Source organism: Echeneis naucrates, chromosome 6 (assembly GCF_900963305.1).
Source record: "Echeneis naucrates chromosome 6, fEcheNa1.1, whole genome shotgun sequence".
Taxonomy (NCBI): Eukaryota; Metazoa; Chordata; class Actinopteri; order Carangiformes; family Echeneidae; genus Echeneis; species Echeneis naucrates.
This window is the reverse complement of record NC_042516.1, coordinates 15,599,098-15,878,252: the sequence shown is the minus strand read 5'-3', so window position 1 is coordinate 15,878,252 and position 279,155 is coordinate 15,599,098. Positions and strand designations below refer to the sequence as shown.

General features: G+C 41.7%; 27 protein-coding genes across 40 annotated transcripts in view; 12 read left to right on the top strand and 15 right to left on the bottom strand.

Annotated features, from left to right (window-relative positions):
• Positions 1-710, bottom strand: part of grin2db (glutamate receptor, ionotropic, N-methyl D-aspartate 2D, b) — a 25,908-nt gene extending 25,198 nt beyond the window's left edge. The window contains exons 1-2 of the mRNA XM_029503789.1: positions 423-710; positions 1-86 (exon numbers count right to left, since the gene is read on the bottom strand). The exon at positions 1-86 is cut by the window's left edge and continues 121 nt beyond it. Of these exons, the coding sequence (XP_029359649.1) occupies positions 1-86; positions 423-710 (374 nt within the window). The remainder of the gene's footprint in view (positions 87-422) is intronic.
• A 24,325-nt stretch (positions 711-25,035) lies between these two features.
• On the top strand, positions 25,036-36,756 carry pitpnc1b (phosphatidylinositol transfer protein cytoplasmic 1b). 2 transcript variants are annotated; one of them, XM_029504105.1, is made up of 10 exons: positions 25,036-25,708; positions 28,428-28,571; positions 29,942-30,030; positions 30,280-30,287; positions 30,425-30,496; positions 31,732-31,824; positions 33,672-33,827; positions 34,388-34,451; positions 34,626-34,712; positions 36,235-36,756. In XM_029504105.1, the coding sequence occupies exons 2-10, from the start codon at positions 28,444-28,446 to the stop codon at positions 36,390-36,392; spliced, it is 855 nt and encodes a 284-aa protein (XP_029359965.1). In that variant the 5' UTR covers positions 25,036-25,708; positions 28,428-28,443; the 3' UTR covers positions 36,393-36,756. The 2 variants fall into 2 exon arrangements, with proteins under 2 accessions (XP_029359965.1, XP_029359964.1); XM_029504104.1 differs by having other exon boundaries at positions 28,423-28,571.
• A 17,399-nt stretch (positions 36,757-54,155) lies between these two features.
• On the bottom strand, positions 54,156-68,068 carry LOC115044752 (myocardin). 3 transcript variants are annotated; one of them, XM_029503959.1, is made up of 16 exons: positions 67,863-68,068; positions 66,810-66,970; positions 63,165-63,218; positions 62,234-62,289; positions 61,680-61,746; positions 60,791-60,916; positions 60,483-60,679; positions 60,153-60,293; positions 59,287-59,440; positions 58,763-58,934; positions 58,526-58,670; positions 57,863-58,441; positions 57,676-57,774; positions 57,381-57,518; positions 57,242-57,296; positions 54,156-57,152 (listed from the first exon to the last, which is right to left on the bottom strand). In XM_029503959.1, the coding sequence occupies exons 2-16, from the start codon at positions 66,862-66,864 to the stop codon at positions 56,716-56,718; spliced, it is 2,475 nt and encodes an 824-aa protein (XP_029359819.1). In that variant the 5' UTR covers positions 66,865-66,970; positions 67,863-68,068; the 3' UTR covers positions 54,156-56,715. The 3 variants fall into 3 exon arrangements, with proteins under 3 accessions (XP_029359819.1, XP_029359821.1, XP_029359820.1); XM_029503961.1 differs by having other exon boundaries at positions 57,381-57,482; XM_029503960.1 differs by having other exon boundaries at positions 66,810-66,966.
• Positions 68,069-72,901: 4,833 nt separating this feature from the next.
• LOC115044745 (zinc finger E-box-binding homeobox 1) lies at positions 72,902-78,039 on the bottom strand. 2 transcript variants are annotated; one of them, XM_029503948.1, is made up of 3 exons: positions 78,033-78,039; positions 74,549-77,029; positions 72,902-73,940 (listed from the first exon to the last, which is right to left on the bottom strand). In XM_029503948.1, the coding sequence occupies exons 2-3, from the start codon at positions 77,003-77,005 to the stop codon at positions 73,590-73,592; spliced, it is 2,808 nt and encodes a 935-aa protein (XP_029359808.1). In that variant the 5' UTR covers positions 77,006-77,029; positions 78,033-78,039; the 3' UTR covers positions 72,902-73,589. The 2 variants fall into 2 exon arrangements, with proteins under 2 accessions (XP_029359808.1, XP_029359807.1); XM_029503947.1 differs by lacking the exon at positions 78,033-78,039 and adding an exon at positions 77,376-77,997.
• Positions 78,040-78,332: 293 nt separating this feature from the next.
• Positions 78,333-85,363, bottom strand: ntd5 (ntl-dependent gene 5). Its single transcript, XM_029504091.1, has 8 exons — positions 85,290-85,363; positions 83,955-84,089; positions 83,341-83,532; positions 80,658-80,781; positions 80,158-80,234; positions 79,368-79,550; positions 78,943-79,140; positions 78,333-78,830 (listed from the first exon to the last, which is right to left on the bottom strand). Exons 1-8 carry the CDS (start codon positions 85,354-85,356, stop codon positions 78,748-78,750), a joined length of 1,059 nt encoding a protein of 352 aa, XP_029359951.1. The 5' UTR covers positions 85,357-85,363; the 3' UTR covers positions 78,333-78,747.
• A 1,220-nt stretch (positions 85,364-86,583) lies between these two features.
• Positions 86,584-94,839, bottom strand: dbpb (D site albumin promoter binding protein b). The gene is made up of 5 exons (XM_029504081.1): positions 94,224-94,839; positions 93,746-94,035; positions 92,526-92,978; positions 88,926-89,185; positions 86,584-88,623 (listed from the first exon to the last, which is right to left on the bottom strand). The coding sequence occupies exons 2-5, from the start codon at positions 93,933-93,935 to the stop codon at positions 88,408-88,410; spliced, it is 1,119 nt and encodes a 372-aa protein (XP_029359941.1). The 5' UTR covers positions 93,936-94,035; positions 94,224-94,839; the 3' UTR covers positions 86,584-88,407.
• A 1,710-nt stretch (positions 94,840-96,549) lies between these two features.
• On the bottom strand, positions 96,550-106,181 carry LOC115044729 (gastrula zinc finger protein xFG20-1). 6 transcript variants are annotated; one of them, XM_029503921.1, is made up of 4 exons: positions 105,781-106,181; positions 105,252-105,368; positions 100,467-102,961; positions 96,550-100,178 (listed from the first exon to the last, which is right to left on the bottom strand). In XM_029503921.1, the coding sequence occupies exons 3-4, from the start codon at positions 102,496-102,498 to the stop codon at positions 97,810-97,812; spliced, it is 4,401 nt and encodes a 1,466-aa protein (XP_029359781.1). In that variant the 5' UTR covers positions 102,499-102,961; positions 105,252-105,368; positions 105,781-106,181; the 3' UTR covers positions 96,550-97,809. The 6 variants fall into 6 exon arrangements, with proteins under 6 accessions (XP_029359781.1, XP_029359782.1, XP_029359778.1 ...); XM_029503922.1 differs by having other exon boundaries at positions 102,282-102,961; positions 105,781-106,180; XM_029503918.1 differs by having other exon boundaries at positions 96,550-102,961; positions 105,237-105,368.
• Positions 106,182-112,918: 6,737 nt separating this feature from the next.
• shisa7a (shisa family member 7a) lies at positions 112,919-116,503 on the bottom strand. The gene is made up of 5 exons (XM_029505269.1): positions 115,749-116,503; positions 114,949-115,103; positions 114,573-114,638; positions 114,096-114,281; positions 112,919-113,883 (listed from the first exon to the last, which is right to left on the bottom strand). The coding sequence occupies exons 1-5, from the start codon at positions 116,501-116,503 to the stop codon at positions 112,919-112,921; spliced, it is 2,127 nt and encodes a 708-aa protein (XP_029361129.1).
• A 5,403-nt stretch (positions 116,504-121,906) lies between these two features.
• ube2s (ubiquitin-conjugating enzyme E2S) lies at positions 121,907-126,457 on the bottom strand. Its single transcript, XM_029504977.1, has 4 exons — positions 126,289-126,457; positions 125,156-125,303; positions 123,632-123,822; positions 121,907-123,530 (listed from the first exon to the last, which is right to left on the bottom strand). The coding sequence occupies exons 1-4, from the start codon at positions 126,289-126,291 to the stop codon at positions 123,159-123,161; spliced, it is 714 nt and encodes a 237-aa protein (XP_029360837.1). The 5' UTR covers positions 126,292-126,457; the 3' UTR covers positions 121,907-123,158.
• Positions 126,458-128,463: 2,006 nt separating this feature from the next.
• Positions 128,464-133,134, top strand: josd2 (Josephin domain containing 2). Its single transcript, XM_029504546.1, has 6 exons — positions 128,464-128,474; positions 129,310-129,584; positions 129,771-129,903; positions 130,727-130,852; positions 131,595-131,789; positions 132,024-133,134. The coding sequence occupies exons 3-6, from the start codon at positions 129,782-129,784 to the stop codon at positions 132,133-132,135; spliced, it is 555 nt and encodes a 184-aa protein (XP_029360406.1). The 5' UTR covers positions 128,464-128,474; positions 129,310-129,584; positions 129,771-129,781; the 3' UTR covers positions 132,136-133,134.
• Positions 133,135-134,059: 925 nt separating this feature from the next.
• ttyh1 (tweety family member 1) lies at positions 134,060-152,215 on the bottom strand. The gene is made up of 16 exons (XM_029504993.1): positions 152,176-152,215; positions 151,434-151,577; positions 148,012-148,177; positions 146,562-146,791; positions 144,380-144,491; positions 143,437-143,774; positions 140,857-140,952; positions 140,675-140,747; positions 139,065-139,140; positions 138,798-138,853; positions 138,410-138,502; positions 138,219-138,311; positions 137,970-138,109; positions 136,923-137,090; positions 135,306-135,384; positions 134,060-134,583 (listed from the first exon to the last, which is right to left on the bottom strand). Exons 3-16 carry the CDS (start codon positions 148,144-148,146, stop codon positions 134,500-134,502), a joined length of 1,773 nt encoding a protein of 590 aa, XP_029360853.1. The 5' UTR covers positions 148,147-148,177; positions 151,434-151,577; positions 152,176-152,215; the 3' UTR covers positions 134,060-134,499.
• Positions 152,216-152,978: 763 nt separating this feature from the next.
• On the bottom strand, positions 152,979-159,377 carry leng9 (leukocyte receptor cluster (LRC) member 9). The gene is made up of 7 exons (XM_029504673.1): positions 158,930-159,377; positions 157,562-157,655; positions 156,689-156,822; positions 156,235-156,561; positions 155,853-156,099; positions 155,033-155,105; positions 152,979-154,933 (listed from the first exon to the last, which is right to left on the bottom strand). Exons 1-7 carry the CDS (start codon positions 159,054-159,056, stop codon positions 154,271-154,273), a joined length of 1,665 nt encoding a protein of 554 aa, XP_029360533.1. The 5' UTR covers positions 159,057-159,377; the 3' UTR covers positions 152,979-154,270.
• Positions 159,378-159,871: 494 nt separating this feature from the next.
• Positions 159,872-165,231, top strand: flcn (folliculin). 2 transcript variants are annotated; one of them, XM_029504674.1, is made up of 12 exons: positions 159,872-160,102; positions 160,234-160,440; positions 160,628-160,786; positions 160,917-161,138; positions 161,259-161,425; positions 161,536-161,627; positions 163,097-163,260; positions 163,424-163,537; positions 164,197-164,320; positions 164,428-164,553; positions 164,813-164,915; positions 165,020-165,231. In XM_029504674.1, the coding sequence occupies exons 2-12, from the start codon at positions 160,234-160,236 to the stop codon at positions 165,225-165,227; spliced, it is 1,686 nt and encodes a 561-aa protein (XP_029360534.1). In that variant the 5' UTR covers positions 159,872-160,102; the 3' UTR covers positions 165,228-165,231. The 2 variants fall into 2 exon arrangements, with proteins under 2 accessions (XP_029360534.1, XP_029360535.1); XM_029504675.1 differs by having other exon boundaries at positions 159,873-160,102; positions 160,628-160,774.
• Positions 165,232-167,080: 1,849 nt separating this feature from the next.
• Positions 167,081-170,733, top strand: LOC115045314 (uncharacterized). Its single transcript, XM_029504940.1, has 5 exons — positions 167,081-167,632; positions 167,979-168,085; positions 168,495-168,566; positions 168,877-169,023; positions 169,317-170,733. The coding sequence occupies exons 1-5, from the start codon at positions 167,620-167,622 to the stop codon at positions 169,662-169,664; spliced, it is 687 nt and encodes a 228-aa protein (XP_029360800.1). The 5' UTR covers positions 167,081-167,619; the 3' UTR covers positions 169,665-170,733.
• A 994-nt stretch (positions 170,734-171,727) lies between these two features.
• Positions 171,728-179,269, top strand: grwd1 (glutamate-rich WD repeat containing 1). Its single transcript, XM_029504427.1, has 7 exons — positions 171,728-171,953; positions 172,037-172,154; positions 175,082-175,238; positions 175,346-175,556; positions 176,428-176,573; positions 177,276-177,467; positions 177,849-179,269. Exons 1-7 carry the CDS (start codon positions 171,728-171,730, stop codon positions 178,155-178,157), a joined length of 1,359 nt encoding a protein of 452 aa, XP_029360287.1. The 3' UTR covers positions 178,158-179,269.
• A 255-nt stretch (positions 179,270-179,524) lies between these two features.
• On the bottom strand, positions 179,525-181,691 carry cdc42ep5 (CDC42 effector protein (Rho GTPase binding) 5). The gene is made up of 2 exons (XM_029504428.1): positions 181,555-181,691; positions 179,525-180,742 (listed from the first exon to the last, which is right to left on the bottom strand). The coding sequence occupies exon 2, from the start codon at positions 180,738-180,740 to the stop codon at positions 179,823-179,825; it is 918 nt and encodes a 305-aa protein (XP_029360288.1). The 5' UTR covers positions 180,741-180,742; positions 181,555-181,691; the 3' UTR covers positions 179,525-179,822.
• A 3,465-nt stretch (positions 181,692-185,156) lies between these two features.
• Positions 185,157-195,267, top strand: leng8 (leukocyte receptor cluster (LRC) member 8). Its single transcript, XM_029503710.1, has 15 exons — positions 185,157-185,493; positions 186,289-186,421; positions 186,953-187,096; positions 187,354-187,440; positions 187,711-188,131; positions 188,417-188,588; positions 188,668-188,838; positions 189,053-189,301; positions 189,421-189,585; positions 189,743-190,031; positions 190,213-190,314; positions 190,412-190,480; positions 190,564-190,693; positions 190,804-191,011; positions 191,095-195,267. Exons 1-15 carry the CDS (start codon positions 185,453-185,455, stop codon positions 191,255-191,257), a joined length of 2,544 nt encoding a protein of 847 aa, XP_029359570.1. The 5' UTR covers positions 185,157-185,452; the 3' UTR covers positions 191,258-195,267.
• Positions 195,268-195,343: 76 nt separating this feature from the next.
• On the bottom strand, positions 195,344-206,881 carry rbfox1l (RNA binding fox-1 homolog 1, like). Its single transcript, XM_029503711.1, has 12 exons — positions 206,795-206,881; positions 202,326-202,565; positions 199,766-199,945; positions 199,579-199,632; positions 199,406-199,498; positions 199,247-199,316; positions 199,074-199,133; positions 198,839-198,974; positions 198,706-198,745; positions 198,558-198,625; positions 197,555-197,636; positions 195,344-197,468 (listed from the first exon to the last, which is right to left on the bottom strand). The coding sequence occupies exons 1-12, from the start codon at positions 206,879-206,881 to the stop codon at positions 197,424-197,426; spliced, it is 1,155 nt and encodes a 384-aa protein (XP_029359571.1). The 3' UTR covers positions 195,344-197,423.
• A 799-nt stretch (positions 206,882-207,680) lies between these two features.
• On the top strand, positions 207,681-209,846 carry rps9 (ribosomal protein S9). 2 transcript variants are annotated; one of them, XM_029504697.1, is made up of 5 exons: positions 207,681-207,721; positions 208,275-208,387; positions 208,540-208,662; positions 208,874-209,060; positions 209,585-209,846. In XM_029504697.1, the coding sequence occupies exons 2-5, from the start codon at positions 208,291-208,293 to the stop codon at positions 209,760-209,762; spliced, it is 585 nt and encodes a 194-aa protein (XP_029360557.1). In that variant the 5' UTR covers positions 207,681-207,721; positions 208,275-208,290; the 3' UTR covers positions 209,763-209,846. The 2 variants fall into 2 exon arrangements, with proteins under 2 accessions (XP_029360557.1, XP_029360558.1); XM_029504698.1 differs by lacking the exons at positions 207,681-207,721; positions 208,540-208,662 and having other exon boundaries at positions 208,276-208,387.
• A 166-nt stretch (positions 209,847-210,012) lies between these two features.
• mboat7 (membrane bound O-acyltransferase domain containing 7) lies at positions 210,013-215,723 on the top strand. Of its 2 annotated transcripts, none has more exons than XM_029504503.1 (9): positions 210,013-210,132; positions 210,762-210,841; positions 211,356-211,485; positions 211,647-211,773; positions 211,901-212,057; positions 212,405-212,600; positions 212,797-212,949; positions 213,138-213,314; positions 213,485-215,722. In XM_029504503.1, exons 2-9 carry the CDS (start codon positions 210,766-210,768, stop codon positions 213,894-213,896), a joined length of 1,428 nt encoding a protein of 475 aa, XP_029360363.1. In that variant the 5' UTR covers positions 210,013-210,132; positions 210,762-210,765; the 3' UTR covers positions 213,897-215,722. The 2 variants fall into 2 exon arrangements, with proteins under 2 accessions (XP_029360363.1, XP_029360364.1); XM_029504504.1 differs by having other exon boundaries at positions 210,034-210,132; positions 210,759-210,841; positions 213,485-215,723.
• A 2,174-nt stretch (positions 215,724-217,897) lies between these two features.
• Positions 217,898-222,825, top strand: tmc4 (transmembrane channel-like 4). Its single transcript, XM_029505228.1, has 16 exons — positions 217,898-217,928; positions 218,061-218,244; positions 218,594-218,742; positions 218,903-219,052; positions 219,657-219,742; positions 219,876-220,021; positions 220,211-220,358; positions 220,495-220,653; positions 220,722-220,879; positions 221,041-221,164; positions 221,462-221,559; positions 221,685-221,868; positions 221,954-222,084; positions 222,216-222,371; positions 222,509-222,587; positions 222,733-222,825. Exons 1-16 carry the CDS (start codon positions 217,898-217,900, stop codon positions 222,823-222,825), a joined length of 2,076 nt encoding a protein of 691 aa, XP_029361088.1.
• A 538-nt stretch (positions 222,826-223,363) lies between these two features.
• leng1 (leukocyte receptor cluster (LRC) member 1) lies at positions 223,364-226,597 on the top strand. Of its 2 annotated transcripts, none has more exons than XM_029504879.1 (5): positions 223,364-223,410; positions 223,730-223,925; positions 224,431-224,616; positions 224,899-225,188; positions 225,361-226,597. In XM_029504879.1, exons 2-5 carry the CDS (start codon positions 223,794-223,796, stop codon positions 225,578-225,580), a joined length of 828 nt encoding a protein of 275 aa, XP_029360739.1. In that variant the 5' UTR covers positions 223,364-223,410; positions 223,730-223,793; the 3' UTR covers positions 225,581-226,597. The 2 variants fall into 2 exon arrangements, with proteins under 2 accessions (XP_029360739.1, XP_029360740.1); XM_029504880.1 differs by having other exon boundaries at positions 223,368-223,410; positions 223,654-223,925.
• A 20,038-nt stretch (positions 226,598-246,635) lies between these two features.
• Positions 246,636-251,097, top strand: prpf31 (PRP31 pre-mRNA processing factor 31 homolog (yeast)). The gene is made up of 14 exons (XM_029505040.1): positions 246,636-246,766; positions 247,274-247,489; positions 247,562-247,622; positions 247,788-247,871; positions 247,987-248,084; positions 248,423-248,529; positions 248,713-248,882; positions 248,999-249,156; positions 249,257-249,346; positions 249,617-249,744; positions 250,096-250,168; positions 250,523-250,651; positions 250,735-250,833; positions 250,912-251,097. Exons 2-14 carry the CDS (start codon positions 247,274-247,276, stop codon positions 251,023-251,025), a joined length of 1,527 nt encoding a protein of 508 aa, XP_029360900.1. The 5' UTR covers positions 246,636-246,766; the 3' UTR covers positions 251,026-251,097.
• Positions 251,098-251,679: 582 nt separating this feature from the next.
• Positions 251,680-260,173, bottom strand: cnot3a (CCR4-NOT transcription complex, subunit 3a). Its single transcript, XM_029505038.1, has 18 exons — positions 260,042-260,173; positions 259,332-259,402; positions 259,107-259,174; positions 258,944-259,018; positions 258,741-258,830; positions 258,489-258,617; positions 258,160-258,255; positions 257,782-258,001; positions 257,553-257,686; positions 257,276-257,332; positions 256,056-256,980; positions 255,836-255,941; positions 255,583-255,724; positions 254,761-254,869; positions 254,017-254,215; positions 253,503-253,635; positions 253,246-253,371; positions 251,680-253,141 (listed from the first exon to the last, which is right to left on the bottom strand). The coding sequence occupies exons 2-18, from the start codon at positions 259,354-259,356 to the stop codon at positions 253,043-253,045; spliced, it is 2,733 nt and encodes a 910-aa protein (XP_029360898.1). The 5' UTR covers positions 259,357-259,402; positions 260,042-260,173; the 3' UTR covers positions 251,680-253,042.
• A 414-nt stretch (positions 260,174-260,587) lies between these two features.
• tfpt (TCF3 (E2A) fusion partner) lies at positions 260,588-264,273 on the bottom strand. The gene is made up of 7 exons (XM_029504973.1): positions 264,134-264,273; positions 263,779-263,880; positions 263,082-263,204; positions 262,782-262,852; positions 262,627-262,696; positions 261,533-261,691; positions 260,588-261,313 (listed from the first exon to the last, which is right to left on the bottom strand). The coding sequence occupies exons 2-7, from the start codon at positions 263,878-263,880 to the stop codon at positions 261,239-261,241; spliced, it is 600 nt and encodes a 199-aa protein (XP_029360833.1). The 5' UTR covers positions 264,134-264,273; the 3' UTR covers positions 260,588-261,238.
• A 78-nt stretch (positions 264,274-264,351) lies between these two features.
• Positions 264,352-265,697, top strand: ndufa3 (NADH:ubiquinone oxidoreductase subunit A3). The gene is made up of 4 exons (XM_029505084.1): positions 264,352-264,383; positions 264,631-264,705; positions 265,273-265,350; positions 265,502-265,697. The coding sequence occupies exons 1-4, from the start codon at positions 264,377-264,379 to the stop codon at positions 265,591-265,593; spliced, it is 252 nt and encodes an 83-aa protein (XP_029360944.1). The 5' UTR covers positions 264,352-264,376; the 3' UTR covers positions 265,594-265,697.
• A 3,059-nt stretch (positions 265,698-268,756) lies between these two features.
• LOC115045352 (brain-specific angiogenesis inhibitor 1-associated protein 2) lies at positions 268,757-274,900 on the bottom strand. The gene is made up of 14 exons (XM_029504984.1): positions 274,838-274,900; positions 274,597-274,672; positions 274,326-274,412; positions 273,611-273,672; positions 273,314-273,385; positions 272,858-272,986; positions 272,265-272,417; positions 271,754-271,930; positions 270,832-271,459; positions 270,513-270,741; positions 270,239-270,301; positions 269,645-269,813; positions 269,465-269,505; positions 268,757-268,869 (listed from the first exon to the last, which is right to left on the bottom strand). Exons 1-14 carry the CDS (start codon positions 274,883-274,885, stop codon positions 268,797-268,799), a joined length of 2,007 nt encoding a protein of 668 aa, XP_029360844.1. The 5' UTR covers positions 274,886-274,900; the 3' UTR covers positions 268,757-268,796.
• Positions 274,901-279,155: the final 4,255 nt, after the last annotated feature.

Sequence of the window (279,155 nt, the reverse complement as noted above, 5' to 3'; positions counted from 1 at the left end):
TCTTCATAAACCAGACCCTGCAGGGGCCGCGCCGCCAGCAGCTCACACAGCTGGGACAGGACCGTCTTAGGACTACTGTCATTCACCTGGAACATGAACATGAAAAAGAGAGAGAGAGAGAAACAGATAGAGATGGAAAAAGACAGAGAGAAATAGAGTAGACCAACTATGGCACTATGTCTTCACTTTGTGTTATTCATATGGATGATGTCTGTAGTATGCATAACATGTCTGGCAAGCAATACAAGCTGTGGTCAGCAGGGCCAAACTCACACTCATTCAGCGGAGCCCACACAACAGCAGCAGCGCGCTGCCCATTCAGCTCCAATAATGAGAGTGAGTATGAATAATGGATGGCCATTGTTATTCCCTGCCTTCAAGTAAGGTTGAATGAACATTAGATAGAGGAGACAGTGTCCAACCTGTAGCCAGATGACGTTAGCAGAGCCCCACTGGGTGACCACGCTCTCCCCAAGGGAGCCATATACCCGGCCAAAACCAGGGTAAAGCACCCTTCCCCCAGGCCCCGCCACCGCTGCCTCTGCCTGCACCGTAGCACCGGCGTGGATCACAGCGATGTTGAAGTTCATCATGGCCCCTGCATCACGCTCCCGCGGGCTGGGCCGGAGCAGGAGGTGGGGGGAGGCGTCCACCAGACCTGCCCACTCTGCCAGGACCAATAGGAGAGAGAGAGTAGGTATGGCGACCATGGCAACCTGCCGAGGGGGGGGAGGCAGATATCTATCGCACTAAGAGAGGGTGCCTGAAAGAAAGAGAGACAGCAAGAAGAAGAAGAAGAAGAAGAAGGTGAAGAAGAGACTAAGTTAGACTCTGCTGTGTTTTCGCTTTTCCTACAGTGTTCAGAACACCGGGCATCAAATCAAGTGGGAAAAAGAACACTGGATGACAGGAGCAAGAAAGAAAATAGAGGGAGGAATAGAAACCAAGAATGAGAAGGGGAAAGTGCTAAAGACAGAAACTGATCAGAGGCTGCGTAAAGGCAACACAGAGTCTTGAATTCTGAATCCATCCGTGGGCTGAAACAGTTAGCTTTGGCTGGAGCAAACATCAGACAAGGAATATGGGGATGCAGAGGGAAAGATACAATAGAGGGAAGGGAAAAAAGCAAGACAGTGAGAAGATGAAATGGGTGCTATTTAAGCTGCAGGCTGAGAAGGAACAATATGAGGAAAAATAGAAACTGGCCGTTAGAGCGAAGGAGGGTGAGAGAGTTAATGGCAGGCAGAGACAAGGATGAGGGTGGAGGTGGTTATTGTGCTGCATGAATGATAACAACAATTAAGATCAGTGTAAACACACTCGCCCTCACATGCTGCATCCACACACAGACACACACACAAGGTGAATGCATGGCTACACTTTGCCCACAGAGGAGCTTCAATGATGAAGAGACATGGGGGTTAATGTGGAATCTACAAACATATAGACACACTACAACACACACACACCATACAAATAACCATACAGAAAGATAATAACTACCTGGAAGATAACAAGGTTAATATGTTAGCCAATACATACACACACACACACACACACACACACACACACACACACATACAACACACACACACACACACACACACACACACAAACAGCACATCATTTTCAATTTACTTCTGGTGCCAACTGCTCTCCCTCCCTTTCTCCATTTCCTTCTCACTTTCTCCACGCTCCCTCTCTCCTTCTCTCTTTCATATTCCCCCATCTCTTCTGCCTATTTTCATGGCTCCAGGTACCAAACACAATTGCACTGATTAACAGAGGCCTACTGTTATAATATTCCATCTAAAGTCACTCCCGTTCTGTGCCTCCATTTCCCGCTTTCCTCATCTCTGTGTTTTTTGAGGTTTCTTTTTGCTCTGTCTTCATCTGACTGTCCTTTCTCTGTCACAGTCTGCTGATTCCTTGACCCTGATCAGTCTTCTGGGTGGAAAAAAAAGAAAAGGAATGGGGGAATTTCAGAAGGAACAGGTGACTGGACAAATAAAAAGGAAAGGAAGCTGTTGAATGGCCATAAAAGAAAGATAAGGTAAATATACTGCATATTCTTCAGATGAGGCAGGAAACAAGGGGAGAAGGAGAGGAAAGGACAAAGTGGTGATAGGAAAGTGGCATAAAGTATGTGAGGAGGGTAGCTGAAAAAGAAATATTGATTACAGGGATGCATACGTGTTTAGCCTAAACAAATACACTGCCAAGCCTCCTGTTTTGAGTGACAGGGCTGTGGGGATGTGTTTTTATGCATGTGTGTGTGGCAGGGTTGGTGCTGGGGCAGGCGTATACAAAGAAGGGAAAGAGCGGCGTGGAATGAGAGGGCGAATGAGGAAGGTAGCTAGATACAGGTAAGAAAAAGAGATGGAGGTGTGGAGAAATAGAAATAAACAGACCCGTTAGTAGCAGACAGGGTGAACGGGAATGTAATAATGAAGGGAAAGGGAGAGAGGGGTGGTGGGGGCGCTTTGTTGCTTTTGGGTTTTCTTATTTTATTTTGTTTTGCTTTCTTGAAGATGAGGAAGATGTGGAAAGAAGGAAAAGACATACAGAAATGGGGGAGAGACCAAACCGCAGGAATAAAGTCCATCATATCACTTGGTGGAGATGTATCCTGCGATTGCTCAGCTCAAAGCCATTAACTGTTCGGCCTGTCACTGTATTTCACTCTCATGAGGTATTTACGTTGTACTGCTCCACCAGCATGCGTCCATTCCACCACAGCGAGTCTTGTAGGCAAGTGTGAACACACTGTATTACTGAATTACTGTATATCCCCTTTTTCCTGCAGCAAAAAACTCAGCCTGTTATCGAACGTACAACTGCAACATCTCACTGAGCTCTGTGACAATGCCAAGTACAAGCAAATCATAATCAACTCCTCATTTAAATATATCTTACTATATAGTTCTTTATGTGTTCTCATCTATGAAATTCTGCAAACTGAATCATAAAAAGCATGCAGCGAGGGCCTGACAGCACACTCTCTCTCTCTCTCTCTCACACTCACACACACACACACACACACACACACACACACACACACACACAGAACAGAAAGGAGAGTGGGAGAAAGAGAGCGAGATTACAGTTTCATTTGATTTGCTACCGTAAATGAATCTTTTGCTAAAATGCAAATCTTCGTATTTTAGTATATTTCTACCCCTCCTAGTTTTAAAAACAATCCTCTCCAGTCTTTGGCACTTCCTTTAATTCAATAGAGTATATACTGTATGCATGTTTGGCAGGCTTACAACTCAGGAAACGTCAGGACTGGGATCAATTAATCAAAAAGTGTATGGATTTCTGTTTTTCCTGAACTGGGCCTGAGGTAAGGAATCACTTAGTTGCAGACAGTTCTTAAAGCTGAGTTTCCTTTGGTACACTGCCAGAATTGAACCATCTCCTGATGTTCTAATATCCAGGAAATAGTGCGTAAATTTGGATCATTTTTGACCTATTAGGATGGTGTTTGGCTAAGAAGTGTGTATCATTATGACTGTGATAATATATTCTTTTCTTCTTTCTTGAAAGGGATAAAAAAAGCTGAATTTCAAAACCTTTCCCAGCTAAAAGTTCTTTGATGATTTTTTTAGGCTCTGAAAGTCGGATTTCATCATGGTGCATTCACCTCCAATCAACATTCGCTTTCTAAATCATTATAATGCCCTTCCACTACGCTAAGTATTTGTATTGTACATCAGTGATCTTTCATTTTGTCAATCACTGTCATAAGCAGCTTACTGTATCTGCAGTATAATTATTTTTCCGCTGAGCCTGGTTAGTTTCTCTTTTTAAACAAAGAAAGTGCCATTTACAGCGCCGCAGAAGGCAGCATGCATTCCAGCAACTGTTAGACACTAACTAAAAAAACCTTCAGGAATATTTACTGAGTACTTAAGAGCAGGAATACTCTCTGGCTGACAGAGACAGCTAATCAACAAGATGAGAGAGTGAAGCCAGCCTCCTCTTTCTCTCCCAAAATTGCTATCCAGTGCTTCACAATCAAACCTTATTGTATCATATCACTGCTTAAACATTTGATTTACTCCATTATGTGCTCACTGTGATTCCAACTGAAACTGAATTTACTGTTTTAAAAAGTCAAAATAGGTTTGTAATTTGGAGTAGGTGAGGTCAGCTCAACGACTTTGAAGGTATATTTTTCTATAGAGGAAAACATTGCAGTCTACATTGTTCCTGCAACGACAGGAAAAAAAAACAAAACAAAACTTGTACAGCCTCTAAACACAACATGAAAAATTGATTCTGTCTTTTAGACAATCAGATCCCCTCCTACCCCTTAACTGAACATGCTACAGCTGCAGCAAGCACCTGCTGTGCACCTAGAAGACTGAATCACAAGAGAGGAGGGAACTGAACCACTCGAGTAAAAGTCGGTTTCTGGCATCCACGCCTCTCTGAGCCCCTTTCCTCACTGAACTCCAATGGAGGCGATGTGCCAGGCCCTCTGCTGCATAAGATTTGCTGGTAGGGAAATGTGAATGGGGAAGGAGCCTGTGGTGTTTCGAGTGTGGAGTCGTGGAAGTGCAGCGTTCAGCCTCGTGTTTAGTCCACATCAGGGCTCTGCTGCTTCATTCCATGCTGTCATGCAGGGTAATGGATCTGCTCCCTGCTGCCTGTGGCACGGGCTGCACTGAATCAGCCCAGGGCAGGCAGTTCTCCACAGCCAATACAAAACATCTGAAATATATTCAGGCTAATATATGTAGTCTACTGTACAACATTAGAAGAAATTGCAGTGTCTCTGTGAGTCAGTCCCTAGAAAAAAGAGCTGTCTCCTGAAGATAAAGACTCCATTTTCTCATCCACATATCAAACCACAGCGTGCTGTAGAAAACTGCAGCCTCCTGGGTGTAGAACTGGGTACGGACATATCCCTACCAATTTTCAAGTAGTGATGCCAGTAGTTCTGCCTTTTTCAAACTCACCCCACATGTTACCGTGGTGAGATCTATACAGCTACTGTGGGTTGTCAGGTTGCTGTATTTTCTGCAAAAAGCTGGTTATTATGATATAGTGGAAGTGACAGGGATATGGAATTTACTCAAATATGATGCAGCAACTTCACATTGCTCTATGCATTTTGGCCAGCAGCAGTCGGGCAGTAGCAGTAGAGTTGGTCTCAAACTAATCTACTATGGCATTAAGGCTTTAAATATATATTATATTTACATTTCAAGAGCTTCAGCTATTTTTGTGTTTATAAGACCAAAGGTCATAATATGAACTGTAAGCAGTGATACACCTTCAGAGCAGACAGGCCGCTACAGCCTTCATCATCAGAAAGGCAACAAAGGCTGGGGCTCATTTTACCGAACAAAGGAAGAGACAAGCTTAGTTAATAGTAAAGTTGTATGATCAACTCTGTATCATCTCTAAAATTAGCAATATCAATATAATATTTACTATTTAAGACCTCACTCCCCTTCTGCATTATGACATGAGCATTTTTCTTAAAGTAAATTAGCCACAGCTTTTCAAACTGACTTGTTCGCTATAGGGATCATTTTATTTTGAATATACTGCCATCAACAGCCTGAGCAACACAAACACACATGGCACTGATGTCACTGACACACAGACAGGCTGAGGTGGACAGCTGAAGGCGAGCTCCAGGTAAGCTCTGGTGTCATAGAACTTGCCATAGGTTGAAGAGCTAAAGGAGAATCATTTTGTGTGTATGCATTAGCACATGTAGTGCATATAAATGAGAACAAAGCCTTGGAGAAGTGTGCGTAATATTTTGGCTATCTGACAAGAAAACGTCCTCAACACATCTTTGGTAGCTTCTGTAATATTTTTGGGCCCATAGCTGTACTGTAGTAAAAATATTAGATGAAGCAGTGTGTATATATGAACGTATCTGTGTGTGTGTGTGTGTGTGTGTCGTCGGTGTATTATGGCAGTGTGAGGGAGCAGAGGAATGAAGAAAAGAGTGCAGCTGGAGCTCAATGCTCCTCGTGTTAATTGGCCCATACTTCAATCACAGTCACTGGAGTGTGTCCTCTCTGACGGAACAGATCCTCTCCCTCTCTTTTTCACTTTCCCAACCTCTCTTTCTCTCTCTCTCTCTCTGTCCTGCTGCACTTGTTCACCCACTCATCCACACTCGCTCCACCACGCTCTCACTGGCCGCACACACTTGGGTGTGCACGCTCTTCAACACACTCCCTCATTCAGTCTGTTTCACTAAGTCACTTTGATTTTCACTTGTTCATTCTCCCTTCCATTCATTAATTTGCTCACTCATTCTCTCCACCACCTCACTCTGCACCATCTCACTTTCACAAACTCTCCTTCCTTCTCTCTTTCTCGCTCCTCCTCAACCCCCTTGCCTGTTTTCTTCTACTTGGAGCCCTTACCAATTCTTTCCTTCCAAACATGTCTTTGTCCTCTACTTCTTTCATACTCTACTTCCTCCACTCCCTCACTTCCTCTCTCTTATTTCTCTCTCTTTGATCCCCGTTGAGGAGAAGAGCCACCAGGCAGGCGAACGGCTCTTGTTCCCATTGTGCATAGTGTGCAGAGTGATTGGCAAGTATAGTGCAGCGTGCAGCAGAAGGGCACACAGTACTGTGCATGTTTTTACTGCAAGGCTGTAAACAGAAGTAGTAAAAGCTGCTGCTTCTGCCGCCCCTACCTGCCTCACACTTGGTAGCCACGACTCTCATAAGCCATTCAAGTGACAAATGATAGAGCTATCTATCGAACCCATGTCCAAGCAGTGAAATGCAACACACAACATTTTAAAATTACGCATGCCACAATTCCACATTAAAAGTGGTTGTCCACATAAATATGACACCATTTTTATGTTGAATAGTTAAATCTGAAGGAATGGCTGAAATGGAATATGGGGAAAAAAATTGTGATGTTAAATCTGAAGCCTAATGGAAGAGTCACAGGGGAGAGAGATAGCTTTTTAGACTGACATGAACCGTCACCACATCGCACTAAAAAGGATTTTGCATTTCTATCAATTATTGCTAAACAATAATTTTCCATTGAAATACTTTGTTTTTTTGTTTGTTTTTTTGTTTTTTAACAGAAGAGAAATATCTGCTGGCTCTGTGTTTCAAAAATTCTTTCCAGCAGGTTGTCTCCTTTTGTCCTCTATATTTTGTAACCTTTTTCCAAGAACAAAATGAAACAGTCCCATTGACATCTCACTTTGATGTGTCTTCCCAGCACACCATTTCATTCTGACATTTCAAGTCCCTTTAATTTCCATGTGTACCTCACTCCTAGGTACAGAGTATCTTGCCTTGGATGCTTATATATGTATTTTTTCATTTTTTATGGGCTCGGATTAAACATTTTTGCCAAGAGACAGTGTCAATTAATTGGACTTCACTTCCGTACATTGAAGGGATAAATTTCATTACTTGAATGGGAGGACACTCCTTGTTTCGCTTCCCTCAGAGGGCTGATGGAAATGAGATGAAGCTGACCCTGGACCTTGTCACAGTGTAGCACGAACAATCCTCTGACCTCATTTTTTAACAAAAACGAAAATGTCTTAGTCCTACCCTCGATGCTCTCTGGCACACCAGACACAAAACGCACTGACTGAAAATCACATCTATTTTGGCTGATTATCGCTGAAATATTTGACATTACTTCATCTCATCTCTCTGAATCGTAGCATTCCACACAGAGTAATTACCTAAGTGGAGAATGTGTTTAATTGTGCTTTAATATAATCTCACACATGCTTCGTAATTGCAGTAACAATCATCTAAGCTCAGAGGGAAATCAGCTGACAGAAATAAAATCACATCAGTGGCTTCAGTTTTGTGGTACTGTCTGAGCACCTGGATTATTCACTTTCTTCGTGTGTGTGTGTGTGTGTGTGTGTGTGCACATTATCTTTGAACCTCCTGTCATCCTGACCACATCAAACTCACACATACACACAGACCATATTTTGAATTATACAGCACGTACAAACAACATCATTTGGTTGCCCTTACTTTATGAATGATCTACATTCATGTCATTGCATGTAGACACTGAGGTAACATCAGCTACAGATGGCTTCTTACCCTCATGTGTGCTCAGACATTAATACCAGTAAGGTCATATGCATTGGCGGTGAAAGGCCAGTGTCTATGTCTGGGAATCTTGCATGGAGAATTCACGTCACTGAGTGCAGGGTATTATTCCAATAAGCCTAACTGGCCTGTATTAACTTCACTTGAATGGTTTCGAAAGGAGACTCTATAGTTTGTATAGCCACTGCCAATGCTTGTATAATATAAGTGCTTGCTTTGAGGCCAGCCAAGGAAAGAATATTTCATTTCCCCACCTCAACACCTGACGTCTAATACGGCGGGGACTGCAGCGCTGCTCCCTGGCCAGTCCCTTCTGCTCCCAGATTGACTATAATACACGTAATTTGTTGGATTTAATGTGCATATAAATTGTTTTCTGTGGTTGCGGGTATTGTTTTCCCCCCACAAATCCTTTGTCAAGATGTCCTTACAAAAGACGACCTGGGGGATTATCTTATTATGTTTGTTTTAACAGGAATCATTTCTCACTCTTCAACCTTTTTACAGATATCAAGAAACTCAGAAGGTTTTGAGCTTGGGGAAAATAACCTAATATCAGAGCATTGTCGAACGCAGCACAATCTAAGAATAATCATAGATCCATTCTGTGCATTTACATAATGTACTGTACATTTATGAATGAAATGCTTGGCTGATTGTTAGTTTCCTTTCTTCCTTTCTTTACAACCACTGAGATTGAGATCAGGAACAAATTGGATGTAAGAGATTCATTCGCTGTGATGAGACAGCTGGAAAAAGTCTGGAAATATTCAGACTTCAGTGGAATAATGCTAAAGCACAGAGTACACAGTTTTTTAACAACAGCATTAAATTGATTATTTTCCCCCATTACATCCCTTCAGCAGGGGCAAAGCCACCGTGTTGCTCTATACTCTGGTGCACCAGTGCTTCCATTAATTCCCTCATTGATTGGCCAGACACTGGGATCACCTAGCCAGATCTAAATCAGTTACTAATTAAAAGAGCAAGAATAAAAGCAGCCGACACTGCAGCCCTTCAGAACCCGTAAGGTAAAACATTCTGTAGCAACCGCAAACTAGGAAGCTGCTCAAGACTCTCAGCAGAAAAAAAAAAAGCATCTAGTTCTGCATAGTAATGATTCACAATCTTATTCTGAGGATAAACAGATTAAACCGGTGTGGGAAACCTTCACTGATGGCTATCACGCCTTCGCACAAGGTCACACACAGGCAGCTGGGCACTAACATTCACAATATGCACATGAGCATGTACAAGTCCTACACACATGGTTGAAAATGTACACAGTCTGTCACCTTAACATGCGCAAACATTTACACTGAGATAGAAATGTTAAGCTCATCTCCTTCTGTAGCAGGTGCCACATGTTGCTGAAGTCAAGCCTGTTTAAAATCAAACACCGAATAACAATGTCGGGTTACAGTTTTGAGCTGCGTTCACAGCACATCTGGCTCTGCCCCCGCTCATAACGAGAGGTGTTAGAAACCCTTATGTCAGCCTATCCTATGAACGGTGATTCAGTTTGTCTCAGGAAATGTTCTTCCACGCAGGCGGAGGGGAATTTGAGGATTGAGACCAGTGATGGGTTGTTTTTTTCTTTCTTTTTTTTTTTTTTGGAGCCTCAGAAGTTTCTCGAGAGTAAAATGTGGTGAAAGGTTAGTGAAGACAATGTCAGAAACCCACTGTGTTGTCTTCACACAACCAAATCCAGAAGCCCACTTTTCCTGTGGTGTTTGTTCCACAGAAGCATATATGAAAGATCTGTCATTGCTTCTTTTTTTTGACACATGATGCTACAGTATCTCAGAGGTGCTCTGTAGTGTGAGATGGCCAAAGCTCCTTATGGCAGTTAATCGTCAAATCTTACAGTACAGAACGTAATTACTGGCAGCCACAAGGGGGAAAAAATGTTCATGTCATGGTATCGGGAATTTCTGACAGCTATGGTTTTATACTTGGAGAAAAGAACCATACAAGTGCAATAAAAAACAAGTTGCAAAATGGCTGCACAGTCACTCTGAATGCCAGTTACAGCTAAATAAGACCTTACTTTATACTAAGACATGTATTAAAACAAAGCTATACAGAGTATTTTTGTGGATTCACTTTTTAATGAACTTGTAAATAGAAGTAGCTGGATATATGTACTGTAGCTACTTGAGGCATTAGTTTACATTTCTGCTGTGAATAAGTATTTAAAATAAGCCGAAAAAAAAAAAAGGGGCAGGGGGCATTATACATGAAAGGAAATGCAAAATGATAAAGCACCGCTACCCATTGACCCCAGTCCCAGTGTGTGCTGAGAACTGTGGTCAGCGGACTTAATATTTGGGTCTATATGACAGAGAGCATCCATTGCCAGCGATTGATCGGGTTGCTATTTCCCATCACTGCTCGGTGCAAAATGTGTGAATAAAGGTCTCCGTTTCCTTTGGAAAGAGAATATGCCACAGTTCAATGATCCACTTGATAAGCCCGGTCTGCACCACACCATGGTTGGGGTCATTTATCGGCTCATTCAGAAAGTTAAGACTGAAATTGCTATTAGGTAATTGAAAAGAGAGCATTCACTTCTAATTACCTTTCAGAAGGTAGACAAGAGACGACTTTGATGTGAAAATATTTCCAATTTGAATAACGAAACCTCACAAACTGAATTGAGAACAAATTAATCCTGCACCTGAGTTACATTACCAGAATTTCAATCATATTGTACATTATGATCTTTTCAGTGTCATGAACCAGGAGAGTGTCTGCAAGACTCAAATCTCAAGGCCACTTTTAAAAGCTGAAGCTATTTGTATGCAGGGATGAAGCATATGAGAGCAAGCCAAGCAATCTTAAACTATGTTCATCAGATGCTTTTTCTCCCCATGTCTGTGCTGACGTTCCCTCTTCCTACTTTGTCTTTCCTTCCTTGTTGTACTGTAGATAATGTGCTGCGCAAATTCCATTCAGGTGCAAATGTATTTGCATTTACAACAGCTGTGTAGTTGACACCTGTTTATGAAGGAATTTCACATTTAAACTTGAAAGAAAATACACTGAAGCCATGTTTATATGATGTGATAAGGCAATGAGACAGAATCAACTCTGCATCTGGTACCTGCACCTAGTAAATCTGGCACAGTCACTCCAGTACAAAGCCCTGCTATAAATGCCAGCTCCTGGGCTCACTGAGAAGAATGACAAAGGGTTTTAACAAAGATGGCCCTACATGTAACACGGGGCAGCCGCACAGATCAGAAGGCATGACACAGCAGCCCAGGGTGACATGGGACATGGGCTGCAGACACAGGCTAACATAGTTTTTCTAAATGCCCCAATTTCCTCTTTTTAATAACCACATATGCTGTCATTTCCTGCCACATCCATCATCATGAAGGAACGCACCACACTACTGAGAAACGCTGCGTGCCGCAAAACATTGCTGCATGTCTCTCCATACTCTTTCATTACTTCCCTACATTGTCTTCTCCTCTGTGTGTCTACATTGTACAGTGGGTGTAAGTGTGTTCATCCCATGGGTGAAGTTCCAAGGTCCCTTCTCATGGAAAACTGTGGCTGGTGTGAGTTTGTGTTTGTTTGCCAATATGATATTCATTGTGTGAATTGTGTGCACATGTGCATGTGTGCGTGCCTGACTGCATACCCATGGGTTTCTGCCCGAATGTACTTTTTGAGAGTGTGTGTGTGTGTGTGTGTGACTGCGTATTGCATGCAGCCATGTGAAGCTGTGTGTCTGCTAGCAGCCTCTAGAATTGTATTCCCAAATCAAACCGCAGGGCTTTGGTACAGGTTTGTGTGTGGTTGCGTGTGTGCGCACCTGTTTGATAGCGACTGCATCCTAGGAGGGCGTGTTAAAGTCTCCCACACTGTAATGAGCATTTATACCTGTGTGTGCTGTGTTATTGTTGTTTGTCTGTCTCTCTGTCTGCCAGCCAGTCCGTCTGTCCATCAGCCACTGTCTCTTTGGTAAATGACCTCCAGTCATTGTCTCTACAGTGTGTTCGCCTGTCTCGTCCAGTCTTGGTTCAGAGTTGAGCTGTAACTCCAATCCACAGCTGCTGGCATGTTACTGCAAAGACACCCAGATCTACGGCGCCCATTTGATAGCAGTCTGGTGATCGGGACACTTAAGCATATTTCACTAATTCACAGAAAACCATGCTGCACAGTTTCCCATATTTTTAGAGTTCCATGCATTTTGTCAGAATGAAATACGCAAGTGCATGACTAATACATCTAAATATTGGTGGGTACTTTAGAATGTCACTAACAGCTTGACAGCTGTGACAGCGTCCAACAGTAGAGACTGGCTGAACCTTCACTAACGGTGCCAAGAAAGTGCTTTTGTTAATGATGATGAGCTACTAGGAGCTTAGTTTAGTTTAGTTAAAATATTTCTGTCAACTTCAAATGCATCCATGCAGAAAATTCATGAGCTTTAATTGGACCTTTCTGAAACTAACGGTCTTCAGTTTTCAGTTTGGTTAATCTCCAAATAATCACAAGGTAAATTGAATGTAACACTCCAAAACCAAGCCAAGCCAATCGTCAACGTCCCAAAGATTACAGAGGCAGGAGTCAGAACAAAAAAAGACTGAAAAGGAACAAACTGACAATTAAAATAGTTGCTTGTTATTTTTCTGTTTATCTACATTGACTAGTAAGCTAATTATCCCAGCCTTAAATATGTGGCATCAGTTTATTCCTCATTTCTCCAAATGTTGTGATGTACAGTACTGCACCTGTATCAGGAAGGAAACATTACTGCTTTTGTCACTGGAGCAGTATTTACTTTCGTTGTTGTTGTTTTGTTTTGTTTGTTTTTTTTTCTTGTTTGCTTGTTCTTAAGGAAGAGGTTTAAGCTGTAAGCTGTGGCTCTGCGAAACCAGGTCAAATGTTATGACAACATTACAGTATTTCATTTGGACTTGAGTGCAGTTTTTGTTCAATAGAAGACGTTCTTTACAGAAATTACCATGATAAAGGTAGCGTGTCATAAGAGAAAATACAGATTTGTAGTTAAGGAATGTTTTTGATGTATTTGTTGTAGTGCGTAATTAAACCACATTCAGATAGTTGGTCAGAGCCATCACACTTGCCAAAACACCCAACTCCCACCAAATGGATTACATTCTGGGCATGTGGACTGACTCAGGCCACAGTGAATACGCAACACGTTCATCAATATAACCCGTAGTAGAGTCCAGAGACAAACACAGGGAGAGGGGAAGTAGTGTAATCGCTGGAAAACACCAGCCTCTGATCTTGTTGAAGTCTAATTGATGTGCTATGTTAACAGGCTTTACCTTAATTAGTGGTCTTTAAACAAACTCAGGGTGCGACTTGTGCGGATGGTGGGAGAGGGGCTTGGGTGGGCTGCCGGATTGAGGAAACTATCCACTTACGTTGCATCAAACAAATGATGAAAGAGGAGGTGAGAGCAGAAAAGGAAACTGTGCAGAGGAAGTCACAGGTTGCAGGGGTGAGAGAGAAAGACGGAAAGGATTGAGGCGAGCAGAAGCAGGGGGATTGGCAGCAGAAAAAAGGAGAGGATTATGCTAAGCTTGGTGGTTTTCTGTTCAAAAGTCAATGAATCAATCAGGTGAAATTGATGAAGAACGGGGATCGGAGTTTGGAAAAAAAAAAAAAAAAAAAGACAACAAAAAAAAAAAACAAGCACACAAATATTGACTCTTTTCCACCATCACCCCCTCTGATATTGAATAGCAATTCCTTGGTTCTGCTGCCTTTCCAGTCCCTCACCCATCTCTCCCCTCATCTCTCCACCCCTTCCACCCCCTCCTCCTCACACCTTCTCTCATCTCTCTCTCTCTCCCCTCCGCACCTTCTGTCTCTCTCATCACCTCCCTTCCTCCTGTCTCCCCCCTACTCACAGCTGGTACAGTACAGATCTCTCTGGGAAACTGTACAGATCAGCAGTGAAGGGGGCTCTACTGACACAGAAGGCGACACTTTGCGGGTAGCAGTGCATGCAGCACACTGCTGCAGTACGCCTGTGTGTAAATTTCACAGGGGCTTCACGAGGGGGAAAGGATAAACTGAGCTGAGCGTGTCACCTGTGGGTGAAAGAGCTGATTGAAATGGATATTAGTGAGAGAATTCGACTCAAAGGGGAGAGAGAAACACCAAACAGCTCACAGAAATGAAAAAAAACAAAACAAAACAAAACCCCAAAACAAATCAAAACAAACAACACATTAAGTCCAATTTCCATCCAGATAAATGCATTCAGTGGGCCCATAGTGCAGGCCAATAAATTTGATCTTGCACCCCAAATCACTGCAGCAAATCTCTAAGAGAAGCAACACTGTGCCTCTCCATTTCACAGGTCAACAGTGCAGGCTTCTTGCTTGGTGGTCTCTGTGGTCCAAGGCCTTTCTTTTTTTTCTCTCTCTCCAACAGAGAAAGGAGGAGGTGGTGATGGTGATGATGGCTTGTGTTTGTGACTGTCATTCACTTCTCCTCTATTCAAGTGCTGCAAGGCAAAAACAAAAGTTCTTCAAGCACTCAAAGGGAGGCTGGGTGGGGGTGCAAATTTAAAAAAGAGAAATCTATTTACAGAGTGCCATGTCACACACACTCCTTCTGGTGTGTGTGTGTGTGTGTGTTGGAGGGGGGGGTCCTGCTTGTTCTCGCAGTGTTTGATGCAAGTCAGCCCATCGGGGGAAGATTCTTCGGTGGCAACAGAGGGACAAACCGGGTACTGTCATACGCCCAAATTCTCGGCGTATCGGGATATAAATAGATCAAGAGGCAAAACTGATCGGCAATCTTGCGGGATTAGCAGTGGCTACAAGACGAGCAAAAGCAGGCAGGCGTACTCACGCACAAACAAACACACACACTCACACACTGACAGTGACCACGCAGCCTGGGAAAATGAACATCAACAGATATGATCACCTCAATTAATACATCCGCAGCAGAGTGAGGGGGAAACTGCAAGCAGCGCCGGTTTCAGGACTTAAACGGAACCCAAACTCTGTCTGCACAGACAAAATCATAGCCCAAAGGTTTAGTCTATATGGTTAACTGGACCGCTGTGTGTGTGTGTGTAGGCTCTATCCCGGCTGTTGTGAAGAACCTTTGCGTTAAAGGGATGTTTGTGAGTTTCCAGGCGCAGCAATGACAGAGGGGTCAAAGCCCCGGTGCGCCGACCGCTTCCACCTCTCCATCCACCTGTCCACCCCCGGCCATCCATCTCTCCATCACCAGCGGCCGTACACAGATGCCGACACCCGAGCCCCCCTTTCCCGTCTCAATGACGCGGAGCACCCTCTCACTGTCCAAGCCGCAATTAATCCAAGCTGTACGGAGTCCGTGTGAGAGAGAGAGCGAGAGAGAGAGTGTGTGTGTGTGTGTGTGTGTGTGTGTGTGTGTGTGTGTGTTTGCGTGTGGGGGGTGAAGCGGCGACAAAAATACTGAGGAAAAAAATACCTCTGCACTGCAAATATGAAAATAAATGTACTCACTGTTTTTCACCAGCCTTTCCCCTCTCTTTTCCTGCGTCCCTCCATCCTTTTTCACATCCTTCCTTTTTGAGGTATCCGTTTTGCGGGTGTCCCCCACCACAGCCGCCACCGCTGCCGCCGCCGCCGCCGCCACCACACACACACACACACACACACACACACACACTCACACACACACTCACTCACACACACACTCACTCACACAAGCACGCGCGCACACACACACGCACGCACACCCGCTCGCACACACACGCTTGGAAAAATATATATCTAAATATATATATATACTCTTCATGTATTCAGTTTCTCCGATCTCTCTTTACCTCTCTCCCTCCCTCTCTCCCTCTCTCCTCTCTCTTCCTCTCCCTCTTTCCTCCTTCTTTTGTTAAAATTCAGTATATGCGCCCCGTCACCTAGCAACCGTCAACCTCTCTCTCTCTCTCTCTCTCCTCCCTCCCTCCCTCCATCACTGGCGACACGTGTTGAATGCTAAACTTAGCGGTCCGGAATAAAATTAATAAAAGGGATGGACGCGCTGTATCTCCTCCTTCCTCTGCCTCTCCCCCATCTCCCCCTTTCACTCTCGTGCGCATCATAATGCAATATAAATATTTACTAAAACCACTCAGCCCTCTCATTGCCCGCCCCCTCCTCCCTTGCGCCCCTCCGCATTTACCCTCCCTCCCCTCCTTCCATCCATCCATCCATCCATCCATCCATGGTTCCCTCCCTGCATCCCTCCCCACGCCGTCCTGCATCTCTCCTCCTGCCTCCTATCGCCTCTTTCTGCTTCTCCAAGCAAAACGGAGGCGCCACACCAGCGTCTCTGGATCCACATGTGAGTGTCACCCTGGCCGGTGCGTGTTTGCATGGAGGACTGCAGCGCGGCTGATGCGTGTACTTGCGTGCATGTGAATGAGAGACTTGCGGTAGTGTGTGGTGGTTATATGTGAGCAGCTTGCAGAGTGGAGGAACATGCAGCATCATACAGTAACACTGCAGTTCAGACAGTGTGCTCCTGGTGCTTTTGCTTCAGAGCAGAAATTAAATATTTATGGTGAAGTTACTTTTTAGAGCCCTTTGTTGAAGAGAAATGCAACAGAGGGCTAAATTGCTGTATATATTTGTTTCTAATTCCCTTTTATCCCAAAGTGGGTCTCTGGGCAGTGCAAAAGGTGCAGAGCACATTAGATTTGAGATATGTTGTTATTTTCTTCTCCTCTCTTCCTCTGTGTGTAATTTGGGTTCAGCACTGATCAATGGAGCAATGGTTACCCAAAAATCCCCAGCACAATCTGCACCAAGCTGCCATACTGAATAATCTTATGTTCGAGGTTTAATCTTTTTTAGCAAATCCTGCCTTGTCTTCCACAATCCCACGGCAAAAAAATATCCATATAAACAGGAAGACACAGAGAGAGAGGGATTAAGTGTGCTTCCTTCGGAAAAACAGGGCAAAGGTCTTCCTGTATTGATAGATAGGTGTTGTTGCCCTGAAGGTTGGGTAAATGATGGACACAGAGCTCAATGCCATCTGACTGAACAATCATCAATATGAGACTCCGAAGCACATACTGTAACTCCAACCATACACAAGTTGCAGTATTGTAAGTGTGCGTGTGCAAGATCAGATCAATGCCAAGAGCCTTTATCAGGCGTTAAAAGAGCTGTCCTAAGGAATTTACCCAACCTTCCCCAACCCCACAACATATATTAGGTCAAACTAGGCTATACATTTTCTTGACAAAACACAGATTTAATCAGCCAAATTATGAGTGCTGTGTAATTTCTCGCTTGTTTCTATGCAGTGTCCAGGCATATCTGCCTATGCACACAGTTCTGCCTCCACCCAAACAGCATAAGAGAAAAATCAGATATCATTTGTGGTACTCTCAGAATAGGAAAAAAAATTGACTGAAAAATTTAACAGCAACATCTATTTCCAGAACCAGTGTCCTCATTACTCTGGATAATGCACAGAACTATGTATGAAGAGTTTTTTTTTTTTTTTTTTTTTCTAAATTAGAACATAGCCCTTAAAAAAAAATAGTGAGAGCAGTGCAGAAATCTCAGAGACCGACATCACAAATCCGGGAAAACTAAAACAAAATAATTGACCAAATTCTGCTAGAGATACAAGAGTTAGAGGAATGTCCTTTCAGTCGGGCCGTTGGCTGAACCTCGTAGCCTTTAAGGGGATATTACAGAAATCATGAAAAAATACAAGTGCACCCCCCGTACCAACAAATGTCAGCGCCATGTATCATCACATTGTGTGTATATTCCTCTTGTGTCCCCAATTAACCAATTAGTGAATATTAAATATTAGTAGTAGTAGTAGTAGATATGTGTATCAGAATTTTCTAAATCACCTATTTGTTGAGAGTTTTATTTGATCAACAAATCAAAACACAAGTGTATATCGTGTGGAGTCCAAAAAAAAAAAAAAGCAGCAAATCCTTATATGTGAAAAGCCAGGATCAAAAAGCATTTGAAAGGTCCACACACACTCATCAGCTGCTTCCACCTGGCTGTTTCTACACAGGATGTTTTTGGGATGGAGTGATGCTGCGCTGGGGACGAACAATTAAAAACATAAACTGCCGCTGGTTACTCGACATGTACGTACGATATCTGGTCAGTCTTAGGGACCATATGGTAATAAAGGTTAGGCTGTAGGGCAATTAAACTGAGCTGCGTGTCCCAGCCCAGTGATTAGGCTACAGATGGTATAGGAAGCCGGGTGGCCAGCACCCTTCCTGGGCCGTGCAATTTGTGATAAGGGATCCATATCTGGTTCGGTGGTGCATTCACTGTCGTTGCTGCAGTATTAATAGGCCAGATACACATCAGCTATTCATACTTTCTGCTACAGGGAAAAGGTGAACCAGCCGCTGTACTCTTCATATTCCTCCTGTTATCTGTATTTGCCACATGCATTCGTCTTCATTTGCATTCATCAATCAATTCATCATCATCATCAGAGCTCGCCCATGTGTGTGTGTCTCTCTCTCTCTCTCTCTCTCTCTCTCCATGGCTTCTCTGTTTTGCCCTGGGCCTATGGAGATATTGGAGTGGTAACAGAGTTCATGAAGCATATGATGGCATGCGTCAACAGTGTATTTACTCTGCTGTGTGTGGGGTATTCTTCTGTAGCACACAAAGACCTTTGCTGTCTGATTACATTTACATGACAGTTACAGTGCAGGAGCATGTTTTCCTGTTGTGGTGATAAAAGCTGGACATATGATTCAGCCACATTGCTTTGCTCTTTGTTTTTCCCCATTCCACTTACTGTCTGTGAAAGCATGTGTGCGTTTGTGTGGGGGAGAATGATATTGTGTGACGAGTGAGAGACAGTTCTGTTTTTGTTGTTTGGTCTAATCTGATGTGACTGGGCTCCCCTATCTCTATTTACGCATCTGTTTAGCTCTCAGCTAACAATCAAACAATAAGGTTCTCGTCGCTCTCTGTCTCTCTCTAACACACACACACACACACACACACACACCCTTGTGAACAAATACACATGTAGTGGGTACACAGATTCTCAGAAACACAAGGGTGCACTAGGATATTTGGACCCCACAAAAGTATTTATTGCTTGGTTATTATCTATTTGTGTGCTTCGAGATTTATTGTTTTTTGTAAATAAATTAAATGTTGTAAATTTTAAATAAAAATAACTACTGTTAAGGAGGATTCTGTTCTTTTAAGTAAAAGTTGTAATACTCCTAATGAAAATAACCCTTTAAAAGTCAACCTAATGGAAAAACATTAAAGTATTTATTGATATTGAGAAACATGCACAAAAGGTAATAAAATCATTTAAAAAAATAAAGAAAGAAAAATCTGGAATATAGATGTAGACAAAAGCATAAGCAGTGTTGAAACAAACTGCTACTGGATTAAGATGAGATTTCTCTCAGTTTGAAAATTGAGAGAGATATTTGGGATAAGGCACAACTCAATAAAATAGATTGCACACCACATTTTTAGACATTTCAATGTAGACAAGTTGTTTATAATATATTTAACAAGTGCCGTCTTGGTACTTCGAAGACCTTCAAAAGTGAGCAGGAAACTGTTCAAAACACTGTTAATGTTCATAAAAGATATCCGTTTGGAGGAAATTACTTTCTCCAAAAAAAAAATTTAGATAAAAAGAGAGGTGGTCTATAGCTGCTTAGGAAAGTGTCCAAAATTGGGTTTCTTTAGCGAATAATAGTATGTGTAACGCTATCTGGAAATGAAAAGTGTGTAAAATGACAGGGGTCCTTGTGGATAATGTCACCTTGCGTTTCTTGATGTGGATGATGGCGTTCACGTATAAGACTGAAATTGTAATGTTTTGAATAAGGGCAAGAGACACAAATAAAGGGGGCAATTAGTTGATTTAAAAATATATATACAATTTACCATTAAACTAATTGCTGCAACTCTTATGACACTGATTATATTTATAGAAAGGGTAAAGCTATTAAAACTCAGAGAGACTGCATCAGGACATACCATTTACTCATATTTCACTACATTTTAAGTCAACAAAGTACTGGTTATCATATCTACCTCAATTACAACTACAGTAAAAAGTTGTTCTGTTCATATATTCGAGTATAACACTCATAAGTGAATAAATAATTACCTTTCTCTGCTTTTAGTTTTGTTTTTTGGTTTTTTTTTTAACAACATTTTCAAATAAAGGTTATGAGTTGCTAAATTAGTAACACGTTCCATGCAGGTATGTTTAAATGTAAATGAGTATTTCCAGAGTCACTTGATTGAGCCCTGGATGGGAAGATCTACCATCTGTGGCCCGTACTTTAGATGCTTGATAGCTTTGGAGTCTTTCACTATATTTTCTGAAAAATTCAGACCAGAAGGCAGATGCTAAACCGAGATAAATGGCCCACAGCCTCAACAGCTGACACAATAAAGTTAACGAATTCTACTCAAGACTGACTACTCACAGATACAACAGATAGACGTTTATGTCCGCTTAGTATAACACCATTCTGGAAGAGAATAAACAATAAGTGAGAGCAATGAGAAAAAGGAAATACTTATTTCAATCTGATTAACAATTCACAAGTACGTAAATTATAAAAGCTAGAAAGACAATTTTTTTCTTGGCATTTTCGGAATGCTTGTTATATTTCACTGAAAAGAAGACAACAACTATACATACAAAAAATTGAAGATTGAGTGGTTGTGAGAAGGCAGTATTACTTTGGTTTAAGCGCTGCAGTGTACGAAAGCTGAAACACCGCACTTTTGAAATATACCCCAGTGACCCAGTCAGTAATAAACACTGTGTCATTTTCTTGATTTCATATTTACGGCTTTGCTAACCCTAACCCTTTATCTCTTTGTCTGGCTGATATGTTATTTCATCTGCCGTGGAAGCTGTTAAACAAAACTGGAGGGACAGCAAATAAACTGAGATTCCTGTACAATTCAACAGTTGTTTGTTAACTCATCACATTTTCTTTTGGAACGTGAGGCTGAACTTAAAGCCACTGGGATGACTTCAGAGCTTGGCCAAACTGTGTAGTGTAATCGTTGAAGATATGGAACAGCACGGCATAGAGCTAGTTGGATGATTTGGAGACAGAGAGATGGAAAGGGGATGAAAAAGCCGCAGATCCTCCTCACCCTGACATTCGGTATCACGTGTGCATTTACTTTGCATTCAGTTGCTGTTGAGCCCACGTCTCTTTCCCTTTCACTGCTGCTTTCGCACACTGGGCAGAAAGTGAAGGGGAGAGGCAATTGAATTTCCTTTCTGCGTAGTGTGTGTGGAAGAGGAAAACGTGTAGGGCCACAGTGCAAGCCTCTATCTCATGCAGACGCTGAACGTAGCCTTAATCCGTTCCTCTGCCCTACCCCTTCCACACATACACACTTGTCTCCAAATCCCCTCCACTCCATTCCTGGAATAAATTATTTCATTTCTTTTTGGTCCACAGCATTTTTATTCGTCTCTCTGGCATGCCTCAACTTCTGTCCCTGTGGAGAGCCCTGATGAATGTGTTGGGCTCACACCCTCTGATCATGCCTGCTCTGAACGCCTTTAGATACACACTGGCTTCTGGCTGCTTCAAATGCACATAATGACTCTCTCTCCTCCTTACCCGTTACTTTCTCTCTTTCTTGGACTCACAAATACACAAAGGAATAGAGGCAAGCTATACAATAGATGTGGGTCCTTCATCTTTTTCTACACTCTGAAGAGACAAAAACACATTTTCACTCCCCTCTGTGGATACGTAGAGCTGGTGCAGTTGTTCCATGTTCGAATTAACGATGACATTTAAGAACACTGAACAATATCAAATAACATCTATAATTCATCTGGGAACATACATCCGACAATGTATGCAATTCAGTCTACACTGCAGAGCTCATGAATATGGAGAAAAGCTGCAAATGAATTATTCTTTTTTATAATTGGAGTCTCAGGACTTGATTGCCAGAGCGTGTGTGTGTATTCCTGTGTTCATATGGGTGCACTGAGTGTCTATGTGCATACATATTTGTGTTTGTGCTATTTGGAGGAATTAACGAAGGCAGTTAGACTTTTTCGAGTGCCCAGTTATCATTTTGGGTTTCTGGCCTGACTAGTGCGGTTGGAACGCTGTCTGGGGCACCAAAACAATGTTGGAAAGGAACTCATCCTCCTCACTGGCATGTACACGTGTTTCTCAGTGGGACATAGCTTGACAACATCAGACTGGGATTCGATAAGGATAAATGAGCGCTCCGTTTCATCCAGGTCACCGGGGGATTCACTTCTAACTTCTAACACCAAAAAGCACATATACACACACAGAAACCACATTCCCCCTGGCAGGCGGTCCTCCAGCGGTATCAATTAAAGAGCTAGCCCAATCAATGTCTTAGTCTTAATCTTGTTGTAGTTGAGTATCAGGCTGATACTAAGCTTACATCTTGACATAGAGGAGCCAGCCACGCAAACATCCATCCAAAGACCGCCCAAGATCTGCACATAAAAACACACATTGCACACATAGATGTTTGTACAACAACCAGCCTGCTTTTCGTCTGCTGTACAGTTGCATCTGGCGGCATTTGTGCTGTGAGACACTCTCTGATCTGAGGACATAATGAAATGTGTACTCTCTCTTTTTCTTACTGTTATTTTTCTCTCCTTTGTCTCTCCCTTCGCCAGGCTAAAGGCTGACCTAAATACTTCAGGTTTTTGATGATTGGACTAAAACAGAAATCAGTGGCGTCCAGCAGACTTGTCATGATGATGAGAAGAAGGGAGACTGAGGATCCTGGCAAGCACAGAGAGTTATGCTGGTACTTATCACTCTTCACAGCTGTACAATATGTAGCTCATAAACCAGTCAAACCTTATCCTCACTGACTGCTGAATTCATCATCTTCAATCTTGCTCAACGCCGTACCTTTAACCCTGCAAAGAGATGACGAAGCTGCAGCATATCAGCTCTGTGCCCTCCACCAAAGAACTGCTAATCCAGGCCCGGGAGGGAGGGCTCCATCACTCATATGCTACGAGGGGGCGCCAGAGAACCTTTGACCTTGGCTTGTGACCACACCTTGAGATTGAAGAGCCAGTAATGCAGCAATGGCAGCCAGCCCACTGGTTAATGATCTGCTTCTTCCCTTTTTCCGCTTAGTACAGATCCATACTGTTCACTGTCATCGCTGCACTGACACAGCCACTACCACACATACACACTGACGTTGTCCTTCTGCCTCACACACACACACACGGACAGAATGAACAGAGCAGGAAACATAGAGGTCAAAGAACGCTCCACCAGTTTTTTAAGTGCATCCATTCATTTTTCATTTAATGATGTGAGGGGATGTGATCGGTGTAAGCACCGTGATGAAGTCCCCTCCAATTCCATCATCGGCTTCTCCTCCATCCTGCAGGACTGGAAACAAGGACAGGCAGCTCTGACCAGAAGGTTTCAAAAGTTTCAAAATATTTCAGTTAGATAAAAGTGCGGCACTGCTTCCTCAGCTGAATTTTGCTGATGAGTTTTTTGCTCAAGATGAATTTGTAAGTCATCACAAAGGTAATAAATTTTTCTGTCTATAACTATAGTTGTAATATTTTATTGTACACATCAATAAAAATTTTATACCCTAAAATGTTCCCCAATTTCCAATGAACCTTTTAGATTTCAAATAATAAATCTTCAAATTGAGTGCTCTGCATATGAGAAATTAAATCATTACAAGGGCATTTTTAATTTCAGCATATGAGCTAAAAATGTATTAAAAGATGAAATGTTTTAGTCACAGACCAAAGCAGTCCTCTGTAAATATCTATGTGGTATTTCATTCAACTGCAAAGCATGACGATAGTGGCATTATGGGGTGCCTGAGACTAACAGCACTGTCACATCACACATTAATATGGATATATTCACAACAATCAAATCAATCAAATAATCAATTATTTGATCAACCATGAACACACATCCAAGTCACAACCAATCATCCTTTAAAGTGCGCCAATGCATACGCTGTCAGAGCTCTGTGTGCGTTGAGTCCGGAGAGAATCGAGGCAGAGACAAGCAAAGCACACCTCAGCTCTCTGAAGTGGCTTCCCTTCTCTAAACACTGATCTGATAAGATAGGAGCGAACCCCACCAGGAATTTTTCACTGCTCTTTCACTGCAGACCGGATGATAGCGAAGACATGTGGCAAGTAGAGCCACTTTGGCTCCATCTCAAGATGCCAGTGAATTCCACCAGAAGGGAAAAATCCAGGGTCAGTTGATGTGTTTGGGCCCTGCCAGTACGTCCCAGAGAAGGCAAGCATCTGCTTCTCTTATTTGATGGGGAGAGAACAATATCTGCTTGGCAGTCATCGGCAGCACTCAGTTGTACAAAAGGAGAGTGGCCGGCAATTCAAGGACATAGGTGAGAAATTATGACAGCTTCAATTCCACTACTCACTGACTAGACATGGATTCCATTAAAGCCAGCTGAAGGTCATGAATTAATACAATGTAAGCAATGCTTACAACGTGCAGTGCTTAATGGAAGTCCTCACTGCTCTGGTAATATTTAATCCAATGGCACACTCTACTATACTATACTACTCTTGTGTGTCAGCGATTCATATATCCTGAGTATTTTCCTTAGCTAAGTGCTGGGAGGGAGGTAAGGGGTCCCATGCAAGAGCTGAGCAAAAAAAGACTGACTTTAAGAAACAGTTTTAATAAATGTCTCCAGATATAGAAAGATGACATGGATTGTTATTCCTGGAAATAGTGGTGGCGGCAGAAGATAACAATCAGAGAGACACAGGTGAGGAGGCAGTAATGTACAGTAGGCGGGGAATGGATACTGTGGGAGGGAGAGAAGGAGGGAGGAAGGGAGATAAAAAAAAAGGAAATAAGGAGGGAACAGGCAAAGGAATTTGTGAGGAACAGATAGCAGTGGCGTTCAGCTTAGGGGAAAGGGAGGAGCGCTGAGCCGACAGCAAGGTCACACATGAGAAGTCTGTGGAGGAATCAAACAAAGCACAGAAAAGGACAAAGCGAAAGAGAGCAAGAGGCAAGGGAAAAAACAGGTAGAGTTGGTTAGAAGGGTAGGTCTAAAAATTTCCTCACAGCTAATTATAACTTTTGCAGTGTGGTGAACAAAGGTAAACAGAAAGCAGTAGTGAAAACAGCAAACAGAGAGGGCAGCTGAAAGCACAAAACTAGAAAGCAGAAGTTTCAAAGGAAGGCGAGAGAGAGAGAGAGAGAGAGAGAGAGAGAGAGAGAGAGAGAGAGGGGCAGCAGCGTCCAACAGATTAACTGGCAGAAAAGACGAGGTGAGGCAGGAAGGAGGGAGTGTGGTGGTTAAGTAAGAAAACAGTAGATACTCATTGACAGAGAGGACCAGAATTAAATCCATGGGCGACTGACATCAGCGAAACAAAGCGTCAGAAAAGAGGTCACTGCAGTCCAGCAGCAGTGGAGCTTGCTGAAGTGTCTCTGCTGTGCAACTGAGAGAGCTTGGACTCAAGTGCAGACACAGTTCAAAGGCAATCCTCACTGTAACACCAGCATGTTGATGAAAGAGTACCGCATATGTATGCCATTGACTGTGGAAGAGGTAAGTGTGTTTGTCTTTCCCACACTCTCACACATACACACAGACCAACACACAGTAGTCTCCTAAAACTTAAAATATAAGGGGTGGTTTTTTGTTTTGTTTGTTTCATTTTATTCATGCCTTGTTTCAACTTGCAATCTGCAAAGTGTTCATTTGATGATAAGAAAAGTGCAAACAGAGCACACGGACCTCATGCGGCAGCTCTATGGCAGCTTTGGCGCATTAGGTAGCAGGGTATGTTGAGCACAAGCAGGCTGGGCCAATCTGACAGAGCCGTAACACAACACCTGGCCAGCAGCATCATAGCGCTGCTGTTGTATCTAAATTATCCCCCCATCTGTCTGCTTCTCAACTGCCCATGCTTCCTTTGGCTTGCCTAGCAGCACAACACTCAAACTAGTCAGACCGGTTACAGTTTCACAAGACCTAAACTCAAACAGAAGAATTTAGCCTTCGGGGTAGTAAACAAAGGATATCCCATCTGTGAGAAAAGGTAGGTGGACAACAGAGTTATGCACCAAAGTGTCCTTCAAAAGGAGTGTCTTTATCACCTCCGACCACCCTTCCCCTTCAAATGTACCTGTTACCACAACAATGACAGTGACAAATAGCACTCCAAAATAGGATTTACAGAGCAAGTGCAGGGCACACAGAAACCTGAGCTTGCGGCAAATCTTCTTAGGCCTGAATGTAAACTAAGTTTAACTCTGACTTGTATGAGGCAACAGTGACAGCTTCCTCACTCCAAGCCACTTACAATGGAAAGATACTCTGAAAGATAATACATCGCCAACAGGAATGTTCGGGATCATATTCTGCAGCGGTAAAAGCCTACAGGTGGTGGCTGGTACAGTGTGTCAGCGAGGCTGGTGGTGCTGGTGTGGGAGGCGGCAGTCACTTAATATAAACACAGACTCAAAATGAATGATTATGATGATCATCCAACATCCTAGATCACACTAATGAACAGCGCCTTAAAAACGTATTCAGTAACATGGCATCAATCAAGAGGAAAAACTTTTATTTTGTTAAAGATATAAAAAGTGAAGTGAGCTCTCTGACTGACTAATCTAAATTGCAAAATACATGTTTTCCTCGGCAACAGTATCAGTCAGCAGTGCATCAGTAGTCACTAATAACTTAAATTAAGAATATTTGTGTGTAATTTTAGCTGATTATAATATGAATACACCTCAATAAGAAAGGCTGATTTTTGGTGATTTAGTATTATTTATACCTGAGTGAAGCTTAAAAAGCTCACAGCAGTAGCTAGATAGGAATGTTGATCAGGTTCAAAAAACCCTGATTAAATTTACTTACTATATTGTAAGGCAATTACACATGTAAATACTACATTACACAAACAAACCTACCCAATATTTCCATGGGCGGAAATTCGTACATGGTCAAATAAAAGCCTCTGGACTGGTTTCGTTTTCATTGTCTCATTGTCAACAGACAAAATTCGTGTATTTACTTAAAGCATTTTATCACACATTGCTCAACAGTTGCTTTGAACTGTGTTTTGCTTTTAATCATAACTTCTTTCATTTTCTCTTGCTGTCCCACCACACCCTACATCCCTGCAATGACGAGCTATACATCCAAAGGGGTTTATGACAAACCTCTCCTCCCCTCTTTGCAAATGACAGTAGGAGGAAAACAGAAGCCAAAAAACACTCCTCACAGTCAGACAGAGAACATCAAAATGATTTAGTGATAGATAAGTCTTCTTTCAACTCCCTGATTTGTTTTCATGAAAGTAAATAAAGATTCACAACCTGTGTGGGAGGAGCTCACTGCTCTGTAGACATCATGAAAGTACCCATCACTGTGATTAATTAAGTCTCTTGAATACCCAATAAGCAAATATTGAATGTTAAGATTTCACAGTAATTGGAACAAGAAGGAGTGTCACCTGATGTCTGTAGAGTACAGTGAAGAATGGCAAACTCCTGTAAGCCCTCCTCTTTCTCTTGCGCTCCCCATCTTTCTCTGTTTCTATTTTTAATTAAAATAATGCTTTAGTGGCACACCAAAATAGGGCTACAAAATGGATTACATTATGATGGTCACAGCAGAACAGTTTGCCTGTTGTACAGTATGATTCCATTACTTGTTCATAATAATAACTTTAAAAACAAAGTTAGCCAAGCAATTTTCATTAAAGGGCAATCAAAAAGTCGTAGATAGAAACATGGTTGGAAGGAAGAGGAGAAAGAGGCTGGTAGCAGCAACTATGGTTAAAAACACATCAGCATAAGGCACAAACTGAGGCTGTGGCACAGCAAAAACACACCCGCAACAAGGGATCAGGGATCGGAGCAACAAAGAAGGGATTCCTCACACAGGACAGACAGAAATAACAATAAAATTAGGTTGTGTTTGATGTCAGGTTATATGGGAACTAGATAGCATGGACAGCTGTTACTTTGGCTGCAACAACAATTTGCCTGAATAATAATGTTGATTACAAAACTGTAAATGAAACTGGGAGTCCACCCTCCAAAATTGATATTTTCCGGATCAACACTGTAAATTAATCAATTCTTAAATTCTCTTAAGTCACTTCATCAGGAAGCATCATTATGAAGATGCCTTTGCTTTGTGCTTCACACTTGCTCATACGTTTTCTTGATTTCTCACCTTTCCTCTCTCCCTCTCCATCATCACCACTGTGACCCTCTTCGTAAAAACCTCTCCCTGGGTTCCAGTACAGGACCGGTCAGCTGTACATGATCAGTAAGCACAGCTGTGAGCAGAGTGGTGGGGGAGAAGGTGTGGAGGTGGTGAGAAATGAGTTGGATATTCACCCCAAGCACGGCCCGGGACAAGTGACCGAGAAGAGAATCTACCTCAGCAGGTGGAGTGCACTCTAATGACTGTGTTTCTCTACCAATTATGCAGGTCTAATACTAATAACACTGGCTATTTGCAACCTGAGTCTCATCCTCTGGTTGTCAGTTCTGCTATTATGATAACTGATTGTGGCTGATCTTTGATCTCTTCCTCACTGATAAGCTGTTCGTTCTGGAGATGCAGGTTGCACAAATTAACACAGACAAGCAATAAAACATATTCACGCATAGTAACACACATACTGCAGTGTAGCCTGCTTACATCTGAGATCCAAGTGCCGCCTCCTGTGTGAAACATGTAGGGACCAATACTGTGTTATCGCAGCATAAAGATTAGTGTGACATGATCTCACCCTCCTGTGCATCATCTAAAATCTGATTATCTAAGCAAAGACTACCACCTGACGAAAGCACCTCCATGTAATCCTGATGGTGGTGATTACAGGATGGGCTGGAAACTTAAGTCTTTGTTACTTCATATTTAACATACAGACAACAACCAAGTCAACATCTTACAACTCACCATAACCCTGTAACCATTGGGGGAAAAGTGGAAAGTGTCATGCATGCCACGGAAAGTAAGTTAGATTTGTAGACTATATGTAATTAAACTGAATTTCAACATATCTTTTTAAAACTATACAATAGTGTGCTATCATGTGTAATCCCCAAATAGCTTCATTATAATGAAGTTTTAAACAAAGCAGATAACCTGCAGAGGTCAAAGTAAACAAGGAAATGTCCAATCTCGGACTGGACCAACCTGAGCTAGTATGACAGCAGTATTCATGTTTTTGTGCTGAGAGATTGTGATCAGAGTGGCAGTCCATTCATCACTGACTTGCAATGATGGTGGAAGTCAAGTCTAACAAAGAGCCTAAACTCTCATCTCCTAGAGTCTAAGTTAGGTTTCTAGCTCTGATCTAACTTCACTCTCTACCCGAAAGTAACCTCAACTCTTTCTAATCAGCACTATAAACCGCAGGTCTGAGTTGGGGTATGGAGTATTTTCCTAATCTTCCTGATCTTGTGGAACATTTGGTCCTCATTAGTGAATATATACTAGACAAACCCACCCCCCACCCACCCACACACACACCCAAAAACACACACAGACAGAAACAGTGCAGTTTCTACTCCCATCATGTTCTGACATGAAGCCTACAAGCAACAGTAGCAATTCATCACCACAGGTGTAATTGGGAATGAGTCATACAAATGAATGCTGTGGTTGAAGTAGCCTACAGGTAGTCTGGCTATAAATGGCACAAAACCACTTAGATCTCCCCGTCTCCCTCAATAATCTCTCTCTCTCTTACTCTGTGACTCCTCCACTCTCTAACTGTGATTCTTTTTCTTCCCGTTTTGCATTTAGTAAACTGCCGTCTTGGGCGAAAGCTTTCGTTCCACGTTTCTTCTATGTTACAGAAAAGGCCTGGAACTTCTACCCATTCACTATCACAGGTAATTTTATGTTGAACAATAAGATTACTTTCACCTAAGTGTATTATTAAAAAAACCGTATTTACTTTTAACAGCTGGTTTTCCACACCCTAACCCATCAAATATTTATGACTGTTTATGCATGTATTCCTCATGTATCCACACATGTATGTCTGTACATAAGTGTACAAGAGAAATTGTGTTCTCATGCATCTATAAGTAACTAATGTTGTTTTTTCATGTCCACACTGAACATCCCTGGTGCTGCAGAGTACTCAGTAAGTATTTACTGTACATGAATGCAACAGAGGTCATCTCTTTCCACTATCATGGTATCTAATTTGCAGCCAGCTCCCACTCTATCTCTGCCTTTCAAACTGTTTTTGCTCCCATTTTTACCTCTTGTCACCCGTAGGTATCATTCCTCCCCAAATTCAGCATCCACATTGAGACAAGATTTGAAAACAACAACGGCGATAACAACAATGTGAGTATGACTGAGAGCAAGCAGGAGATGAGAAGATGGAATGATTAGAGAGGAAGGGGAGGAGAAAACAACGGGGAGGAGGAGAATTTGCAATTTTCGCAGCACAAATAAAATGTTCATCAAATTGATGTGCCCATTACATTAGGAAAACAAGCAAAGCACAAAATGCACTATTGGCAGATCTATTAACCAGACAAGCGGCAGGTTGAGCAGAGCTGCCATGATGCCTTTTGTCCAAAGGCAAATACAGAAATGGAAAGAAAGACATTTTATGCAGTGAAATCCTGTTTCTTGGCACTTATAGTCTACATGAGATTATTTCAAATGACAAGCATTTGAAGGAAGACGAACAGTCGACTAACTTCATCATCAAAGCTTCAAAGCTCAGTGTATACAGTGCATTATCCAAATACTGCACCTGTGTACAAAACTCTTTCAGGCATCCATACATTCCTTTTTTTTTTTTTTTTTTACTCTTGACAAGTAACATTTTTGGTGAACTCCAGTATATTGGAGTATTTTTACAAAATGGTGTAAGTACTTTTACTTAAACACAGGGCTTAAATGCAGAGGCTCTCTGTGTGATTGTGTAAAACACACAGAGAGCCAACAATGAGGAGACTGAGAGCCTTTTGCTCTGAGCACATTGTGAAAAGCAATACAAGTCCAGCTACAATATATTCCATGCAAGAGTCCAAGATCCTGAGCAGACACAGACCAACAAGAGCGTCACAAAGCGAAGCAGGGCAGAATCTAACAGCATGTTTTTCTTATTTGTTCGTTTTCAACTGTGAAATGAACAACTTCAGTCGGGCATTAGAGCAAATTTCAAACAAGGTCAAATAAAAGTGCAGTCTCCTCTTTCTCTCCGTAGTTTCCCTCCTTTCCCCTCTGAATGAAAAGTATATTCTCCTATCATAGCTCCTGCCCTTCTCTTTTAATATCCCTCATATGTCCTTGTTCTTTTTTTTTAACCTAGCCCCCTCCTCTGCTCTCTGTCTGTTTTTGCTTCAGTACGATTTGCTCACATATATCCCTCCGTCAGGCCCTGAGGGTGGGATATGGTGAGGGGTGTTATGGTGTGTGACCTTAGATTTCGCCACAGTTACTCATCCACTCTGATGCCACTCTCCGCTGAGTTAGTGACTGTATGTGCTTGAGTGTATGCAGGGAATGTGTGTTGGTGTGTCTGCTCTCATTATACTGTCTGACCTCTTCCATCTGTTTGGATGCAGGTGTTCGGGGATACGCCGACCCCAGCAGGGAGTGTGAGTTTCCTGGATATTCTGAGTGACCCTATCCCTGAAAAGCACTACAAAGAGTCAGAGGTACGCATTCTAAGCTCACGGACAAAAATACCCAGCAAAAGCATGACTGTGCGTTTACCACATCTAACTGAATCTGAATCTTAATGAATTCAAACAAAACCCCCTTTTGCTAAATCCTCCCTTCATGCAGATTTTAATACTCAGTTCAGTTTCAGAGAGGTATTGATTCAACTTTAAGATAATTTAAAATGAGGGGGAAAACTAAAACCTGAACCTTCATCAGAGTACTGTTATTTATGATTAGCATGCATTAAGTTAAGCTAGGTGTACCCAATAAAGTGCTCAGAGTATAATGCATATGAAAACTGTGTTAAAACTTTCTGAGTAACTTGCTAACTTGCTAACAGAGGTTCAAGTCTCTTGTCATTGTGTCAAACATGAAGCTAAATGTGCACAAAGCAACCCATAACAGCTTACCTAAGACAAAAGTTTTTAAATTCAGTTATTATACAGTTTATCAGCACCTGCAGATTCACTGTAAGATTTAAAGGCAGGCAGCAGAGAGGTCACAGGTCAAGAAACATCTACATGTTATTCCCTAGTATACATTTCTGCCTGAGCAAGGATTGAATATCAAACATGAAAATCTAAACACGATGAAAACGTGGTCATATACTTGAGGAACCAGCTGGTCAGTGTGTAACACTGTCACAGCCACTACTAGTTACAAGCAAACACAAAAAGTCCGATAAAAGGCGTTTCAGTCTGGGTCTGACACACATGACAAACATGACAAAGTGAGCAGTGGCTCTGTCCTTCCACCTTCTCAGAGCTCAAAGAGAGACAATATGACCAATTAACTCCACTTACCGACCAAACGCGTCTTCCCTCGGAGCCTCCAGACTCTGGGTCTGTCTGAGGTTCAGACATGTCGGGTACCATGTTAGATTATTCCTCCTGGCCGGCCGCAGAAACTTCACGACGTTTCCACCTGTAAACAAAACGTACAGCCCGGCGGTGGGCGGGGCTTAGAGCCTGGCCCAGAAGTCCTGTTAGGAAATGAAGAGGAGCGTCCTCAGTCCCCTCCACCACATTTTTCTAAACTTCATTAAAAGGAATACTAATCATAACAGTCTATATTTATATAATCAAGAGAGAAACTAAATTCTATGCAGTCTTTGTTGTTTTTTAGGCTTAGACAAAGCTGTCTTTAAGTTAAACTATGGTACTCTAACCATGTCCTGGCTCTGTGTGACACACAGCCACAGTAATATTTTAAGCATATTTAAGTGGCAGGGTCTGATTTTTCTGAATTACTGCAACGGTGTGCAATGACAAGTTGCACACAGATGAGTTGGTACACATTTGTTGTTACAGATAACATGCACACATCTGGAGAATATTCAGCATGAATTTGTTTTTACAGTGATATACCCACAGTGCTCGTCTTCATTCTCTCCTCACTGAGGTTTAACACTTCTTTACTGCCTGCAAGTCCTCACAGGAGAAGGTCAAATCACAGGCCTGGGCACAATGAGCTGTTCAGACACACACACACACACACTACAGACCATAAATGAGCACACATGCATGCACAGACAAGCAAAAAAACAAAAACCACCAAAACACCATTTTAATATTAAGTGACACAGTGAAATCATAAAATCACAAACACAAACATTGTCCGATCGTCTTTGGTCACAGATACATAATGTGGCTATCACACTCTTCTCTTATGGTATATGTTGAGCAACAATCTGCTTGCACCTCCACACACATTGTCAAAATAACTCTCTCTCTCTCACACACACACACACACATACATTTCCAGAGCTTCTGGTAAAGACGCCCCATAGGGCCAAAGTTTCTGCGAACTCAGCAGTAACACACTTGTTTGCTCTGTGCAGGACCTGAGTCACTGGCAGTCCAGTAAAACATGCAGAGGGCCTCTGGAGGAAGGGTGGAGAGACAACCACAAGCCCATTATGTGCTCTTACAAAAGGGTGCAGTGCAGTTTTGAGGTGTATGGCTTCCAGACAAGGACTGAGGAGTTTATTCACAGAGTGAGATAAACTTTTTCTTCCCATTACACCTTTTCCTCCTGTCATTATGGCACTGCCTTAATAAACAGCAAAATAATAAATCACAGCTTCACTCATTTTATAAAGTACTCAGCCCCATTCTTACACTGAATCTGCATGTTTTCACTTTGTACAATTTCTGGTGGCTTTGGAACTCACTTTTGGGTCCAGTTTATTTGAAAATTTGCTAAATTGCTTAACGTCACAAAACAGTTAATGGACAGTTGTCTTTTTCAATGCAAATAGTAAAGATTTTCTCACAGAGAAACAAGTTAAACAACTGATAAAAAAAAAAATCATTTGCAACTTTGTTGTCTCCCACAACTAACCATGAGTAAAAGCAGAACTAGCAACACCCTTTTCTCAACATTATCACTGCAAAGCCACAGGAATGTAGGTTCCATTTTGAATAACAATGTAAGTTGCCACTATTTTGTGATGAGTTTGCCAGTCGTGAGTCGTTAAAATTAATTGTACAAAAGGTATTTGGATATTGGGTACACCCTCTACTGTCAGTTTACCTCTCTTTTGTTTTACTTTAGAACATTCGGGACATTCTCCTGGTTGGTCACAGGCAGGCCGTAGCATGGACAGATGAATGGCACGGTGAGCTAGACATACTGTACACTTTGTTCACATGTTTTAGATACAAGATTTTAAAAAAGAAATCTAAACAGCTGTACTTTGTTGCATTTTTGTACTATCAAACCCTGTAAAACATCATACATATTTCAAACTCCCCTATAAAGCTGTTTGTGTGTATTTGTACTTTCCCCACAGGGTTGAGTTTGGAAGAGGTGAGAGAATATGAGAAGGCAATGCAAGAGAGGACCAACAGCAAAGTCAAATCCAGCCAGAACAACTCAGGTGAGATTGCAGCTTCTGTCCTGCACTGTACTTAAATACCGTAGAGGATAAGAGAGGAGGCAGAGGGGGGAGAGGAGGCACAATACAGCTGCATGTGAGTGCAGTGAAGGTAAAAAGAGAGTACAAAGAGGGAATGAGATGATGAAAAAAGTTGTAACTTTGAAATGTGTTTTGGCGCTCTGTGGTAATTATTCTTGCAATGCAATAAGCAGGAGATATGGCAGAGTTACAGAAACGCAAAAACACACTGATTACCATCTAAATCACACTTTTTTGATCATGAGGAATAAGAGCACAATATAAATAATAAATATGAGCAGGTATTTTGTTATTCATTTATCCTGCCATGATATTCTTTATTGTCAAAGACTGCAAAATGATATGAATGTGTGATGCCCTATTGCCATCAGGGTTGAACAGTGGTCGCTCCACTGGTGACTTAACTGTGCCCTGCAAGTATCCAGACGGCTTGTGTACATCTGTGTGAGAAAAACAGAGAGGGAAGAACAGTCAGGAGGCATTTCACAACATGAGGAGCAGTGAAGAGAGGGAGACAGAAGGTACATTCCCAGAAAAGGATGACAAAAAAGACAGATGTAAGGGGAAAGATGAGTGTAGCCTGCCTTGTGAGGCGATGTCACTGCGTCGGTCTGATAAACAGTGTAATGCAGCCACCTGCTGAACTGCCCCCCCATCACCAGCCCTCTCAACATAAATAACCAGTCATTGGAGCACTTAGCAGCAAATGTCAGCTCTGGTGGGGGTCTGCGTCTGGGCATGTGTTTTGCACATGCGTGTGTGTGTGTGTGTGTGTGTGTGTGTGTGTGTGTGTGTGTGTGTGGTCACCGTGCCCCCTTCTGGTTCATCTGGTGAACCTCAGCTGGATCTGCGCAATATAAAAGGTAGAATTCCCAATATGGCCTGAAGCATCTTGCTGCTCCCTCTCGCTCTGTGTGTGTGTGTGTGTGTGTGTGTGTGTGTGTGTGTGTGTGTGTGATGATGAGAAGCATCAAACTGCAACAAATCTGCAGTCATTGCTCAACGTGCTGCAGCTCTTGCACTGCTCTGATCCCCTACTGGCCAAATGCTGCAACTGCTCTTATATCCTCACAGACAAAGTAATAGTTTTCATTTCATTCATCCACTGTAATAAAAGTAAATGTATGCCATTTGCCCTAGAGAGTCTAATAAAAACACGAGGGTGTGAGCTGAATACTGATTGGGGATTTAACTAATGTGAATCTAAGTGTCCGGCACAGATCTTAAATATACTTAAATAAATTGAAAACACAAACACAGCTCCCCCTCCCTCTCTTTTTGTCAGTGTCACTTTTGCTTTTCACCCTCTCAAATCTCTGTCTTGTTGTTTCTTGGATGAATCTCAATTTTTTTCTCCATCTCTCAGTTTCTGAATCTCAGTTACAATTTACTTTATTGGCATGATGTGAAATACATTTGTTTTGTCAAAGCCAATAGAGAAGGAGAACCTTGGATAATCTATCTATCTATCTATCTGTTTCAGGCCCACCAGTGACTCCTCGTCCTGCATTCTCTCGCTCCATCTCTGTGACAGATGAACGTTCCCTGAGGAAGATGGGAGTGTCGACTGTGGCCATGCCTGACCCATCAAGCCCCTCTGCGCCCCCCTGTCCCATTCGCCTCAACTCCACCCCTGAATGATGCCACACACACACACACACACGCACACACAGCCACTAATACACGCACAGAAACAAAAACAGATACAGTACATTATGCAATGAAAACACAGGGAAAGAAGATTAATGTCATTCACATATCTCTTAAATCAAAAACTTTTGCATTCATCTCGATCTGGGGGAAACAGGTAGCCTGGTTGTGTTTTTCACCTGCCAACATAAATAAAATAAATTCTATTTAGTTTGGCAGCGTAGGGTTCGCGCTGTCACCCCACAATAAGAAGGTTGCGGCTTCAGTTCCCAACCTGGGTCCTTTCTGTGAGTTTTCATGTTCTTCCTGTGTCTGCGTGGGTTTCCTCCCACCGTCCAAAGACATGCATGTATAGGTTAACTGCAGACTCTAAATTGGCTGTAGGTGTGAATGCAAGCGTCAGTGGTTGTTTGTCTCTGTTTGTCCTTGTGTGTTGGCCCTGCCATCGACTGGCGACCTGTCCAGGGTGTACCCCGCCCCTCAATGTGAGCTGGGATTGGCTCCAGCAGCCCTGCAAACTCTTGCTTTAAAATGCAATCGTGGATTAAAAATGAAAATATTTCTCAGCATACTGGTAGGCAGTATGAGAGAGCCAGGTTAGTTATTTCCATCTTTTTCCATTCTTTTTGCTAAGCTAAGCTAATTGGCAGCTTGGTCCATGTTTGGTGTACAAAGATAAAAGTTGGTTTGACATTCTTGACTAACTCTCTGACCCACAATGAATGAGTGTGTTTCCTTAAACACCATTACATAAATATTCATAAATTTGTATGTATATGCATATGTATGTAAGACATTCAAGTGTTGCACAAATACACAACACTACTCAAAGACACCTCCTACTGTTGCCTTGAAAAACCTCTCAGTGTCTTCAACATTCTGTGAGCACATTCCTGCTCTTTCTCAGTCAGTTACCAGCCAAATTTGAGCTCACCGGCCACCAGCGACACTCTCCAATTGTTTCCCAGCACCCAGCCAACGGCCTACTGACAGATGCATAAGGAGTTTAATAGACTGGATCTAATGAGAGAGCAGAAGAGAAGGGGGAGGCTGTCAATGCTATGGATCTGCTCCCTTCTCCACCTCAGCCAATAGGTCAGACCAGGTGTATTGGCAGAGGGCAGTGAGGCGTTGTATTGGCTCCTTGATCAGTTAGCTGAGAGCTGCAAATATGTCAAGCCAGGGCTAAACTTCTACTACGAGTCAATGATGTGAACATTTATACAACAATTTGCTAATTTTTTTGTGCATTTAGAGGAGATTAGGGATCTATTCTGGAAACTGAACTAATGTGTATATTGCAGAAACTATAGTTTTCTGTTGCCTGTCTTGTAAAAAATATATTCAGTTTGAGCAAAGACCAAAAATTAATCAAGAGGAAAATGTATGTGGAAATTACACTGTATAGTCTTTTATAATGGGTTTTGTCAATAAATACAATTCTTTCAGATGAGAAAACAATACTACTGTCCTGGTATCTGTGTAGATAAGCCGCACACATTATCTGCCATGTTTGATCAGTATTGACCCGGAACAATGGACCAGCTGCTGGCACATCACAGCCCTCACATGTAATCTACTCACCAATTTCACACTTGTGTGCCGTGGGAAACAAGCAACAGCAGTGGTGGATTTGAAGGGAGGCAACAACTTGGTCCAGCATGATTTGGCTCTGTAGCGCATGGCAGTTTTCTTCCTCAGAGACAGCAGAGGAGAATAATAAATGTTTAACAGATGGAAGGTTGTGAGTTGGGCGTGTGTATGTCTGCCATCGCTGTATCACTTTATTGTTTAAGACTTCGGAACAAAAGCGCAGGCTTGTCACAAAGAAACTTGGAAAGTCCTCTGATTGACAGACGTGGCAGCTTGCTTCCAATGACGCACTAAATAGCTCACATTATGGGGCTCATTATAGCATCTTTTATCCATACAAATCAAGTGCCAGCATGACAATTTGTTATTAGCTTCCAAACAAAAGGGCTTGCAGACGTGCATTCACACACACACACGTAAACACAAGAACACATGCATCAAATTCTTTCTCTCAATGTCTCTTTTTACAGTATCAGCAGGAGGCTGATATGAGAGGGCGAGTGCTCAACACATCCAGGAGTGTTCACAAGTGCTGCAGAGGGAGCACAAAGTTCTTGCTGCACTCCATTAACATTATCTCTCTCTTTTACTTCGCCTCTCCCATTATTTTTTTCTATCATTACTGCCATCTCCACTATTTTCCTCTTTTCTTTGTCCTCTCTGCTTTCTTTCTTCAAATTTCTTTTCTTCACCCTTTCCTCTTGTTTCTCTTTATCTGAGTGTCCTCGTCTTCATTCCTCCAGAGGGCCTCTAAGGAAGATGTACTGTGTTCATTACATTGAAATGTTCCCCATGGTACATTATCATAGATCCTGACCCTGTAGCGCTGAATCATTGTACTACTCCCAGTTTACCCGTAGGACCCCACAAATAGCACGGTAGAGGAAAGACAGGACGCTCTCCAGAGCCACATGCATCCAGCTGCATCGCTGTCGCCACTACTGTACTCTGCTATGCAGAAATTTTCATGTGGAACCTTGAGCTGGACACTTATCTGTGCACAAGAGAGAGCGTGGAAAGACAAAGGGGATAAAAGGAATTTTAAATCAACGGAAAAAAGCAAACGAGCAATGAGAAATTACTTTCGATAATTAGACATTTTTAACAACCTAACAGGGAAGTTGGAGTTTGTCGTGCAAAAGAAAATAATAAAGAACATATGTGTATGTCCCTGAATAACTTCTCTTTCACCTTAATGGCATGTTGCCCAACCACGCTGATGTACGAGCTTCTCCAGATCAATACACATACTCCATTCACTAGACAGACAGTAATGCAACGGTGTAATTTGTTTGACGATGTGTGCATATATATGTGTGTGTGTGTGTGTGTGTGTGTGTGTGTGTGTGTGTGTGTGTGCTCATGTCTTTTAAACGGGTCTGCATTTCCTGGCTGTGGAGCATCTTTAACTCAGCCACTAAAGGAGAGTGACCATTAAGCCACATCGTTTAGCTTGTCACTAACTTAATCACTTAGTCAACATTGCAACCTTGATTTAATAAGGGTAGGGGGGTGTGTGTGTGTGTGTCTGTATGTGTGTATGTGTCAAGCGTATTAGAAGGTGACTTAGTGTTTATACACATGATAATACTTTAAGTATGAGTATTTACCTCCATTTGTGTAGTTATCTGGACCTGATATGGCATGTTTGTGTGTTCGTGTAGATTCCCATGAGTGTAATTCGTGCATATGACTAAACGATGAGGCCAAAATACTTGTGTTCCCTCATTACAGCGTCAGCAATACAGTGTTTAGCCCACTCAACCACATAAATGACTTCAAATCCTCTGTGTATTAAGCCTTACCACTGGGAACCCAATTTGTAACCTCTGCCCAGTAGTACGTTAACTGGACTTTATCTGAGGACAGGCAGAGTGTAAAATTCATACAGTATCTGAGAGGACTAATTGAACCAATTAAGAAAGTGAATATGGATTACGGTGTGACTGTGGACACACACATCTCCTGTGGAACAGTTTTGGAGATCACTGCCTTCATGCGAGAATGTTTGTCATTGCAAAGGAATCTGCACTACAACGCTCCCAGAGTCAGCTGGCTGTGCATTTACACTGATGTGTTTTCATTTCCAAAGCAGCTGATCCCAGGGCTGCTATTCTGGGCAGTAATTAATTGCATGCAGGTAAAGGAAAAGTCAAGGATAAGTGTTTAAACCGTTCCTGCGCATTCTCACATCGGCTCACGAACACACAGACACAGAGAGATGCACACAAAAGGAGCTCTTATTTTTCACACAAACACACATTTGCTAGAGGAAACAAAAAGCAAATGAGTATAAACAAGACGATACGAAAGAGCCTGCACAAAAATAAGAGCCTTGGGTACTTCATGCTTTAAATATCTTAATCAGCAAGCTCATAAAACATCCCAATTTTAATTGCCCCGCAATGACTATTAATCACATAACAGTCATTGCAGTCAGCTTGCCCATATGTTTGCTAATGGGAGAGGATGGATTAGAATGGTGAGTAGAATGCATTTGAATACAATGGTTTCCATTGATCTACAAAGGTAGCATTACACATCCCCCTCCAGGATGTACATGTAAACAGCTCTGGTTGTTGAAAGCGCCAAGGCGCAGCATAAGTTAAATGACAGAACACACTTCATGCACTGAAAGAACAATGCACCATATCATTATGAAGACACTCGCTGAGACAAGATTACTGTAAAACAAGAGACGCTTCATAGGCTGTACGACAAAGTGCCATAATACTGTGCAACAAAAGATGCTTCCGAGCTTGCAGGAACAATGCAGTGTATTGTTCTAAAGCTGAAACACTGTCTCTGAGGGGACAATATATAGAGGGGAGGTAATAGAAGGTTAGAAAATTCACCCTGGTCGATTGTCAGCCAGGTTGACGGAACACGTGAACTGGGAAAACTTTTTTTGAGAATCCTTGAAGATGACCCATTTCTGGAAAGAATGAAGCAGGAGAAGACAGTGTGGTTTTGGCTTAGCAAGTAACCCTGGTTAGATCCTATTGACATAAGCTGTGAACCCAAACTCTCCAGGGAAGGATGAGCTGTTTGCAGTGTAGAATGATAGTGTAGTTGGACAAATAGTGCGATTTCATTTTTAATTTGTAAGGGAGTTACATATTTGCATCAGTATTCTGTATCAACTGTAAATATTAAGTAATGATTTTTTAGTATTAGTGTTGTGTCTGCTGTTTAACACACATTTTCCACGTGTCATTTCTTAAGATTAGGAACTACATATTTGGTTTTTTAATTTAGGGGACCTGTTTTTCAAAACTATGAAGCAGGGGTTATTGAAGCTAAACAGAAATCCTGGTAACAGGTTGTGTGGCTCTGATAAAATTACAATTAAATGACTCGATATGAGACCATTTTCTAGTTTACACAATCCAAATAATAAAAGCCATTACTTAATGGAATTGTAGCCATGAATTAATTTATTATTAAGATATATATTATGGCCATTGTCGTGATTGTACTGTACCGTAAGATGAATCTGTTTTATGTCTGACTCAAAGGCCATAGCGATGGGATGCTTCTGTGTGTACTGTAGGACACAGGCAGACAAATTTCCCTCAATTAAGAGTTCAGGATGAGGGGTTCAAGTATCTTTTAATTTTTTTTCATCTCCATTAGTAGATTAAATGTGCACTAATCCATATAACAGTTTTTGAGTGAGACTAGAGCTTTTTACTGGCCTACCTGATAAGCAGTTCACATCATTTTAAACAGGTAACTATAAATCTCCTTTCATTATTTGGGAAGGCAATTAAAAAGCAGTAGAGTGCTCTGAAAGTCTTGGACAACATGGCAGTAACTGTAAAGTCTTACTTTAATATAAATGCCCAAATGCGTTTTTTTCTTTAGCTGCTCACGTATCATCTATTACAACTTTCTATGGCTCTAGGCCAAGCTGTTCCATCGTCTTTCTTTCTCCTCACCCTCTGTCTTTCTCTCTCATCTGCGCCCATTTCCAACTTTGCTGTTGCACTCTTTTATTTCCAAATCAAAGTAATGAAATGGATCTTCACTGAGGTGATTTTCTATCAAGTGAAGAGGAGGCTGTCGTTTGAGCATCATGCAGTGGGGGACGAGGAGTGAAATGAAAAACAGGAGCTGGAAGTGAACAGAGAGAGGCAAATCAAAGAGACCAAGCTGCCTGTCTTACACTTATTTCAAATTGCAGGTAAATCTTTACCTTCTGTAGCCATAAGCAAAAAAATCCAGTCTAGAATATTCTTCTACTGTTTTATGTCATCGGTGGATTACAGCAGTGGTTTTACTGCCATTATAAGCATGCTAGCCTGCACATAATGACTTAGCTAACCTGCTGAAACCGAGCAGGTTTAATGTTTGCCATTTTAAACTCCTTGCATGCAAACATCATAAAGCCCTGCTTGAGCCCAGAGCTTCCATAAAATCTGCATCTTTAACCATGAATTTATCTCATATGCTGTTTTTGATGCAGACTATTTTATACTTGTTTCCACAAGCCTGACACGAATCTATTTTTATTCTACTGACTGACTGTTGCATCCAAACTCCATCGTCTGCACATTCTGTACCCGAAATGATGTGATTATAACTCAAATCGACCAGTTCAGAGTCAGATGGTATCTGGGTTAGTTTTGTGTGTGAGCAGAGTAACATGCTAACTGGCAGAAAAATGCAGACTGATGATGATACTAGATTAAAACTCATTTATCACTATTGTAATTACCCTTGATTTAGAAGAAAACACAAATTTCTGGATCAAATGTCTTCAATCCCCCCAGCATTTGTTGAGACACTGACTTGAAATAAAAAATGTAAACCTGGTGGGGTCCCTAAAGTGGAAAACTTTAAAGTCACTGAGAGACATCCTGCATGGAGCATGAATATCCTCAAAAAATCTCCTCTCAATCATTCCAATGACTGTTTAACTATTTCACTGAGAAACCGATTACTGGCACCATGCTGCTAATGCGGCTAAAAAACTGCTCCAATTGCAAAGTTGACTCCGGAAACGGAGGCCCAAGCTGATACAGTTAAGAATTTGTGTTTCGCAGTGTATTATTTTAGTCTCTTTATTGAAAAAATAAATAAATAAAAGAAATGGAAATAATAAATTGTGTTTTTAAAATGATTTTGTGAAATTTCTGTGACTTCGAAAGCCATCAGGGTGGAATGGAGTCTGTGAGCCTCTGTTACTGTAGATCGCTGTATTGTGTTGCCGTGTCTAGCTGCTGCTCAGGCCTTTTATAGAGACATCAGGGGAGTAACAGAGGCCAACAGGGACAAACAGGTCACCCTTACCTGGACTGCAGGATAAATGATTTCCCCTCCACCACTGCTCTACCTCCATTTTTCTTTTCATCTCTTTTTCCACCTTTCCATTCACCCCCTCCTTCCATCAGCCCTCCACCTTTCTTCTCTACCTGGCTGCCACATGACTGCTTCTTTCCATCCTCTGTCCCCTTCCCTGCCCTTCTCCCCAGCCCAACCCCATTTCTGATCCCCACACTCTCTCCCCTTTCCCCATTCCTCTAAACAGAATTAATATTAAAAAATTGGCTCTGTGTGAGTGCGTGTGCGCCTGTGTAGTTAGAGGGAGGGGCTGATGAGAGGAGGACAGCGTGTACAATGACCTTACTCGCAAATCGTTGCCTCATGTACAGCAAGCATGTCCTTGTTGCAACATCATAACAGCTCCCAGCCCCAGACCACAAAGCAGCATAAACAAACACACAGCCTCGCACACACACAAACATGTCTACTGACTGTTTCCTCTCACTCTCTCCTTCTGTAGCGCCATTGTATGTTCATTAACCAATCTTAAAAAAATCTCTCTGTTTGCTTCATTCACAACAGTACAACCAATATTTTTTTAACTGTAGTATAACATGGCTTTTTCAAATCAGATACCTAAGTCAGGTGGAATAAGGAGGAAGAATATGCCTGCAGCCTCTTGGCTCTTTCACTGTTATAGAAAGGGACAACTGATGTTAGACTCAATCTTTTTCAAAGATGCACATGTCCTTTTAAAAATCCCTGGAGCTCTGGCATTTAACATTAACACAAGACAGGTTCAGTTCTGCGTTTAGTTCTGACACAAGTGAGACCTTACATATTTATGCATGCAATCTTATTCGCTGATGTATGATTGAATGCATACAATATACACAAATGCATGCGAATGTGCGTGTGCGTGTGTGTGGGTCGATGCTACCGTGGCATAAATCATTGGAGCTGTGCAGGGGGCTGGTGCTGCTCTCTCCATCTGTCTCTGTCTGCAGGGGTGAGGTATTTTACACTGATGATAGGGCGAATGGAGGGAGGTGAGGAAAAGTGAGCCGTGTTTGTCATGTGGGATGAACAGAGAAATTATTCCGTATTGACCTTGTATTGAGGGGCAGCAGCAGGAAGCATGAGCATTATATGAGTACGTGAAGACACATGGGGGAATTCATGGTAGTCTTCAGTTCACTTAACCCACATCTCTTCAGAGACTGTTACTCACAACTCAAGATCTGCTTGTGTGAAACAGACCCTGTTATCCAGCGCTGAGAAATAACGCTGTTCCTTTAATGTCTCTGCGTGTAGTCTCCCACACTCGCACAGACCAGAGACTGGATTCATATGAATGAATGCACCTGGAAGATAAAAATTCAATATCTGTTTGGTGTTGTGCAATACATGTACAATATGGACACACTAGGCTCCTTTTTGGGCTCAATTTCCAGTTCAATCTACAATGCATAATGATTCGTAGGTCCAAGAACTGCCTCAATCTGTGGGGGAGCAACTGGCTGTCCACTGGTTGCCTCCCATCCATCAATCCTGCTCACCTCCTCCTAACAGGATAAACTGAGGCAGAACAGCTCCTGAACAAATGCATCCAGTGCTTCTTAATCAGGCTGTCACACTGACGAGGGAAAACGCCCTTCAACCGTGTGGCATAGAGCTCAAGCTCCCACATATGGCTTGTTCTGCTCAAGTGTCCTTGGGCGACAGAATAGATCCCAAAAGCATCCTGAGATGGTTCCCCTCCTGTTCAACCTCGCAGCACCGCTGGACACTTTTTTTCTGGCGAGCAGCCTCAGCTCCACCTTCACCCATTTGAAACTGTGAGAGCTCGGGGGAAAAACAATTCAAAAACTGGGATAGGTTTTGAGCCCCAATAATGACTCATGTTGCGTCCCTTACCCCTCCTATCAAACTTTTGAAGGCACTGGATGAAAAAGGCAGACATGAGCAGAAACTGTTGGCTTTTGGGTTTTCCATTGACATAGAGAGAGTCATGCTCAGCTGGCTTGGTTGTTAAGGTAGAGGGAGCAGAATCTCTCCTGACAGACAGACAACCAGTAGCTTGCCACAGTGCAAGATTTGGTTCTGGGTTTTGAGATTAGCTCAAGCATAGCAATCTCTCCTTGGAAGCATTTTGAAAGGGCTTAAACCATAGAGCAGCAACACAACTGTGGAACGGAGAGAGCTATGCCAGGATTTTTTTTAATTTATTTTTTTTACATAAACTCAGATTTGGCAACCAAAGAGCTCGTAGTAACACAGTGGTATAATTGTTGCCATGCCATGTGGCTTGAAGCTTAAAGCAAGAAATTCAAGAAATATGCTTATTTATTTGCTTTGAAAGAGTTAGATGTGAGGATTAATACCACTGTCACATCTGTACACCACACACACGCACACACACACACACAAAAACTTCAATCAGAATTTCTTAGCTTAGCAAACAACTCAAAAACAGGAGAAATCTGCTGTTAGCTGGCTGGCTCTGTCTGTAGCTACAAAATCTTCTTAGTAGAACCTCGAAATGTTAACATGCTATGTTTTGACTGCTTAAAAGCTACAAAAAAAAATGGCAAAAAGAACAGTTCCCTTTTTCTATAAGGAGTTATGAGCTGGATGGACTATGAATGTGTTTTGGCTGAGAGCAAAAACGTCCTCAAGTCTTTACCAGGCAGCTCCTCCCTGTCAAGGTTCAAACACCTGGAAAAACCCCAACATGTTTATATTTTAGATATTTTAGCTTTTATTGAGAGACCGTCCAATTTTGAGACAGATTGAAACTGGCTGTTGCTTCTGTTTCCAGTCTTTGGGATTAACTAAGCTAACTGGCTGGGGGGCTGTAGCCTTGTGGTCTCTTCATACATACATGGGTAGTCAATTTTTCTTCTGGAGTAACGATACTGTTTGGAAAGGGAAATGCCACATCAAGGCTGCTGCTGACAGTGTGCAAGGACACGTTCTTTCCATCTGAGACAGATATCTGTGTCCACTGGGGTGAAAACCCAGTACCGTTCCTTAAAAATGAAGATGAAAATGTTAAACTGCTGATTATCAGAGAGAGGGAGGGCTCACCTTGAACATGTGGGTGGGTTCCAGTTTACATGTTTTCACAAACAGAAGCCCATGTATGTGACTGCCTGTGGTTGTATGCTGAGCATATAGAATGAGGATGCGGGGGTTAATAGGAGTACTCCAACAGCGTGTATGACCTTGGAGGGAAGTAACATGGATGTATCATGTCCACAGGGTGAATCCACCTTCCAACCCGCCCACAGCAGAATAAAAACTGAATAGAAGGTAAGAGTCGCACATGAACACATGCTTAGATGCACTCAAAGAAGCAGCTAGGCACGCACAAACCCCGAGCATCTATTTTTCATTATTACAATGCTACCTGCTGGAGGCAAGGTTGGGCTGTGTTATAGCACAGCTGTACCCGGTGTGTGCTGTCATTGACACTTGGCCTCAAACACGAGACATTGTTAAAATGCACAGGAGGGACCCAGCAGGGGGCAGAGGCAGTGGAGAGCAGCGTAGTCCAGTACACATCCCACACCGGACCACGGCTGGGTTCTCTGCAGACACACAAAGATTCACACTCACTCAGGCTCATACAAGACCGCTTGTGGCACAAGCTTTGTTTTACCAGATTTGGCTGTAATCTTGCTTTTACAACACAAGTACAGTTCAGGGGCAGGCAGTTTAACAAAGTCCATGCAGGAATCAGGTCTTTCTGTGCCATGTCCTGCTCAGTGCCCTGTCCCGTTGAATTTCATGCCCAATGTATTATCAGTTGATTGTTATGACATGCTCAGTAATATGTCCTTTATGACCTGTCATGTAGATAATCCGTCAAGTAAGTATGAAAAATGTACCGTCACACTTTGTGCTGTGGCACACACAGTATCTACACAGATATTTTGTACTTCTTCCATGAAATATATTAGATGGCTCAAAAGTCTAAAATATTGATGTGATAAATTGCTGGGAAAAGTTTGCTTGTACTAAATTTGCTGACAAATGTGATATGTCAGGACTGTCAAAACAATGACTGCAGCAGCTATTAGTGCTGGATATTCATTAACAAACAGGACAACACAGTAAATTAGACAGGACAGGACACAAAATGATCTAATGCGCTGATGAAATACAAGAGGATGAGTTCTCTGGAAAGAAAAACAACAACAAAGACCATCTGCGCTATTGTATATCATATGCCACTTAAATTTTCATGAAAAATGAAATGCTTGACTCAGTACCATAATTTGTTAAGTGTCAACTTTTTTGCTAAATGACTGCTTCTTAAATTTATTGTGGACCACTAATATTGAGCTTCTGAAATACACGCACAGACACACACACAACTCAAAGGGATAATTGGTTCTGGGTGGTCCATAATATTTCTATGACTTGCAAACATTTTGGATGATTTTCTGTTGAATATTTGTAATTTAAGATTCAAAAACATAATTAAAACTGACACTTGTGGCTTGGTTTCAAAAATAAACTCATTGTTATTCGGAGTAACTAAAGCAGAACATCAGCATTAAATAAAGAAGTAATGGTGTCACCTTTGAAGTGATCAGTTGAATTAATCATGATTCTGTAATATTTTTTCCTTTCTGCATTGCTGGGGAAAAAAAATTTCCTACCAGCTTGAATTTTCTGAAGTAAAATGCATATCCTGTTGTCTGAGGTTTAAAGCAACTTGTTTTGTAGCTGAAGACAGAAGTAATCATCCCCAAGAGAGCTAAGCTATGAATTATTGCTTACATAAACATTTATACATCACATTAGAGTACTCATCCTGCCATTCTGTTAACTTTACACTGATCAGCCAAACATTACTACTGACTACTGGCATTTGTGGCTTTTGTGTGTGTGTGTTGTTTGCCTGGTGAAGACACGGCACCGGGATGCACTATGGGAACCAGATGGCGCCGTCCTGACGTCATCCATTGTGAACTGGTGTTTTGAAGCCTTGAGTTTGTAATTTGGCTTTTACCATTCCGGTGTTTGGAAAGCAGAAAAAACTACAGTGGGATGAGAAGATAAAGCTGAGGAGGAGCGAGAGCTGGATCTAACCTGCTCTGTACTTCAGAATATCGGGGAGGTCGCTATGGGTGGTACGATCTGTCAATCACAATGTAGCCATGCTCTGCATATCATAAGCTATGTATTTATGTGGGCTAATAAGTTACATGCTGAGGACTGGAACGTCCATGAGAGTTTGAAGTTAATGATAATAGCTCTGTCCTGCTCCTATTTTATGGATTTATACTTACACACATGTGAAATGCATTTAATGGAGAGAGAAAACTGAAAACAAAAACAAAAAAAGGAAGCAGCATTGACAATTACCATAGATATCCAGACTACAGCCCTTTCACTTTGCATATAAATCCAAATACAACCAGTGTAATGAAATAGATGGACAATAGCTTTGTGTTGGATACTGAGACTCTGTCATACAATGTCATTCATTCATTGTGGTAGATATGTATGAATTAGGCCCTGAAAATGAAGCAATGTCTTAAAGAAGACAATCTTTGCAACAACATGTCTAAATTTCATATTAAAATATTCACAAGATCTACGAAAGCTTCTTAGTCTTTTACATTATAATACACCCCTCTAATGGAAAACACTGTCTATATTTATCCCAGATTCAGCCTACAGCATGCTAGTTAGATTTTCAAGATAGGGATACTTACCAAAAAGCCTCTGGGTTACTTTTTTTGTTGGTAGAACGAAATGTGTGAGCTGAAAAGATGACTAATTTTGGGCTGATAACACAAAGCATTTCAGCAGCAAGTGATAAAAAAAAATTTGAGATAAAACCATCAGATGTTCTTCAAATATCTGTTCTTCAATGGATCCCTAGCAGAGTTCAGCACAACTCTCTGAGTGGATGTGTGTATGTATCATGTATGGGAGTAACCTTCACATTCATTATGTATGTACAAATACTCTCTATGGAGTCCAGGGCGTTACATGCTGTATTTGCCCAAACTCCACTTTATGGGTCTAAATCACGCTATCATCCACTCATATGAAATTTTTATAAAGCCTACAGAGTCTCTGGGTTTTGGAACTGCAGTTGGAAACTTAAAAAATGAAGAAAGTAAGCTTAAAAAAGAAACTGCAATATATACAAGAAAAGGTAAGGCTTCATCCCCCAGTGAGCAGGTCAACTACTGACTGTCAAGAAGCTCAGTTGGCACTGTTAAGGCTCCCGCTACAGTGGCAAAGGTCACTCTAAGCACCAGGACATCAAAAGCATGTCTACTCGCCCGTTTTGTGACTGCAGAGAGCCTAATAATGCCAAACTGGGTTAGCCTTGAAAATGAGGCTCTCCTCTTCCCTGCATGTTTTTTTTTTCTCTCAACTTAAAAAAAAAAAAAAAAAAGCAAAACATCTGTGGTACAGAGAGACTGTTCAGTCAAGCCTTGTTTTGGCGCTAATTAGTCCAATTAGCCTTCCCCATCTCACACGGTTTCATACAAAGACAAACAGCGAGCTGCTCAGCTTAACCAGCTCAGCAGTTTGATGTGTGGTGGAGCTGGAAAGCTGCAGAAGCCTCTAGTTAAAGACACAGAATCAGGCTACATTAAACAGTTTGAGGGCATCCTTCCTTCACAGGATAAAACTGCATTCAGTCTTGTCTTTTGAAATATGTGATGTTGTCCCTTTAGCAAGATTTTAGAACAGAAATGTGGTTTTGTGGAGTACGAGTCGGACCGCCGTGTCAAGGTAAAATTCCCATAGCTGTAATTTCATGATTAGCGATGCTGAACGGTATGGTCCATATTGGGCGCCTGCACTGTGTGATAACAGATTTCACGATGAGGTGCGAATCAACCACCGAGACACAGTTGAACAGAGAACTAAAAGGAAATTCGCTCTGAAGAATAATTAATCATTTAACAGCAAGAGCTACCTGACAGAAACATCTTCTCTGTTACTAATTACAAATACCAAAATGTTGTACAGTTGGATACTAACTGACAGATTATTATTATTTTTACCATGTAATGGCAGGTAAACAAATATTACAGAGAAGTGCACATGGGTTTTTCAAATATTTACTCTTTGGTGCACAGCAGAAACAATAATTCACCATATTTACAAGTTTTCACTCATTCCTCCTTTTTTGTGGCCCATGTGGAAATTTGGATTTTCTTGGAGAATCAGTTTGGAGGTAAGTATAAAAAGTACAATGCAATTTGCATCTGTGTTTCATGCTATAAATATAAATAACTCTCAGAGAGCATTTTAGCATGATCTGCTAACATTTGCTGAAAAAAATTATACCAAAATATACTTGGTATCCGACTCCATTTAAAATGGTTATAATTTATAATGTTATTTTTAAGAAAGAAATTACTTGACTGCGTGCAATGTCGAAAGAGTTGCATGAAAAAAGCCCACAAAAAATTCTTAGTTTTCCTCTACAAATTTTTATTACATGGGTCTGCGACAGTTACCATGAGACGAGCCATTTGACCCTTTTACCAGCAAATACAATCCAAAAACAAAACCAAGCTTTTATAGTTATACTGCATATACAATTACAATAGTTTGTTGTATTTATGAAAATATTTAACTGTAATAAAGAAAATTATGACATTTAATTTTTTTTATTTATATGTGTTACAACAAAGGAAAATGCCAAATTCTTATGAAGCGGAGAAAAATAATGTGCTGTGTAAATGTGTAGGTTTACTAAAATGTACAGTTAATAAAATAAAATATGGACCCACTTTAATATAATTAAAACATACAGCTGCGGCCTAACAGCTCAAGGAGGGCAAACATAAATATGAGCCAGTTTGTTTTCAATGATGACAAAATTTTACTTCACCTTTCTGTCATCTTCTTCGGATTTTTTTTTCAACGTCGCACAGCAATCAACTGAAGCACCTAAACTAAAAAAAAAACAAAACAAAACATCTATAACAGCTTTGAGTCATTGTTTTAGTAACAGCCTAACAAAACTTAGTGATCTTACCTGTTTAATGGGACTGTTTGAAGACATCGCTGCAGAGTTGCTGTTCTCGCTTTGTTTGGATTTGCTCATGGTGGGAAAACCGAAAACGGCGGTGCCCGCGCAGGCCATTGACGTAGTGAGTGACGTAGTGAGTGACGTAGAAGTGACGCTTATTTTAAATGGCGAATATTTCGATTTCAAGTATCACCTCGAACGCCTTTTTAGCCAAGCCAGTCTGCTGGTTTCAGTCTAAATGCTCTGAAACTAAATGTGCACTCCATGAATGTTGCATTTACCAGCTGGTTGGTCAAAAACACAGAATCAATGCTAAAATACCTGATGGATATGCAAACACTGTTTGTTAATGTTATCCTACATGAAGAGTGCTTATTAAATCAGAAATTGCAGACTAATGTGAGCCTACAGTGTATGAGGTTGTGGATAAGAGCCAGCAAAAGTTCAGGGCCTCATGCTCTTAATATCCTTTATTGAGTCTCTTATAACCACACAGCTTAAATAGTAAAGGGATTATTTAATGGATTTAACACCCCATGTATTGGTTGATGTGGTACCAAATTCTTTTTTCCTGCCTGATACTGCAAACATGATTACTGACAGGAGGGCTGCAGTAGCTGCTTAGAAATTAACACCCTTCTGCCTTCGCTCACATGGTTTATAATTGCAGAGCAAACTTAGAGGAGCGCAACAGAAATCAAACCATAGCGACCTTCTGGCAGTGATCAAAGCCTACCTCAACAAGCCCCCATCCCAACCCGACCCAAGAGAAGAAGAGAGGAAGGGCAGGAGGGGGAGAGATGGAAGGAGGGAGGGAATCCACACAAACTAGCTCACGTCTTACCACGAGCTACCTGCTTTACATATGAAACACACCTTTCTCCCTTTAATTCCCATGAAATCATGCAGGAAGGTGGTTATTGCGAGGGGAGGGGATGTGAGGGACAAGGAGGAAGTCATGTGGAACGGCTAGAAGGGCCATTACAGAGAATCCCTCATTACACCATGGCCGTGGCTTTGGAGCCTTACCCCTGTGAAAACCACTCTAACCCCTGGGTGGATAAGTCAAAGAGAGTAGATTGCCTCATCTCATTTCTTCCCTTTGTGCCTTGTCTCCAGCTAGTTAGAGTAGAGTTAAACCCATCACTGCATGCACTATCATGCTGTACAACCAACAGAAGCTGGTTAAGAGCTGTGATTTTTGTAGGATTGTCTTCTGTGTCTTTGTATTCCCATCTTTGATTGGAAGAGCGATTGATCCTCAGATCACATCTCTTTCTGTGATTGTTCAATCAATTAATTAGCTCACATGCTTTTATAAATGTAGCTCATTTGCAGTGAGAGTGCCTTATCCTCTAGAGATAACTATTAAAGGGATCACATCTAAAGTGAAAAAGGGAAAATGCTCTCCTAAGGCATCTTGTTGCATTGCAGAGCAATATGAGTTGTTTGACACAACAAAAGGGAGGAAAAACATCGTGACTCATTCATCACATTCACACGTAGCCATTAAACCAAGCCTCTTTGTTCATTAGGAGATGCAGTTTACAGTAGAAGCAGTTTGGAGGAAAGAAATCACAGACTGTCAAAATACATAAGCAGCAGCTACGTGAAGTAAGAAAAACTGCTAATGACTCTAGCGCTTTTTTTTTTTTTTTTAGCTTGCTTAAGTTCTAGTGATGGCAATTATGGTCTGTCACTTGGTCTGCTATACTTTGGTCCAGACTGAAATATCTTGACAACTGTTCGACGGATTGCATTAAAATATTCTACTGAAACAAGTCACTTTAGTAATCCACTGATTTTTTTGATGTGTTGACATTTGTGGTTTAAATATGTAGGAATATTGAATGAAGGTTGTGATGCTGATTTAGGTAAGATGGTATCATTCAGCCATTCTCCTTTTTACCCTCACTAGTTAAACAACGTTGCTTTTACCATGTTTTGTTGCCAACGTCTTTTCTGGCTACAACCGAACCACCGTCACTGACGAGGACCTTGTAGCTTCCTGTTTATTGGGCAGGCGCTCTACCTGCTATGCCACCATGCCACCGGCGCTCCTGCTGTTACAATTTTGCCCAACCTACAGTTATTCATCCAGGACCTTATCATGCACTGATTATAAGCATGTTTGTTTGTATTCATCTAAAAAAAAAAAAAAAAAAAAAAAAAAAAAGCCTTAAAGTCGCCTTATGGCAGTGCTGTATTTGCCTCACACAACCTGCTGGCTGATCAGGTGCGTGAGTCCTCCTGAAGTCAAAAAACACTCAGGTTATGTTAATGGGTGACTGGTCGTTGCCTGTAAATTGATGTCTGTCTGCGTCAGCCCAGTTTACTGACAACCTGTCCAGGGTGTGCCCCGCCTCTTCCCAGTGTCATCTGAGACCGGTTCCAACCCTTCTGCGACCCTCAAGGATAAACGGATAGAGGTAATGGATAGATGGATGAATGATATTAACTAGTATTGATGTGACCTTTTTTGATCCTTTGGGTGGTCTTCTTTCTTGTGAGGAATTGTCCAGAATTTTATTTATAGCTGCATCTTTGTTGCTCCACATTACAATACAATGCCATTATGAAGATTAACCATTAAGCCATGTGGATGTTAGTGCTGTTCATGGATATTTAAGCAGCATATTGGTTCAAATGAATATTTAATTTACTTTGTGATCATCAATATTTGATAAGACATAATTTGGGACAGTTTCTTGTGATATATATAAGCAATCAGTAGTTCTTTCCTCATAAAGCTATCTCCTTGTTAATCCCACACAGCAAGGAGCTGTTTGCTCAGTTAACATGGATAAAAGAAACAAAGTGGAGCCAAATAGAAAATCTATTAAGACTTTAATTTTCTTAATGCTTTTAAATACATTTCGGACAGAAGTTGGTTTCTTTCTCATGAATAAGTTACACAATAAATAAAAGCAAACAAATTGTATTCCGTCGCACATTTCACAATAAGGCATTTATAGCAGCAGAATAGGTCAAAAGAGTCTCAATTACCTGAAACATCCCCGTGTTTCCAGATGATGTCTGTCCTTACCAGCTTCCAATCTAAATCAGGTAAATTTTAGAACTGAAATATAAAGCTCAGTTTAATCAAACCTGTGAAACAGTCTCAGGGGTGTTCCAGGAGACTCTGCACCAGTGTTGGAAATGAAATGAGAAACAAAAACGAGGAAAACACTGGTTTAAGCCCTAAAGCACTGGAAGTCACAGGAGGTAGCATCTTACTCTCCTGCCAATCAATTGTCTTTTTTTATGCAGTAATCAATGTTCATTGATTATCACTATGATTATCATAGCTATCCGTTCACATGTAACTGCATTTTTCATAGTTGCTGTAAAGCTGTTCAAGCTGTAGATTTGCCAATGCAGAGATATCTTTTTCTAATTACTCACCATGGCTGTCTTGATTAGTAAGACACTGGTTTATCATAAGAACAAGAAACAGAGCAACAGCAAACATGAAAAGAACATCCTGTCTATGACCTCAGATGCCTGTTTCTGTGGCCTTTACACAAATCATATTGCACTCAGCATTTTACTTGTATTGTAACACAATATTTTGGAGACACAGCAGGGGACAAAACACTTTTTTCAAAATAAGTGGTCATACAGAAGGACTCCCAGTTAGTTATCCAATGGGACAGATGTTCCAGATATGAATTAGCCAATTGGTGCTTTTAATGATTGATGGGACATGTGGCCAACTAAGAACAGAAAATCATTTTATGCAGATGAGATCTTGCATCTAAATTAAATTTATCTGGTCGGGCAGAGGCTAATGGCAGCTAACCTCCGTCAGATTTTTTTCATCAAGGTCATCATGTTAAGTGTGGCTGAGAATGGACATAACTCACTGAATGTGTCTTATTCAAACAAATAATGTACCCATTTCTGCATGACCAGTAAATTGCATCGAATATAAAAGCAAGAACACTGTCACCATTAAGAAAATGTGCAGCATTTACTGTATCAGAATCAACTGATAAGCCCACCTCTGGTCATGTGACATATTCTCCAAACACATCATTATTAATTCTACAGTGCATTTTCTCTTCATAGAAATGGTCGTTTTGTAAATATGAAATGTACAGCAAAGATCTAACAATGTCAAATATTACATCTGTGGAATTAATTTACACTAAGTGAACAGGTGTGGCCCTGACGTTGAGTTGGATTATAAATTGCGCTAAATACGGCTTTGCAAGTGGCAAGTTAAGCACAGAGCAGCAGGCCAGACACTGCTGGGGGGTTAATCATGGAACAAAATGACCACCTGTTTTCGCCAAGTGACAAAGAAACTTTGACCTGTCTGAGTGGTGCATTTGTACGGGCACTATTTGTATGCAGGGTGCCTGATTGCTCTCCTGGAGAACGACTTCAACAAGGTAATGTGGTTGTTGCGATGATTACGCCGGATAACTATGCTGGAGTCACTGCCCGCTGGCAACGAGACTACAGTGAAATATGTGGGCTGCAATGTGGACACAGATCGTCAGCCTCCTCCCTGTGTCTCTAACACACATCCTCTCACAGATCAATCATACACACATGAACAGGTGCACTGAACTGCAGGCAAACAAATAGTTACAAGTGCGTTTGGCATTAATACTGATAAATATACATGGAAGCATTTGTGTGTTGACACATTGACACAAACAAAAAAAGACAGTCTTGTGTGCACAGTCACACAAAGTCAGATCACACACAATCATACTTAACAAACGTACATATACAAGCTTGCACATTTACACTAACACACACACACACAGTCACACTGCTTGTTTGTAGCCTTTGCCAGTTTTCTCTCTGCATGCCGACTGTGCGTCTGGCATCAGGGTTAAGGTTTGGAGCCACATACAAGCTGTGTGCCCTGTCTGGGTTTTACACACTCTAAATGGGCTTTATGAATGGCTAGGCCTCAGTGACACCAGGGGCCACACTCAACCCAATGCGACAACGGGTTTTGGAGATAAGTCAGAAACAATATTCTCCCAGTGCAGCCAGGAAGCATCTTTAAATTAACACGCCACCAGGTTTTCTTTTGTTTTGCACTGCAAACATTATGCTGTGGAGTGTGTCAGTCCACAGATGTGTTGCTTGTTTGCCATCTCTGGCTGAGCATAAGTGCTTTTAAACAGCGCTCTGCGCTGTTAATGTGTGCATAGGTTACATGTGTGTTCATGTGTCTCAGCCCTGGACGCCCCATCAAAGCTATGTTTGATCTGATAGCTGTAATGAACCCAGCACTCGACATTGTGTAGAGCCAGTGATTCTAACAGCCGATCAGTGACGTATGGATGGGTGGATGTATTCACAATCTTGTGCCCTCAGTTTGCCGCATTCATAACCATCAAATCATACAACACACACCTACTGTACATACAAATGAGTTTGAAGCAGATATATGCACACAAGTCCTTACCACTGCTCTATCATCAGATCCAACACACGATTAACATTCAGATCCGAATCTAGAGTGAAGTCTGACTCAACAAAGGGAGCTATCGGTGGAGTGAGAGGGCGGAGGCCAGACGTCAGCGTTTCAAGCCAGTCAGCAGGGTCGAAAGGTGTCGGAGCCCGTCGTTTACGTGACTTCCCAGTGGACGGCAAAGGGGAGGTACAGATGGGAGGTGGGGGAGGTGCCGGGATAACCTGGTTGGGGTTTATCACAGCAGGAGATGGAGGAAGTTCCAGCAGGAGAGAGGAGCAAAGGGGCGAGGGCAGGAAGCTGTCATCCCTGGTGTGCTGCTGGGATGTCTGGGACAGATCGGCTTGAGGAGGAAGTGGTGGCGTAGGAGGAGAAGGGCCGGGGGCAGTGTGAGAAGAAGATTTATGATCAGAGACATTGACTGGGCCTAGAAAAGAAGAAGTAAAAAGCATTAGACTGTGAAAGATATATGAGTACCATTTAAAATCTATTCTTTATTAATTATGGGATACTCACCAACACAAGTAATAGGTTCATCCAGAATGTCATCTATGGACTGCCGAGGGTCCATCTGTGATCAAAAGAAAGGTAAAACGCTTAATTCTCACTGTGCAAACTCAAAGTGATCTCTTCCTTTTCATCGATCACTGCCAACCTGTGCTTTCTGAATCGCCTCCTGGAGTTCTTCTTCCAAACTTCGAACACCAGGCAAGGTCTGCACAGGGCTTGCAGTAATCTGCACCGGCAGCTCAAAGTCCTGGCCAATCACATCACACGGTTGGAAGCAAAACACCTGATTAGAAAGCAGGCATAAATTAGGTGGCAGGTGATGAGAGTATGGTCTGTTTTAGCAGTTTTCTATTCTGAAGGCTGCTCTGTCGCGCACCGTTGAAAGGGGCCATTTACGTTTGTGATTATCCAAGAAATATGTGTATTATTTGTGTATTTACCTGTGTAAACAACACCGCCGTCTGTGCATCAGTTTCTGGCTTCTCCTTTGAGCATCCTGGATCCTTTTGCAGGAAAGGATGAAGGGATCCCTCAGAAGACTAGAGGAATTGTATAATAGTATTAATGAGTGTAATTGGCATCCCATTAAATAAACTGTTCAACACAGCCAAGCCTGTGTGTTGTCACCTCATTGCCTGTGTTGGTGGAGCGGTCCCTGGGCCTGCTCCTTATCCTCTCCCTCATCTCCAGCTCCACGCTCAGCTCCTGCTGCTGTTGCTCGTTTTCAGTTCTCCAGGGAGTTACACACTGCAAGGGTGAGGAGGATGACATAGGTAGACTGGGACTCGGGGTTCCCGAGGCAGTGCTGGCAGGAGCCAGGAAAACAGTGTTGGTAAGACCACACTGTTCACCTGGCAAGTTGACTGATGCCGAATTTATGAGCCGGTTTGTGACACCATTCAGAGTCCCTGTTGGACCATCACTGAGAATCCCATTAGGAATTCCCCCGTCTTGGATGTAGAGCTGTTGTTTTGGGCTGCTGCTGGGTGAGTCCTGTCCAGAGCTGGAGCTTGAGCCAGGACTCAGGCTGGGTGGCAGCAGTGGGCAGGGAGTGAGGGGCTCCACACTAGCACCCAGCTGGCAAAGGGGAGCAGGGGTGATGCAAGCATGAGGAAGCTGGAAAGGGCGAAGACGCTGCAACAGGGCAGGCTTAGTGCCGGAGACAGGGAGGCCACGCTTACGCAGCTGCTGCCGCAACTCAGACACCTGAGAAGCCGGAAAGTGTAAGCTCAAAAAACTGTGTTTATTTCTTTCTTTGAATCATGAAACAGTTTTCATAGATGTTCTTACTGTTAGATCAACAAGGTTAGCAGGGAGAAGCTCAGGCTTGGATGCAGGGTTTGTGCCCATTGGGGTGTGGTTTGTTGTGGCAGGAACGGGTTGGGGGTTCAGAGGCATGGCTCCGGAGGTCTTCACAAAATCCCTGGTATCTCCACTGTACAAATCACAGACGCACACAGAAAGGTTTACCCAAACCTTATGACTAAAGGACCAATGTCTCTGTGTATATGGGAACTACAGGCGTACCTGGGTACAACAGGGAGCTGCTGTTGTGGTTGGAGCGCTTGCTGTTGTTGTTGTTGCTGCTGGTTCTGGAGGATTTGGAGCTGAAGAAAGACCTGTTGCTGACTCAGGTGATGAGAAGTGGCTGGGTCTAAAGACTGGGTAAGGGTAGGGCTCTTCTCTTTGGCTCCTCCCCCTGGAAATATTAAAAAAAAAAAAAAAAAAAATTGGGTGGGGGTTAAGGTTTGATCTTAAACTGGTGAAAACAAGAACAAGTCGTACACTACGCAGGGTCAATAACATATACATTTTTAGTAGATGGACTTTGATATATTTCCTGTTGACTTATACATTCATATATTTTGCTCTTGTAAATGTGTTGTGGATTTTTCTTTGTGTTGTGCTGTGAATCTGCTATCTGGCTGCTGAAACATATGAATTTCCCAGTTTGGGATCAATAAAGTATATCTATCAATCGATCCATCTACACTAATACAAATAATTCGGTTTATTTTAGAGTAAACCTAGACAAGTAAAACAACTGGCACCTCCGTTTGCTGACCCTCCTCTCTGGTCTGGAGGAATGTACTGGTGATACTTGAGTTTCCTCATCTTGGGTTTGGTGTCCCTCGGTTTCCGTGGGCGGGGTGGGTGGTTGTAATTTAGGGAGGAGGAGCAGACGGGGCTGGGAGGCCGGGCTGTCTGTGAAAACACACATATTGCCACATGCTTCCTTGTACTGTAACTGTTCTGGTGAGCAATTGCAAGAATAGCTTATCAAATATCCCAGAGAAAATGTCAAGTCATTTCACGTTTGGCAATATTTGCCCCACGTCAAGGTTAAACTATTACATGAAATATATAAATGCCTAACAAAACTCAAAATGACAGCATGTGCCAGATCCGACATACACAACGCTGCTTGTGTGTGAATGTGTTAACCTACAGGGCAAATACTGAGCTACCCCAGAAGTCCAAAGTGACAGTAATGAATGCAGAGCAGCTCAGAGCGGAGCATTGCATTTGACAAAGCAGAGGAGTGACTGTCCTGTTAGGTTAAAGACCCCCACTGTGCTCTTTTATCTCCTGTTGTATACCCACTGTGAAGATCTGTCACCAGAGCACGGACTTACACAATCTAAATGTTGATTACCTGCTGCGACATTAGGACAAGTACTGTTTCCAAAATGTGTGTGTGTGTTTGTTTGCCTGTGTGTCAGTGAGAGTGTTTTATCGTTTCAAAATTTGGTGGTGCAGACACACAGTAGTAGGAACTAGCACAGATGTGGCAATGAGGACTGTTTGTCTGCCTGCCTGTGGAGTAAACCAATGACTAATATATAAATATATATAAAACATTCAGCAAAAAACTCCATATATTTTTCATGTGATCTCATTTGCATGTGCACATTACCTTTGGCAGCAGCGGAGTGGTCTGAGAGGTCAGATACATCCCACTTGGTCTCCCAGTTGTTGCCATGAAGTTCGACTCACCGAATGTTACACTCATAGGTTGTCTGATGCTCTCGGTTGCCGGGAGCAACGTCAAACCAGACTGAAAGCAGAACATCAAATGATCAGAGTTGTCCCACAAGGATATTTAATTAATAGTTGATTTTTATTGTAATATTTTTTATCAGAGTTAATTGGTGAGAATTTTTTTTTTTCTTCCCCTTTCTCATTGAATGCAACACAGTGTACAGAATACACGAGTCCTGAACCAACCATCTCCTGATTTTCTCACCTGAGCATGACTGGGGCTGTGATTAATGGGTGGGCCCACAGCTGTGAAGTCACTGAGTAACTGGTCACCTGAGAGCCCTGGGAGAGAAGTAAAGCCCAGTGATTTGTGAACGCCATTCTGTTCATTAGGTGACGAAGAGGAGCAGGAGGAGATGTCATCTTCAAAGACATCCGCGGGCAGGGGAAAAGAAGCAGGACCTGAGGAGAGGAAACGGGGGAGGAAGTGAGGTCAAAAGTTTCGCTGGAAAATAGGGATTGTATCTCACTCTGTCTCTGTGTGCCAGCGTATGTGAACGCATGTCGACTCACAGTTCTCTGGAGGCAGTGTGGGTTCATGCTGCGGCTCCACAGCTCCAGGCGGATGTTGGATCCTCTCAGTGAGGTCCTGCGCCTGGCGAGCCTTCTTTTTCCTTTGGCCTCCAGACAGAGTTCTCTCTACAGGTGAGAGACAGAGGGAGGAATGGTACACATAATTGGAGGGAAGGGGGACAGATGGGAGATCAGCAGAATGAGAGACAAGAGGAGATTAGAGAAGCAACAGGATTTCAGAACATATGTGGTGTCGGCATACAAAACAGTGTTTCCACAGGCAACCAGTCGCAAATCAAACCATCTTTAAAAAATAGTAGACGCTCTTGCCCAAAGGGAGATGGTTTCCCCCCGGATTTGAACACACACACACAACATTTTTAAAAGGGCAGGGTGGTGCTGTTTAGGAAATCAGACGTTTTGAAAAGCCGGATATTGAATTAACTGTTGTTCTCAAATGTTAAGGTTAAGGTTAGAGGGTGTGGAGAGAAGGATTAGAGATAAAGAGAGAACGAGAGATGAGAGCGATAGATGTCAGTACTGGCAGAAAAAGATGACTCTGATCCCTGGATGGGAGAGTTTATCAAGTGCTGTCAATCACTGATATGTTTGCAGGCTGCTTAAAATGCTGAGTTACAGTGTCCAACAAGGTCACATTTCTATTTAACTGACAGCTGATGAAACACAGAGGCCATCGCCAGATTTCCACACTTCATATCCTCACACAGCTACTGTACAACAGAGAGAGCAAGTCAACAGAGGCAGGATAAAACACAGAGAGAAAGCAGAATGTGGGGAATGGGGAAATGTGTTACTACACAGCTGTTTTGGGAGCATACAGGGAAAAGCAAGGAAGGAAACAATAACATCTCTGAAGACAGGGCATCACCTTGTGCAGTTTCAGTGTTCACACCACTAGGGGGCAACTTCTGAGGGGCACCATCGTCAGTTAGACGCTGCATCAGGAAACAGCAGGTCAAACCAACAGCCAGCGCCCAAAGATTGTACAGTATTTCATTCAGGGGAAAGATGAATAAAACTTAACTTCATGTCATGTGGTCCAATGAAATACTGATTTATTCAAGTTTCCCCAGTATGTTTGCAAAAAAAAAAAAAGAGCCGTGGTCTTCTATAAAGATTCACTATTGATATTTGTACAAATTGGATCTTTGGAGTTTAAAAAAAACCCCACTCAACCTATTCAATCATTCTTCAATATTCGCATTAATCAAATTCTTGTGATCTCACGGTTGTAATAATTTCTTACAGGTAAATAAAAATCTGGTCTCATCCTCTTCTATCAAATATAATCAATAGTGCAGATGAAAATGACTGAAAAAACAAAATATATCAGGAGAATAAATTGCCTTTTGGTGACAGCTTGGCTCTTCATGCAGCAAAGCCAGAATCTGACCTATAGAATAGAAACAGGATGCTACTCACCAGAGCTTCAGTCTGGGCTTTCTCAGCTTTTTGAGGGGGACTGATAGATTTCAACCCTTAGGAAAGAGACAAGTTGTGGTTAGACAATAGACAAGGCTTTTTTTTCTATTTGTTTTTAAATCCAAACTCTCATTTTGCTATGTCTCTAAGTTACATCATGGAGCATCTCGCACTTTCCTTTGTGTTAGCACTAATAAGAATGTGGAGTGCTCTCATTAAACCACCTTCAGCCTCGGATTGTGTTGGATTGTCAAATATCTGCAACTTAGACAACAGTGTGTTACTATTTCTGCACACATTTAGAGCAATCAGTGGTAATTTTCACTTATGGCTTAATTTATCTCCACACATCTTAAGATAATGATTTTTAATCACTCTTAAGTGCATAATGATATTCCCTAACATATGTTACCTGAAAATATTCAGGCTTCAATCCAAACTGGCACAATTCCTGCATATTAACTGGATTTCCAACTTCATGCCAAATAAAAGGTTGGTTTTTTTTTTTGTATCGCTACAATCCTGATAGCTGCTATATGTGTGACCTTGTGCAGACTGTTTAAGATGACACAATGTAAATATTGCATAATATGTATGTTTCAGGACATTGCTTCTACTCTCAAATTTCGCATTGTGTTCCAAAAGTTCATCATATTTTCTCCATATTATTAACACTGGCTAGTGCTGCAGCTGTTCAGATAGGTATACAGTCTAATATGATTACATTAACATTAGAAGCTTCAAAGCCATATACTTAAAGCACAATCAAAGGAAAATAAAACACGGGTCAATATTGTAAAACTTGCAAAGGCATTGAGTCAATAGGCAGTCATCTTTCTGCGAAAGAGGTGAAGATAATTAATATAAAATCTAATCTGCAGTCATAGTGTGGATGGATCAATCCAAACGTTAATGGTACACATGGACTAACCAGGGTCCGCATTGATTTCACTCTGCCTTCGGTTCTGAATCCTCAGCTGCAGGACTGAAACACACGAACAGAAACTGAGCTATCTGTTTGAAAAAGATGATGAAATAGTACAAGTCACAGTGAGTGGCCATTAAGTTATGACTTTTGTTTAAAGGACAAATTATCTGGGGAAAATAAATCATGCTGACGTCAAAAGGTAAGAGTTGAGCAATGCCAGGCAGCACAGTCACTGTTAAATGATACCAGCCTGGAACTCATATTATCTCATGACTTTGCAGTGCTTGTATATTATGTATCTTCTTGCATGCCTGCACAGACCTACACACCAGACATTTGCACACACACAGATTCGTACACAGTACATGCACAAACAGGTGAAGCAAGGTGGGGCTGGGCCCATTACATTACATACAGAGTGCTCCCCTCTAATATTCATTTCACTCAGTTCTGAGACCGGAGAGACCTGTTTGGGGGGGGGGGGGGGGGGGGGGGGGGGGGTGTACCATGCAGGGGCTATAGGGCAGTAACTATTTATCTCTCAGTATGTCTATTTCTGTTGGTCCCATCCCCCCCGTCAGCTGTCCCACTCTCTCCACAAGTCTCTCTTACATCCCCTAGTCCTAACGTCATCTTCATTTGTGCTGCTAACCATGCTCTTCCTGCTTTCCTGTTTCAAATTCAAACCCACAGTTTAACATTTCAAAATCTGGATTTAGTATAGATTCACACACGCATAAAAGAAAAAAGAAGGACACAATTAGAAAAGCACTGATTGTTAAGGTGGAGTTTCATGCTGACTTCCGTAAGCGCATGTTTGCCAGTGTTGTGTATTTGACCTGTTATCACAATACCAGTCTTCACCTTTCAGTCACTCATCTTAATACACAATACATAATGAAATAAATCATCTAATTAGGGAAATATATTATTGTTACCAAAACCTCTTAGTTATTGTTCGTGTTTGTCTGTTATTAGGTATTTTTATGAAAAATCTAAGAATGAGTCTTTGTCTGAACACCTCAGAACTCATGGACACATAAAAGCTGTGACAACAGGTCACAGGCAGATATTTTGTTTTAAGGGGTTCAACAGTTTGCCGATTTTGTACTGAGAGCAATTCATATCATTTACTGATATCCTGGCGAACTGATTGTGAATATTAAATACTACATTCGTGACCTCAAACAGCAGCTGCCATAAAGAACCACGTGTTCCAGCAGGTGCTGTAACACCTACGGGACTGTCGCTCTGTCACTTCCTCACCTTCTTACATGTACAGATAAGCGGCAGAAGAAGAGTGAATGTAACTAAAGCATGACATTCACATTTTTTTAGTCTGAATAGATCAAATAATTTTCCAACTACAACAAGGAATTAATTTTCATGTGAAGGACGAGTTGGAAGAAGTATTTTTTGCTCCCTCCCGGGTGCCCTGCCTTAACCCCTGTGTTCCTCTCCTGAACAGCACCAACAGTGCAGAACACCAGCTAACATTAGCTGAGAATTACCAGCTCCCAGCACAGATCCCGACACAAACTCCACCTAAGAACATAAAAACTAAAATCTAGTGATACATAGCGATTTCAAGTGATACTCCTCTGGCCAAAGGTGAGTATGACGGTTCTATAACTCGTCAACATCAGCAGAGCATTAAATATATATATATATATATCAATCACACTGCTGATGCCCAGAGGCACGCTTTTATGTACCTATGTAGTGCAAGTATGAGCTCAAGCAACAGGATGCTAACTGCAGTTCACTTAACGGCCTTCGGCATCCCCATTAAAACTGTCTGGCTGTTACGTGTTGTACTTTCAAGTAATATCTCCAACATATTTTGAAATTTCAATGTTCAGCACACACAACAAAATAAGAAATTGTGTTGTTATGATTCAACTAAAATGAGTTGGAACTGATGACTGATTGGATCCTAAATGAAAACAACATTTCCGGCCAAAGTTCAAACCCACAGAAAGTTCAGATTAAAGTTTTCTGTACTTGTGTTTTTGACCTTGATTTTTTTTTTTTTCACAATGATTTATATGGATTCAGATAGAAAGCACTAACATCATTTATTTCTCTGCGCTAATAAGGATTTAACAGCATTTTAATCAAAATCTGATGACAGAGGGGCTTTGCTTATGTTGCCCAACTATTGTCATAAAAATAGGTCCAAATCACACAATGGAGCAAGTTAGTTTGTCAGGGTAGATTATTAATAGGAAAACAATTAGGGCTCCTTTTCCAAACTTTATCTCCGACTGTTGTTTACGTCAGCATGAAAAACTTACATTTAAATCAAGTTGATCAAGAAACAACCTTATGTGACACAGCAACTAACTGTATACTCAAGATATCTGGGTAGCCGTCACTAAATCCATTGCTCAAGATCAATGCCTACACTGAGCAGATGCACACGATGACCTTCACAAACTAATGTGTGTGTGTGTGTGTGTGTGGTGTGTGTTTGCGTCCATCACCAAACTGTTTCGTATTTCAATAACATAGTGGTTTCCCACTCAGGGATCAGCCCTGAGGAGCACTTCTCAATGGTTAAAAGTGTAAGAAATAAAATAACGAAGCTAAAGACAAAAACATGTTTCTGTTACCAAGTCTTTCTTGTTTTCTGCCTCAAATTTTTGTATAATAATGAAGGCGACTCTCCGTTCTCCAGGCCTCGAATTCAAATTAAACAACCATAGTCTCGGTCGGAAATTTTCACAAAGATTAGACATAACGTAACAATTCATGGCGTAAACAAAAAAATAACACTGACATACACTGACAGAAAAACTGTGATCACGGGTCACAAGCAGATATTTTGTTTTACAGTGTGATGATATACTAGCGAACTGATGAGCCAATATTAAATACTACATACACGAGCTCAAACACAGCAGCTGCCATAAAGAATCACGTGTTCCAGCAGGTGCTGTGACACCTACGGGACTGTTGCTATGTCATTTCCTCGCCTTTCTATTTTACCAGAGTTTGGGACAGCTGCCTGAGAACACAACAGTAGCCACTACAACTTGTAGGGAAGCTTGCATGGTGCCACCATAAAGCATCATTTAATGCTGTTTTATGAAGACATAGCGTAAACCAGAATGTAAATCAACAAACAGATTTTTAATCCACAGACAAAAAAGGCCATTTAAAGTATATTTGGAATCAAATGTTAAACGTTGGTATCAGAGCTTTATTTCTCAGATTTTCCTTAAGTTAAACTCTTGGTTTAAAATAATTACTAAGGCCCTTTTTTCCCAAACATTATTTATACTATGTAACAATTCAAGAGGGCTTCCTGTTTAAGGGCCACCGTTTTGTTGTCATTGATTTACTACTGAGATCAACAAACCGGCTATTATTTTGGTCAAAATGTCAAAGAGCAACATACAGAAGACTCTGTCAATTCAACACATCTCTGTCTAGGGGTGAAATCTCTAAATCCATTCACCGTGATCAATACCTGCACTGTACACACTATAGATCACATAATAAACTACGTGACTATAACCTCCACAAACACCTCTTCATATTGATGCTAATGTTGGCAATTACGCCTGAGACATAAAGCCACTGCTGCTGGGAAACAACTCCCCCTCCTCTCTAACTGCCGTGCTGAGTCTCCGGGATCCTCACCTGAGCGGAACTTGTTCCGAATGAGAAGCGACCTCTCGGAGGCCAGCAGGGTCATGGTGGAGGGGAGGCAGTGGGGGAGTTTGGGAGTGAAGCAGAGAGAAAGAGGAAATTCCTGGTGTCACTATACCAGGAGGAATGGACCCCTCTCCTTCTGTCTCTGGCTGGTGGGAATGCAACGGGAGCAGAGGAAGACAGATGTTTGTTAATCTGCTGATAGACACAAATCGATATTGATAGAGGCACACAAAGCACAGCAGAGATAGATTGAGGAAGAAATACAGAGACAAAGCCTCTCAGACCTACAGGCAGACTGAACACTGGCAACAGCAGGCCTCCCTATAGACAGCCTGTCATAATCACACAGAGAGTCACAGAGGCCCACCCACAGAGACAGAGCTAACGACACGGAGAATTAAATAGACAAGGAGGCTTTTAGAGAGACTGAGCCAGAGGAAGAGGAGGAAGAGGAGAGTCGAGCTTGCATGAGTGACGGCAACAGAAGCCCCAGCAGATACTCCAGACGTCAGAGCTAGAGGACGCCAGTTGTGACGGATAAAACACGAACTGGCAGAACCTACAGCATCACACCACACATTTGCAGTGTGACAGCAGGAGCACAAATGTGGGGCTCACTTAAAAGCGCTCATATATAGAGAGAGAGCTGGGAATCTATATAAGCTGCATTAGTGCATACACACACAACCTGTTAACAATACTGATTTGAGCTGGCCAGCCACTGAACACCCAGTGGAAGCCTGTTTGAAGACAACTGACAAACACACACGTACAAAAGTACATGTGCACTTTGAAATAGCCGAAGTGATGCAGATCAAATGACCATAGTACTCTTTCTTTTTCTAATCCCAAAACGTATACACTTAACTTTTTTAGAATATAAAGAAGTCCCTCACTCATTAATGCAATCAAATAACACGCAGTTGATTGAGATTTCCTGTCTAGCATAGGAACTATTTCACTGTAGGGCACTGAAGCAAAAGAAGGCACAGACAACACAGAGAGAATAAAAGCGAGAGAATGAAAGAGAATACTTACAGGAAAAGAAAAAATTGAGTCCCTCGGGAGAAATTGGAGTGGATTAAAGATTAAAATGAGAGAGGTACAAGGTGGAGGAAGAGAGGGAAAGAAAGAAATTCGTAGTGAGTTTAATGACGATTTCTTTCTTTCATTTTTTTTTTCTTTTGCCCGTTTTCCACACTTCTCAGTTTTTCTGTTCCTAAAGGTGAAACGCAAGGAGAGAAAGGATCTGTGGTTCCTCTGTCCCCTTATGATGGGAACTCACCCTCTCTACCTCTGCCTCTCACTCTCTGCCCCTCTCCCTGACCGCCCCAAAGCACCCTGGATCCTTGGTGCCAACTGTGAGCGACTGTCAAACTACACCCCTCCCCCTCGTCTCCACCCTCCTCTCCCTTACATTCAACCCCCCTTTGACTTGACTAAGAGGGCAGATTCAAACAATAAGAACTTTTGTGTTTGTTTGTGCACAACTTTGTCAAAAGTAGACTCACTGATCAAGTGAGTGCAGTTCCTTAATGCTAACAGCTGCCGTGGCACATAATGTGATGGATAGAAAAGTGACGGCAAGATAAAGAGATGGTTTATTACAAGGCAGCGAGAAAAGCCCGGGAGTGTTTTGGACTCACATCAAATCCCGCACTGCAGCCGGACTGCAAGGCTCATATTCTCCTGTCAAGATACCTTTGGGTCACCCTCTTTAAGTGATTTAGTAGCTGGTGTTTGTCTGCACATTTGCGCGTGTGAGCATGTGTGTAGGTGTGTGTATGCATGTGAGTGTGTGTGACATAGCAGAGACTCACAGGTCACTAAGTCTGTGTCCGTCAGCATAAAGTTTACAGTTTGTATCAGTGCTGATGTGAAATCACCCCAGTTTCACCTCACTTCAAATCAGCTTTAGTGAACATGGAGGAGCATGTGTGGATGAGCGCTTACGTTCGCCTATATCCTCTGTGTGTGGGTGTGTGTGTGCATGTGGGTGTATGTGCCTTTGGGCTGAAATAGGGGTGGGGGAAGTGAGGTTGTAGCTGGAGCACCTGTTTCATCGGTTTGACAGACAGGCTGGTGTGTGCTGGTTCAGCAGGTCATAGTGGGGGGGGGGGGCACAGAGAGGGTGAGACAGGAGACAGCAGAAAGTTGGATAGTAAGAGGAGGGCACATGTGGGAGAGTCCTTTCAATAGGGACAGGAGGGGAGCTGGAGCCGTTGAGCTGGAGGGAGAAAAAGGAGGTTGCTGCCATTTTATCTGATGTGGAAAGAAAGACTCTGACATCGAGATCCACTAATCAGAGCGCATGGAGCCAAGATAGCACAGCATGAACCAATTATGGCTGCGTTGGAGCAAAATGGAACAACTAATGGAACACAAAATGAACAGAGGCCTTAATTTAATACATGGGTATAGACAGACAGCTCTTTCAGGTGCCATTTGCACAGTGCATCTCTGTTTTTCATCATTACAAAGTCTCACCTTTGACAGCTTCCCCTCTCATGCCCCAAAAATGCATTTCACACACACGTCACAAACATATATAAACACGGACTGCACTGACAGTATGGCCCATTATTGTAGGAAAGGTGATGTAATAGCTTTTTCCTGTGGTTCTCCACCACAGCTACACCCTCTGCTCTCCAGCCGGGACTCCCTTTCTGATTAACACCTGTTAGCCTCCTTTCTCTCTCCCTCTCACTCAGACTCCATAGTGTTAATCCCGCACTGCGTCTGGTGAGCGAGGAGGCTTGCACACAGTTAACATTTCCCTTGTGAAATATCATATTACCCTGTGTAATTCTGGCCACAGTAATCTTTTCATAGGACTTTGGCCTCACATGAGACGCTGGCTAAAAAGCATTATATAGCTTGGAACAAAAATATACCGGCTGTCTGAATAGGTGATTTCATATTTATTAGCTTTTCTCTGCTGTGTCTGCATAGGTTGGGTGGAGTTCCCACTATCCCCTGGCTTACCTGTCTCCTGCTTTTCACCATGGTGTTAAGTATCCCTCCACCATTTGAGAGACCTCATAGTGGGCAGTGAGAATGCCAATGCCAGCAGCACATCATAGGTGTAAGCCTGCCCTCACATGGCTGAAGAGCGCAACGACAAAGGGGGAGAAAAAAGCACCCATGGATACTAGTTTAGCTTCTCATTTCGGCTCACAGTGGTAATAATGGGGCCACTGTGATGCAACAAAGCGGATACACAAAAAACGTATTGAAAAGTATTGAATGTATCAAAGAGAATAAATAGCTGAAACACATCAGTATAACACACTTCATTACATCTGTTCATCCCTGAATCTACTCTCATCCCTCTCTCCACTCCTGCTCTACCTTTATCACTTCAATCACTTGGCGATGTGCCTTGTGCCACTCAGAAGGCCAGTTCACACAACACAAACACACAAACACACACACACACACACGCCCAAACACATGCATTCATCAAAAATTTTCTGTCCTCACTATGACCGTCATCCATCTGTCTGTCAGTCACCGTGCTTTGAAGCTCTGTGCAATCTGGATATTCACCAACCCTGCACACGCACGCATGCGCGCACATGCGTGCGCACACACACACACACACACACACACACACGCACACACACACATACATACATACACTGTACTTGACACACAGAGCTCCAGCTGGACTGCTGATCTCACACACTTGGCCAGCTGAATATTCATCATCATCATGCACTGAGGACCTTGTAGGCTCAGCGATGCAACAGCCCAGTGGTATCAATTAGGGAACCTGAATCTGTTTCGTGTCCGTTTTTTCCCCTGACAGACCAGCATTGATTTAGTGGCTGATCCCTCAGAGCGACCTTAACAATAAGTTGGTAACACTTCAATGAGCTTGCTGCTAAAGAGACCATCTTCTATGGAGTACTCAGGTTTGGTTTCATTTCCTTGCAGGATATTGTGAAGATTGTAATGAATCCATCAAGTCTTCCATTGTACCATATAAAATCTAAAAAATATTGTATCAATAAAAATGCCACACATACAAATACAGTCAGATAACATGACCATAGAAATTAGCAAGCCAAGGTTGTGTGATCACTTCAATAGATTACACCAGTATATTTTCTTACCTTTGTCAGAATGATGATTTGCACTGTTAAAGTGTAATTTGCAGGTTGGACACAACAGTGAATGAAAGTTTAGAGAGCAATGTAACAACTCAATCATTAATCTTCAACCGCTTTTCCGGTTCCGGGTCACGTGGGGCGTTTGGAGCCAATCCCAGCTCACATTAGGTGTGGGCGGGGTCACCCCGGACAGGTCACCAGTCCATCACAGGGCCAACACACAGAGACATACAGAGACCAACAACCACTCACACTCACCAGTTAACGCAGACATGATGTCTTTGGACGGTGTACCGGAGAACATGCAGACTCGACAGCTCATCGCGTCACCTTTAGTGCAGTAAATGTCGACGGTGTGTTGTGGGTGCGCAGACTGCTGCAGGAAAGGAGCAGCTGGCTGCAGCACCTCGGTTTGTCCTGCCTCTTCTCACGTACAACGATGTAACTATTGAAAAAACACTTTTCAGCTGAATTTCTGCCTTAATGTAACCTTTAAAACCCTTACTCTTCGACAAAGTCCCATAAATATTCAAAATTATAATAATTAAAAAAAAAATAAATAACCTGCAAGTTAAGATATTGAAGGGTTATTAGTTCAGTATGAATTGCTGATGCCAAAAAAGGGGATGTATAGCTGTCGACCACGAGTGTGGCTCTTAGACAGTTAAAAGGTGGGAACGGGGATATAAATGAATGCATAAAATATTGCTAAATCTAACTAGAAAAAATAAAGCATTTCATTACAGTGATGAAACAATCCTGGAAACCCTGTATCAGCTTAAAAAAAAAAGACGGGCTTCTGTATTTGCAATATTCATCTCCTCCAAACCACCTGCGACCTACCTGCAATGTGCCCTGAGGAGATCTCCTTCAGACTCTGGTTAAACAGATGAGGGACGAACAAGACGTCTGAAATTCGGGTGAAGCTGAAATGAGGTTTTAACAGTCTGACTTCCACATTTGTTGCTATTCCTTAAACCATAACTGTCACTTACACTGAAGGTGTTTCAGGAGGGTTAGGCCATAGCCTGTCGAAACAAGAGGAACAAACAGATCAACAACTCATCAATATATGAGTGTCGATTTAAGACAGACCTGGAAACTGATCTATTAAATGTGGAGCTACCTCATGTTACTTTGTGTTTTTACTATATATACATATTATCATGTTGCCCAAACATTTTCAAAGTCATTTTGGTAGCCTAAGACACCCTGTCTATCGTGATCGCTAAACAGTAAATGTAAAACCTGTATTTAACATGTATTTTTCTGGTTTTACCAGAACAAGTTTTCTAATATTTCCAAAGGAAGATTGTCTCTTAGAAAATTGCTTAGTTAACCTTTGCTCCTAACACCATCTGCACCGCCTCCTTCCACTGACTGAATTTCAAGCTAAGATACAATGGAGCTCAGTTCGTGCTTTCAGCATACCAAAGCGCCTCTGTCCTCACAACGGCCAGAGTATAAATAAGAAATGGGACAGCCATGAAGACCAACTTAGGTTATTTGAGCGATACAGTATGTAATAACTTATCTTGAGCTAATTCTGTTAAATTTCTTGGCTTAAATGGAGCAGAAAATTGAGAGTGCAAAAAAAACAGAGGAGTGTCTTACAAACTCAATTACTCCCTGGAAGCAGTCCAAGTGGTCAACTTGGATGCCCCAGTAGATGTATATCAGGTGTTTTGCTTTGTTTTTTCCTTTTTCTTTCACATGCAAAGCCTCGTCTTTGGTGATTAATGTGCAAAAGAGACACAACTCCAAGAATCATTTTAAATTAGCAGAGAGATCTGGTCCTCATGGTCATCACCAGCCAGAGTTACATGCAAGTACAACTTTTAATGAAAAGCCTTTCAGCTTTTTATCTGCATAGAGGAGAAAACATCAAGAAAGTGAAGAAAGACTGAAATAAAACAGTTTACATTTAAAATTTAATTTAAATAATTTAACATATTCCACGCGAACAAAAAAATCTGAATATAGTGTTTATGCTAGAATAACCCAATCATTTGGTCAAACTCTTACATGATATGGACTAAACACATAAAATCAACAGCTGCAACAAAACAAGTAAGCATCTTTATTCACAATGTAGAAAAGTGAATATTGAGTTCAAATAAAAACAAGTGCAAATGACTCACAGTGTCTCTGACAGTAAGAAAGATAGATTACATCTTTCACAAAGGATAGTGCAGCTCTTACAAATAGTACTCTTTATATGTACACAAGCAGAGCAAAGAATAGTTTAGAGTAATTAAATTATCCTTCTTTTCTGAGCACTTTAAGGTTTTGTCAAGGATTGTATGGGAATGCAACTGCATGGGTGCAATTTAGTGTTCTTTTTAATATTTTAACCTCAAATGAGAACTGTGACTTCAATCATGAGCTTTCACTTTTATATATTGCACCACTTTTTATATGGGGAAACAAATTCCATATTACTTACAACTTGAAGGCTTTGTTTTTGGCCCATTAAATGGAATGGGAATAATATACATTCATATAAATAAATTACAATAAAAACGTTTAAATAAATATTGCAAGTGCTCCCTTCTTTGAATGTAAATCAGTGAGAAAAGTTTCATGTTTAATCACGGTTAGGTATGACCACTCTGTCAGCAGTTCTCTCCTAACACTCTTCTTTTTGGAGTCAAACTCCTTCAGTTTCCATCTCAGACTCTGAGTTGTCCAAGTTGGACACAGTGGAGCTGTACCATTCTGCACTCTCCTCCTCCTCCTGCACTCCAGATACACCACTACCTCCTCTGTCTCTCTTCTCGTTCAGCATTTCCATGGCTACCTGGTGGTAAGGATGTTTGCGCTTGGTGTGTCGGCGAAGTGTGTTGCGCTCAGCGAAGCGTGTGTGGCAGAGTTGGCACTGGTAGGGTTTCTCTCCCGTGTGAACTCTTTGGTGGCGTTGGAGTTCACCAGCCTCCCTGAAACGTTTGGCACAGATGGGGCACACAAAGTTCCTCTGGCCTGTGTGGATGTGCTTGTGTCTCTGTTGAAGAAAAAGTAAATATGGTCAACACTATGGTCAACAGTTCTAATCAATATTTTTTACTGAGTACTTCTTTGTGTTTTGAACTTGACGTTTTTTGCCAAGAATCCATACCAGCCAAATTTATTAAGTGGACTCCAGATGACTGCTAATGTTGTTGGTGTTATTATAAATAGCAAACTTGTGCTGGCAAGTTAACTATATCAACTTGAAACGGGAAAAATAATAAAAATTCATAGAAATATACATTCATTCATAAAGAGAAAATCCTCTGTTTTGAAAAATCACATTCTCCCTGTCATGTTACCGCTGACAAAAATGTCATGTCCCTACAGGTTCTAGCTTGTTCATTTTGTCAGTTCCTGCTTCTGTCTGTCTCATATGAATGTGAACTGAAAATCCGTGGGGTTTGGACTGCTGACAGATGGTGGAACAAAATACTAGCAGATTCATCAGTAAATAATAATTAGTTGCAGTTCTAACTCTCAGCTTGTTTCTGCTGCTCCCGTGTGGCCAAGAAAAACAGTTGTTGTCACTGCAATAATAATTTGTGAAATTCTTTCAGGTGACGCTGATGAAATGGTATGTTGTCATTTTCTTGCACTGACCTGCAGATGGCTGGAGCGTTTGAAGGCTTTTCCACACTGCTGGCAAACATGAGGCTTCTTCTGCGAGTGAGTGATGGCGTGGCGCTCGAGGTCAGAGAGGTAAAAGAAGACCCGTGGGCACAGCTGGCAGTACAGCACCCTGCGAGAGCCCATGGTGTTGGGTGACGCTGCCGGAGAGAGAGGATCCAGAGGGTCGAGGGGGTCAAGCTTGCCAGCGGCGAGTACGGGTCCAACTGGAGGGGATGGTGGAGCAGCCGTGCTTGAGAAGTAAAGGTGGTCATCCAGAGGTAAGCGTTCTGAGTGCAGGTCAGAGGGGTCAAATTTGGGCTCTGGGGCAGGCGATTGGCCTTCTGCCTCTGAGCTGGGCTGAGTTAGGGGGTCATGGGTCAAACTAGTGGGCTGTGAGCTTTGAGAGGAAGCTGTAAAAGCTGATGGCTTGTTGTTTTCATTTGAGACTTCTTCAGTAGGTATGGCTTCACTTCCAGGATTTGAATCAGAAGAGGTTAGCTGAGCTTGGATGATGGGAGTCATGTTGTGGTCAGCAGGGGCAGATGAAGGGACAACAACAGAGGTGAGACCAGACCTGGAGTTTACATTATTCACTTCTGACACCATAACAGGAGGGTCGTTGACACTCAGTCTGATCACGGGGTGAGACAGAGGGGGCACAGGTGATGCCAGTGTGCTGGCCTGGCCAGAAGGCAAGGGGAGGGAGACTGGGGCTGATGCTGCAGTGATCTGGGACAGCTGACCTGTCAAAGGGTCGAGGACAGCAATAGGAGCAGAGGTAGAGGTAGGGTCACCAGAGGAAGAGGGCACAGAGGACAGGAGAAGAAACATGGGGGTGGAAGCTCCGGGTGAGGTCTGAGTGACAGACAGGGGAAGCGAGAGACCCACTGGAACAGAGGAGAGCTGGGAAGAGGAAGAGGACGACGACAGGAGGAGGATCGGCGCGTTGGTTGAGGGGTTTGTGAGGATCTGGATGGGCTGGGTGGGGACTGATATCCCAGATGAAGGCGACAGAAAGGCATTAGCCTCCTGAACAGCTTTAACGCCTGGCTCTGCAGCCTTAGTGGGATCCAGGCTGTTAGGCAGACTCATGAAGACTTCTGGAGCTTTTGTCTGATCAACTCCCAGTGATGGTGAGTCAGTAACAGGGGCTGGTGGGGGATAAAGATCATCAGAAGATACATTTAGTGCATTATCTAAACTTTGGCTAGGATCCGCTAACTGTGATGAGACCTCCCCTTCCTCTGCTGAGGGGGCCTGATCTGACCGAGGATCCTCTGACGCGGAAGCATGGACTTGTGGTACTTTAAGTCCATCTGGACTGAGAGTATACGGGATTCCCTGGTCATCTATGAGAAGAAGGTTGTCGGTGTCAAGGTCTATTGAAGAGAGGGATGTGAAGACAGAAGTAGAAAAGAACGAGGGAGACAGAAGAGAGTCTTCCAGCGTATCTGTGCCATCCACGCGCAGCACAGCATCCACTTCATCCTCCTCCACTACGTCTCTGTCTCCTTCACCCTCATATTCATCTACCTCCATAATCAGCGAGGTCTCACAGCCAGAATTGTCCAGAAAGTGCCCACCCCTCTTCTCTTGACTCTGTCTTTTCTTGGGCAAACTCAGGTCCAGTGGTTCTGTCTGTTCCTCCATTCCTGCCTCATCAGGTGTCTTATAAGAAATCAAGTCCATTTTTTGCAATATTAGAGGAATATTTTTCTCAATGTCTCTCTCCTCAACTTCCTCTTTAATTCCCCTCTGGCTCATTATTTTATCCTTAGTGGTGTTGGAGATCAGAGCAGTTTCCGTCCCATCACTGTGCATGATTTTAGCATCCAAAACATTTATCTCTTTGCACATTTGATTCCCTCTCTCGGCCTCCGTCCAATGGAATGATACTTTTTTAGACTCTTCGGTCTTTTGAGGTGAACTGTCTTCCAGCTCTCCTTCATTTTTAACAGCAGGTATTTGGATTTTACTCCTGTTTCTCTCTGTAATCACAGCTCCAGCTGAGACCAAAACAGGTCTTCTGAAATGTGAACAAGCAAAGTCTTTGGTCAGGCTGATGGTGGAGTTTGTGATTGGCCTTTTGCACCGTGGGGGAACAACAATTTTGATTCTGATTGGTTGGCTCCGCAGAACAGGCACTCCAGTCTTTACTGTAATTGGCTGCCTGAACCCACCAATCTTATTTATTTCCTGAGAGGCTGGCTTCGAATGCCCACCCACCTCTGGCTTATTCCCATTGACAGAAGGAGCTTCTTGTCTGATGATGGTCACTGCTGCTTTGACAGGGCATGGCTGAAGGTTACCTGGTACAGTACTGAGTGGGGTTTTGTCCTTTGGGTCCAAAAACATCTCTGTCACTGGCCCTGATCCTTCTGCACACTGGCTGCCATTTTGGACATCCAGGCTGCCACTGGTCAGGACTGAAGCCAACTGAGAATCCATTTTGGGGCATACCCATTTATATTTCTAAAAAGGATCAAATGTAAAACTAATTACAATCAAAATAAATAATACATTACAATCTTGCAATATCAACATCTGAATAATAATATGTTACAGTGGAAAAGGAAAATTACTACACACATTATGTTGTTGTGCTGGGAAAACTACATGTCTGGGGATTATTGGGGTCAAGTTTAGTGCAAAGAGCCAAAAATCATCCTCACAGATTCAGTGATACCAGCAGCAGCCTACACATGAAGCACACCAACCCCAAACTAATGAGCGCCACCCCCTCCCATCACAGCACCGTCCTTTATTTGTGTTGGTTAACTCGGAGGATCCTAAATTATACCTCGGCGATTTTTCTTACCGAGAGGTCGACCGGAGTCTCCGGATCATTCAGAGGAACGGACCGAGGGGTCCGAGCGGTGCGAACCAAATAACATCCCCTCTCTCCCATTCCAGGCGTTCACATGCAAACACGGATATTACCCTGCACATAATAAAGGCTATCGATTCATTTTTAATTCGTCTCAGAATAGTACTCTGATTGCCGGGCTTGGTTTGCGTCCAGCAGCCTGCTCTGAAATGAGTGTGGGGGATAAACCGAGCAGCGCTGTCCGTGGAGGACGCCATTACGCACAGTCGTAGGTCCGAAATGCCCCCATCATGATGGTGCGTGTGCGCATTGACAGCTCTCGGACCTGGGACACCGCCATCACTGACACGACGCTCGCAGCGGAGAAACGTGTATCATTAACAGCCAGACCGAGCCGAGCAGCGGATCCTTCCCTCAGCGCCGGAGCTCCCTCGGACCTACAGCCAGCCATTTTAGAGCCGAGGGTCCGAGACACCGTGAGCGCAAACCCGGTAGCGTTAAGGACAAACTTTCCCTGCGCGCTGTCATTTCCTGCAGCCCCGGCCGTCAGGGCCGGCCGAGGACGCGCCGGACGAGCTTTCGATTGATTTTAAACTGTATTTTAAAGTGTACTCCACCCATACAGTCGCTGCATAGGGACTGGCTTACCCGAGCTGTGGATATTTCCGGAGGACCAAATATGACTGTGCAGTGTAAAGGGTGATGCTGCGAATACGGAGGGAGGGAGGGGTCAAGGGGAGTTGCTATGGTGTCGCAGCCTACCGGGTCCGACCATTAGCCATGTTCAGCCTATGAGTATGGTTGAACCTGCAGCCTGCACGGAAAAGATCTGTGTGCGCCTGAGAGTCAGAGAGACGGGGGGGTCACAACCAGAGAGGGACAAAGGACGTACGAGGATTTACGTGCAAGGCAGAAATAATGGGCAGACCATTCTGACATTATTTTATTTCATATCACTCACACAATTAAAACTTACAAGCCTCGAGACTTGATGCGTCAGGCTGAACAGAGGAAAGTAAGAACACAACCTGAGACAGCACAGGTCATTGTGTGTCAGGCTACATGAAGGTATGATCGCTGTCATTCATAACTGGTGCTGCATATATACATACGTGTACAGTACGCACTTGCTCAGGCTGGAGGTTATAATTAGGCCTACAGTTTGATATTGTGAATGAAAGGCCACGTTCCCTTAAGGATAGGGTAGCCTGCCGATCCACTGGAGCAGTGAGAAATATATGTAAAGCTCTAAAAGACTGTAATCATTAGAACATCACTGAAAAGTAGAGGGGGGGGGGTGCATGCTGTTGTGTGTCAGGAGGTCTTCGTATGCTGTGTAGGCTGAGGCCAGCCTCACAGGTCATCACTCCACGTCACCAGGTTCACATGCTTCAATCTCTGACACCAGCCGATGAGGGAAGAGTTTATACTGCAACCACGTGGGCTCTGAAAAAAAGAGATAGGTCACAAATATCACAAAGATTTACAAATGTGAATGATACGACTGTAATCTCCTGACTGACATAATGAAGTCTGTGTGTGCGAAGCCCACACTTACCAAGGTAGCAGGCTGGTGGCTGCAGTTTTCCATCAAAACAGGTTTGGATCGCTGTGAAGCTGCAATGCTTGTGAGGATGTTTACAGAAGAACGTCACGTCTGCGCTGTGAGGAACCATGGCATCTGTGATGTCAAACGGCCAGCGCTTCACTCCATCAACCACCACACGGCTTCTTTCAGCAGGGATCAGGCAGCGAGCTGAGAAAATCATCAAGATGTAAAAGTACGAGTTTACACATCGGCGAACGTATTAATCCTGTTGCATATTTGTATGTTTCTCTGCCCTTTGCATATGTGGCTTTATGTGAATTTCTAAATCTATCATATCCATCGGTCCTTATGTGCTTTAATGCAGCCCCCCCTAAATGCATTTACATGTACATTACATTGCTGATTCTGTTTGAAATGGCTGGAGACGCTCTCACCTCTGCAGTATGGGGGTGATGCACTCCAGCTGCCATTTGACAAGCAGGTGATCTTCTGGGGTCCATCCAGGAGGAAGTTTTTTTTGCAGAGGTAGTGGATGTCAAAGCCAACCTCATATTCAGTCTTCTGGACAGCCACCACATAACCGTGCTCCACCTCCGGAGGGGGCTGGCAGTACACCTCTAAGAGATTGGGGAGAAAACGCTGACTGCCAGTCATCTCCAGCAGAGTTTAGTCACTGGAAGAGGACTGGAAGAGGCTTCCTGTTTCCTGATATTTTAACTTCAACCAGGTGTTGTTTTTAAAGTTAATGTTGCAAACTAGATTTCTCTCTGAACTTCCTTCTTCCTTCAGGCTATTTCCAGTTTTAAATATCTCACAACTCAAAAGAGCATCTTGCAAAATGTTCTAATTTCCCTCTTTAGAGGAGGCCATGCAATTCCAAGTTTAGGCACAGGATGGCAGTAAGACACTGTGCAACAGAGCAGTCCTCCTTCAGCACTGTGTATGTCAGGGGTTTGTGTGTTTTCCACTATCTTTGATTCAGTCTTACAAGTCTGAACACAGGCACACTCGCACACATGTGAACGAATGCACACTACAAATGATTGGACAAAAACATTTCCCACCCAACAAGCCAGCATTTGCAGTCTCTCACTTCACTGACTCACATATCTTTTCCCACTCACCTCGAAAGATGCATCTAGTCATACTGAGTGTAAGGAAGCTGCAACACACATGTATCCTCATTCACATCATGGTCAGTGCAAAATACCAATTCACACTTACTTTTACAGATGGGGTGAGGATCCTGCCAGGTCTGATTCTCCTGGCAGAAATTTTCTCTGTTCCCCACTATGTCTGCTCTGCAGGAGGGAGAAGAAAGACAGTGGCAGTGATGTGAGATTTACAGTACTGAAAACTAAAGAGCTCCATCTAAATGAAAGTGATGGAAAAAGGTGTCAATTATTCCTTTTTTTTTAATGTGTCACACTGTTTAAATGTTGCATGTTCAGCTCTGGCTGACACTTCCACTCAGGCTCATCTTATTCTGTAAGATGAGTCAGTGTGTAAAGAGGAGTCAATACAAGATTAGACTGTAATGACCCAGTTAGTTTAATGGTGAGAATGTCAGCTCATCGTACACTACCCATCATTCCCCATCACCTCTCCTGTATTCAAGTCTTCGCTCCAGTACCGGCGTCTTCCTCCATCTCTGCTTCTCTACTGTTTCAGAGGTTCAGAGTCGTTACCCACAAAGCCACCATTTTGCTACACAACGCTCTCACCCGGACAAGCAGCTGTAGCGAATGGACGTTCCTACAGTAGCATCTCCCAGGATGCTGAAGATGCTGATGACTTCCTCAGGAAGAGGGCAGGTTTGGGCAGCTGCAGGTTCAGGGGGCTGAATTTCTGAAGGTCAAAGACAAAAAAGATCTTAAAAATGGGTAAAGACAAATGATTACTAACACTGTAGAAGTAGCTAGTCGTGTTTCAAAGAATTGCATTTATTACAGTTTAACACAGTGACCAACAAATGCACCATAAGAAGCAAATAACTGATGAACGTGTTGGACAATTAGAAGAAGGAAAGGCAAAGACAGGTAAGATGGAGGAACAGAGCGAGAAGCATTCATGCAGCTACCTCATTTCACTTGTATCAACCAAGGTTTGTGTTCAGCTTGTGACCCGCAGAGGCGTTTCACCCAATGTCCTGTTCTATTTGGGTTGAAATAACCCTCCTTAGATAATAAATCAAAGTTCAATGAGCCGATAAAACAGTATACCAACACCTCTTGGTGCTCTTAGCTATATATGTGATTGTATAACACCTGGCACTGTTCATTCCTGGAAGTTTGAGTACTTCACTCTGGTCTCTCGCTCTCTCTCTCTCTCTCTATATATATATATATATAGAGAGAGAGAGAGAGAGAGAGAAAGTGATGCCCGGAGAGGGGCTGGAGCGATTGGAGCTCCATCATGCGCGGGGTTTCAGAGCTGAACATGGCTTTGAAAGGCAGACACAGCTCTTGCTTGAGGGCCGTCTTAGGCATCTGAAACAGAGAAACATTAGTATAAGAATGTAAAGGGACCTATGGGAGAGGGAGAGTTATGACTGTTTGGCTGTGGATGAGAGCCTGAAGCCGAGTTCTGTTTTCACATACCACCCTTCTCCTGCCTCGTTCTGCTGCCACCCACACAGGCTGCAGCACCAAACTGCTCCAAAGCAGGTATATGAAATCCATCGTTTAAAAAATGATAAAACTGTGATTTTGAATGAAACACAGCATTAAGTAAACAGCCTTTTGATTTAGACCCGAGATGTAAAGGTCCAAAAAGGTGCAGTATGAGCCCTTTTTTGTGTTTTCCACTCACGGAAACACACACAAAGACACATCCACACACCAGAAACTAAATAGCCCAAAGCCGCATGCTTGTCCTTGGCTCTTATTGTAGAGAGAGACCTTATCAGAGGCCTCAGATGGAAGAGGATGAGAGGAGAAAGAGATGAGAGGAAAAGGGGATGAGAGAAGAGAGCAGAGGAGACGAGAGCAGGGAACAGAAAGGCCTGGAGCAGCAAGAGAGCTCTCTGGCTCTCCTGACTGTGATCCGTCGCCCACACACACACACACACACACAAACTCTGTGACACGTGCAATCCATCCACCCACATATACACATCTAATGTACACAAAAAATTCTACCCCTCTCTCTCTCTCCTCACACACACATTCACACTTGCTCACACTCACACAGTGTGCATGCAGCTCTGTGCCACTTTGACAGCGATCTGCCGCCCACTGCCTCTCAACAGTCATGAAGGAGCCCGACTCACACTCTAACACACATGCAAAGGACCCACAATAAAAACGCTCTCATACGTTCAAAATCCACCTACCTTCTGTCTGCCTCTCAGCAGGAGGATACTCTACCAGCTGAGCTGAGAACCATATCCTTATTTCACATCTTTGAACAGATAAAAAAAAATCTAAAGGGTGAGACTGGTACCCAGCTGGGTGGCGGATGCTTCAGAACGCAGGTTTACTGTATGTCACGGTCTGTAATCATTGCAGCAGTCAGACTTTGAACGCTGAGATTGTATTGTTCGTATGTGAGCTGACAGTTTAACACAAGCAGTGAGCAGTACAAACTATCGAGTGAACTGGGACCAATTTACCAGGTCATATATTAGTTTTGACCAATTAGGAGAATTCAAAAGATCCATAGCAGATAGAAATAATCAAAGTAATCATTTTGTTGAAATTGGGTTTATAGGGCTGCAATTTGTCTGATTTTATTGTTTAAACTAAGATAGTGCCAGAGTTAAGGTTTTCTTCTGTCTGCCTTGGAATAACAACACAGAAAAACAGAACAGCAATACCTTGCAGTCTAATTTTGTCTATGAATAGATTACATAATGTGTGCTATTACAATAACACCGAAAACCAAGGCCCAAAAGAAGAACAGCGGGACAAAGTGCAGTTTGTGAAGTGTACTCCACGTACACAAAGGACATACACATACGCAAAGGCATGATGCATTAGGCACGAAGCATATGATGTGTGTGTGCACATGCACACGTTTCAGCTTTTATCTCCTCTTTAAACTCATCAGCAGTTCAAGAATCTTCAGACAGCCAATATGAAAAGCTCTGGTTGCTATGGTGATGAGGAGAATAGGTCCCAGTTGTGCAATGTCTCAGTCGACAGAGTCGCAGAGGGGTTTCATTCCTGAATATCTGTCTCTCCGTCTTGTGTGAACACAGACACAAAGAGCCATGTTGACCTGAAGGTGTACTGCGCACATGTAACATAACAGTTATTCTTGTTGAACAAAAGAATATTGAACTTGAAAAATAAATCACCACAGCAGCCCGTCTCACCTCGATTACCTGTGGTGGATTTTGCTCCTGGTAAAAGAACCTGGCGTGAATGGAGAAAAAAAAGATGTCTCAGTTGACGTCAAACCCACCTGTGCAGATGGGCTCATCCCCACTCCACTGTCGGTCACCCTGACAACGGCGAATTGCAACGTCCAGGCCATTGGGAAATCCGAATCCTGGTTTACAGCGCACTTCGAGCAGGGCAGAAAATGAGTGAGTGGGAGAGAGGAGGCGGGCTACTGAGTTTTCACTGAGGGGTAGAGGCCAGGTACAAGTCCGACCTGAGGAGAGAAGAGATGATCCAGAGGGAGGACAGGGGAGACCAAGCAGGAGGCCGGGAAAAAAAAAACTCTGAAAGTTCAGCATTTTTCCGGTCGCAATAGAAATTAAATGGTGCCAATCAAAACAATTTCAAAAAGCACTAATGAGGTTGTATAACTACACGGGATCTATGCACAGTGCCCCCTTTTACAATGCACAATCAAAATGAAAAGCTTGTGTTCAGCTCTGGCGTCGGGTACATTTTGTGCCCAGATTTTGTGGATGACCACGGCTTTTTTTAATTTATTTCCTAGCAAGAAAACACACAGACACAGATGTGTGTTGGCACAGCTGCATGTAGACACACAAACACTTTTAATGACTGAGCCCACATTGGTGTTCACAGTGGTAACCGAGGACACACATGCACACAAACAGTTACCTGGAGCCACACAGCTGAGACCACACTGGCCATCACACAGACACTGACGCTTGACGCCGCAGTCTTTGTCAAATTTGCAGGGCCGAGGACACGTCCTCCTCCTCTCCTCTCCCAGAAGTCTCTCCGGACACGACTCTGTTGTGATACCACACAGACAGTCACACTGCCTCAGTAACTGTCCCTTTTTTTCTTTTTAACTCTACTCCATTTGCGCCCCCCCCCCCCCGTAAATACCACAAACACTAAGACCACAATGAGATTTTGTTTGCCCACTCGGCTTTGTTTTCTCTTTGAAGGGAAGTAGTTTCAGTGTGGGTGGCTGGGCAAACATTTGCCACCCAGATTGCCAGCTGAATGTGTAGATGGTAGCCATTAAACCATCAGTCTTGCTTTTTGTTGAAAAAAAAAAAAAGCAAGTGCTAAAGATTAATCCTGAGCATAATAATTTACAGCATTTTGGCAAAGGCAAATGGCAAAAATGAAACTCATATTTAAACAGTAACAGTACTCTATACTGACAGCCCCTCCTCATTTTCGCACTTCTCCATGCATATTCCACCACATATTATAAAACTCAATGCTCCACTTACTTTACATTGCACACAATATCAATACACCCTCAGTGCCCAGAACATTTGACGGAATAGTAGGAAGGAAAAGAGGGAGACCCAATGGTTGCCCAATTTTTCATTTCTGAGAAATGGTGTGTGCTACTGTATTAACTCTGCCCACAGCGAGTGTGACCAGAAACACACATGTACTAACCTTAGACATACATGAGCACCCCAGAACAGCACTGAGACGCTGTGCACAGCACGAAAACTACATACACACAGCACCTGCATATTGTGGCACATGGACCAGTGTTTAGGAGGGTCTAGAATTCACCTGTTGAGGTCTAAGAAGGGTCTGTTTTGGCCCTAATTTGCATTGTGAGGATAAAGTAAATGCAAATTTACTTAGAATTTATTTGAATTGATATTAACTTTCCCATCAGTACTTTATATTTCTGCCAATTTAGATTAATGAGCTCTTTCTTTAAATTTTGCACAAACATCACAAACTCAATCAAGTGCGTTTCAATCAGGAACAAAAGTACACTCACTGCATTGCACAGGCTCAGCCTCAATTAATGCTAATGGTTCAATGCAATCATTTGATTAATTGCACAGACCTTAGTTGGCTGCATGACAGAGTCCACTCAATGTCTGCACTGACAAAAGATATTCACTTGATATGCCATCGCCAATGTATATCAAGTCTTCAACAACAATCCAATTTTGTTCATTGTGTATGCAAAGACCTATATGAGGGTGAGGGACGGTGGGGACTTACCTGAAGCCTGCAGAGACACCGTTCCAGTCAGAGCCCACAGGGACAGCAGGAGCAGTGCACAGTCCATCCTTGAAGCCAGGCCTTAGACGTATGAAGGAGGGAATGCACAGACACAGAATGTTTAAGGAAGGGGGGAGATGGGGGGGGAGGGGGGGGGGGCAGCGAGAGAGAGCGGGAGAGGGTACAGCCCTGCAGCACACATCTGGTTCATGTTGCCGAGGAAAGAAGTGAGGAAAATTCCAGTCTGAGGGACCTTTCACCCATTTCTGTTGAGACAGCAGATAAAAGGGATGACACTTACATGGCTGTTGTCCCAACCCACAGTAAACAAACACAAATAAACTAACAGGAGGAGACAGAGGAAACGGATAGAGTTTACCTGATGAGCGCAACATTTTCTTTCCCATACAGCCAACCATGCAGCCTGATGTGCCTTATGTCTTTAATTATTTAAATGGTGTTTAGGCCAGTGCACAGGTTTTTCTAGTGTAATCATACACTATTACACAATTTAATGGTCTAATATATTTTACTAGCTGAATGGAAGAAAACATTTCTGAGAACTTTATCCCGATTAAGGCAGTGTAAGTGTTCTACATTAAATGTCTGAGGGAAGACGTGTTCCTTTGTTGAACAAGATAACATATTTGGACAGCCTATTAAAGGAATGTATACAATATGAGCAAACGGAGAGTTGAGAAATTCCCCATCTGAAGATTGCTGTCTGAATACGTCTTGAGCAATTCTGCATACTATCGTATAGTTTCCAGACTGAAGTAATAATCACAGCCATAGTCCTCCTGACATGTCACTTCTGTGGCCCATTTCACTGAAGAATACTGGCCTTAACTTAAGGCAAAGCACACAAACAATACACTGGTGATGAAGCATGTGAGAAAAGCAGAGTAGTGAATGAGAACAATCCTTTATTGGTGTTTTTGGGAAATCTCAACTACATCCAAACAACCAGCGCTGAGCTGGCTGGGCACCATGGACACCACTGATGCAGCAGGGCAATTGTAGTTCAATTATAGTCACTATAATATAGATCAACCACATCTGTGAGGATATTAGAGACTAAATCCTGTTGGGAGAGCAAACAATCACTAATTGAGGTGATAGAGACTGAAATAAACCAACAAGGAGCATATTGACAGTGTGCATAGTCCATACATCACTGGGAAACATGGGTCATCAGGGAAGATAAAGTAAGTCTGCATGAGCATCATGTTCAAGTTACTGAGTCACATTTGTGTTTATCCATGGTCAAAGAAACCAAAGTGGCGGTAGTGTCCATAGCAGAAGTGAGTGATGTTGAATGTCTGGAGGTCTGAGACAGGATGAAAATAGCAGAGTGAGGGTTTTTTTTTCCATTTGAGTAGTCTTTCTGAGGAACGATGAAAATCAAAGATGTTTCAAGGTGCAACAGATCATGTTCATCCAAAGAAAGAAAATCATTCAATAATATAGAATAATAACAATAAGAGGGATAATCACCATAATCATAACAATAATAATAGAAGTAATGGTAACTATTCATCATGGTCATTAAGGGGATTAAAATCACACTGTATTACTAGTCACCCCTCTCCCAGGAACATAACATAGTGTACCATGCCCCTGTGCAGGTGATGTGGATACACAGAGAAGTTTATAGATACAGTAAAAAGTAAGGAGTAATAACAGGAATAAACAGTACGGAAGAAGCAGTTTTGAAAAAAGCACTAAATAGCAACAAGCCTTGTGGATCGACATAGGAAATTTTGGCTTTTATTTCTCCCAGAGATCTGAGATATAACACCATTCCACTCAATGGAGGTACTCAATCCATCTCCTGCTATACATCAAATACACAAAATAGTATAGGCCTCTCAAATATACACAATAGTTCTCTCCTGCAATAATGCTAATTAAAGTGTGTTCATAAAGTACAGTAAAGTAACAATGTGCGTTTTACTGGGATGGCTGATTACTTTTTCAGAGTACATTACAACATTGGGATTTGACTATCTCTATGAACTGCCAAAGTACAGGAGAGACACAAGGACAAAATATTATGGGAAGAGTTTGCACGTAAGTATGAGGGGACTGAAGACAGAAACAGAGCAGCTGGATACAGTAACAGAGGATGAGAAATGTCCCAAACATTTAAATAGAGGATCAAGAGAAGAAGAGTTACCCAGGACATCACAACAGGCTCTAACCAACTTAGGTGCGACATGAAAGCCCAAGAGTAGATTGAAACCACGTCACTGGGATGGATTTAAAAAAAAAAAAAGATATAGGTATGAACTAGAGAAGGATGAACCAATCTCCTATATAACCTCAAAGTACAAGTACTGTTGGGTAACTGAAGTCAATTAAAAAGGGTGAAGCATTAAAGAAGAACACACAAGACTGAACAAGACAAGTGTTGAGGATTGTGCTGGATTGCTTACATGGTGTCTCCTCATGTCTCTCATTCTGTCTCTCTCTTGCATGCCCATTCCCAGTGACAGAAACATAACAGGAAAAAAATGAAGTGCTTGACTAAAATCCACAAAACTGCTGAATTATAAGAAGATAATTTTGCTCTCTATATTACAATTGTTACATGCATCCCGCCCCTGCTGCTGCATCCTGACTACAATTATCAAGTTGAAAAATAACCCATCAATGGCTGATCATCTGTGGAGCATCTCCTGACTCATCTATAATAAAAAGATATTTACCATACCTTTCCCCATTTCTATGTCCCAGTCATGTAGAAAATATACAAAATTATTCTCCAAATTTGCTCTCCCTCTAATTTTTCAGAAGTATTATAAAAATATACAATTCTCCAATAACAAAACTCTTAAAAGTCACATCTTTCATCTGTTAAATTATTCTCTCCATCCATCACTTTTAAGAGCTGACACCTCAACAAAACAAGACACCTGAGCTTCAAATACACAAACGTTCTCCTTGTCTTATACATTCATCATCATAATCATCATCTTCTTCCTCCTCCTCCTCCTCCTCATCATCATCATTATCCTGACCCCATTCTGTCCATCATGCCACCCCAAAAATTTTGAAGTCTTAAATTTAATCCAGCTTATTTTCCTCCTCTTCCTGATTTTGCTCCATGCCTTCATCACTGGTCAGCAAGACGGTTCTCATATTTACTAAGGATGTTGCGGCAGCGACCTAGTTCCTTCCGCATCTCGGCCACTTCCTGTCGGAGCGCGGCATTCTCTCTTTCCAGGTAGGCAGCGCGCACTGATATCTGGTTCTCCTTGAGACGACGAGCATCTCGGGAGCGTTTTGCTGCTTCATTGTTCTTATACCTCCTGGTCCAGTACTTCTCATCCTAAAAGGAAAAAAAAAAAAACCCCAACACATATTGATTATTTCATGAGCACATTTTCAGGCTTTTCTATTATGTAATGTGCACTTCTCTTCTACAGCTAAATTCTTGACATTGCGAATGTGGGTGTTTGGTGTTCAATGAACGTGGTTCCTTTAAAATAACTCATCTCCAGCACCAAGTCCATGCCATGTCTGAGAGTAAATGATTTATCCAAACATGCTACATTCTGCACACCCCACAGCTGAGGACATGACATAGAGCCCTAACAAACTTGTTGTGTGAACAGCCCTGAGTTCATTTACCTTCATGTTATCAGGCACCAGGATCTTGCGTGCCTTCTTGATCATTGGCTGGGGCTTGAGCTCCTCTTCACTGAAGGAGTGCCTCCTGGGGTCGAAATTCTGCTGGCTGGGGATGGTGGACATGGCCATATCTGAAGAATCCATGTCAAACATCCCAATACCATCTGGCCCGCTGCCCGTGGGCGTCAGCAGAGGTGGACATGAGGACGAGGAGGAGGAGGAGGGTGACTCACAGGACTCATTCATACTCGATTGACTCCCTGGAATGACAAAAGAGATACAGTTATTTCATCTGACTGAGACTGATTATACTGTCAAACATACACAGAGGGGCTGATGGAGACATGCTAAGATGGTAATAATAGAAACGTGTGCAACATTTCATCACGATGGCCACCAGGTGGAAGCAGAGAGTTACAAACATGGCATAACAAGCAACAAACAACATTCCTTTGCCCTTAACTGATCCCAAAGAACTAAGGAGGTTTTTCAATCAGCTTTCATGGATATCAAGGAGAGCATCAAGAATGGGCTAAAGTTTAAAGAACACACAGTTGTGCACATTCATATGATTATATAATGTACTATACATGTAACCTTATAGATAATGTTTTAGTATACAGCTAAATGGATATTATAGAATGAAATCTTTATCAGTTCAAAGCTCTGGCCTTTGTAAAATATACTTTTTTCATTGATTACAATAAAACATCAAATAAAACAATTACACAAGCTCAAAGAACCTTTGAGATATATATATGTTTTACTACAGTGCTAAACTATTTGGAATTGAAAATCTATTTGGAATAGTTCCTATGTATCTCACATTTAAGCTACCGCTAGTTTATGAAAAGCATTCATATAGCTCCTATATATCTTTGGATTGAGTACTCTCCACAGCCTTGTGTTTTTTACCTGTGCTTTGACAAACTGAGACATAACTACAGCTACATTAAATCTACAGGTATCAAGTATCAGGTATCAATCAAATCATCCAGAAAGTCTGATAGACAAAGCCAACATCGTGAACCAAAAACTAATTCAGAAATCTAAAAGTTGAAGTGTTATGTAATTTTCTACCCCTCCCCTTAAAACCCATTTCTTTAAATGGGGCCAGTATAGGGATATACATTATCCCCCTTTTACACCCTATATCTTCACTGACAGCTCAGTCACCATCCTTGTAGTTAACATAGTCAACTCGAATGAAATAAAAATAATGACATTGTGACTTAATTGGTTTTAAAAGTATTTGACAGAGGAAGCCATTCTAAAAACAATTTGTTGAACACTAAGAGCATGAGTGGAAGTTCAGGGATAGGTGAACACAACAGGATAGTATCTCAGCACAAAAACATAGCAGCCTTACAAATGACTGCTGAATTGTATCAACTAAGTCTGAACAAATCCTATACGCGTTAATTTCCACAAGGCTGGTTATTAATGCTGACATACTACATGGAAATACTGTCCAAGCACGCTACAAAAGTAAAAATCTCTAATGCTGGGTGATGTGAGGAACAGGCGGGTTTGGGTTGGAAAAACAAACCCATCCCCTCTGTTAATGATATGTTGCCACCTGCTAACATGTTATCTGAGGGTCTGTAATATATGAGCAGCGATCACATGACAAATGGAAATATAACAGGTAAGGAAAATGAAGGCATTTTTCACCACGGGCACTTTAAAGTGTGAACTGTTACAAGGTGATGTTCACATACTGCACAGTCAACGTGCCACCATAACACAGAAAGATTTAAGCATTTTCAGTAGCAACCATATGAGGGCAGGACCATATATCATAATTAGCAGGTCTAATCATCACTAAATCCTGATTTAGATAACAACCAAGTGCATTTGGGTCCAGATGATATGGATCTTTTTTCTCTATTCCGAGACTAACCCAAGAGGATTCATGAAGTTTTTCTTTTCAAATCTCACTGAGTGCAACCACCTGGTGTTGTGTTTTGTTGAATCAAAAGCCTGCAACCCTTCACTTGTCCAACAGTACACAACTGCCTCTCTCTGCTTTTTGGGAAGGTTTGGAACGCAGACCTGCAAAGTAGATTTAGCGCATTTTTGTCCACGTGTCTCCACCCTCAGTGAACAGGAGGCTTTTGCTTTTGAAAAAAACTGTCAAATATGTGACAAAATGTATTTCAGGATTCATACACCAGCAGTCCACAAGCAGCTGAAACTGCTTTTAAGGAAAAAACTAGCACTACCCCTTCTTAGGAAAATAAAATGTTCTATGTTCTTAGTGGCTGCACGATTTAATATTCATGAATCTGCTGTTAATGGGCACCTTATAGTGCCTCACTTTAGATTACACCTTCCCTTGTTTCCAGCTGAGGGTGAGATGATGAGAATTAAAACTGACCAAAATCAAAAATAATAGTAACTTTTAAACTTGCTTAGGGGGTAAGCTTTAATAGGTTTTGCACATAGTGTCTCTATTGTTTTTCAGGTAATTATAAGATTTCATATAGGTGAGGTTGTAATGAGAACACCTAGGCTTTTATTATGCATTATCAGAATATGAACATGTACTTTGTCACCGAATTAAAGTTCCTGCGTCAGCGTCTTATAACATATAAAATTCTCCTCTGAATATCACTGTCCTGAATATTATTCACTGGCCATTAAATTCAGTTTGAAGTCCAGCAGCTCAGGGAAACTCTTCCTGTTGCTCAGTTGGACCTCCCCCTGTGGACTCCTCCTCCACGTCTATTGGCCCTGCCTCTAGTTCTCTCGCTCCAGTACTCTCAGCCTCCGCACGTGTACTGACGCGTGCACATGGCTGTGGTGTGTGAAGTGGGGAGAGATTTAAAGACACGCAACCGCAAACACTCCACACACTCCTCTCTCTCTCCCTCGGTATTGCTGTTGTGACCCTGCTGCACATTAATAATTGGCTGGGAGTGAATGCTGATTGTGTTGTACACTGCAGTACACAGATCACATGCCAAATGAAACCAAACCTCTTGGTCATTGCTGTGAGACTGACTCATCAAATAGCTGAAAACCTCAGTTTTACTGCACCTTTTTTTTTTCCAAATATCTGATCCAGAACAATGCTACAATATGAAAAGCAAATTGTAGTGAGTGTTAAGCAGCTATTTTTTTTTTTTTACTATTTTCTATTCTTTGTCAAGTTGACTTTGCATTTGGAGTCATGTGGCTGTACCTCCTGCCTTCAGTTTGACCACACAGGACAGAAAAATGCTTCGTCACCATGGTATTCATTTTAAACTCAAAGAAGAGTTAAAAGTGCTGCCTCACCAGCCCAGGGGAATGCTTTATACACTCTGCATAACCTTGATTGCACCTCAACCATTATTGTCATTATTGAATTGTAGAGTCTGCTAGTCTCATATCAGTGGCAAGGGACAATTTGTTTCCTTTACCTTGTAAACTCCACAAAGTTTCCAAACCTTCTTCCATTATTTTGTTTTTGTGAGGTGATATGCACAAACCTTGAAGAATGAACTGGCCTTGTTCTGGGGTTTTTTTTTTTGTTTTGTTTTGTTTGTTTGTTTCTAGCTCTCTGGTTGGACTGTGTGTCTATTCCCCTCAAGAAAAAAATGTCATGAAACTCACCATGCAGACAGTCAGTTCCTCCTGCAAGGCTCTGTGGCTGAGCAACCTCCAAACCAATGAGTGATGGGGAAGAAGAGGAAGAGGGTGAAGAGGATGAAGAGCCAGGTGGGGATGAGGGTGGTAGGCACTGGGAGCTCTGGCTGGGCACAGCTGATGGGGAGCTCTGTGAGGGTATCTGGGCTGAACTGGAGCTGTTGTTATTATGCATGCTGCCCATTCCATTTTCGGTCAGAAACTCCTCCAAGTCCATGTACTGAAGCTGAAAGAGACCCCCGTCCGCTGGCAGGGTGCGATCCCACAGGAGAGGCCCCAAAAACTGGTTGAAATTCCCTCCTCCATTTCCACCACCACCTGCTCCACAGCCATTACTGTTATTACTGCTGACTATTCCACTGCCATTCCTCATGGGGCCCACTCCCAAAGAGTCCTCATCAAGATCCAGTCTGTCTTTGTCTACCAGAAAGTGAAGAGTTGAGTCATGATTAGTTCAGAAAGAAAAAATACTTTAACATCTCTTTCAATGCAGAAGAAAGTTCTGTAGTTAAAGTTTTTATAGATATTTGACTGTGGCATGTAGCAAATGGATGCTAACGTCAACTACCCATATTTATGCCGAACTATATGAAAAGGCAGGTGTATCCATACAAAGCTCTACAAAATCTCCCATTTTTTCCATGTTCCATACACACACACACACACAATCACAGATGGACCAGATGGTAGCTGAATTGCAGCATTAAGCAGGAGCTGAAATCAATTTGTTTCCATAACATATATGTAAGCGTCGTAACAAATCCAACAATATCTGAAGATACATTTTGATAGATTGAAGAAACAAGCAACAGGAATTCAAGCCCGTGTGACAGCACCACCTCATTATGTTATCACTTATCGCTATCTGGACCTTAATCTGAAGGCATATGAAGTATTATAATCCAAGTGAATATTCAGATGGCTCAAAGTCACCATGAGTATGTGTGTTGGTGAATGAGACTTTTGTGGGAAAAACCTTGTCTGTTAATGATGATGAATGTAATTTATTTTGGAAAACGCTGCATATCTGTGTTACAGTAACTAGCGGTGGGTGGAACAGAGGGCTATGGTTTATTCATGCTCTTGTCACTGCATATAGTGAAGACAGACTGTGTCAGGGGCTGCACATTCAACATAAGCAACATAACATTGATATTATCAATTCAGAGAATGAGTGCATTTTTCACCTTTCGTCTCGGTGGTGTTTTTTAACCGTTGGTCTCCCTTCACGGGGTGCTGCAGGAGGGATTTCAGACCTGCCATAGAGTTGAGATGCCCCCCTGTGAGGGATCCCGCAGGCTGAGTACAAGTTCCAAACTGTGGGCTCGCGCCTGCTGGGAGGTCAGGGGTCGGAAGCTGGGAGAGCTGCCTGGACATCCTGGACCAGACGGGGTCGCAGAGAGACACCTGGGGCACTTAAAGGGGCGAGGCTATCAGACTGCTGTATCTTCCAATAGGACAAGTCTGCTGGATGACTCTGCATGTGTGTGCAGGAGCGGTGGGGGTGGAGGGCAGAGAGAGAGAGAGAGAGAGAGAGTTTTGAGAAGTGTCCATGCTGAATAGAGCAACCATTGTATTGAAATTACAAGTATGAGCACTGTATTGATAACACACTTTTAATACACTTGAAAACTTAGTCCAAATAATATATGAAGCAACTTTTACCTTTCCCTTGTAGTTTTGAAGGTTTTCTTATTTCATTACAGAAATATTTTCATCGAAGTACTCCATTGTAGCAAAACTGTGCGGTGGATCAAGCTTTAATTCTCAGAAGGGCCAATGTGGGAGGGCCAGTCAGACAATCCGAGTGCGAATAATGTCCATGATAACACAAAAAAAATGCAAAGGCGTGAAAAATGACAGTGAGAAATGCAGACTCCACGGACAGGAAAATGTTCCAGTTAAAAAAAAACTTGTAGAGTAATTCTCCCGAGTTATTCGTCTGAAGACTCTGCAAAAATAAAACAATCTCCAGCCAAAGCTCCGACAAAACAAAACAACCGAGGAGACAACTGTGTGTACCCAAGTAGACACACACACACACAGACCGGATCAGTAGCTGTCGGTCAGATGACAACTTGTATCGGTGTTTCTCCCCTCGCTGCTGTCCGTCGGGGGGAGGAGGGGTGAGGAGGGGGAGGAGTAGCGGATCGTTTCCTCTTTCTGTCTGTACTTTTGTGCATCCGGTGGATCCAGTCACGGGCGGACCGGCTCGGCTCTGTGTCTGGACCGTGAGACGTCCACGTCCGACCGTCCTCTCTCTCTCTCTCTCTCTCTCTCTCTCTCTCTCTCTCAGCTGGAACGGACACGGGAAGTTCACGTGACGTCACAGCTCGGGGAACAGGCGAACGAGGCGGGGCCGCGGCCGACAGCTCCCTGTCCCCGCTCATTATTTATGAGACACACCCACCCCTCGTGCCTCGTCTCGAGGAGAGGTGGCTGTTTGTTTTGTCTGACAGGTACAGGCGCGGTGACTTCCCGAGATCAATGTTTGTATCGACCTTCGGTACCATGAGTCACGACACGGTCGGGCCTTTTCCACCACAAATAACTCTTTTAATTACGCTCAGGATTAGTGGGGGAAATTGTGGCCACCCTACTAGAGCATAGATTTGTTTTGTTTTAATAATCAGTTCAGAAGCTGCGTGGCTTTTCCAGTTCGCCTTTAATCCACAGAAAACGTGAGGGCGCCGTTTTTTCAGTCGAGGGAACGCTTCTGCACGTTGCCTCCCGGTGTACAATAGCTGTTCCAGCTCACGTGTATCAGGCACGCGGAGACCAGGTCTGGCTGCTCGCGGCTCCTGCTACGATTGGCTTTGCCAACCCGTCGCCCCGCCCACGAAGAGTTCCGATTGGTCAGAAATAGGTCGCCTGTACCCGCCCGCTCGGATTCCCCTCATGCATGCTCCTGCCGCGTGAGACCAGTTCGAAACACAAAAAGCGCGAGGGCTGTCTGCTCCGTACTGTACATACGGAGCACATGCAAAACATCGCGCGCCGCAGGTCTTCACCTCTGTTTGTCCCAGAGCTGCCGTGAAAGGGCTGACGGGGTTTAAGGCCTAAATGATCAGTGTGTGACTAAAACGGAAATATTAAATCTGGCTGTGTTGTGGGTCCTCTAGATTTTAACCAGCTGCCAAACAAGATTGGATGTGAATCATAATAATTTACATTAACATTCATCTCAATGCAAATAGATACTCTTCAAATAACACTTACATGTCCCTCCTACCAGCTCATCTACTTGCAGGTCTAAAAAAAACTCCAAAATGAATGATATACTCCATTCATCTTCATGTAGTGCAGTTAGTTTCCCTATCATGAGCAATAACAATAGCAATGGTATCAAAGAAAATGGGGACGTTATTCTTTAAACTGCTGAATATAAAATTGACATGTATGGTAAAAGTAAATGCATTGAATTTAAATCCCTCAAGCACACTAATTCCTGCAGTCATGTTTTAGTTAAATGTGGCTAATCCTGACTAATGCTTGTGCATTTTATTTATTTTGTGGTGTTCACCTTGTAGTAAACATAAGTCAGTCCCAAATTTCAGTCACCCAACACTCTCCAATCCACCCCCTATCAGTGCAAAATCCATGTGACTGCTTCACTCATCCACAGCAGGTTTGGTACAGTATAAATGTGTTGCCTACTGCCATCTTGTGGAGCGAGGAGTGATGAGTTGTACATAGCCGTTTATACTAAGTGTAGTGGTAATAGTAGTGTAAATTTAAAGGACTTAAAACCTTTTACTATGTCAGCGCAATCTGTTCAATAACATATTAAGCCTTTAATGACGTTTATTGGTATATAAACTACATCCTGAAATCCTTATACTCCAGAGTGATATGAAATTCACATTGGCCATAAAAGCTAAACTATAAAACTTTAATATTGACTTTGGCAGTTGTTGCTTTTACGCATGTTCAGAGACTGGCAGTTTGTACCATCTTCTGCATATTGCAGTGGGTAACTTTGAATCAGAAATGAAAGGGAAAGCAAATGATTACACTTAAGGTTTATTCATTGCTGAAATATAATCAACTACTGACTTCTCAGTAAATAATGTGATAGAAATCTACTAAAACTATCATTTTTCTTTAGAAGAAAACAAAACAAGGTTTGACAGGGGTATGAATGTTTCATATGTGAATAAAGTGACAAGATGTACTTAAAACTTAATTTTCCTTTAGAAGAAAAAAAAAGGCTTGACAGTAAAAATATGATTGCAACTCAGCAAAAAGTAAAGGTAGAAGGGATTAAGTATAAGATTGGCATGAAGACTGATTGGGTTACACACATTTATACATGTAATATTAGTTTTGTTTCTATTATGATAGGTCCTTGTCTTTAACACACTGTGAAGTACTGTAGAAATAATCACTGCTAAAAAGAGCATACAAATAACATGAGATAAACATGTGTTATAGTCCACTTGTTTAACCTGTTTTCAATCTCTTGGTATAAAAGCTAAGAATATCTCAAATAAAAGAATTAAAGTGAACATAATAAGCAAGGCTTTTTGTAAGTTTCTTCGATTTGGCAGGAGAGGGATCCTTATAATGTCAATTACCAGCAACTTTGTCATTTTATCTATATGTGATTAAATCACAAGGGAATATAGAGTAACTTTCAAATTAAGTTTACACTACAAACTTCTGGGGATATACTGAATAAACCATCACATACTGTAGGAGTGATTTCACAACCTCAGCAAAAAACTTTACCAGAGAACAAACATGCACTGACAAACTATCAACAAAGGTCTTTGTCCCCATGTCCCTACTCCTAATAAATGCACTTTACATCTTAAAAAATCCTCAGAGCCTCTACGTGAACAACAACAAGACAAAGTACACAGCAGAGACGTTTATCATACAGCAAAAAGTGTTGCGGGGATTCTAGTTATGGGGAAGATACATTAGCAGGTCATTTCACCTAAACTTGTCTATTAACTGCACAGTGTCAGCCAAGCAGTGTCAATGCACTTAAGGGGTTAATGATCCTATGCAAACAGTCTTTGTAGACACCTTCCAATACAAACTGGAAGAATTTCTGGTGATATTATATAGGATGCTCTACAGTAGTAGTTAACACACTCATTCTAATAGTCAGCAGAATAGATGCCAGAGACATGAGGCAAATTCTCCTTAAATCAGCATTTGCCTTTTCATGTCCATTTTTTCATCACTTTCCCATTTCAGAACTGAAATATCCCTCTTTGATGCCATTCAGATAGCAGGATGTTCAGTATCTGTATGGTCCCTGTAGGAATGGCATTTCTTCCTGACCTTCGCAGGTCTGTCTCTCTCCTGGTCTCTTTGAAAGCTTCAGCCTCTTAGCATCTCCTCTCTGCAGTCCCTTAGCCCTGCGGCGGCAGGACACCTTGTGCCTGTGGAGAAGCGTGGCATTCCAGAAGCGAGAGGAGCAACGTCGGCAGGAGAAAGTCCCTCTGGCACGATGGGAGGCCCGATGGACGAAGGCTGCCAGAGGCCTGTGAGACTGCTTCCCACATACACTGCAGCTTAGCCGCTCCTGAGTGGTTGAGGCTTTTTGTGGGTGTTTAACTGCCATGTGAACGAGCAGTCCCGCTTTACGGGAAAACACAGAATTGGGGCATATAGGACAGCCAAAACGCTTCACAGGGACCTTGAGAGATGACAGGATCTGCACCTTCATTCCCCCAGTGTTGACAAGCTTATACCCACCACCACCTGATCCTCCTCCACGCCTAATTGTCAAACGAAGAGAGCCTTGTTTCTTATTCAATTGCCCTCTTATAGTACAGCTTATCTTTTTCTTCTTTTTGCTTCCATCAAATCTGTCTAAATCTTGGGATTCCCATTTATTTTCCCTCCAATCTGTCCTGTCGGACTTTTTTTTTTTCTTCTTGTAGCGTCTCATTTCATTGTTTGATAACTCAATGCTGCATTCAAGGTGTTGGTGGGACTGGGTACCTGACTGATGATGAGGATGATGGTGGGAGTGGTGATGATGGTGATGCAGATGATGATGTTCAGTGGAGGGCAGCTCCGTGAGAGGCTGGAACGGGGCTGTAGTGTGAAGCGTGCGGCTACGTGATCCAGCTGGGTATATATGCTCTCCTTTCACCCCGGCTGGCGAGTGAGAGTGCTGGGGGGGCATAATTGTGGAGTTTGGAGGCAGAGGCTGGGAGTAAGATGGGGCGTTAGAGGCTGAAGACTGGGCTGCTGCAGCATCATAAAAGAGTGGGGAGTAACCAGCTGGAGGTTGCGGGGGTGGCTGTTGGTGGCTATGAGTGACGACACTAAGACCCTGCTCTCCATGGCCCTCTGTGGAAGGTGCCATCTGTAGCAGGACATTGGTGGCAGCCTCACTCTCTGATGCTGACTGATTAACATCACTCCCACCTCTGTTGTCTCCTGCCCCACTGCTGCCTTCTTGTGGGTTAGATGGCTCAGTGCGGGTCATCCCGTGCTGTGACTGCCTATGTCGTGTGAGGCTGTTGGAGTAGGCAAATGCTTTCCCACATACCTCACAGCAGAAGAGCTTTTCACCCCCACCTTCATGAACTGTTTGGTGATGGGCAGTCAGATGGAAATGATGGCGGAAAGACTTCCAGCATATAGCACAGGTGTAGAGCCGAGGTGGAGGCTGTGGCTGGGGTGGGGGTGGAGGATGTGGCTGAGGGTTGGTGTCTTGAGGCTTGACATCTTGGGAGTAGGAGTAATAGGAGGAGGTGCTTGGTGCTTGGTTCTGGCTCCTGTCTTGGGCCACGCTACATTGAGGGTTTGGGTTAAAGCTGTTTAGGTTCTCCGTAGCTGGTGTTGTGGGTACCTCTTCCAGCTCACCTTTCTGGTGGAGCTTGCTGTGCCTTCTGAGACTCTGGGAGTAACCAAACTCTTTTCCACAGATGCTGCATTTGTAATTCTTTGCCCCAGAGTGGACTGTTTGATGCTTGCTAAGGTGAAAAGCCTCTCTGAAATACTTTCCACAAACAGTGCAGTGATGGGGCTTCTCTCCAGTATGGATGCGGTCATGCCTACGGAGGGTCTCACGACGTGCAAATCCTTTACCACAGACACTGCAGAGGTGAGTGCGTGGAAGCCCACTGGGCCCCATCCTGGGGGTGTATTGTCTGCGTTTGGGGGGCTGTCCACCAGCTGCAGGATCTTTCTTAGCTCGGGGTTTGCGAGGACGTTTTGGTTTGGATGTAGGATTCTGTGGGTTGCTGCTCATTGCCTCTTGGCTTCCACCACCTCTGAAATTTTTATCCATACCAGAAGTAGATGAAGGTGAGCCCAGAGGACCTAAACCAAGACCACCTAGCAGACCTCCTATGATGTCTCCCCTATCATCCCCTCTATTTCCACTGTTACTAGCTGCTGTTATGGCAGAGATTGCATTATTGACAGAGCTAGTGACATCATCCTCTGAGTCATCCAGTAGAGAAGAAAGGGGCAGGTGGGGCTGTTGCTGCGGATGGTGGTGCTGGTTGTGGCTCTGTGAGTGTGGATGCAGTGTTGGGGCCAAGGGTGCCTTTCTCAGAGCTGGGCCCGCCATCCCACTTCCACAGGGGGAGGCACCAGAGTAGCATGGAGATGGATTACCTTGAGAACGGTGGTCATCATGGTAGCCTGTGTAACGATTCCGAGAGTAGTCAGTGGGGTATTTACCATCTGTTCTGTCCCTGTCATTTGAATTCCCTCCCCTTCCAGATTGAAATAGACCATCACATCCTAAACCTGATTTTGGTTCTCCTTCCCCCACAATGATAACACCATCTTCTTCCTCAGTTTTCCCATAAATAACCCCTCTATTGCTCTGATAAGTTCCCCCTCCTCCATTACCTCCTCCACCCCCTCCCCCGATTCTGTCCTCACCATCAGTTCCTGTCTTGCTGCCCCGTTGTTTGGGTCCCCTACCTGGCTTGCCGCAGGTGCCTGAGGCAGCATGGTTGAGTAGAGAGGTGCTCTCACGGAAGGCACGACCACAGGCAGGACATCGGAATGGCTTTTCCTCATGTATCTTCTCATGGCGTGTCAGTGACTCTCTACGATTAAAAGCCCGAGAGCAGGTGGAGCAGCCATATGGGCGGGCTGATGAGTGTATAACACCATGTTGCAGGAGGTGCCCTTTTTTCTTAAAGCCTTTGCCACACTCAGGGCAATGAAATATTTTGTCTGGGCTAGGACAAGAATTGGTTGTGGGGTGGGAAGTTTCTTGGGTCGAATGGGGAAGGCTTGGGTCAGACTGTGTTTTAATGTGAACAGGGTTTGGGCCAGTAGTGGCAGTATTGCTAGTACCTGCTGTGGTTGGCTCATGCATGCGCAAATGCCTGCGAAGGCTCGAAAGGTGAGGGAAGCTTTTGCCACACTCCCCACAGCTATAAACTGGCTCTGTATCTGACTCTGTGGGGTTGGGCTGCATTGAGCTCTGGTTATCAGATTTTGAAAGGTGAGAATCATTAGTAACCAGTACTGAGGCAGCAGTGGAAGAGGGAGCAGAGGAGGAGGAGGAAGACACTACTGATGATGATGAAGATGATGAGGCAAGAAGGGATGATGGGTCTCCACCCATGCTTGACATACCAACCCCACTCCCAATTAAAGCTGGAGGCTGCCCGTGACTCATCCCCCCATTACTACTAGAGCTGGGATTACCGCTATGGCTATTATGGCCATGATTGCTGCTGCTAGTACTGCTGCTATCAGATTTTCTCTGTGGCAAATAGCCAGCCATAGCCTTCTTCCTCCTACTGCTGCTGCTACCACTACTACTACTTCCACCTCCGGTGCTTTCCCCTTTACCGTCATCCTTAGATAACGATAAATGAAGTGGCAAAGGGAGGGGCAAACCTGCCTCCTGTTGCATTAGAGAAGCTATCTGATTTGATGAGAGTACAGGGATACCCTGGAAGTCAAAGCCACCAAGGGATGAGGGTTGGGAGCCTGGGTGTAGCGGATGGTGAGGGTGAGAATGAGAGTGTGGATGAGAAAGGGTGTGAGGTGGAAGCTGTTGTTGCTGGGGAGTCTGCTGTGGGTTTTGCTGTGGCTGGGGAGTAGAGTGGCCATGTGAGTGAGAAGAATGCAAAGCAGGAGGTGGGGCGAGGCTAGTACTAGGCTCCCCACCTGTCTGACTTAAACCAATCCCTAAGTGGTTATGAGTTCCCTGTTGAACAAGAAATTGCTCTAAACTAGCATTAGCAGGCACCCCAGAAAGGAAATACTGATTAGCAGCTAACATGCAACTAAATTGTTGGTGAAGGCTCCGTGCATCAGACTGGGCCCCAACCAACTGGTGTCCCAATGAGCTGACTGCACTGCTGCTGGAGGGGTTATTAGAGGTGGCCACAGAGGTTGAAGGGGAGGGAGAGGAAGAGGAGGGACCAGGTGATGCTTGGGGGACAGAGAGGCCAGGATGCAGAGGAGGAGGGGGTGGAGGTGCTGATGTTACTAATCCTCCTAATCCCCCAGCACTCCCACTACTGCTACTTCCCCCAGCAAAGTGCTCAAACCGGCCTACACCTGGGTGTAACTGCTCCTGTGCTAGTGCTGCCTCAGACGGGTGGAAAGAGCGCAGGAACTGTGGGTAGCCTGAAGAATGGCTTGAGCTGCTGCTGCTCATCTTGCTTGACTTTGAACGAGAGCTCTGAGATGAGGAAGGCTGTTGTTGTAAAGGTGGGGGAGGAGGGGCACTCATCTTGGCAAAAATGGAGGCAGAATCAGAAAAGGCGTTACCTCTAGACCCCTGCAGGGGGCCCAAGCCAAGTCCAGACAGAAGCGCTCCAGAAGACTCAGCCTGCTGCTGCTGCTGCTGCTGGAGTTGATGCTGGTGAAGTTGCACTTGCTGTTGATGCTGTAGTTGTCGATCTAAGCCAAGGCCTTTGAACTGGTGGGCCTGGTGCCCACTTAACATCTCTATAATGTCCAGATTGTATTTTCCAAATTGGAACATTTCCCACTCACTGGCACATGGGGGTGCAGGCGCCAAACCTCCAGCGCTAGGAACGGCAAGAATGATCCCACCACTGACTGGTGAAAGACAAACTAACTTTACCCTAAGGGTGAGGTTATGCTACTTTTATCAGAACTACTTGAATGTCAGCTAATGCCTTAAGTTCGTTTCTCCAGATGTTTACTTCTGGTGCTGTTACTCCCTCTTGATCATCCACCGCTCACACTCTACTTCCAAAATGAGTGGGGTAACCAGGAAGATGAGTTTATGATCAAAGGCTATAAGTGTCTTTTTGATAAGTAGATGAGTTCCACCTAATTTCAAATAGCTTAAAATAGCTATTAGAATAGCTAAAAGCAGTTCAAATGACTTTCTTCTTGTTTCCTCTCAAAGTTACAGCGTTGACATTTTCCTTCATCTAAGCAAGATTCCTCATCCGTGTTCAGTCAAGAAGTTCCTATAGCTGCAAAAAGAAATTCAAAACAGACATAAAAGTCATAGAGGGGATTTTACAATGTTTCACTGAATTGCCCTAGAACATTAACTTAAAGGAAAATAAGCCTTAAATTCATAATACGATGTCCCCCGCTTTAAGGTGAATCATTAAGTCTTAATACATACTGTAACATTAGGAAAATGTAGGACTATGCTCCCATGGCACATAATTATAAATATAAATTTACTAAGTGAAGTCCAAGAGACATTAAACTTCAACGAGATGATGTTAAGCAAAATATTTCTGACACAGAGTTTAAATTATTTTTCTTCATCTAAACATCGATGACCAACCAAAAATTTAATTTTTGTTATTACTAGATTTTTATTTTTTCTACAATTTGCCTACCAAAGCTATTGTATCATTGCGACCCATTTGGGGTCATGATCTTTACATGAGAAATGTGACATAAATTTGAAATTACAGCAGAGAAACATACAGCAGAGAAACTACATAAACATACTTTACTCAGTGTATCATACTACTACCTTGAAAGCCATTTCAACACGTATATGTACATATTCAACAATTTATATTTCATAATAACTTACCATGATGGATTTCTACAGGATTGCAGCACAATCAGAATTGTTGCATGAATGCCAATTCTTTGTTTTTCTTTAGGTCCATATTTACTATAAAGGCAAAAGTTATTTTCACCATTCTTACTGTTTATACCAGGTTTCTGCCACATAGGCAATCAATGGAGGCAAAGGTTACTTTTTCATCGAAGCTGCTTAGAAGGTTTAATACAATATTGAACACTGGACTACCTCCCCTTTTGGCTTCTATATGCTGCAAGAGTACTGTGATGTACAGTAGCTCAAATATTTATTTCGGAAGTGGCACACACTGAAGACAGTGAGGCATGGCACTGTTGTTTGCAAACTACATTATATGGCAAATGTCTTGCTTTTGTGTAAATGCATGCGAATGTTTGCATGCGTACTTAATTGGTTATTTGAATTTACCCACACTTCTTACACTAGCGGCTTCTCTGCTACAGTTGACCATTCGTGACTGGTAACCACAACAAAGTTGACAGTTTTTCCCACTAAACAATTTGTGTTAACAGGCAATCCAATATATGAGCAAAGATGCATTTGGAAGGCATTTGCCAATTTGCAGTCAATAAAATAACAAACGATAAGACGTGTTTCAGACAGAGTCAGGAAAAAAAAAAAGAAGTCAGGCTGTATACAGTGTTTTTGGCTTTTATTTATTATTCTCTGCTCTGACGAACATGTCTTTGCAGGTTTTGGGTTTTTAATGTTGCACAGTGTTTGCCCTCAGGGTGTGTACAACATTTTAGTGTACAACAAAATCAACCATCATAATGGTAGAAAATAAAACAAGCTGGGTTGACAAAAATAATGACTGGTGGTTGAGAATATAGCTCAGTTTAGGGAGCTACAGTGTCCTGTGTTTTCCTTTTGAGCAATGGCATATGTATTAATAACCACACACCAGAGGGAAATTATACTGTGTTAGAATGAAGGTCAAACTGGTGATTATTTTCATCCTTGTTTTGAACTTAGGATAGCTCCTTTTCTTGTCCAGACGCGAATTATACTTGCACTGCTGACTTTTTACTCTTGCCTTGTTTCATTTGTCTTAATTTATTACCAGGCTGACTAAAGAAGATTAAAACATTGGATTCAGCCAGTTTTGGTTTTAGTCTAAATATCTGTAAAAAAAAAAAAAAAAAAAAAAAAAGATGGGATTTTGCCTATTTCTTAAATGTTAATTATTTGCAGTGGGTTGAGGTAGACATAATGGGGTTAATAACACAGTCTCAGGTGCTGTGTCTTACCTGATAATATGCCAAGTACAACTATATAGTTAAATACATTCATACTGCACATACTTCCGATTGGTTTCACTTCATTATGTACATTTATAAATATGAAAGCACTAGGCTACTTTGTGGTCAGACACCACAGTATGTTGCTTTGTACTTATTATTAAATAAATCTACATCAAATCCAACACTAACGCCTAAGAATACTATGGTCATTTTATGGGAATGAACTACACACTCACTTTCCTGCACCTCATGGCCAAAAAAATGTGAGAATAGGAGATGGAAATATAGTATTGTGCATCATTGCTAAAGTGCATAAAGCTAAGTTGGTGCTCGCGTTATATATAAAAACAACAAATCACAATATTCAACTAGTCCGAAGCCTGAAAGTGCACAGAGTACAGCAGAATCACTTACTTTGGCTCTCATTTTGCTCACCTCGTATAATCTTACCGTTTCCTCTAATCGATGCGATGAACCTAGCGGGGAGTGAGTGAGCTCCCCTGGCAGATGAGGGAGATAAGCTATCGCATATTTGACTGCCTCTCATTTTAATGTAAATCAGCAATCCTGTGAAGAGGGACACAAATGCGCAAATTAACATCGGAATCACACACACTGCACAATGTAAACATGAACAGTACGTCTCGGGGCGCAAGTAATAACGGATGCACTTGAGGAGGCATCCTGTAATAGTATTGGCTAACATTTGGAGGAAGGGGGAAAAAAAGGAAAACATTGGACGCGCTTGGATGCAAAACTTCACGGTTCTCCCGTTGCATCATATTTTTACACCGGCTCGGCGTGTTCAGCGATTTCGGTGCCGCACGCAGTCCAGAAAAAAGCCTCCTTTGCACGGTAGCTAACGTTAGCCGACGATCCCAAAAGCGCATTATTATGAGCGAGCCGACCTCCGTTTAACATTAACGGCGCTAACGTTAGCATATACATCTGCGTAAGCCTATATCGGACAAATGTTTACCTACGCATCCAGCGGCGGGCCCCGGTTGCAGATAGATGAGGCCTGTCACGCCTTCTTCTGGCTGCCTAGCTAGCTCTCACCGCTACCATTTCTGCGTGCTGTTTTCCAGTCGTTAGCCAGAGCCATTTTCACTGATGCTGAGCTGGGTGAGCGCGGACTCGGTGCCCCCCAGAAACCGACGCCGACGGATCCGCCAGCCGCCTCCTCGCCATTTGATTTCGACACTTTGCGCCGACAGGGAGCTTTTTTCTTGTTCGTGTTCTGTTTTTCTTCTTTTTTGCCAAATATTTCGACGGCCGAGGAGGATTTGGATGGTCGGTGATAATATTTTTGGGTAAAAGTGAGTGACGTGTGCTCCCTTAACATCGGTCCTTTCCGGCCCTTGTAATATTTCCGGGTAGCATCAGCGGGGCTCGCGACTGATTCACCGTTTGGTTACACACCGGCTGAAAACGGGGGAACCACAAAATGCCCACAGTTGTTGCACATTCACACAAACACAATGCCCATTTCACTACAACGCTCCTGTTTGTGATTATAGGAAAAGTTGTGGGAAGGTCAAGGAGTTTTCCCCGGGCTGCTGGACGGCTGATACATTAGGGGCCTATTACACTGCAGGCTCTAATTTGTTATTAAAAAAAAAAAAAAAAAAGACAATACATTTCACGAAAAATTAAGATTTTTTTCACTCGGTGATTCATTTTTCTACCAAATTATACACAATCTGTTCATTTGGGGTTACGCAGTTCAAACACTGAAATGTAAGACAGTGAAAACTTCCCTACTGTCTTGTTCTGTATGAGATCTCAGACTGACTCCATCAGGTCGGAAATGGGGCTCATCTGCTGCTGGACACTTTATTCTTTTTGTCTCTGAAGAATGCTCTGTGTCTTTGGGTCGTTGGTATGATAAAGTGATTTTTGTACCTACCTCTGACTGTCTTCCACAGAGATTATAATCTCGATTCAAATATGTTCTTTGCATCTCGTGTGTGCAGGGAAGATAAAGATTGGACTGTATGATGGTAGTTTAGTATATCATGGTGAATTCAGAGCACATCCTTTCATATAGTAGTCCATCTGGAATGATGCTTACACCATAGACATATGTGTATGTCCAGTCAATCAAAATGTATTCTCATATATTTGTAAGAAACATTAATGTTAAAGTGTCTTTTAGTAGAAAAATATTATTATGAACTCTACAGCACAACCAGGTTTTTTTTTTTATTCAGGTGTTTTGTTGTTGTTGTTTTGGGGCTGTCTGACTTTGCTTTAACCTTTTGTGAACTATTTCATACTAACTAAGTATGTGTAGGTTGCTTAATCCCAAACAATAAGAGTTTCTTTTATTCCCCCTCCCCCCCCCCCCCCTTTTTTTTTTTTTTTTTTGCAGGAAATAGATTTTTAAGGAGCAAAGTATAAAATATAACTTTTTATATGATATTAGCATATTTGTTAGATATGCCTAATTAAAGTATAGGAAACTTCTGGCTTCATTTTCAATGGTAATTCAGTCACAGACTCTTCAGTAACCATTAACTAACTGATGATATATCATCACTTACATCAAACATTTGACTCATTTACCCCAATTGCAGAGATACGAGTAAGTTCAGATCACTTATTTTTATGGTAATGGTAATCATGCACATAGTTAGGGTGCATATCAATGAACAATGCCGTGCACAGAGCATACGGTTCTGGGTAATCAAAAGGATTGTTCAGATATACATATATTTGAATATTAAACAATATTTTCTTCAAACACTGTGTCTTTATGTCGTATAAGGTGCTCACAAACTGATATGATAAAATGGGTTTTCACTCAATAGATATAATTCCTACATATGAATTATGGAAGGTGTTGGACTGTGTGGGGAGGATATCAGCCATGATACTACCTGAAAATAATTTTAATTTCATTTCATCTTTATTCTCCTTCCTCCACTAATCCAAAAATATTCTTTTGTAAGGGTTTTGATGAAATGCACACAAGAGGAAGCATCATTAGCATTTTGTCCTGAGCTGAGGAGCCTCTGAACCTCCTGGTGGTGAAACTAGTAAATTACAGTGATTGTATCGAGACAGCCAGAACCCAAATTGAACACATTTTTGTGCCCTTTTTGTTCATTCTTTAAAAAAATATATTCTCTATCAGTGTCACCATCTGTTCTTTCATTTAAGCCTTTATACATCTCAGTGCAATAAATGTATTCACATGAGGTTTTAAATATGAGTAAGGATCCAGCAGTTACAGTGTAATATAACTGATGGTCGCGAGCTGTGAATTATACAAAGACAATTTCACCTTTTCATTTAAATTAAAGTACACTTGTTCACTCCCACTGGTGCTGTATAGCTTATACAATATCTCACAGCCTGACCATGAGGGATTTTATCCCAGACAGGCTCTGTGTGCTCACTAACCTACTGAAGACTAAAAGGCTTTTTGTTAATATAGAGCTTTCGCTTCTGGTTTGAACCTTAAAAGCAATAATAATTGTACTTGTTATTATTTTTAGAATCGCAGTTTCATAACTATGTTAAAACCATCTGTCTCAAAACTATGGCTGTCTATACAAACATGTCTGTCTGGTGGGTCATATAATAGACAAATGTCTGACTTATGTCTTGGTTGGAAACTTGCTGAGTAGGATGTTAAAATAACAGAACACTAGTCAGCCTGACCTACGATACAAAAGTGTCAATAAACAATAACAATCACTTCTGGCACAAAATGCTGTAGAATGAGCATTAATCAAGTAATAGGTTTTGAATTTCTATTTCAATTTTCTGCAACTTTTTACCTGCTGCCAACCACAGCTGTAAAATGCAATATACATATGACTATTGTAGTATTAAGTCCAGCAGAATAAAACTCAAATCAGTTTTGTGTTGTAGGATCATTTTATTTTTGGTACTTAGTGATACATGCTAACATTTAAGTAAAATTTGTACTGATACTTGCAGAAAGATTATATTACTGAAGGATCTGGATACTTTTTTTCCCAAATCCAACAGGTCATTTCTTCCCATCTTCTCTGCTTAAACAGAGGACTACATAATTGGTTTATCTGGTATATATCAGATCAATAAGGGCCCGAGTTGAATTAGATCATGGCAAATTAATCCTACTCAAGATTCTGTTAATTGATTCCACAATGCTCATTGTGGAATCAATGACCAGGCTCTCTCTGACGTGTGCTATGTTGATCAGACTATCCTTCTCTTTCAGAGAGTTGAATCTATTGAATTCCAAAAAAATGGTGCCTTAGACTGGAAATATTGAACATGGTATTCAGGAATTTTTAAAGGGACAGATGAAAATTACAGAGGTAATGGGGGATTTCATTTATTCATAAAGTACTGTGACTGAAAAAGAAGCTTAAACTCGCACACATAAATTCCTGAGTTTAGTAAAAAAAAAAAAAAAAAAGATTGTTCATGAGCAATCTTGGAAGAAATGTCCCACACACATAAGGACAAAACTTTTTTTTTTCCCACCAACTTTATTATACAAATTCTTGGTAAGTCCATGTCGTATCCAAGGGGGTCAATGCATTGAACAATAACAAAAGGGTCTTTTTGAAATTTACAAGCATGAAAATAAATCCATGAATTTCATGACTGGAAACTCTCCTTGCCCATATAATTGACTGTAATGCTTTACATTTCAGGTGGCCACAAACCATGCTCATTCTAAATGAATTCATAATGGTCAAATCACACACCATATTCATTCATTTCCCTCTGAAAACTAGCCTTTTTAGCTCACTTGCCTGTATATTAGTTCTCGGTTGTGAAAAAGAAATAACTCTTGTAGCCGTGTAGGATGCTACAACAATAGAGAGACAACAAAATGTTATGAGTTTGGCACTGTACAATTCATTAAATACTAACACATAATTTGTTGAATTCTCAAATTAATGTCAAAGAGATCACTGAAAATATTCTGATTGTACTAGCTATACAAAATACAATACTTCCACAAATTAGATTAACCATTTATAAAATTGTGAAAATGGAGTTTCGATGGATATGGCTTGTGAGATATTACAGACTTTGCTACAGACCTTTTGTGGCTCTATTAAAAAAAATCTAAAACTACTGTGTGTCATCTGTCCTAATTCCCTGAAAAAAACACTGCACTTAAAAGCATCCAGGTGTCTTTCTCCATCCTTTTTAATAAACATTCACCCGAACACACATACATTATGGCATCATGGGTTTTGTGTGACCAACCCATTATATGTTATTGGACCAGGCAACCGCAGTGATGACAGCAGACTGTTCCTAGTATGGTGACGTAACCAACTCCTGGCCCATCCCAAACTCATCTATACCTCACTGTCTGTTGCAACACCATCATCTACACAAACACGTTTAGAAGGGTGCAGATTTTTTCAATAGATGTTTTTGTACCAGAGCGGAAACCTAAGTAATCACTTGAGATCAAGAAGTCATAAGGCCGATGTCTGGGCAGAGTACATAAACTGGAAAATTGGCCATGTAAGCATAGATGACCCTAAAATCCAGGCATACTGTAAATGCCTCTCAATGAAATGTAGCTGGCATGCATCAAGATTTGGAATGTTTTTAAAAACTTGAATTTATGACCTGATGTATGAAAAACCAGCTAGTCATGAGAATGCTAGTTATCTAAAAACAATAAACACTTAAATCCCACAAAGGAAAAGAACATCACATCATAAGATAATTGTTAATAATAACCATAACAGTTATAATAATTATTAATAATAACACTCCATCATATTCAGAACAACTACATTTAGCACTGTGTATAGGAAGATTGTCCAAATGAATTCTGTTTCTGTTTATCAGCGTTTCATCTCAGTGTCCTTCCACATGACTGAACAAAAACTGAGCAGTGACGCGTTCCTTCTTTGATCGCCGTAATTACCTCCGATTTCTGTTGATAAAAAAAAAATCGTCTCTCAGTACAATACCTCGACATACCGATCAGTCACACTTTCAGCCGTGCTGTACAGAATGTAAACCTTGATGACATGATACAAAGGTGTCTTGTATCTGGTGCAAATATCAGGGGATAGATTTGTGCAAAGTTTTCTCTCCGTGATTCTCTTTGAACTGTGCTTAAATTGCTCTTGTTTTTTGTACACATTAATACTCAATACATCATGACAATATCAACACAAAATCAAGAGAAAGAGATAGCATTTTATATGGACCACAGATATCACATACTACAGTATATAGGATAGGATAGCCCTTAGTATTGAAAATAAGCGTTATTGATGATGTTTTTTTTTTTTTTTTTTCTCTTTTTAATTTTTTTTTAACTCACACTGGCTGAAGTGCGTTATGATACAGCAAAGTCTTCGTCATTAGAATGGGAAGGGCTTCCTAACCACCCGAGTCTCTTATGGCATAAAGAGCCATGCAGGAGAAGGCTTCAGGTTGCCCCATTGCTCCTGACTCAGAGGTTTTTTGGCTCGCTCTTAAGCCAATCCTTTGACTGTACAAAACATCGCTGACTTGTTTAATCTGTCACCTGGTGAGAAGAATAAAATGGTGATTGTCAGACCAGCTTCTTCTGTGGTTTTTTCTTTGTATCTCCACAAATGGCTTTGAAGGACAATTGTGTAAGTGCAACCTCTGTGTCATGATCTATTCATTTGTGCTCTGTAGAAAAACCTTTGCTCCTCATACACAACCTATGTTAAAGTTTCCTTTTTATTGGTAAATTGAACATACAAGTCTGTTCTGTAATCTCTTGACTCTTCTGTGTTTGTCAAGAATTTTAGTCAATATTGTGGTGGATGGCTCTATATCATTTGGTAACCCAACGTTTTTATAGTTATTTCCTGATCAATAGATAGGAACACTAAGGAAAACTCACCCATGATGCAATCTAACATCAGCTTACACTCCTGTAGCGTAACAGTGACCAATGTGTGAGGTCCTCTGGGGATTAGATCTAAGGTCACATGGAAAACTAGGCAACCCAAGCATGAGATTTGTAAACTGGGTATGTCCACAGAGTCAGGCAGCTGTGCTCCTCCCCCCTTGTCCATTTATTCACAAGGGAAGCAACAAAAAGCAGTTCTGTTTCCCCGTGTCAGGATGAGGTTGGTTCAGCAGAGTATCACATCTCCAAAATCCCTCTCTGAGCACACAGTTCATCCAGACTCATCCGGTCCACTCCTGACCCAGAGATTGAGTTTAATAAATTATCGCTGCCGGGGGCTGAGCACGCTGACAGTCCAGCAAGGCCATTGGCTTTATTCTCTATGAAATTCTGTGATACGATATTCCACATGGGCTTCCTCTTCAGCAACTGCTTCAGGATTTTTTTTTGTTTGTTTGTTTGTTTTGTTTTGTTTTTTATATCATCTGGTTCCCTATATAATATGGCTCCTGAGTACATTTTTAAAAACATATATAAAAACAAAATTATGAACAACACTTCGGTTGGTTTTGTTTCACCTTTCTAGTCAGTCTTTCTACAAGTAATGGCACCGCTGTATATGGCAATATGGCAAATTCTTTTACAAAATATGGCTGATGTAGGCTATCACATAACTGGAAATGATATTCCCCACTTAGATTTTTAATTGAGTAATCATTCATTCATCTTCTACCACAGGGGTTGCTGGAGCCAATCCCAGCTCACATCGGGCGAGGGCAGGGTCACCCTGGACAGGTCACCAGTCCATCACAGAGCCAACACACACAGACAGACAGACAGAGACCAACAACCAATCACACTCACACTCAGACCTACGGACAATTTAGAGTCACCGATTAACCTAAACATGATGTCTTTGGACGGTGGAAGGAAATCCACACAAGCACGGGGAAAACATGCAACCTCTGCACAGAAAAGCCCCAGGCCCGGGAACCGAACCCATGGCCTTCTTGTTGTGTGGCAACAGTGCTAACCACCATTCCACCGTGCTGCCATTAAGTAATCATATTTAAGCTATTTAATTACAAGGTAACACTAATTTGAATAGCCTAAACACATTATACGGATACTATACTTTATATTTCTAGTTGTATTTCTTGACGTTATGAATCTAATAGTTAAATGCAGAAGGGTGATCTACTCCCATACCTTACATGACGGATAACCTCTACATTAGGCACAAACCTCACACTGTCACCTCATTTTTACTTCCTGTCCTGATTCCCTGACTGCCCCCTCCACTTCCTCCTGACCCTCCACCTCCTCCGCCTGGTATGAAATGTAGCTGCTCAATGGTGTTCTGCCTTTTGGCTGCAAACGCCATCCTCCTTGCACTGTGGCCCCCTAGTGTTCCCGTTCCCATGACTACCCCTGCCCCTGGCATCTCCCCAGCCCAGCCCATGCCCCCACTCATGTGCCCCGTCATGGCAGTGTTCCTCTCCTGCTCCCGTCCAGACGTTGGGTGAGAGTTCATCTTGATCATGTGGTGTCGGTCAAGAGAAGGTGTGGCGCAGACGTTCTGCTGGGATTGGGCCTTCTGCTGGCGAGGTAGCGTGGGTACAATCCCTCCAGTGTGGGCATACGGATCAACGACACCTATCCCTCCTACCCCCATCCTCTCCTCCAAATGGTCTGGTGACATGAGCAGCCGTTCTTGTCTCTCCTGTCTCTCCTGCCTGTCCTGCCTGTCCTGCCTTTCCTGCCTGTCCTGCCTGTCCTGTGTCTTGCGGGTGAGGGTTTGTGTGTTGGAGTTCTTATTGGAGGCAGCCATGGCTTTGTAGTACTGGTGTTGCTGGTTCTTGGATAGCCTGGACAAAGTCCCCGTGTTGCCAGGGACATCACCCATGTTGAGCAGCTGGTCGGTGGATTTGACTTTTCTTGGGGGCTTAGAGAGAGTGTCGTAGTTGGGGTTGTACTGGGGTTCTGGGGGATCCAGAGGGTAAGGATTGGGGGTGGGTGAGGCAGGCATGCCAGAAGGTGGCGGTGGGATCCATGGACGAGCTGCGTGCCTGGGGAGGGTTCCTCTCCCGCTGAGGGTGTAGTCACCACCCCAGTGGAGGTGGTGCTGAGAGGACTGGAGGGCCGGCTGGGCTGTGTGAGGACGGCGCTTGGTGGTGCAGTAACCAGAGGAGTACTCATCAAGACCTTTCTCTGAAAGCCAAACAAAATTTCTCTGAATTGTTTATCACCGCCGTAAATAGAATCAGCACATAATGACGAATTGTGCACTTTAAGCCAAAGGGTCAAGAGTGCCACTGTGCTTCAGTGCTCATGAAACGGCTGCACAAAATGCACTGTTAGGGGAGTGAGGCATAGACAGGCTGGTACATTTGCCCTTATTTCTCAAAAATGAAAGTACTCACCGAGGCGTTTGAGTGAGGAGTATCTGTTGAGCTCGGGCTTGGTGGCGCTCTCATAAGAGGGGGGCAGCTGAGCCAGGTTGTGCAGGGAGTGGTGGAATGAAGGCTGGGATTTGGTGTTGTTGTGTTTACTGGAGAGCAGGGTGCCTCCAGCTGCCAGCTGTGCATTGTTCATTCGAGGGGTGCGTTCTATGGAGACCACAGGGAGAAAATGACTATGTGTTAAATGAGATTTGCTCCTCTGGATATATCACACTTTGTGTAGCAGTGTGTGAATCTGCTAACATTCACTGGAACACACAGATTTTAATTTGTTTTCAACATTAACAAAAGCAAGCAAAGCTATGATAATCATTATTATTGTTGTTGCAATGAATGAGTCTACTTTTGAGCCTCAAATGAAACTCAATGAAGTAAATGAAGCGTCTTAGTGATTACACGTCATTTACATAGGAGCCCGGCTTTCACCAGTTGCCTTACCGATAGTTGCAGTATGTTTGGGGCTGGCGCCTGATGAGTGGATGAAATTGTGCTGCAAATTGCCCACTGTAGGTCAAAAGAACATAGAGTAGCTCATTGATATTTTAGTATAAAAAGATCAAGGCAACTATGCACATGTAGCTATTTACATTTGTTCACCTTTACCTGATCATATGTGGCATACTCACATTATAAGCACTTATGTCCAGATTCCTGTGCATTTAACTACTTCAGTGTTAGAATGGAGGATTCTATTTCCTAAATAGTTGCAATCTCAGTGGTGGAACAGATGCAAAATAACATGCATCCATGTGCATACATAATGTGCCTCAGCATACAGAGGATGTGGTTAACTAATGCTGTCCTAAATCCTCACATCTGTTGTCCTTGCTGGGCAGTCCTGGAGCGTAAAGATTTTTTGGAGCTCTCCCCAGTGTCCCCTGTCCATCCCCGACAGTCAGAGCCACGCTGTTGTTTCTCTCATCCTGCTGGACTGGGCTTGACTGGTGCCGCAACATGTCAACCAGAGCTCTAATGACATAAACAGACCAAAGGAAAGATAAGATTGAACCTGACAATAACTGGCTAATGGTTTGCTGAAATGCCCCCCAATTCATACCAACATTTCCAACACTAAGTTCTACTTTCTTTTTTCTTCAAAGTTTTCATCACGAATATTGTTCAAAGGGTATCTTATTTAATGTAACAGACATTTCTAAGACGTTTTGTGAGCAATTATACAATATATTGTATTTTAATTGCAGCCTCCTTCTCCACAATCAACCTCCTTACAGTCTACATATAAAATGAAGCTAAGATATAAACTCACTTCATTAAGGGGTAAATCACCATTTTATATTAGTCTAACAACATCGTCTCACATTTTAAAGATGTAACCAGGAAAAAAAAACAGCACATTTTATGCCAAAATTGTTGGCCCTATATGAGATACAATGCCCTGAGGAAATCAAAACAACTATGAGTTCGGCAGCAGCACTCCCTGAAGATAAAATATGTTTCAGCTGTTGACTACAGTAACAATATTATTCTGACCCCAGAACGATGGCTCAAATTATAACATGGAGTCCTGAAAACCCAATTACGTTTCAGCATTCATATATGTAATCAAACAAATCTGACAGTGAGAGATGAAAGGAACATTTGTCTGAGTCTCACCTAGGCATATTCAGGTCCCTTTGGTTGGCTTCTTGTTGGACTTTGTTGAAGACCACCTTGATGCCCACAGCGACAGCCACCATGAACACAACCACACCACCGATGACAAAGCCAGTGTTGTGGCTCTGCTGCTTCAGTGGATCAAAGTCTGGGTCATTACCTAATTCTTCTGGTATTATCATGGGGTCTGTCTGTGGCTTGGCCCAGTCGGGAGAGTCATAGTTTTTACAGCTGTTCTGTTCAAGTTGCCGTTTACGGTCTGGGCAGCAAAAGCGGTAGCTGCAGGTTCCACAGCAGAAGATGAAGGTATCCTTGGAGCAGTTAAAGGCGCTGTCAAAGTGTCCCATTACGTCATAATACCCTCGACAAACATCCGTCCATACATCTATCAGTCGTGGTCGAATGGGCGCTACCTGGGCTGCACCTAAGGGAGGAGCCAGGGCCTCTGCCGAAGTCACATTCTTGGGGAACATCACCTGGGGCAGGGGCCTTGGAGGCATCTCCAGAACACCCTCTGAGGTCTCTGGAAGTTTCTCCGGGCTTTTGGTCCTGCCTTGGAGAGCAGCTGGCCTGATATTGGCCTGGCCTGGTGAGGGGATGGGGGCGGTTTGGGGCTCCTCTGTGAATGGCCTTCCTGAAGGGTCTAGGTGCTGAGGGTGGGGGGTTGGGGAGGTCTCGACAAAAGTGATAAGTGGGGCAGTAAGGAGGGAGAGCAGGGAGACAGTGAGGATTTGGAGATTGGTGGTGGGCGTCATTTTTACATGACTAAGAGATCTATTTTTTGTGGTTGAGTCAATGCAGTTACAACGATGTATCCGCTTTTGCAATTTAACCCACTAAAATGGCATGTGAAATATTCAAGTAGCATGTACAGCGCACTGAATATTGATGATGTATCAATGGTTTCATTCAGTAATGTTTTGTTTTGTCAGATATAAATATTCATATTATGCAATAACAGAAAAGGTCAGGGACATTAAACATAAAAATTTCCCAAATTAGTTTGCCAGTTTCAATAACTCTGGATAATCGAATTTAAATAGTTTTAATTTACCGCTAGAAAGGAATTCTGAAAATGTAATGTCTTAATCTTTTGCCCTCCAAAAACATGTGTCAGTTCTACAATACTCGAATGAAAGCAGCTTTGTAAAAAGGACAAATTGAGAACAATCTTCATGCTTTAAGTCCCTAATGTCTCATTCTACATATCCCAAAGACCACACGTCTGATCTACTGCTGCATGGAATTTTTTTTTTCATTACCACAATCCCAGTAGAAATTAGCAACTATTTCTAATAAAATATGGCAGTCCCATACATTCCTGTGCTGATCATGGCACTTAAGCAATAGTGTATGGCCAAATGTAAACAGTTTTAATCTGTTATGTGTTGTTCATTCCTAGATGACCTTTTCAGTCTGGCACAACATACATTCAGAATTGGCACTTATTTAAGATTGGATTCTTTTCCGGAAAAATATATGAAATCTATAACGTTTTTCATATATTTGGTGCTTTTTGGCTTATCAAACCATCAAATGAAAAAACTGGACGGCACCACCGATGAAAGGTGTTCATTAACACACCCTTGTTTGTCTGGAGTGGGGACTTATTTCCATGTTAACTTGTTCTAGGCACTCAACACATCTCCAGATACACAGTGTGCCTTATCTCAATATTTTCTATGGTGGGATTAATGTGTATCAGTACTTGCCTGGCACGGACTGTGATTGGGATGGGGGTGATAATGAGGCAGGCTCAGCTTAAGTGTGAGAAGACTGTAACAACTGAAATTCAGGAGTAAGCATAAACCAAGGAAACGACTCTCAGTATGTGAAACACGATGCAAAATGAGACAAATGTCTTGGATTTTAAATGCTCTGCATTCAGCTTTTAGGCACAAAATAACTCATTAGATATGAAATGAATGGCACATCGCTTCTCCATGTGACACATCTCTCTAAGTAAAATTATTCCTGATTCGTCTCTGAGGTTCAAAGAATATCACTTTTGTTGAGAAATATGTAAATGTGTGAAGTTATTGTGTTGGAGGTGTTGGCAATAATAGACAGAGGCAGATCTGTCTCCCACAGAAATTATAATTATATGTAATTATCAAAACGTCCCTATCTGTAGCAGAGAAAGTAGGCACAGATGGGGGAGACAGAATGCTGAAATCACCGAGGGCTCCACTTGTTTCAGTTACATGCTCCTCTAACCTTCTGAGGAGAGTTCATTGGAGGAAAACCGAGAGACACAAAGCCGCAGTTCTCCCACTGACTAATGTTCCAAAAAAGCTTTCCAACAGATTTTTTATTCCTTTCACCGTCTCTAAATGCTACGCTTCATTTCCAGAATTGTCTTCGGGTTTTCATGTCGGCAATCAAAGCTGGATTGAGTCGGCCAAGAGTCCACTGTAACACAAACAAGAGATAAGATTAGAAAGGCGCTTTTGTACATTTTGAGTACACGTCATTTTTATTAATTGCATTAGGATTGCGCGTCTGCACGTGCATGTTCTGAATTTTGGTAGCCTGGTGTGTGTTAGTGTGCCTGTTTGGCTGCAGGAGGAACACACTCCTGAAAAGCCAATGATGGAGAAAGAGAGCAGAGGGATAAATGCAGGGTAGGGATTTAAATGAGCAAGTGGATTGTGGCGAGCGGGAAGAGCCAGAGGTATAGATGCAGAGACGACCATGAGTGGGAGGGCAGTGTGTGGGTGGCACAGAATCGAGTACATTTCTCCCAGCACTTACCAATAAAACACAGCACATCACACAAACAGCACCACCAAACAGTTCTGCAAACACAGTCCATGCCACATGCAAGAAGAGTGATAATCAAAACTGCAAATCAGCTCCCATTAGAACAAGGGGGAGACTCTGAAACTGTATGCTTTGTGTGTGTGTGTGTGTGTGTGCGCGTGTGTGCATGTGAGAGACTATAGTAGGCATCCTGTAAACCTCCTTGTACTCAGTCTCTGCCTCTCCTTTATTCCTCTTGCTCCCTCCTTCTCCTCTTTCTCCCTCTTTCTGCCTTTCTCTCTTTCTCAGATACTGTGCGTGGGTTGAGGCAGCTAACTCTCTCAGAATAGCACTGCAGCTCTGTCTGTATGTGAGTGAAAGCAGCAGTAAAAGGGAAGGGAGGCAGAGCCCAATCTACACACATTAACTAAACCAGATTTCAAAGTCACATCTACCCGTCTCTTGCTGGACAAGATGACACTGACGATTTGCTCTGTCATCTGCCAGCACTGCTCAACTTCTATCACCTTTTTTTTTCTTGCTCTCACTCCTCCACGCACTTCAGGAGGATTTTCTGGCCAGATATCCAAACCCATCTCTTGATAAAAGTACAATTACAGCTGAGGTTTCAAATTCACACTTCATCAGGAAATATTCATCCAAACTATTGAGGTGCAAATGTCCAATTACTAATATTGGAGCTTTCCAATAAAAGTAACAAAGATGGAAAAGCAGCAGTCCTCCCTGTGGGCATCTCTCTGCACTGTGCTGCTGAAGCAATGCAGCAGAGAGGGAGAGAGTGAGGCTGGGAAGCAAAGGGTGAAGGGCACACAGAGAACTGTGGAGATGCATCCCAGTGTTACATGGCCACTGGAGGGATGACAAACCATTTCAGCAGGTTCTTGGCATTGCAAGCAAAATTCACACACACACACACACACACACACACACACACACACACACACACACACCTCCTTTTGCTGCAGCTCGCTGAGAAGCCGTGCAGGCGGCTGGACATGCAACGATTTCAACAGGTGTTTGTTGGAAATTGAACAAAATGGCTCCTGGTTATTTGTACACGCACTCTGGTGTTGATGGGTGAAAGAAATTACGAAAGAAATGATTCGGTGACAGTGAAAGCCTCGGAGATGCGCTTGCTTAAATTGAAGCTGCGCAACGACTTTTCAGCCGAGTGATTTGGACTTTGACTCCTCAGACCTCAGTCCGTCCTTTATTCGGTTCCTAAGTTGGAACTGAACAAGCATGCGGATTATGGACATGACTTGCATGTATCAGTAGGCTAAGAGTGCGTGGGTGTATCCGCGGCTGTGTCTCTGAGTGAGAGAGAGTGTGTGTGTGTGTGTGTGTGTGTGTGCGTGCGCGCTCTCAGTAACATCAGTATGTTCATAATGTCGCATTTGTCGAATAAAGTGCTTTAAGTGATGAAAACATGTCTGCACAGCCTGTGTGGATGTTTCTGTGGCGCAGCTTTCATCCAAATGTTTTGTCTGACAGCCTCCAGCACAGCTGATGCGTCTAAACGGGTGCCCGACTCGTTTTACATGTGCACAGAAACACGCAGTGACCCCATAGAGCAGTTTTACCTGTAAATCTGCCATTGCCTTCCGCATTAGTAAAATGTGCATAATGTCGTGCCTTACCTGTGCGCTGCTCCGGCTCTGATGCTGGAGAGGAGCGCTGGGAGAGCCTGCGCACTGATTCTCAGCACCTCTTCGGATGGCAGCCTGATATTGTGGCTGGATCAGGACAGCTTGGACTGTTTGCTGGATCTGCCACCTGTTTTAAAAACGCCCGTGTTCTCTCTGACTGCTGCTGCAGATCTCAAGCTTTCCCGACGCGTCTCCATCCGGCTATTGGTAATCCATGATCACGGCAGAAAGAGGGGGGAAAAACCGCGAGCAGGAGAGTGAGAGAGAGAGTCAGTGCCCAACGAGATGTTCTCAGATTGTCTGATACATGTGACAACGAAATTTAACTACACACTACATCGGAAAATTCCGTTTTGCCGCACAGCTCAAGTTACAGCGCGGCTCTCCCGCAGAACACGCACCGATCCGGTGGCTCGCAATGTTCAACGCGTTTCTTTAGCAGGAAAAGAAAAATCACCCACTTTAACTTTTCCCAATCTACAACTGACTGAGGCTGGTTCCCTTCATAATTTCCAACACAGATAGGTTTACACGTCTAACTGTGCCTGTCCTCACGGAGGTCCGCCAGTGGGAGAGCCCTGTGATTGGTCGGGCGGACTGATGAGACGCTCAACTCTTCGCCGATGGTCAATAGGCCCAGTCAACTAGTGGCGTTCATCTTTATTCACCTCCATCTCCCTTCCATCATTAACTGAATGAAGGAGCACATTGTACACACAGAGGCCCCGACGAAGCATTGCAGCGACTATTGATTAATATCATAAGAAGAATAATAAATAGCAGTAAAGTAAAAAAAGCAAAGACGTGGAATATTAAACACAGCCGGCCAAATCGATGGAAACCCGAGATCCAAAGTGTATGTGTTTTTTCCTTGTGTTTGTATGTGAGAGAGAGGAAAAGAGACACGGAGACACGGAGACACGGTTGCCACAGCAACTGTGTCATTATGTTGGTGGCAATTATGAAAGCGATGAAAAGGAGAAAAAGGCACAGAAGCTTTAACACTGAAGCGTGAGTGAAACTGTCAATTAGAGCCGGAGCCACATCGGCAGTCCAGACATTAGACTAAGTTTAGGGGGCGGGGGGGGGGTGGTGTGGGGGTGGGGGGTGAAGTTGGCTCTTGTTTGGCTTCAGCCCACCATCTCATTACAGAAAAAACCTTCTCACGATTAAGGAAATTAGATTTTTTCAATTTTTTTTTTTTTACGGAGTTGTGTGTTTCAAGTGCTGCACATCAGCTCACCTCATTACATTGTATACGAGCTGATAAAGACATCATGAATCCCCTTAACAGCCAGAGATCACCTGACTAAGAATCTGTTGTCAGAGAAAATGAAGGGAGGTGGTGAGCAGGTGGCCAAAATGCTAAGTACGTGCCAATCTGGGCCTGATAATTACCTGTATGGCAAGCTGCTATTTCTACACAGGTGGGTGTGCTGCTGCAGGTCAGCGGCGCCTTTCAGAAGATGCTCTAACCGGATGCACTTTCCCTCACTGGTTTTCTGGGGTGGATGCCATTACTGGTTTCCTCTTAATGGTTAATCCATCACTGCAGAACAGGAGACCTCTACGAACAAAATGAAGCGTTTTTATATGTCATTGAGCAGTGAACCCTGCTGGTAGCCCTTCTTAGAGGCTGCACCGATACACTTATCATTGCATAAGATACAATTTTGACTTAATAGTTATGCATGCAAAGCAACACCAAATAAAAGAGCAAATATGACTCATTTTTCATTTCGCTTCTCATAATTCAATGTTTTATTTATTTAAATAATTTAAAATGGACACAAAAGATCCAGCCAACAGTCTGCACATTAACAGGAGTTTCAAAGGCACCTTTTCCTTCCACATTAAGACAGCGCTTCAGTGTGTTTCCTTGGGAAATGTAGGCCCCGCATCCATTTAGAACAGAGAAAACTGCCCAAGAAACCCTGCTAGTACAAAGGGTGGGGAGACATTTTCTATCAAACGTGGAATCCCCCTTTTTTAATCTGATGTACTGATTCTCTGGTACCCACATGGCTAGTCAGAGAGCTGTGTATTTAAGAGCACATACTGCTTTGTAGGGAAGTACGGGTAGCTTTAGCATGTTACATCACTGTATGCTTAATACAGAGAATAGATGATTTTTTTTTATTAATTTATTTATTTTTTGTCTGGCAACCTACCCTGTCCCCATACAGCCACTGATCTATGTCTTCACACACAACCACAAGACAGCTGAAGATGGACATGTCAATTATAAACAACTTTTGAAAATACTGGACAGTGAAACAATTTTAATTAAGAAAACTTAAACGCGTTGAGACTATGAAGAACATGACAGACTTTCTACTCCGCTGCACACCCTTACCATACCTTTACGTCAGTCGGTTCAGTTATGAAAAGTACATTTAAAAAGATGTTACTATTTCACGTGACATGACAGTTCTCTCCCGATTATGACTTCTTGCATATTTTTTTTTTTTTTAACCTAAACTCTGCCATTATTTGCCTTTGAGTGAAGTTTGAAAACCTGACTTTAGTTGAAGTAGCCATCTTGGTTAAGTCTCAGTAGCGAGCCTGGCTGAGCAGTACACAGTACCATCACAGCAGCATTTACCAAGACACACTTTAAAAGGAGCTGTTATCACGTCTGAGGTTATGGTTCCTTTTTGGACAGACAGAGGCCATGTTTTGCACAGTGAAAACCAATCCCTGTATTATTCATTATGAAGATGGCCCAGCCAAAAATTTAACAGATTTTTGTAGTGACAGTGTATTTGTTCATTTGAAAGAGGGAACAAACATTTTTCATCACATCTTTAGGTATGGAAACCAAGGGGTAAGGTATGAGTGCAAAGTGGGTAGTCTGAATTGGTGGTAGAAAGAGTCAGAAAAAAGGGAACAAAACATCGTCAGCACACGTCAATATTTATATGTACACTCTTTCGCCCACCCACACTAACACACACACGCGCATACACACATACAAACAGAAAGTTCTGCTGAGGTATTAAAGTCGCCTCAATGCACGCTTTTTATCGGCTTTCTTTTTCCCTGCTACGTTATTAGTGCTACTGCTACTACTGTTGCTATTGCTGGTGGTGGTACTGGCTCCATTAGCTCCATTACCCAGGGCTGCAGGCACAGCTGCTGCACTTGGTCCGGCTCTTTTTGTGGGATCACCTGCATGCTTCTTTGGCTGTGGGCCATCATTAGGGTCCTGAGGAGCCCCAGACGTCCCGCCAGGCCCACCCATGGCGTGGATTTCTGTGAGCAGACGAGCGCGGGATTCATATTCTGCATAGTCCTCTAAAAGCAAACGCCCAGCCTCTTCGTTAAGAGCTGATTCTGGGTTTGGATGGATGAGAAGACACTTGATTGTCTGTCAGGATATAAAGAGAGTCAACAATGTAAAGATAAAGAAAAAAAGTGTAGGGAACTAAGGTATTACTCAGAATAACAAAGACTGATGGTTCATCTTACAAGTAAGACATGTCTGAGGCCGAGTTCTGCCTTCCAGTCCCTTTTCAACACGTTGACACAGATCTCTCCCTTGTGACCCACGTTAGGGTGAAAAATCTTGGTCAGGAAATACCCCTTGGGTGGAACCGCAGGGAAGTCCTTCCCAAGGACCAGACGCATTCGGAAAATGCCACCAGCAAATGGAGTTCCCTCTGTCAAAGCATAAAAAATTTATGACATGAACAGTATGTCCTCACTTTACCAAACTTGCACCATTAAAAGAAAGGGGGTCATGGAGCAACAAATGACTCCACTAACAAACAGAAAAACATTTCATCCAAGTCAGTCACAGATCATTAGTTCAGACTTCACTTTACTATCGTCAGTGTTGGTACTGGTAACCTTATGAAATGCACTCTATTGCTACTTAAAAATAATACTCTATCTGCACTTTATGCTGTCCTTGGACAGACAAAAGCCATATGACAGTTTTGGCTGTGGTTTGTTTCCAAATGTCTAATGCTTGTATAAATGTGAGTCCCCAATAAGTCAACCAGGGAGGCTCATCTGTGGAAGAGGAATAAAATCTGTAAAAGTGTCAAGCTCTTCGAGGCCTACTCAATAATAACTAGGTCTGAAGCAGTGAGCTCATTGTGACAAGACAGCATGGATTGGTTCCGTGGTAAGAGAGGGTTATGTGTGTCATGATTAGCGATACCAACAAAACCCATAAATACATGTGGATGTAAACTTTCAAAGGAGCCATGAAAAATATTTTGCTATGTAAAAGTGAGTCATTCATGCATGTCTTAGGGAAATATTACCCGAATGAGTAAAAATGATGTAATGAGTAACAATTAAGCGTGGATAGTTAAACAACGGAGAAAACATACTGGAGCAGATGGTTGTTACATGTCCGGTATCATAAAAGAGTAAGTAACACACAGAAGCTGTTATTACACTATGCTTTTGATAGAAGAATGGTCATTAAGTGAAATTCCTCCTCACTGCCAAATAGCTACAGCATGAAGTGTAGCCAGTATCTACTTATATATTTATATATATATATATTTAAGGGGGGGGGGGGGGGGGGGGGGGTGGGGGGGTACAAACTGGTGGCTTTTTTTGTCCTGTACTGATCACCAGCACCTGAGATGTTCAGGGATATTTGTTAGATTGTGGCCTCTTCCAAACATCTGCCTTGCCGGCCTCCTTGGTCCCAAATAGCAGCAGCCACACAAAAAAGAAAATTATCAGCTCCTAAAATGTATTCAAGAAGAGTTCAGATCCCCTTTCAGGTCTTCTTTGTCACATTTTACTTTGTTGTTCTTAGACTCATACTGTATATATGTATTACTCTCCTTAAAAAAAAAAAAAAAATAATAATAATAAAAAAAAATAAAAAAATAAAAAAAATAAAAAAAAATCCATGCCCCGTCAAGAGAAATGTAGAAATTCATTTTGCATATTATTTAAAAAAAAAGAAAGAAAGAAAGAAATTATCACATTGACATATCTTTTCCCCCTTTCTTATGAAATCCTCACCTGGTCCTTCAATGGCTGTGTGCAGTTCAGTTATATCCTCCTCACTGGGATAAATCTTGATACCCTCAGGGGGGTCTGCTGCTAAAGCTGAAACCTCTTTGTAAACCAAGCGAAGTACATGAGGGGGCAAATTCTCCACATTGGAGTTCTGGAGAGAGACATACAGATGTATAGCATTAGGTTATGCTGATGTACATATATACGACAAGCTGTAAACACTGTGTATTTTACTCATGTTGAGAAGATGATCTAGCGTATAAAGTGATGTAACTTAATGAATGAGATTAAGTTTACATTGGCAGATGGAAACAACATTTAAAGGCCTGTAAACTTTGTTTTAAATTGATAACTACCTGCAATAGCTGTGTAAAGTTTAAACAACCTTTAATAAGGCATTATTTATATTTTTAGAGCCAAATGTGTTACATGAGTATACACTATGCCAGTGAAAGTTTTATTATCCTCTGATAGGCTCTTTGTTCAGTACCTGCACATTGAAGAAAACTGTGTTTATTAACCAACGTGGCTACACCGATATTTCCATAAATAATTTCTCTCAATACCCGCGTAGGATAAGTCAAATGCATCATGTTGTTTTTTCCCCAAAGGCTTAATGTTAAGATCTTCATCAGTTGCTGCCATTACAATTTTATTTTCTTCATTGTTTTTAGCCAAAGACAAATTACCAACCATTCAGGATGAGCTGCAAAGTTTAACTGATCTTACACCTGGTACGCATCCCCACAAAAGTTTTAATTTGGCCTTTGTCACGTGGTTTTACCTGGCACAGCAAAAAAACTCCACATCTTATTACTGTAGTAGTGAGTTTAATGCGACGTCCATCTAATAGTAACTTTACGTTAGCCTCAGCATGCTAGCCTAGCTTCGAGGAGATGTCGTTAATGTTAAAGCTACTCGGTGGTTTTAAAAATGGTGATGCAGCCTTTATTTCATATTTGGTTAAATTGTGAAATTATGTAAATATTGCAGATGTCTTCTAATTAATCCCATTCACTCCAGCAAATAGACATAACCCAAATTAAAAGCTCGACGATTGGCAACGATTCAACATCGTATGAAGCTAGCAGCGACTCTCGTTAGCCGTTAGCAATGAGCTCCGCTCTCCGACTCACCATCTTTAAAATGAGTTCTTGGTGAGGTGCTGGGCTTCTGGCTGCTGTCAGGTAAGAGGAGACGGTTCCGTTATTGTCTGAGAAAGAAATGTCTTTAATGACAACTTAGCCTGCTTCTTCTGGCCGCTGTTCTTTTCTTCTTTTCGTTGACACAGGAACAAAAATACGATCCTCAGTTTAACCTGCCCCCGTTGACCAATGGGAACCCGGGAGATGTAATACGTCAAATTTTTTAACCAATAGCGACGTAGTATTGTTGTTGCGCCCCAGCCTAAAGCCCTATCAGCCTCGCGGAGCAGGAAGCAGGACTGATGCTGATCAGCCATTGGTCCATTTAAAAAACTCTCCCTCCTCCATAAGAAGAAAATAGAAAAGACTGAACTGCCGTGAATGAGGCAAAATAATGAAGGTAAAACAGAAAGAAAGAGGACATTCAAAACTGGGGGAGAGCCTTTATATCACGTTTTATAATCCTGCTTTGTAAAAACTATGACTATGGGCAAAAGTACTACTTTTAAAAAGCTTTTTTGAGTGAAAGTAAATATACTCAGGAAAATGCATTTCCTGTGTTTAAGGAAAAGTAGACTGTTCATTGTTCTAAATTTTTAGTGTGCTTTTGGGGTTTTTTCACCAATATGAGTTTGTCCGTTTAGTACTTCAGCTACATTTTACCACTGACTGGCTACAGTCAGACTGATACATTAAAACGGCGACTATGACCAGAGGTGGACAGAGTACACAACTTCACTACTTGAGTAAAAACTACAGATACTCAATACAACGAAAAGTAGCTGTGTCAAAACATTACTTAAGTAAAAGTACAAAAGTATTTGCTTTAAAAAATTACCGAAGTAAAAGTATATAAAAATACAGGAAAGGAAAGTAGTTGCATATTTTCATTATACAATACACTGATGTTATTCTGTTACAGAGACGTTTATAGCTCAAAAACACCTTCAGTTAAAGAGGCCCTACAAGAACCGGTCTGTGGAGGGATCCGGTCCAGTCTCTAGTCTCTGGAGGGGTTTGGTCCAGTCCAGAGGTCTCCAGCTCCGGTCCTGGAGGGACACTGTCCTGCATGTTTTAGATGTTTCCTGCTCCAACACACCTGAATCATCAGTTCATCATCAAGCTCTGTTGAAGTCTGATCAGGAGTCACTCATTTGAATCAGGTGTGTTGGAGCAGCAACATCCAGGACTGGATTTGGAGACCTCTGGCCTAGGTACTAGTACTCTGTAGAGTAGTCATAACAATGAAAGTCCATGCCTTACCGTCAATATAAGTAGCATTAGTAGTTCCACCTATACACCTCGATTATGAAATATTAAGATTATGTGAGTCAATTACACCTGTCTAACAAACTTCTAGCATTTCAACCGCTGTAGCTCATGTCCAGTAGTTGCAAAATAGTTGATTTGAGTTCAGTTGTACTCTAGTCCCAAACCATTGTGTGATTTGTATACTAGGAGCAGGGCTTTAAAATCTCTTCTGTGACTGCCTGGTAGCCGTGTAAAGATTTTAAAATGGGTGTAATGTGCTCTGATCTCATTGTTCTGGTTAAAGCTCTAGCAGCAGCATTTTGGATGAGCTACGGCTGTTTAATGCTCCTTTATCCCATGCACGATGTACACAGAAAAATTCAATTAAAAAATCTAAGATTGACACATGATGTGCTTCACAGTCATGCAGTCTGTCCAGTAGCAGAGAAGTCTTTCTTAAGGATCTCAGTGCCAGTTTTCCTCCGTAGGATGTCAAAAGACCCTGTGTGGATAGTAATCATGTCCGTCTGGGTGTGTCGACAGAATAGTCTGCGATATCACTATCAGCTCCCTGACAGATCAGCTAGAGTTGGATTTTTGGTTTTTGCCATTTTTACATGCTGGGTTGTAGAGTCACCAATCAGAACTGTCTGTTTCATTTGATGTGGAGTTGCAGGTGTGTTTTCCAGCCCTCAGCTTGGTAGTGGGATTGAGGCTTTTCCTTGTGTTTTGGATGAACCTTGGCTGAGTTTTGGGGCCGTTTCTTAGGTTTTTGGCCCTCGAAATGTTTACAGATTTGGCTGCTTGGCATTTACCATCATGTTATTTAGAGTCAATAGGTCGTACCTCTTGTGCAATGAGACTTCAGGTGGCGGAGTAAGTGCTGGGGCTTTCAGATTTAAAAAGTCATCTCCAGCTATTCCGATGTCATTCAGACACATCAACAGCTGTGTGTCAGCCAGCTTTGTGACAGGAAGCACCAAATCAAATTTAATGTTATCTGTTGTCCTCTCACTAAGCTGTTCGCACTCTATGCAGCTTGTTAGCAGATATGGTTCCCACACTGTTCAAAAATGATAGGCTGACGGCCAACAAAAACTAAAGCTTTATGCAAACAATTGTCAAGCAGTTCAAAAAGGTTGCTTATAGTCTCTGCTGTCCAAAAAAACAACTACATAGTTCAAAATCTCTCAAATGACAACAACACGTTTGGTTGAACAAGTGTTAACAGCTGCTGATCTGTTGTGTATTTAAAAAAAAAAAAAAAAAAAAAGTTGTATTAAAATCAGTTTGAAATTTTATTTATTTATTTTTTTTTTTTCAATAAAATTTGAATCCTAGTATTTTACATATTCTGTCCATTGAATCCAGGAGTAAAACCTAAGTAAAATCAAATTAGCAAAGCAGGAGCAGGAAGCTTCATTTGGCAGCCATCTAATCTTGCTATAACATTTCATATGTGGAGGCCTAGTTTCAATAAGCTGTTTATGAAATGCATGTTTAAGAGGTATCTGGTGGCCCAAAGGTTAAATTATGTGCCACATATTCACAGCATCCGTGGTTTTATTCCCGTAGCCTTTTTTGCATGTTGCAGGCTGATAAAAGGTAGATTAACTGAGTGTAATTTAATGATTTTCTACAGTATTCTGTTGGTGAAGACTAAAGACAAGAAAAGACGAAGCAGACGGCCTCTTGCCTCCCACTGGGGCAAATAACAGTAAGGAGGCTGAACGCTAGAGGGCGCTTTAACACAGCTGTTAGCCGGCGGAGTCAACACATCGGACATGTTCGCTGCTCGCTGTTTCTTTTTATTTAGCCTTTAGCGAAGTCACTATTAAAGTCGCGGAGTTTCCAGCGTCGAGGTGTGTGTGTCGTAAATGAGCGGGACAGCCCCACAACAACAGCAACAACAACAACAACAACAACAACAACAGCAGCAGCAGTAACAACAACAGAAACAGCGGCTCTGCTTCCGGTTTCTGGATGTAGCTGTCAGGCTCCAGCATCTTTCCAACGAGGATCCGCTTCATCAGCAGGTCGGTGGCTCCATTACTGTTTTTTTTGTCAAATGTTTAGTAACCAGATTTGTCGTTTAACCGACCGACACTTTTTTTTCAGCCTCGTTATCTTCAGAAGTTGCTAGCGTGTGTTTAGTAAGAGTTAGCCTGAGTGTGCTGTGAACGGAGCTCCGTTAGCTAACCAGCTGTTTATTCCCCTCAAAGAGACGATTAGCATGAGCGAAGGAGAAGTTTTTCATGAGAAGCAACGACTGGAGCTGTGCGCCATCCATGCCCTCAACAACGTGCTCCAGGAGCGGGTGTTCACCAAAGAGACGGCCGACGACATCTGCAAGCGGTAGGCGGACATCCAGGCGGTGTGTCCGGGGTGTGTGCCCGCTCAGGGGGCAGACAAAGGAAGGAAGACACCCAACATCCAAAGCTTTTCAGGGCCGAAAGCTGAAAAGAACTTATTTGACAGTTTGCTAATTTGGACATTTATTATTCTAATTGTGTGTGCCACGTGTCCCATTTACCAAAACAAAGTACTGTATTGTCGGGAAAAAGAAATCCAAACTATTGCAGATATGACAGCCCTGCAACAAATCTTCCTTCATCAGAATCAGTTTCAGAAATACCTCATTTATCCCCATGGGAAATATGTTTTTGTTACAGGTGCTTCAGAATATAAATATGTACATGCTTAAGAACTATAATATAGATTGAATGTGAACATAAATATGAATATGCAGAGTACAAAGTAAGAAGTAAAAAATGAAGCTGGGTGACAAGTAGGTCAAGATTGAATGGAAATATCCAAATAATAGCGCAAACCCTTACATTTAGTGTGACTGTTGTTTTAAGATGTCATTTGCTGAATGAATGAACAGGTAGAATTACCTCAGGTCTCTCTTAACTCAGAAACTTTGTCCAACCTAGAAACAAGTTCGATTGTAATGATAAATCATTTTGACAAAAATTAAGCCATGGCCAATCAAAACTACCAAGGGAACATCTTACAGCCCAGATTGTGGCTATATATCTTAGAGTGGTCCTGATTTCCACCAGTTTTGTAAAAAAACGAGTCCGTCAGCCAATGGCCTAAATTGAAAACAAGCTCAACCACATATGAGATTTTTCCTTTGAAAAAGCTGAATTCGTCTGTTGCTCCCCCTTTGCAGGCTGGCTCCACAGTGTGTAGTGAACCCTCATCGGTCAGTGTTAGGCACAGGAAACTATGATGTCAATGTCATCATGGCTGCACTACAGAGCAGGGAACTGGCTGCAGTGTGGTGGGATAAACGCAGGTGAGTGAGGCATATCAAATCTGTGCAATTTGAAATTTTTCTTTCAAGCAACTTAAAGCATTTCTGCAATATGACTTTAAACGTTCCATAGCTCGATGAGTTCATAATCAAATTCCACAAAAATCCCATCATTTCTCCGACTCTTAACTAAATATGTACTGTTACCCAATTGACAACAAGGAACTGCCCCAACAACTGAAGAGACTCTTATTGTATTCATTTGCAAGTGAGACAAACGCTCTTTTCATTTCTGAATGCACCCAACAGACAATTAGGAGGCCTTTGAGATCTGATCACTGGGACCTCATTTGTAGGTGGTCTGGACTACACATTTGCATAGTCACATTGAATGACAGCATACTCAGGTGATATCTTCTGGCCCAGGCGAATTAGTAAACCCCCCTCCCTATAAAACAGATGACCAACCTGCGGCACAGCTATCATTCATTTTATCTGATTTTATTTGACTTAATTTACATATTCTTTGTTATACCAACACTGTGGATTGATGCACATTTGGTATTAATATGGGCAACAATTCCAGTTTGTCATGTAGTCCAAGCCCACAGATCATTGCATTGTAGATTCTTTGTGGGCCAGATCTCAGTGTATCTCATGATTCAATTGTAATAGATGCAATCAGAATGCCCTGAACTATATCAATTATTAAAATATATATTTATTTATTTATTTTATTTTATTTTTTTGGTTTTTTACACGTTTGTTTTCTTTTTTAATGAAGGACGGTACAAAGCCTTTGTGTGTCAAAGGTCCAGGGCTTTATCCTAAATGTTCCATCACGAGTATCACTTGGCATTGTATCCCTACCACTCCGACGGCGGCACTGGCTTGCAGTTCGTCAAGTTAATGGACAGTACTACAACCTTGACTCCAAACTGAAGAATCCTGCATGTATTGGAGGAGAAGCAGAGCTACGGTAAGTTCTCCATAAGCTTTGTTTGTGTGTCAGTGTGTGCTGTGAATTTGATCAAAACTTGGCCTTTGTGTTCTGCCTGAACTCCGTCAGTGAGTGACTCATCCAATATGAGTGGTCATGTGAGGCTTACCTCACTGTTTGTTAGCGTCTGGATGTTTCACTCCAGTAATCTGCTCCGTGTCTGTGCCCATTTTCTTTTAACCTTCCATTCGGTCATCCTTATTTCATTTTCAGCTCATTTCTCAGTGAACAGCTTTCTCAGGATGTGGCAGAGATGCTCTTGGTCGTCCGGCGGGAGGTAGAGGAGGATGGTTCGTGGCTCAACTCTGATAACTCCAACAAGTGATGCCATGGGACAGCGCAAACATTTATACTTAAGCATGGAGAAAAAAAAACTCTTCTGGGAAAATTATTATAATTTTTTTTTAAACAAACACCTCATCAAAAAAAAATGTTCAGGGAATGCACTAAAATACATTTAATATCTGCAAACATACACACAGATTAAGGTCCAAAGAGAAGCAGACATGGATGTTTACTCCTAAAATAAGTCTGTTTTATTTGTAAACTGCAAAAGCAATTGCTCTTATAGGCACCGTGATTTTGGATTGTCCTATTCTATGTTTGGTTTGTTTGTTTTTACACTTGTTGACATGGTGCATTAGAGTGACAAGTAACAATGTTCTAAGTTTGAGGGCTAGTTTGATGATTTTTGAGTTGAGATAAATGAACACTCACTCTTTTTTTTGGTAGAAAAATTGCACACAGTGTTGGTGCATGAAAAAACCTGAAGTCATGATGATCTCCTGTCGCATTGATTACTAAAATATCAAAAGCAAAATTGACTTGAATTTGCCATATAAGACATCACTGGACCTTTATGACCCAGTCGCAAAATTATGTCAACGTTTATCAGTACTTGAGTGCATCATGTCTTTCAAAAAACCTGTTGGAAAATTTCTATGCACTACAAAGTTAGATTTGTGAGCACTGTTCGTCATTGTGTGTTGAAACAGGCATATGTACTGTAAAGATATCTGTAAAGGATTATGCCAGTGTGTTTGCATGTTTTCATCAATTTACTTAAAATTGTCTTTATTACATAATTTTTCTTCGATTTTGAAAAATGCTTATTTGATATTTTGGATATTCTTTGTTTTCCTGTCAATTTGAATATATAGTTGAGACAGGTAGTCCATTACAGTGAACATCTTGTCTGTTTATTGTGTTATGGTGTAATAATGCAAAAGAATTCACCCAATAATGAAGCTTTGACAAAAAAAAAAAAGTAGACATGATGTCCACTGTGATGGGTTCCCTATTGGAACAAGGTTTCATGTGTCTTCAGGTTGATTTTGAAACTGTTCCTTATTGAAAGCCAGTGGATGTTATGGTTAGTAAATAGGGAAGATGGCCATTTCAAATTTTAAAAGAAATAATCCACAAATGGGAAGAACGCTATTTTTGGTTAGTTTTAATTGGGTTAAACATGCAAAAACACTGGTTCAATGACTGTGTGTAACTGTAATGTTTGTGTTTTGTCTCTTCTATTGATCTATGCATATCCAAAAGAAAAGGAACACCGTCTCCAGTACACACTAGTGACTAACTCAAACATAAACCTAAGCTCAGAGGCTCATAATATTGAAACTTATTTATATTAAACCTAAAACTTTTAAGTATCTATTGTAATGCATGCTGTGTGTGTTTCTCGCAGACATGAAGACCAGTGTCAGGTTATTCAAGTTATTTTTATTTATATTAGACTCTTGAGTGTAAAAGGATGCCATTCAAAAGGAGCATTGATACTCATACAAACTCAATTCAAGGGTTAACAAGGTCAGTTGGAAAGGAAGGGGGATTCAATGACATCTCCAACATACCATATATACACAAAACATCTTGGAGAGATCTCAGAAACCCAATGCTATACATAGTTATTATTGCTAGTTACGGTAGGGCTACTGCAGCACCAGTAGCAAGAATCATATTGCTATGTACCTGCTGTCATTGCACGGGATTTGTAGCTGTCCACTCTGTAGACTTGAGTGGGAGATTTAGTTCTCCATTCAATCAGGCTCTTGGTAGCCCTCAAGTATTTTATTTATTTTTTTTTTTTAAGAGCAAAGGTTCATGATTATTTAGATATAGACAGTGAGATATACAGAATACCATTAGGTAATACAAGGAAAATACAGAATTGCCACCTATAAAAAGTAATAAAAAAAAAATTAGACCATGAGAGGAAACTCCATAACCATTCACAGAAAAAAATGTGTCTTGTTGCTACGTGCCAGTGTTTTTCTACAACAATATTTATATAAAAACATGAAAATAAATTGGTGGTACCGATACATTTAAGAATATAAAACTACAACGTAGTAACGTCAATACCATTCTGACTTGCCTCGCCACTGTTCACAGTTTACACAGAGTTTGGACAGACAAGGGGAACGAATTGAAACCAAGTGGACTTGACCATCCCTACCAGTATTATCACTGTTATTTCAGCAGTCCATTCAGACCTGTGGAAGTGCTTCTCATTATAGTTATAATATTCAGTGGTACTGACGTTACGTACTTTGAATTCACATTTAGCATTCATTTTATTTAGATTAGTTCTTTTTCATTTCAGTAAAGTGTCCAGTCATATGAAAACTAAACTTTTTTTTCTATACATTTCCTAACAAAAACAAAAAAAAAAAAGAAATTAACGTGAATACAGGTTCCTCGAATGGGCAGGGTTGGGGTGTGATTGACCTCCCCCATAACCAGTCAGCATGCTGGGAGAGTACTGTACGTCCAGAAAACATGATGGAAGATGGTCCAAAGATGTTTTGACACAAAAACAAAGAAAAGAAGAATGTGTAATTCAGCAGAGTTATAAGCATCAACTCAAAGGTTTCTCAGTATGTTATAACATGCATTGATATACATATCTAGATTTTTTTAATTTTCAAACAGGAGATGGAGAAGTAGAGGTACTTCATTTTAAATGATCTACTCATTAACCCTTCTTCTTTGTATTTGCTACATCTCACAGTCTTCCTCAGAATTTGGAATTTGCCTAGCTGTCATGGATAAAGCTATGTCACAAGACGAAAAGTTGATTCAGGTGTGATGTGTGAAAAAAAGGCTGTCAGTAATAGTGGGAGGGATGGGAACTCCACACTCCATCTACTGTGGAAGACCATCAGATTCAACAACAACAACAAAAAAGGGTGTAAGTAGACCTTTGAGTTCAGAAAAATAAATGTACACCGAAACTCTTTTTCTTTTTGTTTTTTTGAAAAGAGCAGATAGTGATGATAAAACAAGTAAAACATGCAAATTTGTATTTTTGCACATTTAGATGTGTGACAAAAATAAAAGAAAACGCCAGCCCACAGGGTCTTGTGAGGTTGGAGCCTCGCCTCCACGTCAGTGCATTTGCTATTATTGAAGCGAGCGTGTGCACTAAGAGCAATGACGAAATGGCACAGATTGCAATGGTGTCACAAGTACAGAGGAACTCACAGAGGGGGGTGGGGACTGCCTGTCAGTCAAGGGTAGGCTCTCATAGCCAGGGTTGCCATTGGAGGAAACGTTTGGAGTCCTGTATAGAGATAGAAAGAGACAAGGACAGAAGAGAGAGGAGGAGAAGGAATGGAGGATGAAGAAGAGAGGGAAACCAGGGTGAGACACATTGAGAAAGACAAGAGGGGGGGCGGGGACCGCGGGGGCCAAGGACAGGTAACAGGAAAGAAGGAGATCGTGGTTAGAAATATAGTGTGTAAGAACACAGCACTCAGTATATCCGGTCAGTATTAGTACTGTTGCTGAAGCGCCGGCAGCAGACGTACAGTCCACTCCTGACTGATGATGCACAGCAGGATTTACACAATAATCTGCAGTTACATGCATTCAGGGCTGGGTGTGACCCACCAGTCCCATTTCATCTGCAATGTCGTTTACCTAATGAGTCTCTTAATTTGCATGATAAACCCCAGAAAGCTTTTAGAGCAGTCCTGAGCAGATTCCATTTAAAAGGAGTGGACTGTCGTTACTGTTCAGATGAAGTCTGAGCCTTGATAGTTCTGTCAGTATTGTTGTCTTTGTGTGCTAAAATTAGAGTATGGGAGAGTCAATATGGTCAGGTGGCTTTGAACTCACAAGTTCAATGGGCCATTATTTGATAGCACTAACTACGCTCGGAGACTTGAATAAGGGAAAAAAGGATAAATAATAATACGATGAGAAAATTGAAAGTGAGAAAGAAGGAGAACCAAAGAGGAAGCAGCAAAAATGATGGAGAGAAAAGCCACAGTGAGGAGACACATGAGAGTGATGCAGGGAGTGGGGCTACGGGGCGGGGGGACTGGGACGGGGGTTACCTATAGTCAACCTGAGCCTCACATCGCAGGAGTTTTTACGAGCGCGGCTTCATCAATGACACCCTCTCTCCAACACAGTAGAAGTAGTCTACTGCCGTTTAGGAGACAGGACGCCATTTGAGATAAGATCTGTGAAATGGCCGAGCGGCCTACATCGTCTGTCCTGAAACACTCGACAGACGAATAGACAGACACACAGACAGACAGACAGACCTCTGGAGTTGTGTCTGTTTCTCTGCCTACACTGTAGTCCATATTGACCTGTCTGTGTGTCTGTCTGCAATGCATGTGTTTAACCTGGCAGCTCTGTGGATTTGGACTAATCCTACTGGGATTATACATGAATGTATAACCTACATGGACAAAAGTGTGTAAACCTGGCTGACTACACTGCACTTGCACCAATCTCTTGTACTGATGGTACATTATGTCCAACATCAGTTATGTCTGTCATCAATACAAGAAACGGTTTTGAGAGAAAACTGAATTTCTAGCTAAAGTTCTTCCCCAGAGAGACTATGTGCTGGCATATAAATATCTCAGTAAGTCTCTAAGTGTTGTGTAAATGTACTTTTTGTTGTTCTACTCCATACTGGACTTTGGGCAAGGGGGGGGCATCAGTGCAAATATTGTCCATTGATACAGATTAGAAAAATCAGAAGTCTTTAGCTTCATGTTTAAAGTGCCGTGTTCCTCCTCTATGCAACATCTGGAATGTTCTGTCTGTCTGTCCGTGTGTCTGTGTGTCTGTGTTACTCACGGGAGGGGCGGCGCGCTAGAAAAGGGGGGTGTCCACCCTGCCCCTGGGTAATTATAGAAGGGGGCCATGGCCCCTCGCTGAGACCCCGAGGCCGTCTGTCTACGTGCCTGATGGGAGGTGAAGGGGTCCTCACTCTCGCTGTCCGAGTCTTCATACTCCTCTGATTCACTGTCATTGTCCATGAAAAAGAGAAAAAATGAGATGTGAGCCGAGGAATGATGCGCGTCACTCTGTCTTCATACCAAGCGCTGCTCTTTGTCACAGTTACATATTACATAAACATGGATCTTAAAAAAATTAAAAATAAAAATGTAGACATCCTACAAGACAGCTCTATTTATTTTCCTGGTCACTAAAGCCATTATTCGCTGGTGCATAAAAAAAAAAGAATTGCTATTGATGCAATCTATATTTTATTTTCCATTCAAAGTGACCATAGAAAATATCTAACTGCCAGCAGGAGCCGCAATCATAAATGACCAACTTTTAGTGTTAGTTATAGGCACTTGAACAGCGCTCTGATTGTGCATCAGCCTGCACCTCCAGATCCGCTCGCCTGCTTCCAAACACCTGAATGCTAAACTGTCTGCAAAAAAAAAAAAAGTGCATTTGGAGATGAGTTAATGAGAAACAAACCATCTGCTATCAATGGTCATTTTTTGCTTTTCTCAAATACAGCTGTTTGCCCTTTGAGACACCTGTCAGTGCCAGTTTTCCTTTGATATATTTCAGGGCTAAATTTGAACTGACAATATGCAAGACGTTCCAAGATTTTTATGTACTCATGATCCATGCAGTGATTATCACCACTTGGTTGTTAATAAAGAGGTTTATTTATTGCTTTTGAAGACCTCTAGGTTGTCTTTTTCCTCACTGCTTTTGGCAATGATCATCATAGGCAATTCATAGTGTGTAAATGAGTGTGAGAGCATGAAAATTGCAATGTTCTACATATTTCCGTTTCAGTAAGACAGCTCTTTTGCAGTAAAATATCCAATATGAGCTTACACCTCTGCACGAACACAGACATATTCACATTCCTCTGACCTGGGGAAGCTCCTCCATGCACCGGGCAAAGAGCAGAGAATAGCAGTGAAGGCCAGGGCTGACAGGAAGGAGTAGAGGGAGAGGTAAAGCAACCCCTCCATCCCATCATAGCACAGGCCTTTCAGCGAGTCAATATAGTCCTAAAAGAAAAGAGCAGAATAAGAACGAAATGGATGTTAATGAAGCAATAGCGTTTTCATTTCTTATTTTTGTGAATGAACATTATCCTATATGTCACGCTCAGATTACCTTATTCAGACCACGGCAGTTCAGTAGCGCCACTAACTGATGGAAGTTGCCTTCTGTGGAATTGAGTATCTGTTGAACCTCCCTGAGTGATTTCTGCAATGTCACAAAATCACAGAATGTGAGAAGATCAATTAAAACGTCACTGACATGAAAGTGAATTTTTGGTTTTTATGGTATGGCTCACAACATACCTCAGCTTTGGGGAACTGTGGGAGAGCATTTCTGTCCAGACTGGAGAGGTGTGTGTGAATGTTTGACAGTGCCCTCTGCGACTGGGTCAGCAGCTGAAGCCAACAAGTTAGTGGAATAAAGAGCTTTTCTTTTGGGTTATCATTATAAATCATTAATATGCTGGGACTATAGCTATTTTTCTGGGGAACAGATCATTTGGGGACAGGACACACAGCAACAGCTGTGTCTGTCCTGAAAAAAATAAACCAAAACAAAACAAAACACAAAACTGTCCTTAACCACCCTTGAAGAAGTCTGACAACCTGTAAGTCCTGCTCACTAACTTTAACTTCCTCAGTTCAAGCGCTGTGAAATGATGAGATTTGTCGCTGACGGAGGTCACATTACCTGCTGGAATGGACTGTTCATGCGCCTGCTGCAGGTCAGGTAATAATCCAACACATCTGAATGACCAACAAAACACCAGTGCACAACAGATCAGTGCACAATAGAAAAGATGTGGGGACATTTAACCGGCATTATATGGAGTTCTGCTGACACAGTCAAAGTTGGGGGGGGGGGGGGGGGGGGGGGTGAATAGTGTACATGGCAGAAATTGAAAACAGCTAACTCTTCCAGAAATTTTGCACAGACAGAGGTGGGTTCATTCTGTACCTGAGCTGGTCCCAGTGTTAAAGTTGGTGGAGTTGATGACAAACGTGTTTGGGTCAGAGCAGAAGTCACTGAGGGCCTGGCAAGGCAGAAAAGTGAGTGAGTGAGAAATGATGTCAGGAGGAAAGAGCAAGAATGAAAAAAAACAGCAAAAGAGAGAGAGGGACCAATGAGGCCAAAGAGGGAAGGTTGGTTAGTAGACACACTGACCGACTGACCTATTTACCTCTTCAGATACACTACTGGTCAAAAGTTTGGACACACTTTCCTATTCATTTGAATGAGACAGTGTGTCCAAACTTTTGACTGGTAGTGTATCTGACAGCCACTCCAAACGTAGTGGAAAATATTGATCTACATCATACACTGTCCTGAATAAAACTGTGCTACACTCAGTTCCGCCAACTGACCTTCCATTGGATCCCCACTGATAACCTCCATCCCATAACTCTGCTAACCTCAAAACAATCTCTCTTTTTTTTTTTTTTATGCGGATCCATTTAGTTCAGAGATAGTAAACCCCCAAACACATTCAGCTCGATGTCACCCTGCCAGTAGAGGGAGTAAGAGCCACGCACAGACACGAGGGCCAAAGGGAGAAGCTCTGAGACAGAATGAAGTGGGCCGGCACACAGCTGGCCCATTGTTTCCCTGTCACTGACCACGGACAGAGCGGCTCTGTGTGGACCCATAAGGCCTTGGGACGTCTCCCGCCAGCTCCACATGACACTGACCCTCAAACGGCAGTGCAGAAAAACAGCCACCCTGTTACCCCCTTCATACACCCACAGGCCCCATAGCAAAAGAGTCTCAGACAGTACAAGCAGACTCCAGAGGAAGAATGGACGAACAATGTTCTCTGTGGTCTAAATGTCACTGTGCTAAAGGTGGCTGGATCGCTGCCTGTCGGTGATGTTTGTCGTGTTCAGCCATTAAAAGCACGGCTGGACTCGAAGCTGAATGTGGCCCAGCAGCATGTTAGAGAACTTGCCTTTCACAGGCTTACGCTCACTTCCATCTCCCTGTATGCTGAGTGTGAAGCTCACCGGGGTCCAGGAACAGCCTTAAGTTTTGCACTGCTGACTTTCTATTCTGCCCCTCAGTCTCTCACTCACTCTCCGTCTCTTACTTAAGCTCACTCTCTCGCGGACTGATCTGGAGATGCACTTGCCTGCTCTTCCCCGCCCCTCCTCACTCTTGTTGAAAGCACTCTTCATCTTTTATCATCTCGGAGCCAAACGCCCACACACTTGCAAACACACTTACATGAAAAACACGCACTCAAGTGCACAAGCACACTTTGTTCACAAGCACACCCGTGCACACGCATATTGAATCTTTAATCTCTGCCCCCATTTTAGTGCCTTTTTGGTCTTCTGCCACAACTGCAGTGTTTCCTAGGATGCAGGTCTTTTCACAGTTTAGCAGAATGGGCACAGAAATCACACACAAACACATACACATCACTTTGGCCTGCCATCAGATGCCGGACTCCCAAAGCTCTTTCCACTGCTATAGCCGGCCAATCCCTGCCATGACAGCCCCATTTACCTCCTACGCCTCCCTCCCTCCCTCTAGACCTGGTCCCGCTCAGCACTACTGGGTCTACTCACCACAACCGTGGCAGTCTCCAGGCCCAGGGAGCCCCAGCTCAGGAACAGAGCCAGCCATGCCAGCACGGTCATTCTGTGGGAAAACAGCACAAACTCTTCATCCAGGAGGACACCCTGACTGTCAGCCTAGTGCTTTATGGTTTGTGTCCCAAGCGTGTGTGTGTGTGTGTGTGTGTACTCACAGGATGAGCAGCCAGCGGGCCTGCTTGGCCAGTCCAAGCAGGATGAACAGACACACTATGAGGTCAAGCAGCAGCAGCAGCACATACGAGAGCCACCTATCATAAAAAAAATAAAACATACCGACAGCAACTGCCATTAAATCATGAACTAAATGTTCCCTGTGCGAGGTCACACTTCGTCGTGGAAAGTTTAGTTTGTATTTTCATGTCCTTAATTTGTTCTCTTTAGTTTTCTCATTCATTATTCATTTCTCTTGACATTAGTCTTAACATCTCTTTATTTTTTTCCAAACATGATTCAAACTTTTGTATTTCCAATATCTTATCATCAAAACACAACAGATATGTCATGCTTTTTTTTTTATTAATAACAGAAAGATTACATAACAGGCCATTTTGTATGCATGGCCTTATTTTGTGGGTGTTGTCTGGAGATCAGGACAGGCGTATACTGTAACATTTATGTCACGGTATCACTTCCACTGCTCCAGTGAACACTCACTGCAGTTGTAGCAATTCACGATGTTTCCACGAAGGTGGTCAAAGCAAACCTGTGTTAACTCGTAGATTGTAATTTTATTTGATTGCAACTATAGGCCTCTGTTTTGATTTAGCGGAGGATAGATTTATTTTCATGCACCGCTGCCTTACAGTAAAAATGGTCTTGGATAAAATTTCCCCGGCTTCCTCCCACAGCACAAAGACATAGATGTTTAGCTTAATTAGAGACTCCAAATCGCATGTAGTTGTGAGTGTGAGCGTGGTCGGTTGTTTGTCTCTGTCCATCTCTGTATGTCAGCCCGACGATAGACCAGCAAACTGCTCCAAGGTGGACCACGCACCCACCCAATGCTAACAGGGACTGGCTCCACCCACCCATTACTCTGACTCTAATAAGCTGTATAGATAATTGATCATTTATAGATGCAGTCTTATTTCTGACATTTTACAATTTCTCTTTAACCAAAGTAGAGATGTCTTGGTAAGGATTGGAAACAGTGAATTATGTTTTATTCAAGCCAAATACACATGAGACTTTGTGCACGACAAACACTGGCATGTTGTGGTCATACAACCTCTGGTATGAATAATCAAAGGGATGACTATGACGCTGTTTAGCTGCTCCAATTTCAGGGTGAGGGTGTTATGTCTGTGGTGAGAAAGGCTGCTTGCTGTGGGAGGCACAGACCCACCTGTTGTTAATCAGCTCATCGGTCCCCACAACATTAACAGAGCGCCAAAGTCTGGTTTTCCCTCCATAAACCTTTCACCACTTACACTCATCCATCTGATCTTGGGTTAAGACTTTTTTTTTTTCACCTCCCAGGATCCAGAATTAAAACAACTCTGATAACACTGATGATCTGGGATTGCTATATATGTATCTATTAAGTAGCAAAAAGAGTAATTTCATTCTGTGGTCAGGAGGAATTAAAGCTGTGTTTCTATCTTGTGGCTTTGTCTTCATTTGTTTTGTTTTGTTTTTTAATGATAAATTAAAAAAGTCACGTGGTTAGTTAGCTGATCACTGACACATTCTGTAATGACTGTGTGTGGTTTACATTATTGGATTTTTGATTGATGTTGAATATAAAAGAATCCCATCGATCCATCATGTAACAGTTTTGTAATTTTTTCCAAAAAGAAAACTTTTTCATTGAATTGGATCCTCGACTGACACATCTTAATAAACATGCAGCATTTATTAGAGGCTAAGTTTCCTCAGACTCTTTACACAAAGGGCAGGAACTGATAAACAGTTTGTGTGTAATGATTTTTGAAATTGTGGGTAAGTGTAAAATATATTGGACATAAATTATCATATTTTACCTCCTCATGCTGAATATTGTGTTTTTCCATGTGCAACACCTGATTAAATTTTGTTAAGTCAGTTTTGTTTTGTTTTTTTAGAAAAAAAACATGACGTCATGCTATTGGAAATAGCCAATGCATGGTCTTGCAAAATTACCAGAGGAGGAATCTAATAAACTTCAAATTGGAAGCAGATAAACAAGTTAAACATTTACTGATCTGGCAAAATAAGAAAAAAGCTTTACCCGCCAGATACTGTAGCTGATTATGACTGCTAATGCTCCCTACAGTTAATGAATTAATGCACATAATTTTATTAAAAATAAATAAATTAATACATTAATTAAAATGCACATATTTTCGACAGGAATTTCCTGGAACCTCCGGAAGTGACTACAGTAATTGCTCTTCATTCATGTATATGTTGGTTATTCCTTGATGAATTGCTGTGTGTAAAACCACCAAATTAAGATGTAATGTATAATTGAAAACCATATTCTTCAAATACACTCACTACAAAGGTTTCCATTTTCTTTGAATAAAATAAAATAAAATTGAATATTGTCTCTATGTTGGTGCATTTAGTATTTTCAAATTTATTTTGAAATGTGACTTTTTTGGCACGTTGAATGAAGGGTGGGGGTGAAAGGGTAGCTGAAACGATCTGTGTTGCTGTGTACTGTTGTGTGTATTATATCATGGGACAAGCATTCAAAGTCCTGTGGTCACATTAGCGTGTGTGTATAGCCCTCGGGACTGCAGCCTCACCTGTAGTCCTCATTGACCATGAGTGTGTTGGCTGCCCAGCCTGGTGAGAAGGGGCTGGGAATCAGGCTGCTGCTTGGCACCACTGTAGGAGCCACAGAGGGGGGTACTGGGGTGAGGGGTATAATTGATGCCCCACTGATACTGCTATCATTGCCCAGCCCTCCATCAACACTGGACCGAGCCAGGGAGATGGAGGAGAGGAGGTTGACCACATTCTCAGATAACCGCCGGCAGTTCCTTGTGGACACCAGGAAGGGTTTACTGCCAGTAAAGAGCTCCTCCATTGTGGTCAGCGGGCCAGAGACGGACAGCTGCAACCCTGCGATTGTGTCTGAAATCTTGAGAGAGAGGGCAGAGGAGTGTGATAGAGATACATGGAATGTTAACCACAAACTTGAGATGAGTCATTGTCAGCTTTCTGCAGTTGGTGTGTTATAAAGAGAGCTGAACATGCTGAGCAGTCAGGTCTTTGGTTTATCAAACAATTAAAAGTGAAACTTAATAAAACAAGGTGAAGATTAATGGACAAATGTTGATTCTTGGCTAGTTTTAAAGGATAAAATCTGACTCGCTGCTGTTGCTTTTCATCTCACTTTTGGATAACCATTTCTCATCCACAGTTTTCACAACCTGGATCCTCCACAGAGTCCAGCAAGGAGGATATTTAACAGTCTGACACATCAACCACTGTCTGACCACATGAGGGAAATCAATACGGCAAAAGTTTGTATCTGATTTCCTCCCTCCATCTGCAGACCACACACACACACACACACACACACACACACACACACACACACACACACACACACACACACACACACACACACACACACACACACACACACACACACACACACACACACACACACACACACACACACACTCTAGCAGCTCGGATATTCTGTATGACATTTTACTTATGGAGAGCACTGGCACTCACCAGCAGATCGATGGAAGTTAGCGTATAATTGGCTGTGAGAAGAGACGAGGTCAACTGATACATCCCATCATTAGCCTCGCTGTTGCCATAGAAACCAATGCCTATGGCAACGCTGCAGAGGGGGGAAAAAAAAGAAACATGAAAACATTGTAGGAGGGCATGTATGTGAGGGGAGTAGAGGAACAGATAGCAGAAGCATAAATTTAATGTTTAATTCAGTGTGTAAGTACATTTTACATGAAAGTGACACAAAGCGATGGAGCTGGTGAGGATGAGATATGTGCTCTGGATGAACATACCATCAGTGGAGCATGTGGGGTGGGAATAAACAGATGATGGGGAATTAAAGATGATTCGCTCCAGCAAGGAAAATATTCAAAATGTTAAACACTGAGAGATGTTTACACATATCTCTGTTATTCAAATATTCAGATTAAAGCTAGTGCCAGATGTTCATGAAAATCCCTTCAAACCCAAGAGGAATGGTATGGCCCAATCTCCCACAAAGTATGTGACCCAGATTAGAAAGCAGGGGAAAAGGAGGAATGTGTATCTGCGTCCGTGTGCTTTGCATTTCAAGCTGGCAAATGTGAACGCTGTCTAGCGCAGCTGCATTTTAAAATGACATACGCTGTTTTCATTTTTGTGACCAAAAGACCACAATCTGGAGGAAAGAGTGTCACATGAGATATTTTCAAAAGGAAAACAGCTGCATCCTTATTTCTTCCATCTTTTTCCATCATCACAGAGCGAGACAGCTATATAACATTACAGTCCATAAGGGGGAGACACGAACTACAGAAACCTACAGCTGTGTATGATGTCATCACTATGACAGCTGAAATCATATCCCCAGTACATGATGTACTGAGATATAGCAGTTCATAAAAATTCAAAGGGAATGGACTGGAGTATAACAAGTGCTGCTGAAGCATTAAATTGCATTGCAATTGTATTTCAGCAGACAGCTGGGCCTGTAGCTTTCGATCTAACAGGTCTGAACGGCTCCTTAGCTGCTCCTGCTCCTGCTCCTGCTATTTGGGAATGTGTTAGAGAGGTTTCAAGCAGCATCGTTATGTGATGTACGTTATGTGATGTACGTTATGTGATGTACGTTATGTGATGTACGTTATGTGACTGCTTGGTCCTCAGAGTCTTAACATACTGTAGGTGGGTGAGCTAAAACCATTCTTACACACACAAACAAAAACAAACTGATGGGGAATGTTGGCAATCCACATTCATCTGCGACTGGTAAACAGCAGCATAATATGACCATCAGCTGCCACCCAGGCCCCCTTTTGTCAGTAATAACATTGGTGACACACAACTAAAAAGCACATGATGATGTAGATGCCGACAGCTTGTGATTCACAGCTTTGTTGTTGTTGTTGCACCTAAAAAGCAGAAGTGTAAAAGTAACTCAGTACATTTACTCGAGTTGCATTTTGTACACATGGGGAATATGCTCTTCTGCTTTCTTGTTGAGTTTTTTTTACAACCCCAAGATTTATTTTCTGGCCCTTTGGAGGGGGCTCCACCCTCCCTTTGGGAACCACTGCGCTATCTAACTGTGTAGTTTCATCAGTAAAATGTTTTATATGTACTGACAAGTCAGTGTTGATAATGAACACAGTGCCAAAATCACTGTTGAAAAACAACAATGTAAATGTAAGTACCAATCCTGCATTCAAATTTTAGTGAATGTAGCAATTGAAATATCTCAGGGACCAAAACATTGTGTGACTTTAGATTGTTAATTTAATGCATTAGTGTGTTTTCTGGATTTAGCTGTAATCTCTATTTATTGTGAAATAAAATATAACAAGGGGCCACAACTAATCTGCCCAAATAATTAGGAAACACTGATTCTGTATTTATTTTATTTTCTAAAGTGATCACGTGTTTTTTTTGTGAAATCATAATCTGAAATGTAGCGATTCCGGTGGAGGAGAGAGCACAACATTTAATGTACTTTAAATGGAAATGTCTGAAAAGGATACTTAATGTACGTTTTTAAATTCATCCACAGCTAATAATGTTTGGCTGGGGCTGCTGTATCTTTTTGTTTTGTTTTACTGATTCCAAATACTTCGCCCATTACTGTTAAAAGGCGACTTGTACACGTTCTTATAAAATATAAGAACTCTGTTGATAATAACGTCTGAATCCTCCTCCTCACCAGCACAGACTGACAGCCGCCACCGCCACCCATGTGACACAGCAGATGCCCCTCCCCTTCTTCCCGCTGTAACCGTGACCTGTGCTGCCATCTTCGTCCTCCTCCTCCTCCTCCGATCCCTCACTCCGGTCGCCACGGTGGCAGCAGCAGTAGTGTATGAGGAAGGAAAGAACCACCAACAGAGAGATAACGAGAGCGATTGCTGATAAACTGGACAAAACCAGCAGAGTCTGAAAAATGACAGAGGAGGAGAGGAAGGAATCAGTCAGTGTGTCTTAAAAATGCCACTTTAATTCTGTTTTTACAAGTGGAGAAGAGCAATTTGAGAGGGGAAAATACAAAATAATTCCACAGCTGATCATATTGTCCCCACCCCCAGCAGCAGGAGATGGTGATGAAAAAGGTATATTCATGTCACTAAGCCATATCAGACTCCTCTTCTGATCAGGCTTCATGTTATGAAGTCAACATTACTAGAATGCATTTCACTCCAACACATATCTACAGTATTATCCTGCATCCATCTGGCCGTCTGTCACTCCCCATTCCTCCACCTTCCCTCCATCTCACCTCCTGTTTTCTGAAACCCCTCTCCATCACTGCTTTCCACCCATCCCTCTTTCCCACATTTTCACAAGCTCCCACTCGCTCTCTCTTCCCCACTCTCCCCTCTCTTTCCTTCTATCCACAGCACTGAATCGCTATTAATAATCTGTGACCTACTTAAATACATTCACTGCCACTCTCTCTCACTCCTACTCCCACTCGCTTTGCCATCTCTCTCTCTTTCCATCTTTCTCTCTGTTCATCTTCTGTTCGGCAGCCTCCTCACATTACTCACTCCCTCTCTTGTTCTCGCTCTCTGAGCACTTTGAGTCTCTTTTGTCTTTCTAGTCTGCAGGATAATTTGTGTTCCCCCCTCTTTGTACTGCAGAGAAGTCACAAACACGCACTGTGAGACATGGTTAGCTGGTGTGTTTATATGAGAGGCTGCAGGATGAGCAGGAGGAAGCTTTGCATTTTGCTGCAGAAACGGTAAAGTTCAAAACCAGACAGACAACCATCATGAATCTTGTGCACACATTAGTCATTTTGTAAAATAACTCAAATTTGCAGGCACAGAGGCAGCGATGCAAAGGCTGCATTAAATCATCAAGTGAAATAGAAAAATGAACAAGACTACATGTGAGCTCGGGGGTTCTTGAAGATGTCTCGTGCCATCTTTCTCCCAATAATTATGTCAAGATGTTGAAAAGAAAATGTGTTTTAAAGACATCTGTATTCCCTCGTCATGGCTCTGCAATTGCTGCCAAATTAAAAGATTTGCAGAGTGACAAGTTATAATTACAAATGAAGGAACACGGTGTAATGCGTATTATGCAATGTGGCACCTGAGACTGGAAAGCTGTAGTACAGTGTGGTATGAGCAGTCATGGCAGGTGTCCTTTACCTGCTGATACTCCCAGCTGTCAGGGACAAAGATGTTGTCCCTCATCTGCATGGTGAGGTCCAGCCGAGGGAGGGCGTGACACACTCTTACCCACAGGGAAGGGATATAGCTGGGCACCGTTGTCATGGCAGCCATTTTCTACTGTCACTGGTCCACTCCTCCCCTCCTGTGGGAGGAAGGAGAGAGGGGTCAGATTAACAAGGATGTGAAGTAAGGGCAGAGGAAAGAGAGTAAGGAGGGGAGATCATCCTTAGCTCATGGCCAAGCTGAAACAGAGCTTCTGTGGCTCCCCACCATCATGGTATAAGTTATGACGAGTGATCATCTGAGCAAAGCAAAGGTTAAAATTTCAGCCATAGCAACTTGAGACTAACTCTCAAAAGTATAAATCAGATGCATCTCACTCAGAGTGCAGGCCAGAGTGTGGCCAAAGGTTTTGTGCTTGACCTATTATATTTCATCAAAAGGGCAGATATTTGCTACTTCCTGACAATATTTACAAAAAGGTTAACATAGAGAACAACACTGGACTGTACTGGATGAACTTTTACGTTACATTTGTGGGGACATATACATGTAATGATTTTAAAGCGATTTAAAGTCCACAGGTCAATTTCCGATTTGTTCTGTTGAACAAATTACATTTTCTGTACATTACATTCAACCTGAATGGAATATACACTGTTAAAGCTCCTTGGACTATATATGGGATATATGGGGGCTCTTTGAAGCGGTGTTCCTCTCTTATATAAAGGAATATGAAGACCATTAGGTGGAAAAGGCTATATTTGACTCCTTCACCAACCACTGTTTAGTCTTACTTAAACCCACCCAAGGGAGAGAAAGTAGGGTAAATACAAAAGGCAAATCCGGTTATCCAAAACACACAGTGGAATCCTCATTACAATGACAGGACAGAGGGGCAACAGAGGGCAAGACAGAGCTTGGTAGGATTCTGATACTGGCTCCACAGATTAAGAGACCATCAGAGCTTTACTGCTGAAGAAAGGCCTGTTTTAAGACAGCTCAAGGAACCAAAGTGCAACAGCACTGATTCTCAAACATAAAAGGTTATAGAGCTCAGCTCAATGCTGATATTATAGACAGATACCATTCTGCATTCACGTCTAACAAGCTCCCATAATGTCAGAGAAAGGCTTGTGCAGGATTTTATTATCTTTTTAATGCAGCTGTTATTTATTCAGCTCAACTTTCATTCAGCACAATATTCAACACCAGTCAGCGTTTTCAATGTCCCTATTCATTCAGCTTAACAATCCACTGCACATCATTTTGTCCGGTGGTGAGCGGATAGCAACATTTTTGAATTTTCACCATTTCACCAATTCAGTGTAACATAATTTTCGGTCCAGAACAAGTTTGCCTACAGTTTGCCTACAGGCCAGACAGATCTGCTCTAAGCCCATTACAGTAAGCCTGTTCACCTTAATGGTTCCAGCAGCCCAACTGTCACAAATCGAATCATTGCCAACATGCAATTTCCTTTATTAAAATTGTTCTGAACATAATGGTCCACACACTGTGAGAGCTACATCTCTCCACCACACATCAGCAGTGTAAACAGACTGGTTACTTTACTCTGCTGCTATATTTTATGCATTGTTTCGGTAATTTATTAGATTAGCTGCATTATAGCTAGTGCAAAGGCAGGTCTGTGAGATGCATTTATCACACTATGCAGAGGGTAAAAGGTTCTTGAGAGGCATAATAGACTTAAGGAATAACACCACACCGAGGAAGCACTCTATCCATTGTGGTTACCACCAATAAAGTGGGCCAAGATAGAAAAGCATTTCCTTTGATGGATGATAGCACAGCGCTCATAATGATTTTCACTAAGGCAAATAAGAGGTGACATAAACAGAATGCCTCATCTCACAGCTATTATCAAACAATTAAAGGTGAAGAAATATGAAGATGCAGTCTGGCAGCAGGCTGTACGTCTTGAAGTAATATCACTTACAGTATAATACAAATTAACTCAAGAAGTGTGGCTGAGGAAGCACAAAGTAATGCCAGACATGAGGTCAGGGTTCAGGTAGGATTGTGTTACAGACCTGAAAGTTAAAGAAACAACCTAATGAGCTGGTGATGGAATCGATGGAGGGGGTCCACAGTCCTGGAACAGTAGCTACTCAGCAGTTGTCACAGATAGAAAGAAATTGACATGATGTCTCCTGTCAGTGTGTTATCATGCATGTTACCATTGGACAACTGAAGGCAAATAAATACTGACTGAATTTGAGCTCAGTCAGTGGAGAAAAAGAAAAATGTGTCAAGGAGAAAAATGGCAATTAAAAACAGAACGTCACCCAATTAGGAGCACTTAAGAAAAAACTGAGAATATTCAGTTGTGGTTTGTTGGCACTGAGCCCTGATGACACCAAGATTGAAAATCAGTTCCATTGTATGAGACTACATGATGTCTGAATGTAAAGAAAAGGGCCATTTTATGAGGCCGCTAATGAGGCTGGAACATTTCTGTCAGCTGAATTTAGGATCCACTTTAGCACAGCAACATCATCTCCACCTTCATGTTTGTAATGAGAACACAAATCCCTGAATCAGAAGATATAATTAATGCAATTCTTTTGCTGCTGAAATGATGCAAATTTCCAATTTGCCTCATAAAATCTGTTATGATTCACATTATACTCTGAGTGGTTATGTAACAGTCTCTTAACAACCTTAATGACTGTAATTTATGAGAAGGCTTTACACCCTACATCAACCATGAGAAATTTATATCCATCTTTGTGAAGGGTTACAAGTTACCTTTGTCTGCTATGGATACAGGAAAATAAAAAAAATAAAATCATACATTTTCAGTTCACATTCAGAATGAATGTTCAGCTTTAACAATGAACCTTCAAGTGAGTGCAGCTGACCGAAGGTAAGTGAGTGCAGCTCATAGTCAGTAAGTCACAGCAAATCAGTGCTTTGATGTGTGCAGGAGACTAACACGACAAGTTGATGTTGACAAAATGTTTCCACACTACCGACCAAACTGAAAATCCTTTACAAGAGAGAAGAATTTGATTCAAATTATTTCTGAGAAAAAAAAGATAGGATTTAATTGGTGTGATTAAAAAAAAATTTTAAGCATGCGGTTAAATTGTCATCCATCATCCTAATTTCTTATTCTGAAAATGTCCTCAGGAGAAGATTCACCCACTAGGTGTAATGGCTGAAGATAAAAATGAACCCAGTTTGGTCGTATGGTTGAGAATTTCATGAGCATTCATCAAACATACATGCAAAGAAGCACACGTTCAAATTAGCACGAAACTATGGCTGGCCATTACACTGTATTTGCTCCTGCAATGATCAACCTTTGCAAACCATCAGCAACTGAGCCATAATCAAGAAGAGAGAGAGAGGGGGAGAGATCAGCCTCTTACCTTTGTCGGTTGTGTTGGGAGGTTTCGCTCTCCTTCTGTCTCTTCTCTTTGCCGGTGTCCGTGAAATATTTACCCACTCAAAGAGGTATACTGCCAGCAATTAGTGCTTGATGCTCATGAAAAAACATCATCCTGAAAAAATGGCTTCGAGACACACCAAAAAAATAGAACAAAAAAAAAAAAGGAGGAAAAAAAGAGAAGGGTAGAAAAAAAATAAGCCAATAATTCTTGCAATTACTGAAATATGAAAATGCCAATAATTGTATGGTTGTCTGGTGACAGTAGAGAGGTGCTTGGGTTGATGGATGAGAGAGGAGTTCTCAGCGAGAGTGAGTGAGTGAAAGAGAGAGCACGAGAGAGAGAAAGACAGAGAGAGGGATTAAGATTGAGGAGACACCCCGAAGGGACTCTTTATCGTTGCATTGTAGCCCTTCGTAGCTTAACGCCCAAGCGACTTCATAACACAGCAGCGACACAGTATTGCCCAAAGATAATTAATCTGTTAACAAGGATTAGTGAGGTCTAACCCCTCTCTCACTTCGTACTGAGATACCAGAGGCACACTCCTAACAACGACCCCCACCAACATCCATACACACTCCCATCAACCTGACCAATCTCTGTGCAGACTACCAGACTGAGTCCTGACCAGATTACTGAGAGAAACAGTAAAAAGACATAACTGCCAGGCAACTGTATGCACTAAATGATGCTGAAAAGAGATTTTTAAAAATCCACTCACATGTTGGAAGCAAAGTGGTGAACTCCTGCCTGTGGCAGCACCGTTAGGCTGTGATGTGTGGAGAGCTAATGTGAAGTGGAGATGCACATAAATTTGGACTAAGACAGATGAATAAGCCGAGATAGATGAATATGAGGAGGGGGGAGACGGGGAAAAACATGAAATACAGATGGCAAAAAAAAGTAGGTTCCCAGGGAGTGATGCTGAGAGAAAGAGAGGAGGGAGGGAGAGAGATGGAGTGAACAATGAATGGGGGGGGCATGCAATGGATTTGTAGGCAAAACCAGTTTTCAGTGGAGGCTGCAGAACAGCATCAACACAGCTTCAGCGACAAGGAGGCAGAGAACTTGCAACAACATGACAAGTGATGAGGGTGTAGTGATGGAGATGCTGCCTCAGTAATCTGACACAAGAAAGGCAAATTGGAGATGGAAAGTCAAACACATCCAAAAAAGGGTAAAAAGAGTATGGTGTTTGTCTGCCATTGGAGAAAGGGGGGCAGAAGCAAGCGAGCAAAGAGGGAGGGGGCGGCGTTAGTTTTTCTGTGTCACTGAAAGAGAGTGGGGGAAGGGAGTCAGGGAGATAATGCGAGCCAGGGAGCGAACAGTAGAGAGCCAGAGAGCATACTCACTGACTCATGTAGCCTATGTAAAGTGTATGTGTGTATCTGGGAGGAAGAGGGCAAAGAAGACAGAACATTATATTATGTATGCAAGAGCTGCTCAGGGAGCGTTTATGCAGCCTGTCTGTATGTTAGACAACAGCAACAGTACTGATAAAATATAACCACTCAGAGGTTTTAAAATAACCAATTCAATATTTAATGTCCTCGACAATCTAGTAATTATAATTCATTGTAAAACGATACAAAGGCATCCTGTTTGTAAAACACAGCCCATACAATATTCATATAAAACAGATGGCATATGTCATAAAAGTAATAGTGGCACAAAACTATTACTTTGGTAAAGTCATGGCTGCATACAAAACATAAGCTTTTCGCCTTGTAAACTATTTAAGCATCCTGTATGCGGATTAGTGGCAGATGCATATGTCCTGCCAGTGTCCGTGTAAAACAGAAGATATTGCCCAGACTGTGGCCTGTAGGCCAAAGTTGGCTGCAGTCACCTTATTTGGCTGATCCAGTAATAGAAAGAAGGAAAAGAAGAAGAAGAAGAAAAAAAAACACAATATATTTAACTTGAGGCGAGTTTTGCATTTAAAAAGGAAGTGTGTACTCTATTCGGGTTAGTGAGTTAAAAGATTCAAAGCTGCTGAGACGCGAGTACGTACATCATCTTTAAAATAATTTTCAGCGGTTGTAGAGGTAGACATCAAAATGATGCGTTTTCTGAAGGCTGATCTGACATATTAATGTCTACACCAACATTTCATAATAAAAATGCAGGGTTTCCATTTTGACGAGGGTTGCATCTAATGCTTGTTATAAATACTTCCTCAACTACATTTTTTTACTTTGGTCTTTTATCTTTTGTACAAGATGATGCCATCAAATGCATATTTAGTTTAACCAACAATCCCACAATTATAAAATTATAAAAACCCACATTTATAGTTTATGATAGAGGAGGGAGGGAGATTAAGTAAAAGAGCATAATTTTCTTACAAACGAAAGCTATCGCTTCATCAAATGATTGCATGATTGGACTGATCAACTAATTTACTACTTGTTTGTTGTAACCCACTTATTTGAAAAGACGTTAAATTAGCAGTCTGTGTTTTATAATGTCTCAATCTTGAATTATAGTATATCAACTTACAAAATAGATGAATTTCGAACATTATTACAGGCAATTCATAATTCATTCATTTCTTATCCTGAAATATAAATATGACACAAAATTAAGTTTTAAAGCACATAATTTATGGACATTACGTTTTTAAATAATGTTATATATGGTGCTCAACGCCATTCTACATTTATGGATCAATTTTTACTTGTCTTTTAACCCACCTTTTAAACCAGAATTAAAAGCCGCACGATCAGTTAAATATAGCTTGGTGATATTTTACCCACTGATATGTTTTCAAAACATACATGTTTGTAGTGAATGTGAAATGGCTTAGTGTTCTATCATCTAAGAGTAACTGTGCACATGGTTTCATAAAAACCATCGACTCTGGAACCGCCCATGGCACAAAGATGTAAGGTGTTAACTGGCAGACGGCCAAAATTTAAACCCTTCCCCACTCTAAGGTCCCCCACTCCTTCAAAAATCCTCTCTCCCTCCTTGTCCTCTACCTTGGCCAGAGTGAGGTGGTAGCGCGGATTGTAGGAGTCCCTGTGGAGCCAGCCTTCCTTCCTGTATGCTTCCTGTAGACCACTGTTGAGCTGCTGGAGGTGTATTTGAGGCTGGGGGCTTAGGAAGAGCACTTTTCCGTTGAAATGCTTCAGCTTAACAGGAAAAGTCAAAGCAACTGGGGGGTTGCGATCGAAATGGGCAAACTGTTGGAGAATCTTCCCAGCAGCAGCCACCTCAGCTGGGCTCTGCAGTACCAACAGGCATAGAGTGACATGAAGGTTGGAGGCGTTGTACCAGTGAGGGACAGAGGAGGGTAAAAGGGAGATGACCTCCTCCTGCAGCTGCTGGAAACCAGAGAGGATGGCAGGAGTGTTGGCCCTGAAGGTGATGAAGTGTGTGGGTCGTTTTTTTGGGGGGCGTCCACCATGTTTCTCCTCTCTCTGTTCCAGAGGGACTGACTGATTCTGGCTGATTTTCAGGACTTCAAGATCCATCTGAGCACAGTGGGAAAAGACCATAAAGAGAATTAGTTTGTAAAACCTGAAAGAGTACAGCAGGGGAACCCACTTCAGACTGAGCTGTGCTGTACTTACTGAAGCATCTCTGTCGCCCTCCCAGCTGTCTTTCCATTCTGCCAAAGTAGCCTTTTCTCCCTCCTCTTTCAGTCTTAAATCAAAACATATGAGTTAAATTACTCAAGTGTTAGCAAAATCATTATTGAGACTGTTTTCTAAGGTTTATTTCCAGCTAAAAGCAAGACTCCTATAAATAATATAAAAAACATAAAACAATGTTCAGTCATCTCTGGTAAAGGCCACAAAAATCATGTCTAACTCTTGTTGTATCAAATTTCCGTTTTTATGTTGCTTTTTATAATATTCTTTAACTATTTTTGGAATTGGGCCTGTATGCATTACTCAATCATATCAAATGTGAATTGGTTAGACTGAAGTGTGTTCATAATATCTAATCAGAATGATATTTTGGGTAAAATGTGTGTGTGGGTGTCAGTTGGCAAAACCTTTATTTTTAATTTTCAAAAAGTGTGGGTGAGGATTCATTTATTATTTTTTTCCTTCATCTGATTCACTAGTTTTAATAATGTAGATGAGAAATTTTGAGGTGAACTGTCTTCTACATATTAAGATGACATATTCTATGAGTGTACCAATATTTATGCGAACCATTTAAATATAAAGGTTACAGTTTAACTCCCTTGTGTAACTTAACTACTCATTCATAATCTGCCTTATGTTGCTGGGGCAAATTGACCTCTAACTTCCATTTCTCTTTGAAGTTACTCCTTGTCCAAAACAGTTTCAACTGGAACATACAGACACTAAAAGAGCTAATTTTGTTCTGTGCAGTAATTGCCGTTTCTAAGTTAAATTTAAAAGATGAACACAAACAGACCTATTTGCAGCCTCCTCCACAACACATGCTCCCTGAGATTGTTGTTCCTGGGAGGCATTTCCTCTACACATAGAAGCTGGTTGTACTGAGTCAGGGGTGTGAATATTCATCCCCTTCTGCTCCTCTTCCTCCAGATGTGTGTTCTCAGTGTGCGCACACTCTTCTATTTCACTTCCTTTCTGCCCACTGACAGCAGGTGGCTGCTCCTCTGTTGTTATAATGCAATCTTTTTCTTGCTCTGGGACTTCTGTGTTCATGTGAAACAAATGGTTACAGTCAGTCAGCAAACATTCTGGGTATAATGGCATTTTACACTGTGTGACATAGAAGTGTGTAAGCGGTTGTACGTGGGGTGGGCCAGCTCTAAAGGGCCCTCTCCTACCCTTTACTTCCTCATCCCTTCCAAAGGGGGGAGCCAGAGATTGACCGGTGGAGCCAAACACCCTGTCAGTTCTGCTGTGGCGGTCCCAAACACGGTGCCCTCTGTAGGTGAAGTACTGGATCCTGTGTCTCGGCAGGGCCAGTTCAGAAGAGTAATCACAGTCACAGGGGTTAGTATCCCAGTTGAAGTCACAAAAGGGCCGCTCCAACACGCCAAGGAAGCGATCCACATAACCCACTACAAATTCTGATGAATCAACTGATGTATCCCATAGGATCCGAGAGATAACGTCATCTGCTGTGCGCATACGTGGCTTTTTATTCACTTCTATTGAAAAGAGAGATAAGATAAATAGAGTAAAATATATTAGTAATGGAAAATGTGAAACATTCAGTGACTTTTTAAGAATGTATTGTTATCATCAGATGACTTAGGGAATTTAGCAAGTAGTGACCTTTTCCCTCTGTGTCTTTGGGGATTTTTGCTTTCTTCACTTTGCCTTTTTTTTTTCTTTTCTCTTCCTTTTCTCCATCCAGTGTGTCATCCAGATCAAGGGGCACAGCTCCTGAATCATCCAGTAATGGATGGCTGAAAAATGAAGGTATCAGTGGACAATATTCAAGTGAAAGGAAATGAATGAAAAGGGACATTACAATTTTTATTTTCCTTTTGACATTACAGACATTAGTGAAAAACATCTTTTATAAAATATTCATATACGGTATATGATACAACTGTGACCTACTAATTGTTGACTGAATGAAGGAGATACACTGGGGTTGTAGAGATTGTGGTTTGTGTCTCTTTACACAAAAACAGGGACTATCTATGGCCGCCAGGGGCTGATCGTGAGAGTGGAGCCAGAGGTCACGAGGAGGAAGCGTGTAATCCAAAGAGGACTACACACACCTATGTCATTTCCTTTGTGTAACAATGATATAAAATGGGCCAGGGAAAGATAGGGCATCAGACTTTATGAACTGACGCTGGAGTTGTTTGCTGGCCAGGGAGACATAGTCTGATCCAAAGCTCTGTAAACGATCTCTTTTCTAGAGTCTTTTTTGCTGTTAGATGTTATAATAAAACATATGAAAGTGATTTGGACATCTCCTGCATCCATCATCAAACGAATGCGTGAGTTCACATAGGGAGCTCAACATAATGCAGTAGAAGCAGCAACTGGCAATTTAATGCTAACAGGTTGTTGCAATACAACTATTTTCAACTTCTTCATTGTTGCAGTTACTAAAAATCTAGAATATGAGAATGTCGAAGTCCTTGACTGTCTGGCTTGTGACATTTTCTGTACAAAGAGATGAAAGCATACCTGTGAGACAAACGACATCTGTGTCCAAAATGACACTTTCCCATTAGGAAAAAGTGGCATATATTGGCTCCTTTCACATCCCGTTCTGTCGATTCTGGAAATGATAAAGCCACAGAGAGAAAGACAGAATAAAAGCTAAACGAGGAAAGGCAGACATGCAATGAAACTGAAATGAAATTTTGTGAAGAATCAGCAGCCTTACAATTTGAGGTCTGCATTCAAATTTCCTCAGAAAAGCACTAATCCAATATAAATAAGACAAGAGTAATGCAAGTGCTGCCTGCAGCAGAACCACATAACATAGGAACTCTAGCCTGTGTGTATCTTGCAATTCCCAACTTGAGTATTGATACATAATCAACAGGTGGTGTCTTGAGCCAGACCAAAAAGAGAAAAAGTCATGAAATACAACATCAACAAACATCATTTCCTTGCAGCCTGATCCAGCCTATGAGGCAGTGTGACTTAAGGTCACAGATACAAAGAAAGGTCTGTATTGCAGTTTGAAGTTGTTTTTGTCAAACTAAAAATATATAAATTAGTGTGACAGGATGTCCTCATATTAGATGTTAACAGTTCATTTAAGCCTCCAAGTGTGATAAATTTCAATATTCATTTGGAGCATAATTTGAGAGATATGTTTAAGCGCACGTAATATTAAAGTCTAAGACATAAGGAAATATGAGCTTTTTTCTTTCACGAGAAATTGAATTTTGAAATATAGCATGTAATTGCTGCTCTGCTCTGTTTTGTTTAGTTTTGTTTTTTTTTATCTTAAGATAGTTACAATTACCAACTGACACAGAACAATAATCATAAATCTGTAACAATGCTTCCTCTCTAAAAATGTATACGTAATGCAGCCAAGTCAGCCAAGCAGCTAAGATGATGACCTGTGAGTTCCGACACTCACTCTTATTTCAGATAAAACAACTGGATGGGACAATGTTCTTTGTTTCTTGCTTAAGTTATCTGAGAAAACTGGGCATACAAGTGGTCACTAACTCATTCCCCTAATGGGTTCCGAGTTCCCGGCCAATATTTACACCTTGACTCATTTCCTGAATCCAGCCAAGCATCCAAACATAGAGTGACACAGTCATCATAGGAGTCCATTTATTTCCTCAAACATTATGACAAAGTAACCGAGACTTTCCCAGAACTCAATTTGCTCATAATCACACTGAAATGTGGACTGGTTTGTTTGTTTATATAGTTAATGGAGTAAAATTCCCTAACCCTACATAGTCTACACTGAAAAGGTGACGCACATTAGGGACTTTCAAACTGCAATAATATCTAACTTAATAACTCAGCTGGAGAGACAGCAGATAGACAGTTTAAGTGAATCTGAACCGGGTGGCTTACCTGCTGTGGCCTTTGAGGCGTCTTCCTCGCTGTTAGTGTGGGCTGGTGGCCCTGGATCTGCCGGGGGGCCCCCCTCCTGCCTCTGGGACCCTGCTGCTCCTGCGGGCACTCCTGCTCCGTCCGCCATGCTCAAGGCGACGTTACCTCAGAAAAGTGTGCCGGCTCTCTGCCGTCTTTTCTCTCAGACCTTTTAGACTTATTTGAGTGCGCAGAGTGACAAAAATAATTCTGGCAATCCTAAAACAAATATTTGTTTTAGGATTGTTTTAGGCGCTACGTCTCTCAGCTGCTACGGGAGTACACGTTTTGCGCAGTAATATGGGACTAAAGCAACAACATAAACATTGGGTCAAAATTATTTCAACATAAACATCCATCTGATTATGTTCATCTTTGTGATACCAACCGTATAAGATCCTGCTTCTTTGTTATCGCCCTTTGAACCCAAGTTTTTCAGCTCCAAATGAAGTATGGGTAATGTAGTTTAAGTTTACATATTTCCGCAATAGAACTTTGCGGAAATATGACAGCCTTTGCGGTTTTATTACATCACAATTGTTATATTAATATTGAAAAGGCAACTTTTTGTATTTGTTTGGTTTGTTATATGGTGACATCGGTTTAAAAGTGTTACAGTTAATGTTACATTTTTATCAAGATGGTTTAAGCGGAATTTCATCAGCAACATGAGTTTCACCTATCATAAGAGTGAGTTACAGTTTTAGCCTGGAGTCGATTGGACTTGGTACAAATAATTACAAAAAATATCACCAAAAGGTCTGATGACTGTATTTACGAGCGTTATCTTTACTGTCTTACTTTAACATAGTACTTGAACACGTCGGGTCCTGCCTGTTTGTCTATTCTCCCACATTTTGTTACGTTACTTTAATGCAGCACGAGGGCCTTGAGTCATTTGCGCATGGGCGCGTGACTCTGATTCACGTGACGTGGTCTGTTGTTGTCAGTTAGCATAGCAGCCGCATCAAAATAGAAAACCAGAAGACTTTAAAAACGGGCAGTTTTTGTAAAAAAAAAAAAAAAAGTCTTTTTAATGACAGCCTGAAAATGTGATGATTTGTTTATTACAGCATCTGCTATCCTGCGGCCATGACAGACCTGTGAAGTCTCATTGAGCGACAGTCATTTGTTGAACTTGGGTCTCCGCCGAAGGTATGACTGTTTGTATCACTTAAAATATCAATGTCTGCACTCCACTGCAGCCTGTAAATAAGAAACGTGGTGATCTCAATGTATAACTCTTTCATATTCAACTCAATAACAAATCTGGAAACCTCTCCCAGATGAATGCTCTGGTGGCTCTCTGTCACTTCTGTGAACTCCATGGCCCCCGGACACTGTTCTGCACCGAGGCGCTGCACCCCCCGCCCCCGTCCCCCTCATCCCAGGCCGGGATCCCGGCGCCTGGGGACAGAGACGGTGATCGGGAAGGTGAAGGGCTGACCATGAGAGCCAACAGCTCAGCCACACAGAGAGGAGAGATGTGTGAGGTGAGTAGATGGCTGAAGACCACAGACAGAAGGTCAAGTCACAGTGATGTTATCAGAAATGTTCCCCATCGTGGCCCAGACCGCACTTAACGGTGACATTACACCCCAGACTTGTTTTATGTAGGTGAGTTGTTTATCCTGCCGTCTATCTCAGAGGGCTCATTTGCTCCCTCTCGTTGCTTCACAGGGATGCAGATCTCTACCTGCTTCTCATCCAGGTTTTGTGAGTATTGATGATGAAACAGGTATACGCTTCCTGAGTCACCAGCATCCCAGACAGCCTCAGCTTTTCAGTGTGGTCCGCCAGGCCTGTGTACGCAGCCTGAGCTGTGAGGTAAACAGTGACGTACGTCTGTATGTATGTGTGTGTGAGTCACACATCTCATACACTAGATAAATATATATTTAATCGCATCCGCTTTGTTGTTCCATGTCTCCTTATAAGCTTCTTCCAATTTTCTCTGTATTTCTGTCAGGTGTGTCCAGGCCGTGAAGGGCCCATTTTCTTTGGAGATGAGCAACACGGTTTTGTGTTCTCACATACCTTCTTTATCAAAGACAGCCTGGCCAGGGGTTTTCAGCGGTGGTACAGTATTGTCATGGTAGCTATGGACAGGATCTACCTTATCAACTCCTGGCCTTTCCTGTTACGCCACCTTAGACTCACTATACAAAGCCTGCAAAGCACAGCCCTCAAGGTAGCTTACACACAAGGACATTACAAGCCTTTATTCAGTTTACTCAAATAGAAGTCTGAGAGATTTTTTTCACAGGCATATATCAGTCGCCTAATGTCTCGGTGTTGTACTCTGCATCAGGTGTTTGACAGCGAACAAGGAGTGTGCCCCCAGCGAGCTGTGAGGATGAACAGTGTATTTTCACCTGCAGTTTTCCCACATCAGAGGAGCGGCAATGCTGCCAGATCACTAACTTCTCTAACCCAACATCCAAATCTCTGGGCCAGTCTGCACTCCTCATTTAGCTGGTGAGTCAGTACACTGCCAGCCCCAGTATGTCACATGAGCTGCTCTCCTTTTCCATGCTGTGTAATCACTCACCTGGGCACATTGATGTGTGTTTTCACTTCATTTCCAGGCTGCTGAAGGCCTGTGGTAGTCGTCTGACAGAGAAACTACTCGAGGGAGCCCCAACTGAGGACACACTTGTGCTAATTGAGAGACAGACAGGTAGACCCAATACCCTCAATTAAACAGACAAAAGAAAACGATGAAAGGACAGTTCAGTGTGGCATGAAAAAGGGAAACCTTTGGATTTACCTTTTTGGGCATAAGAAAAGTTCATTTATGTGTAAATTTGCCCTAAAATATGATCAGGTCTTCGTTTAAGTTACCGTAATAAACAAAAACAATGTAATGTAACTCAGAACAAAAATAATCATCTTTCTTGTCTATATTGAAAAGAACACTGAAACATGACTTTGAAAGAAACATGCAACCATTCCAGTTTTCTATTCCTAAGAAAAATCTGCTGCAAAAATACCTGAGGTTTATAAGTTGGAATAGTTGGTTTGCATGAAGCTGAAAAGGGTTATAAGGTCGTCTGCTCATCAATCCAGTCTGACAAACTGTCTTCAAGTGGAGAGGATTTAGTTCTGTGGTTACTCCAGAAGCACAAAGTAGAATGCTTAGTAACATAAAAAAGAACTCGAGAGTAACGACTTAAACTTTAAAGGAATCATTGGAACTGTTGAACATCTCTGTTAATGAGTCCACTATACACAAATCACAGTGCATGGTTGCCTGAGACATTGTGTCCTGCCATGGACACCACATGTGAAGCTGCTGTTTTACCAAAAAAAAAAAAACATCACTCTGCCCCTGAAGTTTGCCAAAGAGCAGTTTGACACTGCACAATACTCCCAGAAAAAGTTTAATTGTTTGCAACGCAATAACACGGTATTAGGTATGGTATACAAAGGGCACTGATGTAATCATCATTCCTTTTGCTACCTCTTGGCACAGGCAGTGCTAGCTCAAGGAAATTTGTGCCCTGTGAAGGTGGAGGTAATTGTTCAATAAAGAGTAATGTAATTTAATGTAAACATGTTATGTTTATTTATACTTGAGCCTTGGATGAAGATCAGGTTGCATCTTAATGACCAGTCAACCGAGGAAGTTCAAAGGATTCCTGAACTTCGTTATTAATTTATCAGACAAAAAGAACATTATTTACCTCGGTGAGCATTGCTTCAACATGTTTTTGCTTTTTCAGCAAGGTGTGGCCTGTCGATGATGTAACATCAGGTCATCAGATACAGTGTGTTTGCACAATGTTTCTTCAGTCTTAAAAGTCTGATTCACATGATCAGTGCAGAGATCCTCTGGCCTTAAAAAGTGAATAACTTTTCCATTAAATTTCCAAAGACTTGCATAACAATTAAACTTTATGTTTGTAGTACTTAAAAAAAAAAAAAAAGTTAAAATATGTGTTTACACAAATTCATATATTTTTTTTTTTTATTTTGTGCAGCCCATGTAATCTATTATTATACGTATGGAGTAAATTATCAGTGAGTGGTGAAAATGTACAGTATTGATTGTTTTGGTAAGATGGGTATAGCCTCATATAGGCTATAGGCTTTTCTTTAAGATTCTTTTGGAATTCCCCAGCAAATTGGTGTTTTTATGTCCAAAAGAGCAAGAGGAAGAAATGAGCTGCTGGGAAGGAGCAGAAGGAGGTGTTATAAAGTCACAGCGGCACCAGTCAGAGAGCGAACTTGGTCTGGACTTCCTGGGTGACGATGCAAAGTTAGATGAATTACCTGGCCCAAAGTTTAGGTCACTGAGACACCTGAGACAGGTAAATTTGGGCACTTTTTGAGCTCGACATTCTGTACCATGTAATTATATGGAAGCTGAAAACAAAAGAAGATGAAAATTGTATTTTTTGAAAGAAGTTCTAGTTTTGCCATCTGATACATTTTAGTTCACATGATTCATGATCGGTCTAATTTGTTCCACAGGTGCTTGGGGCTGCTGAGTTTCGTCAGCTTGCATGGCACGTGCTCATGGGAAATCAGGTCATATGGAGAAGTGCACACCCTGGACTCATCCAATCAGCGTTTACAGTACTTAAGGTACTGGTCATCATTGCATCCATTTCTGCCTCATTTGTTTGAATTATGATGCCAGTATAAAGGAGTTAAGTCCAAATACTGAACTGAACCTACAACTTTCTTATTGAAGAGCAGAAGTACTAATAGCAGGAGGGATAGCAGGAAATCCATTGCTGTGCTTCCCCAGTCTTATTTACTTTTATTCATTAAATGGCATTTAAAAAACTTCTTCTCAGGGTCATGATGACATCTGCAGACTGCCCTTAAGTTGTTATTTTCCCTCGCCCGGCTAATACATAACAGTCTAATCAGCCAGAGTGAGAGTGTCCAATGTGGGTATACTCGGCTACAAATGTAAATCTGAGTTCCTTTGCAATGACTCTAATAACAACTTGCATGGCTGGTGGTAGTTTACCATTTGTGCTGATGTGTAAATTCTGTCACTAAATAGAAACAGGCTAACTGTACAAATATACTAGCAGCGGGCTCTGCACAAAGCTGGTTTTTATTAGCTCACTGTGTCACAGTGGTTCCCTCTTGATAATTCCCAGCCCAGCTAATACATAACAGTCTAATCAGCCAGAGTGAGAGTGTCCAATGTGGGTATACTCGGCTACAAATGTAAATCTGAGTTCCTTTGCAATGACTCTAATCTTAGTCTTTGTTCTGTCCCCCTTCAGTCTCTGCTCCCAGTAGGCTGTGTGCGTTCTGTGCCTTACAGTGCTCAGTATGAGGAGGCATACAAATGCAACTTCCTGGGTCTCAGCCCAGATGTGCCCATTCCAACCCATGTCAGCTCCTCAGGTAGAGTCTCTAAAATCACACCATAGTACATTCAGGGATGAACCCTGAAACACCTCTCCTGGCTTGTACTTGAAGTTTGTGGTGTGCTGATTCTACCTCTCCTGCAGAGTTTTCAGTGCTGGTAGATGTGAGCAAAGAGAAAAGCTTCCAGAGTTCAGCTGTGGGTGACAGCGATATCTGCTCACTCTATCAGTTCGTTATCAGCAGTGGGAATACACAGCCCACAGACAGGGGTGAGTATGCCAAAATTAATTTAGAATTACTCACTGCCATTCAAATGTAAAATGTATGACATCCAGACATGTCCAATCCTGCAATGTTAAGGAATCTGTAAAAAAAAAAAAAAAAAATCACATCACATTTTCTCTCCAGCTCCCACCCCTTTTTCTGCAAACAACTCATTCAAAACTGTTATCGGCAAGCTTTTGACATAAATCATATCATGTCATAAAGGGTGCAGAAAAATGAACAATACCGTGCTTTTTTTTCCAGGTCCCACATTACTGAATAAGCTTGAGGTGGCCCTGTCCAATGAGAACTTATCGGTGGCCGTCGTATCTCACTGCCTACTGTGTTTGAAGGAGGAATGGATGAAGTGCGTGAAATGACTTCAGTCTTAATCAAGACCACTTGGGTTTCAGTAAGATTTCATCATTTTGCATATGAAAGCGTTCTTATACCTACTTCTCACTCCTATAGTAAAGTCAAAGTGCTGTTCAAGTTCTCCAAAGTGGACGGGCGAGGGAGAGAGGACACCCAGAAGGTTCTGGCCCTCCTTGGGGCCACCGGGCCAGGTGAGGAGGACAATGTCAGGCTCCTCAAATTCTGGATGACCGGGCTCAGCAAAACCTACAAGAGCCATTTAATGACAGCTGTCAGGGGAGGGGAGAGGAGCCCAAGCCAGTGAAAAAGAGAAAAGGGAGCAGGAAAAGGCAGGTGACAAGGAGGGTTCCCTGAAAAAGCAAAGTGAAGATGAATTGGTTTATGAACTGTTTGGGACCTTTTCGGGAATGAATGTGAATTAAATGTATGCCAGAAATGCTCATCCATCATTATCTTCTAATGGATGTGAAATTTATTGTGTGCCTGTAATGCAAAAAAGTGTATTATTCTTCACACGTTTACTTCAGGTGGAATTATGAAGGCTTTTGTTAGTCAAAGGGATTTACTGTAGAAAACGATTTCATACTAATATGTAAAGTTTAACTTATTACTGAAAGAGTCAAGTTGTTAACTCTTTTACTGAAGTTTTAAAATGAAATAAACTTAAGCCAATAGTCAGTCTGACATCTTTTTCTTCCTTTTTGTATTCTGCAACTGGCTCCATCTTGTGGTGAACATGAAGAAGAGCGTGTCGGTGGAGAGCTCCATTTTTGTGCTAGTTTCCCCTCCACTTCTTTGAGTGGCAGCAGGCCAACAAGTCTCTAGTGGTGTAAGACAACACTTTTAAGATTTTTTTTTTTTTTTTTTTTTTTTTGGTGTGTCCTTAAATGTACAAATTCGTTGCATAACAAGGCCTCAATCCATTACAGCCTACCACATCAGCAGGATTTTGGCTACTTAATGAGCCTGTCATACACAGATCAACTAAAGGACTGGGCTTTTTTCCATGAGACAGTTATTTGAGCCTGTTGCTTTTCAGTATCTAGCAGACTTAAATCGATAAAATTGTGCAACAGACAGCTTTCTTTAAATTGCCCCCCCACCCCCATATTATACAGGTACTGTATCAAAGTTCAAGCTCTTGAAATTTAAAGAGCACTGAGTTTAAAAATAATAGGATTGAAAAAGAATCAGCCACTCAGCATTGTTAGTGTAGTGCTTTTTTTACATTTAACTGAAATCTGGATTTCATTTTGAAACTCTCACCCAGGAGCATGGATATAATTTACAGCAGCCTAGCTAATTAGTTACATATTTACTTTCCCAACATACAACTGATGTACGCAACAGGAAGAAAGCACAATGACTAGATATTTATACCCGTCATTAAGACATGCAGTAGAGGTAAAGAGGTTTTTAGTCGATGATGCCTCATCTGAAACATTGCTCACAGTAAAGTTTCTGCTCTCTGCATTTCCTGGCAGACATGGGCATTAGGAAATGGTGCTGTCTCTTGGCTTATGTTCAAAAACATAGACAGATAGAAGAGCTATTCCTACTTGTTACAAAGAAAGAAATATATACTTCCTCTCTCTAGTAATAATTTCCTAACAACCAGCTGAAATACAAAATAACCCAATGCTTCATTTAACCTGAAAGGACAGAACAACACATCACTTTCAGGACAAGGATTACTGTGAAATTTATCAATAACCACAATGACGCTGTCTTCTGTGGTGCCGATTTTAACAGTAATGACTTAAGAGTGGTGTCTCACAGAGAATGGCTTGCTACTTCTGGCAATGTACTGCCGCAATCCTGTTTGTCAGTTTTAAAGGAATGCGATTTGGGTTTTTTCAAGGAAAAAAAAAAAAAAAAAAGGATGATTAAACAGGATGACATTGCAAAGTGACTATGAAGGGATAGCAGGAGATCCACAGGCACAGGGATGTGGGGGAGAGTCCAAATTAAAAACATACACGCCAACTGCATGACTAATTCTTGTCGGGTCTGGTTTGGATGGGGGAGGAAGGGGGTAAGGGGGGGTGTCAGGGAATGTGGGGAGCAGGGGGGAGGGAGCTGGGTCAGTCAATAGTGAGGTAAAACGTGTAGTGATGGGAGGGGCTGAATCTTTAAGGGAGCAGTTAAACCATCTAGCAAGCACTTTCACTTTGAGTGCAGCCTTTGCCTGAGAGAGGACACACTGAGAGTGGCCAGAGGGAGAGGCAGTATCTCTACTGCAATATCCATTAAGAATTTTCAAGAAAGGGGAGAGCAATTCAAATTAGGCTGTTCAGGAAAATTCTAGGTCAGTAGTGAGAGGGAGAGCGGGAAAGCGGAAACTAAAGAGATACAGCAGAAAAACAAACACAAGCTTTGATAGGGAAAGGCTGCAGCTACTCTGGCTGAAGTGGGAAAATCCAAAGTGAGAGAGCCGGATTGCGAGACATGGCAAATGAGAAATTGTTTGGGAAGTACCAGAGGAACTCAAAGGGAAGAAATGTATAAGGGATGTCAACAAGAAGAATAAACATCAAGCTGTGAGAGAAAAGACACAGAAGCGTGCACTTTGTGTCAAAGACCTGAAGGAACCACTGAAGAGGAAAGTTTGCCTTTCACAGACTGACACAGAAACCCATCTGCAGAGTGATTGCTGTCAACAAGAGACATGGAGAAGTGTCCATTCAGATGAAAGGATGTCACTGTCAGGTGAGAGGCAATAATGAAATGCATGTTTGTGTTTTCTGCAACAGGCATTGGGTAAATGGGTTTAACCAGTGAATTAAAACTGGTGTTGAGCCACTTTGTTGTAGCAATAGCATTTCCGGTGTCTTACTTCAATTAGAGCTGCTGCAATAATATGTGCTTTGTGGCTGTGTTTTTTTTTTTTTTTTGTGGGGGGGGGGATTGTTATGTATGAATATCTTATTGACACAGGAAATGATGTCATGATGTCTTACACAGTTTTTTGTGTAATCACACTACAAACCACAGAAAGTTTCCAACAATTACATAAATGTTTTCTGTCTGTGCGTCTTACTCATGTCTCAAACAGTGCTGCTGTTGCTATCACTCTTGACTGTCCAATGTGGTGGATGTCAGTTTGACAAAGAAGTTGTCAAGAACATTAAAAGGACTATTGACTTGAATCCAACTGGATTTGTGAGTTAAAACTTTTATGTTATGTTTATGTTTTATGTTTTTCTTTTGGCATTTTTACAATGAAAATCATCTTCTTGTCTTCTAACTAAATTAATGTGCTGTGCTTTCAAATACACAGTCTTAACTGTATTCAGTGAGCCGGTCCAACAAGGTGTTCAAAGATGAAGCTATTGCTCAGATGAATGAGTCAAAATAAACAAACCCACCTCAGACGACAAAACCTGTAGCTCGATAGCTCAGTGTCATACAGATTAAAAATAATCTGGTTTAGCCTTTGTTCTGTATTTAGTTGGACTTGTATGTTGGTCTTGTCAGTCATTGTTTAAGTTCAGCACAGTAGTTATGTCATATATTTTTGCTTATTTCTTTGTCTTTGGGCTTTATTCTGATGTTTATCTTTCCTCTCCAGCGTACCGTATTTCCAAAAGATTACTATGTGTCACATCACTACACAGAAAACATGCTGTGTGACTCTGATCCGGTGAGTTATTCATCAGATAAAAAGAAAAAGTGCAGTCAAAGGGTCATAAAACTGAAAGTCCTCCTGTTTTCATCAACAACTGCTGTTTAGTGAAAAACATTTTTACTTATTTACCAGAACAAAAATGTGCCTTTCCCAGTCTTCTGCTGTGACTGGCCTTGTAGTTTTTCACTTTGGAAAAACACTGTTCTGTAATGTGGCCTGAAGTCTGACTTATCGATGAGCAATTCGTGTGGCTCTTAGTAATTTGTCCGTTGTTTTCAATGTTGAACCTAATGTTGTGGTTGTTGTATTTTACCTCTCTCTGCAGTGTTGTGTGTTCCCTGCTGCAGTAGTTCTCTTGGACTCTTGGAGTGTGCTTCTCAGAAACCTCTGGGATGAGCATTTAAATCACTCCCTAATTCTTGACCTGGAGCAAACACTGGATAGAATTATTAAAAAGAACAGAAACACAGAGGTTGGCTTCTCTTTCAATTATATCTATTCAAAATATCTTTATATTTTTATTTATTTTTATTTTTTTCTTGTTCTATGATAGAAATGTAGGTTTAAAATATATTTTAAATTCAAAAATGGCAAGAACTAATTTGGGTTATTTGGCATATGATTGTGTACTACATACATTTCAGTGTTAAAATTTTTGTTTCAGATATAAAATTATGTAAAAGTATATTTGCACTCTTTAAAGATTCAGTGTCTTTTTTTCTGCTTTCTATTGCAAATATTTATTTAGTCCTTTTTTCTACACAGAGGTTCCAGGACAACACGGCCCTGACCCATTTTCCCATGATATCTTCCTCACCTGAAGAACTCCTTAAGATGACATCTCAGCTTTTTGCTAAGTGGCTTGAAGTTGTATGCTCACCTTCCATTGAAAATTGCCCCCTACCCAGTTTGCCCCCGATTATTATAAAGAAGAACTATGGCCCATCGAGGGCAAGACTCTTGACCACCCGAGCTATCAGCAGTGTGGAAGAGGAACAGCCTGACAAGGTGATAGACATTGCACAGTTGCCGTCCAGCGGTGGTCGTCTCTCCTTATCATATTCCCTCTGGAGCCCCTTGCTACTCAGACTCTACTGGTGGCTGCTGCCATAGCTACGAAAAAAGATCTTTCAGATGATGCACACAAAATGCAAGACTTTTCCTGGCACTGAATGATTGTTTCTTGTATTTGTATCTGTGTTTTAATGCGGTAAGCTTTGTTAATATGAAGTGACATGCACAGGTTGCATTTAATGTCCAAAGTTTGTTTGAATAGTTAAGTTGTCTGTCCAACAGCTCTCTGTAACAACAGATATCACAGATATAACCATATAGCCAATCTCTTTAGAGCAGGCCACAAACTCCAGCTAGCTATGCTCTTCATGCTAACAAAAGATAAATGCTGAGTAAGCCAGTGCACATAAGCCTTGTCTATTGATGTGGAGTTTATCACTGTTTACAATGGATATTGTGTAAATGTAAGATATTATGGGTGTTTACTTTTGTACATTAATGTAAATTAAAGACATTTAGACATATGCATTGTTAGTTTGGCTTTAACTATCCAGGATCTAATAGCCCAAACTTTGGAAGCTACAGAATATTTATTGTGCTTTTTTCCTGACGATTATCATTAACACAATTATTGTACTTAAGAATACTTAAATGTCAGCTACTTGTATTTTAGTATTCCATGTCACTTTCTGCTTCTACTCAACTACTGTTCAAAGAGAAACATTGTTATTTTAACATTTATGTAACAGCTATAATTACTGGGTACTTTGCACATTAACATATTACCTGTTAAATATGTAATCAGTTTATAAAATTGTGATTCATTGTTATAAATCAAACAGCTTTTTATCCAACAGCTTTTAAGTCATTAAAATCAGCCCTTCTTAATTCACGAAGCCATCTACAATTCTAATCCAACAATATCATTATACATAACTAACCTCTAACAATACTTACATGCCTTTAATGGAATTATTATTTTTTTAATTATTATTTTTATGTTACAGAATATTTTTACATTGCCTTGTTACATTGCCTGTTTTTTCATCCTGTTCTACTATTTGTCAGTAAGAATAATATATAATTACACTTTTGTGCGATTGGGGGAATGGCTATATTTTTTTTCTGGGCTCACATTTCAGCCACAGGACAGAGTTTTTATTGGGGTTCACATTTCATGTAAGCTTCACCGCCTTTTTTAAAGAGTAACTTCCTCTGTAGAAATCATTTACAGCTATTTTGTAACTCAGATAAAAAAAAAAAAAAACTAAGACGAGTTGCAGATGAGGGAGGAATGTGCTCTGGATGGGACACTGGCTGCAGACATGTTACGTGTCCGATTCCTCGGAGGATCCACATGAGATTTAGTAGCGCACCACTTGGTGCTCACACTTGTCCCTGCTTGTACACACCCACGCATATTAAATGCGCCATTGTCCTCACCATCCTTTCCTTTTAGTGTCATAATCGTTCACATGGACGTATGTTGACGTTTTTGTGGGGTTTTTGGCGTGTACCTTGATTTTTCACTGACATGTTTTCCCCACAGACATTGAGGAGCATACCTCAGAGCTGCATCATCACAGGGATGGAAAGTTTTTTGTTTTTTTTTTACAGATCATCAGATCTGTAAAAAAAAAAAAAAAGTCCCCATCTGGACTTTGGCAGCTCTTCTTCCGGCTAATACTCATTTCCTCTTGACTATTACTAGCAAATTCTAAGATATCTAGATGGGGGGGGGGGGTTATCCTTTTTGACCGGACCTCACAGGTGTCACAGTCACTTCCGTGCAACAATCACGACCCACAAAGCGGATGGGGGGGGGATGCTGTCTCCCACCAGTCTATGAGTGAGACACCAAGTGTGCAAATGACTAATTATATAATTATATCTTATCGCGTTAATCTCTGGGGGCGGCTTCGTTAAAGGGTTTAGGAAGATCCCTTTAGGAAATATTTCGAGGCAAACCTTGGCAAAGTCTGCTCTTTCCTGGCAGCGGAGCTGAGCGCCAGAGAGGCCAGCTGAATTCCCGTAAATGGGGGGAGAGGGAGCGAGAACTGGGGGGGGGGGGGGGGGGAGGCTTGCCCACGTGGTTTAAACGTGGTTTAAACCACGTGGCCGCTCCACACCGGAAACACTCGGCCTCCTCCGCCTCAGCCAAGATGTCTGCGCCTGGTGAGGACACGTTTGACGAGGAAGGAGGCGGCATGGAGGAGATGGACGAAGTCTGCAGCGACGAAGACGACGAAGGGGTAGAGATGGAGGAGGAAGGGGCGGACGGGCAGGGGGAGAGGAAGGTGTACGTGCCCGGGATTGAGCCGCTTCAGGCCGGAGAGGAGCTGGAGATGGACCGGTCCGCTTACCGCATGTACCACGAGTGTCAGACAGGTCAGTTGGACCGGAGTCTGCCAGCACCGTCAGGGTGCACAAACTCACAGGTTGACTTCAGTTTGGTTGTTTTTCCTGTCCAGGTGCTCCGTGTCTCAGCTTCGACATCCTGAGGGATGGAGACGGAGAAGGCAGGGAGCAGCTCCCGCTGTCCATGCTGCTGTGTGCGGGCACACAGGCGGACACAGCGCTGAGCAACAGGTCGGTCTTTGACTCTTCTCCGAAGAAGTATCGGCTCATCATGGCCGTATTAATACCTGAACACGCATTATCCTGTAGCCAGAGTTTGGATGTCTTCTGTGGACATCACTGACAACACGGTCAAACAACATCTGCAACAGGACCATGAAATAATTATATTATATATATATATATATATGGTGTACTGAACTGGTATATTAAATTCTGTCCTTTTTCCCTTCATAAATACGTCATCTCAGTGGGTGATTGGTTCTGTTTTGTCCTGGTCCATATTCTCTGGTCTGATCTGGTTAAGTCTCAGTCCCGTTTCTGGTCTAGTGTAGTCTGGTCTGGTCTGTGGATGGGTGCCGTCACCGGTCTGGTCTGGTCCGGTCTGTGGAGGGGTGCCGTCACCAGTCTGGTCTGGTCCGGTCTGTGGAGGGGTGCTGTCACTGGTCTGGTCTGGTCCGGTCTGTGGAGGGGTGCTGTCACTGGTCTGGTCTGGTCCGGTCTGTGGAGGGGTGCTGTCACTGGTCTGGTCTGGTCCGGTCTGTGGAGGGGTGCTGTCACTGGTCTGGTCTGGTCTGGTCCGGTCTGTGGAGGGGTGCCGTCACTGGTCTGGTCTGGTCCGGTCTGTGGAGGGGTGCCGTCACCGGTCTAGTCTGGTCCGGTCTAGGTAGCTTGCATTAGTCCAGTCCATTAACCTAGCCGTGTTTGGTGGCCCGCATCAGAAATCGATCCACATCTCGATGGGCTGGTGCAGACCTTTGACCTTCTTCTTGCCGGTCGGCAGCGCTAACCACTACCCCACCGTGCTACTCAAGTTCAACTAGCAGAATTGGTAGATCAGCATCCTCCATCTGTGTTTTTCATTTGCATCCCGAACTGGAAAACAGAAATATTGCATGCATCACTCAAACAAGAGACAAGACATACAGAGACATGCTGCCTCAGCTTTACACTGCAATGCTTTACTTCCCAACATGACAGACAAACAGCTCGTTTTTGTAGAAATTAGATGATGAAAGGTTTACAAGCACAAAACAGGCTCAGCATTGGGGAACTATACAGAAATGTATGTTGGTACTTGTGGCACATGAGATATTGTGCTAAAACAGCTGGTTAATATCCACACAGCTCCCCTTTAGGGGATCCGACTCGGGGTCTTCTGTCCTCAGTCTCTCAGTCTCTTGTCTCATGGCCGCTGCAGTGTGACCGGCCTGAGCGTCCCCCTTTAAGCAGGTGGCCTTGTGGGTAATGTGTGACGTAGTCAGCACGTAGCCGCGTTGTGTTGCGTGTTTGTCCGTCTTTCCGGTGAATGGTGTGAGAAGTAACGTCAGAAGTACAGTCAGTGTGATGAAACTTAAGTCTGCAGCCATTAAAGTCCTGTGTTGTGATGTTGAAGGAAGAAAACAGCTGAATAAAGTCGGTCCATGTTTTCAACTATTCCACCTCTTCTCTTAGCCCAGACGGCTAGTTACCATGGTTACCAGCGGAAACGAGCCAAGCTAAGGTGAAACAGACTTAGCTTTTTAGCTAGCTACACTAGCATAAGCTGAGCTAGCTAAAGTGCGGAGCCGCGACTCTAACTCACTAATTCTCGCCTCCATTTCTGCCGCCATCCTGAATCTATGACAAGAAGTACGATCATAAAAGGAGGCAGAGGAGGAACTAGACATGGAGCACACAGGACAGTCAGTTAACCAAGGTGAATATCAGAGACAGCAACACGAGGTAACACAAAACACAACCAGCAGAGACGGGACCTCCAGACCCCCCTGGAGTTTGAGACTGTTTACTGTGTCCATATAAAATATGTTTTGTACAGACGAGAGACTAGACTGGACCAGACCCCTCCAGAGATTAGACCAGAGGTCTCCAAATCCGGTCCTGGATGTTTCCTGATTCAAATGAGTGACTCCTGATCAGACTTCAGCAGAGCTTGATGACGAGCTGATGATTCAGGTGTGTTGGAGCAGGAAACATCTAAAACATGCAGGACAGTGTCCCTCCAGGACCGGAGCTGGAGACCTCTGGACTGGACCAAACCCCTCCAGAGACTAGAGACTGGACCGGATCCCTCCACAGACCGGTTCTTGTAGGGCCTCTTTAACTGAAGGTGTTTTTGAGCTATAAACATGTCTGTAATAGAATAACATCAGTGTATAGTATAATGAAAATATGCAACTACTTTTCTGTATTTCCAGAGGTATTTTTATATACTTTTAAGTAATTTTTTACGCAAATTGTACCTTTACTCGTATTGGAGTAATATTTGACAAGGAGTATCTGTACTTTTACTCAAGTAGTGAAGTAGTGTACTCTGTCCACCTCTGCTCTTCTCACCTGACATCTATCAAACTTAGAACAAACCATTGAGTTTATCTTCAGTCAATGAGTCAAAATTGAGCTGCTGAAATATTGTATTTCAATTTTCTAAAGTACTTTAGATTCATGATATTTCTGCCATAACACATCATCAGAGTAGATTTTCCTTCAGTATAAAGGATCTGAAGACATCTTAACTACAGTGTTTTTTTACAAAGACAGTGTGGCTGATGGTATCCAAGTTTACAAAAAGTTATTCACATTCACAATCTTTTGTGTCTTAATTATGCAATATTTAAATATGTAATTACTCATTAGTATTGTTTGTTTAAAAGTGACCAAAGGTCTTAACATACAAGTGTCATCTGTTTGTCACAGACTCTCCATGGAAGTCGTAATCTAGTGTCATATTTCATTGTTGATCTTTTGACATCATCATCAAAACTTTCCTTTTTAATAGAAGCACGAAGAGCCAGGTGGTCATTTAAACGATTTAGTTTGTTACTAAAACTCTACACTTTAATCCATACAACAGACAGACACCTTCTGCATGCTTTGAAAACTATACCGCAATCTTGTAATATGAATGTTGTTATCTGTTTACCTTCTTGTTCTTGCAGACTTCTTGTAATGCGTATGTACAACCTTCATGGAACAGAGAAGGAAAAAGAGGGGGAAGACAGCAGTGATGAGGAAAGTGATGAGGAGGATGAAGACAAGAAGCCACAGATGGAACTGGCCATGATGCCTCACTATGGAGGGATTAACAGAGTCAGAGTATGTGACATTTTTATGAATTAAATCATTAGGTCTTCAGACTTTATTTCTTTTCATATTTCCTTTTATAAATTTCCCAATTCCTAATTTTGCCTCTTCGTGTCCAGGTGACCCAGTGTGGAGAGAAATCATTGGCTGCTGTTTGGTCAGAAAAGGGGCAAGTTGAGATATTTGACCTCCAACCTCAGCTGGAGGCCGTCCACAGTTCTGCTGCCATGGCGGCTTTCATCAAACAGCAGAATGAAGCTACTGCTATCTTCAGTTTTTCAGGACACATGTCCGAGGGCTTTGCAATTGACTGGTCTCCTACAGTTCCTGGTAAGTGAGTCTTTATCGGCAATGAAATGAAAACACGCACAAAAAAACAAACATTTGCATGCCTTCTGACTTTTTTAGGTGTCCATAATATGTTGTGCACTGTAATTTTAAATATATATATATATATATATATATATATACATGGTCTACTCCTGAAGCCAGAGATAATCATCACATTGTCTTTTCCACATATTCACATTAACCTGTTCTTTTTCAGCAAACAAGCCTACAAATTCTTATGTGCAGTCACTCTTGGATTCACAAAAATGATTAGACTCTTTTAATCAAATCATTTACTTGCTAAAACTTTCTACCAAATTAGATTGAAGTCTGGGTTGTTCTGCTAAACATGAAACAGGCTGATAATATAACCTCCTCAGAGAAGAGATGGTGTGCTCATCAACTTGGCTGGCACTGATGTATAATGTATGCATACATTGTGTGTGTGTGTGTGTGTGTGTGTGTGTGTGTGTGTGTGTGTGTGTGTGTGTGTGTGTGTGTATGTATGTATATATATATATATATATATATATATATATATATATATATATATATATATATATATATATATATATATATATATATATATATATATATATATATATATATATATATATATATATATATATATATATAGAGGTTAAATTGCACATAACTAAAACAAACAATTAAACGGAAACAAGTTGAATGGGGCACTTCAGAGGGCAGACCACTTCAGAATTGCTGAATGTGCAGTAGGAACTAGGACAAAACAGTGACATGAAGGGGAAGCTAGAGGAGCTAGAATTAGAGTTAGCTACATTATTTTAGAATCATTTGTGTTTGTGTGTCAATTAAACGGTTAACTGTTGTGCCTTTATTTTATTAACAGGTCGTCTTGTCAGTGGAGACTGCAAAAAGAACATTCATGTGTGGGAGCCGCGGGAGGGAGGGACTTCTTGGCAGATAGACCAGCGACCATTCAGCTCCCACAGCAAGTCTGTGGAGGATCTGCAGTGGTCGCCCACTGAAGCTACAGTACGTTTATAGACTAATGGTGATATGGTTGGTAATGTCGATGGCACGATGGCACTGCAACATCAAACCTAACTTGGACAGAGTGAAACCTCTCTGTATTTGGCTGGGTTTCCAATATTTAAATGCATCTGTCCTCACATTTCCCTTGATCAGGCCTTGTGCAGGCATCCACTCATACTAAACAGCTCAGGAGCATTCTTGTTGTGGAGGACAAATTTCTCCACAGGGATTATTAGTCAGACTGAGTTTTATCATTTAGGCAGTGCTGTACAGATTGTTGTATGAAAAAAATAAGGTGTGGTTGTCCAGAACTGAATGAATGGAATGAACAACGTTGTATTTAAAAACACTAGCTCTTGCTTATGTGTCATCACTAGAATATGCGCATTACATGTTACATGTTAACTTAGTCACTGAACTGGCATCCGGATATGCACCATAGAACCTGACATGGGTTACATTTTTGACTCTGTCTTACTGCAGGCCTGTGTGAATGCACTGAGACTCTGCTTGGGTTTAAGTTTCTGTATGAGTCTTTATACGCTGTGCCACAAGTGGTGCTGACCCTTGAACACAAGCTCAAAGAAACAAGTGTTGCTTTGACGAAATAAGTAAACTTCGTTGCTTGGGAAAAACAGCTATGATGTAAATCTTTAATCAAAAGTTCAGATTTCAGATTCTTTTCGCTCTCCCTCACCCCAGGTTTTTGCATCTTGTTCAGTGGATCAGTCTATTCGTATTTGGGATATCCGTGCACCCCCCAATTCAATGCTCTCAGCTAATGAAGCCCACTCATCAGACATCAATGTTATCAGTTGGAACAGGAGCGAACCATTCCTCCTGTCAGGGGGGGATGATGGGCTTCTCAAAGTCTGGGACCTGCGACAGTTCAAGGTAAAAACCAACAGCAGTTTTTTTTATCTGAGAACTATACAGGTAGGAGTTGTCAGATGTTGACACAGAGGGACATTGCTACAGCTTGGGAGAGAAACATTCTTCAAGGATTGTGCTCTTTCAACATTCAGTAATTTCAGACCTATGTGCTTTGGCTGATGCGCGCAGCTAATAATTATTTTACCATGTAACACAACACAATAGTATGCAATTATTGCAGCCGTTTCCACCTTCCTAATACCAGCATGTGTGTCTGCCACTAAGGAAGACTAAAGCAGTATATTTGATTTTTATTAAAATACATGAAGTAGTGTTTTTGTTTTGCAGCCAGATATTGTGATTAACAGCTGGCACACCTCAATGCTCTCCTTCCATCTGTAGACTGGGCGTCCTGTGGCGAACTTCAAGCAACACAGCGCCCCCATTACCTCGGTGGAGTGGAACCCCGCAGACTCAAGTGTGTTTGCTGCCTCGGGAGCAGACGATGTCATCAGCCAGTGGGATCTCTCTGTGGAGTCTGGTGACGTGGGAGCCAGGGTGGAGGGGCTGAAAGACTTGCCTCCTCAGCTGCTGTTCCTGCACCAGGGTCAGTCAGAAATTAAGGAGGTTCACTGGCACAAGCAGATACCTGGTGTGATGATCTCCACAGCTCTCTCAGGATTCAACGTGTTCAGGACAATATCTGTGTAGTGTGTGTGTGTGTGTGTGTGTGTGTGTGTGTGTGTGTGTGTGTGTGTGTATATAAGATTTTGTATTTCCATGAGTAGTATGCATTCAATTTGAGTAGTTAAAAAAAAAAAAGTAAATCTTAATTCCACATATTTAAGGAGCTCGTAATAATGTACATGTTCAGGTAATGTTTTTGGCATTTGTATGCTATTATAGCGTAGGTGCCATATGGTGTTTTGTTTTGTTTTTTTTTTTTCCTTAACCAAACTTCACTCTGTAGCTCTTGCAGATGTTAACATTTTAGGCATTCCTGAGTGCGTGCTTAAAATGTTTAAAATCAGCTTTGTTGTTTTTATCTGCATGGCTGCTTTCCAAGATGGAGGGTAGACTGTTCTGTTTGTACTTTACTTCTAATGAAGAAAAACAAACTCATTTCAAGTCAAGAAAAATCTGTGACTCCTTCATTGTAACGTGAGTTGTGGAAAATTCTTCGTAATCATTTTGCTTAACTGTTGCAAAGTATGATGCTGCAACAGTAATAATGTATCCATGAAACACATTTGACCAAGATACTGTTATTGAGCACTGTTAATGTACTTTTAGCATTAAGTAGTAAAAACTACTGGTATATCGAAGGCTCACCTTAGTTCAGGATCCTCAGATTCCCATCAGCTAGAGAAAAATTTTCCCCTAGTTTGCTATAAAAAAAGAAAAGTCACACCCAAGGCTAGTGATTTTTTTTTTTTTTAAATCCCAATAACAGTTTTATTGTTTTCACTGTAAACCTCATGAGACCACAGGCAAACAAGTTTAAACCAGCATTCTCAATATATGAGTATAATACCTCCCTTTTACAGCACTATGACATAAAACACTATATTTAAAAAAAAATTATACAAGTAAAAATCTTGTACAAAAATACACAGCTGGTCCCTAGCACTTCGGTATCAGTCCAGCACCAAGAAGCTCTGGTAGGTATGAAGACATAATCTTGATTCAGAGAGCAGGTCCGATTCAGCCTAAACCAGAGACACTGTCAGATCAGGAATGTGACAAATTCACAGTAACTCGAGATACACAGGATAACTTTATTTTCTGACAATGTCTCTGGATTTCTTGTTTTTAAAGCATTTCAAAGCATGCAATATGAGAGATAACTACTAAGACGCTGGTATAACACAGAGTCCAATAATATAACTACAGCTCCCTTTAAGGCACGAGAAGGTAATAAAGTAAACACATCACCTGTTGTGTGTGCTTTTTATGACAAATACAAGACATAGTAAAATAGTTACAATTCAGGCATCATTCATTTCACCTGAATAAAACTTTGCGTTTGGCCTCAATCTCCAGGTGAAATAAATCAAAGTGCTACAAACATTTCACTGTAAAAACCTCAATGACCTTTTTTTTTTTTTTTTTTTGCTTTTTCCGAACAAAGATCTTTGGCTAATCTGTTACCCTTGTAGATAAAACATATGTCTTAAGCAGTTGAGCAACATCGTCTTAACTGTATACCTCTGAGACTTTAAGAAAATCCAGTTTGCAGTCATGTATAGTCGTGTATAGTATAGTGTTTAAACCTCCCATTCAAATGACACTGAAATTATGATTTCGGGCAGATACAGTATCTTTGATTTACTCAACAGCAAAGATCTGTTTTTATGAGGAAACCATACCTATTCCCTATAGACCAATTTCATCATCAAATTCATCTTCAAATGTGTAACCTCTTCCCACTTCCCCCTCCTCTTCCTCTGAATCAGTCTCTGAGTGGCAGCTGTCGACCCTCCTCCTGTCCAATGGGGTAACTCCTTCATACTCTGAGCTATGTGATGAGGCAGGACTAGGTGGCAAATCTACTTTGTGATTGGTGAATGCAATTTCACTTTCATGGCTCTCAGCCCTCTCACTCTCAGCCGTTGTTGGACTTTGACACACCAGCTGATTCTCATCCTGGAAGTCAAACCCTTGACCTTCTTCCTCTTCAGATGCCTGGCGAATGATCTCCTCTCTTTTGTCACTGAATCTAACTTTTGGTTTTAGCCCCTTTGGCTTGATCCCATTCCCATCTGGTATCCTGCTGTTTTCCACCTGGTTTCCATCCAACCCTGACAAGTTTTTCTCATTCAACTCATTCTGCATGTTCATAGGTTTCTCCATATATCCTTTTGCCTGTTTTGTTTCCAACACGGATGGGCCAGTTTTGGGACTGAGCACACTTTCCTCACCGGAGTCAAGACCCAATCCATCCATTACGCCTAATACATCTCCCAGCATAGATGGCCCCAGATCCAGGTCCAGGTCTAGGGTGAATGAAGACACCGACTCAGAGTGCTGAAGCTCATTGTTCTGTGGGCTTCCTGGAGCATCTGTATGAACGTTGCTGTGGTTGATTGCCACCTCAGGATCAGCAGCTGGCATGATCCCTGGACTCCCCAGGTCAGGACTGGCTGGACTTGGGCCAAGAGTGCACAGGAAGGAGGTGTCCCCAAAGGCGTCACCTCCCCTTCCAATGTGCATGGTGTGGCGAAAGTCCCCCAGAGGTGCTGAGATCATGGTAGGATCCAGGCGAGGGGCCCGGGATGATTTATGAAGCGGCATAACTGCAGAGAGAGATTCAGGATTGGAGGGCGGGGGGGGGGTGGCAAAATAGTTAGCATTTATATAAGTAAGAGTCAATGAAAGAAGTAGTAGTCTGAAAAAGTGAATAATTGAGCCCTGATAGGACAGACCAAACTGAAAACTGCACCTTGTTGTGCAATATTGCAGGAAACCAGTGAGCATTTTGGCACTGGTGGCTGTGAAGGCCATGCTGAGACTTGTACTTGAAGCAGATACATGCAACGCTAGCACATACTTTTCTCTACCCTCAGGCATGTTTGCGGACAAAAACAAGACTGTTCTGCTCCACACATGAAAACCAATCTATCGCCTGAACTGTGTTAATTTACCTTTAGGCGTCCTCATGACAAAACTACTCCAGTTGAGGCCAATGAAACTTTTAGTACCTAATGATTATTACAGTGATAAATAATATATATTACAACATACATTTCATGATATCTTACATGTTAAGCCACCTCAATAAGTTTCTTTTCTTCATTAGCAGCAAAAATTACAACATTTAAGTAAGTCTCCTAGATATTTGTGAGATGTGAGATCCAGATTTGAGAAAAGGGTGGGGGGGGTGGGGTAATATGCCTTACCCAAACCACAAAACTATTCAACACTAATTAAAGTAAATTGAAGATTATATTAGTTGAACGTGTAACTTCTAATTTTCGAGGAGAGCACGCGGAGGCAACATTTGTTGACAAAGCGGTGAGAGAATGGATCTTTGGATCAATGTGGGACTCAGATAACCAGTTCATCTGAAGGAGCGATACCAAAACAAGGCAACGTTTGACAAACTCACTTTAAAGCGGATATTCTGGTCTTCGGTCGGCAGCTTCCACTGGATCCAACTTTTTCATCTGGCTCTCGGCTCCCGCTTCCCTCGCTGCTTTTTCTCGCCGTCGTTGGTCTGTGTGAATTCTCCTCTCCTTCCAAAGGGATGGGCCCGGCCTGAGGAAGTGACGCGCCTCTGCTCAGGGAGAGCTGGATCAAAGTGCTCTCGACTTTAGCAGACATTGGAAAATGATAAACCAGACCAGCAGTCAACTTTCCAGGCAGTTCATTTATTTATTCATTTATTTGAACTTCTCTTATGATTGTGAGCCAGAGCTGCGTTAAAACCTAACAGAACAATATGTGTGTGATGAATTTGATGTATAAACATCCAGTTAAAAGTATCAAATGTATAATTGGTGGTTACCCAAATATATGAAATATATATTTACTCAAAGTATACAAAGATATTTTTGTATAGTGTTACAGTTATTTGAGTTTTGTCATATTTATCCTCATAAGTTCTATTTAAGGCATAAGACCAGACATATTCCATTTAATTGCCATTTGGGCCCATGCTCAGTCCTAAAAACATTAGTTCCCTCTGCTGATGTAAAATGAACATACACTTGAATTGGTAACATCTTCTATTTTTTTCAAACAGCAGGGAACATTTCAGCGAACAGGAGATGTAGACGTTAGTTGGAGACTATTTTCAAATTAGGATAAATACACACTCAAATTATTTTCATTTATTTGAGTATTATTTATTTATTTATTTTTATATATTTTTTTCTAAATATGTGGTGTTTTGGCTCTGTAGAAAACCTGGTAGTTTTGATTCATTGATTTTTGGTATTGGTCTTTATGAGGAATTTCTTGAAAATTTGAGAAAATCAGAATATGCCATATTTTAGAACCGAAACCAATTCATAATAAATTTAAATACTCCACTTCCAAATGTTCTTTCTTTGTTTGTATTAATTAATATTATATTTTTAAGGATTTATCAAAATCTAAATTTTAAATAAAATTATCCAAATCTAACCATCCTAAAAATAAGAATTTATGCTATAATTATGTCTATATTAGGATTAAAACTATTTAAAATTCACCCCAATATTCTGTCTTTTATAGAAGGGGTCAGGATTATGTATTATGTATTAGATATATATTTTGGCACTTATTTTAAAAAAGCATACATTTGACAGGTGTCAGTCTGCTACATATTGTGTCATATAGTTGAAGTAGTGGGGGACCTTATAAAAGGCTTGTGATAACTGGTTTGGTTTCAACAACGGCAGTGGAGGGAGGAAGGATTTTACGAATACATGTTATCATGCTTCCTCCCATGGGTTAAAAAAATAGAAGCTTGACAAAACCCCAGGTACTCATACAATAGTTCAGGGCGGTGAGTCATTGTTTGCACAGTCTTGTCACAAATGGTCAACATATTTGTACAATGATGTAACCAACAAGACAACAATGGGAATACATTATTCATTCAGCTGGCACGTGATTTCATTCACTGTGAGAAATGGACTCTAAATTACAGTTTTTATTCATTTGAAAGCTGCCCTGCTGAAATCAAGCAGAGCTGTGTCACCTAAGTGGACTATATTAAATGCTTTTGTAAGGTAGGCTTTTCCGGGCCACCTATTTGTGACTGGCCCAGGGTCAAAGGTCACTGTGAGGCCTACATCTGATGCCACAGCTATTTCAATAAATTTTGAGGCTTTGAAACACTCAGGCAGCTCCTCCAGACATAACTGCAGTTTTCTGCCATTATTGCTGAAGCTAGGGTTGATACACACAGACCTTGGTTGGTCTGTATCATGTGGCTCTGTGTTCTCAAAAGGTGGAGATAATCATGTTTTCCTGATTATGGTTAAAGAACCAATTGGTGGTCACACATTCCTTCCCACCTCTTCTCTGGGTATGTGACCAATCCTGGAAGATCAATTATCTATAGTTGTCCCTTTTTAGTAAATAACATCATCCTCAGGGTTGCTTGGACAGAGTTAAGAGGATATTGTGCAAGATCATGATCACTGAATTGATGAATACTCCATTCTCCTTGATGAATCACTCTTCAAAAACCATCCTCATCATAAATCATCCTTATTTTGGATTGTGTGTGTGTGTGATTTTCTTCCTGCTGCTGGTATTTTAAATTCCAAGAGGGAACTACCCAAAGGGATCAATAAAGTTTGTCTGTCCACCTGTCTGTCTGCCCTTCATTCTGCTGCTTTTTCTCCATCATTTATATTATGAAATTTCCCAACAATGTGGCGTCATGAACAGGATTTCAACAACACGGCAGCAAGGTAAGTGCAAATTTTGAATTAAGCCCAAGCATTACCTTGTCCGGGTTTGAAAAATAAAGTGAGAATTTGGTTAAAACACAATGTGGAATATAAATTAGATAATTAGATAAGGCAATTGAAAATAAAATTTAAGTTGGTTGTGTGGTTGTGGTTGTGGAGAAGAAAAACAAACTTGTTTTCAGCAGCTGCTGACACTAAAACTTATGGACCCACTTGAGGTTTAAACTAAAGAAAAGTAACTTTTGGGGAAGAATGAGACAGATTTATTTCTTTTAAATCAAAACTAGAGGCTATGAGCTGACAGCTGTGATAGATCAGATCTCCGACTGTGTAGGTACAGATAGCTATGCTGGAAAGTGTACTGAAAACCTAAAGTCAAATGACAAAACTCAAAGTGACATGGAGTACATGAAAATCTGTGTGCTAAGTCAAAACAGATTGATGCGTATCCGAGAAAATGTTCATAGTCTATTAAGAAGAAATTTACTTAACACGACCACCCAGAAATAGTAAGACAAAGAGATTAATGTCCGAGTGTTTAGTTTGGTTTGGTATCAGAATGTATGCCAACACAGAGGAAAAAACATTTTAAAAGGCAGCGTGAACTCTGCTTTTCATTGCTTTCTAGAAAAATAGTTACCAATCATGAACCATATAGCAGTTCAAATAGTGTTTGTGCTCCACAAAGAGTCACTCAGAAGAGACCTCCAATAATTTTGGGGGTACAAATGTGGGAAGAAAAGAATGAAAGGACTTCCTTCTCTGTAACACACTTACACAGACACGCACACACACGGTGACACAAATACACATCCTGCAGCTGTGAGTGTTTCACAGGAAGAGGGGAATGTATGTGGGCTCCCTAATAACGGATTATGGTTAACATATGTGATTATTGGAGGTAAATGAAAAACAGATATTGTAGTGTAAGGTGAAATAGGAAACCAACCTCTCCAATAACATGTGAACAGAATGGGGTGGTGTTTTTTTACATATATATATGTTGATAATTATCCTGTAGTATAGAAGTTTCTTTTCCTTCTCTCAAACGAGCTGTTTATTGAGATTGGTGTTGTTGCCCTGCACCAGGCCTTACAGGAACTGCAAAGCAACATACATCCTATTAGCTGAACGCCAGTCGAGTTCAGCCCGAAATCTGACATTTGATTGGTGGAGCCTGTAGGGGGCGGTACCAGAGGCGGGGCCTGAGTCCTGCCTGTGAGGACGCACTTCGGGCATTAATCACGTAATGCAGGACGTCACTTGACTTGGCCTGTTTAACTCATCAGCCATTTTGTATCTGCAGTCTGCAGAAGGAGTGTATCGTTAAAGAAGAAGGAAGCAAAAAATGCCAATGTTCACCTTATTTTTAGTTTGTACAATTAGTTGAACTGCATTGCTGTTTTTTTTGTTAGGATAGGTGATGTTATTCAAGGCCGTCTGACTGTTTTATTGTAAGTAGACGGTTGACACCGTGTAGGACTTCATCTTGTTTACCTTTGGCTGTAGCACGGGGAGCTAACGGCGTTAGCCTCATACCTCGCTAGCCAGCACAGCCTTAGCATTAGCTGCCAGACACTAGGTCAAGTCTGTGGTGAAATGGCGGCCAACACGACACAAGCAACTCCAGCAAGTAACTGGTAGGTCGCATTTTCTGGTCAACGCTATCCTCACGGACTAACGCGGATTTAAATTAACGTCTTAGAAGTCGCGACTATGTTGTAGTTGAAATGGCTACGAGCTGAGATCTTGAGTAAATGATAACCGACCCAGCTCTGGGTGTTGTCAAATGTTCGCTTGATTAGCTTCCCAGAGGCCGTTGATCGGCTAAAGAGAAAGCAAACACGTTGTTAACGTAACAGAGCCATCCTCTTGTTTGGTACATTTCGTCATAAATAGTACGGATCTATACTAATTAGTTATCAAACACGAAAGATGACGGGAATAGTTAACTTTTAAGTTCATATGGTCTCCAACGTAAACCTGTTTAGCCTACCATAATTAGCAAACGTCGCGTCTACAGCGTTGCTTTGACATTTATTCTAGTTTTATTTCTACCAAACAATTGTTTTTCTGTGCAAGATAAACTCACAGTAAACGTTTAACCATACAGTGTGTGACACTGTTGACAAACGTTAATTTAGCAACTTAGCAGTTTTATATTGTACCGTTAGTCTGTTGTAAAGGTAATCTGTACCGCATTATTTAAAGACCTGCCCTCATAACATAACAGGACAACATTTAATAACACGTAAAGCAGTTCAACAACATTATAGACTGAAGTCTTCAGAGTAACTATGCAGTTGTCAACATTTCTTATCATTATAGAGGAAATACTGAAACCTCCCTGATTAAACGGTTAGGTAGGTTGCCAATAAACTATTAACCATGTCTTGAATGCTGAAAAGCCCCTTATTGTTGTCTGTCGATGACAGGTCCTATGGTGCTGCTGGAGATGGCCAGGTTCATGAAAACCCAGAATGGGAGAAAGCAAGACAAGCTCTAGCATCAATTAACAAGAGTCAAAGCTCTGCTAAGACTGCAGCAGCTGCTCGGACCACAGCAGAGGTCTGTTTCTTAAACATGGTATTGACATTTTAGGCGATGTTGATCACAGCACGAGAGAAATGGGAAAATAAAATATCAAACATATTTGACCGACCACTTTTGAAGATTGTCAGCTTAATTGCAATATGTGTTTTTTCATTACATTAGGCCTCACAGTCATCTCTGTGAGCAGAGACATAGACTGAGACAGACTGTACTCTAACATGCTAGTCACATAATTAAGAGTGCACCTTAACTCACAGTTAACATTCACAAAAACAGAAGAAGCAAAGGGCACGTTGCTTTTTGATAATACTTAAGTATTAGTGGACTGCCCATTTTTCCGGTCAATTATACAATTGTATATGAATTTTTAAGTTGGAGAAAAGAGTAGACATTATAATGCATTTAGTATGTTATAAAGCACTGGTCTATTGTTAGTTTCACAAACTCATATTTTCATGTGTTCTTACTGAAATGAATATCCCTGCTTGTAGAATTTTATCTTGTTCGTCATGATTATATGAAAGTTGTGTGCGTGTGTCATTTCAGGCTGGTCAGTTTCCTCCAGCAGTGACTGACTCTGCTGCCATGCAGCAGCAACAACAGCAGCAGTACTATCCATGGTACCAACAAACACAGCAGCACTATCCTGGATACACATACCCCTATAATTATTACTACCCTATGGGTCCAGTAAGTATTGATATAATCTGTTCTTATCAACGTCTTACCTACCTTATTAACTTATTAACTTTTAGTGTCTGTTTAGTACCGGTCTTGCACTGCATATAGCTTCTTTTGCTATGTCTAGCAAAATAACATCTAGTGCTGAGGGACTGATGCATTGTTCTATAGGTACACTTGGATACAAGCAATTTGGAATTGACAAGTTGTTTGTTTGTTTGTTTTTTTTTTTTTTTTGTTTGTTTGTTTTTTTTTCTCCCCAACAGAATTTCCAGTATGGTGCTGCATATCCAACAAATCAGTATGGTGTACCCCCAGGGCCTTACTCAGGGACTCCATCCTCCAATGGCCAGGTACAGACCTAAGGTTTTTCTGAAAATAGCCATTTTATTCATTCATCCACCCTTCAATTACATCAAAGCTGTAAGTCAGTCTGTGATTCTATGTTACTGCTTGTGCAGGTATACCTATTTTATATACCTTTATATACCTATAAAGCATGACGTGATTAGTGTAATATAAAGTTACTTTATTCCAGCAGCTTCAGTAGCTTCTGTTCTTTTTTCTTGTAACAATTTGTTATATAGTGAAACCAGTATTTTTTTCCTTTTATCTTGTTATAGCCCCCTCCGGTGCCTGGAATGGAAGACCAGTCCCCCAGCTACCCTTCTCAACCACAACCTCCTCCCCCTGCTACTCCCCAGCCCCCCCAAAGCCCTACCACCTCTGAGAAACCCCCTCCTCCTCCACCCCCACCGATTCCTCCCCAGCCCAACTCCCAGTATCCCCCTCCTCCGTCACAAAATGCTTACAGTGCCAGCAGCTCCATGCCATACCCGCCTGGTGACCCCAACCAAATGCAAGTCTACAGTCATTCCCAGGGAAGACCCAATTATGGACAGAGCTTCCAGTCCCAGAATACCTACCAGCCCTCTCAGAATACCTCCCAACAGCAAAACCAGTATGTACAAGGGTTAGGCAGAGGAGAGGCCAACAAAAACAAAAACCAAAAACAAGGACAACAACTGTGGCACCGCATGAAACGTAAGACACGCTTAATAGCAATGTAGGTGACGTGATATTTTTTAATAGAGTAACTACAGAGAGGTCTGACTTTTATGATGCTGTCCATACATTATGTCTACGACTGTACTGAACTAAGTGAGTTGAGTGCAGTTCTTGCATCCTAGTTCAGAGTTGTTGATAGACCAACAATTAGAACAATAATGCCACTGCAGGTTTAAGAGAGAGAAATTGTTTATGGGATAGAAAATGTCTGTAATGTTTTATTTCTTAATTGTTTTCCTTTAAAATTTTTTGTTACCACAGAGGCACCCGGGACTGCATCTGTGAAGTTCAATATTCCTAAGAGGCCCTATCAGGTTCAGTGTTCTCCAATTTCCAATCAGGCTTTCCCATCAGGGGAGCAGCCCTCAGGATTGAATCCTGCACCTTCCTCTCCTGCTACTGCCAGCGCTGCACCTGGAGGTGCTCAGACACGGTGAGAATAAGTCTGTGTCCGCTGTTTCTGTTTTTCTTAATTATGAATAATGTGTTAACTTTGAATGCTTTCACTGTAGTCCCCAGGACTGGCCCCAAGCCATGAAGGAATATGTGCAGCGCTGTTTTACAGCCTGTGAGACAGAGGAAGACAAAGATCGCACAGAGAAGGTCTTGAAAGAAGTCTTGCAGGATCGACTAAAGGATGGCTCTGCTTACACTATTGACTGGACTCGGGAGCCCCTGCCAGAGTGAGTGAAGTTGTGGTTTCCTTGTTAACTGCAGTGTTAATGTTAATAATCTTTTTTTGTTCTTAATTTTTGTCAAAAATTTCAACCTTTGGTCGATAAGCACATTTTATTTCCTGTTCCCGCTTCATCTTAGTCTTTACAAGAAGTTCAAACTGCAACAAACTTTACAGATTTTTATTTTATTTTATTTTTTTTTTGCTTTTATGTTTTCTAGACTGAAGGTCAAGCAGTCTCGTTGGGAAGCTGTCCCACTCCAGAGGACATCAGATAACTCAATTAGCCGTGGTGGAAGCACAGTGGCTGCAGCTGCACGAGGCAGGGGTGGTGGACACAGACTGGGCCACTACAGAAATATATTTTCTCAAAGGAGTCCTTCCTCTAGCTCATCTCGTTCCTCCTCTCGCTCCCCATCTCCCTCCCATGGACGACACAGGGACCGCAGCAGCCAAAGGCATAGACGAAGGTAATAATGTATATTATACATATATTTGCCTTGTTTTTTTGGGGGGGTGTATGTGAGAGACTGCGACTGCAGGCACCCAGTGTAATTCATCTCTAAAAGTGGTGTACTTACGTTTCCAGTGATTCCGGCTCACAGTCAGACAGCAGCATTTCCAGTGACCTCCGTCCTCAGCTGTCAAGACGAAGTCAGAAAGGAGGACGGGGTCGTGGTAATGACAGGGATAGAGGACGTGGTGCTGGAGAGAGAGGACGAGGAAGAGGAGGAAAAGCCAACAGAGGAAGACGGTAAACTATTAAATTTGCTCTTACAAACATCTTGTTGAAACATTGAATCAGCTGCCCATTTTTCTCACTGATCACCTTCACTGAGGAAGTCTGATCTAGACTTCATTTTCCTGTACCATAGTGGCAACTTGTGAAAAACCTTTCATTTTTCTACCAGAAATATGGAAGAATCTAGCATTGGAAAGAAGAGGAAAGGTGGAAATGCTGGTCTGGATTTCCATGACCCCAACAGAGAAGCCAAAAAGCAGAGCAGAGCCGCTCGCTTCCACAAGCAGCTGCGTTCAGAACCCCTCGTTCTCTCCATTAATGCCCTGGACCTGCCTGATGGAACACAGGAGGGTCTGAGCTGGGAGGACTGCCCAATTGTGGGAACATGTCAGGATATCACCAAACCCTACCTGAGGCTAACCTGTGCTCCTGATCCCTCCACTGTGCGCCCTGTGCATGTAAGCATTTCTCTTCTGTCAGCCTTGTTAATATAATCTTACTTTTTCACTATGTATGCAGAAAAAATGTTATGAATGAGGGATGGAGAAAGGAGATGAAACCTCTGTACTATTCATACATGTTATACTCTCCTGTGTCCCTTGTTTTTTTTTTTGTTTTTTTTTTTTAAACTCCACGTAGGTGCTTAGAAAGTCCCTGCAGGCTGTGAAAGCTCATTGGAAAACCAACCAGGACTATGTCTATGCCTGTGAACAGATGAAGTCGATACGGCAAGACCTCACGGTTGGTTATCTCCTCATAAGTTTTGTTTTTCCGCCTTACTTGGTCTGTCTGCAATGTTAAGTTCCATATGGTTAAAAAAATAACTGTTATCATCCAGGTCCAAGGCGTCCGAACAGAATTCACAGTGGAAGTGTATGAGTGCCATGCACGCATTGCTCTCGAAAAGGTAAGTCTGTTTTCCTCGATTTAGAGTTGTATTTGCCAAAGTTGACAACAGTAGATTTGCTATTTAATTGAGGTTTTCTATAGGGGGACCATGAAGAGTTTAACCAGTGCCAGACCCAGCTAAAGGCTCTGTATAAGGACAATCCCTCAGAGAACATTGGAGAGTTTACAGCATATAGACTGCTGTATTACATCTTCACTAAAAACTCTGGAGGTATGCCCACATTGTTTTTTTTCCTAAATCATTATCACACATCATGTGTTCTCAGTCTTTCTACAGTTTTCCTCCATATTCCTCTATTATTCTTCATGTTCTCCCATCAGATCTGACAACTGAGTTGGTGTACTTGACCCCAGCACTGCGGGCAGATGAGTGTGTGTCTCATGCTCTTGCACTGCGTGCTGCCTGGGCTTTGGGGAACTATCGCCGTTTCTTTAAGCTCTACTTAGAAGCACCACGCATGGCTTCTTACCTCATTGATAAATTCGTAGAGAGGGAAAGAAAGATTGCACTTCGGGCCATAGTTAAAACGTAAGTCACATCCAAGAGAGATGTATTTGCAAATTATAGGTCCTCATAACTAACTGACCCATATTTGTTTCCTCTGTCTGCAGGTTCAGGCCCGACTTGCCGTTGCAGTATGTGCAGTCCACTTTGGGCTTCCCTTGTTTAGACTCCTGTATGACATTTCTGACTGGGTTAGGTGTAACATTCACTCCATCTGACCCCCAAAAGATAGACTGCAAAACAAGCACAGCCTCTTTGGCTGCCTCCTGAGGGAGGGGACGGGGGTAGTAGCACAACAAAGGGAGACAGTACGGGACCTTTATTGACCGTTAAGTTAAATCAATGCACTGCACTTCAGACACATCAGGCAGAGTAGTGGCTGACTAATCTTGACGTCACACCCAGAGAGACGTGGCAACACACTGCTACAAGACCTATTTTTCAGAATGCAGATGTATTTATCTGACACTCAGATAAGTTTCTAAACGTGAGCAAGAATATCTGCACACTGTCACAAGACAAGATTATTATAAGCTAGCCCACTGCTGAAATGATCTAATTATAAAGGATGCCAGAAAAGTCATCAGACAGATTACATTTGGGATTACAATATAGTCTCAGTGTTTAGAGGCCAACCAGATCCAGATCAGGGGGGTGCTTCCTCTCTTGGTTCCTGTTCCTTTACCACCATCAGATGTCAAAGCTAACAGTGTTCTGTTATGTTTTTTCCTTCCTCAAGTCAACAGCTCCAAGAAAAGAAGTTTCAAGCCATGTCAAACATAAGGGAAGCACAAACGGCTCTTCTACAATTCACTTCTCCAGCTCTCTACTGTCAAATCAAGACCACGGAAACAGGTCAACTTTACATTTTCCTCATTAAAGACTTTTAAGACGTCACAGTGAGGAGATGCCAGCGGTTTGCCTGAAAGAAGAGATGGTGGTTTGTATATCCTGCCCTGCATCCTGTTACCTCAATGTATCCGCAGCTGGCTGTTAATCCTGTCGTTTGTTCTCAACCATATGGACCAAAATCTAAAGTCTTACTCCTGATTTGATTACGCATTATTCATCTCTTGGTCTCCGTTATGAAATGCTTGGCCATCAGTGGAAGGAAGTCTCAATCTCATGACCATTGACTTGTCTATGATAAAGGATACAGGCAAGTGTTTCATCAAGGTTGTCCTCGTTCCTCCACGTCCTGGAAGCTGGGCTCCATCCCCAGAGTCAAAGCAGCCACAGACCAAGAGGAAATCTCCATGCTCAGGTAGAAGTTCCTGCCAGCAGCTAGAATCCAGCGTACTGTGGTCAAAGTGCAGTAACAGCGACCGCATCGAAGTGCTGTACAAAAGAAATGGGCACCTGAGCTGGAATCTACAAGCTCGGCTGAAGGTCCCTGAAGGTGCATCGTGCCTAAGCCGTGAGGAAAACATGCTGCTTACTTGCAAATGAGTGGTTTGTATGCTGCATCTGGCTTTGGTGTTTGCAAGCCTGGTAAGAGAAAGGGACTTGTCTGGAACGAGTTGGATGACGACAAAACATGTTGCTTCACAATTCTGTGTAATATATTTTGTCCTGCATTTATGGACAGCAGTATTGGCCTTTCTCTCAAAAAGAAAGACAATATGAAGCTGCAGCCAGTTTCATGAAGATTTATAGGGACATCAGACAAATTTATTAGAATAAATTTGACCAAATGCCAGAAGTCAGTCAGATCCCAGAAATTTTACTGCTTAGATGTTTGCTGTTTGAGCATCTTGAAAAAGTATTTAAATCAGGAGATAAGTTTTAAATGGATGTAGATAGTAATTTAATAAAGTGGCAGATGCAAGCTGAGTAAAGCCTTTTGGTTTATGTATATTTTTACAGTAAACTAATGAAATCTGTTATTGTAGTCTCAGTCTGGGTTACAGATCAGGGTATCAGTGGCAGTAGACTTGTATTTAGCTCTGATGTGATTTGGCCCATTTTACAATGATAATGGTGGTGGTGTGTACTGTTGTAGGTGATGATTTAAACAATTAGTAATGATTAGATGGTTAGGAAAATTGAACCATAACCAGCTTTCTGTGTTACCTTCCATGTCCTATGATTTGGGTTCCCATACTGATAGATGTTGCTGAAACTTAAAAGGCAGAACAACATTGTTTCACATAATTTGGATTCCCCCCCACCCATTTTAACAGTATTATCGCTGAGTATTTATGACTTTGGTGTAACTGACCAGAGCACAAAAGTATGCTGGCTTCCTGTACAATCTGTTTACTTGTCTAAATAGTTTATTTTTGTAAATACTGTTGATATGATATTGATGTGATTTCTTTCTTTAGTGCATAGGTTTTTTTCTATTTTCACACATGGATAAGTGTGACACCGTGCCCCCCCCCCCCAGGTTTTCATAAACAAAACTATTTGTATGTGTAAATTTAAATGAAGGCAGGTCTGGGTTGAATTATGTGAACAGTTTTCATCGTCCTAGCATAAAGTGCAGGAGTTCGTAGGAGTAAGAGTTGATATAATTTTTTTTTTTCCCCCCTGTAAACACACCAAGAACCTCTTACTAAATTTTGCCAAGATGTCATTCTTGAATCCCATTGCTGTGAAACATTCGGTTTTGTGCGTTTCTTCAGTCAAAAAACCCAAAACACGACATTTTGTCACTTTCCTGTTTGGCAACAGAAACAAAAAAAACTCCATCAAGCTGAAAAATTTGAACTTCGAGCATAATGTTTTTTGTTTGTTTTTTTTTTTTGTTTTTTGGGGCCTAACTGTTAAGCTGCTAAACACAATTTCAGCAAATATTTTGTAATGATCTCGAAATGTCTTCTTTCTTCTCCCTTCATCTACCTGACCCCCTGTCCTCTTTGCTCTTCCCTCCCCTCATCCCCTAAATCTTTCTCTCACACACCACCAGACCTCTCATTCTTCAGCTCATAGCACTGCTGCATTGCAGGAGCACACGGAGCGATGAAAAGTGGGCGAACCTTCTCCAGACGTCAGCCGGAGAGTGAATTGTGAGCAATCCAAGTCTTGGTTGACCCACGCAAGTTGAAGCCATACAGCTGATAAAATACATGGGTGCCTCACATTATGAAGTGTGGAAAATGTTGCTCCTGATATGATTTGCTAACCCAAATATTTAAATATGTGTGTCTGCAACTACACTTGTTTAGTTATAACGGTGTCGGAGGATGAACTTGTAGTGTGGTGTTTTGTTCTGCTTGTCCAGATGCATTTGCACTTTTTTGAGTCAGTCTGCTGGTGAAATGTCAATTTAGGATTTTTTTTTTCCCCCTTTCTTTCATACAATTTATTTTGACTTGTGTTTACTGAGTAAGACAGACCTGCCTGGTTCCGTTGGATATCAGGAAATAGTGGCGAGAGCTTTTACAGCCCATGTAAAATGTTTCTGGACATGCAAAACATGCTGAAATTCACTTACATTTTTAAAAGGTTTTTCTCAGTATAAAGGTGAAGTTTCTTATCTGACGTGACCAGTGTGTGCTCCGATGCTAAGAATTGGTTTCTTCACATGCGATGAACTTGCTGACTATGATGATAGGTTGTTGCCTCAGGCTTGTGTAAATGTGAACTTTCTGCACAGGACTACAGTGCTTACATAGGTCTTGATTTGACAGACCAGGATGTTTCTTTGTTTTTGTTTTGTTTGTTTTTTTTCCCCTCTTTCTTTTTTTTTCTCCTTCCCCCCACAAATATCACCTGAGATAACTAACAATTCACATGTTCATTTCTGATGTGATTTATTTTCCCCTCTCTCCTCCACTGCCTGAGCCATATTTCCAGTATTGTTTGCTCCCATGTTGCTGTAGATCTCCATCAGTCTTTGTAAGTCCCTCCTTGATAACTGACTGTAGAAGAACTTCCATCGTTTCCCACCGTCTCCCTTTGATCTCATTATTTTCTTTTTTTCCTCACATTCTCTGATCCCACTCCATGCATGCCACCCTCTTCTTCCCTGCTCTCTGGTACGACACTAACCAGTTTCTCTTTCCATTCTTCTCTTTTCCTTTAATGTTGAGTATGTTTGTGACCATTTGCTGTGTGCAACTAGTCACTCTCAATAGTAAGTATTTGATTGCGTCTGCAATGCTTTAATAGTTTATGTTGCAGCTGACTAACAACTGAAGCTGAAGGATTATCTGCAATGCCTTCTGTCCTTCATTTCCCCATGCCTCGACAGATCTGATATGATAAACTGCCATTTTGTAAATATCATGTGCATATTACCTTTTGAAAAAAATCTAATAAAAAAGTATAAAGGGCACAATGTGTGTTTGGTTTTAAATGGTGCGTTTGGCATTTGTTGCCACAGTTGAAAAGTAGGCCACAGACCAGAAGTCTAGGTTTACAATGACAGTTTATTGTCAAATGTTAAACATGGAGTGAGAGACACCTGTGACACCATAACTAAATTAAACATCAGCTTGGTTTCCTGTCACAATAGAGACATTCCCTTTGTTTCAACTACTTTTGAGTTAAAGATGCTGTCATTGAATGGAGTAGTTGGAAAAGTTGTAAATTCAGAGAGAAAAGATAGGAAATACAGCAGAAACCAAAGACTACAGAAGAAATGCCATCTAAAGGAAGAATAGGACCGACCTCATGCAATCTAACTAAAAAAAGTAAAGTGAAGGAAACAGCAGGAGAAGCTTAAAGTAGCTTTGTCTTATACACAAAGAGTACAAGCTGATACAATGACAAAATAAAGCTACTTAATATATAGAAGGAAGGAAATGAGAGATTATACGTCACACAGAAAAACAAAGCTGAAGCAAATGTTAGAGTAAGTTAGACAGGAAAGTTAAAAGGATTATAACCTACATTCTATCGGTGCCACTACAAATACTAAGAAAGAGCAGATTAAGAAAGCAAGTAAATTACACTAAAAGTTCATAAAGTGAATGCACAGAAGAAGAAAGACTGAGGTCCCATCTGTATGTTTTCTACAGAGAGGGATGAAAAAAAGAAGGAAATGAGGCAATGAGGCTTTCTACATGAAGCTACAGCCGCAAACAAGAGAAGAAAGAACCAGAAGGAAAGTTTGTTTACACAGCCTGACAAGATCAATGTGATGAGATAGGACTGTTTTTATATCCTCAATAAAAACTAACCTCAGTAAAACCCTTTTCCCACACTGGATGATGAGAAATGAAAAAACACAACAACAGCAACAAAAAGCCAACCCAGTATATATTATAAAATTAGAAGAACCAATAACAGGACAGAAGAAAAGAAGAGATAGAAAACAGTTTTTATTCAGAGGTGAATGTGAAGCTCTGCAGCAAAGGAGTGTGGCAGAAACAACGACAAGGCCAACAAGAAATGATGAACATGTGTAAGGAAGTCGTTCTAACTGAGGACACAGAGGCAGAATACAGGGAAACGGTGAAGGAAAGCAGCAATAGAAGCAAATAGAATCTTTCTGCACAGTGAGTCATCGCGTTGCACTGACAGCAGAATAATTTAAATTTTACTGAGCAAGGTCAATAATCCTCAGTTTGTGTAGTAATGCCATCCTTAGCTATATGAGTGAAACTGGGATCAAAGCTGCCCAGTGAACTCAAACTCCTGCATGAGAACAAGAACAAGAACTCTTTGACATGAAACACGATCAGACACATCAGGTAGTGAGATACACAAACAGTAACTAGGTAGTGTTAGTTTTGATCCGTGGACAGGAAGAGAGTCAGCAGGATTAAAGAAACAGATGTGGAACAGGATCAATAATGGAAGCTGTATGAAAAGTTAAAAATGTATGAGAGGTAGATTGTCAGAACAGGCAAAAACAAACAAACAAAAAAACCAATGAAATTCCAACTACATCCAGACAAAAATGAGTCCTGTCTTTGTAAAACTGATGAAGATACCAGTGTCACAGCTGTCTCTGCGTACATTACTGATGCATGACCTCACATGCATACACACACACACACACACACACACACACACACACACACACACACACACACACACACATAAACGCACTTAAACACAGATTTAGTAAATATCTGTTGATGAAAATAAGTCATTAAAGATTGTACAAAACATGGTTTTCTTTTGTACAATTTGACCCGTGAAAACTTGAAAAATCACAAGAAAATCTGTCTCACAGTATTATTCACCAGCAGCCCATTCTGTACTGTTAACCAAATCCAGAAAGCCATTCAATCCATTAAAGGCTTTAAGCAACTGTCTGAATATATTACAACATTTTCTTCAGTACAATGGACAGCAAATGGGTCCTACAGTATTTACAGCTTCAGTCTGTTTAGTCTCTCAGGGGAGAGGTCAGATGGAGACAGGAGATAAAATTATTTCCAGACTTTAGGGATCTCATAGGCTGTCCTGCAGTGTCTGTGGATCAGCCAGTCCCACAGTTCAAGAGAGACAACTTTCCCTCCACCCCTCTCTGGTTGCCTCAGTATGGGGTGAAGCGGTTGTATCCGCCTCTGTACAAACTGGCCTGGTGACAGACGCAGGACAGCAGGTGTCAGTGCACATGTAACAGCACGGCTATCAGCAGTGGCCGTGTGTGTTCACTCAACTCACCATTGTACCAACTCCATATGTCGTTGTTGGTCCGACCGAGTGGTGATAGGGGTCTGCAGCTGTGGCGTAAACTCGCCCATATCTGGACCAAAAAAAAAAAAAAAAAAAATCAGAAGCAGATGTGGATGTCACACAGCATGTCAGATAACACCAAGGCAACAGACAAGGTGGCCTCATCGGTCCAAGTTCAACCGGTGAAACAGAAAACAGATACAAAGCCAAAATCTTCTCTACACTTAAAAACACAAACTAGTTAGATTTCATTTTCACAATCTTGCTTGCTAATAGTCACAATTAGATCATACCAAATTCCCTGAGACATAAGTGTGTCTTTCTTTAATAGAAGCTACATTTTATCACATATTACACAATACGGGAAGAAATTCAAGCATTGCACATATTTTGAGGCTGTATTGTAGCCTGGTCTGATAAACTTTGACTGCCCTCTGTCGGTCCTGGTCTGAAGCTGTGACTGTGCACTCAACTTGGTTTAATGATGTTGGCATGTGTCTTAAAATGTGCTGATGTGTGTAAGTGAAAAGGCTTCATACACATGCCAGCACCATCTCTAAGGCAACAGCAGACAGTATTATACAACAAGCAGCGTTTGGAACAGTAAAAGTTTCCGTCGTATAGAAGAAAGTCACGCACAAGAACATGGGTCCAAAGTAGGTGCATTTTAGGAAGACCCTAATTTTTACTTCTACATTGTAATTGCGCTCTAATTCACTTGTGGAAGTTTCCCAGATGACAAAAATACCTGAGATAATTATATGCTGCTTTTAACTGTTTAATCAAAACATAACCATGAGCATGAATAAAAAAAATGCATGCAATGTATTAGTAAGTTAAACCAATCAGTGCTGTATGGTGTGTAAGGCCTTTGGCCTCTTTTGGCATGATAAATGTATTCATTTATCTCAGAAATGTTATTGGTGAAGCTGCAGAAGACAATGCAAAATGTCTTCTGAAATCAGATTATTAATTATTAACAGCCACCTACCCATCACTGTAGGTTGCTGTGGCAGCAGATGCTGATTGAGCCACTCTGTAAGCTGCTGGGTATCCCCCCTGCATAAATAAAATGAAGTCAGATGAACTCAACAACAGGAGGTATCAAAGGGCACAGGGAAATTAGAGCAGATACTTACATAGACCTCTGCTCCATACAGACCATCCTGATACACAACCCTGAAGAAAATGTGGTAAAAACAATATTCAGATGTTTTGCAGTGAATTACGTAAACGCTGAGCAGGCACAAACCCATGGCTGCAGCCTCTCACCCGGGGTAGGTGGGCACAGCAGCAGGCGTGGCTGCAGCAGAGCGAATCGTGTTGTAGACAGCCCGGCCTCGGCCGCGCAAAGCAGAGCCCCGGTAGGCCAAAGTGGGAGTCGCTACAGGGTACGGGAAACTGGCCACTATGGAAAAACAGCGTTCAAACAGGAACGTGTGACGTGTGTGGTCCTGATGAGGCCATAATAATAATAATAATATTTAATATGAAGACATGCACTCACCTGTGTAGAGCTCAGGGGCGTACATCGCTCCCATGACAGGACTGAGCTTCCATCCTGAAGCTGCATAGAAAAATGAAAAACACTCAACAAGAAAAGCAAATATACAAAAAAAAGTTCATAGATTTCTCCAGTTCAAAGGGAAACTCTGCTGTTGTGAATGGAGTGTTCCTTACATGAAATTTCGCCATTCACCAGAGGTGTCTGGGGCTTCTTGGTCACTACTCTCGCAGTGGCATTATTAACCTGTGCAGACAAAGACAGAAAAAAATCTATGAAACAATGATTATGCAGAATATTAACGCGGACCCTGGCAGGTCGTGGTAAATTCTCACCTCAATCTTTCTCCCTTCCACAATTGTCCCATTCAACTTCTCTCGTGCTCGGTCAGCCTCAGTTGCGCTCTCAAAGGTGACAAATCCAAAGCCCTGCAGGTTGGAGTTGTTTGTTGTTCATTCTCATGTTGGTTTTCAATCTGATATTGTTTCACTGATGTAATGTTATTCACCTTGGACCCCCGCTCATTGAAGATAATTTCTACATCAAGGATTTTTCCAAATTGCTGTAAGTGTCAGATTGATTTTTGTCAGCATAATGGGACTAAAAGACAGTTTGGTGTTTACATGAACTGCATCCATGCGATAAATCTACGTCATCTCTTCATTTCCGGCTCAAATGTCGGGTGAAACTCTTACCCCAAACATCTGGCGGAGGTCTGGGTCTCTGAAGCGAAAGGGGATGTTGGAAACGTGGAGGCGTTTTGGCTGGGCCTTACCTGACCCCTCCTCCTCACTTCCATTTCCTGTCCCACCCCCTGATGGCACAGACACACTCAGAGACTGGGGGTCAGAGGTCACAGGGGCCAAAGCATCATCCTGACAGTGACAAAGTATGAAACAAGAGAAGGAGGTGGAGAGAATGCAAGCACATGGACAGAGAAAGAGACAAGAAAGAACAGGACAGAAAAGAACAAACAACAACAGAAAGATGGAGAACAAAAGATGGGGAGATTGTGAATGGGATGAGACAGATATGAAGAAAATAGAGAGAGGACATCAGTAGAAAAGCAAGGAAAGAAAGGAGGAGAAAAATAATCATATTTAGCAACTTCTTTCAGAGTTCTGCCTTTTGTTTATAAATTCAGTTGTGTAAGCATCACATGTCATTAGGCACAGATCATTTTCACGAAGTCAAGTGATCCAAACCAAAGTTCAAAGAGCATTCAGCAACCAGTGATCCCTCTCAGGCAAATGTGAGGAGGCGTGTAAAGGGCTCCATTTTAGTGAGGCGTCTTTAAATACATGCCTGCAGGAGAGTTTCTAAAGTCTACGCCATCAATAAAGTTACAGATTGAACATTAAAACTACATATGCTCACTCCAGCTGTGACAAAGAGAGTTAAACAAAGTTAGAGTTCTCCTGAAAAGTGAGAGAGGCTGAAATTCTTAAGCACTTGTACAATCTATGCAGTTGGAATAACCTAGAAAATACGTAAAACTGCCCCATGCAGAAAAAATCAAGGACTAATGTGCCAACACCAAAACATTCACTATCCCACAATGCACCACGATGCTAGTGTGTGTGTACAGGTATGTGGATGTATGTCTTGGTCAACCAGCATCATCAACCATTGCAAAAATCAAAGTTAAATACTTGTAGGACAAATGAATGAGTCCAAACAAGAACGTGAGTGTGAGAAGTCTGCAGATAGGCAAATAAAATAAATAAGGATACAGTGAGCTTCAGCAATGAGAGAAACAGAGGGAGCAAGAAAAAAATATTTAAAAAGCAGTTTTTACTGGGAAATGTGCTGATATGTGGAAATAAACAAGGCAAAGAAGGTGTGCAAAAAGCTTGAAAAGGAAAAGGGGTGGGGGGGGGGGGTCAAAGAGGGCAGAGATCAAAAGTGAACTTTCCACAAAGGTCAGTCTGGGGTCACGGTGCTGCTTTTCTGCCAAAGGTTAAAGGTCATTTGTCAAGGGGCATAATTAATACTTGGGAACAGTAAGAGGTAAAGAGACATATTCACACGGGGGAGCGTTTTACAAACACACAAACGCACACAGGCCACTGTAATACACTACACTGGCCAGCTGTGGATAATTACAGCAGACTGCCACATCCACCCACATACACACTACATGGACACAGGCTGGAGTGGAGGGGGGGACAAGAAAAGAGGGTTGGGTTGGGCAGTGGTGTCATGTCACGATGCAGATTTGTGTTTCTAGACCTGAGCGATATTTCAGAGGGGGAAAGGGGGTCATCTGGTCAGCCTCCCCCTTTCACCCCATCCCTCCGTGGCGACGTCTCAACTTTCCCCGAAAATCAGCACGGACCCAAGTATGTCAGGGGCTCTAGTAATAAAATATATAGATGGGGCCACAAAACACCATTTATGAGAGGAGGAAGAGAGATGTACTGCAGCAGCACGATGCAGGGTCGACCTGCCACACAGATCAGACTACAAACCTCCCACTTTAGCAGAGCTGCTGTTTTCATACCAGAAAGAGATTTGTTTACGTAGGTCATGACCTAAACTGCAAAAAAGATCAACCCTACTCAGATAACATCTTTCTACATTGAGTTGTGTAAACCAAAGATATGTCAATGCAATGTAAATGGACTTAGTTTGATCCCTACAGTGGAAACAGTCATACTGCATTGTCAGATTTCTTTAACACAAGAGGAGATAAAATGTCTTCATAAGAATATTTCAGTGTGATAAACAAATACAAGCATCGTCAATGTATCTGCTGTTTCTCCATTGCCAAAATCTTTCTATGCAAGTCCTTTTTAAATCCTTTATCAAAAACATTTTCTGAAAGAACCATAAAATCGTAACATAACACAACCTCATACATCATTTCACTGTCAACCATAATTATCAACACAAACTTTCAGACCTAGTATGTTGAAAGGTGATCATTTTTATTGCCTGCTTAATAAGACACAGGGGAAAAGGAAAAGTTGGGATTTGTTTTCAAGAACAAATCCCCCCACAGCTGCCCCCCCCCCCCCCTTGCTTTACTTAGGGTGAGTGGCATTCCCATACATGGCCATAACACTGGAGGTGGCGCTCTAAATATAGAAGGAAACTTTATCTGGCCACCCTCTTCTGACAGGACATATGGAAGGACTACCTATCGCAGCATGATGTGTTGTCATATTAACTTCCTGAAGATCATATTTTATTGGGACACAGAGTTCTTGTCATGATGTGAATTCCATTAACACGTTCACAGACTGTTCTTACCGAAGTGCTGGATGCCAGAGGCTCAGCCCCCTCGTGCTGAGGGCCCTGGTACACTCTGAGCTGGGCGTGCTCAGGGTACTCTGAAGTGGCATGCGCAGGACTGAAGTCAAGAGGTGGTGGCAGTCTGCCTGCAGATGTTGGTGGACCTTGACCAGGCGGGGGGTAAGAGGGAGGCGGGGCATAGACCTGAGGCAGGGCAGGGTCGCTGCTGCCAGGGCCCGCCTCCTGGGTGGGGCCTCCCTGAAGAGAGGTGACAGAGATGGACAGACGGGAGATTAGCCAGAAACAAACTAACCACTTGGTGCTGATGTAAGAGCTCCTCTCATTTTACAGTATGATGAAACATTTGAATATTTACATTTCATCCTGTTAAGACAAATTGTGATGGCATGCACAATGTTACAGTGGAGAGCCACCGCAATGATTTTACACATGAAAACCAGGTGACCTCACCACAGTCAGTTGGATTGATATTTTCTTATGATCTGAAGGAAACCCTTTAAAGATTTGATAAACAGTGTGACCAGGGTTTTCTCTCATTTCTCATTCTCAACATTTAACACATTTATAAAATTTTCAGCAGGCTGACTTACGCTTTTGCTGCTTTACCTGAATATGTCAGGTTTCTGCTGCTTTAATTGAATTCTTTTTCTTTTGAGAATACTCCAATACAGCTATACAATGTTTTACAGCTATAGTGTCTCTTTAAAAAGCACATCTACTCAGTAATCCCAGCCTTTAAATGTCCATGTACTTTGTAACTTCTACAACAAATAGTGTCACTAAAATCTAGAGATGAAGGAATTAGTCAATTAAGAGCAAAGGAATCATAAATTACAAAGTAATTTATTGAGCATTGATTAAAATGCCAACGGTTCCCTTGATCCATGTTTATTCCAAGATAACTTTCCAATTTTAGAAAGCTGAACAAAAGAACCCTCTTAAAAAGCTCGTATTGCAGCTATGAGAAGGGTTTAGGTTTCAAAGGTTTGAATCCTTGATTTAGACGAAAGATCAGGTCCGTACAGTGTCATAGAGTAATTATTATTTCAACAAAACAAATTTCAACTCCTTTAAGGGACCAACATAAAGACAAGTAAGCACAGAAATAAAGATGAAAGTATTTCAGAACAGATCTGAACCGTAACCAACCTGCAGCCACAATGAAAGTGAATTACTCTGCTAAGATCTGAAAGCATTGTCTTACCCCTTTACTGCATTCCTCGATCTCTGACGCATTGTCCAACAACTGCTGCATGTTTTAATGCCAGCTGACCACCCGCCCACCACACTGCAAGTTCTACTCAGCCACCAATCAAATCAAATGATTGTCAGAGCAAAAGGCAGCAAGAGGCGACACCAGTTGTGGTTATCTGTAACTGTCAGTCACCTCATTGCTGGACCCCCCCATCTTTACACACTCATGAACGCACACACACACACAGTCAATCAAGATTACAGACAGCTCCTCACTACAGATGAAGTATTTATGAATGTAAATGCTCCTTCAGTGGCAAGACAGTATATCATCCTAAAGGTCGCCTCTAAGAATACTATGTTTTATAGGGCACATGGTTTTGTCGCTTTTCTCGATAACACAAAGTACATTCCTATGATATTAATCTAATATCGCACAGAGGTGGTGGCCTTACAAATATCTAAGGACTCTACAATAAAATTATTTCCACCATTTTCATGTTTGGTGTCGGTTTTCTTACCACCAGTGAAAGAAAAAAGTTTATTTGTCCATTTATCACCCCTTGTTGAAAAAGTTCTACTTTGCATCAGTATGTTTTGTCATATTGTATTTACTTGTATTGACGATTTTATCTATTTTATGATTTTGTACAATGTTATATTTTTAGCCTGTTTTTAGCCTGCTAATTAACTGAGAGCTGTAGCTGCCACTTCAACATGAAGAGGATACACTATAAATTGCCTAATAAAATATACGTTTGTTTTTTTAACCGTTCCAGGAACACTCTCATATGCATAAGGGATCCTCGTTCAAGTTCCATGTTTACATGTTTGGGTAAGCAAAGCAAAATGCCACAAGTTTGTCAGCCAGTTTGGGGATTTACAAGGCTCTGTTAGAATTACAACTCTCTCCTCTGTTATCTCATAATGTGTCATATAACGCTCTATCAGCTGTTGAACTTCAGGAGTGTAAAGAATTGGAGTGATGGACATGCTGGTAAACACAGATGAAGAAGTTCAGGATGTTGAGGGAACAGATTGCGGGTCAAGTTTTATCAACAACATTTACTAAATAAATGTTGTCCCAAGCTGTAAACTATCCGGGCCACAGGAAAGATCAAATTCCCCTTACTTACACAAAGGAAACTTTATTTTTGTACCACTTTTTCTAAATGAAACACAGCTCAAGACGGTTTGTAAAAGACTGCAGGCAGCAAATGTCTTTAAGAGCCTGTGTACATGTTGTGTGACTACTGAATAAGGAAAGTGATTAGACTAACTGCAACTACAACGGTGTCATATTTGATTGATTGATTGAGGAACAGTGTGGCAACAAATTCTCCAAGGTTGTGACTGCGACTACACCATCTGTAGGTTTAGTCATTGAGCAGCGGCCGTAACAACCAGTCTGGGAAATGTCTCTAACTCTGAGCTCTGCCTGTACTGTCCCTCATTCATCCAGAAAAGAAACCAAAAATCAGCGTATCTCAGATAAAGTGTCAGAGTAGTGAAGATAACACAGTCTGTGAGCTTTCACTGTCAGTCTTTTTGTGTTTATTTGTATTTCCACGGACTCAGCCTGCTGCACTATCACAGTGTCAGCAGGCACACAGACATCTCGTCCCCTTCTCTTCCTTGCAGGCTTTTTTTGATTCCCATTTGTTCCCTCTTTCTCTCGTCTCCCTCCTCAGCTGTCAGATCGTGGTCAGAGGTCAATGGCTCTGAGCCAGGTGCATGCTGGGACAGCTGCCATGGGATTTACACACAGACGACACTAACTGCAGATGCGGCCTTTAAGTGCTGGCCAAGTTACAAATACTAGGAACATGCAGCTTATTAACTGAAACCATATATTAATTTTTCCACCCCCCCCAAAAAAAAGACATTTAGAGATTCCACGATAGAGAGAGCCAAAAAAGACTTTGGGCTAACATACCCATAATCATAAAGCTTAAAATTGTGCACGTCCATCATACAAATCTTTTTCCCCAAAGCACTACCAGGTGGTTCCCTTTTCCCAAAGAACACATTTCATTTGAAGTCCACTTTTTTTCAGGAAGGTAACTTCATTACTTTGATGAGTTTTATGGCACTGTTGCATTTTGTAGAAATATTCTCTCCCTTTTGCCGCAGATTTTATTTGTCATTTCCATTTTGTAGATGTAGTAAAATAATCCCTGTATGAAGCTTTCTTTATTAATACTATTCCAGTATATATAAGATAGTTTTATTCCTCTTACTTCTTTCAACACTGGCTTTCTAAATCTTTCTAAATACTTCAGTCATTCTTACTGTAGTGAATATCACATTTTGACTGCCAAACAGAGAGAGTAGAGTAAACAAGTAGAGTTAACAGCAATCACGACAGAATCTCCTCTTGTGATTATCTGCTCAGGAGAGGAAGGCTAAAAATACAGCTGATGTGAAGCACAGAGACTCGGTAGACAGATACCAGATGCATTGTGGTATTAATGGTATGTCAGGGACACTTAGACACACATATATACACTCGCAGAGTGTGTTGGCATCAGCGAGCCCAGTGGACTAAAGATAACCCCTCACATGTTCTTGTTGTCAAATAAGTAAGATCTTTTTTCATTCCTCCAGTCTTCACATTACTAAACTAAATAACATAGAAGATGTGACTCTCCACAGTTTGAGGAAATCATGGCCCTTTTTTTTTTCTTGGACTACATTATTTTCCTCACTCCATCTCCCCCCTCATGACCCTTACGGATAAGCAGTCACAAATGAGTGAGCAAGTGAGTGAGAGGGTTTTCCTCACTGTTTATATGTAGGCTGACAGTTTATTGCTGACACAGACACAAATATATTAATAATGAGTGATAATACATTTATAATTGAACAAACATTGTATTCAGGTTCAAAAGGAATGTGAAAAAGAATTAGTTTCTTTTTCTTCATTTTGATTTGCCCCTTTTCCTCAAATTGTAATAGCAGACAATGTCCTCTGCTTTCGTTGAGATAGAATGGGATGGTCCAACCTGTCAACATGCTGATTGGCATCATTTTCAATATTCTGACATTTAATATTGAAGATTAAATGAGGTAAATCAAAATAGCTGCTAGTTGCAGGCCTAAACTCAATCTGCGATGGATTTTATTCACATTTCTGTCATACGATGATTTAAAGTATCTTACTTCCTACCACTGAATGACCTTAGATAAAGCCTCATAAGTTTCCAGGTGCCTAATAGGCCGGACTTTATGATAATTGTTGCAGGCTTGTGAGGAGAGAGAAGAGTTTTTACCTGAACTATGCTGGGGTAACATGTGGTTGTCTGTGGGTAGACAGGCAGTCCATAGGGCTGGAGGATCACTGTGGGTGAGGAGAGCATAGCCCAAAAAGCACAAGCAAGGAGGCAGGGAACAACAAAAGATGGGAGGAAGAGGAAAAGGAGAGTGAGGGGGAAGATGGTGGATTGATACGACAACAGGAGAGCAGGCCGTCAGATGGGGAAAAAGAAGGAAAATCCCAATGAGAGAATAAAACAGAAGATCCAATTGGGTGGAGGGAAAGAAGGAAAGGTCTCTGTTCAGGCTCGCTGGTGAATCACTCAAGAAAACACAAAGACAGTCCACAAAACAGCCAATGTCCTGTCAGGTAGAGACAGGATATGGAGCAGTGAAAGAGAAAGCAAGTGATCTTCTGTGTGTCCATCAGTTTATCAGCCTGACAGACAGAAACACATGCTCAGTCTCCCATTTCAGAGTTATATAAATAGTCGCCCCTGTCCTTCTCTCTGAGTTTACCACCTTAACACCCTCATTCTCATAAAGTTGGTCATGCAAGATTTCTCACAGATTATTACTCTTATTTTGTACAATTGTGGGCTATTTGGCAGCGACTCATTGGAAAATAAATGTTTTCTGAACTCAAAGCAGCTAATTTCTCTCCAGGATTTAACCCAACATCTGAGATTCCGCTCTTATTTTCATGTTTGTTTGTGTGACTCCATGAATCAAATGTATCTTTCTCAATTGTCTCAGACACGCAGTAATAACTGGAACCGGTCAGTGAGGTCAGCTCTGACCAACAGGGGGCGACGAGCCCCGCGTTCCCTTTTCCGTTTCCCCCCAGAGGGGCATGATGGGAAATGTAGTGAGGACGTGAGACCTATAAATTTAACCGAACTTCCTTTCACGTCCTCTTTACTGCGCGAGCCTGAGTAAGACAGGTACGGACCCTTTCACAAACCGGACACACAAACACTGACTGCTTAAGGCGACACAAACACAAGCTGAAATGAATTGTGGCTCTGGTTTATGGGCGGAGGAGTGTTTCTGTGGCCCGTGTAGCGTTTTTAATGAGTTGTTGGGGAAGCTAATTCGGCCAAGCTAAGGCTAGCCGCAGAAAAACGTGGTGCAGCCGCGGCCTGCTCATGTGGCCGACAAGATGGAGGATCTTAACACAGACTGAGTTAACCGACTCCAGCTCGGCAGTGCCCGTGTTTTTAAAGCAGTATGGGTTGGACAAGCAATCCTCCAGCAATATTTAATTAGGCTCCAAGCTACGACTCTTATAACGGAGTATCAGTGGCCTTGTTTTAACAGAGCAGCCGCTCAGTAAATGTTTTGATGCACACCAGTGTGTTAGACGGTAGTAAAGCTTTGTGTTGCATAGCTGTCCCACAGCCACGATTGTCATGTTAGAGCTTTCTTCACAGCACTGTTTTATCTGCTATAACACCATGCTTTCTAACTGAAGTAACCCAATGTAACACATTACAGGCATTTCTAAGCCGCCATGCCCGTTGCCCGGAGTTGGGTTTGTCGCAAGACATATGTCACCCCCCGCCGTCCCTTCGAGAAGTCCCGTCTCGACCAGGAGTTGAAACTCATTGGTATGTTTTAATTATCATGAGCACTAGGCAAAGTAATTGCCATTGTAAAAATTTGTTTAGATTTACTCCAAATAGTTATTTTGTTTCCAGAGAACGCTTTCCTCCTTGCTAGATTCGACTTCACTGAACTTGATATTTGTTGTTGTTTTAAGGCGAGTATGGCTTGAGGAACAAGCGTGAGGTGTGGAGGGTCAAGTTCACCCTGGCCAAGATCCGCAAAGCTGCCAGAGAGCTGCTGACTCTGGATGAGAAGGACCCCAAGCGTCTGTTTGAAGGTATAAAAATTGGTTCACAGGTCGTCTTTTTTTTTTTTTTAATCATTGTTGGCCAGTGATTTCATTATCAACTGTCAGACCTCAATGTGGTGTCACGAATTCCTCGTCAATGAGGCCAAAACTGTCAAGTTGTGTTATATACTTTATATAGTGGATCTACATGTATGTTTGTTCGTTCCTGTAAGTCAAAACCTCCTGTGTCGTTTTCCAGGTAATGCTTTGCTCAGGCGTCTGGTCAGGATTGGCGTGCTGGACGAGGGTAAGATGAAGCTCGATTACATCCTGGGTCTGAAGGTTGAAGACTTCTTGGAGAGGAGGCTGCAGACACAGGTCTTCAAGCTTGGACTTGCCAAGAGCATCCACCATGCCCGTGTCCTTATCCGCCAGAGGCACATTCGGTAAGATTTGGCATTTGATGGAACAGGAAGCATTTCTCGTGAGTCCCTCACAAGATTTGGAAACCTGATATTTGGCATTCGTTCCCCAGAGGACCACCAAGTTGTAACGCTCGCCGCTGAGATCAGTTAAGCATTTCAGCAAGGTCAATTCGGTATCAAAACCGTACACCTTGTCAGTACACATTGCCCAGAGCCAATCCTGCCACCAAGGGCTCAGACTGTGCCACTGGTGTCGTGGCTGTCAGGTAAGGTACGGGGGATTGTACCTCGGGCAATTGTCGTGTTCACTACATCTCGTCTGTGACACGATGTTCCAAACGCACTCAGGCTGATGATTTAAGATATAAAAAGTCAGATTTTCTGTGGTGTCACGAATTCCTCGTCAATGAAGCCTGCAGTAAAGTGATGGTGCCAGCCCATCTGGCATTAGAATCAGAATCCATTGAGTAGATTTCAGAGTTTTAATGTTTTTTGTTTTTTTTGGTTTTTTTTTTTAAAAACACATTATCTGTGTATCTTTGTAGTGTGCGCAAGCAGGTGGTTAACATCCCCTCCTTCGTGGTACGCCTGGACAGCCAGAAGCACATTGACTTCTCCCTGAGGTCTCCGTACGGTGGTGGACGCCCAGGCCGTGTCAAGAGAAAGAACGCCAAGAAGGGCCAGGGTGGTGCTGGAGGAGCTGATGATGAGGAGGAGGATTAAGAAGGATGTCACTTAGGGAGTGTCATAGCTTCCTGTTGTGTCAACAATTTTCAATAAAAAAAATCTTTGGTCTAACCAACAAAATGAGTTGTGATGTTTTTGTGATTCTAATATTTTGATTATATAGCATCCTTAAAAAAAACCATGAAATGTCAAAGTAATTTACTTTGAAATGATGGCTGCTCCTGCAGTTCCTCAACGCAACGCCTGAGGGCGAGATGGTACAGTCCACACCCCTGCAGCTGAAATGGTACCGTCACTGGGTGACGTCATCGCACCGACCAGGAAGTGGAGGCGCAGCAGCAGTGTGGGTGTGCAGGCTCTACCGGAGACCGTAGTCCTCCAACCGTGGCGTGAAAACACCTCAAATGTGAGTAGCTGAATGTGTCTGTTCTCTGAAGTAAGCGCTTACTGTCGGGCTGAACATGGTCCGTCCTGTGATTTAAACTGGTCATTTACTCCGTAGGTCCCCAAGACCAACATCTACTTTTTAATACAGATAAACTAAATGGAAACACATGGGTTGTTGCCATCACGTCCCGCATGGTAAACCGTGTTGTGCAACATGCCACACCGACTGTCCCTGTGTTTATATTTTGTGTACATCTGTTTTTTTTATCTAGCATCGTTAAGGAGGAATGCTAAATTATTCTGGTGTGTATTGCACATTTCCGGGTATCGCCTCAAGAAGAGATATTGTGAAATAAACCGCGAAGATGTGATAAACATCTGAGTCTGAAATCTTCTCACTGTTAAAAATAAACAGGAACATATTGGCCAAGTACTTTATTTACGAACACAAGTGATCTAGATTATTATTACACTACAGTTTTCTGACAGCCAGCTTCTCCAATCTAGTATTTGTGTTTGTGTGCAATGCATTACAGACAACAGATGGTGTTGGTTTTCCTGAATGGGTATCATTCATTGTATCTTTCATATTTACATGGACTTGAATATGAGCACGTTTAGAGATGATGTGTGTTCATGTGCCAGCAGAACGATGTCTCCAGATGAGTTGGTGTATTTGGGAATTCTCGCAGCCTCGATCCCTGTTGGATTCCTCTTCCGATACCTCAGTGAGTATTTTGCATGTAACGTGCAAATCTCAAACTATAATTATAAGCAAAATGCAAGAATTAACTTTCTATTCAGCAGAAAAAAAATCAGCTGGATTTATTCATGGACAATATTTCTAATATCATGATAAAAGTTGATGCATCAGCACCAGAGATATTTTTCCATTCCACACTTCACAAAGTTGTTTCTGGAGTTTAAAAGGTTTCTTACAACTTTGTACAACACTAACACTAACCCCTTACCCAGTGGCAAATCTGTGGAGTTTGCCCTTACAGCTCATTACTTATCACAAGTCATTTCCTTTTGCATATTTTAAAAATGGCTGTTTCAAATGTATGACAGGGCCTCACAGAGCCTCCTTCAGCAAATCTATCATCTGGGATTATTTGCTGCTGGAGAGGACAGCAGTATGTAAAACACTGCTCCTGCCTCCGTTGCCTTTCCCACACCCTGATGCTCCCTGTTGAAAGGATAGAGACGACGTAAAAATATAATTTTTCTCTCTCAATACAGGTCCACCTGTGAAGCAGGGGGCTGCCCTTTTCTTGGGCCTCTCCATCACCTTTGCCACCTGTCACATACACACACTCCACTCGCTGGTGACGGTGATTGGAACATGGATTATTATAAAGAGCAGCTGGCGGTGAGAGACAAACATCATATTTTTTATTTGTTTCAGCAAATTGTTTCAGATTTAGTAGAAAGAAAAAGTTGATGCACACTGCAAACGACAGCCTCCACAAAGTGAACCTTAGGTGCTGTGCAGACGTGGCATGTCACAGTAGATGTGTCCCTGTTCAAAAGGCACGCCCCGGCACTGAGCCTCAGCTGGACTTTTCTCTACCTCCTCTTCTTCCGGCTTATCACCTGGTTCAATCTGCCACCACCAACACCATTTGCCAATGCTGTCCAGCTCCTTCTCACTCTCAAGGTACTGAAACCAAGGATCACATAATAAAATCTGTGAAGCAGATAAGTCAGTAGAATTTTACTGAAGCAACACGCTGTGATCATGTGTCTTTGTTGATGTGCGATGTGTCTCGCTGTTGTTAACTCAGATGGTTAGTCTCGCCAATGAGGTGTACAGTTTCCATGTGGAGAAGAAAAAGGAAGTGAGCTCTTTTGCTAAGTCCCCTGTCATCGTTGGTCTGTCTGAGGAGCCATCTTTCTACGATACTCTGTCCTATAGCTACTGTTATATCGGTATAATGACCGGTAAGTCTGTGAAAATCCTTCTTCTGAATTGTATTGGTAGGAGGGAGTTGGCTTGATTTAGATGTTGAATGAACATTTCATATGTTTGTGTTGTGAGCTGTTGTTGTTGATGTCCATTTGCTTTTGCATGAATTTTAACAGTTGTCTCTCTTTGTTTCACTCTCCGCCACTTGCCAATATTGTGTGAGTCCATATTGTTTCAGTCTTATTTCTAATGACAACTCTCCTCTTTTGACCTATATTCCCCTCCACTGTTCCCTTTTTTGTGTTGCATTATCCCAATTGTCCATTTTTGTCAATCACTGTCTTCTTAATGGGACCTATTTCATCCCTCCCTCTATGTGAAGGCCCCTTCTTTCGCTTTCAAACATTTGTTGACTGGCTGGCACAGCCAAGCCCACTATCCCTCCCAGGCTGGGTGCCCTGTCTGCAGCGTTTGAAGTTGGTTCCCGTCTACGGTGCTCTCTTCCTGGCATTCAACTCTATCTTTCCCCTGGCTTATGTCCGAACAGACGACTTCCTGCAGGAAAACTTTTTCTTCAGGTATTGTGCTACTGACCTAGTTATGCCTTTTAATAATATTGACCACAGCAATCATATGTTTAAGATTCATTAAAAAGACATGAGAAATGAATAGAAATTGGGATAAACTACATTTAAAATAAACTAGGAAGCAAGAGGGCTTAGTGTTTGGTGCCCATGGTTAATGCCCTTTTCCTCTGTTTCTGTCTGTCACCAGGTTTTTCTACATGGTTGTAGTATTCTTTGTATTCAGGATGCGTTTCTATTCAGCGTGGTGTGGAGCTGAGGCTGGTTGTATCAGTGCAGGTCTGGGCTGCTATCCAGAAAAGGCATTGTCCAAACCTGGAGGAGGACCTACTGTCAACTACAGGTACTGGATATATGAAGAGGATGCATGGATATTTGTGTCCATGTCCCTCTAAAGAAATATTAGAAGATTTAATTGTCTTGCTCATCAACATTTTTGTCTGTATGTAATTCATGTTTTGGTTCTTGACAGTCTGTATTTATGCCAGTGTCTTTTCTATTATTGTTTTTTTTTTTTTTTTTCATTCCCAGTTGTGATCCCACAGTTGAGGAGACATATGACTTTAAAACCATCCAGAACATTGACTGCTACAACACTGACTTCTGTGTGAAAGTGCGACACGGCATGCGTTACTGGAACATGACTGTGCAGTGGTGGCTGCATCACTACATCTACCCCAATGCCCCCTTCAAAGCCTACACCCTCAGGTAAGACTGTTTTCAGTGCTCAAACTGTAGTCAGAGCAGTTTTCACCAGTGCTGTGGACAGCAGGGAAAACCACAATAGTGTAGACAAATCCTAAATCTAACAACACAGAAACCCTCAGTGATGTTTCTTTATGACATGGCATCACATCCTTCCTCTTTGTAACCCTCAGGGCTGGCTGGACCATGTTCATCAGTGCCTACTGGCACGGACTACATGCAGGCTACTACCTCTCCTTCCTCACCATCCCCCTGTGCATAGCTGCCGAGTCAGCCATGGAGGCCTCTGTCCGAGCCAAACTGGGCCCTCGTGGGCAGAACATCTTTGACTGGGTTCACTGGTTCTTGAAGATGAGGGCCTACGACTACATGTGCATGGGCTTTGTGCTGCTCAAGGCCTCTGACACCATCTACTACTGGATGTCCATCTATTTTGTCATACACATCATAGCCGTTTTCTGTATAATTCTGGGCAGGGTGCTGAAGGGTGGGAAAAGGGAAGGGAGGAGAGGGGCAAAGGAGGACAAGAGCGAGGGAGAAAAGAGAGAAAATGTGAATCAGAAAACTGGAGAAAAAACAGACTGAATGGAGATACAGCAAGAAGTGGCTTCATGCTGTTTTGGCCATTTCTTCAGGACACTGAAAATTTCCAACATTGTCTACGCCAAACCTCATTACCATTGGAACAAACTCCACAGAAGCCCTCTAAAAATTTCCCTGTGAAAATGGTCCCACTTTTTTTTTTTTTTAATTCAATGAATCAGGCAAAGGCTTGAAATGTGAATCCCACAACATCATGCCACAGGAGACATTTCATATTATAGATAACACAAAAGCATTGGGAACATTGAGAGGTGACTCTTTAGGCTTAATGAATGTCACTTTTGTATTGTGAGTGGCAGCTTGGGAAACTGCATGTACTGTGTGTTTGGGCTTCTTTAAAACAGCTGCCATGCTTATCTTGAATTGCATTCAGTTGTATTACTGGACAAATTTAAGTCATTAACATGTCAAGATGCTGTTTCACAGGCAGGTAGCTGAGCGAGTCAAACAATTACCAGCTTAACACTAAGAGTGATCTTATAAGTTGTTTTCATTAGTAACAAAGCATTCCAACGGGACTCAGTATTGTGGTACAATGTGGTTATCCTGCAGTAAAGAATGAAAAAACGTTATCACGGTATGATCATGACGGCTCAGCTGCCATGGCCTGTGTGATGATGCCATTGTGGGTGTAAGTTTTTACAATTTATACATTTTATGAACAAAATAATGTTGCTTCCATTTGGCATCTCAAATCAGCACCTTGTCTTCATCAAACAGTCCCCGTCAAAAAAACATATTTCTCTTTTCATTCAGTTCACAAAAAAGTCAATTTGAAAAGCGCTGTGTAACTTTTATTATCAGCAGAGAGCAGAAATGCAAACATTGTGAAATTAAAGTGGTTTATGTTTGAAGCAACAAAACATGATCAAAGTTACATAGGCACTGCAACTTAATTAAAATAATTCCTCTTTAAGTGTTGAAATAACTTAACGCATTTACAGCATTATAGTTACTGAACCTAGTTAGCTGAACGTTTCTGTGTGATGTAGTTTAGTCCATGATCCAGTTAATCCAAAAAGTTTCTCCTTTTTTTCCGTTGCTGTTAAGTTTGCTTATAACTGTAAAAGAAACTCAGCTCATCAGGAGCATATGCACTGTCATCTCCGCAGCACTGTTGTGTGTAGGTTTGTTGTTCACAAGTATGTGCTAAAGCAACAGATTGTTTGTTCACTGCCAATACATCTGTACTGCCCTCATGGATCATTCAAGGTTGGGACCAAACATTTGATACAAAAAGTGGCAAGTTTAACAACATGACTATAAGCTGATAATGTAAATGCAGAGTAACATTACAGTCAGAGCTGGGTTATTTGGTTTGAAATCATTTTCAGAATTTGATGAAAATGTAGAAAAATAAATCCTAATCGGAAAAATTTATGCCGAATAACATAAGGTTATCAAATTGATGTTAAGCCGATAAACTCCAGCCAAAGTTATGTATCACAGTATCTATAACATTTAAAACTGGATCCTGTCTTTGCAATGGGATTCTGATGAAGATAATGTTCACTTGTTGCTCAGCCCTAACCAGAGTAAACTGTTCAATGGGAAAACATGTCAAGGGATGCTTTCAATAATTCCTGTGTCAAACTGTTTGGTACCTCAACTGTATTTAGATTTTTATGAGTGTGAATGACAGAAGAAGGTCAGAAAAGTCTTGTCTCCCAATGTGTGACGTAGTCTTAACCCATAAAGACCCGGACCCATTTCTACCGCAAGGAAAATTAAGGGGGGCATGAACAGATTAAATAGAGCACATAGAACACATTTTTCAACAACAAGAAGTTTCACACAGCTTGAGCACCACATCATCTTGAATCCCCAGGGGTGGGGCTTGCTCTTGACACACTGCCTTATTGGGCTGTGCGTTCCTCTGAAAGACACCATTTGCTCATCGATAGAGTTGTACTCTTCTGGGGTGATCTCAAGACATTGCTTGTGGAACATATCAAGCCGTGGACGGATCTTCCAGCACTTGTCCCCTTCTTGCCTGTTTGATGAATCCGTGTTGTCAGCGAAGTGAAGAGATGCGAAAGGGGGTCTGAAAACGGTTGTGTGACATGTTATCAGCTACCATGGCACACCTTGTGTTGTTTTCCCAGTAGGTACGGTTTCCTGGAAGCTGGCAAAGACCCGTGCACAGGTACATGCCAATTAGGATTTCCAGCTCCTTGACTGTGGTGTTGACATTCTTGGATACTGTACAGATTAGTTTGCTCCATCACTTGACTCAATCATCTCTTCTGTGATGAACCTCCTGAAGTACTGCAGGGGACTGGGAAGCCCGTCTACAGGTGTGACACTCTCCTTTGAAGGTGCAGTCAGGGGCTTCAAAAGGTTTCTTTCTCCAAGAGAACCTATTTTCTTGGCCAGTAAGATATTTCTTGGTTGAGATACTTCCCCTTCTGACTCACATTCAGACTCACTTGACTCTTGATTCAAGGGATCTTCGACAGGATCGTCTTCATCTGAGCTGGTACCACCAAATCCTACAGGTCTTATTTCAACCCGGAATAAAATTATATAACTGATATTGGTTCAATTAAGCTAGAATAAACAATATATAACAAAATGTAATTGAATCAGCCAAGTGAACTGATCAGATCATGTTTAGTTTTCTTATTGTGACACATAAGTCACAATGATTTTCTTCAACCGTTTTTAGGCTAACTGCCCAATGTGACATTTGTGTCAATATTGCCAATATTTACTTGATCATTTTATTCAAAGTTCTTCAAGAAATGTGTAAACAATAGTTTATTTTTAACAAACAGCATGATATTTAAACATTGTAATCCTTGAATTGGATAAATCTTACATTTAGCCTCAGAAAGAGCTAGCTTCAAACTAGGTAGCTAGCTGGTTTTTCCAAATGCAACTTTCAGTCAAGTTCAGTCAGTTGGTTTGGAAACACATGAGCACCCCACTGGTCATGAGTGAAAAATCAAGGATTTAGCTTAACATGGAACCATCCAGAACGTTAATAGGGCGAGACAACCATGTCGTCATGGGTCCTTATGGGTTAATCTCACTTATAGCACAAATGATTTAAATTAGAAACTGATTTTGTGTAATGCTGCTACCCCTTGTCCTCCCTGTGCCTGCACAAATAGAGTCCTTTATTTTTGTTGTTACATCACAGTGATGATTATGGATTACAGTCCTTCAGATAATCTCTGGACTACTTATTTGTTTGTCTTTTGTCTGTTTAGTTCAGTAGGCTTTGCCCTCACACATAGTAACAACTGTGACACCGACTGCCTTGTAACAGTAACAGTGTTACAAGTGGCATGTCGCCATTTCCTCACCAATGTTACTCACTTGTGTTTTCTCTCTTGAAGACTTCTTGACATGGTTGTCTGAATTATTCTATTTTTACACATCTCACAATTACCAAGTGTCATGTATTAAGATAAAGGTTGTACAAACACGTCACATTTGTTAGTAGTCGTCAAACCTGGAAATCATTAACTCCCCAGCTTTAGTGAGCACAAACACGCCTGCGTAGTTACCTCACAGTAATGTTTTTGTGGTTTATTTCAGCTAAAAATCTCTACTAAACTACATTCTGGACTAATCAAACAATTTATGGCTAATGAATCCATTATACTAACCCCATTTATTTTGTTTTCCTACGATGCCCAAAATGAATTCACCCAAGTGATCCCTCAGGTCTGCAGTATACTTCAATATATAATGCAATTTACATTTTGGCCCTCAGCTACATTTTACTTTAGTTCAACCTGCACATTGTAAATGAATTGTAATTATCTCCCTGGATGTATTTGGTGTAAGCACACAAGGAAGTGCCTGTGTGGTCAGTTGCAAAGGGAGTAAAGTCCGTGAGTGAAGACAACAGGGAAGAATTTCTGGATAGATTTCATTTCCTCCTGGCGAGTTCGTTCACCGTGTGTTTCACTCTTGTTGGTAAATAATTAGAAGTGATTACAGAGGAGCTAGTGCTAACCTGCATCAGAGAAATGGCTGATGAACCACAGAGACAAGGCTCAAGTAAGCTGTGTTAATACAATGAAGGTGTATCATTCTGTTTGCTGCGGTCTTTCAGGTTGTTAAGGATCAATTGAATATGAAAAATGACAGGTCCTTCTTGATATATACAGATTAACCATGTGTTGCTTTCAGGAAATGGATACCCTGGTGAGCGGCAGTCTCTCAGGTTACGGCGGGTTTCGTCTGATGAGTCCCATCAGAATTACCCTCAATTCAACTGGAGCTCGAAGCCAGCAGAGGATGATGAGCAGAACAGTGGACCGGCCCGGGACCTCAGGAGCATCCCACTGCACATGGCTCTGAGAAGGGCTGTGAGGTTGGACAAACACTTATTTTTTGGTCTAGTTTTAGTGAGAAGATAATTAAGTTTGTACCATGAAATTTAAAGCACCTGACACACTTGCGGAGAACTGTAGAAAAGTCTTAAGTTGTTGTGGCAACTGGCAATTTCTTATATAAAAACACTTTGGTAGTGCGTTCTTTTATTAGGTTGCAATTTTCAAAGAATTTGAAAACAATTTCTAATTTACTGGAATAAATGAATTTGAAATGCACCCACAAAAAGAAAATGTCTTGGGAATGATTTGGGAATTACAAAACCAATAAAAAAATCGTGCCAAAATCAAACTATTAGTCCAGAGTCGTAATAGTTTGTTTAAATTCAGACAGGTGCAGCAGATGCAGGTGCCCGTGGTCTCCAGCCTGCACCCATGGAATTGGACCAAGAGCAAATCTGTGCGCAAACTCAAAGACAGCGCCAGAGGATTTCTGCAGTTTTTTGTGCTATGGAGAAAGACTTTGCAAAAGATTGGAGGTACATATCAACCGTATTATTTCAAATGAATAGGAATAGGCTTGATAAAATAATATTGGCCCATAGATTATGCAAACTCTATTCTGTGTATAGTACAGTCACAGGAAAGCTGTAATTTATCCTACATGTGGTATGAACCCATGTTTGCATGACCCCACAGGGAACTACGGAGGTGGTGTCCAGTCTTACTTTCTGTTTCTGCGATTCCTGGTGTTGCTCAATTTTTTCTCTTTCTTATTGATTGCTGGATTTGTCATCATCCCCAGCATTGTCTTCAGATCTGTGGGCACCAGCCTTTTTAACAGCACAGGTAATGATATTTCCAAGCTTCATTTTGTTCACCACCATTTGCTTTTTCTTTAACTTGCGGGTAACACACAGCTTCATGCTTACAGATCTTAATTTCATTCTGACGTTTTAGCTTAGTTCTTTATTACGTGAAGACAAAGCATCCTCACAGAAGCAGAGCTGTTAGTGGATACAGTTGTACCAAATGTGATGTCCTGCCTTCAGAACTAACAGAAAAGAAATGCTCACTGGTGCCTGAGTAAAAAAGATGACCAAAAAACCAGTAGAGAACTTTATGTACAGAGGATATATTAGGCCCTTGACTTGGTGACTTTTTTTATTGGTCACAGAAGGATTTCATTCACTAAAACCATCAGAGTTTTCACAGCTGTGTTCGGAGGTTCGCTTTATCTATCTGACAGTGTTGGAATTAGAATCCAAAGACACTTCTACCAAGGGAGTCACAGACCTACATTCACCACTGCAGCTTTTACACAAACACACACACTCTCAGTCACTGTTAGACAGAGCCTGTATGATGAGAGTCATGAGAGTGAGTGCCTGTATCCTTTAATCTGAAAATACATGCAGAGATTGTACACTTTCCCCCTTGCTGTGTTTTCCAGGTCCCCAGGAATGTATGAATTATGACCCTAATCCTCAAGGCTTGGTGGTGTTCTATAATTATTTCCTCGACTTACTCTCAGGAACGGTGAGACACTACAGCATTGGCTACAGCTTCTCTCCAATATACTCCTAACATATAATCTGCTGGTGAAAATAGATTTAACCGCATATTTTATGAGCATTTAGGCTGATCAGACGTGACTGTCCTCTTTGTTTAGGGTTTTATGGAGTATTCCTACATGTTCTACGGCTACTACAACAATACAATGGTTGCAGATATGAACTTCTCCTACAACATCCCCCTGGCCTACCTCCTCACTGCTGCTTTCTACTTTGCCTTTTGTCTCATTTCTATCATAATACGGTCAGTAAAATCACTTTCAGGTTCAGTATTGACAAACAACACCTAGCCTGTGTGTATGTCTGCATGTATTTGTGTGTTGAGTTGGGTCTCTGAGGGCTTGGTGATTAAAATAACCAGAACGTTAAAATGTCTTTAAAGCTGAGAGTTGTGTCACCTTGACCTGCATCTGTGTCCTCTTCTCATACACAGCATGGGGACTGCAGCTCGAGTTGCTGTGGCAACGGGTGGTAGCACTGTGGGGAACTACAGCATGATAGTGTTCACTGGCTGGGACTATGGTTGCCTTGGAGACCAAGCTACCAAACTGAAGCAGAAAAACATGCTCTACCGGCTGCAGGTCAGGGGGGGATCCGTCCTACATAGCAAAAAGCTGGGCCGTTAGGAGAAAGAGATGCATGATTGACATGTGGCAGTTCTTTCTCTCAATATTGACCCCTCACCTCATCTCTCCGCTCTCTCTCTCTTTTGGTCAGGTGGACCTGGAGGAGGAGAGCAGAAAAAAACAGGCAGCTGCTCTGAGTCTGTCTCAAAAAGTTGTTTTATACTCACTACGTATTTTTATGGGCCTTGTTGCATTTGGGCTCATTATAGGAGCCTTCTACGGCATCTTTGAGGCCACCAACTTCAGCCAGGTAAGTTTAAGTAGATGCTGCTTGTTTCAGTCTTTGGTGACCTTTTGACTATGATATCTTTCAAACAGCAAAGGAGTGGGGAGGAAGGGATCGAGGGATTGTTTTTTGAGTATCTTCCCTCCATTGTCATCACCATCGGAAACTTTGTGGTGCCTCTGCTGTGTGACCAGATTGCCTTAGTTGAGAGATACTCCCCCAGCACCACCATCATAGTGGCACTCTTAAGGTTTGTATGGAGGTTTCTGTGGATGAAAGATAATGTTAGGCCATTTACATTTCATTTAATTCTTAGTTATAGTATATTGCACAGATTTGATTTTCTTTAAACCCCTTATGTGACCTTGGTATGGTATGAGAATAGTACATAGCAATTATCTGCTTGTCCAGGGCAGTGTTTCTACGTCTGGTGAGTCTGGGTGCCCTCCTCTTCACCCTGTGGGGTCAGATCACCTGTGAGGGGGACACAGAAAGTCCACCTTGTAAACTGTGCCAATACAACGAAGTCTACCCGGTAATTATGCCACTTGGCTTTCCTGTCTTGCTCTGTTTAAAACTCCTGTTTGCTTTTTGTTTTTGCATCAACATATATTACAGTGGAATCAGCTGACAACAACAGTCAGCTGTCAGAGGAAAGAGGAGAGACGTAAAAAAAGATTGAGTTAGTATCATTTTTCAAAATGCCTGCAGGTCACCAGAATACTAACAGAAGAAGAGGCAACACAACAATAATCCTGTGAGAAACCAATTTTGCATCTGTTATTGTCTTGTTAAAAATGAGAAAACATTTTCTTATTGTATCATGATGTAGTGCTGGGAAACACGTGTAGGACAGGAAATGTACAAGCTGACACTGTTCGATCTCCTCATCTCCATCACTCTGCTTATCTTTGTGGAGTTCCCACGCAGGTAGGAATCAATATTTGAAAAATTGCTCTATGTTAAATGATGCAGAAACTTATTTCAAAATGTCTAAGACAGTGTTTACTGGAAGTATGTTAACCACGTGCCTGTACTGTTTCTGTGTGTGTCAGGATGGTAGTGGACAACTGGTCTTGTAAGCTGGCTCAGTGGCTGGGTCGGCAGGAGTTTGTGGTTCCTTCCAATGTTCTTGGCCTCGTTTATGGTCAAACTGTGGTTTGGATGGGAGCGCTTTTCTGCCCCCTGTTGCCACTCATCAATACAATTAAGTTTGTCATCCTCTTCTACTGCAAGAAGGTGAAGATTAGACTTCAATAATGCCAACATTTCACACAATGCCACATGGATTTAACCCTAACACTGTTTCATGAACCCATTACAGGTCACACTCTTCCATAATTGCCGACCAGCAGTGAGAACATTTCGCTCCACTACCTCTACTATCTATTTCCTTGTAGTACTCCTGTTTGGATGGGGCCTGGCCACAGTTGTAATGATTTACAGCCTGGCTGAGTGAGTGTTATTTTCCACATCCTGTCCTCTAGTGATATTTAATTCACAGGACATCCATGCAACTTTGCGTAAATATGTTTCCCACATTATATTACATTGTTAAAAATAGGCATTTCTTTCTGTCTTTACAGGATCCGTCCATCTATGGGTTGCGGTCCTTTCCGTTTCTTCCCCAACATGTGGTCAGTTGTACCAACATCTTTCTACAGCCTGTCTAAAACTACTCAGGAGTTTCTCTTCTTCATTGGTTCCCAGGCATTCTCCATTCCTCTCTTTGTGTTATCATGGTGAGTATACTTGCACTTTCTACAAGACAATTTCTGTGGTTGTATATAGTGTTGTATTTAAATCTAAATATACATTTTGGCCTATATTTGGTGTCCATTTTCATAACCTATAACCATGGCTCTTTCTTGCCAAACAGTGTGGTGATGTGCTATTTCATAGCCTTAGCCTCTGTCTATGGGAGAAATGTTGCTCTGCTAAAAGCACAGCTAAAACTGGTAAGCTGTTTGCATTAACCTTCGTGGTGTACTTATTCGACTTACATGGTCTTGAATTTCATCATTTATAAGATACCCAATATTGCTTTGTATTGCTCACAGGTATTTCATTTTACTAATGCAATAGTGGGTGTTTGCTTTGCAGGAGGGCTATGACAAGAAGTTCTTGGTCAAGCAGATTCAGGAAGTGAGTAAAAAGCTTCAGATACCCAGACGCAATTCAAGACTACAAGACTGAAAATATGGACCATGTTTGTATTGGGCTGCTTTTTGTTCGTTTTCCACATTTTCATGACCTTAAGATCCCCTTATACTCATAAATGTATTTTGTTCATTGTTACATCTGGCTTGACCTTGACTAACAACAATGATAAACGTTCAGAGTTTGACACATTAAGAATGTATCCAAAGTCTGAAACTGCTAAGTTCCTATGTGATTCAGTGAAATTGCAAGCAAGCATGATTTTTGGCCTCACTGCTAGTTTTGTGCCAATCCTGATCCTTTAAAAGACATGAAAGACTTGATGCCTGGATTACATGCACATGCACTGAGTAATGCTTTAGACATTAAAGATGAGGCATCTGGAAGGACTGAATGCACTTTAACGTGATGCTGACTGTGTTTTAGAAGGCACTCCTGTAAAAAGATGACTGATTTTTGTTCCTTTTACATAATAAAACAAAATTCCTCTACTGCTCCTGATAACGAGTCCAACCCCATCTAGTGTCAAAGCTGTGGTGTTGCATCAATGTGTAATGTTTACTTCCGCTACGGTTCCACACTTCTTCCGGGCGTCCGCTAACAGCAGCAGTCATTCTCCCTGTAAGTACGAGTTAGTACCAGAGTCTTCTGTGATTATCATGTGTTTGATTAATGTAGTGGTTTAAATAGGTTTGTTCACAGTTGTGAGGTATAATGGAAGATGGGAAGTAGAAAACAAAGGCTAGCTTTAATTTAGCCAGCTATCTGCACGGACACTAAAAACACCTGGCTTCTCTGTTTTCTCTGTCAACATCTCTAGCCAGTTCATAACTTAACTCACACCTCACCTTCCTCCTCGTACAGACATGCCGGTTTTCTGAAAGAACAAACAAACAAAAACTAATTTACTTCCTGTTCACCGCTCACTCTACTCGTCCAGCTCCACTCGACGTTAGCCTGCCGAGCTAACTGGCTGCTAACGACCATCAGTCGTCAAGGCAACGATGAACATCCTTCCGAAGAAGAGCTGGCACGTTCGCAATAAGGACAACGTCGCGCGAGTGCGGAGGGACGAAGCCCAGGCGGCGGAGGAAGAGCGCGAGGCCAAGCGGCGCGTGGAGCGCGCCGAGCAAGAGGTGACTGACTGCAGCGATCCGCGGTCAGGCTGCATGTTTAAGGCTTCACATAAAGAAATATAAACGAACGTGGACAGGTGAAGCTAACATTTTAAACTAACCGCACAAATTAAGAATTTGTGCAGCTTCAACAGTGAAATCCATCCTGAACCTGACAGGAAACCAGTGCGAGTACCTTAAACTGTTATTTTCATGAATAATGTACATTTGAGATAATTCAGTGAATTGATAATCAGTGGATGATATCGACTACTTGAGGTGGCCAGTCCAAGGGCTCCAAGGATTTAAAATGTATCTTTGGAAATCACCTTTATAGATCCAGGCAGCTTATGCTTTTCACATATATAATTTGAATATTTCTTTACAGACAGAACACCTTTGGGTGCAGCACTCGTGCCCTTTATAGAAAATGCAATAATAGTCAATGAACTGGCTCTGGCCACCTGTGATATTAAGTCTTAATTTATTTTAAAATATTCAATTTGTAATAATATTTTACTCATAGGCACGTACAGAGTATCTTAGAAGAAAAGCCCGAGCTGCTCTGCAGACAGAAGGAGGAAGGAAAGATGAAGATGAAGACCAGACTGGAGGAAGTGGAGCTCTGGAGCACCTCAATCTTTTTCCTCTGGAGGAGTCCTCAGAGAAGAAGGGGAATGAAGAGTACCTCAGAGAAAAGAAAGAAGAAAAGGTAATGGTGATGCTAGCCGTCTCTCTTCACTGGCATAGTTTCTTTTTTGTGGTTTTATAATTGTCATACTATTTCTGTCTTTACACAAAAGAATAACCAGGGTTAAGCAATTTCCTTAGTCATCTTTTTTTTCTCCAGATTGTGCACACAGAAGTGCTATTAGAAAGCAACATCATAAAAAACATGATCCAGATTTAATAATCAATCTGCTTCTTTTTGTCTTTAAACAGTTAGTCAACAATGAATGGTTTTCCTCATTTTATTTATTTTAATTGCTTTTAGGAGAAGCAGGAGCGTGCCATTGGCTTGCTTGTTTCTCTTGGACCCCAGCCGGGGTCCGAGGTCACTCCATGGTACCTGAAAAGCAGTCAAGAAAAAGAAGAAGGGAAAGAAAAAGATAAAAGAAAGGGAGTAAGTGAAGAGGAGAGAGAGAAAAAGGATCGTAGATTGAAGGATAGTTTGGACCCCTTGAAAGATATGAAGAAAGCTCTAGCAGTAAAAGGCAAAAAAGAACACAAGAGCAAGAAAAAAGAAAAAAGAAACAAAAGTGAGAAACGGAGCAGCGGAGAGAGGTAAGAAGGTCCACATTACTTGTCTGCACATTAATTAATGAACAGTTTTTAAATAAATTGCTCAAAATATCATAACAATAAACTAAAGTACTTATCTCGCCCCAGCAGAAATTCTAGTTGTCAGTTTAAGAATATAACAAAAATGAAAAATTTCTATTCTATTCACTTCCAGCTCCATAGAACAGCTGCGGGCTGAGCGTTTACAGAGGGAGGCTGAAGAGAGGAGGCGAGCCCAGGCTCTGCTTGACCAGAGGAACGGCAAAGGGAAGGAAAAAGGCCGTGAGCTGAATGAGAGGGATAGACCATACAACAGCGCCTTCTTCCCAGAACTAGCGCGCAAGCGACAAAGGCGTGATCAAGACAGCTGGAGAGATGAAATATTAAAATCATGAGCTGTTTTTATAAGTTGTTTGAAACCAATGATGTAGGATGTCTGCTGTCAGGACAAATGCTGTGAGCAGCAGGTTGTTTACAAATGTAAGGGTCCAGCAGCAAGGAGGTGCATGGAAAGAGGGTAAAGAGCCACATAATGAATGCTTGTAACCTGCTCGTGCTATTGGCAAAGATTTGATCATTAGACATCTCGTAGGTCTCTTATCCTCTGTTTTTATTCATTTTTGTGCAACCAGAAAAGCAAATTCCTGCATCACCCAGGTCAAAGGTGAGGTTCAGCTGCAGTTACCTCAACCCCTGCACTGTTTTGCTGCAGGACAAGCGGTCTCCATTGCAGGGGGTATGAGCCCAGGCTGTCTGCCGAGAAAACAGTCAGTGAACAACCCGTCTATATTATGATTAGAAAATGGAAAAGGTTTGAAGGTGATTGACTTGGACTTGGTTGAATTATCACAGTAGAGAGTAGAACTGAGATGATCAATTGATTAGTCAGTTTGAACAACAACAGAAAATTATATTGTAAATCTGATAAATGCTAAATTGTTTTTAGCCATTTTAGCAAAAATTCCACCCATCATTTTGGGTTTGGACTATTGCTTCAAAATGGTTAAATAAGGTATTTTTACTTTAGGTTCAAAAAATCCTGATTAGTCTTTTCATTATTTTCCAACAATTTATGGATTAAAGAATTAATTGAGAAACTAATCTAGTAAATTTTACATTTGGCTGCATGTCATACAGTACATGTCTGATTTAAACTTAAAGGCTGAAGTCATTAAATTGTATACAATTTCTGTTTTTGTTAAATGTTTCTGAAGTCCCTATATTCCTTATGTGAGGCCTGTATACATGAACAAATCCAGGGAGACATGAGGATGTTACAGGACATTTTATCCGTTTTGTTGTTGATAAAACAAATGCCTTTTTCACAAAAGACATTTTGACACGAAACTGTAACAGAAGCATGTCTAAAAAATAAAGGGATTCAGTTCTATTGTTCTTGCTGGCTGACTGAACACCTGAGCCGTTGGTCATGTTATTGGTAATTCTTGTGCTTTTCCTGGTAATGTCTGCTAAGAATAAGGTATTCAGATAATTACATACTCCCACATCGAAATGACATTTACTTGTTATTCATGGCCACGCAAACTAGTTTTTAAAATAGTGATAAACCTGGGTCAACACTCAAAAAAAAAAAAACAAACAACAGATTTATCACAGGACTGTTGCCTCAGACTGCACTAATTTTAGGAAGCTGTTAACTCAGTGGAAACGGACAACAGCTTTATTGACGATTTAATTGATTAATATCTCCATAGGTCCTCTTTCATTGAAGGCGTGGTCAGTCAACACTTGTCTTTTTATTTTTTCTTATAAAAAAAAAAATTAAATAGGACTGCTAACATTACTTCACACCCAAAAGTCCACTGAAGTGGGTCTCTACGGGGGAGCCTGCTTTAAGAGATTAAAGATTCAATATGGGATCAATAGAAACCCACATACACATCAGCAGCTCCCTGTGGGAAGATCAACACACTGATTTTTTCTTTTTTTTTATTTTTTTTCGTCAGGGTTGGTATTATGATGATGAAGCTAGACCGTGACAATGCGCCCCGTGTGTCTGACGTAGGCTGGCGGAGGAGAAAAACACAGACGACCCTTCAACACTGAGGTACGCGGAGAAAGCTAATGAATAAACAGCTAAAAAGAAAAAAACACACATATATGTGAGGACTACATATGTGACTGGAGGAAGAGCGGACGGCTGTTTTCGGAGGTCGACCCCCCCCCCCCCCCCGGGATGTGCAGCTAGCGGCGGACAGAGGACGCACAATAGAGCCTCTCACACACCGTGTTTAATTGCGGATTAGAGCGGGAGGGGGGAGGAGGGAGGAGGGCACAACAAGGAAGGCGAGGAGCCGCTCTTTATTATCAGGAGAGAAGGCGGAGGGGGGGGCGGCGGTTGGAGACGGAGACAGCGTGAGCCCCGAGACGGCACAGACCGTGGCGGGGGGGACGGCAGCGAAGACACCGACACCGACAGTCGGCGGCGTCGCTCGGATGGTGTTGTTGTTGTTGCTCCGGACGCGACGACGATGCGGCCGCACTGCTGGCTGATGGTGGCGCTGGCGGGGATCATGTCGTACTTCAGCCCGGAGAGAGCCCTCGGAGCCCCGCAGAGGGAAGGTGAGCACGGTCGGAGGAGAGGAGGATGCTGGTGGTGGAGGGATGTGTGTGTGTGTGTGTGTGTGTGTGTGTGTGTGTGTGTGTTTGGGGGAGGGAGGGGGGTTGAACCTGTCAGTGATGCTGGAGAAAGGAAGAGAGAGGGGGGATGTAGTCAGTTTATGAAAAGGCCTCTACATGGGGGTGAATAGTATTTTAACAGAATGGCCCGTAATGCGAATTATTATTGCAGTAGGTGACTGACTTAACCCAAACGGATTGGCTGATGGTCGGGGACCATATTTGCATGCAGTGATGAAAATATCGGGGGGGGGGGGTGTTTCGATCACGGGCCTCACATCGATGGCATTCAGAAACGGCCTATATTGTATGAATAGCAGGCTAAAATTGTCGATCAGTGCGATATTTTTAGTCCATAAACAGCCCCCGCTTGGCACCGGACATTATCGAGCCTATTAAGCACTGCTGCATCTTTATTTCCCCCCATCTGAATATGCCTGCTTCCCCCAAGATGTGGCAGAGTGCTGTGTGTGTGTAATGTGTGCAGTCATTGTATTGTGGTGTATTGTTTTGATAAGAGCTGTTGGCACGGGGCTGGTGGAAAAGGCCCCGTATTAGATTCCTATTTATATGCAGTGTCTGTCTGGACATCTGTCTAGGGAAAGATGAAAGAATAGCTCTGCACAGGAATTGTGCATCAGGAAAGGAGCCCCTGTTCGTGTTTGTGGTGCATGTTTACTGCCAGAGAGGGTCATTTAGATTTAACATGCCTCCTCTGCTTTTCAGGTGCAATTACCTGCATGAACGATTAGCCTTATCTGTCTTTGTCTCCATTCACATAGGACTTATTATATATATTTACTGCCATCCAGTCCGTGGATTTTCCTTGGATCAGTCACCATGAAGCCTGCACATTCATTTAAAGGCAGTTTCATATGCTGAACACATCCTCCTCTCATCCATGTTGCAACTTTTCGGAACCAACAAAATGTTAATTGAGGCCTATTTATTGATTTTTTTTTTCAAACACAGGAACATCATGTGTTTGTGTCTTTTATTTTTAATAGAATGTTGACCATCATTTTACAGTATTTATTAAGTTGGTAAATTATTCAATATACTTAAAAATTCATGTATGTAGTGTTTACAATATCATCACCGTGTGAATCGGTATATTTTTGGATTCTGTGAGGGGAACGGGATAAAAATTAGATACCTTCTACCAAAACAACACAGCTGAGCAATTTAATTGCAGCCATGTTAATAATGATAATAATAATAACAATAGTGATAGAACATATTTGTTTCAATTTTGTATTCACGCAGAAATACATATAACCTGCTAATGTAACCCCAGCTGCCTCAAATGCTGCTCTGACTACAGAGAGGACAGACTAAGTCATTGATGTAAAATTTGCTCACTGCAAGAAGCACAGCACAGGACACCGTCTGATTGTTTTCAGGTGTCATCATCTATCATTAGTAATAATGTGTTGAACATGTTTTGGCTATCGTATTTAAGTGAAACCTTTAGATAATCCCTGAAGGGTATTTAACCACCCTGCCCTGCCCCTTTTCTTTTCTACAGATGGTTCACTTCTCACAATCGACTACGTTGAGGTACAAATATCAAATGTCCCGATCCTTCCCTCTCTCACCTGAGTAGTAAACCTTCCTGATTTCAGTAATTCTTTTCCAGTTTCCAATCCCTTCCCAGTTAGCACCCCTTTTTACCTAAATGATAACTCCAGCCACCCCTCTCCTGCTTCTTAACTGTGTTTCCTGAGTGGAATGCCATTTCTGATATTTCCCTCTCTCCCCATGCTTTTTTCCTCAATGGAATGGTATATTCTCCCACTTTCAAACTTTAATTCGAGTCTCTGTTTTCTTTTACTAATTCAAGCAATATTTTTGATCTTGAACGTAGTTTCTTTTCCTGTTTTTTTACCCTCCAAATCCCTGATGCAAACTATCCATTGGGGCTGTCCACTTTGTCCCATAAACCTGCTGCTAAGAAAATGCTCCAATGGCTTCCCTTTAAACAAAACACCTCTGTAACAAGATTTTACACTTCTCTGATTCATTGAAGTCTCTTTTTCTTCTCACTGACCTAAACCTAACAGTGTGCCCCACCCCCTCCACCTTGTAGAACCACAAGTACCCTTACTTTCTATATTAAATCCTCTGCTTTGCATTTGTCTTCCTCTCAGTTTCTCAGTCTAGGGCTGCATCCCTCTCACCTCCACCCTACGTTGTCATCCTCATCTCTTGCTCGGGACTCGTCTCTTTTGTTCTGCTGCTCCTCACCTGCCTGTGCTGTAAGAGAGGAGGAGTGGGATTCAATGTAAGTCTTCAACATGTAAGAGATTTATTCATCTCTCTCTGCTTTCTTTCTTTGTTTTGTCACAACTTTTGTGCACACCTATATGGTTTTTAGCCAGACTTGATAAATTACAGGATTATTTTTTATGGAAATTGAGATGAGTGTCAATGATTCCTACTTAATGAAGTAGAAATTGTCAATAGTCATTTCTTTTGCTAATGTTTGCTAAGCCTTGGGCTTTTGAAACAACACAGTTGTAGTTTTGTAAGCGGACAGGCTGTCATTAGTTCATTAGTTCATCAGTCATTAGTGGTTTGTCCCTCAGTGTCTGTGCTTGATATTGCTAAATTCAACCTTATTATTAGGTGAAAGGGGATGGTTTATTTTCCTTTCTAATGATACCAGTATTGTGATCTATCTGTACTGTTCTTACCTCAACCAGGAGTTTGACAATGCAGAAGGGGAGGAGTGCTCTGGAGGCTCCAGTCCCATCCAGGAGGATAGCCTGTCATCATGTCCCTCCCTGCCTGAGGTCTACACTTTACCAGTCAGAGACAGGTCCAACTGTCCTGCCCTGCAGGATGGAGCAGGTAACCACCTTAAACAACTCCAGCTTTCATTTGGACATAGCTTTCATTTCAGGGGTTTGAAGCTGGACTCAGATGTGTTTCCTGAATCACTGATGTGGATTCAAACTGAGTGTGAAGTCAGTAGCATTGACCTCCTTAGCAAATGTAAGTCAAGTGTAAACTGTAGCTGACATGCAGTGACAGGGTAAAAGGTCCACGGACCTTGGAGCCATAGATGGTATCAGATACAGCTTAATTAGTTAAGTTATTGATTAGTTGATTGACAGAAAAACTGTTGACAGCTGTTGATCAAGAAAAATGATATATTTGATACTGGTACCTTGAACTCTCAGAAATTGTTATGGATATTTTTACAGACTTCAGATGTTTTATAAACTATTCCACTGAAGAGCTTAATGGCAGATAAATTGACTAGCCAGTATAATCATTTTTTGTTGAAACTGCAGAACTATGTGGTAGCTTGTGTTGACTGTACCTACAAGCTGTACCGTAAACACAGTTTTTCTTCAAAGATGTTTTTAGCCCCTTTTGTGAGATATTATGTCATAAGGAACATCACATGCTGACATCTTCGATGTCCCTGATCTTTTTTTATTTTTCTTATTCTTTGCAGACTCCAAATCTCAGTGCTTCAAAAGGCACACTTTAAACTACCTTCAGGAGATAGGAAATGGCTGGTTTGGAAAGGTAGGATGACAATGTCACAATGAGATATCATTTGCATTGTGAATTAAGGTGAAATGAGAACCACGTGTTCATTACAGGGCAGCACGGCTCTGTTGCCACACAGTAAGAAGGTCATGGGTTCGGTTCCCAACCGGCTTTTCAGGGCAGAGTTTGTATGTTCTCCGGGTACTCTGGTTTCCTCCCACCGTCCAAAGACATCATGTTTTGGTTAATGGGTGATTCTAAATTGTCCGTAGGTCTGAGTGTGAGTGTGAGTGGCTGTTGGTCTCTGTCTGTCTCTGTCTGTCAGCCCTGTGATGGACTGGTGACCTGTCCAGGGTGTACCTTGCCCTTGCCCAATGTGAGCAGGGATTGACTTCCAACACCTGTAAATGGATAAGCAGCAGAAGATGAATGAATGAATGAATAAATGAATGCTTGTTACATACAATACTGGTGATGAATGAGATGACAAGTCCAAAGTCAAAATAGTTCTTTTACTCCGAGCATCCTTCTCCTGAGTACTCCACCAAATCATTGTGTAATGATCTCTCTTAGGTGATCCTAGCTGAAGTGCTGTGTGACTGCAGCTCATCTCAGGCTGTGGTGAAAGAGCTGCGTGTCAGTGCCAGTCCTCTGGAGCAGAGGAAGTTCTTGGCAGATTCAGAGCCGTACAGGTACAACACAAACCATGAGTGCTAACCATCTAATTTCCTAAATCTACTAATTTATCTATGAGTCTGTCTGATTTCTCTTTCTCCCATCAGGAGCCTTAAACATCCCAACATCCTACAGTGTTTGGGGCAGTGCAGTGAGAGCATCCCGTTCCTCCTGGTTATGGAGTTCTGTCAGCTGGTAAATATAAATCCATCCATTTAATTTGATAATATACTGTGTATAAGGGACAAAATGAACATGGGGTAGACAAAATGAAATGCCAAAAACAGTCAAATGTTACACTGTATAAGAGGCGTTATTAAGATAAACACTTCATCTGATACTTACTGTAATTATTTTGTTCAGGTGGCACTGATATCGCAAATTCATGCAAAATGTTATAGCATCTGTTGAGTTCTGTTATTGTGATGTGTTGTTTTCAAAAACGTGCTAATTACCAGACTGCTTTTGTCAGCTATGAAATGCATGCATGCTGCTGTGTTACATATTTTTTGGGAGTTTTAATAATGGTTCTTTTTCAGGAGCTGGTTAAATTATTTATGCCTTGTATTGATGTCAGTGTGCATACTAGCAAGCAATAATGCAATAATGCAGCAATAATGAATTATGACAAGTATAGATGTCCAAGACATCTATACTTGTCATAATGTCATAATCTATACTTGTTATGACAAGTATAGATGTCCAAGACTCACTGAAATCTGATTTGCATCTGCACAATCGTTTGTTTTCCTTCTCTTAGCTGGCTTAATCACTGGCTGATTAAGAAAAGCATATGAGCGGACTCCAAACAAAGACACAGGGAGTTTACAGCAACACAGCAAGAGAGGCCAAATAACACTTGAGTCCTCATAGACTGCCATTACCCAGTTTGATAACATTTCCTATTGTCCTGTCCTCGCTGATATTTTTCACCCTTTTATATAGTCCTCATTTTATTTCCTGATTGTTCTTCCTGAAGCACAAATGACTAATACAAAGGCCGCTAGCTCATCACCAATTCCCCTGCCTTTTTTGAAGCTCTGTCATGAAAAACACCTTAAATTGGATGTATTTACTGCGGAAGTCACAAATGTTGTCTTTGCCTGTGCAATGTTGTTGCAGGTTTTATCTCTACAGCAGGAAAACAGTGCAAACACTTGCCACACAGGCTTATTGTTGATCTGGCATTAATTCATCTACTTAGGACCACTTATATTTCAGTTGCTGCATTATTTTCATGATGTGCCAATAGGGTGACCTGAAAAGGTATCTACGAGCCCAGCGCAAGTCCGAAGGCATGACTCCAGACCTACCAACCCGGGATTTGTTGACTCTTCAGAGAATGGCTTTTGAGATCACCTCAGGCCTGCTGCATCTACATGAAAACAACTACATCCACAGGTCAGTCATTTTCACCACCAAACTCTTTAACAAAGAATTTATGTCACGGATAGATACCGACACGTTTCTGTGATTGATGGGGCTGATTTTTGGTTTTGTGTTCTCTTTGCTGTAGTGATTTGGCTTTAAGAAACTGCCTGCTGACTTCAGACCTCACTGTTAGGATAGGGGACTACGGCCTTTCACACAACCACTATAAGGTATGTGGATGTGCGAAGTCATTGTCTTTATTGTCTAAATTTTTTGTCGGTATAGCCATGATGAAATCTATATAATTCTTGTATGTTTTAATGCAGGAGGACTATTACCTGACTCCAGACAAGTTATGGATCCCACTACGCTGGATCGCTCCTGAGCTGCTGGAGGAATACAGAGGATCTCTTATTGTTACAGACCAAACCAAGACCAGCAATGTGTGGTACGTTATAAAGTTATTGCAGTTGTTTATATATGGTGCTACTGAAAAATTAACAAGCACAGATAGTTACGGTCAGTTTATGTGGGTTTTATTGGTTTCATGAAAGCCCTTTTCTTCTCCACCTATTAAACTGTTTAGCTAAAAGTATATTTTAATATAAAAGTATGCAGTTATGCTTCAGCATTAAATGTCCTAGTGAAAAAAGAGTAAGCTTTAAATCTCTTGGTGCTGATGCAGTTTTCCACATTTAATGGATCTTAAATTAAAGTGGAATGAAAAGAGCCAAAGCAAGTTGCTTTTTAATATTTTTCCAGCACCTCCTTCAACGGATGCTTAAGCAAAACTCTTTACATCAGTGTAATCGCAATTTTGCTGAAATAGAATCTGGGAGTTCATCCGTCTGTCAGCAGTCTTGGTGCTACAACGAGGCCCAGTAATTCCAGGGGGAGTGATGAAAGAACAAAAGCCCAAACAGGACTGAACGCTCAGGCTCTGATGTTACAAACTCCCCCCTTTAATATGTTTATTGACTGTACAAACAAGAACACATTTTGGGAATGAAATTCAGAAGTAGAGCTAGTGTACGCTGTGCTCTCACAAGGGAAATTATTGATCAAGATTTAAAGAAGGTATTTACTTCATGTGTTCTACAACTTGTTCCTTTTCCACACACATTGTTCCCTCAAATAATAATCTAACATGTTTTTCACTTTTCTTGCTATGCCTGCTTAGAAGTCAGATATTAGTGTAAATGAGGTGTTTCTGTAAAACTATTACATAATAAAGAATGAATAGGTCTGTGAAAATGTGTGTCTCATTGCCTGGGTATCTTTTTCTGTTTCAGGTCCTTAGGGGTGGTGATATGGGAACTATTTGAATTTGGTTCTCAGCCCCACAGACACCTTAGTGATGAAGAGGTCCTGACCTTTGTTATTAGGGAGCGACAGATCACATTGGCCCAGCCGAGACTCAAACTCTCCCATGCAGACTACTGGTCAGTGTACTTAGTCACTAACTAACTACATGAAGCAAAAATGCCCAAAATGTGTCTCCCTAAGCAAAACTGAAACCTTTCTGTCTTCTCTGCAGGTATGAGATCATGCAGTCCTGTTGGTTACCTCCATCTCAACGCCCCTCTGTAGCTGAGATATTCCTCCTGCTCTCCTCCCTGCTGGCCGCTGAGAGAGGAATGGCAAGGGGGAGTGTTGGGGAGGAAGATGAAGAGGATGAGGAGTATGAGGAGGGCAGAGGACGAAGAGGAGAGAGTGAGGAGTCATTTGAAAGGCGCTGGGACTTACTCCGACCACCTGCCTTTCAGATTGCAGCAAATGAGCGGCAAAGGGAGAGAGAGTATGTCAGGGACGAGACAGACAACTCCTACCCCTTGCTGGGCCCAGTGGGGAACTGTATCACCCCCTCTTCGTCTGAACTGGATGACATCCTGACTGTCACCGAAACTAGCAAAGGGTTGAACTTTGAGTATTTCTGGGAGAGAGCTCATGCCAGACGAGGTTACAAACCTCTTCCTCCTCCTCAGCCAATCCCGACTGGCAATAATAACCACAGGCAGTCTTTGGACACTCCCACTGTGGTCCCTGTTATTAGTGCTCGCAGCCCCTCCCTTGCCAGTGAGTACTACATCAGATTAGAAGAGCACACGCCCCAGGACAAGTCACCAACTCTTAAAGGAAAGACCTCTTTCCGTTCTGACTCGATTTGCACTGGAGACATGGAGCTTGTGGAGATTCGCAGCGGGATGACAGGAAAAGAGCAAGTCCCTTATTGTTCCTCTGACAAGTGTGGCAAGGGACTTCAGACTGTCAGATCCAGTGAAGTCCAGCTCCAGGTGCCTAACACAGGTGTGGCAGAGTTCAGAGACACTTCAAGCAGAGTGACTGACTTCTCTGTAGTCGATTTAGGGGATGACGATGAGGAGGAGAAAAAGAGCAGTGATGCAGATAAAAAGTCATTGACAAGTTCACAAGCACCAGTCCTGCCTCCCAAACCTCGCTCTATGTCCATGTCATCAGCCAACCACCTTCACTCGCGTCCCCTCCCTGCCCCTCCACTTGGATACAGAGGACTGCCTCACTACACCATCAGTGGAAAAATCGAGACAGACCCCCATCACATGAGCAGTTGCCCACCTTCTACCTTTGACCATTTGGGGCTACATCGCGCCCGACAGACTCTGCCCCCATCCCCATCCCTCTCCCCTTCCCTTCCCCCATCGAGCCATCCAGTTTACCCCCAGCCTCCTCAAATGTGTCCTCCCCCATTGCCGCCCCACTCCAAACCACAAAGAAGCTGCCCCAGCTACAACACAGCTGACAGTTACTCAAGATACAGTAAGCCCCAGATGCAGAAATCCAATAGAGATCCATTATCCTGTGACCTGCCTGATAGAGAAAATGTCACCGGGCATGCAGCATCACTGCACAACACCAAGGAGACTTCTCAGTCACATGCAAAAAACTTTGACTCCCCTGTTCGTCGAGAAAACCCCTTGCGTCCGATTTACCGCAACCTACCACGATCTCAGCCTTCAAACTCCCAGGTTGAAAGGCAGTCTTCGTCCAGTCCTACCTACTCAGACGAGGATGACTCTCCCTTCATGTCTCCTGAGAGACACAGCAGTGGGACAACCGTGACACACTCCAGCCTGTCTGAAGATGCAGACCCAACAGCCACAGAGCACTTCTTCAGAGGAATGAAAAGGACCCAGTCACGCCTGGACACTATCTTGCCTGCCATTTGGAAGGAAGATGCTGAGCTTCAAGCAGAACGTGTGGCCGCAGCCAAAAAATCCCCCATGCATTTGTTTCTGACTGAGATATCTAGTGTGACAGAGTCTAGTGAGTCCTCCTGGGAAGGGGAGAAGGAGGAGAAAAGAGATGGAGACAGATGGGGAAACTTTGTGCTGCCCAACAGAGGGATGCGCCGCTCCCGCTCATTGATCACAGAGCTGGGCTCAGCAGGACAGTCGTGGGGACCAGAGAAACATATCAACAGGACAGGAGTTGAGGAGGACTGTGCAGTTACTAAGGAATCATTTCAGAAGGAGCTTTTCCTCACAGAGATCGATACAGGAAAAATGAGCACAGATGAGGAGGGAAAAACAGAAAGTGACCCAGTAAAATACCTCTATCCTGCAGGATCCAGATTACGGCCCTATGTCTGCGCCCCAGGCTTTCCCTCATACACTGAGGCTGAGGAGGCTTATTCGAAGGGAATACGGAGGTCACGTTCACTCCTGTCTGAGATCACCATTGGCAGACAGGAGTCTGAAATACAGCAGACTGAGAAGGAGCCACAAAGAACTGAAATGACTAGGGAGGAGTTCCTAAAGGAGATCCAGTCGGCAGAGACTTTTTTGACCGAAATCATATCAAGACAAAACGCCACAGTGAACAAGAAGAAAGCAGACTTGTCTTATTCCCCTACTCCACTATCGCCCGAGTATGAGTCCATATGCATTGACCCCAACTCCACTCAGACTATTCGATTTCAGTCAGAGAGCTCCATACGAGCATCCAGTAAAGGCAAAGATGATACACAGACTGAGGCCATATATGCCCAGGTGACCAAGCGTGCTAAAAAGAGTGAGATCAAGGTCTCTGTGAGACCTGAGATTCCAATCCTTCACATAGGATCAAGCAAGCTAAATCTAATAATGGACAGCCAAGGGAACAATGCTGACCACTGCCAGTCAGGTGAGTTTGTGTTTTCAGAAATCATGCCCAAGAATGGTTTGCTGCACAACCAAACACTTTCATGCCAGAAAGAGGATGAGGAGTGTGCAGACGGTCCTGCCTTACCTGCCAGAGGAGAGCAAACCAGTCTTTCTGAGGAATCTCCAATTGAATCTTCTGAGACTGTTAAAGAATCCAACACTGTGACACTGTGTGAGAACGAATCACTTTTTATAAATGAAACAAATAGTCCAGTGGCTGCTGTTACAGGAAATGGTGAGTTACTGAGAGACGGCCTACAGGGCACCAGTCCTGACAAACGAGATTGCGTATGTGAAGAGATTGATACCATGTCATATGATCCTGAGAGAGAAAAGACGTTCATCTGTGAAGTTTCTGAATTCGACGTCACTGCAGCTGATTTGGAGAAGTCTAAAAATGTTGGTTCTCAAAATCTCGATGAAAGCCCGACAGAGACAAAAATAGAAAATCCCCTTCAACAAAATGACTCCACTCCTGAAAATTTCTCTCAATGTGCCCAAAAGGCAACCACTCCTGCTGCCACTCCAACCACTCCAGACTGGGACCCATCTACTGAAGTGTCACTTATCACCCCTACTGACTCAGTCCTGTCACCTTTGACTTCCAGTTTGGCCGACTGCCTTACACCTAGTGACTCATGGACAGGAGGAGGGGGGGTGGGAAGTGGCGGGTGGCGAGCTCTGGGAAATGAAACACCACATCGAGACTCTGCTTATTTCTCAGACAGCGACTGGGAGAGTGAGGGGATGAACAGGAGGAACAGTGATGGACTCATTGCTTCTAGGCCAAGCAGCAGCCGAGCAGGGGATCGTGGAGTACTCACAGGGATTGAAGAAAAAACTGAGGAAGAAGGAGAGTTGGGGGAAAAAAGTCCTTTGAAAAATAGTATACAGATGTCAGATAATAAAGAGGAAATAGGAGAAACTGTCGTGTTGTGTAAGGAGAAGACTATGACATATCAAACTCATCCTGGAAATGACATCTCTCATTTAGATAATGACAGAGATATTCTAGGGAAAGGCTTGGAGTCAACACAGAGAGATGATTCTGGCATCTTCCTCAATGAAAGTAAAAAATCAACACTGCTGAGCGATGATCCCCAGGCCAAAGACTGTGTTGACCTCATTGATAAGTTGTTCTCAACCTTAGATGATGAGCCTCTGAAAGGACTGCCACACAGTGGTGGGTATCTGATAGACAGCCATTACACAGATGGCATCATCTCTCAAATAACAGATTGTAGATACCAGGACACTGCAGATAATGATTTAAATTTACATTCCAAGAGCATAAGTGATACAGAAAACTCAAACACGTTTGTATCTCGCAGTGAGTCAGAGGACTGCATGTTAAGAACAGGCATCACAGATCACTCAAGTATTACAGAGACAGAGATCAGTCTCTCTGCAGACAAGTCTCTCAAATATGGAAATGACTTTGTGGAAACATCCAAAGTTGCCAGTGGAGAGTCCAGATTATCTAAACTGTACGGCATTCAGACCAGTAAGGTCACACTCACAGAGGAAACAGAGTCAGTAGTTGAGCCAAGTCCTGGTGGGCCATCTATGAGTGATAAAGTGAGTGGACTGATGTGTTCCTCTTGGATTGAAGGAGGTGTCGATGAGCCTAAGAGACAGGAAAAAAGCCCCAGTCTAGACCACAACGAACTGGGCCTGAGGAACCTCTGCTGTTCAGACACCACAGAGGACAATAAGACCATAATAGAGACAGAGAAACAGCTGGCTGCTACTGAGATGAGTAATGCCATGAAAGAAAAGTCACCTCTGAGAGGAGCTGCGAGTGGAATGGACTCGGGTAACAATGTGGATAAGGACTCCTGCAAGGGGCTGGATGTAAAAACAAAAGAGTTGTGGAATTCTGTTGAGGAGAATGAAGAAAAAACTGCATCTGGTTTAGTTAGAGGAGAGTTTGACTGCTACCGTTTTTCACAATCAAGAGATCTGCGCCTGTGGCCTGATGAAAATGACCAGTGGGCCTCTCCTGAGAAGAGAAGCCAGGATACAGAGCTCCGATCAGAATTTTTCTCGGGGTTCAGTAACAAGGCCTGGGAGGTGGGGGAGAGGCTCGTTGTGGGCCAGGAGTTTTGGGAGACTGAAGAAAACGATGAACTAGCAGGAAGTGAACCTCATCCTGCCATCTTTGAGGGTTGTGAAGAGATGTGGAACGATGAAACACAAGGACTACTCAGTGATTTCAGTGCAAAGGAAACATTTGATAATAAAAACGGTGGTAAACAAGTGGCTGCTCAAGCAGTACACATACAACAAGAGGAAAATATTGAGAATCTGGGAGAGAGTGACAGTTTTAACAAAGAGCCTGAACGAAAAATCACAGACATTGAAGTGGAGAATGTAGAAATCCCACAGCAAGAGACCTTGAAGCAAGGAGAGAGGCAGATTTTATCATGCGCAGAGACAGTAAGGGAAGAAGGGAAGGGAGGTCAACTAGACTCCACAGACACAGAGGAAAATCAAAATTTTAACAGATGGCCTCAGAATCACCTCTGCAGGATCCCAAAGGAGGAGCAGACATCAGCTGAGCCTGTCATCAAAGAAACAAACTCAAATTTAGAGAACCACCTAAGTCAAACTGTGGACAATACAAACGCAAATATATCTATCTGCATCACTGAAGCTCCGTGTGTCTTTTCAGACCTGGAGAACTTTGAATCAGGCTTAGAATCAGAGGCTGACACGAAGCCATGGCTTTCAAAGCAACACATGGAAGAAGAAATTAGCATGAGGAACATAGAGGAAGTTTACAGAGACATGTCTCTTCCATCTCTTCCCGACTCTTCTCCCGGTGACGTTGATATACAGGAGCAAATAGATGAACAGGTAGACAACTTCAGCTCAGTAGATTTTCCTAGTCCGCCACCGAGCATCGACCTTGATGTGCAAGATGATAAATTGGAAAGTTTAGATGACTCTTTTCCTAGTCCACCGCTTTCTGTTATAGAGGCAGAGGAGTTTGGCCACATTAATCTAGACAGTTTTACTGCTAGCACTGAGACAGAGCCATGTATTTCCCCAGCTCACAACACAGATGTCTCAGAGCAGCCCCAACATGAATCCCCACCTGCTACAACTCAGAGTAAAGGGATCTCAGCCAATCTGAACCTCCCCTCTCTGCATATAACACTGCATGATGAGAGCAGCGTCACAGCCTACAATGGAAATCAGGAGGAACATGATAATCTGTCCCAGAAAACATCATCTGCAATTCCATCTTCACCCCAAGCTCCCCTCAACAGTCTCCCAGAATTATTGATATCGGAATGGAAAGATTTAGATGAGGAGCCCTTAGAGGATTTTGAAAAACTTGAACAACTGTGCTGCATATCTGGAGATGAGGAGGACACGCTAGGAGACCTTTTTTTGGGTAACCTAGAGCTCCTGGAGTCCTTGAAGAAAACAACTGATCAGAGGATTCACAGCATTGGTGATAGTGATACAGGTGAGGAGACACGAGGCTCCTGTGCTCCTGAGGGGTGCAAGGGGAATATGAAGGAGGACGAGATCTTTGAAAAGGTGGGGGAGTGTGCATTGCCCGTGATCCTGGATTCCCAAGAAAGACTCTCACCTCAAGAGGAGAGGAATAATTTTTTGAGATCATCAGGCCAAACGTGTGATATCAAAGACCAGGGATCTCTTTCAAAGATGACAACGAAGAATGGCCTCATGATGCAGGCAAGCATTTTTTTCTTCTGGTGCTCCTTTGAGTACACCATGCTCATTCTGTTACCTATCTGACTTCGTTCATACCTATCTGTTGTTTTCAGGTGTGTGAAGAGAGGCTGCAATTCTCCCTTAGTGAAAATGTGAAAACAAATGTGCTTTGGGGCTCGACTGTTAAAGACACAGTCACGCTCCGGCCCTGGGGGGAACAAATCATAGAGAGCAGTGAGCTGGTTACTGTGAAAGAACAAGAGGATGAGAGGTAAGAAGACAGAAGAAGACTGAACATGGAGCTCTGAACCTGAGCTATATGCATTTAAAGGGCTGATTCACCAAAATGACAAACAGCTCTGACATACTGCTACTAATCCAATGGAGCCCTTGAAACTGGAAATTAATATTTTGCATGCTTGCCCATCGGCAGACTTAGGGAGTCTAAAAAACTAAAAGTTTCTGGAAGGACACAAACATTTCATATTGTTAGTGAAATGTAGTCCATGGCTGTTAGATCCACAAATGAAATCCCATTTACCTCTATTGCATTAATGTGGCAGCATGCAGTTCAACTTTTAACCAGTAAACCTTTCCTTCTTTTGCAGTTGTAGTCAAGAAGATCAGGAAATCGTCCCAAGTATTCAGCCCCAGATCGAGTCTGACGAAACTAAAGCTGAGCCGCTCACTGTGATTGAACAACCTGAGTTTACACCTCAGCTCTCTGCAAACCAGGCAATGAAAGGTACTTTTATACGTCACTCTGCATGTATCATTAATTATAATGACAAACATATTATTTTAAAACAAGAACTCTATATACATATATGTCTTTTAATTATATACAGAGACACATAAACTATATGTCTGGAGGAGGAATGTGTTAAGTACATGCCAGCTCTTTCTGATCCTTCTTATAGTCGTAGAAGTTAACTGTTTCTCCTCAAGCATTGCTATGAACTTGTTCTTTGTCATGACCACAATCAGGCATTTACACAACGCCTAACCACAACCTAACATTAAACTAAATTAAGGTCTTCTCCTGTCATGGATGTCAGCATTGTGGAAAACTCTATTTGAAGGGGAAACAGACAAAAGTTTCAATAAAATACAGAGAAGCACCAAACCTATTCATAAGATATAGGTTACAGAACAACAAAGCAATGTAAACAAAGAATAATATGTTATTAAAACCACAAACAAATATGTACACAATTAAGTATGTCCTCAGTTGACCACGGCTGCATGGACAATGACCAGCATCCACTACACAATATATTCTCAAAATATATATGGGCATGTTCAGCAGCAAAGTTCTGTCTCCGTCATTCTCTACGGACGGACAAAGGAGGTCCTTTGCTCCCAGGGCCATCCAGCTTTTTAACACTACACAAGAGGGGAGGTGTGGAATAGACTTAACTCCCATTCGATCATCACAATGTGATGTCTGCTACGGACTGTTTGGACTCTACTACAGGCTACATTATTTTTTTCTAATATATTCTATTATTGCTTTATAATTTTTACATGGATGATATGTGGGTTACTTATCTGTGATATGTAGGTGCTTGCTGGTTGTTTATCTGTTGTTATATGTGGGTTGTGTGTCTGTTACATGTGGGTGCTATGTTTCTGTGTAAGCTACTGGATGCATTAAATTTTCTTTGGGATTAATTTAGTATCTAAAAAATGAGAACAAGTAAAAAAAAAAAAAATCAATAAAGTCAATAACACTTCAATGTCAATGTCACTAGAAGGCACAGTTTTTAGCATTTTGAAGGAAACTATTGAATAAGATAGGTATTTGCAATACACACAAAAAATACAATATATGAGACGAGTGATAAGTCTTGTTAGGGATTCCCCATGTTTAACATCTCTTCCCTTCTCAAATTTTCACAGCAAAACTGGCTCGACTATCTCTGGCCCTCCCTCCTCTTGCTCTGACTCTGCCCCTCACCCCCACCAGTAAAGGAGGGTTTGGAGATGGAGCAATTGGCAATCGGATTGGAAGGCGGAGAGGTCTGTCATCAGGAAGTGACCCTGATGATGAGGAGGAGGATGAGCCAGAAGACGAAAGTGCTCGAAGGGTCATTGTCGTCACAGAAACAGACGTGGACAAACGCGTTGGGCTGAGGAGTCTGCTGAAGTCCCCCAAGGAACCAATGGACAGAGAGAGGGACAGAGGAAGAAATGTGTCCTTTTTTGATGATGTCACGATATTTCTTTTTGATCAGGTATGTCTTGTATATGTATTTCCCAAAATAAATACAGTAGATCCTAGAAGATTTTCTGAAAAAGAAAGTGACTTTTCTGTTTTATTGCAACAGGAAACTCCAACAAATGAATTGAGCACTTCAGCACCCACTAGTCCAGCGTCAGTGTCTGTCAAAAACACAAAGTTGGATTTTCATGGTAAGTTCATAAAAGTGATCATGATGAAATAAAGAATGATGAGGTGACACAAACAGCAATCTACCACTTAGGTGCCACAGAGGACACATCCTACTTACTTTGGTAATTTCATGTTTCCTCTTGCTCCATTATGTGCCGTAGTCGGTACAGCATGCCCCTATAAGCAGGAAGCTTCAAGGTCCTTGTCAGCAGTTCTGGTTTAGATCAAGCCTCTGTCACTTGCCAATTGCCATTTCCCATCTCTCTTCAACTGCCCTGTCAAATACAGCCAGATAAAACATTCAGTTTGTCTAGTACTCAGGCCATAATAATTCTAACTATTTTAATCAGCATCAACCTCAGCTGTACCAAACTAAGATGGGACTATAGTGAACATTGAGCCTGCTAGCATGTTAGCAATGTCACTGTGAGCATTTAAGTGAACTACTAACTACTACCTTGTATGCAGCATCACAGAGCTGCAGACATGGCTGTGGCCTCTTAGTCTGTTAGACTAAAGTGTGTGCATTAGTCTGATATATTTCATTCTATATATGTATTATCACCCAGGCTCCACACTGAGCTGCAGAATCACAACCTCTCAGTCATCCCCACTCACTGAAATGGAAAACCCTCAGTTCAACCATCTCCAAATAGGCAGCCAGAATTAATCTTCTATAATTGCCCGCCTCAATTCTGTGTCATGTGGCACTGAGCGCGACATAAATCCTGTGATCAACAATGCAAGTCTAAGCTGTTTCCCAACACATTTTCATTTGCTCTCTTGACTTCCACTCTCCATCTCTTTTCAGAATAAAAAAAAGTTAGGAATCTGTAATAGGAAGCTGTAGAAACACCAAAATAAGATGCTTTCATAACCTTTCGTAGCCTTCAGAGCTGAGACTTCAAAGCTTCATAAGAAGAGCCTGTGTTCCATTTGAAAATTATTTTTAACTGAAAACCATTTCACACTGCTTTAGCTTCATTATATTAATAGATAAATTTTTTTTTTTTTTTCTGCCCTCTATTGGGTTTGGCTTTAATGACTTAATGTCTGTCCCACTCAGATGGTTCATGAGACAGTAGGCCTCTGGGCAAAGACATGTAAAAGATTCCCAACCTTACATGCATAAAATAAGGTGTAGGACAAAAAACAACGGTGTGGATGTTTTGTAATCAATTTCCAGATCTATCAGGTTGCTTCAAAACTGCAGGCAAACTTCAGTTTTTACTGGAAATTAGATTCTGAATTGCTTCAGTTATGACATCCTAATTCCCTATGACTTTCCAGTAAGAAATGTTCAAAGAAAGCAGACTTGGTGTTGCCCAGTTAAAAATTGTTGTTGCTTATTGGCAACTGGAAAAAAAGATCAGAAGTGATGAGGCCGAAGAGGATGAAATGTCTCCTTTTCTCCACACATTCTTTGTCAAAAGAGGTTCTTGTTAAAGTGTTTGATTTTGTTTTTCTTTCCCCTAGGGATGACCAGCAAAAGCAAAGAGTCAAAGAGGAAAGAGGATTTATCAATCAAACCGAGGTCACCTGTGGGGGCCAATCCAGTGATGTCTTCGCGCTTCACTGTGAGCCCTGCTGATGACCCCCACTTGGTGTGATGCTCATAATGGGAGCCTTGAGAGCTGAACCCTCTTGGACTGGCAAGTGAATTAAGCCCAACAACCAGCCATTGACCCAAAGGCTATTTTTTTATTGAATAGGCAACTGAAAGAATGAGACTCCCGTTCTAAAAGCTGGACACATTCCAGATTTTACCAGCGACAGGATTTTGTATGGCAGAGGCCGTTGTACTCCTGCCTGCCGTTGTTTACAGAGTTTATTCATAGCCTTCGGCTACAAGAAGTCTTTGAAAAAGGCAGCATATGCTAGAAGAAGAGGAGCCTGGAGCTTTGTAAAATCTGAAACAGATTTGACAGCTATGCAGTGGGAGTATTGCTGTGTACCAGCTTACCTTCTCTTTTTCTGCTTCATTCTGTTGTATTATTCCCCAGATGTGAGGGGAATGCACTTTCTTTAGTCATTCATCTGTCAATGTAGACGCTTGGATTCCGGTCCTCTCTTTATTAAAGAAGTTGTTCATTGCAGTCAGTTGTTCTTGTAGGCAGCAGTTTGGAACTGAAATTGCTTGACTCCTGTATTTGAGAATACTCATTTGCATTTGTACAAATATCATAATACAAGTGTATACAATATCATTTTAGAGCTGTTTACTTTTAGATGTATTCTTAGACTGCACGGATAATAAAACAAGCTATGTTTCTTAATACTTTTATTTCTATAATGCTTTCTCTCACATTATTTATTATATTTATTTGTATTAATTTATGTAAAGCCAATTCCCATGCAATATTTTATTTATTTTATTATTTATTGATTATTTATCCATTAATTAATTTATCTGCTTTTGTGCAATTAACATATATAAACGTAGGTATAATTTGTTTGGGACAGAATGCATCTAGGTTATATCTTGTCTAAGCTCTTCATAACAAATAAATCAAAATATTTTCCCAAACGTTTTAATTGCTAAAAAAGTATTTTGTATAATTTTACTTGTTAATATGCCAATCTGTATGGAACTATGTCCTGTAATGTTTCTTTATTTTCCGATGTCTATGAATTTTTAGCTATCTTGTCATTCTTTTACTTTGTTTGATGACAGTTAATGTAGCTTAGCATGAAAAATCGAAGCCTTTCATTAGTAAATAACTCCATTTGTTTGTGTCTCTGTTAATTTATGCCATTTTCTACTAATAACACACCATCATGCAGTCGAGGTCCAACTAGTCCATTTGTTTAGTCTGTTTAAATGTTGGTTTAAAACCTGTATTGTTTAAAGAATGGTTTTCAAGGAATAATGTATAAAACAAAGGAAAATAAAAACTTAAAAATGGGGTCGTTCGGGGTCTTTGTAATTTCCCTGCCTTTTAACTCCATTTCCCAGAAAGCCATGCTGAAGTTTTACGTATTTAGTGTGCGACAAACGAAACGACACAACATTATCGTCAGACTGAGAAGAAAGAGCATAAGCAACGGGTCCTACAAAATTGTACGGCAAGACCATTAAGCTTTCATAAATATCGTTTGATTTGCTCCTACGTTTAACCCTCAAGGTGAGTCAAATCATTTAGAAACCACTTTATCAACGTCCGGCCGACGTTTGCTAACGCTAGCTAGCTAATACACACCAATGCATTAGCGTTTTACTCACTGTGTTTGTCATCAGGCGGCCGGTTTGCATCTTTGCTGTGACCTAATCTCTGATACATTTACTACAGTCATTTAAAAGGCTGAATGGGGCAATCAAACGTTATTGTTATCTCCGGTTATTCTTTTTGTCCATGAGAATTTAACCTGCGTTCAGGCTCAGACTGACTAAATAGGCAGCAACCAGCAGTACTGGTTGGTTTAGATTTACGACCTCTAAAGTCGTCTATGTAGTTAAAATTTGAATAAATCGAAGATGTGAAAAGCGGCCAGTTTTGTCATTATGTAGAAGTTGATTATTTTTTTCATGTAGTTTAAATGTTTGGTGGCCCTTCAGATTAAATTTACTGTGTAGTCTCAGTTTATGAATACAGGTACTTCTATGACCTCATGCTCTCTGGTTCTGATGCCAGATGTCGCTGGCGGACGAGCTCCTGGCTGACCTGGAGGAGGCTGGAGATGAGGGGGAGGATGGTCTGTATCCAGAGGGAGAGGAAGGGGACAGCGATGGGGAGGCCAGCCAGGGAAGAACAGATGGGAGGCTGGAAGACATCCCGGAGGAGATGGAGGTGGACTACAGTAAAGCTGATAGTGTTACGTCAATCGCCAAGCTCCGCAATAGCAAACAGGTGCCTTATCTCATACACACAATTTGATATTTGTGATGAGATGGCAAATCATTAACCGTCTTGTGTGTTCAGTTTTCAGACATCATTGACAAAATTTCAGAATATATTGGAAAGCAGCGCAAGAACTCAGACGGTAATTTTAATCTAGCTCATCTTCAGGACAAGTTTATCATTCCTATATTTTATAATAGTACGTTTAACATTGTGAAGGTAACAATTAATGTTATGGTTTGCAAGTTCCTTTACTTATGTATAACTCTAACACTGTTTGTATATTTTATGTGTTTCCCCCCTACAGTCTCAGGTCCAGTTGAAGCTGACCCAGAATACAGACTGATCGTGGCAGCCAATAATCTCACAGTAGAAATCGATAATGAGCTCAGTGAGTTTTTGTTTTTGGTTGTTTGTTTGTTTTGCCTGCCCTTGGTTATGGATTAAGAAAACGCAGGTGTTAGTTCTGTCTGTATAACCTGAGTTTTCCTCTGTCTTTCCACTAGATATCATTCACAAGTTTACTAGGGATAAATATTCTAAGAGGTTTCCAGAGCTGGAGTCACTGGTGCCAGATTCTTTGGATTACATCCGCACAGTCAAGGTGAGATGACTTCATTAAAATGCCATTTCAGGATAAACAACCCATTTTTATTGACACTTGCCATTTGGTCTTTAGTTAATAGAAGTGTTTTTTAGTGTGAGTTGTTGTGTCAACAGATGCACAACAGATGGAAAAAGGGGATTTGAATTCCTGTCAGAACTTTTTACACAATATTTTGAAATATTGTTACATCCTCAAAAATTGCTTATACGATCACTATCTGTTTTTGTTTTTGTTTTTGTTTTTTTTTTTGTTTTTTTTAATCTTCTTCAGATAGAAGAGGTTTAAATATCCCCGCTGTCAAACATTGTTTTCTTGACTTTTTGTTTCTTCATAAGGAACTGGGCAACAATCTGGAGAAATGCAAAAACAATGAAACTCTTCAACAAATCCTCACCAATGCCACCATTATGGTTGTCAGCGTCACAGCTTCAACCACACAGGGGTGAGTTGGTTTTAGTCTATAGTTAATTAATTTAGCTTAACTATCCACAGATCATCACCTTCACTGTCAGAGCTGAAGGACAGAGTTACTCCTTATCAATACTTCTGGAAATTGTGTAACTCTCACGATGGAGGTAAACTGTGCATTAAAAGTTTACTTTGTGTGTTCTTTTCATGGTTGTAGATCACTGTTAAATGAGGACGAATTGAAACAGTTAGAGGAGGCTTGTGACATGGCTCTGGAGCTGAACCAGTCTAAACACAGGATATATGAATATGTGGAGTCCAGAATGTCATTCATTGCACCAAATCTGTCTATCATTGTTGGAGCATCAACTGCTGCAAAGATCATGGGTAAGCAATGCAAAGAGATTCCGGTTTAATATACCTCCAACTGTAGATGGCCATCTTCACTCTGTGTTTTATTTCCATGTCCTCCTTTTCCTCTCTGTTTTCTTTCCTCTCTTCAGGTATTGCTGGTGGCCTCACCAATCTGTCAAAGATGCCTGCATGTAACTTGATGTTGTTGGGAGCTCAAAGGAAAACACTTTCTGGTTTCAGCAGCACATCGCTACTTCCACACACTGGCTTCATCTACCACTGTGATGTTGTGCAGTCACTACCACCTGTGAGCTAAATGTGTACATAAAACAGTATATGTACCCCTGCATTGTTTTGTTTTGTTTTGTTTTTGTTATGTAACAGCTTTCGCCCTTTAATGTCTTCAGGACCTCAGAAGGAAAGCAGCTCGACTGGTGGCTGCAAAGTGCACTCTGGCTGCCCGTGTGGACAGTTTCCATGAGAGCTCTGATGGCAAGGTGACTGAGAGCACATGCAGATTAATACTGGATGTGTTGTATCTTTATATGGGGAACACACCTTAAAGCACAATCCAACACAGCACAATTAATCACATATTAACATCAGTTTACACATCAACTGCATCAAAAGTGTAGTCCAAGTAATTTCATGTAGTTTAAATTCCACCTTTGAATGAAATTGAATGATTCAGTTTTTGCAGTAACAGCAAAAAAAACGTTTTTGTTTGTAAATTAATTTTGAAATGCTTTAATATAATTTTTCATCAGGTTGGCTATGATCTAAAAGAAGAGATAGAGAGAAAGTTTGATAAATGGCAGGAGCCACCACCAGTGAAACAGGTCAAACCGCTGCCAGCCCCGCTGGATGGACAGAGGAAGAAGAGAGGAGGGAGGAGGTATGCAACAAAAGCATTGAGTTGCCCGGCCAGATAGGCTGTTAATTAAAGATAATGTAATAGGAAGATGCTGGAAACACAAATGAACTCATTTATGGGGCCTTTCATTTCAGGCAAATCTAAAATGCTTGATGATTGAACTGACATTCATTCATTTCCAGAACAAAATTAAATCAAATATTGTTGAACAACTGAACACAGGCAGCATTACAAAGCACTGAGAGAGCAGTGTGTTGGAGGATGAGGGGCTTACATAACCTCCATATCCAAGTTTAGATTACCACCATCAACTATAAATGTATGAAGAACATCTTCACCGCTTTCATTTCTACTTTTTTTGTTTTTCTGAAGGTATCGAAAGATGAAGGAGCGCCTTGGGCTCACAGAGATCAGGAAACATGCCAACAGGATGACCTTTGCAGAGGTCACGATATTTTCTCTGAAGCCTTTTATAAGTTTTTCTATTAAACACTGTGATATTTCAAGTAATAATAGGGTCCAATATTTTGTTTTTTGTCTCACTAATATTGATCCAATATCAGTGTTTTCCTGCTGAAGTATTTCAAATCTATTAAGACTTAATAATCACACTTTCTGTCTTCAAATACTGCTTCACTGCCTTTTGATTTCAACACACAAACTGAGAATATATATATATAGTTAATTTTTTTGTTTGTTTGTTTGTTTTTTTTCAAAAACCTGTTTTATAATGTTTCATTGTATTGCATTCTGGCCAAGAGAAGATATTTTAAGCCTGTTTGTTTTTGTTTTATTTCAGATTGAAGATGATGCATATCAGGAGGATCTGGGCTTCAGTCTGGGTCAGCTGGGGAAGAGTGGCAGTGGGCGCGTCAGGCAGGCTCAAGTCAATGAGGCCACCAAGGCCAGAATCTCCAAATCCCTCCAGGTATGCATTTATCGTGAATCCAATTATCGTGACTTCAAAATCAAACACAGCATGTGAATTTTATGTGTAATTTTCTTAAACAGAGGACATTACAGAAGCAGAGCATGACATATGGAGGAAAGTCAACAGTCAGAGATCGCTCCTCAGGAACCAGCTCCAGTGTAGCGTTCACTCCGCTACAGGTAACCAGTAAACATCCTCTTCTTAAATGTCATGAACTGTCAGTTTGTTTATAACCGGCTGCTCTGCTCTGTCTTCAGGGGCTAGAGATTGTGAACCCCCAGGCAGCAGAGAAGAAGGTGGCTGAAGCCAACCAGAAATATTTCTCCAACATGGCAGAATTCCTGAAGGTCAAGAAGGAAGCTAAAATGTGAAACAAACACATGCAATCATCCTGCATGAGGGCAGTTCCAGCCAACACTGCAGCGTTAGTGCATTTTTTTTTTTTTTTTTTTGTCTGACTGTACTATGTCCTGACTTTTTAACTTTTTTTCCATTTTAATAAAATCTTGTAAAGCATCAATTTGTTTTTGTTTTTTTTTACAATCCATTTAACTGATGCTCTTAAACTCTATCCTTGGTTGGTTGTGCAACTAGACCAGCTGGCTCTAACATCTGGAAATGCCTTTGCACTTCCCTCAAATCTGTTTGCACCACTTCAAAACAGAACAAATTAAAGCCAGGCTTATCTAAAAAAAAAAAAAAAAAAAAAGTAATTTGTGTTCTTTTTTGGAATAACAGGACCTTAGACCACACACTGACTTGTAATTTCTTAAAAGTATTTATTGAAATTTTACAATCCTGTTATAGCCCCGTTTGACATCTCCCATGCAGAACTGTGATGAGAAAAAATTGTAAATGCCTTGAAATTCACATTTTAGCAATTTCTTAACTGACCTTCCCTTTCGGAAAACCTTAAAAGCCCCAAAAAAATAGAATCTATAAAAGGCAAATGTCTCATAATTTTGCTGTATTTCACTCTTCTCACAGCCCCACCCCCCTCCCCCCACCCCCCAAAAAGCCTGAAAACTAATCACACACAACAAAATTTTAACTGTGGTGCAGATCTGAAGTTTTCATGGTGGCTTAAATGGAAAAATCTTAACATTCCCCCCATTCAAACTGCCAAGAAAAGGTGTGATCTGTCCAACAGTAAATCCAGGACCAGATTAAATCTCGGTCTTCAGGGTAGAACATGAACAACCACGGCAGACGAGACAACTCCTACTTGACCCATGAGTTAAATCTACCACCAGATTTCTATGTTTTCACTCTACATGTAAACAAGTTTCAGTGCACATTCACTGTATTGGATTTTCACTTATAATATCAGGTGGTAAATTGAACACAATGGATTTGAGGATGAAGTAACATCAAAAGAAGAGAATAAAACCTTAACTAAAGGTGGGAAATTGACTCAAACCAAACTCAAGATTTTCGTCTCTAAAGCGTAATTAAGAGGTGATTTTGGTACAGGTACATTCACTACGCTCAGCGTGGCATTTTGCATTGGGAATGATGACAAATTCTCAATGGTGTAAGAATCAGAGCTCAAATACATTAATGTCTCAAACCCTATTTTAAAGATTTATTAATTTGTCACAAACATGAATCCACCATAATAATGCAATTTTCTTTGACAGGTTAACTTAAAAACATTTTATTTGTAAAGAGAGGGAGTCAGAGACCAGTTCAATTGCATAGCAATTTAATCCATGTCCAATGAGGACTCTTTCCCTGTCACAGGGAGAGGCCCTGTGGTCACTCTCAATCAGCGTTTTAAATCGACCAAGACAATATCAATAAAACTATTGATAACCGCTCACTATCTCTAATAGTGACCATATTCAACAGGCATCGTAGGGTCTTAAAAGAAGCCGTTCCTACACACCATGACTAAATGTCCACTGTACGTCCCCATTCTAAACCACCAAATTACAGTAAATACAAGATGGGCAGTTTACTTAACAATCAAATCCAAGGTTTGTTTTGTGTCAAATCAAAGGCTTCCAAGTTTATGTTGGGTAGGTGGTACAGAGAATATTGTTAAAACGGAAAAAGAAAAAAACATGCATGGGGTAGGCTTTCCTAATGCCACATACTGAGTGTGCACACAGACAGGCACAAATGCAGATCTCTAATGAGAACCCTCCCAGCTCGTGCAGAACAATGAATCTGATCAGGCCCACAGGGCATTTTTGTCAAAGCCAAAGGACTACATGAGGAGCAAGGGCTTCACGTTGAGATGCAGCCTATACAGACACCAGTCTCCATTGCAGGAGAGGGTTTCTACTACACATCACAATCTCTATCCACAGTTTGGAGTTCAGTCTCGGAATGTCAACAGCAGCATGTTTTATCTCTCTCTGTCCTTTCGCATCCCTCCCTCTGTCACTGCAGGTCTCGGTCTTCAAGATACCGATACTCAAAGGTGAACCCCTCCTTCTTCCTCTGGCCCCATTTCTCATAGTCAAAGTAAATGTAAGTGCCCTAGAGGAATAGCAGAGTGGAGACAACGGTCAATAATCCGAAATGGCATAGAACAAAGACACGAGCTTCACGATTAATGGAGACAAAGTTTAGTGAAGCAGCACCTGTTCAAACTCATCAGTGATAGTCTTGGGCTCCTCATGCCTCTGGAACCACATCATGTACTTGGTGTGAAACCTCCATGACTGCTTCTTCAGAGCCTTGGCAGACAGATACTGAGCCTTGGTTCCCTGAGAGAAGGAGGTCAGATAAACTAATAAGCTCACAAGCAAAGCTGCAATACATCCTGAAGAAATGGTGGAAGGGGGCCGGGCAAACCCTGGCAGTAAATATGAAGTGAGTGAGTTGAATGGATAGCTACCTCCAGGTAGTAGAAGATGAAAAAGAGAGTTTCTGTGGACAGTCTCTGGTAAAACTCTATGGAGTCAGAGTGGTGTGGTGGTATCTGATGATGGAATGGCAACGTTGGACAGGGGTTCCTCATCAGGTATTGCCTGTAAGACAGAACCACCACAAACTCAAGACATTTTCTTTGCAAATGTTATTGTAACAGGTGTAAGTTCTTTATTTGGCAAAGACAATTTTTAGCCATAGATTTGCTAAGTATTTGGTGTGTGTGTGTGAGAGACTATACATATACTTCAATGTCTGTATTCATAATTATAAAGCATGTACCCCATTCATGTGGAATAAGGTACATCCGGCTTTGGTTACACTAGCAATACTTCTTTAATTCAATGAATGTATTAATTTCATATCAAATTTATTATCATTGACAGATTGTTACGTTGAATTTGTGAAATTATAATCAAAGCAATTTGCCTGTTACACAAGCATGCTCAATAAATAATATGGATGTAAAGACTGAGGTCTACCTGATCCTCTCAGAGTCGGAGGGGTGTGGCATGTGTGTCCAAGCAGACTCCTGCATGGCCTGCTGGTAGAGCTGGTCTTTTGGGAGCGGGGTGGGGCCCAGTGGACAGACCCCAAGAGATGGGGGGATGCTGACTTCCGAGACGGACGGCTGAGGGGCGGCAGGTGTGCCGGGCGCTGCAGATGAACCAGAGAAGATGTCTACAGGAAGAAGAAAAAGTCAAGAACTACATACGTTATGCAAATATATACACAACACATTCTACTATTTACATCTCTTGATAAAGTGAATCCGTTATGCTCTAAATTTGAAAATACACGGGAACATTGCCTGTGTTTACTGGTTGGAGGAAAGATGATAATTAATAATTTAGTCTGTGAAAAATAATAAATGTTAAACCACAGGTGAAGACCATGAAATAAAAATATCCTCAAAGCCCCAAAAGTGGACAAATGGAACATATCAATTATATGACATTTAGAGATAAAGCCAACTGTATTGGGTCAGAGTGGCAGAAATAAAGCTTCTAACATGAAAAACTATTTCTGTTAGTTAGCTAATTGACTAATGATAGTAATTTTAATTATGGTGTTTTAATTTTACTGAAAATGACCTGCTTCTAACGTTTGCAATTTCAGCACCATCTCCTTCTTTGTTGTAAATACACATCCTTCTCAAATAAGTGCACAAAATCTGAAAGTAATAGCTGATCGTGTTAATTAAAATTGTAGAAATAATGCCTGACCATTTCGACCTCTGTCTGTCAGGTGCAGGTTGGGAATCTCTCCATCCAGGCCTGATCCCAGCGCTGCTCTCTCAGCCATCGCCTTCAGAGAACTGAGAGGCTCAGGAGCCTGAAGGGGAAACATGAGACTCAGTAAATTGGTCTCAAAAGGAAATAGCAATGCAGGAAAATTATTTATGAAATTAAATTAATATTACAACTTAATATTACAACAGACATACAGAAAACTAAGGCCATCAGAGAGATGGCATATTTTCCCGTAAATCCCCCAAAAAAAGGGTACACAAGTGGCCTAGAGGAGAGGTCTGTGTTACCCTGGGATATTTTTAACAATGCTATTCATAGCTCAGGATTATTACATTCACCAGTAACGTACCTAACAACAGTAAGTCAGAAACTATGCATGCCATTTTAGTTATCTACTGATTCAAAAACAATCCAGTTGCCTAGTTAACTATTAAAACTCAACTGTCCATTGGAATGAATTAAGCGCTGAATCAGCCAGAAGAGATGCCAGAGAAGTTAACATCACACCGCACAAACATTGGTAAGAGATGTTCCTTTTTGTAGTAAAATGGCAAACAGGTGACAAAGCAATTCTGTTCCTCTCACCTTTTTCATACTCTCAACACATCATTTCCTGTTCAAAATCTCTCAGTGCACTGGCCTTAAGAGTCTCCTGCTGCACCTTACTAAACCTGTGGTGCTTCTCAAACCAAATTGTGGCCACTCTATTAGATAATTAACTGGCTCTTACAAGAGCCTTTAACTTGATGTCAGTCTACATTCACAATTCAATCACAACTAGCTGGCCCAGCTGACCTTGAGTCCCTCGGAGGCCTGTGTGTAGGAGTGGGGACCGTTGAGAAGACTCCCTCCGCCGGGTGTGCTATCTGAGAATGAGGGGGACGGAGAACTGGGAGGCAGGGTGATGGAGCTGATTAAACTGGGACCATTGTCCATCCTGCACCATGTACAGTGGGAACATCACAAAGAATTAGTTAACTACTGTCCCAAAAAAAAAGGAAGAAATGGGAACTTTCAGGGTTCAGATGATGCAAATCACAGAACTTACGGCTGACTGGTAGAGGAACTGAGAGATGAGGGTTGGCTGCTTTGTGACTGGCTCGGTGTGCTTAGAGCTGATTCTGTGGAGCTCTCTGCTACTACTGCACTGTAACCTAATACATGTGGCACAGAAATGGCTTAAAAATCACTTCTTTATAAAGAGAAAAAAAAACTTAAACTGTGACAGTAAATAGCAACAGAAGGCTGACAAAAACAAATGAACGTACTTGTGCTTCCATTTTGCTTCAGTCCACTTGGTGGTCTAGCAGGAGCAGCATTCACCCCTACTCCAACCACACCAACGCTTGAAATAGCGTTTCCTCCCATCATGCCAACTACACCAGAGGTAGTGCTGACAGAACTCGGGGGCACCTGAGAGGCACCAGGAGCAACACTCGACCCAGGAACCAGACCTAAAATACTCCCACTAAGAGAGCTGTGAGCTGGGCTGGATCCTAGTAAGCCTAGCCCTGTCCCCGCCCCATTGGTGGTGACTCCACTGGAGCCAGAGGTGGGGATGGAAGTGCTGCTCTCCACTGAAATGCTGGACTGGGTGGTGCTGCTCAAACCCAAGCCTCCTGATGCTGCTGCCTGAGCATAAGGGGCAGGTGTGGAACCTGAAAGGAGACCTGCCATTGTGTTTAGGGGTGTGGGGTGGCCACCCAGTCCTAAACCAGGCATTTGGTTGGCACTGCTGGTCCCTGTCATGCCACCTTTGCTCAATCCCAGCCCCAGCCCAATTCCCAAACTGGATGCTGGGGTGGACCCGGATGTAGGTTGAGACTGAGAGTTAGGAGCTGATGAACTGGGTGTGCTGGGTGTAAGAAGAGAGGGAGCAGTGGAGGCTGGAAGTAGGGGGTTGCTGGGTGGGCTTGGGGTGTTGTTTGAAGGGACAGAAGGTTTTGTCTGAGTTGGCTGCTGCTGTTGTTGCTGTGGTTGGTTTGGTGGCTGAGGTTGTTGCTGCTGTTGCGCAGGTTGATGTTGTTGGACCGCGCTGCTGAAGCTTCCTATTAGACTGCTGCTCGTGGGAACCGGTGGAATGCTTCCAACAACACTCGCCATGGAAACAAGGGAAGAGGATGAGGAGGACCCAGAAGTGGTGGAGGAAGAGAAGGAAGATAGCAAGGATGGGGTGCCATTCTTCACAGGTGACTGAAAATGACAGAGCACGAGGGAGAGGCATTTCAGACAAAACTGCAAATCAACTACAACTGTACAGAGAACACGAGGAGCAAAGTTTACTGTAACTATGAAGGCCCATTTATTCAGGAGATGGTACAAGCTAAATCAGAAGTCTCCAGCCATGGTCCCACAGAGAAAACTTGTTCCATTTCAGTGTCTGAGAGGCCAAAACCCTTCAGCCACTGTGACTCTTCAGGACCAAGGGTGAAGAGCGCTGCACTAAACTATTCCAGCTACTGACACAGCACAGATGAGAACCTCTCACCTGACTAACTTCACTGTCTGTCGACCGTCCCCTTTTCTTATCGTCTTCTGAGTTCTCCTATAGGAGGAGATACCTTGATATGACATTCCACCTCTGAAACGTTGATTCAGCAAACTAGCCAGTGGATTACAACACAATGGGGCTTATATAAATGTTAATTTAATGCAAATTTAAGAGAGGGAATATTTGAAAAATTTGGTCAGAACATGTGTTTTCTACCCAGCCTCCCTTTAACATCCTCACCCAAAGCAATTATGACACAAATACAAGAACTTACAGCAGTGCAAGTGGCTGGGGATGGAGGGATAGGTGAAGAGGAAGTGGTCGAAGTGGGAGTGCTGCTGGAGTGGAGATACATCTCATCTTCCACATTTCCCTGACCTGATGGAGAAGTGGCAACTAATGCTGCAGCTACAATTCCAAAATGATACAGAAACAAGTGTTATTATAAACATTGTTATTATAGCATAAAATCATGTAATATACAATAACAGTCCTCTACTCACGGATGTCTTCCAGGTCCAAATCATCGTACAGGAACTCATTTTCCTCAAAGTCTGGATCTTGGGACGAATCAATGTAATATTCAACATCATCCTTGATTTTCTGGATTGCATCGACTGGCACAGAGTCATTATCCAGCATTCGTAAAATGGTCTCCAACATACGAATGTGGAATCTATGCCTCTCAATCAACCGCTTGAGCTCATCAATACGGTCTTGTTTCTGCATGTCAGAAAGGAGGTAAATCAAGTTTAATATGTACATGTTATCATTTGGTTTTACAATATTGAAACACACTGAATGTGAACAGAGAGGGAAAAATGTTTTTCTGAGTGTGAAGAAATTGATATATTTGAAAAGAACGAGATGGAGAGACTTGCCTCTTTATCACCCTTCTTCTTTCTCGTCTGCACTGAAAGCGATTCCACTTCACTTTCAAACTGATCAACCTGCATATTTAGAGTATCTATTGTATTCTGTGGATGAGAGAGAGGTCATTAAAAGGGTGTTAATAAATTTACTCAATATTTATTCATAGAACAGCTTTTTCATTCTTATTTAAGAAACCCCAGTTGATACATTCTCTACATCAGTTTCTTTTTTTTTTTGTTTCTTTGTCATTCTTAAGTTAAGTGCTTCATTTATTGGAATTTGGCACAAGATAATTCCATGCAATCAATTGTACAACAGATGAAGATAGATGCATTACAGTTAGCCACTGTCCCGTTTCCTCCTTTTCCCTTTGAGCTGGATCCACTTTCTGAGCAAGCCCCAAGCCTTCTTTAGAGTAGGCTTTTGTTTTTGTTTCACGTTCCACCACCTTGAACCGCTCCATTTGCTATGGTGAGAAAAATTATACTTTGATCAGTTACTGGTGTAGCTGTGACGACTTCCTGAAGTTACATCTTGCACATCAATAATAATAATAAAAAAAAAAAGAGGAACAAACAAAGATCCATACCGTCTCTATAAGTTTGCGGTTCTCGACTAGCTGCCTTTTGTCTTTGATCTCGTTTGAGGCCACCCATGTTTTAATTTGATCTCGCAATCGCTGGAAAGAACACAAACAAATAAAATATTGAAGCACAATACCCATTTCAAATATGCACACTGTTGCTCAGCAGTGCTGATGTCAAAGGACATGTGTTCGTTAGCTTGTCTTACCTGTAGTTTTTTTATCTCTTTCTTGAGGTCAGCCTCATATTTTTCCTTCTGATTTGCATTGGCTGCATTGTGGAGCTACAGGTTTCCAAATGAATGAGATATAAGTTTGGCTGCTGATGGCTTTCACAAGTATTAAACTAATGACAGTTGTGAACATATTTACCTTTTGCCAGATATCTTCAAACTGTTCCACACCTTCGGCTACTTTTTTCAAACATCTGTCAATCTCACCTGGGAAAGTGGGGGATGTAGTCAAAACACTATTGTGTATAAACGTGTGCAAAACCACAACTCCTTAAACATTTGCTAAAGTTAGTCCGAGTCTGTGCAGGATGCCAACAGGATGGATCTTGTGCAGCAGCATTGACAGTTTCACCAACAGACCTACCTTGAAGTTTTCTCTTGTCAGCCATTGCTCTGACTACGACAATGTCCACATTCCGTCTGTCACAACGTTAGCTGTGTATAGAAATCAAGACGTGTGACAACAATACTTCAATCAACAGACAAATCCCTTCAACAGACCCCTCAGTACATCGGCATCTACAGAGTGAAGCTGACGTTAACTCCAACTAGCCCGCCGGTTACCGTTAGCTACATAAATCACATCGAGATTTGAAGACATTTGCAGCCACAACTCAGTCTGACTGCTTGTCTATCGATACAATTCCGTGAACGGAGCTGATAATGCTAACGTTTCCCATATAACTGACAAGGTTGTCAGCTAAAATTAGCCACCTAGCCAGCTAACGTTGCTGAGCTAACATTAATACGAGCCAGTTGCTTCGCTCGTGCACCTCGCTCGGTCACCAACTAGCACATTTCAAAACAAGACCCACGAAGCGTGTTGATGGTTGGAACTTATATTCATGCATCAATATTTTGGGGTCCAATATAGCTTTGATATGGTGGTTTTGCGTTGTGAAAGTCTCAATATATCAGAATCCGTTCAAATCGCTAACCTGCTAGCTAATGTAGCTAACTGTCTAGCTAGCTAATGTATAAAATGTTAGCTAGCAGCTTAGCTAGCCAAATTTAGGAAAAAGGGAAACTGGGTCAACCCAAGCATCAAGATTTATACTTGATTACGACATTTACCTAGGGTATGGACTTTCGTTTGTCTTTTTTCAAATACAGCCAAAACTAATTCCAGAAAGTCTTCTTTACTTCCAAATTGTGTTTTCTTTTCGACAAGCTCGCTCACTGTAATGTAGTTGAAGATGGACGGTAGCTAAATCCCACCTCCGCGTTCGAAGCCCGCCCTAAATCCAATCTACGAGATCTGATTGGACCGAACTCACGTCTGTCACCGAGACGCATCCGCTGGAATGGGGGCCTGCCATTGGCTCAGCGGTGGGATGAATTTTGATGGACAAAAAATTTAAATAGTATCTGGAGTTACATATTTACAATCCTACTCATCTGCAATATTTATATGTGGTTCATATTTATTTACTCATAATCTCGGTGTTTGTTGATATTGACTCACATGGTACTCTTACTAGCCTGGGAGGAAACTGATCTCTATGATCTGTATGAGTTAACCCCACCCTCTGGGGAAAACTGTGAGAAAGGGTAAAAGCTAAAAAAATAAAAAAATAAATAAATAAATAATAAGCAACTTTATGTTCTTTCTTCTTTGTATTTAGACATGAGAATTTATTTCTCCTTGAAACAGAAACATTTTATGTGCCCCAGAACTACTGTAAAGTAACATGATAAAAAAAAAAAACTTACATGGCCAAATTAGTTTGAAAGTTCAAAATGTTGATTCAGATTTGAAAACAAATAAAAGTTGTCTAGTTCTTGTCCACATCAGCATAGTAAAAATGAAAAAAAGAAATATTTCATACTAAAGTCTAATAACCAACAGTTTATAATACTGTAATACCTACATTGACACTTTATCAGCCATTAAATTATTAATAATTATTAATAATAGTTATGTATTGGAACCCATTAAGTTCTTGGCCCTAATTTAATTGTGTCACAGTTGCTAGATCGTTACCACATAAGACTGCCCACAACTGTGTGCACAATCTGCTACTGGTCATAATTATGTGATGTCAACAAATCTCATTACAAAATATGAACAAAAATAATATGCATAAATGTATATATGTATCAGATAATTAACATTTCAATTTACTTTACATGAACTCAAGTCTGTTGACAATATTCAAGTAAAACTAAAAACAGTGCATAACCTGGCTGAGCAGAGGCAGCCTACATTATCTACTGAACAATTAAAGACACTGCTCCTTTGTCATCATCACATCCAGGGCATTGTAATGATCAGTGAGACAGAGAGGTTGGGCTGGGCATTTCTCCAAACTGTGTGTCTGCCAACACTGTCATGTCTGCTTCAGTCTGGACAAAGAAGCAGAAACTCAGTTAGCATAAAATCAATTATTCTACATTGTCAGATGTCTGAGTGTTCATATTAATAAGGCCTCATTTAGTTTTAATCCACCTATTTGTGCATCTATGTTCAACCAAATCACACGGACATAAAAAAAGAGCACAGAACAAACATGTTTTTAATACATTTAAATGCAGAACAGCAATCCAACAGAGTTCATCACCTACCTGTGGGTCTTTATCCTTTTCTTGCCTTGGAATTCGATGTCTCCTCTTCTTTGGTCCTGCGTTATGATGCAGCGCTGCAGACAATGTGGAACCAGATAGACCATTAAGGCGCTCATCATCTACTCCAGTAGCAGCATCCAAACTGACCTCTGGTTCATCCTGAAACAAGAGGCAAAACATGTTGGCAACGGTTGTTGCCATGTTCATGGTTAACTGCTCTAGTAAAAAAATATGGGCCTAAAAATATGTATAGTCTCTCTAGTCCCTCTCTCGTCTGAGGGGTCTTGAACACATGGACCGGCTTAATTCAGCTCTTTTCTTCCTTCCAACATCACCACACAGGACTTTTATGAGTTTCATCACAGACTATAAAGCTTACAGTGGCTACAGCTGGCGTTACTTCTCACACCATTCACTGGAGAGAGGGACAAACACACTTCTCTGCAAGCGTACACACAACACAACACGGCTATGTGTTTACTATGTCACACAGTACCCACAAGGCCACCTCCTTAAAGGGGAATGCTCAAGCCAGTCACACTGCGCAGCGGCCAAGGGACAAGTGAATGAGAGACTAGACTGGACCCCCTCCCGACCCCCCAGGGACTAGAGACTAGACAAGATCAGGTTGGAAAATGAGTTTTTGTAGGCCATAATATAACTTGTTTGTGGTAAGCACAACAAACATTTGAACTTAAACAAATCTATTTTGGTGTCAAAAATCTCAAATGTGGGTTTGAGATAATTGTTTCGCAATTAGTAGCGCAAAAGTAGCAAGTAACGAGAGCGTCAATAGAAATGTAGTTGAGTAAAAAGTACAATAATTGTCTTTCAAATGTAGTGAAGTGAAAGTAAAAGTATCCCCCAGAAATAATACAGTGCAGATACTCAAAAACTGTACTTAAGTACAGTAGTCAAGTAAATTTGCTTCGTTACTGTCCACCCCTGGAAACAGTAAAGCTATTGTCATTGTGCCAACTGAATATTCACATATTGAGCTAAAACCTATAGTAATGTGACTGTTAATGTTGTGCTTCAGCTGGCAGAGAGTCCATCTTCCCTTTTGATAGCCAAAAAATGAATCTAATTCTCACCTCGAGCAGTATAGTGAGCTGAGCATTTCTGTAATCATCCCCGTGAGCATCCAAAGTCTTCATGAGAAACCTATAAAGATCAACAGAACACTCAGATAAACCAATAAGTAGGGACACATTTTCAGATATAGAATGATCATAATGAAGTTTGATACCTTCTTTCTTTCTTTAAGCGACGTGTAATTCTTTGTACCTGGTGAAGGCGTGCCAGCATCCTCTGATTCACCTGACAATCACACATCACACATGAGGCAATTACAAATGTGCTGATTTCATTTATATAAAAAAGTCATCAGAATAACCCGAAACATGGTCTTTATTCAATAATAATTATATCATGAGAGTATCAGCCTATGTGAATTTTTTTTTAAATATATATTTAATTCAATGCCATGAAAACCCATACGTTCAGACAATATGATCATGGCAATCTACATAAATGCAGGCTCACCCACCTGCTCAATTTCTTTGCACCTCCTACTCAGAGCCAGATATTTCCTCTTATCAAGAGCTCTTCTCTCTTCATCTTCTTGCACTGTACTCTCAAGTAGTTCACTGCCTCCTGGGCCGAGTTCCACCTGCAGAAAAAATACTTCAGCATGGTTTGTATGTTGTGGCCAACTCTTTGTGTCAGTCTTATTTCAAATGGAACAGCTGCTATCAAAATGAAATTTCCGTTTCAGGTCTGTGTTCTACCCACTAAGCTACATAGTTATGATCGCAATTTTCAACTCTAAAAAAAAAACATATTCTTCTTCTGTTGAAATAGCAAAATAAGGTTGTGACTTTATATCTATAGCTCATGTTTGAGTGATGTACTTTAAACACAAGTGCCTTTCTGTGTAGTTCTCTTTGTGCCTGTGTGGGTTCTCCAGCTTCCTCCCACAGTTCAATTAAACACGTTAGGTTAGCTGGTCACTGGAACATCGCCTGTTGTCCCAGTGTGAGCATGACTGATTGTTTTTCTCTCTTTCTATATTGCCAGCAATAGACTGACGTCCTCTGTATGATGCACCCTGGCACTGAGCTAAATGTGGTATTACAATATGGATTCTTGAAACTATTAGTCACATGGAGCGCTGGCACGGCCTTCCCACCTTTTCGCATCAATATAATTGCTGTGACTACCAGGATTATTAACATTACTGTTACCTCTCCAGGTCCGAGCTCCACGCCGCCTGGCTCCAGCTCTGCCTCCAGGATGTGTCCTCCAAACAGAGGAGGGAGAGCCAAACCAGAGAAATCTTCCATCATCTGGGCACACAGAGAGGAAACAGTCACACGTTTGTAATCACGGGGACTCACACACCACTGTAACAAAGGCTTCTGCCAAACAAACCCCAGGAACATTTTACAAAAAACACTGATTCTACTCGAGTTTTCGACTATGTAACTTCATCGACATAAAAAAATCAAGATGTTTTAAGTAAACGAGACTAATACAGAGAACAATCGTTAGCTAAGTACCGTCTACTGAATAACAAGCTATAAATATGTCGGTACTTACATTTGTGGATCTATAAACAGTTTGTGTCCAGGGCTTTAAAAACGGTCAGCCAGCTGCACTGTCAGTTCAACTATGAACTTGTATTAACACAATATAAGAAAAGAAGAGCAGATCCGTTCACACTCCCCCCAAAAACATTACACACATTTACTATTTACATGCGACGGTCGCAGATAAATGACGTTGTTTTGCAGCTACTACATTTCCCATCAGCACCCGCTCGGTTCAACTACACAAGACAACATGGCGGGTATGTGAATTCTTGTCATCTTTACTTCCCATTAACTGTGAAACTAGCTGTAGTGGTCCCTCTGGATAACACAGATAAAAACTTCAAACAAAGTAGACTTATGCGTAGTATGTATCATAGCCGGCTAAACACAGTTACACACATTTTAAATAAAACCAAAAATGTGACCTTGGGTGTGCTACCAACGGCTAATGTTAGCTAACTGCAGTTAGCATGTCTGTTTTATTTGTGTTTCTTTTTCCTGCAGGAGTTGGAGCTTTCCTGAAAAATGCTTGGAATAAAGAGCCTGTGATTTTTGCTTCCTGTGCGATAGGATTGATCGGTCAGTTTCCTTTCACAATTAGCTAATCCGGCTCAGAAAGCACTGCATTGTACAACTCGTTCTGTAAACGCTGCACTATGTATTCACTTCAAGTTACTCGTCTCTTAATTCATCTTTTTGGATTGAATACTACATAGCACGTTGTTTTCATCAAAAAGTAAATGATAGCGATCTCAGAATGCGTCAGTCTCCATTTGACTGAAGTGTCATTTCGATATAGTGTAGTTTCCAAATCTCATCTTGAAATTAACTCCAGAGAAATAACATAACTACTTGTATGTTATAACTATTATGCTGCTAAAAGCAACAAAATATAACAGGAGAGTGATCGTGGTGAGATGAGAGGGAAGAAGAAGAAGGCTGTTTCCAGCTGTTAACATTTTCAGTCTATTTAATATTTCTGTTGCTGACAGTGTCAGAGGTCTGCTGAGAAACTAATGTAGGTTAAATTATAGACTGCAGAACAAGGCAAGGCTCTGGTCTTTGTTTTTGTGTGAGGCAATGATGAGGCCTTAGAACATTAATGTTTATAGCTATTAAGTAAAAAACAAAAAATGTCCTTTTCAGGTGTTGCTCTACCATTCATCAGCCCCATCACAAAGTATACAGGAATGATAAATGAAGCAGTGCCCTACAACTACCCAGGTAACACAACTGTCATATTATAGCAGCTTATCTTCATTATCCTATCCCTGATGCAAATGTGAAGGCACTGGGTGTTCCAGCTATCCAGGCACATAAATTCTTGTAGATGTGCAGTAAGCTATTAAAGCGCCTTCTTTTTTTCCTAATGCAGTTCCTGTGCGAGATGATGGAAACATGCCTGATGTCCCTGCTCATCCATGTGAAACTAAAGGAAATAGACTTGAATGGCTTAAAAAGCTGTAACTTCACATTCTCACGATTAACACTCTTCTTTTCCTCTTGTTCATATGTCTAAATATTTGCTCCCCCGTCAATCTACTGCAATAAAGACTGTCTATTTAATTCTACATTTGTGTCGTATTATTTTGGATACAATCAATCAATTTGGATTGAATGCTATAAAACATTATGCATTCTAATGCATTACAATAAAACAATGCAATGATTAGCAAATCTCATAAACCCATATTTTATTTCAAATGAAACATAAACAGCCTGCTAAGACAAGGCTTAGCATGACAAAGCTTGAGTACAATTAAATTTGAAAATGAAATGAATTTCTGGCCTCATACCAGCATGGCTCTGCTTGCATAAGTAAAAAAGGTGGAAGAACAATATGTTAAGTAATGGATCTTTAAAGCACTGAAAAATTCATCAGGGCATTTACAATTAATTAACGTCATAACTGTTTGCATTATGGATATAAATGATTTGCTCCACTGATATTGTGAATACACATTAATGTAGAGATACACACAAAATCATTGTTTTCGATACACAATTGCATCTTGTTCATAGAACTTTTATTTCCACATGTCAATATTCAGTATTTCAGGTAGAGAACATCTTCCTCAGCAGTACTTAACACCATAATAAAATATCTTCTGCAGTCAGCAGGATATTGTGTTGATGCAATTCAGTGTGTTTACATTGCTGCATTTAGTTTTAAAGAACAAAGTCACTGTATGTATGTTCATGTGCAATATTAAAACAATATTTCACTTTGGAAGAAGAGTTTTGAACTTGTATAAGTTCTTGTTTATAGTGTCAGCATTTCTGCAAACAAACAAAAATGGTTCAACATGTTAGCACTGCGTGTTATGTATGATGACAGATGACAATACACACTCCAGACACGCGAATAAACCTTTTTGCCCACATTTATAATGTTCTAGATTTACGTAACATTTTTACTATTAGGAATTTATATTTGGATTCTGTAAAACTGGTAATATATTTCAGATTGTATTTCTAAGTTGTACATGCTGTGTTTACTGCGTTATTGATACACTTTTTTTATATACTTTACAGATAAAATTGTATGTTCTCCTGCATATGTCAGCATTTCACTAAACTCAATGGATTCTTTCTTCTATTTTAGATTCCATCAACCACTATGTATAAATAAGCCACTACAACAGTCCCATTTTTTACTTTAAGGCTAGTGAATCAATACTCTTGGTTTTAAAGCCCATTCATTCTCCGTAGGTGAGCATGTTAGTCTATATTTTCATTGAATCATTCTGAAAGAAGAAAATATTCCTGTTTGTTCAGAGAAGAAATGAAAAACTTCCATGAAACTAATGGCAGAATCGAAGTCACAGTAATGGATTTGTTCTCGCCTCTGCACTTCTCTAAAGTCAAAATGTTCGACCAAAGTGAAATATCATCATAAAAAGAAGTCTCATAAAAGTTTTACAGTCACAACGTTTTAGTGTCTATTTACAAGCATGTATAAGCATTAGCTCTATCATTTAGCTGTCTTCCTTTTCTTATTGATGCCATACTACTGAAAGCAATACATCTGATATTATCTAAACCACCGTGTGTGTGGTGATTAAAATGTCACAAGCAGTTACAGGGAAACAAGCTGTTCAGTTTACACAGACACAGACTTTCACTGCTTCACTAGAGGTGACTACAGAGTTACAGAATATTACTTTGGGTATCTCTAGTTTGACCTGAACACTTGCTCAGACACTGGTCAACTTTCTGTATGCATTCTTCATCACCTTCCTAGAAACATATTCCAAATAAAACTCCAATATTCTTATTTGTCCGGGCTTTCACATCTCTCATGAAGATTCTGCTCAGTCTGATAAACATATAACTAAGAATAACTAGCCTAGATGTTGAATAGCTTCAGATTTGGGACTGAAAGGAATCTAGAGGATATCAAATCCAAACACTCAGCAAATCTCTCACTCTTAAACCTTTGAACCAACCGCAAAAATGCTACTTTCTAAAGGAACACACTTCTTTTATACCACAACCCAAACTTAAACTATCTCTCAACAATTTGTTTGTAAAGGTAACAAAAATTTCCTTCGCTTTGCTTTGTTGAACTTGTTTTTGTTAAATAAGTTCAGTTTGAAGGATTTCACTCAGCGTGCTAGCTCAGAAGTTAATAAGTCTCATTCATCACTCATTTGAATTAACATATTTAAGGTAGAGTGTGTGTTTACATCATATTTTGAGCTCAGGCAAAGAGAATCTTAACTAATCCAAAAGTCTACATTCATAAAATAACAACAGCAGCAGAACGTGTTGTTTTAAATATCACACATATCAGATATGACTGACAGAAACTTGTGCACTCACACAGCAGTGCTCATGTAAATTTTAAGTAAAAACAGAAGGAAAAAGCGTTCCAATTTAATTAAAATATGTGAAGTCTCTCTCAGCCATACCACCAAGCGTTAAAACAGGAACGACATGAATAAAATGAAATGTTTACCTTCATTGAAACCGAGTAGTGGCAACTATAAGGAAGCTTCTCTAAAAAATATAATATTGTAATAGCACTTTTAGAACAGGAGCCTGTCCTCTTCCCATAATACTCCAGGTGAAAATGAACAACCTGCTATTAGGATCCAGTCCCTAAATCAGCTGAACAAAGAAAAAAAATATGAAGAATATGGCACAAAAAACTACATTTAAGGTTAGTTTAGAAGAAAATTGCACTGTAAAAGAGTAAGAGAAACAGGAGACAGGGCAAAACTAAAGATGTTATTTATACTGGAATATCAAAATATAGATACAAACTAAGTACAGCCAATAATTCTTCTTCTATTCTTCTATTCTTATGTTTCATACTAAGCCTAGATTTTATTTTACTGCCCATGTTTCACTCAAATAGAACTTCCAAATTTCATGGTGGTCCAGTTTTTGCTTTCTCCCCATGGAGAAGAGTGATGAACAGTGATCTCATAAACAGATCAGGCTTTACACATTAACCTTTTACACAGTGATTTTAAAAATTTCTATTCCTGTACATGAAACACAATCTGTATCTGATTGAATACAAAAAAAAAAAGTAACATGCAATGTAAAGCATTGTTAAAAGGACTCAACATGGACCAGTTTGCTGTTTCAAGGACTCAACCTGTGGCTTGATGGACTGAATGGAAAAAGGAAGCTGGGTTGCTGCTGTTGGAATCAACCACTTACTCAATAATGGGAGCTGAGCGATCATTGGTGACAGTTTTTCTGAGTCGCACATGGGCAAAGGGATTAGGTCTAAAAGGGAGAAACCACGATAAAACAATAAGAATCATTTTGTGAAAAGTCATGAATATCTATATACCTCCATTCCATCAATCCTGCTATGACTAAAAGCCTCTGTGGCCTGTTAGTTTTAGACAGAGGGATCATGTGTCTTTAATTTCTTGACAAAAAGTGACTAAATATAGATGATAGACTCCTTTACCCACCCGTGAAGTTTAGTGGCTCTTATTTCGATGTGTAAAATTGTGTTCCTTGTGATTAGCGCACAAGGATAGTGATTTAATTAGGGGGAGGCCCATTTTAAAACCAGTGCTTAAAGCTGATAAAACAGAAGAAGACATATCCTGACATTTCATCCATGGTCACGCTCCAGCACACAGAATTTAAACAATTTAAACTATGTAATTCATCTTATATTCAATTGAATTGAAGAAAGTTTTTTTCCCCCCACTACGACTTTATACACTCTCTACTTAACAATAGCACGCGTCTTTAAAGTCAAACAAATCCAAGTCCAAGCAAACATGATCAGGTCACATAGTAACCTTTTTCACAGGATGAGAAATACTCCTCATAAACTGTCCATATGTTATAGCTAATAATGTACCTGGTTGGGGAAGGCGGTGGAGAGGTCAGTTCTGCAGTGATCTGAAATTTACAAGAAACTATTAGATTCCTGTTGTTATTTACCTCGTTCATATTCTATCTCTGTCATTGTCATGAACAGTGAGGGTCAAGCACATTCATTCTAAGCCTTATCACCTCCCAAACATTTCATGTTTTTGACCTTGTTGCTGTCTGCCATGCTGTAGGGGCGCGGGCGGAAGGTGCTGACCCTCTGGGGAGGAAGGGAGTGCTCCTCTTCTGACTCAGGGGTCAGAGCTGGGGGACCCGGAGACACCAACTTGTCAAGCTGGCCAGTACTGGTGCTGTTAGCTTTAGATAAGAAGAGAGAGCTGCAGGGAAGGTCAGAGAGAGAGGAAAGGATATACAAGAAAAAAAAAATGGAACAAAGGAAACACAATGAGAGTTGAGAGATATTGGTTTTGTGTGAATTCATCATCAGCACGAATGGAATTGGATAGAGAAGTGGAAAGGCTGAAGTGCAAACATCAGAAGTATAAATCAGTTCATGAGCTCCTGTCATTTTCTGCACGTCTGGCATCTGTGATTTATTGGAAAGGTGGATGGATGGAAATGGAAGAGTGCCATATTGGTTTCAGCCCACCTCCATCTCATTGTCTTCCTACTGAATTGGCAGTGCCCAACTGTGACTGATTTTCAGGGAAGTGAAGGAAGCATATCTTTCATTAAAAGTGCCTGAGTTCATCAACAATCTTAAAACCCTCAGATGTTCAGGGACTGCTCTTCTTTTACTCACCTCTCGAGGTGATCCATCCTGCTATGGTGTGGTTGAGTGTAGGAGAAAGGAAACCAGCCTTTCCTGTGAGGGGGAAAGTTTACTCTAATATTATAAACTGAGAGCTTCAAACAGCTACACAAACCAAAGGGCTGAAGTAAAGAGAGAGATTCCAGCCAGCCCAGCATTGTTTTATGTGATTTAGACCTTCCAGAGTCTTTTGGTTATTACTTTATAACAACTCTGGTAAAATCCCCTCTCGGGTTCAACAGTGATGTGCAGTTTGAAAGCGTACCGTCCAGTCCGTTCATTTTGACCATAGTGCCACCCGTCTCTGGGCTCAGAGATGAGTAGGGCAATGTTGTCACCAGGCAGGAAGTGCAATAAGCAGGCCCCTCCTCCTCCTCCTCCTCCTCTTCCTCCTCCTGCTCCTCCTCCGCCCTCAGATGCTCCAGGAGTGTGAGGAAACAAGGCTTCCACGCGTGTAGGTCCAGATAACGGAGGCATCCTGGGAAGACTGGAGCCTGAAGCCATGGAGATAAGAGAGGAAATTCAAGGCTTGTTGGGAATACAGACACACATAAACAGGACAAGTGTACAGTGTCACGTTTTACCCTGAAAGCCACCCAGCCTCATCTCACTGACTGGTCTCCTCGGCAGTGGGAGTGTTGCTGTAGCACACATGTCTGCAGTCTTCAGCAGCCAAGGATTATGTGATGGGGACGAAGTATTGCTCCCTCCTGGTCCCACTTGTTGGTGCAATAGCTGAACAGGTGTCATGGCCCTGGAAAGAGGCGCGCTGTGAGGCAGTGGAGGACTATGAGGGGCACTGTGTGGGATGGGGAGGGTCATGCCATGCAAGGAGCTGCTGGCTGGGGAGATCTGGCTGAGCGACATCACGGTGGAAGGGATGAGGCTCGGTGAGAGGTTGGACGTGTTGGTGGACAGGAGGAGGGAGCTCTGCTGGGCCGTGCCACTGGATGTGCTCGGAGTGGTCATCGCCAGGCTAACGCTGCTGTCAGGGAGGGGGCTGGCTGATGCATTGATGGGTGTGCTGGTATGCTGAGGAGAAGCTCCTTGGGATGAACCTCCAGCAGCTCCTCCGGTGGATGATGCTGAGCGGAAAGTGTGGGGGGAACCCTGAGGAGGACAGGTGTCGCTTTGAGAGGAGGAGGGGATCGAGCGCTGCGAGCGACTGGAGTCTCCGTTCAACAGAGGAGGGACTTCTTGAACAGAGAGCCTCTGAAAACCCAAGAAAGAGAGAGCATTATAGTCATTTTATCCTGGCTGTTGCCCAGAACTTTTAAGTCCTAAATCTTGAGGCTTATTTCTGACTTGCAAAACAGGGATATTGTCCAACCTACTAATAATCACCAGATCATTTAAATTTATCCAAAGAGGCTTGAAAATACTTTCATACCTACATACCTACAATGTGATATTTCTGTGGAAACCAACAGAAAATCTGAAATTATGAGCCCTTAAAAATGTTGTTTAATGTTTGCTTTAAAACCAAGATGTCTGGCATGAACTTACCTGCTCTGGCTGAGAGGAGCCAAGCTTGGTGTGACGCAGGACCTCCGCTATCCCAGCAGCCCCTGTACTTTGAGGTGCCGTGTGTCGCAGCAGGTTCAGAGCACGCTCCGGGAGTTTTGTTGGCTGAGAGCACGACAGCTGCCAAGATGATAGTTTCTGTGACAAAAGCTCTCTCACCTGTTTGTTAATCATAAGAGAAAAACATGCTGTTAAAGACAAAGACTGTTGTTATTCCATGTTGTCTTGTTGTCATCTAATCCCATTACACAAAGTTCTTAGACTTCATTTCATAATGAAAAAAGGCCCAAAAAATTTGTTAACAGCGCTGAAAAGAAGCGACTCAAAAGAGGGATACAAAAACCGTCTCAAATCAGGGTATGTATAGTTTTCATTGGATTTGTTGACAGTGAGAAATATACAGTATCATCTTTAGTGGAACTATGAGAGCAACCACTCAAGATATGTGGATTTCATGTGAACTGCGACCTGACATAATAATGGACCCGATTACCTTGGAGTGGTAGTTGATGAGCAGTTTGGTGACACAACACTGTCTGTCCACCAGGAAGCAGTATCGTCTCCTCTCCTCAGTGAGCGCTGACCTGTAACCTGCGGCAACCAGCGTGTCCAGCTCACCTTGGCGACGACTCATCAACTCCACAAACTGAAGGACAAGTCAGAAATGAACCACCTCACACACATATTCAGAGCAGAGGAATGACATCATATCCTGATAGATCTTTAATTACTGCCCTGATGACCTTTTCTTACACGCTGCTCTGGTTTCTTAATTTCACCCTCTTATGTCATTCATGCTTCTGCAGGAGAACATTTCTGTTCTAAGTTACTTATTTTCTAAAAAAAAAAAAAAAATCAGCTGAGACAGATTGTTGTTTAATCTGATTCACACCGACCTCTCTCTTACACAACTCTGCTTTTTAAGCTATTATAATGCTGAGTGAGATGTTTGGGATCTATGTGTTTAAGGGATTTCTCAAATGAAAGCGTTTACTGTGTCTGGCACTTCACACACTATTTGTTATATCATAGATCTTGTATATACTTTGTTATTTTTTTCCACCACTGTTGTGGTGCTTCAGCTACCTGCATCTCTTTGTCTCCATATTTGTTGGGGTGACGGCTCTTCCTGCGGAGTTTCTTCAGCTGGGACTGGCAGCGCTCGATAGACTCAGATTTAGACCTCCGCTCACTCTGGTACTTCTTTAAAGTGGCCTGAAGGGAAAGAAGAAAAAAAAAAAGTATTTGACTAGAATGAGAGACAAACAAGTTAATATTCAAGTTTGGTTTTCAAAAACCTTTTCAGTCCACATTTATGAAATAAATCAATGTTTTAACCAATAATAAGACAAATCTTACACATTATTATACAGATTCTTCTGTATTTTTTTTTTTATGTTCTACATAGTGTGCTACATTCACCTGCACAAATCTGCTGAGTGTGTATAAGATAATACTTGGTAATACTAGAGTATAGATAATAGGTATGGATGTGGCTCTGCACAAATAAGGATATGGATTTCAGTGGGCAAGTTAACATACTGTGAGGTATTTGATGTCCAACTCCAACTTTTGCTCCAACTGGGCAAGCAGCTCAGAGTGAAATAGTTTGAGCTGTTGATGAAAGGATCTTTTAGTTGCATTTTGTACTGACACATCAAAGATGATAACAGTCTCTAGTCGTTTTATCACAAACTTTTTAAATTTTACTTTACTTATTTATCATAAAATGTTTTTAAATGTTTACAAAAGAAATTTGTGAATGTTTACAGCATTTCACCAACTAATCATCTTTATTTCTGACACTCACGAAATGACCACACTGTTGCACAATCTTACCACGTCCTCCAGCTGCACCTGAATCTGTCTGTGCACCTCAGCCATCTGAAACAGCGTGTCTCCTGCGAGGTGCGGCACAGCAGTGATGGCATCAGCATTACGTCACTCAGAAGTTTTTATTTGTCAAGTTACTCATTTATCTCCAGCCTGTCCAGAAGTTGCTGCACAGCGTGTGGAGCAAAAAACTGAAAATAACTAAAATCTGTGTGTTTTCTATCAGCTACTCACAACAGTATCAGCGTCAGCATACAAGTGGCATGTAGCCAACGGACAACACATCAGATAAAAATGTTATAAAACCTGCTGCTCTGACACAATTTCTCATTTACAAAGTGGCGGTCAGCTGTGAGTCCCCCCCCCACAGTCACACAGCACTGTAGTGTGTGGTGGCTGGCATCTCGCCCTCCGACACTCCTGCCTGCCTCCCCCGCTGTTTTCAGCATTACAATGAGATCATGTGGTGTTGTTAATCTCCCAACAATGACCCCACTCTCTCCCTTTCCCTCTGTTCTCGCTCTCCCTCTGCATTTCCTCATTCCCTCTTGTCTTCATCTCCTCGCTCACCAACACACATGCATCAAGCTCACAGGCCATTTCCAACTTCTCCACAGCTGCCACATTGACTCTGTAAAGTTTATTAGGTCTACAGCCAATTCATCTTATTTTCACCTCGACACAGTCCCCCTTTCTGTCTTTCAACCATCCACCCACTCACCCAGCTCTTTAGAGCCTTGGCTGTCACTTGCCAGTTCTCCGAGTTTTACCAAAGCATCAAAGTACCCCTTGGCAGCCACGGTTACTCCTGAAAAAGAGAACATATTTCATCCTAAATTTGAAAAATATCTATATATTTTCTATCCGTTTAGGTAAACAGCCTTGCCCTTCCTGTAAAATTATTCATTAATGTACTGGGTTCATTACTGCATGTGAAGTATAAATGCAGCTACACCTGTGCAGTGTGTGAAGTTAGCCAGTGTTTGACCAACCTGTCAGAGCTTTCTCATAGTGTTTCCCCATCGTCACAAAGTTCTTCAGACTGGGGTTGAAGTGGTCCAAAATCCCCTGTGAACAATGATACACAAATCAACCAAAGGTTTTCTAGATATGTAAAGTATATTTCTGTAGGAAACATGAATAATGAATTAAAGGTTAATCATATCTAAATGAGATTTACTGCCGGCTTTGACAAGAAAGGCTGACACACAGCAGTTGTGTATGAAGTTATACCTTATAGACATTTTCTGTCATCTTGTTGACCTCTTCAGTGCGAGACATTTTGCTTCTCTCAGGTATGAGTTGCAAGAATGTACGTTTGTATTCTCTCCTGCTGTTGTTTAGAGTCCTAGGCTTTAGAGTAGACACAGATCCCCTGAAAGAAAACAGAAGGAACATATGTTGAAATTAGTGATTGTTACCCAGAGGCTGCAGAGACAGCAGGTTTATATTCACAGAAGAAAAATTTTGTGGCAACTGTGGTAGTTAATGAGTCATGGTTTTAGTGATTTTTCAACCAAAAAAACGTAAATTTGTTCAAGATTGTTAAATGTCGTAAATGTAAAAGAGATAAAATATGACATTTTTGACTTATGTCACATAAAACCAGGAATTGCTGACAATATTTTTTCACTATTTGCTGACGTTTTATAGACAATCCTGTTGATATAAAACAGAATAATAGAGCCCAACACACCACACACACACAATTGGTCCATAGATGCACAGGCTGACCAGGATGTTTCTACTACAAAAGAGGTCCCAAAACATGTTGCTGGAAAGATCTTGTGAAGTTTGATACTGCACTTTCCCATTCAGTGTTATTGTGCTATCATGGTTTGACAATGTGAGATTTCAATCAGGACTTTAAGGCCAGTGGTCCATCAAAACAAGTGATGAGAACGTCTCACTGTCATGGGTTTCGTCTGGGGGCAGCAGTGTTTTCGTTTTCACATCAATCCCCTCAGAGTCTCACTATCACTCCACAACATTAGCACAATTCAAATATTTCTCCAAGATTTGTGTGCCAGACGAGTTATACCATTTCAGATAAGAACAATGGGCTCCACGAGTCCAAGTCACAGGTTTCAGAGCACTGAACAAACACACGAAAATATTCTTTCCTTGGCAGAAGGGACAGTCAAGATGGGGGCTGCTCTGGGGTCAAAGGAATTCCACTCTGGATTTGATGGCAAAATATTCACTTGAACCACACAGTCTTCCTTTTGCAGCCTTCCTTTGTTATCACAGTGAGATTACAGAGAAACACTGACCCAGATCAACTAATGGTATATGGCACAATGAAAACATTTTCAGACTCCTGCTCATTAAGGCCACCCCAGCGCGGTCTGTAATTTGTTGGTACGAGTCTGCAGGATAAGAGAAGCTTTTTTTTGTTTGAAAAGGTGAGTATGAGCTTTAAAATGATGTTGAAGTGAAACGCTGAAGCTTGATAAGACATTTATGTGAGTACATTGGAGCTTAGTGTGTGGTTCAGTTCTAAGAACTGAAGTGCTGCTTGTTTCAGGATGCAACGGGAACAGTCTGCAGGTGGTGGGGGAGTCAATACAGAAGGTGCATTCATCTGAGTTAACCTCTTTAAGGCTCCTAAAATGTGAGTGGATGTTAACAATGTATTTAAAACCATTCAGTGTGGCTGCAAGACACATTCAAATTACAGAAACAGTTTTAGAAGGCCATCTAGAGATAGAGCAGAAACAAATAATCAGTTAGTTGATCAACAGGAAAATCCAACTTCAAGATAAATGCATTTGTAGTCCTCCTGTGAAAGGATTTGTGTTTTTCATTGCATTGTTGTAATCTTGAACAAATACAAGACATTTACAAACATCACCTTGAACGTTCCGTCCACAACTTTTAGACACTTTGTAGAGAAAAAGGTCAGCTGAGACTATCCTCATTACTTGCCATCTCACAGCCAGACTAACATATCCTTTCTACTTTTGTAGCATTAAAAAATGTTGCCTGGTATTCACACATTTATCTCGTGTAATATTTTAGCTGAAGCAGACCTGGCACCAAATGGTAATAACTAATTTTACTCACTAAAATCAATTGCACAGCACCCTGATAGCAGAGAAAACATGCTGACAGTAAAGCCAGGTCGGTTTTTTTCCTGAATGGAGCTGCAGCCACTTGGCCAGTACTGCAGCTACCTGTTGATCTCCAGCACTCAGCCCAGCTTCCAAATTGGACAACAGTAACAAATAATTCAGCTTCAAAAAAAAGAAGAAGTTACATACCTTTTCTGATCTCATTGTGGGAAACGATAAAAGCTTCCGGCGCGTCTTTGAGGGTTAAATGAAGAGTACAAACCCCCCTCTTTTCTTCCTATTAGACTATTTTCCCTCACTGCTGGTTAGTGGGGGGTTGTTTCATCCAGCAGGGCACTAAATCTCAGCTCCCCTCCACCCCTTTTTCACATGGCCCTCTCTCTCTCCCTCCCTCGCTCTCTTGCTCTCTCGCTCTCTCCCCCTCTCTCTCTTTACTCCCAGTAATCAGGGTCAGATATTTGGTGCCGTTCAGTACCTCTCCTCATTACTGAGCCGATTATCGGCATGCCTTCACAGCCGCAAGAACTGGACAGAAAAACCCACCAACAACATCCCTGAAACCCCCCCCCCCTCTCTCTCTCTCTCTCCATCCACCCCTCCTCCCCTCCTGGACCAATACAACCAGCTCCCCGCCGGTGGAGACCACAGTCAGCCTCCCCATTCTGTGTTTGCCTCTCTCAGTCTCTCTCTCTCACTCGGGCAGAATAACAATGAGCCAACGGGACCTGGTCTGAATAGCAGCAGGAGCAGAATAATGACTTGAACTTTTGAAGCCAGAGACAGAGCAGCACAGGCAAGGCCTATTACTGGCCTACATACAGCCGGCCCATCACACATTCCTGCTCCCCATTCTCAGAGGAGGAGGAGGAGGAGGAGGAAGAGGCCCTGCATGGACACAGGCCTTTCATTTACTGCAATAAACTGATGAAAGGATTACAGGTTCATGTAAACATGTCATTTTTCTTTTTCCTAGGCGACTTTAAAGAGCTTAGAGATTTGGGGGTGGCTTAATATTGTTAACACATTCAATGACAGAAATTAAGCAACACTTGACTCTACTTTGCCTGAGGTTCAGAAAGACTGTCGGCCTCTAATGTGTCTCACATCACTCACAACAGTTTGTTTTCCAATCGGAACTGGATCTATGTTTTAAATTCAATTTAACACATTTTTTTTTACCCAGTGTCACAAACCAAGTAAACTGATGTCGACATTTAACAGGAGAGGGACTTTAACCAAGATGTCAATTAAAATGACTGAGGCCTTGTATACCTGATCTCTCTCAGTAATGTTTGAACTAAAGGGGAAAAAAATGTTTCCAGGAATTTTTAGTAAGTCAGTGGATTTTTCCAAAATTTTATTTAAAGTGTTAAGCTGGCACAAATAACAATCTGGGAAATCAAGCCAATACTTCATCATTAGTGATTTGCCCACTTGAATTACTTAAATATTTTCAAAGGCCAATTACAAAATCAGAGGTAATATTTGACACCTGCACTTCTCTATGACACATCTTTATCTTTATCATTTTTAAGATAGAATTAAATTTCAGAAATACATTCGTATGACTGTGACTCACTTGAAATGTAATCAATTTGTAAAATATGGTTGAATATGTTTGTAAACATATTCAGAAAATGTGGAAGAGCTTTATTGTGTATTATCTATGCAGGACACATAAGAGTTGTGGAAGGCACTTTGATAAACATTTACTCACACTTTATCTTCATGTCCCATTAAATGTTGATACTTGGTTCCTGAAGAAAATAACATGTTGAGTATGAGTGTGATATCACCTGCAGGGAGTTCAGATGTTTGACTGAAGCCATCTCGTGTTGCAGATGCAGGTTCTGTCCACAGGATGGCAACAGCACAATATGACTTCCTGTTGCATATGGTTTGTGGGAGTCTGATCAGAGCAATCAGAGCGACTGGAGAGCCAAATTCAGCTGGAACAGTAAATCTGCATCTTTAAGAACAGAACGGGCAGGTGGCACATTCAAAAATACAAGATGCTCATGGACATGTATGTACTTTATAAAATAGGCGGTTATGAATGAAAGCAGAATAAGAGATATTCAGCCCAGCTACATAAAGTTACTTTACAGTCTTCACTGTCCAGGATCGTTGTACTTACCTCGTCACTGCAGCTCATTGTCTCTCCACACAATCAGAAACATCACTGGCACCATCAGAGTACTTAATATTGTTGGACACAGTCTCCTCCGGGACACACCAAGGATCTTTCTATCATCAGCGTTTTCCTCCAGTTTGCCAGCCGTGGCAGGCAGACATGCTTTGTGGGGTTCTGGGTCACTTGGTTCAGTGCTGAGGGGAACTTTGGAGCGTCTGTGGTCTTGTGTCCTTGGACCTGAGCCGTAAAGCTGTTTGTGTCTGCTGGCTTCCTCAGGGCCTAATTCACACGAGTTAAGGAGATTGACAGACAGAGGAACTCAGCTCACACTGACCTATTAAAC

Excerpts from the sequence above, each read along its gene's own strand:
- pitpnc1b (XM_029504104.1), top strand. The coding sequence starts at position 25,661 with ATGTTGATGAAAGAGTACCGCATATGTATGCCATTGACTGTGGAAGAG. Across the intron at positions 31,825-33,671 it reads AGCACTACAAAGAGTCAGAG|GACCTGAGTCACTGGCAGTC; the intron begins GTACGCATTCTA and ends TGCTCTGTGCAG. Across the intron at positions 34,713-36,234 it reads ATCCAGCCAGAACAACTCAG|GCCCACCAGTGACTCCTCGT; the intron begins GTGAGATTGCAG and ends TATCTGTTTCAG.
- LOC115044752 (XM_029503959.1), bottom strand. The coding sequence starts at position 66,864 with ATGACCCTGCTGGCCTCCGAGAGGTCGCTTCTCATTCGGAACAAGTTC. Across the intron at positions 60,917-61,679 it reads GAACACTGAAACTGCACAAG|AGAGAACTCTGTCTGGAGGC; the intron begins GTGATGCCCTGT and ends TCTCACCTGTAG. Across the intron at positions 58,935-59,286 it reads AGGAGGGTCAGCAAACGGAG|GGGGAGGAGCCAAAGAGAAG; the intron begins GTGCCAGTTGTT and ends TAATATTTCCAG.
- LOC115044745 (XM_029503947.1), bottom strand. The coding sequence starts at position 77,465 with ATGGGAGAGAGGGGATGTTATTTGGTTCGCACCGCTCGGACCCCTCGG. Across the intron at positions 77,030-77,375 it reads AGACTCCGGTCGACCTCTCG|AAATATAAATGGGTATGCCC; the intron begins GTAAGAAAAATC and ends GATCCTTTTTAG. Across the intron at positions 73,941-74,548 it reads AACGCTCCAGCCATCTGCAG|AGACACAAGCACATCCACAC; the intron begins GTCAGTGCAAGA and ends TTTCTTCAACAG.
- ntd5 (XM_029504091.1), bottom strand. The coding sequence starts at position 85,356 with ATGGACTGTGCACTGCTCCTGCTGTCCCTGTGGGCTCTGACTGGAACG. Across the intron at positions 84,090-85,289 it reads GGTGTCTCTGCAGGCTTCAG|AGTCGTGTCCGGAGAGACTT; the intron begins GTAAGTCCCCAC and ends GTATCACAACAG. Across the intron at positions 80,235-80,657 it reads CGCTACAGCTGCTTGTCCGG|AGCAGACATAGTGGGGAACA; the intron begins GTGAGAGCGTTG and ends TCCCTCCTGCAG.
- dbpb (XM_029504081.1), bottom strand. The coding sequence starts at position 93,935 with ATGTCCAGGCAGCTCTCCCAGCTTCCGACCCCTGACCTCCCAGCAGGC. Across the intron at positions 92,979-93,745 it reads AAACACCACCGAGACGAAAG|ACAAAGACAGACTGGATCTT; the intron begins GTGAAAAATGCA and ends ACTTTCTGGTAG. Across the intron at positions 88,624-88,925 it reads TGGTGCCTGATAACATGAAG|GATGAGAAGTACTGGACCAG; the intron begins GTAAATGAACTC and ends TTTTCCTTTTAG.
- LOC115044729 (XM_029503918.1), bottom strand. The coding sequence starts at position 102,498 with ATGTTCCAATTTGGAAAATACAATCTGGACATTATAGAGATGTTAAGT.
- shisa7a (XM_029505269.1), bottom strand. The coding sequence starts at position 116,503 with ATGACGCCCACCACCAATCTCCAAATCCTCACTGTCTCCCTGCTCTCC. Across the intron at positions 115,104-115,748 it reads AGGGACCTGAATATGCCTAG|AGCTCTGGTTGACATGTTGC; the intron begins GTGAGACTCAGA and ends TTATGTCATTAG. Across the intron at positions 113,884-114,095 it reads CTCCTCACTCAAACGCCTCG|AGAAAGGTCTTGATGAGTAC; the intron begins GTGAGTACTTTC and ends TTTGGCTTTCAG.
- ube2s (XM_029504977.1), bottom strand. Across the intron at positions 123,823-125,155 it reads CACAGCCATTGAAGGACCAG|AGGGAACTCCATTTGCTGGT; the intron begins GTGAGGATTTCA and ends ATGCTTTGACAG. Across the intron at positions 123,531-123,631 it reads GCCTCAGACATGTCTTACTT|ACAATCAAGTGTCTTCTCAT; the intron begins GTAAGATGAACC and ends ATATCCTGACAG.
- josd2 (XM_029504546.1), top strand. The coding sequence starts at position 129,782 with ATGAGCGAAGGAGAAGTTTTTCATGAGAAGCAACGACTGGAGCTGTGC. Across the intron at positions 129,904-130,726 it reads GCCGACGACATCTGCAAGCG|GCTGGCTCCACAGTGTGTAG; the intron begins GTAGGCGGACAT and ends CCCCCTTTGCAG. Across the intron at positions 131,790-132,023 it reads GGAGGAGAAGCAGAGCTACG|CTCATTTCTCAGTGAACAGC; the intron begins GTAAGTTCTCCA and ends TTTCATTTTCAG.
- ttyh1 (XM_029504993.1), bottom strand. The coding sequence starts at position 148,146 with ATGGCTGCCATGACAACGGTGCCCAGCTATATCCCTTCCCTGTGGGTA. Across the intron at positions 138,503-138,797 it reads TGAACAGTCCATTCCAGCAG|CTGCTGACCCAGTCGCAGAG; the intron begins GTAATGTGACCT and ends TGTTGGCTTCAG. Across the intron at positions 134,584-135,305 it reads GGCAGTCCCCACCCCCCTCT|TACTCTCCCAGCATGCTGAC; the intron begins GTGAGTTCCTCT and ends CTGGACGTACAG.
- leng9 (XM_029504673.1), bottom strand. The coding sequence starts at position 159,056 with ATGGCGGACGGAGCAGGAGTGCCCGCAGGAGCAGCAGGGTCCCAGAGG. Across the intron at positions 157,656-158,929 it reads CGCCTCAAAGGCCACAGCAG|AATCGACAGAACGGGATGTG; the intron begins GTAAGCCACCCG and ends TATCATTTCCAG. Across the intron at positions 156,562-156,688 it reads CAAAGACACAGAGGGAAAAG|AAGTGAATAAAAAGCCACGT; the intron begins GTCACTACTTGC and ends TCTTTTCAATAG.
- flcn (XM_029504674.1), top strand. The coding sequence starts at position 160,234 with ATGAATGCTCTGGTGGCTCTCTGTCACTTCTGTGAACTCCATGGCCCC. Across the intron at positions 161,426-161,535 it reads CTGCACTCCTCATTTAGCTG|GCTGCTGAAGGCCTGTGGTA; the intron begins GTGAGTCAGTAC and ends CTTCATTTCCAG. Across the intron at positions 163,261-163,423 it reads CACTGAGACACCTGAGACAG|GTGCTTGGGGCTGCTGAGTT; the intron begins GTAAATTTGGGC and ends TTTGTTCCACAG.
- LOC115045314 (XM_029504940.1), top strand. Across the intron at positions 168,567-168,876 it reads TGCTGTGTGACTCTGATCCG|TGTTGTGTGTTCCCTGCTGC; the intron begins GTGAGTTATTCA and ends CTCTCTCTGCAG. Across the intron at positions 169,024-169,316 it reads AAAAGAACAGAAACACAGAG|AGGTTCCAGGACAACACGGC; the intron begins GTTGGCTTCTCT and ends TTTTCTACACAG.
- grwd1 (XM_029504427.1), top strand. The coding sequence starts at position 171,728 with ATGTCTGCGCCTGGTGAGGACACGTTTGACGAGGAAGGAGGCGGCATG. Across the intron at positions 172,155-175,081 it reads GACACAGCGCTGAGCAACAG|ACTTCTTGTAATGCGTATGT; the intron begins GTCGGTCTTTGA and ends TTGTTCTTGCAG. Across the intron at positions 176,574-177,275 it reads GGTCGCCCACTGAAGCTACA|GTTTTTGCATCTTGTTCAGT; the intron begins GTACGTTTATAG and ends CCCTCACCCCAG.
- cdc42ep5 (XM_029504428.1), bottom strand. The coding sequence starts at position 180,740 with ATGCCGCTTCATAAATCATCCCGGGCCCCTCGCCTGGATCCTACCATG.
- leng8 (XM_029503710.1), top strand. The coding sequence starts at position 185,453 with ATGGCGGCCAACACGACACAAGCAACTCCAGCAAGTAACTG. Across the intron at positions 189,586-189,742 it reads AAAGCCAACAGAGGAAGACG|AAATATGGAAGAATCTAGCA; the intron begins GTAAACTATTAA and ends TTTTTCTACCAG. Across the intron at positions 190,481-190,563 it reads CACGCATTGCTCTCGAAAAG|GGGGACCATGAAGAGTTTAA; the intron begins GTAAGTCTGTTT and ends GGTTTTCTATAG.
- rbfox1l (XM_029503711.1), bottom strand. The coding sequence starts at position 206,881 with ATGCTCTCCTCACCCACAGTGATCCTCCAGCCCTATGGACTGCCTGTC. Across the intron at positions 198,746-198,838 it reads GCTGTGCCCACCTACCCCGG|GGTTGTGTATCAGGATGGTC; the intron begins GTGAGAGGCTGC and ends CATTTTCTTCAG. Across the intron at positions 198,626-198,705 it reads TGTATGGAGCAGAGGTCTAT|GGGGGATACCCAGCAGCTTA; the intron begins GTAAGTATCTGC and ends TTATTTATGCAG.
- rps9 (XM_029504697.1), top strand. The coding sequence starts at position 208,291 with ATGCCCGTTGCCCGGAGTTGGGTTTGTCGCAAGACATATGTCACCCCC. Across the intron at positions 208,663-208,873 it reads CCCCAAGCGTCTGTTTGAAG|GTAATGCTTTGCTCAGGCGT; the intron begins GTATAAAAATTG and ends GTCGTTTTCCAG. Across the intron at positions 209,061-209,584 it reads ATCCGCCAGAGGCACATTCG|TGTGCGCAAGCAGGTGGTTA; the intron begins GTAAGATTTGGC and ends GTATCTTTGTAG.
- mboat7 (XM_029504504.1), top strand. The coding sequence starts at position 210,766 with ATGTCTCCAGATGAGTTGGTGTATTTGGGAATTCTCGCAGCCTCGATC. Across the intron at positions 211,774-211,900 it reads AGCTCCTTCTCACTCTCAAG|ATGGTTAGTCTCGCCAATGA; the intron begins GTACTGAAACCA and ends TTGTTAACTCAG. Across the intron at positions 213,315-213,484 it reads TTCAAAGCCTACACCCTCAG|GGCTGGCTGGACCATGTTCA; the intron begins GTAAGACTGTTT and ends TGTAACCCTCAG.
- tmc4 (XM_029505228.1), top strand. The coding sequence starts at position 217,898 with ATGGCTGATGAACCACAGAGACAAGGCTCAA. Across the intron at positions 217,929-218,060 it reads ACCACAGAGACAAGGCTCAA|GAAATGGATACCCTGGTGAG; the intron begins GTAAGCTGTGTT and ends TGTTGCTTTCAG. Across the intron at positions 218,743-218,902 it reads GACTTTGCAAAAGATTGGAG|GGAACTACGGAGGTGGTGTC; the intron begins GTACATATCAAC and ends ATGACCCCACAG.
- leng1 (XM_029504879.1), top strand. The coding sequence starts at position 223,794 with ATGAACATCCTTCCGAAGAAGAGCTGGCACGTTCGCAATAAGGACAAC. Across the intron at positions 224,617-224,898 it reads GAGAAAAGAAAGAAGAAAAG|GAGAAGCAGGAGCGTGCCAT; the intron begins GTAATGGTGATG and ends AATTGCTTTTAG. Across the intron at positions 225,189-225,360 it reads AAACGGAGCAGCGGAGAGAG|CTCCATAGAACAGCTGCGGG; the intron begins GTAAGAAGGTCC and ends ATTCACTTCCAG.
- prpf31 (XM_029505040.1), top strand. The coding sequence starts at position 247,274 with ATGTCGCTGGCGGACGAGCTCCTGGCTGACCTGGAGGAGGCTGGAGAT. Across the intron at positions 249,157-249,256 it reads TTGTGCAGTCACTACCACCT|GACCTCAGAAGGAAAGCAGC; the intron begins GTGAGCTAAATG and ends TAATGTCTTCAG. Across the intron at positions 250,652-250,734 it reads GAATCTCCAAATCCCTCCAG|AGGACATTACAGAAGCAGAG; the intron begins GTATGCATTTAT and ends TTTCTTAAACAG.
- cnot3a (XM_029505038.1), bottom strand. The coding sequence starts at position 259,356 with ATGGCTGACAAGAGAAAACTTCAAG. Across the intron at positions 255,942-256,055 it reads GAAGCAAAATGGAAGCACAA|GTTACAGTGCAGTAGTAGCA; the intron begins GTACGTTCATTT and ends CACATGTATTAG. Across the intron at positions 253,372-253,502 it reads TCATCTTCTACTACCTGGAG|GGAACCAAGGCTCAGTATCT; the intron begins GTAGCTATCCAT and ends TCCTTCTCTCAG.
- tfpt (XM_029504973.1), bottom strand. The coding sequence starts at position 263,880 with ATGATGGAAGATTTCTCTGGTTTGGCTCTCCCTCCTCTGTTTGGAGGA. Across the intron at positions 262,697-262,781 it reads CGCTTAAAGAAAGAAAGAAG|GTTTCTCATGAAGACTTTGG; the intron begins GTATCAAACTTC and ends TGATCTTTATAG. Across the intron at positions 261,314-261,532 it reads AAAAGGATAAAGACCCACAG|ACTGAAGCAGACATGACAGT; the intron begins GTAGGTGATGAA and ends TTCTTTGTCCAG.
- ndufa3 (XM_029505084.1), top strand. Across the intron at positions 264,706-265,272 it reads CTGTGCGATAGGATTGATCG|GTGTTGCTCTACCATTCATC; the intron begins GTCAGTTTCCTT and ends TGTCCTTTTCAG. Across the intron at positions 265,351-265,501 it reads AGTGCCCTACAACTACCCAG|TTCCTGTGCGAGATGATGGA; the intron begins GTAACACAACTG and ends TTCCTAATGCAG.
- LOC115045352 (XM_029504984.1), bottom strand. The coding sequence starts at position 274,885 with ATGTCTCGCACTGAAGAGGTCAACAAGATGACAGAAAATGTCTATAAG. Across the intron at positions 270,742-270,831 it reads GAGGCTGGGTGGCTTTCAGG|GCTCCAGTCTTCCCAGGATG; the intron begins GTAAAACGTGAC and ends CCATGGCTTCAG. Across the intron at positions 269,506-269,644 it reads GCATGGCAGACAGCAACAAG|ATCACTGCAGAACTGACCTC; the intron begins GTCAAAAACATG and ends TGTAAATTTCAG.